At 42.8% G+C, this 258,604-nt stretch overlaps 2 protein-coding genes across 10 annotated transcripts; one reads left to right on the forward strand and one right to left on the reverse strand.

Moving 5' to 3' along the window:
• Window positions 1-30,618: 30,618 nt before the first annotated feature.
• On the forward strand, window positions 30,619-193,879 carry Znf827 (zinc finger protein 827). 9 transcript variants are annotated; one of them, XM_071614643.1, is made up of 15 exons: window positions 30,619-31,272; window positions 60,599-61,651; window positions 70,876-71,048; window positions 76,476-76,956; window positions 91,132-91,365; window positions 115,336-115,575; window positions 118,275-118,332; window positions 134,519-134,622; window positions 173,798-173,935; window positions 176,661-176,832; window positions 177,918-178,084; window positions 186,258-186,449; window positions 186,791-186,983; window positions 188,879-188,906; window positions 190,325-190,412. In XM_071614643.1, exons 1-14 carry the CDS (start codon window positions 31,230-31,232, stop codon window positions 188,904-188,906), a joined length of 3,276 nt encoding a protein of 1,091 aa, XP_071470744.1. In that variant the 5' UTR covers window positions 30,619-31,229; the 3' UTR covers window positions 190,325-190,412. The 9 variants fall into 9 exon arrangements, with proteins under 9 accessions (XP_071470744.1, XP_071470745.1, XP_071470746.1 ...); XM_071614644.1 differs by lacking the exon at window positions 188,879-188,906 and adding an exon at window positions 188,527-188,593 and having other exon boundaries at window positions 190,325-190,408; XM_071614645.1 differs by having other exon boundaries at window positions 188,874-188,906; window positions 190,325-190,392.
• Window positions 193,880-210,651: 16,772 nt separating this feature from the next.
• C7H4orf51 (chromosome 7 C4orf51 homolog) lies at window positions 210,652-213,965 on the reverse strand. Its single transcript, XM_071614870.1, has 4 exons — window positions 213,899-213,965; window positions 213,526-213,586; window positions 213,056-213,129; window positions 210,652-210,827 (listed from the first exon to the last, which is right to left on the reverse strand). The coding sequence occupies exons 1-4, from the start codon at window positions 213,926-213,928 to the stop codon at window positions 210,687-210,689; spliced, it is 306 nt and encodes a 101-aa protein (XP_071470971.1). The 5' UTR covers window positions 213,929-213,965; the 3' UTR covers window positions 210,652-210,686.
• Window positions 213,966-258,604: the final 44,639 nt, after the last annotated feature.

Genomic DNA, 258,604 nt, shown 5'->3' on the forward strand with positions numbered 1-258,604 from the left:
GAGTTTCTCTGATGTTTCCTCATTATTGGGTTCAGGTTATGCATTTTTGCCAGGAGAATCAAAGAAGCGATGCTAAGTTCTTTCTCATGCATCTTATCAGGTGGCACACAATTTCAATTTATCCCATTACTGATGGTGTTGGCTTTGATCACTTGATTAAAGTGGTGTCTGCCAGTTTTCTTCAAAGTTATTCTTTTCCCCCATGTAATTAATAAGTAAATTTGCTACTCCTCATCAATCTTTCAATTTATTCATCATTAGTTTATATCAAAATGAGAATGGATTCATGCCTTCTTTATTCAAGTGGTTAGAATCCATTACCAGCATCATTTATTTATGTGCTTAAAGCATCCCAGATTTGGCCAGTGGGAGCAACTTTGGGATGGTTTCTGAGTCCTTCTGACACACTCTATCATTCTTTGAGTAACTTCCTTGATTTCTGGCACAAATAAGACATTCCAGACCCATCTTGTACTTTTCCTACCATCTCTGAGATCAATCATTTCTCCTAGGAGCCTTGGTTCCTTTCAGTGAAAAATAATATTTAGAAGCTACATTTTGAACATCAGAAGTGCTCATATTATTGTAGTTTCACTGATTCAGGCCTTCTTTGTGGTCTAAGGAATATATTTATGTACATACATACATTCACACACATTTGTATGCTTGCTTCTGAAGTTTTATATATATGTATGTATATATAATGCACATACATATTGACATATAACTATGTATGTATATATGTACACATGTGTGTGTGTATGTATATATATATATATATATATATATATATATATATATATATATATCCATGAGTTCATATTGATACAATTTCAACCCAGTATCACAGTGTCCATCTTAATTTCCTCCTTTTCCATATCTGCAAGTCCATTCTCCAACAGTGAAAAACTTTCTTTCTTGATCAATACATAACCCATATCTCAGCTCTACAGCTGTTCCCTCCTCATTACTGATGGTCTCCTGGCCCCAGTCCTTCTCCAACACTTCCTGCTGGACTGTGCCACTCTCTGCCATCAATATGGATGCCTTCTCACCCTTCTTGAGCTCTGATGTCCCCTTCTGTCACAGGGGAGACCCTGCCCTACCCCGGCCCACCTAGGGTTCAGACACCTACCTTGGTCTGCCTCACCTAACACATTTAGGACCAAATTGTTCAGGAAGGGAAAGAGAAGAGGATATAAAAAAAAGAAAAGGAAAAAAAAAGAACAAGGAGAAGTGAAGAAAAAAAAAAGAAATAAATCAAGGAACTTGCAACAGCTATATTAAGTAGCACAGTGGTGTTGAGGCTGAGACAGGGCCTGAAGGCTGGGTTCCTATAGGCTCCACTGTTTATTTTTGTGTAAACCTGAGCAGCCTTCTTCATTGTATTAGGTAAAAAATGGATATGTTTCTGATTATTTGTAGATCCACATGTAGTTTTCATAAATAGTACAGAAAGTTCAATGTATCCTTTACCCAGTTTCTTCCAATGATAAAATCTTGTAACCCAAGATCAATATCACAATCAGGATGTTGACCTTGATACAGTCAAATACAGATCAAAATACAAGTCTCCTTCCTGTTGCCCTTTTATAGACACACTCAGTTCCTGTTGTCCCCATCCAGGTGGTTGTGTGTACCAACGGTTCCTTTGATTCCATGGAACATGATATGGACATACCACAGTTTATTGTCCAGTTGAAGGACATCTGTCTGTGTTTATTACAACTAAAACTGCTATAAATACTTATGAACATGTTTGTGTGTGAGTATAAGTGCTCATTTTTTATGAGATTAATGCCCAGGAGTGAAATTGCTTGATCATATCATAGTTCATGTAAGACTTTCAAAGAAACTGCCAAACTTTTCCAGAGTGGCTATGCCATTTTAGATTCCCACTAGCAATATATGAGAGATTCAGTTTCACTGCATCCTCATCAGCACTGAATATTGCCATTATTTTTTATATTAGACATTCTGGTAGATTTGTAGTGGTATTGCATTATAGTTAAAATGTTCATATCCCTAATGACTAGTGATGTTTAACATCTTTTGTGTGTTTATTTGTCATCTGTATATTTTCTTCAATAAAATATTTCTTCATAGCATTTACCTAAGTACAATTAGACCATTTCTTTTTTTTATCACTGAGTTTTGAAAATGCTATATGTATTCTAGATGCTAATCCTTTGTTGGATATGTAGTTTGCAAATATCTTCTCCAACTATTCTACTAGTCTTTTGATCCCTTTAACAAGTCTTTTACAGAAAAAAAGTATTAATTTGATAAAGTCCAGTTTATCCATTTTATTTTACATTTATGTATTATGCTTTGGGCATCAAGTCAAAGAACTCTTTGCCTAGCCCTAAATCCTGATGATATTTATCCTACATTTATTTCTAAAAAAAGCCTTATACATTTACATTTTATATTTAAGTCTGTGAATCATTTTGAGTCAATTTTTAATCTTTTTTTAAAATTTTTGATTTAGTTGTTGATGGACCTTCATTTTATTCATATGTGGTGTTGAGAATTAAACCCAGTGCTTCACACATGCTAGGCAAGTGTTCTACCACTGAGCCACAACTCTAGCCCTTGGATCAATTTTTATGTAAGGCATGAGGTTGAGTTTGAGGTTCAGTATTTGGCCTGTGAATGCCCAATTGTTTCAGTATCATTTGTTGAAAAGCCTATCAGTCCTTCCATTAAATTGCTTCTGTACCTTTGTCAAAATCAGTTTCTGCATATTTTTTGTGGATCAATTTCTGAATCTCCACCATATTCTCCATGTAGAAAATCTTACAATCAGGTAAACTGATATCTCCCATTTTATTCTTCTTTTTCAAAATTGCTGTAGCTATCCTAGTTACTTTGCCTTTCCATATGCTTTTTTTAAATTTAACTACAAAAATATTGCTAAGACTTTGATAGGGGTTGAATTAAAGCCATGTCTCAGTTTGAGAAGAAATTGACATCCTTACTATGTATGAGTCTTGCAGTCCATAAACATAGTAAATTTCTCCTATTTAGTTTTTTTTTAATCAATGTTGTATAGTTGTCCTCAAAGTTCTGTTCATGTTTATTAGATTTATGCCCAAGGTTTTTTCTTTTTTAGCAATAGTAAAAGATGTTTAATTTAGGTGTCCATATGTTTAATGCTAATATATAAAAATATAATTGATTTTATATGTTTATCTTATATGCTAAAACCTTGCTAAATTCTAACTTTACTAATTTATAAATTAGTTCCTGGAGGGTTTCTTAAACATTACTCAAGATTTTTGGTGTAGATTCTGAAAATGGAGACAGTTTTATTTATTTCTTTCTAATCTCTTAGTCTTTTCTTTCTTTCTTTTTACCTTATTACACTAACTAAAAATTCCAATGCATGTTGAATAAGACATTGAAAGGAGATGTTGCTGGCTTATTCTCATCTTAGGAAGAAAGCATTCATTATATATCTAATATATATATTAGATATTAGATATATCTAATATCACAATTAGATATTATGTTACTAAGGTTTCTTTCTTTATAGATGAGTTTTATACAGTTGAGAATATCCCTCTATATTCCTTGAGAGTTTTTATTATGAAAAAGTGTTGCAATTTTTCAGATTTTTTTTCTATAACTGATATGATTTCTTTTCTTTAGCCTGCTAATATGGTGAATTACACTGATTTTCAAAGATTGAACTGTCTCAAATCCTTTCAAATAAATTATACTAGATTACAGCATATAATCCCATTTATAATTGTGTTGAATGTGTGTGTATAATTTTGCATGCATGTTTTTATTTTTGTAATGTCACCTGCATATATTTGAAACCACATCAGACAATATTATAATTCTTGATTTAACTGTTAAGCATAATTTAGAAAACTCAAGGAGAGAGAGAAATCCTATTGTATTCACCTATATTTTTGCTTACTGTGCTCTCTCTCCTTTCCAAAGTTCTAAATTTATTTCCTACTTTTATTGTTGACTTTCTGTTAAGGCAAATTGTGTTGGCCATTATTTTAGTTTAGGTTGACTCTGTTTGCTTTCTCATGTCCACAGCCTGTAGTTGTACTTAACAGCAGAAACATAGACTATTATGTCTACTCCATGTTTTCAAAAATGGAAGTCTAATCCTCTTTAAGGTTGGAAGCTGTCCATCTGCTTTTGGTCAGACTATAGTCACACATAGTTTTTTATGTCTCTGTACGTGCACATTTGATCGTGACTTTTTTATATTGTCAATTTAAATGGGTCAAGTACAGCCCTTGAGCAAAGGCTTAGCTTCTAGGAGAAAGAGAATCCAGAGACAAGAGGTCCCCTCACAGAAACTTTAAGGGAGGAGGATTTCACCCAAGTCAAAAGGAGATTCTCTCAGAGCACAGAACAGGGGAGAGAGAAGTGGAAATGATTAAATGTCATCCGGGAAAGTCCTCCATGAACCCCACATAATCCACCCGGTACATTAGTTCTTGATGCATTTCATGGACTTGTATACTAACAGGTGAAGATAAGCTTGCTGGGAAATGCAGTGAATGCAATTGTTATTACTGGTGTCCTGACTGAACAACGATATCCCCTTGACATTGCCGTCAACGAATCATTTAAAGACTATTTGAGGAAGAAGTATGAGCCCTTGTACTTGTCAAAAACCTTCCATTGATACTTTCTGGTAAAATCAATAAAGTGTCAGCATCAAAAACTTGCAGAACGAGTGTCAGCGTCCTGGAAGAAAATACAGAGACAATAGTGGAGCTCTCCTTACAAAATACCACATCGCCAATGCTGTGAATAGCACAGAGGACAACTGTGTGTGTGTGTGTGTGTAGATGACTGTGCTGTGAAAAAGTGATTCATAAAACTCAGACACTTATTGTGATACAGTTTCTTATTTATATATGCACAAGATTAATGTGTGATAACATTATGCTTGGATAAGTCCAGAGGAGCTCTTTCGAACAATATAAAACAAGAATTCTAAGTAACAAGATAACATCATACTGTTGTTCGATTTGCACTACGGTTTTCCCTAGCAGGACATAAGATAACGTGTATTTTACAACAACTAACATCTTTTTAAAAAAAAAAAAAAAACATTTTAACCACTTTTTTGTTTGTACTCTGCATTCTTGGTATTTTCATGACTTAATTCTAGTGAAATACACATGTCATAAAAGTTACCCTTTTTGACCATTTTTAGGAGTACATCAGTGGCTTTAATTACATTTGCACTTTTTCATCTTCCCACACTGAAACTCTGTACCCATTAAACAATAATTCCCTACTTACTCCTCCTGCAGCCCCTGAAACTACCATTCTTCTTTCTGTCTCTATGAATTTGACCACTCTTGGCATGCCACATATGTGAAATCATACAATAGTTGTCATTTTGTGCCTGATTGATTTCACTTAGCATAATGTGTTCAAGGATCTACCATGTTGTAGCATGTGCCATAATTGCCTTCCTATTTAATTTTGCATAAAATTCCATTGTATGTATTGTTTATCCATTCATCTACTGGCAGTCATTTGGGTAGCTTCTTTCTACCTTTTTGATATTGTGAACAGTGCTGCTATGCACCTAATGATACAAATATCTGTTTGAGTCCCTACTTTTAATTTCTTGGGGTAAATATTCAGAAATAGAGTTGCTGGATCATATCACCTTAGACTGAGTAAAATCCAATATTTAAAAATAACCTACCTCATAGGGTTGTAAATGAGTTAACAGACTTAAGTCATTTAAAACACTGCATGTTCCATAGTAACTCCTCTATGTATGCTAGTGATTTTTATTATTGAGTAACCAGAAATATTTTTTCTGGACCTTGGAAGAGAGGAAAAGTATACGTTTTTAAAAACTGTAAGTCACACATAGATGGTGATAGATGCTGATGGAACAGATGAAATTCCTCAAGGGTAGAAATAGAATGAGAAGAGAAGAGACTAAAGCTCAAAGCCATAGGTACATTGAGAAATAAGAAAGTGCTCTAGTGAAGAAGGTAGAGAAACAACCTTGCAAGGTACAGAGCAAGAGAACAAGACAGGAGGTGGAGTCCAAGCAAAGACCAGCAGAGTTTCAGAGCAGGGACAGTCATAATTCTGGAGGATAACGAAGTCCAGGTGAGTGGGTCTTGGGAGAGATTTGAGGAGATAGAGACCAAGATCAGTGGCCCAGGAGAAATTAAGGAACTGGGAGATAGAGTGTTTATGGAGTTCTAAAGTGAAAACCAAAGCAACCTGCCGCAGTCCAGCTGCAGCAAAATAACCGGGGGTGGGGGGTGGGGGGGTGACGAGCAACTTGTGTCAATTGATACAGCAGGAGTGGGAGCCGTTTATTGTAGGACAGGAGGGGTATTTATACATTCCACACAGCTTATCTAATTAACATAAACTAGATACAGCAGTCAACCAATAAGAAATCTCCACACTTAATGGCTCGCTGTCGCCACCTCACAAACCACTCCCCCTGGCAAAATACCAGGCGCCATCCTGACTTTACAGACTCTAACAGCAACCCAGGTTGGTGGCAGGAAATGAGATGGAGAGGAAGATAACAAAGAAGAATTCCAATCACTCTCCAAAAGCAGGGAGGGGAGTCACCTGAGGTTGGAAGATTGTTGCAAATAATGATGATGAGAGGTGACGGGATAATGTCATGATATATTTATAAATCCTCAAATTCTTAGGGGACAGATTTTTAAATGTGGTAGACTAAATGCACCACAATGAGAAAAGACTGACCTAACTTTCTGAGAGTCATTCATTTTGATACCAAATGAGTTTCCTGCCGAGTACAATCCTGATGCAGAATCATGGGTTAAATTGAAGTTTTATCCACATAAAAGTGTTAGGGCCCAGCGCAGTGGCCATCCCAGTGGCTGAGGGAGGCTGAGGCTTGAGGATCACGAGTTCAAAGCCAGCCTCAGCAAAAGCAAGGCGCTAAGCAACTCAGTGAGACCCTGTCTCTAACTGTCTCTAAATAAAATACAAACTAGGGCTGGGGATATGGCTCAGGGGTTGAGTGCTCCTGAGTTCAATCTCCAGTACCAAAAAAGGGGGGAAAAAGTGTTTGGATATATCAAAATGTCATATAATTAATATCTTGAACTATTTCCTGGGTAAATGTGGAACTCAACAAATATCTCAGTAATGCAAAGAAATCTATGGCCATTAGAAATGCCTAGCTGTATGAAGGTATATCTGAATAAGGAGTAATAATGCCAGATGATGGCAGATTGACTTGATGGCTGATATATTAAATCACAGAAAAGGAGATAAAGACAGGATTTGAAAGTCTAGGACCATCATACTTACATAATATTTCCTGGCCTCTACGAAAAATTGAATCACAGTGAGCTGATAGGGAGGTTGCAAGTGAGGTGGGTTTTTCACAAATTAACTCCAAACAGCAAAGCTAACTAAGCAAAACTCAAGTTCAGAAATGGTCTCTTGGCTCAGGTTTCAATAAAGAAAGAAATGGCAGTGGGTTCATCCTTCCCTTGTAAGCCAAAGATAGAGACGTTGTCCTGATTATTTCCAGAAGTGCACAAAACAGGGTGTTTGTATGAAGGTGCTCATGATCAATAAATGGGGAGGGAGTGGCCATGAGAATGGAGGAAAATTAAATTATGAACTGAGGACCGAAGAAATCCATTATTGATGAGAATAATCACAAACCACTCAAAGCAAATTAAGAGATGGGGCTAAATAGTTGAATGCTCTCTGTGGGACAGCCCCAGCTATGGGACAAGCTTCAGGCTGGTGACTTTCAGGAAAGTCTAACCACCACATGTCTTTGTCATCAAGGGAAAGGTCGTCAACGGCCTCTCCAGAAAGAAAGTTGCACAGGAAATAAAAGTTGAAAACAACATTCCATGTAGTAAATGAATATTGAGGAAGAGCCATTAATGGCACATATTTCAAGCATTATAGGAAGAGACTCAGAGTGGGAGACTTCTTTCTCCTACAAGAGTCATAAAGCAGCCACTAAAAAATAATTATTGGTCACACGGAAATGAAAGCACTTTTACTATTAATTTCTTTTTTGAAAGAGAAAGGAAGACAGAGCATTCAACTCCTGCACTTTTAAAGTAACATTGAATTCAATAAGTACAAGAACTAAGAACAAGGTTTTTCAACAGGCTGCATTATGGCCAACTGGTGGGGGGTGGGCGTAGAGGAGAGAGAGACAGGGAAAGGAAAGAAAGAGAAAATAAGATGACCATATTCAGTTATGACTTTTTCTCCTGGACTCTGGAACCCTGCTTGGCACCACATGAATATCCACCCCTAATTCCACCAACAACCTCATTCCCTCCTCTTGCAGCCCCCCCATGTGTGTGTGTATAAAAGAAAGTTACTCCAAGCCTTCCTCCTGGGCCTTCAGCTCCCACATGACCCTCACCACCTAACACTGAGCAACCAGCACTGCTTTTTGTTTTCCTGAGAAATTCCAAGGGGTTAAGCTTAACCAGCCCGGTGTTTAAGCCTCCTGAGCTCATTGTATTCTTGCCTCTTCGCTAAACCTTCCTGTTTTCTCCATCCTGGGAAAAAATGGTACACTAATATCCCATGTGATAGTATTAAGAGGTGGGGCCTTTTGACTCTGTCCTCATCATTGAAAATGGTGTCCTTACAAAGGGAGGTGCCATGTCCCCTTCCCCTTCCGTGATGTAAGAGCACAGCAAAACCACTCCATCTAGCCAAGGGAGGTAGCACACGCCTGTCATCTCAGCAACTTGGAAAGCTGAGGCAAGAGAATCACAAGTTCAAGACCAGCCTCAGCAACTCAGAGAGGCCCTAAGCAACTTAGCAAGACCCTGTCTCAATAAATAAATAAATACCACCACTCCATCTAGCCAGCAAAGCAGCCCTCACCCAATACCATATCTTGGCACCAAGATCTTGGATTTCCCAGCCTCCAGAACTGTGAGAAATAAATTGTTGTTTATAAGTTACCTGGTCTAAGGCATTTTGTTATAGCAGCCCACATGGACTAAGATACAATCATAAGGTAAAACATTGTAGGATATTTTTAGTATATAAAAATGCTTTCACATACATCATTTCCTTTGAATTTTCACAGCCAGTCTATGAAATAGAAATGCTTTGCTAGTTTTAAGTCTGTGAGAGGGGAAAGGTGACTCACCAATGCTCACACAAGTAATGGCAGAATAAGAACTCAAAATCAATCAAGACTCCTCGTCTCAGGCCTGGCCCACAGTTGGCAGCTCCTCCGAGGAGAGCTTAGCTACTAGATTTTACAGCCCTTCCAGGGACCTGGCAGGTTGAGGTGTTAGGTCACTTCCTACCAAGGGTGTATTACCCATCAACCCCAGAGGCCTTATGAAGACAACCATTCTCCACAGGGGCCATGTCTTGAATAAGGCTGAGAAGGGCTGACCAGCCATCCCAGTCTGCCTGGTGCTGTTCTGGTGTTCGCATCCCCAGTCCTGAGCAAACAGGAATGGCCAGTCACCTTAGGAAAGGGCTGATGGGCTTCCCATGCTCTGCCTTTCCCTCGTTCTGTTTTAGAGTCACTCAATACACGTTGCCGAGTCCCGACTAAAGGCAAGGGCTCCAGGCCAAGCATTGGTACACAGAGCTGAACAAACCGTGTCCCTGCCCTCAAGGCGCTTGCAGTCTTAGGAGGGGAAGATGCTTCATGTTCAGCTGAGCACACTGCCGAGTGGGATTTTTAGAAGCTTGACTATTACAACAGTCAAAGGAAGAGACAGTTTCAGGAAACAGAGGGTGACCAGCAGAATCCAGGGCTTGAGGGAACACCCAGAAGGACAAAGACTGAGATGAATAAACCAGATTGGGAGCCTAGAATTAGAGATTAGCAGAGAGTGAAGACAGCCCCCAGGGTCATCCTCCCACGCGTCAGCCAGAGGATTTCTCCTCCAGGTCAGGAATGAGTTAGCTGGTGCCAGACAGGCTCTCCACCATGAACAAGTGGAAGAATGGGCGTGGGGGTGAATGAATATTAGACATTGGGCACATTGCTTATGTGTCTGAAACTCCACCTGAAATGGCTGGAGCAGCATCTCTCTCCACGTGGCCTCTCACCTGGAAAGCTTGGGCTTCCTCACAATGTGGAGGTCCCAGGCAACCAGACTTCTTTCATGGAATCTAATTTCCCAAGGAAGGAAGCAGGAGCTCTCAGAAGCCCCAGATAGCACGTCCACCATGTTCTGTCACAAGCCAACCCAGACTCCAAGAGAAGGAAAACAAATCATATTTCTCTGTTTTTTTTTAAGTCCTAGTTGCCATATTTTTATTGATTTATATACTTTTTGATTTTTATGTATTCTTTTTAGTTATACATGGCAGTAGAATGTACTTTGACATATCCTACCTGCATGGAGTATAACTTCCCATTGTTGTGGTTGTACATGATGTGGGGTTACACTGGTTGTGTATTCATATAAGAACATAGAAAAGTGATGGATGTCCGATTCATTCCACTGTCTTTCCCATTCCCAGTCCCCTCCCTGAATTCTCCCCTGTCCAATCGGGTCAACCTCCACTCCCCCATCACCCCCCATTTATTGTGAGTCAGCATCCACATATCAGAGAGAGCATTTGGACTTTGGTTTTGGAAGGATTGACTTATTTCACTTACCATGATAGTCCAGTTCCATCTATTTACTGGCAAATGCCATAATTTCATTCTGCTTTAAATCATAATTCTTGATGTGTGGGACAACATGCATGTAGAAAGAGGTGAACTATCAGGTACCATTTTTGGAGAGCAGCTACCATGAAGGCTTAAAAGGGAACAGTTCAAAATGTTAGAAAAGGCCAAGGTGAAGTTGAGGCACCCCAGTGACCCCATAAAGCATCATGGAGAGTATTGTTCTCAAACCTGAAAGGTCAGGAAACTGAAGGGGTTGTTGATTAGTAAGAGCGCTTGAGTTCCAGTGGCTGCAGGCATGATGTGGGGTGCAGATGCTGACCCCATTGAGGACGTGCACTCTGCAACAGGAAGGGCGACGGTGCCTCTCCAGAGGTGGCACAAGTGGGTGCTGGACTTCAGAAGAGAAGGTAGCACAACCACTGCCTGAAGTTGGCAGAGTCCAGACATGGGACCTCCTCTCCGCAGTCCAGGAGCAAGAAGAGTGACCACCGTTGCAGAAGGTTGGTAAGAGAATGGTGTCAGGAACGAAATCCAGGTTTCAGTTAAATGGAAAAAACGAGGAGACCAGATTAAAAATACAAAGGCGCTTGAGGGATTTCCCCACGGGGAACGGCAAATGGCAGAAAGATGCAGTTGGGTAAAAGGTAGTCCTGAAATCCCGCTAATGGATGTGGGAATAGAGATTTGCTGCAGAGCTGTGTTCAGAGCGAGTTAGAGGGCTATCAGGATGGAAGAAATTGAATATTAACAAGTAGAAGGAAATGTGGCTCATTCTTGCGTTCATTCATTCATGTTGGTGTCAGGACTTTAAACCGCCATTGCTTCTGAGGTTAGAGCCACCCCTTCATGTCCTCAGCCTCCTTTAGGTTAATAATGAGGGTGGCAGTCAGGGTTGGGGTCAGGGAGGAAGAATGGGAGACCTGGAGGTGCTATTTCAGTGAACACTCAGAAAGCTCAATAGCAGAAGCCCAAGTGATGGCATCAGGCTATCCATCAAGTCTAACGTTCCAAACACCCGTTTTCCCCTCCAAGGAAAAGGAAATCAGCATTTAGTGTATTAAATCTAGTCAATTATTTAAAGGTGCATGCTCTCTCCATGAAGGAGGCAGGCATAAGAAGTAAAATATTCTGTGACATTTGAGTGGACTAAAAGAAAACAGAACGAACGTAACGTCATGCCAAAGGTATTTGTTGTTGTTGTTACACACCTTGAGCCAAAGGATTGCAAGGTATTTTACACACAAGGTGCTCACTCTTCTTCTGCAAGACTGGAAACGCGACTGCCAACCTGGCACTCCCCGTGCCCCCCACTTTCCATCAAGGAACACACGGACCAAATTTTAATTTTTTGTTCCTGCTCCAGGGATATATTAAGTTTGGAAAGGAAAGTATACGGTATTGTTCATTAGGGGGAAAAATTAGAGACGGTGATGAAATAGGGTGGTTGCCATCTGAACTGAATTAAATATTTTCTTGTTTATTTTCTTTTGTGTTTTTTTGCTCTTCCCTCTGAAGGGGCAAAATACTCCAATGGAACTTGTTACTCAATGAGAACAATCCATTCATAGTGTTGAAGAAAAGAACATAGGAGCATTGTCTGTTTGATCTGTGCTGAGTGGTGTTCTGCCTTTGAGCTGGCAGAGAGGTGAGCTGGACTCTGGGTTTTCAGCACACATCAGTGACAGAGGCCTCCCTCTCCTCTGAACCCAACACCCTGGGCCTGGAGGAGGGCAGCTCTGGTCTCTTGGGTGGGCTGTGGCTACCAGGGAGGCTTGGGAACATTCCTTCTCCTCTCTGTACTAACTAAAATAAGACATAATAAATTGAGACATCTGCCAAGCTTTCTTGCCTAACACATAAGTCCGAGCAGAAAGCCATCTGGCGTCTGCCCAGTTTCTGCAAGGCACAGAAATGACTTGCTTAAGATAATCCAGTCATAAGCAGCTGAAGAAAATCATTTACGCCTATACAGCAACTTCCCCTGGGCATAGGCTCCTTCCTTTCCTGGACAAAGGTAACTCACTCCCCACCCTCACCCAGTGCTCCAGGCCAAAGCCAAGTTTAAAAATCAATGTCCCACATCTTTCTTTTTCTTTTTATAATGTTTCAGTAAAATTAATTTCTCCCTCTCATTCCTTAGATCCAGGGAATTGCTTACACAACAGGACACAAGAATTGCGAGTGGTGGCTCTCATTTTCGTCTGCATTTTGCTAATGATTTTTTTTTTTTTTTTGCATGGTCCCTGGAGCATCTGATACTTACCATACTTCCCTGCAACCTCTTAGTTCAAGTCCAGGCCTTTTACGCCAAACCAATCCATTACACTTTCTTTCTGGAGCCAAGAATGGTGGACATTTGTTTTTTGGCTGCTCGGTGTCCACACACCCTACTTCCTGTAACTGCAGTCAGGGAGCTCCATCTATTCATTCTTGGTCCCTCCGGCTCAGGGGCATCACTTGGCCCAGGCCTGTGATGGTCTGTGCATCATCACACTCTCCCGGGCACTGCAGCTGGGCCAAAGGTCAGTGAATGATCCATCCAGAGCCAAGTCACAGAGAGACCCAGGAGAAACTTCTGAGAAAGAGCCTCCCTTTCTCCTCATGCTAAGTTTGAGAGAGCAGAGAGGTTGGGGCTTCTCCGCTACTTTCTATATAGCAAAGCCTGTGGTGGGAGCTCCCCAGCAGGAGTTGCTGAGAAAGAAAGCAACCGAGACCTGAAGATGCCATTGGAGCTCAAAATCTAGGAAGTTCTGAAGCAAGTCACTTCCTGGGCTTTTCTAAGACGCTTCCTTTTTTCCTTAAGAGATAATGTTGTAACATGCTATAGTTTGGGCCTAGGATGTTCCCCAAAGACTCATGTGTTGAACTGTAGTCCCCAGAGTGGCACTATTGGGAGGTGGTGGAAGATTAAAGAGGTGGGGCCTAATGGGAGGTCTTCAGGTCATTGGGGGTGTGCCCCTGAAAGGGATTGTGGGGCCTTTCTCTTTTCTTCTTTCTCATTTCCCCATCATCAGGTGAGAAGTTTTGCTCCACAACATGCCTCCACCATTGAGTGCCATGATAGCCCCCAAATAATGGACTTAAACTTCCAAAGTTGTGAATCAAAGTGAACCTTTTCTCTTTATAAGTTAATTATCTCTGATATTTGTTATAGTAACAGAGAGCTGACTAACACACAATCAAACCAGTCAGGAGTATTACTCCAGTTCTAGGCACTTGTTTGCAGGATGTCTGCTATATTTATAAGCTCTTTCTTTTCTTTGCTGAAATGGTCTTACTCTTGTTCTCTCCAATACATGTCAACTGGTAAGGACTCCTCATTTTGTTGAAGCCATGCTCACTAATTCTGGGCATTTCAAAGTTGAAACCTAAGTTTTTCACACTTTTACAGAATTTTCTGTATCTTTCCTTTCATTTCATTTATTTGTGATAATTCAGCAATAATTAAAAAAAAAAATTCTGGGCACTCGGGATTGAAATGAGTGTGCTATAGCATTGAACTACATCCCCAGCTTTTTTTCCTTTTCTCTTGTGTGAGACAGGGTCTGGCTAAGTTGCTGAGGACCTTGGTAAGTTGCTGAGGCTGGTCTGGAACTTGCAATCTTTCTGCCTCAGCCTCCCAAGTTGCTGGAAATATAGGCAAACACCGCTGTGCCTGGCAGTCTTTTCCTTTTTTTTTTTTTTTTTTTTCCTTCAGTACTGGGAATTGAATGCAGAGCCTTATGCATGCTAGGCAAGTGCTCTATCCCTGAGCTACATCCAGTCCCAGCAATGACTTCTTGAGGGATCAGTATGTGCTTTTAAAAGGCATGAGGGGTGCCAAGTCTCAGCCTCAGCAAACATGCATGATTTCAGAACAAGGCATGTGCTCCAGGATAGGAGAGGGTAAAAAGGGATGCAGAACTCAGAGCAGGAGCTGAGGGGAAGGACTGGGGACTCCCAGGATGCCTCTGGCCTTTTTAAATCTTCCATAAGTTTCAACATTGGCACAAGACAGTATTTTTCTCCTTTCCTCATGCTCACTTTTAAATATCATTATATATTGGAGGATGAAGATTTTAAAATAGGATAAACATCCCAGGTGCAAATTCATTCAACATGGGACAAATATTTATGAGTATCTGCTGTGTGCCTGGCACTTTCTGGGCCCCAGGGACAGAGAGTACAATGTCACAGAACTTACATTCTAGTGAGATAGAGAGGATACAATGTGCACAACATAAATAAACAGGATGCCAGATGCTGCAGAAAGGAGAGATGATTGGCCGGAGAGGTGGTATGAGGTTGTCTTAGATACCGTGATGAGAGAAAAGCTCTCCGTGTGTAGGAATGTGGATTAAGTGAGGTTGAACATTGTGTGGCCATCTGGGGGAAGACCATTCTAGCAGAAGGAACAATAAATGCAAAGGCCCTGAGAGGGCCCCCTTCTCCCCCAGGGATGGTAGGTAGACACAGGGCTTGTGACACTGTGGGGCACCCATGAACATGTTTTAATTTCCTTTAAAAACAGAAGGAAAAGCCAGGTGTGGGGCCTCATGCCTGTAATCCCAGAGATAGAGTCTGAAGCAGGAGGATCACAAGTTCAAAGCCAGCCTTAGCAACTTAGCGAGGCCCTAAGCAATTTAGCGAGAACTAATCTCAAAATAAAAAATAAAAAGGGCTGGGTATGTGGCTCCATGTTTAAGCACCCCTGGGTCCAATCAATAATAATAATAATAATAATAATAATACCCAGAAGGAAGGAAGGAATTTTCAAAGGAATTGTTTTAACATATAGTACTTACATATTTATTTTTGTACCAAAGCTGTCATAGAATATAATTTTAAGTTTTTTTGAGTGAAAGAACAGGATCATGAAAGTCGCCATGTACCCCTGGGCATTGTAACAGGAAGGAACTGGGCTTGTTGGAAGACAAGCTGGACTCTGACCAGAGGAGTAAGAGCAGAGGGTGGGTGGCAGGAAGTGAGTCCAGAGACGTAGGCAGGGACACCGGCAGGTAGAGTCCCTGGGCTGTTTAGGGAGTAGGTAGCTGGAAACGAAAGGGAGGCAATGGAGAAACTGAAGTGCTCAGGATTTTTGACACTGCTAACGTCCACAATTGGGACATTGAACATTTCTGGCCACTCCAAGAAAAGGGCTTCTATTGACTTTTGCATTTTTCAGCAGTTTAAATGAATGACTTCTCGTGGGTGCCAACTCCCACCTGAATCTTGACATCGGCTTCTGCTGCATCTCAGCTTGATCTTTTCCTTATGACCTTCTACCCTCTCCACTGTGGGCTAGAACAGAGACTTAGAGGGATGGGGAGGCACTTTGCAATATCCAAATGCCATAAAAATAGGGAGAGTTGTTATTATAGTTAATAATGGGTAATAATACTTCTCCCATGGATGGACTTTGGCTTAGAGACAAATGACCTTCTTTTCTTGTTGGGGGGGGGGGGTGGAGTGGTGGGGGGTGACTCACCTGCCTTGTGTCCATACTTAGCATAATCAGGCATCTCTCAGTCACAATCAATATTCAGGAAGGGTTTGTCACATTGTGTTGTGAACTCAGAGAGTTTCTGATGCTGCTTGTTGCTGCTCATTTAATACCAGTAATATTTTGAGCTCCTCACCCAGAAGGTCTAAGCCACTTGCACATCACCCCTCTGCTGTCCTGCATCCTGTTGAGACAATTGAGGTTATCTCTTATTCTTCATGGTGCATGTTCATATTCAACATGACCTGGTGGACGTGGAGCCTCAGCCAGCAAGCTGGGAACTCCCAGCATCCCCCAGAACTTTCAAGGTCCTTTGTAAAGCCAGCTGTTTGAGCAAGGAAACCTTTTTTCCGCCTCTCTTCTTAGAAGGAAATAAGTTAGGATGCCTTAAAGTCTGTGAGGGCAAAAGGGCTCATGGATTTTGTCGGAGCTTCTTTAGGAAGTCACTTTTTATTACATTCCCCTGTATGGGCAAATACCAAATTAAAAATAATATAAAAGGGCCCTTGTGTTTTAGGGTTAGGAAGGGCTTTACAGGAAGGAGAACAATTGGTTTTAACAATACCTAAGGGAAAGAGGAACTCTATTGGAATGACTGACGTCCCCCAAATTCAAACTTCTAAGGCTACATCTACTTTTCCAAAGTAAATATGTCCGGAAAGGTGGTAGAAAATATGTAGAGAAAAAAAAATGTTTTTCCTTTAGTATCTTTAAGTGTCTCCTTGTTGCACCTAAGGTCTGACTTCCTAAGTTTACAACTTTCAGATGGAAAAGTTCATGGTTGAAATAGAAAGCACTGTTTGGGGGGACTTTTCAACCTTAGGTTAATTTTCAGTGGAAATTCAAATCTAACCAGAAAGAAATTTAAGTATTGCTTATAGATTCACTTTGAAGGCCCAGATCAGGGTGTAACAGGTGTCTCCTTTCTTCTGCTTCATTTCTCTGCAGTCATCTATTGATTGCAAATAAGTGGGTGCTATAGTTTGGATTTGGAATGTCTCCCAATGTGTTAAAGGGTTGGTCTCCAGTGCGGCACTACTAGGAGGTGGAGCCTAGGGGGAGGTCTTTAGGTCATTGGAGGTGTGGCCTCAAGAAGGATTGTGGGTTCCCATATTTTCCTCTTCCTTTCTTTTGTGTCCTGGCCATGAGGTGAACAATTGTGCTCCTCCACCTGTGCTTCCACCATGATGCACTGCTTGCCACAGGCCCAAAGCAACAAGGCCAATCCCTCATGGACTAGAACCTCCAAAACTACGAGATAAAATTAACCTTTTCTCTTTAAAAATGGACTATCTCAGGTATTTGTTAAAGCCAGTGGACGCTGCCATACTAATGATGATAGAATCACAAGAGAAAATGGGATAAAAGCTGAAACTCTTTAGACTGTATGGTTGGAGATAACCTCCCAGAAGTCCAGTATTCAGAGAGGGGGTGGCCATCTACCTGCCCTTTACCCGTGCACTGTGTCTGGCCTGATGCAGACTGGAGGCTTCCAGAGGAGAGCAGCAAGGGTCCCAGAGAGAAAGCCAAACAGTCCTGGAGCTGCCCTGGGACAATATTTGGAGAGTAGTTATGAAGGGAGCAGACCTACACTCTCGAGCTTCAGAAGAAAGAATAAAAAGCAGAGGGTGAGGATGCTAGATTGCTTTTGCCTAGTTTTCATTATGATAAAATACATGATCACCTAAAAATGAACATTTAAATCACTTTAGGTGTCTTCAGTGGCACTAGATGTATTTACATTGTTATATACCATGCACCTCCAGAACTTTCTCATTGTCCCAAACGGAAACTCCATACCCACTGAAAAATAACCCTCAATTCTCCCCCTCTCCCAGCTCCTGGCAACCACCATTCTACTCTGTCTATATATAAATTTGACCACTCAAGTGAACCTCATATAAGTGAACCCATACAATATTCGTCTTACACTTGGCGTAATGACTTTAAGGTCCATGTCTGTAGTGCATGAGAGTATTCCTTTACTTCTTAAGGCTGAACAATATTGCACTGCATGTATATACTGCATTTTGTTTATCCATTTATCTATTAATCAATGAATATTGACTTGTTTCCATATTTCAGTAACTGAATAATATTTCTGTGAACATTGGTTTGTAAATATTGGTGTCCCTGCTTTTGGTTCTTTTGGATATATACTTAAAAATAGCATTGCTAGATCATGTGATAATTATGTATTTTATTTAATTTTTTGAGGAATTACCATACTGTTTTCTACTTTACGTTTGTACTAGCAATGCACAAGGATTGTCACTTTTCCGCACCTTTGCCACACTTTACTTGTTTTGTGGGGGGAAATACTGGGGATTGAACCAGGAAGGCTTAACCACTGAGCCAGAACTCCAGCCTTTTTATTTCTTTTTATTTTGAGACAGGGTCTTACTGAGTGGCTTAGGGTTGCTGAGGCTGGCCTTGAACTTGTGATCCTCCTGCCTCAGCTTCCTGAGCTGCTGGGATTACAGGTGTGCATCACCACCCCTGGCTATCACACTTAACTTTTAAAATAGCCAACCTAAAGGGCGAAAAAGGAAAATGCAAGGTTTTGACTTTAAGAAAGAATAGTCTCACAATAAGATCTGTCCTATTAGGATCTGCTTCATTAAAGCTTACTTTAGACAGGTACTAACTCACTTCTAAAACGGAAGTCTATGAATCTGTGGCACAATGTCATTTATTTATTTGATTTGTCTGTTTTTTTGTGTGTGTGTGTGTGTGATGTGTGTAAGATAAGAACAATGTATGGATCATAGTGATTTGTTGGGACTTAATGTGCATATAGAGGGGTGATCACAAACTAATGACCCACAGATTAACCAACAAAATATGTCCCCAAACTTGGTGACTTCTCAATAAACTTTGGATACCCTGCCTCGTGAGAGATGGGAAGACACGGCAGTAGAGGATCCATGATCTCTGGAGTGGAGATCCGTGTTGTGCTGGCATTGCTCAACTTAAGAGTGTGTCACCAATGCCACTCCAGCCCCAGTAGTCCACTGGGTAGACAAGCTTCACAATTATGAACCAAGGATGAATTAAATGACTTATTTACTAAAAGACCTTTCAATAAGATACAAGTTCTCTGACTAAAGTATCTGAAATAGGAAGACGTTATTACATTTGTTGGTATTTTCAATATTAATATGTTAGATTGTTTTGTTTTAAAGTAACTGGTCAAATCTAAGGTATTAATTACCTTAGAACTTTAAAAAAAGATCAAAAGACACCATGTTTTGTCATTATGATATTTGTTCCATGAGAATATGGACCATGACTCTTTTATCATACCATATGCCCAAAGTGTAAGTGGGGTAAGGTAATACTATCCATTACTATGCACATATTATTATGTTGTTATTTTTAAGTATCCAGTGTGCTTTGTGTTGACTTGAATGCAGTCATCCAGCACAGTAAGTAACAAGGTGACACAGGCACTTAAAATAGTATGTGATTAAAACCATTCGTTCAAAACTCATTGAGACAATTAGACTTATTTTGTGACTTATAACTTTCAAGGGTAAGAATCCCAGATTGGGTTAAACAATATCAAAATTTAGATATATGGGCTTCGTTTTGTTTGGGGGTAAAAATTACTTTCTAAATTTAGAGAAGTCCTACTTTATAAAATGTGCTCTGGTTTTGATCTCTCACCCTCTCCCTCACTCTCTCCCTTCATTTCTCTGGTCTACCTGTTTGTTTTGGACGGAAGTGCTGCAGAGGAAGGGGTAGTCCTCATTCAGAACTCTACTTCTCCGTAGGACTATAACACAGACTTGAAAGTAATCCACTGTGGGTTATGATTTATGATAGATGAATGCCAAATAATTCTAGGTCATTTATTTTGTTTCAGGCACAACAATAGGGATGGGAAGGGAGAATAGGTTGGTTTAAAACAAATCAAATCACGAAAACCTCAATAAATGTTTTATAACTGAAATTTATAACTGAATGAATGCCACAATGCCTAAAATTCCTGTTGTGAAAGTCACCGCCGTGGGATAAAGCATAGGGAGTCCAGAAAGCAGAGGTAATATATTCAAACTTTTCCTCTAGTAGCCAAAGAAAATGAAAATATATGCCCTGGGGATCTGGGGTTACAGCCAGAAGAGGTTCCCAGGCAAAATTTCTTTGAACCTGCATCTTGACTCAAAGTTCATGCAGAGCTTGGACCCTGTGGCATAGTCCACTGCCACCAAGGAGCAAGAGCAGCAGACTGGTTACTGTGCCTAGGGATGCAACTAAATCCCACTCGCTATAATTTGGATCTTGAATATTTTCCAGAGGTCCACATGTTAAAGGTTTTGTCCCCAGGATGGTGCTATCAGAACCTTTAAAAAGTGCAACCTAGTGGGTGGTTAAATCATTGGAGATGTACTCTCCAAGGGGATTAGGGGCCTTTTGACTTCTTCCTTCTTTGCTCCCTAGTTTGTGAAATAAGTGTTTTTCCTCTGCCACACAGTCCGGTCGTGATGTGCTGCTTTGCCATAGGTCTAAAGAAACAGACCAACCCATCATGGACCGGAAGCTCCAGATTTGTGAGCTAAAATAATTTTTTCCTCTTTATAATTTAATTATATCAAGTATGTTCTTATAGTGATAGAAAGTTGACTAACACTCCACTTCAACCAGATATAGAATAAGTCCAATACTGTCATCATCCTCAACTTTGGTAAGAAAAACCAAGCGTATGGAATATCCATACAAGCCCTTAATAATAGCTTGCTTTAAATTATTTGCAAATTAAATTGCTTAACTCACCCCCAACAAATAAATGTCTGAGCAAAAGGAACATTCCAGAAAGATGGTCATACTTATTCTATGATGGCTCATACTTTCTGGGTATTTCATATGTATTCTTGAGAGAAAAACATGATAACAAATCATTGATACTGCTGAAGACACTGGCATTGAATAATTTGCTTATTGTTGCTTTAAAAAAAATTTCTTTAAAAGATAATACATAGGGGCTGGGATTGTGGCTTGGCGGTAGAATTCTCGCCTAGTAGGGGGGAGGCCCTGGGTTCGATCCTCAGCACCACATAAAAATAAATAAATAAAAAGATATTGTATCCAGTTACAACCAAAAAATAAATATTAAAAAAGAGATAATACATAAACATGTTTCACTGTCAAAAACTTGGAAAGTAAAAGAAAAAAATGAACAACTCTCATTATCCCATTGGTTGTTGTTTGGGGACAATAAAAGCCTGAGGAGACATTGGGAAGGGTTAAAAAAAAAAGTTATATTCTGAAAGAAAAAGATCGTGGGCCCATCCTTCAGGAGAGGGAAGATTTGCATGGAACACCACAGCGGGTATTTCTGGGTGCTAAAAAGAACAATCCTGAAGAGAGAGAAAACAGGGACCTAATATGTTAGAAGCAGAGATGAGAGAGCAGACAGAGGAAAGACCAAGAAAGGGGTCCCAGAGATCAATGCTGCCCACTCGGGCAGTTAGACTAAGGTTGCCTGGAATTGGCTCAGTACATGGAACTGAGGTGGTCCTGGATCTTGGGGGACCAAGGTTTACCTTTGGGCAACTGATTCTGTCAGATCATTTTCCCTCTTGAACATCTACTAATGATGTGCTTGGTATGAGGTCTTCCATCGTCTTGTCCTCTGCTCAGAGTTCCCAGCTTGCCTGGAGAACTTCTGCAGCTTAAAGTTTAAAAAATAAATCATCTCAGTTTTAGGGGAAATAACAAAGAAAAGTTAACTAAAAATAATCCATAAAATTCTATAAACACTACAGGGTCAGGGATAATATCTCTTTTTCATCATCATGGTATTCCCAGTGGCTTCTATAGAGGATGGCACATAGTAGGTGTTCATTAAATATTTAGTGAATGAATGTAAAGGCTTTTTATCAGTCTAGGGGCAAGTAGAGAGATGAATTCACCCCAGATGAGACGCCTTTAGTGAGTGGATCCCTTACAGAGAGGTAAGTAAGGTTAACTGAGCTGGTGAGGCTTCCAGCAACAGTGGAGGGCCATGACCATCCCTAGAGCTGAAGGGACAGGGAACAAAATCATGTATCTCAAGTCCAGTGAGGCTGAAGCTGTATTATGGAGGTACAGAATTACAGCCAGGGCCAAGGTAGCCATCAGGGAGGAAGACAGGGAGGAAAAACTATCCCAATCCTTCACCCTCATTTCCCTCTTATAAGTACCTCTTGTTGGTCGAGCCCAACTGTACCTGAAGCCAGCCAAGGAGCTTGGGGGGCACAGTTCCTAGCGCACAGAATGGAGCCGAGGAGTGGGGAGAGTTGGGGGCCAGCACAAGGCTGCCTCACACAAGCACAGGGAATTCAGCCCTGTCTCTACAGGTCTGCTTCCTGGTCGCTCTCAGAGACGGTTTGCTCTCTTTAATAACATAACAGTTGTTATCGAGGCGGGGACTCTTACTTGACTTTCAGGGAACCGGGAACAAGATTTCCTGGCGAGAGTTCTCAGGCCCCAGGGCTTACTCTTTCCCTAGCACACAAAAGCTGGAGACTTAAGGTCTTCAGGCTTGACTCCAGCCCCTCTGTCCCTCAGGCTTCTGCCTGATTGACGTAGGAAGATCACTGGGACTCAAGTAGAATGCTAGTCATCTAATTGAGATGTCAATAACCCCCAAGTGAAAGTAGGCTAATTATACAGTCTTGAGCAATTCCTTGCCTCAGTTTCCCCAGTCCTAAAATGAAGAAAGAAATCCAGAGAGTTGACTGGAGGATGAATTAGCCTTCGCTGACACAGTTGTATGATATTTTTTTCCCTGTATTTTACTATAGGTAATTATGTGACACTCGGACACTAGTACTACAAAACAAGACACATATATTATGCAAAAGTCACAGTAAAGCTTCCCCTGGACATCATACTAAGAAGCAAACTCTCCAAGGAGCTGGAATATGTTTAAAAAAAAAAAAAAAAAGCAGTCATCAACCTAACCTTTCTCTAAAACAACAAACAACCTGGCACAAATGGAGCTTGAATCTCCTGGGGTACCAATTTCTAGAGGTATGACCTTTGGAAATTAAGTAATTCCTTGTAATGCCTGTTGTCTGTTTGGGGGGATGTCTTTAGTAAGAACTGTATGGCAGTCACTGCTCTGTGCTCTGTGAGAATACTCTGCGTGCCAAAGGAGCTTTGGTCTCCAGCCTCTTCCCAGCACGTACCCATGGAGCTCCTCCATTGCAGCTAACTCCATACTAACCGGTTCCTCGGTTCGCTGGGCTTTGTGTACCCAGAAGACACTTGTTGAACCAGTTGTGCTTAAGATCCCAGGACAAGGATGTGTATTGTAGTTGATCCCTCCTGTTCCTTCCTGTTGTTTCAAGACATTTGTAAGAATCATTTTTTTGTCCTGAACATTACATGAAATTCTATTGGTCCCCTTGTCCCTCAGATATAGATTCCTGAGTGTAACATAAAGGTGGAGGAGGTTTCAGAAGCTATTTTCACGAGAGCACCCATCTTTCCAAAGTGCAAATGGCCTGTTGACCTGCCATGGAGGAGCTGGGCTGGACTGGTGACTTGTGGTTTGTGCTTTAAGGGTAGGAGATTTTTCACCAATGCATTGTAGCTATGAATCCCCGGGAAGACTTTCCAAGAACATTGACCAAAAGCTGAGTGTCTGAGGCTAACAATGAAATGGGATCTGAATGTGGCTTCATAAGCACTTTTTTCATTAAACACTTTGTTTTTATAGTACTGTTCCTCAAAGTGTTAAAAATCATTTTATTTTGAAATGTCTGCAAGTTTTCCATTCAGAGGATTTAATACATCCTCTCCCCCACTTTTTTTTTAATAAGATTTCTGGTTTTGAATCCATGGTATCTATGATTTGGGGTATGTATGATTTTTAAAATAAGGTGGGTTTCATTTTTGTCATTTTTATGTGTCTTTTTAAGCCCTATAGCTAACCTTCATTCACATTTAAAAGAACCTTCTGGGAGCTAGGAAAGTGATATTAAACCAATGCTAAATTATCCATCTACAATATTTGAAAGTACTCAATTCCTAAATTTTGTATGTTGTTATATGAAATGCTTTTAAGTTCGGGTTTGCAAAATCAGTTTGCTCAAATTAGGATGCACAAAAACACCTCGACATTATCCTACATTTGAGCTCTAATTTTCCGGAATAGCAGAGAGCTCTCTGCGAGTTAGAGCTCACTCCCAGCATCACCCAATGTTTTAGTTCTCAATTTCCTCATCTGCAAAATACTGGGGCCCAAACAAGTAATATATAGGGTACCTTCTGGCCATAAGGTTCTCTGATTCTGATTTGAAGTTCTAATTATCTTTCCTTATTAAAAATATTAAACTATGAGATTAATGATGGTAGAAAGAGTAATAATAATAATAACTCCCATGGCATAACCATTTGTGAGTTTATATGAAAGGGCTTCTAGTTTACGTTAAAAGAACATGGCCAAACTTCACCAACCAAAAGAACACAGATGGAGCTGGAGGTAACTTGATCTTGCTTCCCAAGAGATGCTCAACTACATAAAATCTGGCATAAAAATAGAGGTAGGGCCAGGTGTGGTGGTACATGCCTATAGTCCCAGTGGCTCAGGAGGCTGAGGCAGGGGAGTCATAAGTTCAAAGACAGCCTTAGCAAAAGCAAGGCACTAAGCAACTCAGTGAGACCTTGTCTCTTAATAAAATACAAAATAGGGTTGGGGATGTGGCTTAGTGGTCAAGTGCTCCTGAGTTCAAGCCCTGGTAGCCCCCCCAAAAAAGAAATAGAGGTAGGAGTAGAATTCTAGAAGCAGAGGTAGACTGGGGTGAATATAGAAACAGAGACAGGACTCACAGAGGAAAGAGTATAAGGGAAACCCACGGAGGCTTTTTGGTTGACTTTCGTGCCCATTTTATTCTCTGATCACCAAAATTTATAACAACTAATATGTAATTACAATATAATTACATAATACGTAATAAATATGTAATACATCATTGCCTGGGTATGGAATACTTTTGCGCTTTGTTATTTTTATAGTTTTATGCCTCATAATGCTGTTTTCTAAGAAGAATGTTGCTTAATGTGTGGGTTGGGTAAACACGATGCCCTGGGCATGTGAACCATTAGGAGTGCAGAGGACTGGGAGTGGATTCCACAAAGGGAAAGATAGATATTGCAGAGAAACTGAATCAGAGCTGATTGCAGTGAGAGAGAGGGGCCATGAGAGAAGCCACAATGCAAGAAGGGACTCAAAAGGAGACAGCAGTATGATTTGAGGCAGGGCAGAGGGTGACTAGGTTAGGCAGCAAAGAAGTACATTAAATGATCCGACAAATCAGTTCAAAAACGCATGGAAATGGGGAGCAGCTGCTTCGGGGAGATTTCATCCATGCTGATCAAAAAGGCCCAATGATTCTAAGTTGATAGAGATGCTAAGAGTCCTGGCAAATAAGGATTTAGAGACAAGAGCTTTGTTTTAAATTGGGGTTCAAAAAAAAAGACTAAACAAGAGACTATGGAGGGATCCAAACCTCAGAACTGACAGGATGGACCAGGTGGGGGAAATAGACCATGGAGATCTGGAACTCACCTGATCTAAATATAATTTTGTACTCTGAGATATTTGCCAAGGGTGTTGAGGAGTTGGACGGTTGGGAAGATGTTTATGGAAAGTCCAAGCCCAAGGGTTTCGATGAAACACATCCAAAGTGCTCAGAAGTCTTTCCTCCACTGTCTTTTCTGTTGGACCATGAGCGCGACATCCACTACTTTCGAAAGCATGGTTTATCCAAATCGTGACAAAACTTGCTGGTCTCAGCCAGACCCCCGCTGCCTGAGAACATAAGTACAGATTACAGCAAAAGCCTCCCTCTCTGTAAAGGAAGGCTGGTCATCGTCACCAGATACTTACTGATTTATAACATGTTGAGGCCCAGGCCAAGAGAGACGCCAGACCCATATCTCTGCTTTGGGACAGGCCTTCATTATTTAAACTGTCAGACTTGCAGCACTTTTAGGGTAAAGAGCCATCTTAACTCTTGGGCAGAAGGTTCAGGCCCTGAGAAAGAGAGAAGCCCCTCACTGTTTTGACTTTTCTCAAAAATTCTCAGGCAGAAAGAAGGGAGAGCCCTCTGCTCAGAGCAATGGTCCTCTCCAAGTGGCTGGGAAACCTGTTTCCACAAGGCTGGGTGGACACCTGGACTCCTCTCTGCATCTCCTAATGGGGATACCAGGGTGGATACCCCTGGGGTTCATAGACCAAGACTCAGCTCCAAGAGTTAAGTGGGTGAGTGTGTTTGCAGCTGGATTCCAAGACTTCTAGGAAAGTGTCCGTTCAATTTCATTTTTCTCTTTAGATGCATCTTAATTTCCAAGGCACTGGTTCTCAAACTTTTTGGAATCAGGATTCCTTTACACTCTTAAAAGATATTGAGCTTTTGTTTGAGTGACTTAAATCTATTGATATTTACTGTATTCCTCATGAAAACTGTATAATTTTAAAATATTTATTAATTCATTTATAGATAATGATACAATAAATATGGTACATATTTTTATGAAAAATCACTCTATTTTTCAAAATAAATCATTTTGTGAGAAGAAGGGCATTGTTACATTTCAGCAAATCTTTGTAATGTCTGGTTTAATAAAACCCAGCTGGATCCTCATATCTGCTTCTTTATTCCATCTGTTGTAGCATGTTGCTTTGGTTAAAGATGTATATGAAGAAGGGCTGAGGTGTAGCTCAGTGGCAGAGTACTTGCCCAGCATTCATGAGGTCATGGGTTCGATCACCAGCACTGTAAAGAAAGAAAGAAAAAGATGTGCATGAAGAAAACCCAGCCTCACACAGATGGGAAGTTAGAAGAGGGAGGAATAGCTTCACAGCCTTTTCAGGTAATTGTGGATATCCTTCTTTGATATTACACTAAAACTTGATGCCTGGTAGTTCGTAAAAGTTACTTACAGGGTGGAATCTGAAGCCATATCAATAGACTCTCCCTACTCTTTGGCATTAAAAACCATTGATCTCTTTTGTACTTTGAGAGAATCTATTACAGCACCATTCAGTAACATCGCACATTAGCCATTTGGAAAATGTTGGTTCACTGAGTTATGCCAATCTTCCAAAATGTTGATATTGTATCTAAATATATATATATATATATATATTATATATATTAGTTATATAATATATATATATATTTATATATATTCTAAGTGTTAGAAAACTGTTGAACTCATGGTAATGAATACATGCAAATATTGTACACTTTTAGGGTAAAGAGGATCTTAACTTTTAGGCAGATGTGAATATTGTCATTGCCAAAAAATACTATGCATTGTTTTCCTTGAAATTATGGGCTCATTTCATTTCTTTTCTTGAGAAATATCCAAATCTGAGTTTCTCTGTCATTCATTCTTTCAAGTACAAAAAAAAAAAAAACCACAAAAATGTCCCATGAAAAATATGACTATTTTAAACAATATTCATGTGATTTTCCTTCAGACAATTGATATACTTCAGCATGTGGCAGAAATGCTATATATGTATCAAACACTTTGTCACAAAGAATATTTAAAAGACTTGTAGTCAAGAGTTGAAATTTGATAAAATTATTAATTTTTTACTGCTCTGCCAAGGACATTCTTAAATGAGCCTTCCTTTTTTTCTTTCTTTGAGTGCCTGGTAAAGAATAGGATGATTATTAAAAGTCTGTGGTGCCCTTGGTTTAACTGGCCCTAAGGTGCCAGCATTTCACCCACCATAGTTTGGCATCGTTGGTGCAAATACCAACATGGATAAAAGGCCAAATAACATCCTTGTATTATTATGAAAATAGTCTTGACCTTGCAGATCCTCTACAGACCACACACTATTCCAGGGAAAGTGCTCCCTCTGTCTACCCACCCTTAGCAATACTTGGACTTAAAGGGAGTTAACACCTGTGAGAGTTAGTGCTTCTGAAACATGTTCTTTGAGTGCACAACTTTGAGAAAATCTATTTTAATATCACGTTTGAGAGGTGATGGAGATGGGGGTTGTGGTGGAGAAAATACTGTGATTATTAAGGTAAAATATGGTCTTAAAACCTGGTCCATGGAGGCAAATCATAGAATATTCCAGTCTGATGACTATGGCCAACAACTATCCAAGCTAATGGTTCATGGATAGGTGCACCACAAATTATTTATTCAATCTTGATTTTTGAATCCATTGTCATAACCCTCATTATTTATCTTCCTAATATTTTAGGTTAATCTAACATTAAAATTAGTTTATGTTCCCTAAGCATACAGCAATTGAGGGTGAGATGTAAATGACCTTGAAGAGTGTTTTTTAGCACAGAGATACCAACCTGGGATTTAAGCAGAAAAATGTCCTATCCTTATTTCCATTTTCTATTGTTATGTACCACTTTAAATAATTTTTGGAAAGAGGTGGAGGTAAGAATAAATTCAATTTAAAAATGCTTTTGGCTGTTGATAAAATACCTATATAATTAAAAGTTGACAGCATATGCCTGCATGCCTTTAAAAGGTCACAGGAAATGTACTCTGCTTTGAGAAAAGGCCTAAAGTGTGTTTTCAATTATAGTGTACTAAACATTGTGAAGAGCCATAGCAATTCAGGAAAAGGTGGTGATGTATCTATGCAGAGTAATAATCTTCAATATCCTAGCCAAAGGTTCCCAGGGAGCAGTGGTGAAGCCTTGTGACCATTGGTTTACCCGTGTTAGGTGTGAAGATCCTACAGACTCAGGGTGATGGGTGCACTTGGGATGGATGAGCTCTGGTTTATCATTCAGACATTAATTTCAAGCCTAATGCTACTGACAACAGTCCAAGTCATGGCCAGTTGAATTTGATCTGAGTTGAAAGATAGTTCTATTTCAAATTATAATGCAAAAAAAAAAAAAAAAAAAAACATTGGAAAAATAAGTTTCAGGATGATACTCCATTTAAACTTGACTGCTCCTTGTTTGGTTTTAGGTTGAATTCAAAGTGAGTATTTAAATCGTCTTCAGATAGCATTACTTGATATTGGGAAGCTAGATCTTTTGGGAGCAATTGGTAGGGAGGGGTTCACCCTGAGATTTCATCCTCAAAGAAAGACATCTTTGGGGAGATGCGGTACTCTTTGAGCTACTCTACTAAAATTACATAATATAGGGCCTTATTGTTATTTTTAAAGAGGGTTCATAGGAATTTAACCCCCATGGCTCTCTTTAACACCATTGAAGATTTCTAAGTAAATCAGAACCTCAAAGAGGCATCAGTTATTCCTGTCAACTTATAGAGTGTCATTTTAATGTTCTATATCTTCACTATGCCTCCACCTTCTTTGATGAAAAAGTCTATTTAAAAATTGGTAGGAAAATATTTAACATAATAAGATGATGAGTCAGAGTTTTTAAAAAGCTCAAAAGGGAAGATGTAGTTAAATAATGCACCTTCTTATTTTTTAACTACATCTGACTCATGACATATAATGTATTCCGCTAAGTTCAAAGTTTCCTGTTACAAAGAGTTTTATGAAACAACTCTTCTTCAGACCATTTTTTACTTCAATTATAGTAGCAGGTTTTTGGAGTTTAAATCATTAACAACCTGAGTGAACTTCTATCTAAATGACTGCAAGTCACAAAGAGAACAGTCCTCTTTCACCAAGTACCTTTTGTGCTGAGTGAGCCCGGTCCTTTTCTGGTTTTCCCCTTTATGTGTCTCTTTGAAGAGAGATGTGTGATGATTTGTAAAGTAATGAAAGTATATCAGTTAATGAAAACTGCTATATTAGGCACATAATGCACACTGGAATTGCTTCAGAGTAAATTTCATATACCTGCATTATAGGAGAGGAAAAAAGTAAATTTCAGAAGTCAAGATCGCTGTGTGCACTGTAGGAGTATCATGTAGCAGTTAAATCAGCCATCAGGGGTGACCTAATCTTATTTTCCCCCCTTTGTCAAGGACCTGTAACTTTCATTTAGGCAGCTTTTTTTCCCAAGTGTTACCTCTATCAGATGCACCAACAGCTGGGCATTCATTCCATCAAACTGGTTATTGATCTTACCATATGGTATCTTTTAATTTTTTTTTTTAGGAATATTTTTATTGGGATGTTTTTGGAGAGTGTGTGGGAGTCTGCAACCTCCAGACTTACAGTGATGGAGTGAGGAAGTAATTCTTCTAGTGACAAAAGCCCGAAGAATTTTATACAGAACAAAATGTAGTTTAATAAACAAAAGAAAGTTAAGAGAGCAATCTATCTCCTTTAAAAAAAAAATCAGTAAAATAATGAACGGATCGTTGTTGAAAGAGTGGGAAAAACTTTTTTCCCCCCTAGATTTGGCGACTAGCGGGATAAATTCGAAGAACTCCATCCCACCCCCGCACGCGCGCCCCCCATTCTTTGCAGACAGAGCGGTTGTAAATCCGAGGCTGAGTCCGCCCTGGGAGCCTTAGGGCACCTTTCCTCTTTGCTCTGCGTGTGTGTGTGTGTGTGTGTGTGTGTGTGTGTGTGTGTCTAGCTCTCGCTCTTTCCCTCAGTCTGTGCCTCTGTGTGTGTGTGAGTGTGTGTGTGACAGAGAGAGAGAGGGAGAGAGAGCGCGAGAGGAGAGAGAGAGAGCGAGAAAAAGAGAGAGAGAGAGAGAGCGAGCGAGCTGTGAGCTGTGCTGCCGCCGCCGCTGCCCTTTGATCCCGACATTAGTGTTAGGGGCTCGGAGACACAGAGCGCGGCCATAGACACCGCCGCACCGGCACTCATTTATTTATACCTCCCATCACACACGCGAGCACAGGACACACACACACTCACACCTATTAGATCCGTTTCCATTGAAGAATATTACGCTCGGGGACAAGCCAGGTGCACGACCAAAAATTAAAAAAAAAAAAAAAAAAAAAAGAGGAGAAAAAAAAAAAAAGAAAAGAAAGAAAAGAAGAAACCCCTCTTCTGGCTCCAGGAAACAAGCTTCAACCCATTGCACACACCGGAGAGAAGGGGTTTCCCCCTGCCCGCCCGCCCGCCCCCCAACTACCTCCCCGCTCCTGCCAGTGTCTGCCTCTCTGCCCCCACGGGGGTTTATTTGATCTCACATTAACCAAGGAGGAGAATGTGAGAAAAGGGGGAAAATGCCCAGGAGGAAGCAGGAGCAGCCCAAGCGCCTTCCCTCACGTAAGTCATCCCTTCTCCACCTCCTCTCGTGCCATTTTCTCGCTCTCCCTCTCCTCTTTCCCCTCCGCAGCCTCCTCCGTTGTTTTCTGCATTAGTTTAGGGTTACAGAGGTGAAACTGACAAAGACACAGCCCGGGTTACTCCTCGTTTAGGTCTATGCTGAGGCAGCCATGTTGGTGATGATCAGCCCCGTGCCCTTTCTATTCTCTCTCTCTTTTTCTTTCTTTCTCTCGCCCCCCCTCTTTTTTTCCTTGAGATCGGGCTTTTTTCCCCCTTTGCCTCCCCCTCCCCCTCCTCACTCCGGGTTGCTGGGGGGAGGGGGCGAAAGCGGGAGGAGGGGAGTAGTGTGGATGCCGGGGTTTTTACCGGGGGCTGGGGGGGAGGTGGGAGAGGTTGGAATCTTAAAAAAAAAAAAAAAAAAAAAAAATTCCTTGTGGCTCCCGGTGCCTGGGGTGCGGGGGTCGGGGCGCGCGGCGGGCAGGGGGCCGTGACATGGCGTTTGGGGGTGCCGGGGCGAGGGCGCGCGGCCGCCCGCCGGGCTCGGGATCCAGGGAGAGGTCCGTCTCCGGCTAAAGGTTGCGCCGGGGTTGGTCGGCCCCGGAGCCGCCGGCGGCAGCGGCGGCGGCTGGAGCAGGAGGAGGCGGAGGTGGAGGAGGCGGCGGCGGAGGAGGGGAGTCGGGGGCGGGCGAGGCGGGAGCGGCCGGGGAGGGTGTGGGGGCACCGCACACAAACACACGGGGATACACGCGCCGCCGGGCGGCTGCTCCGCGGCGCCGGGGCGAGGGGGCGCGCCGGGGCGCGGGGCGGCCGGGCGGGGGGCGAGGCCGGGCAGCGGCGGGCGGATGTGGGGTGCGGGAGCTGCGCCGAGGCGGAGGCAGGAGGCAGGGCGGCTCGCGGCGCGCGAGGTCCCTGCAGAGCTGAGGGGAGGGAGGAGCAGGGCTCCTGGCCGCAATAAAATGCGGGGTCAGTGGGAGCAGACGGAGCCGGGCGAGACTCGGGCTCCCAGACCCCCCTCCCCGGCGAGCCTGAGCAGAGTCCAGGACTAAAGTGCATCACAGCCCTCCCCGGCGGCAGCCACACACACCAACTGGAGACACACACCCGCCGGCACGGCCCGGTCCCCTTCCCCTCCTCCACCCGCGCCCCCGGTCCCTCTCCGCCCTCCCTGGGCTTTTCTTTGCGAGACTCTTAACTTTTCCCCCACTCCCTCTCCAGTTCCCCCCGCCCCCCCAATCTTTCTCCGCTTTGAGTGTTCCGAGATGCTGCTAAAGCTAAAAGTGAAGGAGAAAGAAGCAACTAAAAATATCCCCCGGGGCCGCCCGGCTCCTTGAATGCAGGGAAGAGGGGGCAGGGGAGAAGGCGTGGGGCGGGGTGACGGGGAGGAGGGGACGCGGGAGGCGCCGGAGGGAGGGGTCGGGGGAGACGGAGGGTCAATTTCTCCTCTCTCCCCCCCGCTCTGCTCCCCTCTCCCGGCGGTTTGGCGCTGCTCGGAGCCCGATCCTGCAAAACCCGGGCTGGGGGCGGGAGCGGAGCCGGAGCGCCCGCCCGCCCGGGTGTCAGGCCGACGTGGTCGGTCACCTGAAGTTCACGGAGGGTGGGGGAAGGGTTAAGGTTATGGTGTCTCGGGCTCGGGTTGTGTGTGAGCGTGTGCGTTTCCGCTGCAGACAGGCAGCGCGATCGATCTCCCCCTCGCGAAATATCCGCGGCGGTGCCTGCCCGGGGGACCGCGAGGGGGGCGCGGGCTGCCGGGGCCGGGCGCCCCCGCGGCTCCGTGTCACCCGGGCCGCGGCCGAAGTGGCGAGCAAGGGCACTTGCAGGCAGTCCGCTCCGCAAACATTCCTCTTTCTTTCCCCTTCCCGGTACGCAGGGAGTCGACGCACAGGGCTTGGGTTGTGCTTTTTTTTCCCCTTCCTTTAAAAAAAAAAAAAATGCCCCTGTGCAGTCCTTTCTTCGCCTGCCCGCTAGAGGTTCTGAGGATAATATCACATATGTAATATATATGCACATAAAATCACTCTCAGGCGGCTGCGTGTGTAGGGAAATTTTGTGCGAGGAGGAGAAGGCGGCGGAGTCGGGGAGGGCGAGTTGGGAGGCTCCGCGCAGCGATTCACAGAAAACTCACAGCAGTTGGTGGAGAGTGCGTGCACATGGCCGGCCGGCCACTGCGCCCAGCTCTTCTCGGGGGCGTGTGGGGGAGCGGGCGGAGGCCGGAGTCCCCGCGGGGGCCACGGGGGAGGCTTGCCCTGCTCCGACAAAATGGGCTTCAGTGTTCTCTGCGAACTTGCCCTTAGATGGCAACTTTGGGAGCTGATGAGCTTGTGTGCGAAAACCAGGGCGGTGAGGTTATTTGGTCATTTTCCTTTCTTCTCCCCCTGCTTTAAGAAAAAGAAAGAAAAGAAATAAAGAAAAGAAAAGTTGGCTAGGTTAGAGGGAGGGTGGGAGAAGAGAAGGGATTTATCTGTTTGGGCTGTGACGGAGATGGAACGGCCGTGCCTCCCGTTGTGTGCAGCGCTGTCGGGCAGCTGCAGCCTGCCCTGCCGGTGACCTTGACCCTGACCTCGTGCGACTACCCGCTCCGTCTGAGAGGAAATTCAGGCTCCATTTTAGCTCGTGTGCCTGGTGGGCCTCTCCTGCGCGCTGGTGCCTGGTGATGAAGTTATATTTTGAGAGTGGGGACTCTCCCACCCTGTTCTCTAATTGAATACTGGTATCTCCTCACTTAAAAATCGCCTTCCTCTTTCACTCCTGTAAAGCTGCTTTTTCCAAAGTAAGAAGCAATTTACCTTTGGAAACACCTTAAACGTCCTTCCAGTTTTAAAAGGGAAGCCTTAATTTGAGAAGCTTTTCCACTTACCTTTGCATTGAATGGATTTTTATGGATGTGTGCTGCCTGTTCTAAGCGGGGTTTACACATGTTTTATAAGCAATTTGCATTTGGACTAAGAGCAATTTCTGGGCAAATGGTGTATTTTGCAATTCAGTCACACTAACCCAAGGCTGGCTAAGTGCTGAGTGAGGCTTGGAGCGACTTGCAAGTGGTATCTAGATGTAATAAATATTGACTTGGGTAAAAATTAGTGTTAATTTCTATTTATTATAGGGTATAATTGCAGTCCTAAGTCCTAGTTGTAATGATAAACTCTTGGTTTGTATGCTTGTTTGTTTATGTGTAAGGGAAGGATTTTTCTTCCCCTGGAGAACTATGTTCTATCGAAGTTAAAATGTAGTTAAGTCTGGGGATTAAAGTTGCTTGAGAGAAATCATCCCAGGGTTTTAAGAAGTTATATAGGAGCAGGTTTAGAAAGTTGACCCTATAAGGAAGGAGTAATGTGTGCAATGTTGGGGGTAGGGAAAAGGGGTGATAGGGGAATGAACTGGGGCAAATTGCTTCACAGCCAAAGAGCCCTTCTGAGTAAATACAAAAGTGATTAAAGCCCCTATTGATAGGTTGTTTTAAGAATCTGTAGAACCCAGTAAACACATTTAAGAAGTGCAAATTAGAATATGTAAAAAGGAAACTTGTGAAAACAATCTATAGTAAATTTGGAATGCTTTCCACTTCCTCTTAGGTCTCTTCCTGGCCTCTGCACCCCACAATTGTATGACTAAAGATTTCTAAAGCATAAACTATTGCTACTTACAGACTTGTTCTATCTTGGATTTATTTCTCTTTTATTAAGTATACTACTAGCCAGGCACAGTCTGGGTCTGTGACACCCACAGTCCTCCCACTCGACAGCACAGACACCAGGGAACCTGGAAGTTCTACTCTCCAGTGGATTAGTCGTGGAAATCCAGACTAGCACTTGGTACTATCTGATACCAACTCTGGGGTGAGCCTCAGCCCCTGGCACCGAGTCCCAGCAATTCCCCAGGCTGGGCTCTGGCCTGCTAAGGTTTCCTAGCTCCTTCTGTTCAGCTAGACACCCCTGGGACTCTTCAGAACCGAATTAGCTTTGGAGATGGGCGAGCCTTTAACCTGACACTACTAACCGAAGCCCTGGGTTTCTGATTTAAAATTCTACAGTCATTTCCTCTTGGGCCTCTGAGGGGTGTGTGTGTGTGTGTGTGTGTGTGTGTGTGTATGTGTGTGTGTGTGTTTGTTTTTGTTACATTGGCCTCATACATATGCAGGAAAAAATGGCCAGCTCTATAGAGTTGAGTGGGGATCCTACTGACAAATCAAAAAGAAGTTCTGTATTAACTTTTGGAGGCACCCCACCACCACCACCAGCAAAAGGTGTTAAACCTGTATTATTTTCAAGGGTTGGTTTTAAAAGTTATAATTCCAAATAAAATCTTTGTTTCTTGGCTTAAGGTTGTAATGATCATTTGGAGTCTTAAATGTGATCCTGTTGCTGTTGTTGATGGCTCTTTTACAAAAGTTCTTTCCATTAACAAGGTCCAGTACCATGAAGTATGTCCTCCTGGTCGGTCCTTTGAGCTTTAACACATGCTTATTTTTAGCAGAATTCCAAACTGCATCTCTTAAGGTTCATCAGCCTAACAAGAGGAAGAAGGAAACCACTAGGTATGGGGCTAGGCTCTTTATGAACCTCATAACAAACTGAAGAGGGAGAGGATATAGGAAGGGCTTTTTCCTATGTTTATTGCATCTGTAAATCCTTCTACTATTGATGATCAGCTTTTTAAAGATTTCCTCATTAGCATCAACTCATCCATAAACACGTGAGTTTAGATCCTATTACACTTACCATTGGAAATTTGTCTGATCCCTGTTCTTGAGCGGGAGCACAAAAGGAAAAGTACTAAAACAACTGTTTTATTATTCCAGAACTTTCACTGTTTACTCAGTCGTGGGTCAAGACTAGGATAGGTAATTATGTTTTCCATTAACAAAACTTGAAGTATTCTCTCCTGCTTTCTAGTAAAATTGGGGACGAGAATGACTGGAAAGGAACAGGACATATATACAGACATATGTATCCCTATATTCAGGTGTTTAGATATACCTGTATATAGATACATTTTAATAATTTTATGAGTCTTTTTTGGTCTGATGAAGGAGAAGCATTAAAAAAAAATTAACTCTTTCCCCTTATTTTTTTTTAATGGTGCTGGGAATCGAACCCAGGGCCTTACAGGCAAGCACTCTACCATTGAGCCACATTCCCAACTCCTCCCCATTTGTTCTTATTAATTTTTGCAGTGACCAGGCACTACCTCTTGACTAACCATGGTAGCAACCACATGGGGAAAATTTTCAGTCTGAAGTAGCACAATATTTCATGACTCCTGTCAGCCAGGGCTAATGATTCTAAGGGACCAAGTAGCAGTTTGGGCTGATGATAGGTAATAATGCCTTGCTGGTCTCCAAAAAGAACATCTAGGTATTCCTGATACAGTAAGGAGGGTATCACTGGGGTTTCCTGCTAAAACAGGGAAGACGGCTCAAAATCACATTCCTTCTAATGCTTCAAATAGTTTCTAATAAAAAAATTGATTTTTAATTTATCTGTGTGCTGCCATCTCGCTCTGGAGATGACACAGCTGGTATGAGTTGACAAGTCTCTGCACAAAGTGTTAATAAATCATGCTGGAGAAGGATAAATTGGACAGCTTTTGGCTAGTGTTAGAGCTTGCTGTGCATTTGGTATTTTAGAGTCTTTGAAGGGCCTCTATTAGGACAGTTCCATAAGAGGTGTAGAAAATCTCTGCCTCGAGAAGCTTGTAAAATTAAATGGACAGAGGTTGTGGACACACCCAAGGGCGAGTGTGTGTTGCTGGAATAGCCAGGCAGGATTCTCCTGGGATCAAAAGTTGGTTTAGTAGTATAAGGAGTCCTGTCAATATCAACATGTTCTTGTGGAAAAGGCCAGGTTAGGATACATGGTGCTGGCCTGGGTTCACTTAGTAATCCCAGTAGTATGGATTCAGATCACGTCTGGATGAGTTAGTTCCACTAAAGAGAAAAGCTCTTGTCCTGCATCGTTAATGCTGGTCATATATGCAAATTGGCATCTTTGGACTCAAAGATGAGATGGCCTAGTCCATATGGGCTGCTATAACAAAATGCCTTGGTCAGGTAATTTATAAATGAAAAATTTATTGCTCAAAGTTCTGGACGTTGGGAAGTCCAAGATCAAGGTAATCACAACTTCAGTGTCTGGTGAGGGCTCCATCTCTGCTTCAACAATGGCTCTGCTTTCTGACCACACAGGGAGGAGGAGGCAGCTAAGCTTTATTGGGCTTCTTATAGAAAGGCACTAATTCCTTCATCAAGGTTCTTCCCGAATGACCTAATCACCTCTCAAAGGCCACACCTCTCGTGAACTTTGGGGGAGCATAAACTTTCCCACCACAGCACAAGGTATGAAGGAACCGGAAGATACCACATTGCTACACTGTATGAAACTTCCTTGATATCTGTGACTGGTCCCCAGTGTCATTCTGTTTGGGCTGAAAGGCATGATATTCCTGGGATTAAGTTAGTATGTCCGTTAGCCCTCAATTGAAGTTGTCCTGTCCTCCTTGGGTCTTTTTTTAAATATCTGCTGGAGAATTAGAATAGGAGAAGGAAAAACAAACAGACCAGGCTGGCGCTGATCTCTCCATTCTGAGTGATGTATTAGTAATTTTCTATAATTTAATCAGACTGGTCGCAGAACAAGATAATGAGAGTATGACCTACAAAATAGGAATTTTGAGTGCGTTAAAGGGTTTCTAGCATCAGGTTTTACAAGACCATGGGTTTTGTGGTGAAGGAATAGATTTGGGGTTTTCTCTTATTGGAAAGAAATTCAGGCCAGGCCTGGTAAGAGGTCTGAGTTTTCATTCCTGTTTTGGTTTAGTTAATGTGCTCTTAGGATCATGTTAGGGGCACATACCGTGAGGGATGATTCTTTCCTCCTTTTGATGTACATTTTTTTCTCTCTCTCCCTTAGCTGTGTTGCTCAGGGATTCCTACCGTCTAGGACTGAGTGTGTAGAACACTTTATGTCTTCTGTCATATTAAATAATATGCAAATCACTGAACTTAGAAAGAGTTGAGGATACTTGACACACTGGTTTCTCTCTACTTTCTTCCTTCTGCTTGGGAGCAAGTTTTGTATTTCTGTCCCCTGTAAATTATATTTTTATGATATTGGAGAATAGTATATGACTAGGTGCTAACACAAGGGCCTGTCAGTGACTCTTATCATTCCCCAGGGACTCACCTTGGCTAGAATTGCTACAGTTTTAAGGTAGATTTCTAAATTAAAATCAGACTTTGACTTTATATTAGTCTTAGACCACATGGTGCATATTGCTGTTTAATTTATAAAAGTCAGTTTCACCCCATGTATGTACACACACACACACGGCTATACTGTGTCTGATTTTATAAAATGTATAGTGCTAGGTGGCCATGGTGTGAGGTCAGAATGTGGCCTTTAGCAACTGTGCTTTTCACAGACTGAACTGGGGTTATACCCAGTGTGGTAGAGTCTGTGTGCCTTAAAGGTCTATTATCCAACTGTCCAGTTTCTTATTAAAACACAGTCTCCACCCCTGAATTTCTGTCTCTGGAGTTCTTAAATGGCCAGGTACTCTTTGCTTTTGTTTTTAACAAAGTCCAAGGTCTGGGAAAGTAACTCAGTGTTAGAGCACATGCTTAACCTGCATGAGGTCCTGGGTTCCAACCCCAGCACTGAAAAAAAGAAAAGAAAGAAAAAGAAAATCCAAATTCAGCAAAGTTTGTCTACTATCAAGGAGTAAATCCATAGACCTCCTCAGAGCCTGAAGAACAAACCCTAAAATAACCTCTCTCCTTCTCTGATAATTTCTACATGCGTCACAAGAGTGGTTGGACCCCCTTAGAGGCATGGTGTGGAGGAAACTAGGAGGGGAGAGAGATGTGGATCTCAGGGTAAACGGTCTGAGTGCTCTGAATGAGTTGGCCTTCAAAGGCGACTGAAGAAGGCCAGGCGAAATGATCTTTTACATGATTGATTAGCAGCATTCGACTTATCTGAGCCTTCAAGCTACTGAACTTGTGGAGGATGGTGGATTTTCTCAAGTTATGTAGTGCTAGTACCTTGGGCTGCCTGATGCTGTGTGCTTAAAAAAAATTTCTTGTTGTTTTGAAATGAGAAAGAGAAAATATCATCTGTGACTTTGTGTTCCTTTCCTGTCTGCTGTATATGGTGCAAGAACTTCATTTGCTTTTGAAGTTCATAGGGTGGGGGTCAAATGCACAGACTCTGGTGCTTGGTTTTTCAGATCCCACCCCGGCCACTGGCTAGCTGTGTGATCTTGGGCGGATGACTGAACTTTCTGTTCTCCAGTTTCCTCATCTTTAAATAGTTATAATAGTTCCTATACCACAGAGTTATCCTAAGGATTATTTGAATACATATATAAATGTAAATGTTACATGTCCGTGTCAAATCATGCTTAATTAGTGTGTGCTTTGTTGAAAGAGCTCAATAATATTACCCGTTATTAAGTATATGAAATGTTTATTTGCTTAGATTGTGATTAGATTATAGACATTTCTGATCTAGAATTTTATGGTAGTTTCTGTATTTTTTTAAAATTCTGTTTTCAATGAATCTCAGTAGTGTGATGTGGAATAACAATATGATATGGTAAAAATTCTTTTACGAGACCATTACCATAGGGCTTGACCAGTACTTGTTTCATAGTCCCACAGTATTATATTGGGCTTTCACTGTAGGAATGAGTTTGTTCCTCTGGTCACACGATTTGCTCTGAATTACATTTAAGTTGTGTAATAATCCTATGAATTATGGCTTAATTTTACTCTAAACTGAGAATAGTAAATCCTCCTGTGGAGATTTATAGTGAGACTGAAATGAGAGAATAGGTGTTTAATAAAGGTTTGTTTATTTATTCATTTGTTCAACAGGCTGTCCACTGATTAAAATAACCGAGGGGAAATTGATATTGTGTTTTCCATATGTTATAGGGGTCATAGTTCAGATTTACACAGAAAGGAGGAGAGGCAGGGCCTGTTGTTTCCAATCACAGGGATCCAGTCCAAGAGAACGTGTTCAGTGAGTCTTAAGTAAAGGACTGAGGTAAGCGTGTGTGTGTGTGTGTGTGTGTGTGTGTGTGTGTGTGTTTGAGCCTATCAGAGGTCACAGCCTGGTACCATACCGAGGTGTTTTGCCCCACAGGGTATGTTTAAAAACTTGAAGCAACATTTTGGAGATTGGAGGTTTCACATAAAAATCCAAATTTCCAGCTTCTTTTGAAAACTTGGAAGAGACAGCAGCACTGGGCCCACCTCCCCACATGGCAGCAATCTGCTGTGGCTGTCTCCCTTCCCCGGGCATGTGCTCGTCAGTCTGCCACAGTTCCTACCACTCGGCCACCGTGTCCCCATATGCACACACACCTGCCCACCTTCCCCAGGTCTCTTTCCTCCTGGTCCCTGCAGGCATTTGGATGAGAACCTGTTCTACATTCTCTAATGTTAATTCATCACTGAGTCAAAGGTACTGTGTCCCGCATTCTGGGGTGGCACAGAGAAGCAGTATGAGGTAGGGATTATGGTCCTGGCTGTACTACATTTAGCTGTGACATTCGCAAGTAACTGCCATCCTCTGCCTGTTCTTCTCATTTGTAAAATGGGGGACATTGTCGGCTGTACGGGAACTAAAGGAGCTCATACGTGCGGATTCAGAGGTGGTGTGTCTGGCGTGTAGTATCTGCACAGTAAGTGCCCGCCACCGTAGTACACCTGACAAGTGGCTTCATGTCAACGGAGGATCTCCCTAGAATGCTTTCACTGCGCCGTGTAGTTAATCAATCTTGCTGCCCTTCAGTTTCTGATCACCATTAAGCAACCTAGTGTTTCTCACCCCTGGCTGCAGATTGGAATCACCTGGGAGATTGAAAAAGGTCAAACACCCCTATAGCCGGGAGTTCGGTGGTCCAGGGTGGAGCCTGGGACTGGACTTTTTTTAAAGTCCTCTGGGTGATTTGAATGAATCAAATCATTCAAGGGTTGAGGACCCCTGAACTAACCAGAACGCCCACTCTGGGATGATGTCATTTCAGCCAGGAATAAAGACATGTGATGCTGAGCCCCGGCAGTTTATTGACCATACTTTCTTAGATCCTAAAATGAGCTCATGGACTTGAGTAATTGGCTCCAGCTCCAGGAAACCAGAGGCTGGGGAAGGAACCTGCAATAGGCAGGCGACAGAAACCCCAGTCTTCTCCCTCACAGTCCCTCCCCCCCACCCCGGGGGAGGCCACAGTTTTCTGTCCGATGGCCAAGCTTTCTCATGGGTTTTGTGACCTTCAGCCAGTTGCTTACCCTCTCTGTGCTTAAGTAGCTCCAGATTGTAAACTGGATAAGAGTACGTCACCCAAACCTTCTATTTACATTATGCCTTAAGGTTCCTGAAGCAGTTTCATGGATGTCGTCTGCTTGTGAGGTGGAGAAGGGCTGCCTGTCCCGCCTATGGGACAGCAGTGGAAACGGAACCACAGAGAGGGCAAGAAACTAGCTCAGAGTCACCAGCGTCTGCATTTCCAAGGGCAGGACCCTCTGACATCTCTCGAGGCCCAGTGCTGCTCAGAGGTGCATGAAATCTTCATGGAGTCTCACAGTCTGCAGGTGATGTCTGGGCCCCCTGCAGGCCCCCCTGCAGGCCCCCCAGAGCCTCGGCACCCCTAAGGTTCCCTTAGGTGCTGATGGAACACGTTGGCTCCAAGACTCATGCCAACGTGTGCTGCTGAGAACGTTTCTTTCCTTGAGGACTGGAGAGCTGGGTTTTTGACCTTAGACTGAGCAGAGGGCAATAGAACAGAGTCGCATGCAGTGACACTTTCTGGGGCCGGGAGTACATGCTTCATATGGCGAGCGCTGCCTTCTGGAATGGCCTAGAATTAGGCATCTAATCTGTGCTTGTTGGGCCCACTCGTTAACCCAGCGAGCCTCCTCAGAGAATGAAACACAGCTGTATTTGGGAGGAAACAGTGTGGGAGACCCCACGCGCCAGGAAAGGTTCCTGAAATGTGCTGTGTGATTTCTCCCTTCTGGGGGAAGCCAGCCTCCAACAAGAACTTGCAGAGTTTTAATCTGACCTGAAGGAGAGAGCAGTCGGAGTGTGCTGCTTGTATGGAGATTTCTTGGAAAACTGGGAATGGAACCACCATTTGACCCAGCTATCCCTCTCCTTAGTCTATACCCAAAGGTCTTAAAAACAGCATACTACAGGGACACAGCCACATCAGTGTTTATAGCAGCACAATTCACAATAGCTAAACTGACCAACCTAGACGCCCTTCAGTGGATAAAAAAAAATGTGGCATATGTACACAATGGAATATTACTCAGCAATAAAAGAGAACAAAATCATGGGATTTGCAGGTAAATGGATGGAGTTAGAGAAGATAATGCTAAGTGAAGTTAGCCAATCCCAAAAAAACAAATGCTGAATGTTTTCTCTGATATAAGGAGGCTGATTCATAGTGGGATAGGGAGCAGGAGCATGGGAGGAATAGATGAACTCTAGATAGGGAAGAGGGGTAGGAGGGGAAGGGGGGAGGGGGTGTGGGGTTATTACAAAAAAAGAAAGTGCGCCGCTTCCCGACTTGCACGGGTATAGTACCTTTGGTGGAGATCCACAGACACACCTATTGCTCCTTGAGGCTCCTTGAGGCCTTTTGCATTGATGAGAAAACACAAGGACAAGAGAAAATACAAGTAATTTGAATAGGACTTGATGGTCTCCTGAGGTTGGAATCACAGAAATCTTTGATAAGATAAGGACCTGTTAAATAGATAAATATGTAAAAACTACCCAGAAATGAAGAAGTGTAAACAAGAAGTATAAGCTTATTTTTAATAATCTATATTGAGTTTAATGACAAAACTGGTACACGGTTAGTCCAAATAATTAAAATTGCCTGTAAACGTCTCAAGTGTGAATGTCCCCTCATCCCAACTTCCACCCCCAGAGAGAACACCTTAATTAGCAATATTTAAAAATATGAAATATGGGTGGGTGCATTTCTGCAGAGTTGGCTAATGTAGTTGAAGTCCTGAATTCAGTGCAAGGGTGGCCACATTGCTCTGGGAGCTGATGACATCACATCTCTGATGTTGAATCCCAGGTTGGATGCTTTGGTTTCAAGGGGGAAACTGACAAACTACCCATCAGAAGGGAGGCAGCAAGGACGTCGTAGGCTGTTAAAGTCATCTTATGAGGAGTTCATTACGGAGGCAGTGGGAGTGCTTAATTTGAAAAGAAGAGTGGGGGCGGATAAGAATTGTGCTCGGTATCTACGTTCAAATCTATGAAGTTCTGTTGAGTGAAAAAGGGAGGAACTTACATCGAATTGTCATTCATCCTAAATTGTCAGCTCACATGCGATAACCGGTGTGTTATTCTGTTATTCGTACATTTATTCATTGATTTCACCAGCGGGAGCTGAGTGTGTGTCAGGGATTAGAGGTTCCTAGAGCTGAGCAGAGCCTGGTCCCTGCTCTCAAGAGCCAAGTGGGCAGAGAAAGAGATGGAAACACAGAAGTCTGATTCAGCTTGAAAAATATTTTCACAGACTTGTGAAATGCTGAGTGGAAGATGGAGACAAGGCCCAATAGGGTAGAAGTTACAAAGATAAATTTGATTTGATAAGATAAGGACCTGTTGAATAATTTTAAAAAATGGAACAGTGATCTTGTGCTTATGAAGAAGTTGGCTCAACCACCTGTCGGGGTGATTTTTCAAAGAACTTCTAGTAATTCAGGATAGAGTGGGGAGAAGTGTTAAACTCTAAATTTATCTAATAGTATGAAAAAGAATTCTGTGACGTAAATGCTGCTTTGCTTAGTTTCTGTTATAAAATTGCATGCATGCTTCTGCCTCAGGAAGCACCTCTTTCAATATACTGCACTGAGCACCTTTTGGGAGTTAGAGTATATGGTACAACACATAAGGTGGAGTGATAGAGCAGTGACATCTTGATCGTCCAAGAGCTGTGGTTCCCATGTGCTGCTGAATCATTAAGTTCTGAGCATGTACCTGCTCAGAGAAGTTCTGTGGAACACAGTCTCTGCCAACAGTGCTTTCACATGTTGACACAAAACTATACAGAGGATAAGTACAAATCAATATGCGAACAAGTGCAAGAGATGTACTATGAATTTGATACATAAATGTTGGCAGAAATGCAAGTAGGAGGGATGGGCATAGGATCCTCGATGGGCATAGAGGAGTGACATCCCAAGCGCCCTCAAGGAATTGATGGATTCAGATGTTGAGAAGGGAGAGAAGATTCCAAGCACAAGGAATGTCATTAACCCCAAGCAGATGGGAGACTGTAAGAGAAGGGGCTTCCCTGAACCGCAGGGACCAACCTGGTGACATAAGGATAAGAAGCAGGAAAAATATGGCAGGTGCTGGCCCAAGTGATAGAGATTGTGATTGCTAAATTTAGAGGTTTGGGCGCAACTCAGAAATAAAACTGTAAAAGGGGCTGGGGCTGTAGCTCAGTGGTAGAGCACTTGCCTAGCATGCATGAGGCACTGGGTTCGAACCTCAGCACCACATAAAAATTAACAAATAAAATAAAGGCACTCTGTCCATCTACAACTACAAAAAAAATTTTTTAAAAAGAAATAAACTGTAAAGTATGGTAGCTTCCTGCACTTTAATAAAAATAGAGAGGGAGGGTGATGGCCGAAAGAAAGAGAGGCCCTTTTCAAGTAGAGAGGCCTCTTTGGAAAACCAAACTAGGGTGAGTGGCAGTGGATGTGACCGGCTGGAAGGGCTGGTGGGGGAGCCCTGCCCTGTGATGGGTTTCTGGGGGCTGGTGCTGAAAAGGTATGGCCAGGGCTCACCCCTTTCTTACCTCCTGGCTCCTGAATAATTAGCAAAGATGCAGTGCCTCCCTTTGAAGGGCATAAAGTATGTCCTCTTAAAAAAAAAATGTGTGTGTATCTTACATATATAATAAAGCATAGTGATAAAACAACATCAATAAAACTACCACCCCGTCTAACAAATTTCAACACTGAAAAATTGAACCTCTCCGAAGGGTATTCTTCTATTGCCACTTTTGTCCCAACACAAGTTCCCGTTATCGAATGTGTCTATTTATTGTCTCTTTTCATCTTCTCCATAGCTTTGCTGCATTGCTTGGCTTCACCTGTCTTGGAGATTTATAAAAGTAGTAGCATGCAGCAGGCCTTCTGCAGCTTGGTGTTCAACAGTTGCCTTTCTGGGATTTATCCGCGTTGCTGTGTGGAGCTTGCTGCGTCTGTTTCCACTGCTAACGCTGCACTGTAGAAACACTGCCATGGAGCTTGGCTCCTCTTTCGGCTGTTCTGAGCAGTGCTGCTGTGTGCATCTCACTGTCCAGGCTGGAGGGCTAATTTCCCTAAGATGCTGGTTCTCAAATAATTTGGTCCCAGGATCTCTTTTCCAGGACCCCTAGAAGTTAATGAGAACTCAGATGTGCTTTTGTGGATATGCACTATCACTTTAGAGATTAAAAATGAGAGATGCAGCATTTGCATCATTAAAAATGATGGTGATCTATTACATTTAAACTATAAATAATATATTTTTAATGAATCAAATGTGTTTTTCCAAAAAAATCAAAAGAGTGAGAAGAGTGGCATTGTTTTATATTTTTGCTATAACCTGTAATGCTTAGTAGAAGACAACTAGATTCTCTTTGCTTCAGTTGCTCAATCTACTCCAACAGGTGTGGGGTGGAGTAAAATCTCGCTTTGTACAGATATGTAATAGTCTGTTCAGATAACTGTGGATATTCTTTGAACTACATCAAAACTCAAAAAGAGGTAGCTTCTTAAAAGTGAGTTGTGATGCTTCATCCAAACACTTCAAAGTTGCCTAGCACATGTGAGGCCCTGAGTTCAATCCCCAGGACCACAAAACAAAAACAAACAACCCCCAAACCAAAACCAAAACAGTTCAATGAGTGTTCTGTGTTCTCTTACATTAGAATCTACTAGACCGTCTTATGTTTTGAGTAGTTCATCATGCATGTAACATCCGCATCGGACACTTGGGAAAATACTGGTTCCCTGAGTTATGCAGAGCCACTAAATATGGGTGCATTTCAACTGTACAGCATAAAAATTGTTAATATCAACAGAAAAATTATCTGAAAAACCTTTAAGTATTATATTGGGAAGCTGTCATTCACAGCATAGAATACAAATTTTTCCAAAACTTTAATGGTTACTTGAAAGTTTGAATCTTCTCATTGGCTAAAAAATACTGTCAGTTTTTCCTTGAAGTACCAGCTTTGCTTTATTCATTTTCAAGAAATATTCATTTCCACATTTGAAATTTGTCAGTTACTCTTTATTTTGAAAGTGATGCTGCGTGGAAGAGTGGCGAGCTCAGCCCCTGACCCAATGTCCTTTTCTCACCATAGCCAGCAGGCTTCAGTAAAGGCAGAAGTGCTTTATGCATGTTTCCTTACATGTATCAGAAAGATGTTTGCTCAGGAGCAATCTGCAATAAAATTAATAATGTCTTTGTCAAAGACATTCTTAAATAAAGCCAGCAGAGTTTTTCTGTTTGCCTTTTGTTTGTGTTTGTGCATTAGTTTTTGTTGTTGTTTTGCTGTGTGTAGCAGCAACAAATACAGTGACTACGAGTACGATTTAGTGCTATCTGCCCTTGGTATGAGCTAAAGTGTTAATAGTTTTTTTTCTATCGTTGCTTTTGTATCTTTGGCATAAATGTCAACAGGGTGAAATGGCAAATGATATCTTACTATTATTATGGAAGTAACTTTAATCTCAGGGCCTCAGAGGCCCCTGGGGATCTGTGGACCACACTTTGAGAACCACTACTGTTAGGTGCCTACCAGGAATAGAAACATCAAGTCTTGGTGTGTGTGTGTGTGTGTGTGTGTGTGTGTGTGTGTGTTTCTTTAGCTTTAGTTGGTAATGATATCATGCAGCACAATGTATTGTCACTGAAGAACTCAAAAGGCAGAGAACCCTGAGGATGAAGCACAGTTACCTTATAACTGCTTCTCACAGCTTTTGTTTAAAATAAAAGTAGTGTCTTAAATAAACTCGTTGGTTAAATTACCTTTCTTCTCTGTAAACACGTAGGTAACAGTGTCGATCTCTGAAGACGCGCCATGTTTGTCTGATGGCTTCCTGTTTGGAGGAGAACTCCTTTGGTCACCATGGACAAGAGATGGCTAAGGTTTTCACACCTGGGTTGCTGTCCTCACCTTCCATTAACCCACTCACTCAGGAACCTGGGTGAAATTCAAACACTGCTCCCTTCGCCACCACCATTGAATTGATCACCAAGTTTTATTTCAAAAATAGCTGCAGAATTCATCGTGCCCAGCCCTTGCCACTGCTATAGTGGATACTCTTACTATTTCCCATAAAGAATTAAAACAGTTGCCAACCTCATTCCCTTTTGTTTTGCTTCAATCTCACTTTCTCCATCCCCCACCCCAGCCCCTATAATCCAGTCTTCACACTGCCACCACAGTAGACTTTCTAAAACTCATACAATCCAGATAATCCTTACTTAAGATCTTTTCGCATTCCCTAAAAGGATGAAATTTGGATTTCTAGATTTTGAAGATGCTTCATCAACTGAATCTCCTTTCCTTTCACCTCCTGGATACTCCTTGATCATTCATATTGAATTATCTGTTCTGCAAATCATACTTACATTCCCTTACCTTGATATTGCTTTTTCCCTGCTTCTGGAATGTCTTCAACCCACGCGTCTGATCTCCCTATAACATCCAACTTCACCTCCAACACTGAGAAGCCCTTCCTGTTTCTCCTCTATCCCTACCATCGTCCCACCTGGCAGAACTAGGTGACTCCTTCCCTGGTCCCCACAGATGTATCACCGTAATCTCTCATATGCATAATTCCTTACTTATCCATGTTCTCATTGACCATGGGCTGTTTTAAGGACATTGGCTACTTATTTTTTTAGTGCCTTCTTGCCCATAACACTATTTGATATGTAGTAGGTACTCAATAAATATTGTTGAATAAATGAACAGAGAGAAGAGTTAAGAACTGGTCACAAAAGCAAAGAGATGGGAGATATTCTATAAATATTGTTGAATGAATGATAAGTCAAGAATGGGTCACAGAATCAAAGACAGGAGGTGTGCCATACATGCTGTGGAATGGATGAATAAATAAGTTAAGGTTGGATCACAGATTCAAAGGGTTTTAGGAGTGGAAAGGGCTTTGGAGACCATCTCCTGTTGTCTTCCTTTTTCAGAAACGAGAAAATGATTTCCCTAAATTGTGTGTCTGGACTGGGTAGGAGGTGAAGGACAGTGCCGTGGATGTAGCCTAGAGATGCCTAGAGAATGTGCTTCCGAGGACACTTGCCCAGAGGAGCAGAGGCCACGGCCTACACCACAGGGGACACCACAGTCTAAGTATAAGAGGGAATGTTTGTGGTTGGAAGTCTGGCACATTCCAGGCTGTGGAGTCTCCCCCTGCTATTGGCCGCTACGCTCTTTCTGTCCTCAGACTGTGCCAAGACTGTAAGATTTTCCTGATGACTGGGCATATTCTGCATCTGGATTCCATGTTCATAACAACCAGAAGTTTCCTGTCTCTTTGGTTGAGGTGACTGTGATATAGCGCTGGGGAGCAATAGCCATGTCCTGGGGTAAGCCCTACTGTGTAAAGCCACAGTCTACTCTTGAGATTCCTAGGTGGATTCCTGGGAGGAAGGGAAACTATTATTCTCTAAGTGCCAACTTGATGCCAGGTGCTTCACTTTCAAAATTCTCATCTAGCTTCAGAATGACCCTGTAAAATTGTGGTTAATAGCATCCTCCTCTGTGAATACAAACGTAGGATTCTGTGGGAGGGTCTGGGGCCAGGGCTTGTGTCACTCTGTTTTGCCTTGCTTTTTCATACTCTATAAATAATATTTTCCTATACAAAACTTCTTGTGGCCTTATTTTTACCAATTTGGCAAATTCATGAAGTTTCATGTATTTACTTGAAAGGAGAACCTCCAGTTGCCTGGTTTAGTGCTACCCGTGTTTTGCGGTTTACAACCCTTTGGTCCTCCCTGCAGGCCCACCATGGATAGGAGAGGGAGCAGGTGTTTTTATCTTACTTATGGATGAGGATCTGACCAGTGAACACAGACTCTACCATATCTGTTTGGTTCCCCAAACCCTGTCTATGGGTTAATATATAGTAGGGTCTCCAATTTTTGTTAGATAAGCATCAGGAGTTCTATGGCTCTTAAGTTCCAAATTCAGGTTGGAGTAGAACCAGGTCTCGGAGTCTTATCCTGGGTTTTCGCTGCTGTGCCATCTTGCTTTCCCCAGATCCTTGAATGGAAAGGCACAGGGACAAGCCCTTCCTCTGATCAGTTCGTGTGGGACTGGGCAAACCCTCTGATCTGGCTGTCAGATGCATTTCTACACATCTCAACAAGTAAAGGTGGCCTCTTTGAATAAGATCTTTAATGTTTTCCGCTTCTTTTCCTTTGCATACTCAAGATGGGCCTTAAAATAATTTCCTATTTACCTGACACACCCAGGTCAAATGGCTAGAGAAAGATTGAGGAGCCTATAATGGATTCACTAAGGAGTCCCACTCAGAGGATTCCTAATATCATCTGATACTGTGTTTTTCCAAAACTAAAAAAAAAGAAAGATTAAAGCAAGGCTGTGTTGGTAGGTGTGTGTTGGTGTGAGGGGTGGGGATGGGTTCATAGAGCTGTGTCCTGCCCTGGACACCTCGGAGGCGTAGCGTTCCTTGAGGTGTGGTTTGTAAACCACTCATCTATTCTGCTTCTCATGTTATACATGAAAAAAAAAATGAGGCACGGAAGTGTTTAATGACTCATGCAAGTAGCTACATTAATAGGATGGTGCTGGAACTCATAGCCATACATCTGAATTTTCCATACTGTTTTAAAGCATTGCTCTGCTTTTATTACAAAGGAAAAGTACCTGTTCTTTAGAGCAGGGGTCGGCAAACTTTGAACCGTTTTTTTTTTTTTTTTTTCCTTTTCTGCAGTCCCTGGAGCTGAGAATGGTGTTTATATTTTTAAAGATTGTTTAAAGAAATCAGCAACAACAACAGAAACAAAGGGGCTATCACTGTATGCGCTTCTCAAAGCAGAGATTTACTCAGAGATTTGCTACTGCTGATAGTAATGTGGAAATACAACAAGATTTTTTAAAAAGGGCTTCCTCAAAGTAACTTCAAAACACATAGATTTAAAACACAACCTGATTAGTTGAGTATATTTATATCAAAAAACTTCCAAACTTGTGTTCCTCAAATGAACTTCTTTCAGTTGCCCAATACATTTTTATTCTTCTTTTCAAGTACCAGTTATTCACGGAGGATAAGCTGGTTGACTAAATTCTGATAATACGTGGGAGATGTAGCTGAGGAACTGCAGACAGTCTAAAAAAGAAGTGGTGTGCTTATTCACATACAAAATCAGGGTTATGGACTCCTCAGAGGGGAAGAACAAAAGGAACTGATGTATGCCTGATGCGAGTGGTCACTCTGGGGCTGTACATATGCATGCCAGAGGGGTTTTTTGGTGTCTTTCTTTTTTTGGAGCATCTACCTTGAGGTTGAAGCTTATCTAAAGCAGCAGTAGAGCATATTTCTTGACCTCAGCCTCACCACTTGATGCATTTCCAGAAGCATCTGAGCTTTGTTGGGAAGTGAAATGTCTCCTCTGGAGCGTCACTGGTGCTGACAGTGAACCCGAGGACAGCGCCAGGTTTCACTCAGGTGGAAGATCTAGCACAGTGAAGACCCCAAACATGTCTGAGGAATGGCCGAGAAGAAAGGGAAGCCAACCCCAGGAATCTTCCAAGGGAATGAAGAGGATAAAGCCCCTGGATTCTGAGCTGTTAAGGGGGTGTTCATTTAGCTGAAGCATATCCTGGCCCCTGGAATTACTTTGTTGGTTGATTGTTGACTTTGTTAATTTTTATGGTCTTTCTGCCTCTCATCCTTGACTTCTTATGTGTGTACCAGAAGATGGGCAGGGAAAATAAAAGAGAGAAGGAATAAGAGTACATTTGACTGCTTGATAGTAGCCTTGGCACTCAGCCTGCGAGGGGTAAAGCTTAAAATCGTTGGCTTTAATGAGTGCCTTAAGTTAAGTTTGAGTTAGGATTTTTTTTTTTATTTTTTATTTTTTTTTGGTGGTGGTGCTGGGGATTGAACCCAGGGCCTTGTACATGGGAGGCAAGCACCCTATCAACTGAGCTGTATTCCCAGCGCACGGGATTGTTCTTGTCATCAGTTGTCCTTTGGTGCCATGGATTCTTGTGCATGGAGAAAAAATATTCTCCCACGATTTTGTGAACATGTGGGGCTGGAGTGGGTGGGGGAGCTGCCTCCTCTGCATCTTCTGCTTAATATGTATTTAAGCGCCAAATGCGAAGCAGTTTCATTTCTTTTCCCTTGCTAAGTGTCTTATTTCGCTTGGCCCTTTTGTTTCTATGTATATGTGTAATAAAGAATAATAAAGAATTTGGGCAGACAGAGGATTACGACCATAAGCTTTGTTACAAAAGTGCACCATTTTAGTGTTCTTGGTATATGTCCCACAAAGAAATTTATCATTTTATGTGTAATCTAAAATTTCCATAGGTGGTCATTTATCTATCTACAGAGCGCTGTTTGTTAGGCTGTAGAAAGCATTATGCTATTATTAGGGCTTTCTTTTCTGGTTAAGTTCTTCTTTGATCTATTAAGGATTTCCTGGTAATTTCAGTAGTTTGGTAATTTATCGCTCATCTTGAAACAGGTATTGGTAATGTTAAGATGAAAACATTTATACAAGAGGAAATAAAAGTCAAGGAAGCAGATAATCGACCGATTTATCAGCCTTAGCAGACAATTTTTCTGATAACGACATGGTAGCCATGGTAAATTTACTTCTGATTGCTTGAGGGGACAGATTCTATATGCTTTTTGTAGCATGGAGGTACATGAAAGGGTGAAGGAGCAAGTAATCAATCCGTGGACTAACCAGTATCGTTTTGGTCTCTAGATTGGCCTTTTGGCAAATGGATTCAAGCTATAATTCGAACTGTCCCCTGGTCATTAATTTGCTACAACATATGTAAGGACGAGTATATGTTTATTTATTTTGTTTAGAGATTTCTGAGTAGCTCTAGAAGGCCTCTCTTGCTAATGTCTGTTTTTAATCTTTCATTTGAAAGAAATATGACTAAAATTTAGAGATAGGCGGAAAAACGTGTTAGTCCACTCACAGTTCTTCAACCTCAGGATTTGAGATCGAGGGGAAATAGGTCATTTTTGTACCATCATACCCAGCTTAGGCGAAGACGGCATTCCTAACCAAGGCTACGGTTGAGAATCTGGAGGTGAAAAGAATCCAGAGAAACATCTCAGGCCTTTGTCCAGATTTATGTGGCCTTTATGTGACTTTTAAATGGACTCAGGAGAGTCTTTCAGTTGTAGGGACCAAGGCAAATGCAGTGGTGTTTTTTTTTTTCTTTTTTATCCCACATTTTAAATTAATGCATTATAGTTGTACATATTCATACGTGAACATAATCTAACAATATAATTTGGCCAGTACCCTTTCCAGCACTTCCCTTCCCCCACCCCACCCAGCCTTTTATTTTACCATCTCCCTTTGAATTTCATGAGATCCATTCCCACCTTTCTTTTCCTTTTTCCTCTCTAGCTTCCATATAGGAGAGAAAACATATGACCCTTGACTTTATGAATTTGGGTGATTTCCCTTAACATAAGGATCTCAAGTTCTATCCATTTTGCTGCAAATGACTTAATGTCATTTTTTCTTTATGGCTGAATAAAACTTCATTGTGTATATATGTACCTGTTTCTTTATCCATTCGTCCGTTGATGGACACCTAGGCTGGTTCTGTAGTTAGGCTGTTGTGGATTGTGCTGTTGTAAACAAGGGTGTGCGTGTCAACCTGCTCTCTGCTGACTTCAGTTCTCTAGGATAAATCTTGAAGAGTGGTACAGCTGGGTCTGACATAATACTCTGGAAGGCTCTCTCTCTGGCTGCTGGTTGAGGCCACCAGGGCAAGAAGGGGAGGTAAGGATTCCAGTGGGAAGGCTACTGCTGTAGTCCAGGCCAGGGAAGGCAGAGATGTATACCAGGGGGTAGTGACTGAAATGGAGAAAAGTGGCCAGATTTGGGATGTATATCCAAGGTAGAAAACCAACAGAATCCATGAATGATTTAGAAGGGGAGTATAAGAGAAAGAGAAGGGTCAGGGGTGGCTGCAGGGTTTTGGGTCCAAGCTGTCGGAAGGAGGGAGGACTTGCCATTAAGCAAAAGCTTAATGGAGGAGCATGGCCAGTTCCGTGGCCATGGAGGATCTGGCCCTTTCTGTGAGAATACCAAATCTAGTTTAGACACAGTGGAACTCACTTTGAAGATACGGAGTGGTGAGTTCATTTTCATTACCTTTTTTTAAAAAAAAATCCTGGACGTTCAAAATAATGATTGGAAGACACAGCTATGCGTGGAAAACTGACCCTGACCCAGGAGTCCCCTCTGCTGTCTCAGCGTGTGTCTTCTCCCCTGACTTCCTCTCCCTTCCCCGGGCCCTCCCAGCACACAGCACCTTTCCCCCAGCTGGCCTGGTGACAGGAATCCGGGTGTCTTCTCCACCCTGGCAGTTTTAAATAACTAGCAGTTTTTAGATTTTCTTCCTGGCCACACTGACAGCCGTTGGGTGCCGCGGGCATCGATGTGTCCACACCGTGGTCTCCGAGTCTGTGTCCTGTGGAGCCGATTGCGGGCTGTGCGCTGACCTCCGTCAGTGGACTTGGAGTCCTGAAGACCCCACAATGTCCCTTAGTGGCAGGCAGACCTGGTGTGGGAAATGTGCTAAGGCGAACAAAGGGACAGTTTAAAAACTGGCAGGTAAAACCAGTCCGAATGTGGATAGATGTGTTTTATGCTTCACATCATAAAGTTGGATCAGAACGGCCCGCTATGCAGCAGAAGAGACCTTTATGAAGCATGATGGAGGTCACTGCTTTTGTCTTCCTGGTACCTCTCCCCTCGCCTTTCTTCTCTGACCCACATTGAGCCCATTGTAGAACCGCCCTCTGGCTTCAGTGATAGGCCCAGGCAGGGCAATGTGACCTCCAGCCCACCAATCAGAGGGGGAAAGACCTTTCTCCAGTGGAAAGTCATAGAGGGTGACAACCCAGAGCCTGTGGCAGCCAGGCTTTCAGTCTCCTGGGAAAAGTGGCCTGAGAGGGAGAAACTAGAGGCAAATGGTGCTTTTGACATCCTATCTGATCCCAGCTCCATTGTGCCCCTTCCATTGTTTGGTACAAGAACTGAGAAAAATCCCTTTCTGCTTGGCGTAGTCCTGCCGGTCCACTGCCATTTGCCATCACAGAAGCCCTAGCACCTCTACTACAAGCAGGGCTTGAGCCAGAGCACAAGGTGACTAACTCACAGCCCGGCCTCAAGGCATTTATGATCTGTGGCTTGATTTCAAGTCCAGCAAGTACACTGAGATAATTGGTAAAGTCTACCTTTAAGGAATCAATAGGTCATGTGTTTCTAAAATGCGAAGAATTAAGGAACTAAGAATTTTTTCATTGAGGTCAGTTATTTATTTGGCATTCTTAATTCTTCACCTTTTAAAAATACACCCCCTAATATTGGCGCTCTCCACCACCGGACAGCCTGTCCTTTCTGATAGTTTGCAGAGGAGCGAGCCTGTTTAGAAATGATTTCCCAGCATCTCCCATTTAAATCTTCATCTCTTGAGGTGCACTTCCGAAGCCCCCTGCACCGTTGGAATTAATCCTGTTGTGCTCACACACCTGTGCTCTGTTCCTTTGTCATGGCACAAGCCCTTGTGAATAGAATGCTCTTGTGACCCCTCGCCTCCCTGTGGATTATAAACTGTCAGGTCAGAGACTGTTGGGCATCTGAATGTCCCTGTTGCTGTGAACATCTCCCCGAACATAGCGTTCAGTAAGTGTTTGAATTATATCCATTATTAGCATTGATTTTGTCAATAACTTTTGTATACGACTCTTTGAATATTACAAACCACCTTTTTTTTTTTTAATTAATCAAGTTGCCCTAAAGTGTAGTTGTATGATTTGCGGCACATGTTACAGGTAATAATTGCTAATACTGGCCCACGTGTGTGGCCTTGAAAGCTAGCTGTAGTTGTGTATTAGGTAGGAAGGGAAGACTTGGAAGATTTTTAGATGAAAATGAGCCAGAAGGTTTGTTGGTAGGTGCCAGGTAAACACATCTGGTGGGTGGGGTGTTGGAGACGTTGACTGTTGATTATGAGTCCCAAGAGGTTTAGTCAGCCCTGAACTCTTTAAAACCTGCTGGCTAGATTCATGTGGACCCTGGTGGCAAGGGTGTGTAGATAGATTTAGAAAAGGCACTTTTAGGTCTCCATCTACCCTTGCTTCAACCTAAGCCAAAAGACCTGAAAATTAATAGGTGTCTCTTTCTTCTATATTCTTATTTCTCTCTCTCTCTCTCTTTTCTATATTCTTATTTCTCTCTCTGCCCCGATCCTTCTGAGTGAGGATGCTTTGAGTTGAGTATTGCTCCAGTCAAATGCATCCAGTTAATACTGTCAACCAAGAAGGAAGTGAATGGCAAAGGAACTCTTCTCAGAGAATGTGGGGGTAACTGTGGATATTGGGTACCCACTTGCTGCTTGAGAACTGAATTATAAATAAATGTGCTAGGTAGTAGAGTTTTGTTTTCCCCGATAGAAAAATATTCACGACATGGAAACAAAATTTCATTCAGTGTGTTTTCATTCTGCGATGGCACCATTTTTATTCTTAATTCTCCGAGTTGCTGATTTTTAAAGGGAAAATACACATGCGAAGATAGACTATTGTGTAAAACTCACAAGAAGCAGTGTGAACCCAACAGTCTGGAGACAGAGGTTGTTGTAAGATTAGCAATGGAAATAGCTTCTTTTTCTGAAGGTTAAAAATAATGTATTTACTAGAAGTTATTTGCATTGGCCACTTAGAGGCTTCCCGGGATGCCTTAGTTAAGAAAGCTGTGAAATCCACAGGAAGCACTTCCAGGACCTTTTGCTGCTCTGCGATTTCCTAGGAAGACTCCGTGCTGGTTGACAGACAGGAAAATGGAGGTGTCTTACTGCTGGGATTTCTCAGATGGCGGCAGAGAGAGGCGAAAGGCAAGGCTTGTGTGTCCTGAAGGTTGCTGTGTCCTGCAGCCTCGTCCTGGAGGTTGCAAGAGAGCTTCCTGGTGAGCTTCCCAAACAGAGCACCTGTTCCCAAGATGTGGCGTGAAAGGTGCAGGGTGCCCTGAGGGGTGCTCACAGCAGCTGTATCAGAGCATCCTCCAAGAACCCCTCCTCTGTGAAACGGAACATGAAAACAGAGAGGAGCCTGGCAGACAAAATAAATTCGTCAATCTAAATAAACAATATTTCTGGGAGAAAAATCCTTGCAGTTTTGTGAACTGAAATCATATTGTTTGTACCTCTTCTGATTTTTCCTCTTCGCAACCTTACTTATCCTACATTCATTTTTCTCTAAGCTTCCTGCACCTTTCATGTGACCTCATGGGATGCTGAATAATTTTAGATGTTTCCCCTCAAATTTCTGCTCTTGTTTTTTTTAGTCCGCATGCTAAAATTCTTTGATGGTTTATTACTCGGATAACTTTAATTTTACAAAAAGCATCTTTGGAAAAGTGACTAGTAGAGTATTATGAGTTTAAAAATACACACACACACATATATATATATATTTTTTTTTTTTTTTCTCTATGTGTCCAAGTTTTCTGACAGTCCCGAGGAGTGTGCATCTCAGTGATTACATCTCAAAGAATGGAGGAATAAATGGTTGAGAAAAATGCAAGTATTTCCGGGGACATAAACCGCTCTGTGTAGGAGATGCTTTGGTTCCTTGCTTATTGGATTTGGGTTTGTGATTTGGCAAGGTTGGGAAAGTTGCCTGAACCGTAGATATTAGTTGTCTGTCTCATTCTAGAACATTCAATGTCCCCGAAGCTGCATCGACAACTTCTTCAGCTTTCGGCACACTCACTGCCTCAGCACGTTGGGAGGGGGACATGTGGCTCCCTGAGGGTATGGAGGGAGTTACGAAATTAAGCTTTGCCTTTGGGACTATGCCTGTAGATGTGCTAAATTCTTTAGGCAGTTGAAACAACTTGTGCCCACAGCAACAAAGAAGATGCCGCCAAAAGGGACTGGGAGGTTGGGGTCCTGGAATGGTGGGTCCTCACCTCTCCATGGCTTATCTCATGAGGGAGCCTGCATGCTGCCCTTATCCAGGAGAACCCCATGCTGACCTCTGACTCAAGAGTCTGGAAGGCTGGCTGGGTGGGAGGGCAGGGATGCTGCTCAGAGCTCTGTGCAAGTGGCCACAGGGAAGTCCCCTAGCAGGTTGGGTGACAAGTTTTGCCGAGAGCTCCTGGGCCAGGAGTACAAAGATTTTGGATTCTTGGTTCTGGCCTTAGTTCTTAGTGGCTATGTGGCTCTGATTTGATCAGTAAACTTTAGTGTATTTAACAGTCGGAGTAAAATGACAAAATCGGACGTGTGCTTGTAACTTTATGGTTCTCAAAACCTGACTTTATAGACCTTGTTAGCTGCCATTTACTGCACTGGTTCAGGGCCAGGCTTAACTCTCTGGATCTGACAAAAATATAATATAAAAATATTTAATTTGGAAGCATATATGTTCCCGTTCTTTTATTTCATGAGTATCCATAAAGATCAAAGAAGAATGATCAATTAATTCTTGCTGGAGTGATTTTTAAATCTTTTACTTCTTTTGCTATTTATAGTAGAATTCCCATTTGATTCTTTGGAAGGATGCTATATTTATCTGAAATCAAGAAAGGTGGTTTGCTAAAGAAACGTAAAATTAGCCCTGTTGTTAAAATTGATGTTGACTGCTGGATGTTTGGTGAAAAAGCATCCCTCCCAGGAGAAGCCATTGGGGAGCTGAGGAGTTTGGGGTCACCGCCAATTTCAGAAGAGATGAAAAATCTTGAAATCAAGTGGGCAGAGGGAAATGTGGCAAATCTCAAGGAACCAGGCTGGTTTTAACAGAGAAAATTCAATTTTATCTGCTTTTTCCCAGTAAATTCCATTTGATATTTTACATTTTCTTGATAACTTAATAAAGAATCTCAGGAAAGAGTTGCAGAACTTTAGCTTAGTGAAAGAGAATTTGTCATTTGTGACATTTCTTCTCTAAATAGCATGGGAAGATCAATGTATTAGCTTGTAGTTCATGCATTACTAGCTCTAGCTGTTTCTATTCTGAAAAGAAACAGCCTGTGATGTGGCAAAACCTGGCACAGTGAGGAATTTGGCTCAGTCCCGAAACATTCTTTGAACTCTGCCAGAGAAGCAGAAAATAAAGCACAATCCCTGTCCTCAAGGAGCACCATTGTAGGAAGGAAGCCAACAAGAGACAGATACTTTAAAGTGATATGAAATGTGAAAAAAACTATAAACAGGAGAATGTCAGCTGTGCATTCCAAATATGCACTCAGGGCACTTCCTGAGTGTCACCTGAGCTGAGCCCCGCCTTCCCTCACCTGGGTTCAGCCTCCTGCCTGGGTCTCCCTGTCCCACCCTGTACCTGCAACCTGTTCCCACACAGCAGCCAGGACTGTCCTTTGGCACTGTAAGTCCCCTCATCCCGCTTCTCCACCCAGCACCCTCTCTGGCTCCCAGTTTTGCCAAATGCAGAAGACTCACAGCTCACACTCGCGAGCGTGTCACTCACACGCTCGGTCCAGCACAGCTGCACACTCACACCCACTGCCCTCTGACCACCCCTCCCATTGCTTTGACCTTCCCTCACTCCATTTGGCTTCCTTGATGTTCCAGGGACCCGTCAGGTATGTCCTTGGGGCTCTCACAGTGACTCTCCACGCGGAACACTCGTGCGTGGACAGCTGCTCTGAGTGTCACCGCCTCGGTGAAGCCCCACCCTGTCCACTCTGTTTAAAATTACAACTTGCGTCCATTCTTTTTATCCTGCTCTACGTTTTCTGTTTTGTTTTGTTTTTCTCAGTGCTTATCACCCCTCTGGCATACTATATGATTTATTATTTATTAACTTTGTTTAACATCTGTCTTCCTCCTCCACTGATACGTAAGCTCCAAGACAGCAGGGCCTTAGTTTTTGTTTAATGCTGTTCAATCTAGAATACAGTCTTGAACAGTCTAGAACAATGCCTGACATGCGACAAGTATCCCGTCATTATTGGTCGAATGAGTGAATGAAGGGATTAGGAGAGACCTGAGAGTTCTAGGGAGAACTGCAAGGAAGAAACCCTGGAGCTGGGTGTGGAAGGACATTCCAGATGGGATTTCATGAGCAAAGACAGAAATGCAGCTGAGCTCCCAAGAGCTCCTGGACTGGCAGAGTCCACCTAGCTGGGGGCTGTGGGAGGGCTGGTGGCAGGTCGATAAATTAATGAATAGGAAATATCTCAAGGGGATTCTTAGTAGGGTGAAGGAACACGCTGATCACTGCCTCAAGGACATGGCAAGCATGTTGGTGATTGAAATCTCAGACCTCAAGCAAGTAGCACCCAGAACGTGGGCATGCCGTGGTGGCAGGGCATCGGTAATGCGAATGGCGTTGGCTAATAAGATCTGGTTTTTATACAGTGCTCAACTGTTTGCAAAACATGGTCACATGCTTTTTAGGATGTAAGCTTCATAGAGTGAAGGGAGTCAGGCAAGTATTGTTAACATATTTGGATAAGCTTTTGAAAAAGTTACGTGCATCTTATATTGGAGGAAATGAAGCCTCAAAACCAGGTAAGTGACCTGCCTCTGAGGTCAGGAGTTAGAAAGTGAGGAAGTGAATTCCCACTGTCTTGTCTCACGGCCAACAGTTTCCCCAGTCTACCAGGCTGCTCTTGAATTCTGACGCTCTACTGAAGATAGGGTGCTCGTTTTTTGCAAGGGTTCCGTTTTCTGTTTCCCCATTCATTCAAAATAGCCATTTGTGTTGTTTTGTTTCACCTGTCACTTCTTCACCAGATTTTTTTTTTTATCTTTTCTGCTTTTCCCAACCAACTTACCCTGAATAATTACTGGAAAAATGAATACAGGTGGTACGTGGGGTGTGTGTTCCTCTGCCGGTTCAGCATCATGCCTGTGCCTGATTCAGCTCCTGACTGCTCTTCGGGCCCTTGCTGACTTTCATTGGGTTCTTGGGTGGAAGGGAAGGGAAGGCTTGTCATCATCTCCATGTGCTGTCTTGAGACTAACTTGTTGCTCACTTTGGAAGTAAACCCGATCTTCTTAATTCCCCCAGATGTTAGTAGGCAGGAAGAGGCGGAGGGAGAACTCAGTGAAGGAGAGCACTGGTATGGAAACTCTTCCGAGACTCCGTCAGAAGCATCCTATGGAGAAGTCCAGGAGAACTATAAGCTGTCTCTGGAGGACCGGATCCAGGAGCAGTCCACTTCCCCCGACACCTCCTTGGGAAGTGCCACTCCCAGCAGCCACACGCTGGAGCTGGTGGCTCTCGATGGTGAGGTCCTGCGAGACTCACTGCAGTGCCAAGACCACCTCTCCCCCGGAGTGTCTTCTTTGTGTGAAGATGACCCCCCAGGTTCCAATAAACCCCTGAGCAGCAACTTAAGGAGGCTGCTGGAGGCTGGTTCCCTCAAACTCGAAGCCACAGCCACGGCCAATGGCCGAGTGGAGTCCCCTGTGAACATTGGCTCGAACCTCTCCTTTTCCCCACCGTCCCATCATGCCCAGCAGCTCAGCGTTCTGGCCAGGAAGTTGGCTGAGAAGCAGGAGCAGAATGACCAATACACTCCAAGTAACCGTTTTATATGGAATCAAGGTAAGTGGTTGCCAAACTCAACCACCACCTGCGGCTTGTCCCCGGATTCAGCCATCCTCAAGCTGAAAGCCGCAGCCAATGCTGTTCTGCAGGACAAATCTCTCACCAGGACGGAGGAGACCATGCGATTTGAGTCCTTTTCCTCCCCCTTTAGCTCCCAGTCTGCCAGTTCGACCTTGGCAGCTTTGTCCAAGAAGGTCAGTGAGAGAAGTTTGACTCCTGGTCAGGAGCACCCACCTCCGGCCAGCTCTTTCCTGTCCCTGGCTTCTATGACCTCCTCAGCGGCCCTTCTGAAAGAGGTAGCAGCAAGGGCTGCGGGCAGCCTCCTGGCTGAGAAGTCATCCCTGTTGCCCGAGGACCCTCTACCGCCACCGCCTTCTGAGAAGAAGCCAGAAAAAGTAACCCCACCACCTCCACCGCCACCTCCACCACCCCCACCGCCACCGCCACAGTCCTTGGAATTATTGTTACTCCCCGTTCCCAAGGGAAGAGTTTCCAAACCCTCCAGTTCAGGTATGGAATCTTTTCTTTTCTTTCCGTCATTGGGTAAGTCTTTGACTCTCAGCTGCGGGTCTGAGTTGGGGAAGGAATAAAAAAAAAAAAAGCAGGAGCACAACAAATACTTTAAGTAAGCAGCGTAGTAAGTCTTTCATGTGTGTGTTACACAAAGACTTCACAAATAGCTTCATTTTTGAGAGATAATGAATAATCTTAGAGACATACAGTACTCCCTCCCTTTCATGGTTTTTTTTTTTTTTTTTCCCTTACCAAGTTCAGGCTAGGTCCATACCAGATATATTTAATGGGGAAGATCAAAGCATCTTTGTCATGGAGTGCAAGGCATCACTGAACACAGAGGGAAAAAAACCACTGCTTTTGAAATAGTGGGCAAGGGAGCGCCCTGCTGCCTCTGTACAAATGGACTTTTGTATAATCACTAACTACTCTGCCCTAATTTATCACAATATACACTTTTATGTTAGCATTTTTATTATTACCTTTTTTTGGGGGGTAGAATTTAAACCTTTTATTTATCCTATTCTATCATTTCTTGCCATTTAAGAACTCTTAAAAAAATAATGGTGAAACATAATCCAAGCATTTCTTGCAAATGCTTTATGTTGTTCAAATCCAATCTGAAGGAATGTGCATTGGAAAATCTGAATCGTGGGTTTTTCTAGGGGAGACCATCTTTCCGAAGGAGAGGTCACTGTCACATAGAGCCTTGGCATTCACAATTAATCATCCAAGGGAGAGATTTAGTCACTTGAGTTCTCACAATGGAAATGTCACTTTGTGTACTGGTATGCTTTAAAGCTGTGTGCATGATAAATACACGTTTCTGGGGATGGAAGTAGGGGTTTCGGATGTCTCCTAAGGGATATCCTGTCGGACCGGAACAGGAAGTGGGCTGCGTGTCTGCTCATTGGTATAAACACCACCACTGTGTGTGTCTGGCCGACTTTCAATTATTTGAGACAACATTGGTAGAGTGCTTGGGACGGCACATACTGGCCCGAATGATCACAACTAACATCAATTTGATGTATTCATGACAGACTTCCATTTAAATGGCTGAGTGAGCTGTATGCCTAATTATAATTACTTTAAAACTATATAAACAGCAGAATAGAACTAAGACAATGGGTATCTGGGACTTGGATGACTCTACTGATGCAAACCATTCACTCCCGAGTTTCAGAAGTGTCCATAAAACCTCGAAATGTTTATCAATTCTGAGTTTCATTTCTTGTAACTTCTCACCTGCCATCTGGTGTAAGAAGGAGAAACATGGATACAGTCAGGAAACAAGAAGAGGAGAGGGAGCTGGGTAGTATTGCAGTGGAATACATCACTCTGGATTTATAGAAATTTTATTTAGAGTGGCGGAGAGAAGGAAGGCTCTGTGTATATTCTCTGATTCTACTCATTGCATAAATGTATGAATGCTCTTTGCAATACAATTTTGTCTGGGCATTACTTACTCGGAAAAGCTTATACAAATTTAATAATAAACTTAGTTGACTAAAGGCTTGGAAAGAAGTAATAAAACCATGTCTCCTGAAGGCCAACTTACAGCAGCTTTGTTACTTTAAAGTGGTCTCTGGAATAGCCAGCAATGGCTGTGAAATGTAACTTTTTCACCCAAATGATTAGAAGCATGTAAAGAGGAGAAAGGGGTCACAAGCTTTTTGTTTGTTTGTTTTGTTGTAGGATATGCACCCGAGGGGAAAAAAAAAATGTTTTCCCTTTTTAATTTAGATGCACTTATCCCAGGCCAACATCTCCAAGGTCTTCTCAGCAGAACTTAACACGGGAGATCTTAGAAAGATCATTTTTTCCCCCTCTTCTTTTTACTGAATTGATTCTTTTGCTGAAACACTTAATATTTTAGTCAATGAATGTTCAAAATGTTCAAGTCAAAAGAAGAGGGAAAGGAACTCCTCAGATTTGGGCTGGATGACCCCTGCCAAGTGACCCCTGCCCAGCCCCCCATCCCTGTTTTCCCCATGCCTCTGTGCACACTCCAAGACCCCGTGAAACAACTCCATCCGTGGGAGTAATTACATTAAAAAAGAACCTTTCATTTTTAAAAAAACTCATTCAAGAGGAAAGATTAAAAACCACGAGGCCCTTGAAATCGTTCTGCGTCCATGTGGACACATCCTCAACCCAGGTTCTGCTTCTTTATGGGATGGACTGGCCCCAGGGAGCTCTTCAGTTAAGGTGAATGTCATTGCTTCTCAGCAGCCCAGCTTGATGGTGAGTTAAGGAGTCCATCGACTGATTTTATTTATCTTTTCACCATGAGAGACTTGATCCTCGTGATCACTGATTTTGCAGTCTGAGGAGTAGAAGGGAAAGGGGTAGATGGTTTTCTCCATCCCCGCATCTCCTGGCTCCCAGTCTCCACCCCGCCAGCTTCCACACTGTACTGTTGATCTCAGGACAACCTGGGAACTAGATTCCAACAGGACTCCGACTTTACCTAAGAAGCATTACGGGAGTATGGTTCAAAGAGAATTGAGTCAATGTGTGACATTTATCTTGTTAGCAAACAGACAGCCCTGTTTTTAAACATTTCTCATTAGTATTATTTTTTTTTCTCTGCATTTTAGAAAGAACTCTTAATTCAAAATAGGTGGGCTGACTTCTCATAGCAGGGAAAGAGTTTCTGTTGCCTAATGACTTAAATAAACAGATAATACGCTTTCCACCCTCACCCCCTCCCTGCTCCCTGCAAAGCCACAAAAATAAACTACATACCCTCCTGATTTCAGTTTTTAATTTTTTAAAAGCTGTTTCCCAAAACGTTGCAAAAAGAGCATATAAAGTTGATTCTAGAGTTCCAAAGAGCTCAAAGAGCTGTGCGCCGGAGAAGATGATCCCGTCTTGAGTAATTTGGACACCAGCATTGCTTTGACCTTCTTTAGGTCGAGGGAAGTCCAAACCATTGAAAAAAAAAAGTGTCTTTTAGGTCTGGCCTTATTCTTCTTTTTTGAACAGGATTTTGTTGTTGCCGAGTCATGGTGTATTTAATTCCTTAAGAGTCCACCACTCGGTAGCCTTTCCACCCCGCCACAGAGATGTGACACTGGAGCAGGAGGTTTCTTTCATGTGACCCTGCACCCCCAGCACATGCTACACTGCTTCTCTGAAAGGGGACACGATAGAGGGAAAATGATGTCTGTTTGCTATAAAGATAAATGTCACACATTGACTCAATTCTCTTTGAAGCTACTGTTCTGTGCAGCTAAGAATAAAATAAATGGTTTTTATTTTCAAGACAAAGTTTCTTGTAGAAGGCCAACAAGAGTCCCAGATGCCAAGCTCCTAGTTAAAAGAAATACCAGGGAGAGTTTCAGAGAGAGGGTCTCCAGAACACCCCATGGTCCTGAATGAAATTGATATATACTTACACGCAACTTGGTCTCACACAGTAGAGAGCTGAAACTGTTTCCTGGGTCAATGCATAAGAGTGTTCCGGATTCTGTTTCCTTTCATATTTATGGGATGTTATTAAAATTATTGCAGGAGCATAGAAAGTTCAGAGCAGGAGATGACCTCTCCTGATATTTTCATCCACGCTTATTATAGCCTTAATCTGTGATTGATCACATATATGAACGTCAGGCAAATTCACTTTTTAACCAAGATTCAGAACTGTCACTAATCTCAGTGATATTCCCCTAAAGATTTAAACTTAGGCTGATTGTCAATATCAGACTTGTACCTTAGTTTTGTTGAATACTTGCTAGAGTATGCATTGATAATGGCAGCATGAATAACAGCAGGTACACCCATTGATATCCTTTGCTAACACGATTTTGCTTTTTGTTGACCTGAAATAGCATTTGAGATATACGCCCAAGAAATTTCACTAGAAGATGTATATTATTAGAAATAATATTATTTCTATTCACTATAATACCCATGTATATTATTAGAAATAATATTACTTATATCCTTAATAATATCCATGCATATTATTAGAGGGGAAGATAGGTTATCCTACACAGATGTGCACCAGTGGTGTTGAAAGTCTGAAGTGGAGATGGTAATGATGCATGGATTATGTACTTACAAGGTCAGCTGGCATCTTGAATTTCTGTGTGTGTGGCCAGGTCTGTATGCAGACTTGCAAATGCTCTTGACTTTCTGCAAATTGCCACATAACATTTACCCAGAGAAAGTTTGATTTCAGAGTCTATAGAACAATGACATTTGTTTAGAAAATACCTAAGCGACTAAAACTCTCCATGATTAACAATATTTTTTTAGTCCTATCAAAGTTTCTTTTTGTTGTTTTATGGACTTATATCTAGACAATAGGGTAGAACACCCAATTGGAAATGTAGAGATCGGCTCTAATCCTAGCCTTGCCACTAGGTCACTTGCAGAAAAATTTTAAACATACTACTGCAGTTTAGTTTCCTCATCTGTAAATTGGGCTGGTCTCCTCCTCCTCCTCCCCTTCCTCCTCCTCCTCCTTTTTTTTTTTTAAACATACCTTGCATTTAGTTACTGCTTATTTCCTAACCTAATTGTCTATTAACTCAAAACAAACTTTTTTTTTTTCCTATTTTTGAATTGAAAGTTCCCTATCAAACTTCCCACAAGGTCGCCTCTGCTTTGGGCAGAACTTGTCCATGGCGGATAGTTGAGCACGTATCATGTCCTCTATTAAAGGTGTAGTCACACTGTCCATTATTAACATCAGCTTTTCCGAGTTCATTTCTGGAGATGTCTGAGGTGTGAGTACAGGACCCCCCTGCTCACCGTCCATCCATTCAGGCCAGGTGTTGGCCTGCTGTGTGAGAGGCATCAGCCCAGGGGCTACACTGGTCCACTGGGACTTCCTGGCACCTCCTGCACCTCTCCCTTCCACTCCCAGCCTGGGCTTTACTTGGCCCCCTCAGCCCAGCCCTTTCCATGTGGTCTCATCACAGCCAACGACACTGACCAGGGGGAACCTGTGTCAGACCTGGCACTGTTAACGTTGCTGGAAATACAAAGGTAAGGTAAGGCCCTGCCCCAGCCACGGCCCTCTCCTCCTTCTTCCTCTGCCCTTCCATCTCTTCCATCTCTTTTATCCCTGCTGAGCTGAATTGGGCCATCAGGAGTTTGTCTAGGCTGAGTGAGACCCTCTCCTGGCAGCACAATGGACTCCCATTCCTTTATTACCATGGCGGGCCGGGCCTGGAGCTGCGTATTTTTTTATGTGCTGTCAGTTGTTTCAATTTGCATCTGTTCTGAGGATGAGTGTTCTGCTTTGGAGGGTACACCTAGAGTTTATAGTCATTGCTATCACTGCAACAATTGCCACTACCAAGAGCTTCCATTTACCATGTGACAGGCGTTTTATATACATCCATTATCTCTTTTATTCCAATAATATTATTGCCTATAAAGAGAACGGGTTTTATCCAAAGGAGCGAATTAGCAGCTCTCGCTCCCACTGGGTCTATTAGCATTTGGTGGAATTTAGTTTTGTTTGCACGGTTACTAACTAGTTAGTGATAGATTGGGAGAAGCTGTTTATCAGGCTGTTGTCAACTAGGTAAAATTACGAACATTTCAGTCCCATTGCTCCAAGAACGCACGGTTCATTGTGAGGAAGTGACCATATCTCCCTGAGCTCTAAATCAGAGTGAAAATTTATAGCTATCAGTTCCCTGAAAATAGTTTGGCCTAGGAAGTAGAACGCATTCCTGCTTCCTCCTGCTCCGAAGTAGTTAATATCAGGTACACATGGAGGATGTCCTACTAAAATGTGACATTTCCTCCTTGAATAAATAAAAATGTAAATGTTACTAGGGGAGATTACTGGCCAAATTTGAAAATCAGTCTTTGTCTTCTATTGACTTTTGCCATTTAGCTTCTATTTTCTTTCTATGCTGCCGTGATCAGTTAGACCTTCCAGTTATAGGAGTGTAACTGTTTGGCCACATTTCTTGCATTTATTCTTATTGTGAGGATTCTAATTTTTCTCCCTGTCAACCCAAGGACACCATAATCTGTGCACAATTCATACATATTTTGATATTAATTAGGACTAAGGAAGCATAGCTCCAAAATGAAGTGGATTTATGTGAAATACTAATATGCAGGATTTAATGTAGTATACTCTATCATAACACTTGACATATAAAGTTGTTGATTAGGGTGGTGGCTGGGAAGGTGTCCGAGAGACTAGGAAGCACATTGGTCGTATTAGGCAAGGCAAGGTGGTAGGGGAACCCGCCATCTAGACATGTTTGTTCTTCTAGTTCATGTCTTCTTATGCCTTTCCTCTGGTGTGCCATTCAATCTCTGACTAGTGGAGGACATCTCGTTTTTGTTTTTTTTTTTTTTTTTCCCTCTCCTAGGTAGTTCTGTAAAATTAGGCAGGCTAGGGTTAGTGGGAAATACTTCCTGAAGTTGGGGACCAGGAGCAGCCTGTTTGTATCTCCTTCTCTTTGATGTCCTTCCAACCCCAAACTGGCATCACGGTCATTCTTTTCCCTCTGTTGAAGGACAGTTTTCTTACCTAGTGTCCTGATGCAGGCCTTTCTCTCAGATCTGTTGTTCAGCCGGGAGGCTTGTGACCAAGATGTCAGGATCGAGAAATAAAAATGAAGGGAAGAAAAAGAAAAGCCTACGGGGCAGAAGACGGATGGGCACTGTCAACTGAGAGCAAGGATTGCTTACTCCAGGCCTGCACAAGCGCATTTTCCCCCAGTGAAAGGGCACCTCAGTCCCCACCCCACCCCATTCAAGCAAGGAAGTACCCGCAGGGGACACATTGCAAGGAGCCGGACCATACAGGCCTGAAGGGCACAGGTTTAGTCACAGGATTCTTCAAATTGCTCCGTTAAACTAACCAATGTCGCCTGTACCCATCTCGGTAAAACTGCATTTCTTGAATTCCATAACTTTATTCCAGAATCTTCCAGGCTCCGTCCACTTCAAGTGGTCCTTTGCATGTAGAGTAGAAAGTCAATTGACTCAATAAGTAAAGAGTGAGATTATCTTAAAGTATACACTTGGGATGTTTCCTTTTAAAATTTAGAAAGTGATGTGTGCATTTAAAAATTCAAACAGCACAGAAGGATAGAAAGAGAAAAATGCAGGTTTCCACCCCAAACTGCCCTTTCATCCACGATCCTACCGCAGTAACTGCCAAGGGGTTTCTTGGGTGCACTTCCAAAAAATGTTCATGCAAATTCGTGGATGTCATTTTTTGTTTCATTTATTCATGCTGATTTTTCCACTCCCTCTTTGTTATTTTCTTTCCCAAATATTTCAAAGCAAGTCCCAGATACCATGTCCGTTTGCTTGTAAATACTTTCATATTTTTATATCTCCAAAAGATAAGGACTTGGAAAAAATAACCATCTTGCCACTGTCATATGGAACGGGATCTACGGTGGCTGCATGGTATTACAGAACTCCAGGCAGTAATCAAGATTTCCTCCACAATCTCAAAAATGTCTTTTCTTAACCATTGCTTTGTTTAAATGGGATCCAGATAAATCTCCTACCTTTCCTTTGTCTTATATATTATCCCTTAAGACTTTTTAAAGTCCATAATCCCTTCCCTTTTTAAAATGCCATTTACATATTGAAGAAATTGGGTCATTTCCCCCGAGGAATTCCCACATTCTGTATTGGGCTGATTCCCTGGGTGGGTTTAACTTACTATTATTTTTTTTCAATATGTATTTCTGGTAAACTGCTGATTAGAGGCTTAATTGATTTTTTTATAGGAATATTTCATTGATGGCCTATCAGGAGGCACACAGTGCCTGTCTCATTTCTAGTGATGCTGAATGTTGTTTGATCCACCCTTTATAATGTTCCCTGTCAGCCCGGTGGGGTGGCATACACGGCTATCCCACAGGAGGCTAAGACAGGAGGACCGCAAGTTCAAGACCAGCCCGGGCAACATAGCATTCACTTACCATCTCAAAATAAAAAATGAAAAGGTCTGGGGATGTGGTTCAGTGGTTAAACACCCACTTCAACCCCCAGTTCCAAAAATAAATAAATAAATAAATAAGTTCCCTGTTAATCTTTTACCCGATGGTTCCAGCAGCAATTGGTTTCTCTTTTTTTAGAGAATAAATATAGGCTCACCCTGGACATGTGGTTTTGTGTCTCGCTTTATCCTCTGACCCTAATATCTCGGACATGTTACCACATTAGATGTAGATCAGTTCATTTTAAATGGTTTCGTGTAGTTTATTTTATTTTTTTAAAAAATGTTTCTCTGGTTTGGAAATATTTCGGATTCCCATGATTTTAGAAAGGAACACCGGAACCTTCAGCTCTCCGTGCTGTCATTCCTGAGTCCCCCCGTCACGAGGTCAGTGTGGTGCTGTGTAGTGTGAGTTGATGGACCAGACGCTCAGCCATACAGTCGCAGCAGAGAGCCTCCCCGTGGGGCTGGGGCGGAAGAGATGATCCGAGCTTTGCTTGGAGGGGGGAGCTGGTGTGTTTGCTTTCTTGAAAAATGGAAACATTTGTGGTGGCCTAGTGTGGCTCTTCCCAAAGCAGACAGTGAGGCCCAGGCCAGAGCAAAGGAAGACGGCTCTCATTGTCAGTAGCCACCAGAGGGACAGAAATAAGAGGATGAAAAGCCCTGACCTCGGGGCCCCCTGATGGCTAAATTGGCAGCAGCATCTATCTGCACAAGCCACCGCTAAACAAGTCAGCAGTGGGGATCCTAAAATCTGTCTCCATTGGAGTTCAGCCTGTGAGGTTGATGATAGCTGTTTGGTTTTCAGAGGACCAGAGCGTTATTCTCTGTCCCATTGGATCTGTCTTTAGTTCTCACCCTTTCCCATATCGGGGAACTAGGAGGGGACTCAGGCTTGTTGATTTCCTTCAGGAAGCAAAAGCCCTGAATTCAGCCCTTGGTGATGGCAGAGGGGGCATGGAGGGCCCTGAGCCAGCAAGTCGTAGGCCTCGCAGGGCCCTCCTAAGCGAGGGATGGCCCTCTCCCAGGAGACCCCTCAGTCGGGATGGTCAGAGTTGGGCCAGTGGAACCCAGGCAGAAGTGACTAGATGAACATGAAGCAAAGCAGTCACAAAACGTGCCCACGGGTAAAATCTGGGAATCATCAAAGGAAAAAAAAAAAAAAAAACCCTAGGTCATTTTTCATGCTTTTCATGCAGCAGCACATGGGCATGGGTGCCAGGTTCGGTGTGCCTACTTGTTTTCCCTGACGTTCCTTTTCTCTCCTTCCTCCAAGCCTCAGAAGAGGAAAGCGGGAAGCCTTTCCAGTGTCCGATTTGTGGTTTGGTTATAAAAAGGAAGAGTTACTGGAAGCGGCACATGGTGATCCACACAGGTTTAAAAAGTCATCAGTGTCCGCTCTGCCCATTCCGGTGTGCTCGCAAGGACAATCTCAAATCCCACATGAAGGTAAGCCACCTGCGGTCGGACCCCAGAAAGAGGCAGGTGCAGCCAGGGTCCCTGCACACAGCCTAGTGCAGGAGGCTGCTGTGGCCGGAGACGGTGCTCAGCGTAGCAGGTAGAATTCAACACAAATGAGGACCATTGAGAAGGGTCTCTTTACAACCCCAGTGCCAGTGCACTTTACAGCCAGGAGCTTAAGGCAGACTCTTCAGTAGGCAGATAATAAATGTAGCATAGAGCTGTCCTTTCTTATGGAGGAACAACGGCTTCACTGGGCCTTGCGTGGTGACGCATTTCTGGGGGTGTTGGGAGGAGGAACTGGGAAAAAGCAGGAAAGGTGGAGTCCAGGAAGAGCTACTAGGCCTGAGCACCAAAGACAGGGCTCCCGGGCCCGCCCACCTCCTGGAGAGACCTGTGCAAACCCAGAAGAGCTCCCTTGTAGGTGTCCGGACACTGAAAGGCACCTGGATTTTTATCTTATTTTGCTAAGGGACCAATGCTGACAAGACTGAGTGGCCTCTGTGAGGCTGTTGGTGTAGGACATTATTTTCGATGTCCCAAACCACTGGAAAGCTCAAGTCTGTCATAAACACGTAGAGAATTGACTAGAATCTCTTATGCGACATGGGGGAAAACCTGGTCATGGAGAAATCTTCTTAGAAGACCTCACTGATTCTACCTTTTGACTCAACTTCAAGCAAGAGCTTTTAAATTTGATTGATGTGAATTTCAGTCTTATTATGCAACTTTCCTGCCACGTGGCTTTAAGCAAGTTATTCCTTAGACTTTCAATTTTCTCATCTGTTCAATGGGAGCTATGGTGCTTGTCTGGAAGAGCTATCATCAGGATTAAAGGAGGTGATAGCGGCAAAATGTCTGACACAGAAACGGTCAGTGGCAGTTATTAAAATTAAATAAATGTTCAGTGGCAGTAACTTAATAACTGCCACTGAACATCTTAAGAATGACAGTGATATTTCACTGATATTTTCAGTAGGGCTCAACTGTTGACATTATTTACAAGCCGTCTCCCTTCCTGAAATAAGCCCAGTGTATGTATGTAATTAAGATATTTGCTTATTTCGAAATCTTGTAGTCTGAGCCTTCGGAATAGATCAGTAATCCCTGTTCTGAACTGTAGCTCTTAAAAGAGTGTGATGGAACAAAACTTCTATTGACTTTAGGAAATAGCTTAGAAGATTAAAAAAAAAAAACAATTAAATCCATGATGTGATTTGTTTTCTATCATTTGCCTTCTTCTCCTGGGAGTAGTGTGCCCTTCATCTTCAGAATTCACTTAACCAGGGGCTCTGGTGGGTTGGATTTTCCTGTGTTTACTTGGGTTATGGCTCTAACCCTCCTCATCCTCCATCACCTCTCCCCAAAGGAAAAGCCCATCTTTGAAACCTGCCAAATTGGATTTCATTAGCAAGATGAGACTTCAAAGGAACTGCCTTTGCAAAGAAAACTTGTTTTAGTTACTGCCTCCTTAGCTGTGTTTAGAAATCAGGCCCGGTGAATTTACAGCTTCAGTGAGCAGAAAACTTGCATCTAGCCTGACACCTTGTAAGCTTGGTTTCAGCTCAGGGTCACTTAAAACAACCTATTTATAAACCCAGGGGGGAAAAAAAGCTGGGTTTTCAATAGCAGGAACTACTGACCCTGAAACTACAGGGAGATGAGTTGGGTGCCTTGATGACACAGACTCGTGGCCATGACAGTGTTACAGATGAGAGCCGCCAGGGCTCTGCGGGTCGTGGGGTCTTGGAATGCTTTCAGAACAAATCAATAACCAGTACAATAAAGCAGTTGTGTGAAATTACTACTTTATTCAAACTCCTGGTGTCCTAACCTGTTGAGCTCTGACTTGAGCTTTTGATAAGGGAAGTGTGAGAAAGGGATCATGCAAGTTTAATTTCATCAAAGGTGTGCGTTTTTTCCAGCCTCGCCACCTCCCTTATGGGTCTTTATTTAGTTCTTATTTTTTTTAAGTCAAAGAAATCATGATTTTATTTTGATTAGACATACTTTAACATTGCCCAATTTTACAAATCTATAGTCTACACAGAAATGTAAAGGCTGTGGTCTTACGCATAGGTAGCCTCTGCTGCATTCTTCAGAGACTACAAATATGGATGTATGATGTATCTTCTAAAATGAATTTTGCTCTAAAAAGCGGGAACACCGTAGTCAAAGATCAAGACCTCACACTGTGGGTTCAGGAAAGAAAAAAGTCTCACTTCGATGACTTAGGAGCTGCAAGAGTTTGGAAGACTCACTTAACCTCTTAAAACCTGTTTCCACTAATGGAGATAATAATCATACTGCCTCTCCCATGAGGTTGTTATGAGTTAAATGAGATAATACACAGAGAGCACTTAATACAGTACCCAGCCTGGAGAAGAGACTTTCAGAAAATGTAGCTAATAATCATTATCCCAAATCCGCCTGTGTGCATATTAATGTTTACATTTAGAAATAATGAATGAGATGGTATAAGAAATTGCTCCAGAATAAATTCTATTGCGTTTCTCTCTTGGTGACCTGTCTTCAGTAACGAGCATTTAGAAAAACTGAAAAAATAAGATGAAATTACCCATTCATCTCTTCACCCAGAAATAACCGTTATAATTCCCATGCATAATCTTCTATATTGATTATACAAATTTAATTAAGAAAAATGGAGTTCTGCTTTCTTTGTTTGATGAGATACAGTATTTACTACTAGGTGTGGGCCTACTAGGTGCCACTCTTTTTGGTAAGCCATCTTTCTTCCAGATCTATATTGTGCAAATGTTTTTAGGACCAACGGCAGCAGGGGCTTGTAAATGCCTCCAGCTTCCTCAGGGTTATCTTAGATTTCCATTAAGTCTTTTACAACTTCCCTGGATGAGTGAGCATACAGGAATTCAATGTGAAATTCATAAGCTAACACTGAGCAGAAAAGGCGAGAAGGATAGAGAACACTAATGAAGTAATGGCAGGAAGCTGGACCAGAGGCCGGGCGCTGCCCTCTGCCCCTCCTCGGTCTGCTGTGAGTCCCCAGGAAGACCCTCGCCTGCCTGGCCCAGCCCCCTCAGGGATGGACTGTACGTTTCCCAGAGTTTCTGTAAGCTCTGAAATATACCCCCCCCCCCCCCGGCATCTGACTGCTACCAAGGGCTGGTTCTGATGACGTCTAGGAACTGTTGGTGGCCAGTGACCAGGGAGTGAGTGATTCTGGAGAGAATGGCATCCTTTAGATGAGCATTTCTTCACATTAGCAGACTAAGAGGGCCTTTCAAGCCAGCCGTAGGCTAAAGAGAATAAATGGTAATAGAAAAGTGCTCTTCTGTTGGAGAGAAGGCCACAGGAGGATACATGCTTCTCTCAAAGGCCACACGTGAGCTCTCGTCCCTTTGGGAAGGTGTAGCTCAAATAGAGTCATAAGTGCAAACGTCAGCCCCACACTGTTCCTCCTTCCCACTTGCACTGATTTTTCCACCACTAAACACAAGGCCAGGCTCTAGTGGAAAAGCCACGTGAACGACTGCACACAGATGCCTTTCAGCCAGGGCTTCCTTTCTGTCTTGGAACCTGGGCTCTTGTTCCGTCCTTTTCCTTCTTCCAGAAGCTGCTTCCGGAGCTTCTGTTGTTGGATTAGCTTCTGTGCTCTCTGGAGTCAGGAGATGTAAGGGCACCTCTGAAACGGAATCCGCCCCCCTGCATGGCCCTCACAGGGAGCCTTCCTCTGGGTGACCTTTATCACCTGGTTCCGGGCATGCCTTTGGCAGCACCTGTCAGGAGCCCCGGGGGGCGGCGCTGTGACCCAAGGCCCCCAGGGTGCCTGTCCCTGTAGGAATCTGGTGGAAGAACTGGTGGGGAATCTTCTGGATTCTGTGAGAAAGTAAATGAGAAATGAAATCCCATTGTTTAGAAAGAGAAAGCGGCGGTGTTAAGAGCCAGGGCGGTCGGTCAGGGTGTTTCCCCACCTCTGCCCTCTGCCTGGGCAGAGGGGAGCCTTTTGGCCGCAACTGAAGTTTTTATGGTTGTTTCTGTTGATAAACTCAGGCTTTGGGGGACCCAGAATCACTTCTGTTGTTTTTTTCAGAAAGCCACAGTGGGGTGCTGTAGCAACAGGATCTCACCATTAACTTTTAATTTCTTTGCTTTTGTTGGTCACTTAACATTATTTAAAAGTATGTTTTGGCTGGTGAAGAATGCTTTTGGATTGCATTCAGAAGGCATAAACAGCTGTAGTAAAACTTGGTCTCTTGGAAAGGAGACCCACACAGAGGGCCCAGGTGGTGCAGTGGGTTAAGGAACGTGCTTTTAACCTCAGTGCAGACCAAGGTTCAAGTCCCCCTCAGGTCACCCCTGAACGACACAGGGTCAGTTTTGTTTGGATTTTGAATTCCAGTCACTGACATTCTTGTTTGTCCAGATCCCACGATTCCCCAAATCATTTGGCCCAAATCTACACAATTGGCAGTTTCTACTCCAGGGAGGGCCAGTCCTGAAATAGCAGCGTGTAGCAGGTCAGCACTGAAGTGCATTGGCAGAGATGAATGGGGAAGTTACAAGCTTATGAGCACCTGCCAGCTCAAAGCCTGGCTCGGGCCAGTGCAATGATTTCCTCACTTTTTCAAGCACTAAATTTGGTAGTGACAGGAAGGAAGAAAAAGTTTCTCCCAGTTTTACAGGTATCGCGTGCACGCAAGACTGGAACTGCGTTTAAAAGTCTGCATTCTCTCACTGCGACAGCAGAATCTAGAGCGTGATATTATAACCACGTTTGGAAAAACCGTTTTCCTCTTGCTCAGAATGTTTGGTGAGGGTCGGACCTTGATTTTTCTCCTGCTTTCCTTTCTTCCTATGTAATTTTGCTCAAGCCACTTCTTCTGGGGGTCTCAATTTCCCTGTCTATGAAATGGGAATACCCTGGAGGTATCAATTCCCTACATGCTTCATTACCTAAGAGCAGCGTTTTGAAAATTGAGATTATGTTTGCAAAACATAGCTAATTCTCTGGGTGACCATAATTGGGTACATGCAAAGTATTATTGTGAGAAGAATAACTTGACAGGTTACCTCTTTTGACCCCTAACTAGTAATTATATAAGTTGACCTTGGGCTGGGTTTGTAATATTTTCTCGGAAGATAGCAACCGAGATCAGATGACTGAACTATCAGGTGGTTTCTGCCCGGCGCTGCGTCCATTGGCAGGCAGATCTGATAATGGACTCTCAACCTGGTGGACCTGCTTTGTGTTTGGGGATCGACCTCATTACCTGGAGCACTCATGAAGTGCTCCTCTGGTTGTCTTCTTCCCGGGGGGGGGGGGGGGGGGGCCCTGTGCAGGGTGAGGAAGTCGTGGATGGGGAGTGTGGATGTACGGCGGGCACCCTCCCTGCATGCACGGCACTGAGCTCACTCTTCTTGCTTCTCCGTCAGGTTCACCAACACCAGGACCGGGGAGAGACCTTTCAGTGCCAGCTATGCCCTTTCACTTCCTCTCGCCACTTCAGCCTGAAACTCCACATGCGCTGCCACCAGCACTTCCTGAGGACAGAAGCCAAGGTGAAGGAGGAGACCTCAGACCCAGATGTCAAGGGATCTCCCCACCTCAGTGACAGTGGCTGCCTGGGGCAGCAAAGGGAAGGAGGAGGGACAGAGCTAGTGGGGACCGTGATGACGTCTAACACTCCAGAGAGGACTAGCCAGGGTGGGGCTGGCGTCTCGCCTTTGCTGGTGAAGGAGGAACCCAAGGAAGATAACGGCCTGCCCGCCTCCTTTACCCTGAGTGCCGCCGACAGGCCCGCCAACCACACAAAGCTGAAAGACCCCTCCGAGTATGTGGCCAACAGTGCGGCAGCATTGTTCAGCCAGGACATCTCTGTTAAGATGGCGTCTGATTTTCTCATGAAGCTGTCAGGTACTTGACTAGGGTTGTGTTCTCTCTCCCTCTGTCTCTCTGTCTCGCTTTCTTTCTCTACCAGTATTTTCATCTGTAAAATAAGCTGGCAGGATCACAAGTCTCCCCGCAAGTCTGAGAGTCTGCACTTTCATAAATTTTCCTTGACTTACTTTCTCCCGCCCCCCTTTTTTTTTTCTTTTTTTGGCAATCCTTTGGAGGTAGGCGTGGCTTTGGTTTGGGTCTCAGAACAACAGGGATCTTTGATTTCCTTCTGGTTTTTACCCTTTGGGGATTCTCACTCTGGGGGGGGGGGGAAAGGTCACAGGGTGAACCAAGTTTGTGCCCTTTGCTTTGTGCCACCTTGGGCCCCGATTTGACATATCTCTTTCTGCACTGGGTTCTTCAAAGTACTTGCAAATGGAATACCTCATTTTGTATTACTCAAGTTCTTTACTGTCTTAATTTGAAAGGACACATTGACAGACCACTATGAGGAATCACACTTCTGCAATTTGAGCAAACGAGAAAGATCATCTGTATGATTTTTCTTCAGGATTTTGTGGGTGGGTTATGTTTGTGTGTGTGTGTGTGTAAAGTTTTTTATTTTATTGGGGTGAAATTACATAAGATTTACCTTTTTAACCATTTTTTAGGTGTGCGGTTCGGTGGCTTTCAGTACCTTCATCTTTGGTCTCTAGAACTTTATCTTTCCAAGCTGAAGTTCTGTATCCAATACACAATGAGTCCCCCTAAGTCCTCCCTCCAGCCCCTGGTAACCACTATTTTACTTTCATCTCTATGAATTTGAATCTTTCAGGTACTTCATATAAAGTAGAATTTTTAAAAAGTTTTTTTTTTAAACAACATTCTCTTCTTACCGTTATGATCCCTTTTTAAAAGAAGATAATGTAAAAATCATGAAAATGTATTCTTATCAATTGATATCACTTTTCATTACCATCAAATTACACATGACTCTTTTTTGGTCATTTTTTCCCCATGTGTTTGATTTAGCAGCGAAGTTGAACAGGGGTGGAGAGATGTTAGATTTTTTTTTTTCTCCCAACTCTTTTTTTGGGAATGATAAGACGTGTTGTGGGACCGTGCTGATCCTCATTACATTTTTAAAAAGTACAATTTGAAATTTTAAAGGAGTTGTAGAGGGTGGGGAAAGGTCGGTTGAGAATCGGTCCTGTCGTTCAGTGAAGGTGGCAGTCCCCAGGATGATTTCCAAATGCCATTTCAGCTCTTTGGAGATTGACAATACCCTTTAAATGGAGAATAATTGGTCACCGCCTTCCTTTAAGTGGACTGAGAGTCGCATTTCACTAAATGTCATTGCCAGGTGAATGAGAGGCTCAGCTTCACGCCAAAGTCCCTTTTCTCGGTGGCACTTCAGTCAGGTCTTTCAGAATGTCCCCTTAACCCCAGATCTTTGCCCCTCAGCAGTTGGAAGGCAGGAGGCGAGGCGGGGGGATAGAAAATGAGAATCCCAGAAATTAACGGGGTGGGGAGGGGAAGGGGGAGGGGCCGAGCTACAGGAACTAGTTGCATCTAATGGAGTCATTGATGCAGTTCGGGGTCTCCGCTCTTCTCACCTGGCCCTCTCCCTCTCCCATCCCAATCTCAGGGAAAATGTGATTATCTAGACTTTGAGATTTATATTTAAAATTCCTTGATAATGTGGGAAAACACGTGTTTCCAGTTTCCCCTTTGTCACCTGTAAGGGAACCTGGCTCTTCCTCCAAGGTCTCGTCTATGGTAGCAGAAGGGCCTCCTTTTCTGAACTTTTTTAGTACAGTCCTGAGGAAAGCAACTCCAAGGACAAATTCACTTAGCATAGCTTGGTGGTGGTCATTTCTCTACTTAACAGACAGAGGCACAGGAGGTGGGGAGAGGGCGAATAACTCTCAATGTGTGTTATTCCCTTCACCCCTTGACTCCAGGGAATTTTTTAAATCTAGAGGAAGATGAGGAGGGAGGCGGGAAGGTTTGATCTGTGGATGGAACCCTGTGCATGATAACGCAACTCCTGCTGGGCTCAGCTCCCAGTGCCCCCCATCAGGCATCGGGGTGTAATTAGCTCCAGTCTCAGGAAGCCTGAGAGAGGGTTGTGGCTGCCTGAGCCAGTACTGCAAATAGCAGAGACTGAGGGGAGAAGCAGCCAGTTGGAAGGTTGGGGTGAAGCACTGTGTCTTCTATTGTGATCTGCTGTTTCAGCCAGCTATTGATGGGGAGTTGTTTACAGTTTGGCAGTCGGAGTATTTACCTACTGATCAATTGGCATAAGAAAACAGATAACAAATGCACACTATTTATGCAAAAGGCCCATGCAGCTATTTTATGGTGGCTTACTAGAGGTCCTGAAACCTGACTTGTATGCACTGTTACCTAGCAACCTGTTATAAAGTCACCGGGGAGTGAGATGCATCAGTAATTTTTTGTGTGTGCATATTTGGATGTAAATGTAAACTTGGTGACTGTGGCAATGCGACCCACGGGAGGAGAAGATATGTTAAAAGGAAAAGGCTACATTTTCTTCAGGGATTTTTTTTTTTTTAATTTCACTGTCTGGTTGGTTGGACCCTAGAATTGATATCGCTACTCCCCCTGAGGGGCTCTACCTGGCTCTATCTGGATATGATTCAGGGACCAAAAGGCCAAAATCCCAGGGAGCGAGGCTGAGTTTCTAGCTCTTCCTGTCCTCGGATGGAGTGAACAAGTACCGAGCCTCAGGCCCTGTCCCTTGGCATTATAACGGTGCCATTGTTCTTGCAGGGAATTTTCTCGCTGGGCTCTGTCCGTGCACCTGCTGATACCATAGGGTGCAGCTGTTTGTGGGCACTGAGTCTGGGAGTCTTTGTGCCAGCCAGATCGCTGTCTGCAAAACTGGAGCACAGTGACAAATTCAAGCGTGTAGACACCTACTTGTTTCCAAAAGAGAGAGAGAAAACACTTGATGCTTTCTTGCCTGGTTATTAAGGAGAGTCTTTCTTGCTCCTTCGATTAAAAATAAGCATAAAGATGTCTGAATGGAGCTCAGTGAGATTCAGAGTCGCTGGATGGAATGATGTTTTAAATGGGTTCTGCATCCTTCTACCCTCACCCCTGTGTGCAGATTTCAACTGTGAAATAAAAAGCCCTTCTCCCAACCATCGGCTGTTCTTCCCTCCGAGCTCACTGAACATTCCCTGCTCCTTTGAGCTGACTATTGCTCCCTAGAATCAGGCATCCTCGGCTCAGCATCACAGTTGATTAACGGAAAGTATGGGGTGACCCCTTCTGCTGGCTTCCTAGGTGGGTGGAAAGTGTTTTATAGACTTCAGTGGAATTTGGAACTGGGCAGTAGGCCTTAGAAGGCTAAGGTCCTACATGTCCAAATAGATCTTTTGTGGAAGCCAGAAGACACATGCAAATCACTGTGTGACAGAACAAATGATTCAGGGGCCACAGGCCTGGAGGTGATCTGGGGAGGGGTGCTCACAAACCATCGGGTGCTTAATTCCTGCTGAGCCTGTTCTTGTCTCCCATGGCCAGCAGCAGTTCTTAACCTCTGCTGCACGCTAGACTTACCTGGGGAGTTTTTGTAAAATGCCAGGGCCCAGAAATTATGATTTAATTGGTCTGAAATAAGCCCTAGACATTGGCATTTTCTTTACAATCTTCAAATGATTCTAACATGCGGCTAGGAGTGGGGACCGCTGACAGGGAGTATAAACTTGGTACCCGGTGCAGTATGTTTCGGCACAGCTACGGACTTTCTGAATATAGGTCTCTTCCCTGTGTTCCATCCCAATCCATGAAGAGGGACATGGGGATGTAAGATAGGCCTGAGGCATTTATTTCTTTAGAGGCCAAGGTTGGCATGAAGGAGAGACCTGGGGCTGAGTCATATTCATTGAGCCCCATGTTTTTCCTGGTGAGGCTCCATGACCGGGGACTGTCCAGTTTGAAAATCTCAAGTCTCTATCTGGGGACATCAAGGAGCTGGGAGTATCGTGATTAGAAGCCCAATTCAAAGTTGTCTGCAACGCCTAACATCATTTCTCTTTCTGCAAACGGCACTTTTCAAGATATAAAACTTAATTCTAACTCTCCAAATTATAACCAAGCAGTTGACAGAAACTTGGCACCTCTCTTGTTGGCAGGGAGTATCTTTTTGTCCCTGATTTTCCAAAATAAAAGATATAAGTCATTTCAACTATTTTTAATTTGGAAACCAGAGAAAATTTTTGTATCGTCTCCCACATCATATTAATTTCGTAAAATTGAGACCAAAATAATTTTAACTAGGAGAGATGGACTTTTTAAAGTGGTAACTTACTTTTAGCCTCATGGAGGTGGTTCACGAATAAATGGGTACAGGCTAAATTGTTTCTAATTTATTGGCAACTCAGCCATGAAATAGCAAAGGTTTTCATGTGTCAGTGAAGAGGTGATGATAAAAGTGTTTGGGTCATACCTTGGGGCTTCCCACAGGCTTTTGCTCTGCAGCCCCCAATCATTTCACACAGTTTTATACGTCTGCAGTCACAATATGGCTTATGTGTACATGGCAGTTCCCTGGCTGCAGAAGGAAGGTTGGGAGATGCCCACTGAACCTCTGCATGGCGGCTCTGATTGGCTTTCTGTGAAGCATCTTAACAAACAAGCCTTCATCTTTGTGCCAATTACAGCCAGAACCCCAGTGCCAGTGCCCCCGGGCTCTCCCAGTGCCTGGGTGTGCACTCCACACTGGGTCTATTTTTGAACCCCCCCTTTGCATCTTGGTCTTGGCTCCTCTTTTTAGCCCTGTCTTGCTTTCCTCGTGATGGGCACTCGCCAATCATGTGACTCAAATTCCTCGTGGGAGCAGCTGCTTGGGGGGCCTTCTACATGCAAGTAGCCTGAATGCCCTTTGTGAAACCCTGGATTTTATTGAACTCAGTGATTCATAGGAGAGAAGGAGAGTGTGACTCCTGTTTCTCATGACTTGCTAGTCCATGAGACCGATTTGAGTCACAGAAGGGGGCAGACAGGATTATAAGGGGACCTAGAGTGACACACAGGTGTTAAAACCTGCATGGATGGAGACTTGGAGATATATACTCAATGCTTATTATACTTACCTTCTGTAATGCTTACTCTGTGCCATTTAACCCCTGGGAGCCTCACAGCAATCCCATAGCATTAGCATTGCCATTTTACAGATGATGAAACTAAGAAACAGAGGTTGAGTCTTGCCCAATTTCAAACAGCTAATAAGTGGCCAGACTGGTATTTTAATCCAGGCAGCCTGGTTCCAGCATTTCCTTCCCTGTGCTGTCTGGACCTTAAATTACAAGGTAAAGAAGCAGCAAAATAGGAAGTTGGCTCTATTCTCTGCTCTTCTTGTTTGTTGTGGGGTTAGCCAGAACCTCTTATGGATCCTCTCTCTGTTATATGGCAGATATTTCCAGCATTTGTATTTTCTGCATGTTTGTGTGTGTGTGTGTGTGTGTGTGTGTGTGTGTGTGGTAATGGGTATGGCTAGGCAAGTGCTCTACCGCAGAGCCTCCTCTCCAGCCCTTGGAAGTGGTATTAATAGTTTTGACTTCTCAGGGAGTGTTTTAGTCAGCTTTTTTTTTTTTTTTTTGCTGCTGTGACCAAAAGACCTGACAAGAACAGTTTTGGAAGAGGAAGAGTTTATTTGGGGCTCATCTTTTCGGAGTTCTCAGTCCACAGATGACTGACTTCATTGCTCTGGGCTTGAGGTGAGGCAAAGCATCATGGCAGAAAGGTGTGGAAGAGGAAAGCAGCTCAGAACTTGACAGTTGGGAAGCAGAGAGGGACTGAGCTGCCTCACCAGGGAAAATATATACACCGAGGCACGCCCCCAAGGACCCACTTCTCCAGCCACACCGTACTGCCTACAGTTAGCACCCAGTTAATCCGTCTAAGTGGACTAATGCATTAATTAGGTTAAGGTTCTCATAACTTAACCATTCACCCCTAAACTTTCTTGCATGGTCTCACACACGAGCTTTTGGGGGACACCTCACATCTAAACCATAACAGGGAGTATTTTAGAACATAGAGAATACTAATAGTAGGGTCCACTTACCTTTGCATAGACTGTTAGGGTACAAGTGTATTTTCAAATACGTCGTTTCCCAATGAGCGTGTGGATGAGGAATCCAAGACTCGGGAGTCCGTGGAAACGCATCATGACGCATCAGAGCTTGCTTTCCTCACTGTGCTGGAGACAGTGTACCTCCTTCTAAAAGAGCCACCAGCATGATGTTTTATCCCGACAGACCCTTGAGAAAACTTATCAGGGTCCATCATTACTGTAAAATTAAAACTAAATCATTGTCTTCCTCCTCACAGAAGCGGATTTTCTTCTATTTACTGCTGTTGTCATTGTCACACTTTGTACTTGCTGTTATAAGCTCCATCGTTCGTCAGATGTGTTTGCAGTGAGCTAGGCCCTGTGCCAACCACAACCACTTCATGCAGTTTTTCTCTTGACCCCCACCACAGCCCTATAGGGTCAGAAGTATTAAACCTATTTTATAGATGAGGAAGCTGAAACTTTAAGGTTTAGGCCACAAGAAACAGAGCAAAGATTCAGCTCTGCCTAGCTGCAAAGGCTTGGCTCATGACCACTTAATTAGCTATTACCTAATTTTTATTTCTCAGTTGAGCAAACTGTCTTTTGACCTCCGTCTGCTTCACTGTTTATTTTCCTTGGCTTCGAATCATGGCATCATTTCTAATGCATGTGCTTTTAGTCACTAATCTGGTTAAATTCTTTGTATCTTCAGAATGCGTGTACGATTCATCTTTTCCTGGGCAGCCTTCACTTCACCTAGATAGCTTGCCCCTCCAGATCCCCCCAGCCCAGCACCCCACCCTGCCCCCCAGTCCTCCAAAGCATTTCTGATGGACTGTTCTTCAAATACCTCCTGCATCTGGGGATGTCCCTGACTGCCTGCCTTCTGCTGAGTAACAGCTCTCCACCACTCTGGACAAAAAGTCGGCAGCCTTTAGCTTTGCTGGGGTGTAGACCCCCAACCCCCCCGCCACTTCCCTTCTTCTGCCTTCTCCAGTGTTATTCCAGGGTTCTGGTCATTTGATCTATGGAGCGCCATTTATATCCTCCTCCAAAGTCGCCCTGCACAGGGGTGAGCCTCCTGGGAGGGAATCACTGTGGCCATTTCATAGTCCACAGCAAACCACCCATCAGACTCTGGGGGATCCATAATGACAAAAATCACTTGCACACTGATCTGTGAACCAGGGATCAAAATGACAAGCATAACGGTCTCAAGGAGATGTCGTTTGGGGTAGGTGGTCACTGCGTTCCCCGGAAGGGGAACTGTTGTCCAAGTCTTTAGGTTTCCTTTCTTCTGGTTCATGCAGGTCACTCGGGAGTATGACCTTTATAGTAATGTTGTCATCTCGTGTAACAAAGCTGTTGTCCAGTCTTTAGGTTTCCTTTCTTCTGGTTCATGCAGGTCACTCCGTTGCTGTTCACCCGTTTCCTTTTTGAATGTGTTAATCGTGTGCGTTTAAAAGACAGCTTTCTTTCACATTTACTCAAGACTTGATGGCTTTTCCAGGACTTGTCCTTCCTGCTGTTGACAAGGGAGATATCCTGTCTGTTAAGCGGATTACTGCAGATGGCTACTTTTGCTCATTATGTGTGGGGTTTAGTAGTTTAGTTTGTAGAGAAAGAACTTATGTATTCCTTTTAAAGTTCTTGAAGCGCCCTTCACTATTGTTACTAACCTTGACCTTCTCCATAGGTGGGCTTCCTCCTCCCCCTGTGGCTCTGTATCCTTCGTCAAACCTGTCATGGGGGACCTTTGCAGTCTTGATTTGGGTACTCAGATCCTAAAGTGTGGCCAGGTATTAATGAGAAATATAAGATGGTTAAAATTTCACTAAACACCAGCTGTAGAACAATTAAGGCAAATTAAACAGCAAGCTTTAAAAATATTTAGCAAATGTGGTACACATTCCATTTTCACACAGTATGCTTAGCCTTTAAAAGTAATATTCAGTATAGAATTAATTATTATTTAATTAAATCATAGCCTCTGTTTTGGTTTTAGAAGACAATTTATTTTTCTCACTCAAAGCACTTCAAATTGTCAAAAAAGCAAACAAATAAACAAAAGCAAAACAAAGCCCAGGTCCCCAGCTTGCTCACGAGTGCTTCCGTGCCACTCACAGAGCAACGTAGATGGCTGTGATGGCAGCAGGGTACGGTCTGGAAAGCTAAACTCTGACTCTGGTTTTATCACTCATGACTGCGTGATTTTAAAAAGGTCATGTCATCCTCTGAGCTCGTGTTTTCTTATTGTAAAATAAGGGAGATAGAAAACAGTAATGGTTTTCATTTCGTTTTTTTAAACACCAAACCCATTTATTTTTCCAAACAAAATCTTAACTGAATCTCAATATGTAAAACTCATATTGGAAGATGTACTTGTCAATGTAACTTTTTGTTTAAGTTCACATTTATTATACTTATTTATTTAAAACCCCCAAATTAAAGAAAAATTTTACTCTGGTGTTATGGAGTATGATCTTTATAGTAATGTTATCATCTAGTATATTTCTAAATTTACCTTGCTATTTGCAGATTCAAGATTCTCTGCTCCAGTGCAGGGAAGTTGTGGCAAATGGGAACAGATTTCTATCAACTCATCTTGTAATCTCAAGGTCCCTTTAATTCAATCTATTCAGATACTCAAAAGAGTATAATAATATAAAGTTTCTGTTTCAGAGACGACAACATTTAGCAACTTCCTTTATTTATTCCTTATAACAAACGGTAGACAAGAAGCATCCAAAACTTACAACTTGCAGTACAGCCATTCAAAATCCTGTTTCAACTGTGTGGTGACTACTCAGTTAACTGCTCTTTGGAAAATGTATTTAATGACATTAGGTCTTAGATGCCTCGTCTGCAGAATAGGGATTACATTAGGACCTACCTCAAGGGCTGTTTGTGCGGGTCAGATAGTTAATCCACATAGATTGCTCAGGATGCGGTATTTCCTGGCCCATGTCCATGTGCTCAGTAAATGACAGATCCAGCTCTCTCTGCCTGTCTTCATAATGTGTGTCTGTCTTTGTTGTCTGTTAGCTACAATGGAACACATACTCTTGGACTGACCCTGGTATTTAATTTAAGGCAGGTTTGCCTAGGGGACAGTTGGTGACGTCTAGGGACATTTTATGTTTTTACCACTGGTAGGAGCTACTGGCCTCTAGTGGGTAGGGGCCAAGGATGCCAGGAAACATTCTACTATGTGCAGGACGGTCCCCCTCCAAACCAATTATTCAATCCAGAATGTCAGTGGCACAAAAGTTGAGAAAAGGGCTTCAGGGCTGCATATAGGTTCTAGTAGTTCCGTAACTGTACAATGTTACGTGGACACACATGCATAGACCTGGATATTTTCGAAAGATCAGTGGAAAGCCAACCACTTCCTTATTAATAACGAATTACTAGAAATTTAACACTCCCAAATGACAGGAGAAACTGCATTACAAGGGCTGCACAAAACCAAATTAACTCATCAACACAAGTTAACACACTGGTGGACTCCAGGGAGTTGGCATTTTAGGTGTGCACTACTGGTGAATTTGAGATGTACATTTGTTGGAACCCCTGTAGCATATCATGGGGTTCCTTGGAACACCATTTGAAAATCATTGCTCTGCAGTCCCCTCCAGGTCCAAGAACCTGGCTCTGGTTTAGGGTGAGGTAGTGAATATAGTTCTCAACGGCCTTGCTTTTTCACAGAGTAGTTCAGTATTCACCAAAGTGCCAGACTATAAACTGAACAAGAGCTCTGTCTTCTTGATCCCAAGGGAAGGTATCATTTTCCTTCACCAAAGGGAATCAAGAGGATGGGTCAGAAAACTTTCTGTCTTCTCTTCCTCCTCACAGTCAAATCTGCACAAGATTCCTTCCTACCTAAAAGCACCCCTTCCCTTCAGGTGACACCCTGAGCTCACCTTCCTTTTCTCAATAATGACACCTCATTCACCCCATATCACTTATTTTCCAAATCCCATGTTCCAGCTGCTTAAGATAGCATGCTTCTTAAAGGTCTCGGGCATCTTGGAGAGGAAGGAAAGGGCTTGGGTGTATTTTTACCTGGAAGCGCAGGAGCCTGGGGTCTGCATGTACCAGCTCTGATTCATTTATCCATCTGTTAAACTCTCAGGATCTTAGTTTTCTTATCTATGAAATGGTCTCTAAGGATGTTAATAGAGTTTTCTGGGGGAGAGGAGGCTTAGGGGGGGATCTCCCTTGGACCTATGGCACCTTCTGAAAGGAGGGAGTTCTTTTGTACTCATTCATACCGACCTTTTAGAACTGGACAGTTGAAATCGTTTTCTCTGGGGGTTTTCCCAATCCTTTCCTTCATTTGTCTTTATCTTGAATCGTTTATAAATCCTCATCGAAGCCAATCTGTTTCCCCTAAATGACAGCCCAGCTCCATCCAGCCCATGAACTTACAGATGTACATAATTTATAATCAGAGTGGCTCGGCTCCTAAAATGTTTGGAATAAACAACGAGAGACAGGGCCTCTTGATTAGCGGGGCTTCCTCTCTGCCTTAAAAGTGGAGCGTCTGGCAACTTTAAGATACATAAACAGAAGTCGAGGCAGGTGCTGTGAAGGCCCTTTGTGAGCTGCGATCCATATGTGCACAGATCTTTCTGTGTGAGGAGTAGGAATGAAGTAAGGACCACGCAATGATTCATAAATTGTTGCTTTTCTCTTAGCAATTTCCCACAAGGAAAAGAAAGCATCTTTAATTTCACCCTGCTCTACACGTGTAGGTTTTTGTTAAAACTAGAATAATTTAAAAGATGGCAATTATTCAGTCATATTAATTTTTTTTAAAATGGCTATATGTGCTCTTCTCAATGTAAATATTTTTGGCAACTGAAAGAAAGCAGGCTGGCCTTCATATTTCTATTTTTACATTTTCTATTTAGACCCACATGTTTTTCTGTTATATCATTAACTATATTTACATTTTCTCAGCACCTGACACTTTTATGCCCTTCTTGATGTTGTCAGCATAAAAACCAGGTGTATCGTGCTCTGCAAGCTGGTAATCCAACCACATGGAGCTGCCTGTTGTTTTTTGAAGTGTCTTATTGAAGTTCTATTAACTCCAGGTCTTGTTCACCATGCCGAGTGTCTTTTTCCCCTTAAGTCTCATGGAGCATGTATTCTGACCAGTGCTCTGAGAAGCCATTTATATGTTCCCAGACTATCCACCTCATGTTTGCCTTCTCTGCAAGCTGGGATTTGCTTCCAGGGCCTCAGCTTTTTCTGTCTGTCCTAGCCTTATCTTGAAAGGTTAAAATGTTTTTAAATAAAAGATAACAGTGTAGAAGCGTTTTTGTTTGTTTGTTTGTTTGTTTGTTTTAATGTTAACCATTCACTTTAAATTATTCCTTCCCAAGGAACCAAAGTCACAGAAGTAAATAAATACACACTGATGACGACTCTGTCGTGACTAGGATGCTCCTGGAAAAGGGTCTTACCAAGGTCGCAGAAGAAAGGGCAAAGTCTAGGTGTGCCATCAGCAAAACCCCCCGGGGAAGTGGTTAAAAAGTGCACAGGGAAGAAATACACTAAGTAAGCGGAGTCTTTAAGCCGACCTCCTGGTTGGGGTTGGAAGTATATATTTGAGAATTGTTCCTTTTGGCTTAGCTTTCAGTGGCATTGCCTCCAAATGGCTGGATGAGAGGCATTTGCCTTGAAATGTTCTGGATTCCCTCTTTAGAAATGCTAGAGGCCAAGGGATTGGATGGGAGACATCTCGCTATGTGGTGTGGTCTCAGTAACAAAGCTTTTAACTTCATCCCAAAGATCTCATCCCCAGGTAATGAGCAGATCCGGGGGAAAGCCCTTCCGGTTGATTCCGGTGGGATATTCTAGAGTTCTTAACTTTCGTTTCCCACAAGTAATACTGGAAGCCCATCAGACGCCACTTCTTTGGGTCTTGCTTCTGACTCATGTTTTTATTCAATATTTGATGGCAGAATAATTGCTAAAAGAAGTATTTTATTCACTCAAAGAGTACTTACTGCACCCCTCTGCATTAGAATGATTGTCACCATCATGAAGCCTGCCTTGGAGTTGAGGGAACAGACGTTAAGTAGTTAACAACAAATTGAGAAAATGATACAGTATGCGATTTCTCTGCTCAGGCTGCCACGACAAAACACTGCAGGCTGATATCTTATAAATTTGTTCTTCAGAGTTTTGGAGGCTGGAAGTCCAAGGTGGAGTTGTTGGGAGGTCTGGATTCTTCTGAGCCTTCTCTTCCTGGCTTGTGGATGGTCCCCTTCTCACATGTCCCGACAGGGCTTTTCTGCTGTGCATGTACCTTGCTGGTGTCTTTCTCTGCTTACAGGGAACCAGTGACATTGGATTAGGGCCCCACCCTTACAGCCTCATTCAACTTTAATTACCTCCCTGAAGGCCCATAACTCAAAGCATGTTCACCCTGCAAGGTTAGGGCTTCAACATGTGCATTTAGTGGGGGACACCGTGCAGTCCGTGGCAGCTCCGTATTATGGAGCATAAAATATTTACTGTAGGATAAGAAAGACTGGGTGCAAGGTGGGGATGGGGGCTGTAATTTTGAGAGGATGATCAGAGTAAAACTCATTGAACAGGTGGTACTCGAGCAAAGGTTTGAAAGTGAAATATTTTTTGACTTTGGGTACAGCACAGCCCCCACAGGTAGAGGACCCGCGTGGTGGAGGCAGGTAAGGGACATGTTGTGGGCAGTTCATGGACTTAGGTTCTGATCTCACTTCTGCATCTGTTTCTGGTAGTGAAACTTGTGAATGTGACTTTAAACCTCTGGGGTCCAGTTTCCAAAAACACTGGAGGGGCCTAAGAGGGGGAAGAAAGGACCATGTGTTGTGCATTGGCGGGGGGGGGGGGGCGGGGGGGATGCTTGCTTTGGAGATTCATTTTCATCTTTTGGTTTATTACGATGGAATGGGTTTGAGGATCATTCTAAGAGATATTACTAAGAATTCTGTGTTAGGACAAGATCCTCTCTTTGAAAAGACAAGCACACCTGGTATAAGCAACCGAAGTTCCTACTACATGGTCCTTTGCGGGAACCTAGTGACGACAGAAAGCAGTACAAGAGGGAGCTGTCCTCTTCCCTCTGGTTGTTCCCATGTGTGCAGCGCAGTGGGGAAGGCCTGGCACAGAAGAGCTGAGCCTCAGACTCCATCCCATAACAAGCAAGTTAGCCTGACCATGTGCTCCACACCAACCAGCCATGCCCAAAGTGGAAAAGGACACTGGTGGAAAAACTGGTGAAATCCGAATAAAATCTGGAGTTGAGATCACAGTAATGTGGATGTCTTTGTTCTGACAGCTGTACAGAGGTTAGGTCAGATGTCAGCCTTAGGCAATGTTGGGCAAAGGCCATGTGAGCACTCTCGAACCATCTTTGCTGCTTCTCTATAAATCTAAAATGATTTCAAAATTAAAAGCAAAACCAAACCAAAAGTCCATTTGTTATGCAAAGATGACTCGGACTAAAGACATAGATTTATTCACAGTGACCAGAAGCACAGTGCCAAGTACATGCCCCACCGCGGAGGGGTCAGTAGTGTCTGCTTATAATAAGGCAAGAGTGGTGTCTCTCTCGCCTGAGCTTTTCTTATTGGCAAATTCTGCGTCCTCACCTTACCACCCCACCCCCGGTTTTGGCTTTGGGTCTTGCCTCTGACTCATGTTTTTATTCAATATTTGATGGCAGAATAATTGCTAAAAGCCTTATTCTGTAATAGGATTAGGCGGGGGAGATTGCTAATAGGTCAGGAAGGGAATGACACAGACAGTATCTTCCTGATACTTAGGAAAAACCAAAAAGAAAATGCCCCAATGCTTGGTAGAGATGGCACTTCTTAAAATACTGTTGGTTTAAAAGAATCTGAAGCCCACACCTTTCAGAAGTCCAGGCGCAAGGGGTGCATCTATAATTGTGAGCTCAGGGCTCAGCCTAATTTGGTCCGATCGTGGTCCCTCTTGCTCTTAGCACAAGGTGATTGTACATTCCATACTTCATTAAGTTAACGGGCAGCTTGGGGTGGAGGGAAAGCCTTTCATACATACATATACACACACATATATAACCCCCCCTTTTTTTTTGACAGCTGCAAATCAGAAGGAACCCATGAATCTTAACTTTAAAGTGAAAGAGGAGCCCAAGGAAGAGGAAGCCCTAAGCACGGCCTTGCCTCGGCCCAGCTATGTGTTCAACCCAGAACCTGAAGTGGCAGCCCAAAGCATCTCCGAGGACACACTAAAGCCCCAGGAAGGGAAGGGGAATGTGTTGAGGCGGGATATGTCAGTCAAAGCTGCGTCTGAACTTCTCATGAAACTCTCAGGTACCTGATTTATTCTACAACGCTCACATTCTGACCCTTTGACTTGCAATCCGACTGGACTGCTTCCTGCATGGTTTATAATTAACCTGATGGTGACAGTATCGCATGATTGCAGTGAATTAAGGAATGATCAGATGATTTGGCTGAAATTCCTGTGTTGTGTGTCTGCGTGTGTTTGTTTCCATTAGTTCTATACCTATCTTATTACATGCAGTCTTATTTTTCTGCAAATGGTCGGAAACCACTGCTGGTCTCCAAGATGATGTAGGCCATAATTTTTAAATGGATTCTAATGACATTCACAGCACTTCTGTTAATTGATCAAACTATCTCTTCTTTCCTAATAGAGGACCTTGCATTTGTGTGTGTGTGTGTGTGTGTGTGTATTTATACCATATTCTTTAAGGATCATTGAAAGTATTTTTCTTAACTTCATAGACAGTCTAGATGGCACTTGAAGTAATTGCCAATAGAGTAGCAATAGGAGATTTTATGGACAGAGAATTTCATAATGGAATATTACAATAATTAGCCTGTTCTTAAGATGAATGAATAATTCTTTACTAGCATTTAAATGTAATCTCAGCCTGCTGCATGTAGGATTAAATGGGTTATTTTGAAAAAATAATGGGTTAATTTGAAACCCATTCATTTTGGATTTCTCGACAACCGGTCTCCTATCTGTCCCATCTTCTCCACAACAGGTAAAAATATATATATATTTTATGTCTTTCAAATGCCAAGGTGTGACTTTCAGAACACAGAAAGATAAGCTCTATCAATAATAATCCTTGTCAAGTCCTATCCCATCCTTAACTCACTGCCTCCTAAAGGTAATTTTTAGAGGCTATATTTAAAATGCTAATAATATGAATCCAAGCTGTTTTTAGTTTGGAACTTGCCTTGCTTGGAGGATGAAAGCAAGAAATGCATTAGAGAGCCTCCTCTGTGATCTGTAATTTCATCAGCAACTCTGACTGCATTTCTGCTTGACTAGTAGGTTGGAAAGTAAGAAATTAATAGTGATTTACTTAGAGTCATTATATCAGAACTGTTGAAATTCCTATATTTGCCAGTTGGTGGGGTTAAGAATTCTTGTCTTTGATGTTAATTCAAAGCACGCCGGAACTCCAGGGGAACGTGATTTGTTAGAGATGAAGCATGATGGAATTGTGACATCCTTGTAGTAACCCGCTTCTGCTAAACTCTACAATGATAATGTAGCTCCTCCCACGTAGATAGGAGGTTTAGCAAGGTCTGCAGATTTCCCAAAGCTGGAAGTTTTAAACAGCGATGTTCAAGCTAACACAGTTTAGTCTATTTCAACCCTCTCCCTGTGTCAAGATATCTCAGTGACGTAGAATAATCCCTCTGCTGTTCATCTGATCAATCCAAAGAGATCACACAGCTCTGATTTCGCTTCTCCCATGGTACAAGCTTTCACCTTACAGTGACTTGAAGCCTCGCCCCACAGTGACCCTGTTCCCTCTCCTGATGGTAAGGTTCTGCTGTATAATATATTTATTTTAGAGTCTCCTATGCAGCTGGCTTTGTGAGCAGACTGGGGTGACCCAGTTAATAATAAAAATAATCCGCTAAATAATGAGATAATCCGCAAAAATGAGATTTCAGGAAAGATGTTCTTTATGGAAAATGTTTTATCTTAATCTTTATGAATGATGTAGTTAGAGATACTGGAATATGAAATAATCTCCTAGATAATTATGAGATGCCCCAAGTAGAATGTAGTTGTGCAGCCATGAACGTTGAATGATATATGTGGGCAGCAGTGGCCCTTCTAAATGTGCACACTGACTTATCACGGGCCTTGGTAATAGTGGAATGGATGGCATCATCATGTTCTAAAGGGCATCTGCCCCTGCTTCATGATGCAGAAATGAAAACTCGTTTTAAGACTGACAACTATTTTTTTTTTTTTTTTGCCCTGAAAGAATTCTCTAGCATTCTATGTATAAGACACATCGGCCAAAGAAGTATGTCCATACCCTGTAGATGCCATGGTCATTGGAGATCCATTTGAGCGACTGTGCTTGGGGCTTAGGACTACAGCACTCTGAAGTGCTAGGTGTAGGTGTGCGGCTTAGAAACAAGTGTCTTTTCATTCCTAAGACCCAAGGTAAAGAAGACTAACCCTTTATTAGGTTGAAAGTGGATAGTAAAGTTTCTAATCACTGATAGGTCAATCAATCTTGCAAAAAGGAAGATGTTAGGGAAAAAAGATATATCATATGCTCTTTGTCTTCAAGTTGGAATTTTAACAATTTCACTGTTCCTGTCCTGAAAGAAACTGAAGTAAAGGATTGGTCAGTGTCTTCAGATCCTCCTCCTTTTCCACAATCATTCTTGTCCCTTTCTAGACAGGAGTAGTCATTCAGTCCAGAGTCTCTGTCTGTTAGTCCAGGGTGCTCCTCTTCACCTCTGCTGAGACCTCAGTGCCCGCTGTATGCTTTCTGGTGAATGACAGTCCCTTGTTTATTCCCGTCTATCGTCCTGGGGGAAATCATTTGATCAGGAAGAGTTGGATCAGAGAAGTACAGCAGTCGCTTCTTACCTCAGGGAGATATGTTCCAAGACCCCTCGTGGATACCCGAAACTTCAGCTAGTACCAAACCCTACCCTAATACTGCTTTTTCTCTCTATATAGACAAGTACCAATGATAAAGCTTAATTTGTAAAGTAGGCACAATAAGAGATTAGAAATAACTGATAAAATAGGGTAACTCTAACAATATATAATAGAAGTTATGTAAAACTTATGAATTGCCTGTGTCTAGAATTGTTCATTTAATATTTTTGGAACACAGTTGCCTAAAGGTAACTAAAACTGTGGCTAAGAGGGGACCACAGTGCACCCAACGCATTGGACGTAGGATGCAAGGGTAACGCATGGGACCATGTTTCACTTTTGACCCAAGGAATTTCTAAGAGGCGAAACAAAAGGATTTTTCTTCTCTGTTAGACTAGAAGCTGTGCCCTAAGGTTTAAACCGTTTCAGTCTCTCCATCGAATCCATAAGAAGAAACTAGTCAACAACTTGGGCTGCTCCATGTCCAGTTTTAAATTAACTTCTGTTAACTCCATAAAGATGGTTACCTGGCACGTGGCCCAGTCAAATGTCATGGGAGACCTTTCTATGGAGAGAAACCTCTGTCGGTACGTGGTTTTCCAAATTGACATTTATGTTCTACAGGAAAAACACAGATGAGTTGGAGACAAGGCTCACTTTTTCATTAACTGTGTGTTTGGGAAAATCTGAGTTTTCTTCCTTCTTGTGGTTCAAGTTCTACTTCCAGTTGTTAATTGAGAAGTTGAGTGCCTGACAGCTAGGCCCAGTAAATTGATTACCATAAAGAAAGCAACCCACCCCGAGGAAACCACTGGACGCCTGTGACTACCTGTTTTTATGTGACCCAAGGCAGCCAAAATCATCAGCGGGTGATTGCCAGAGATAATTCCCAGCAGTCTCCCTTGAAGGAGGCCAAGATCTTAAGCTCCAAGGTTCAGTACCGGAGATATAGAACACTACACAGTGTGAGCTATTCAAGGCACGTTTAAGTTCTGATTTTGCAACACCTGGCCACATTGCAAACTTATGTCATGTGTGTGATCACAGTTGTGATGTAATGCTGAAACGGACACAACCTCTTATCCACTTTCTTGTGCGTTAAGAGAAGTAGCTAGATGAAAAGAGATAAAGAAATGGCCCCTTTGGGGAGTCACGTGTTTCCATGGGAATGCATGTGTACAACATACCAGGTACAGTCGGGCAAGCCTACAGGTAGCAGATAAGGTTGCCATTTAAAAATAAGAATTCCATTACAAATAAGAGGTAGAAAGCCTGGAGTTATTCAGAAACATTAATGAAAAATTAAGCATCTAATTTTCTCTAACATGGTAAATAAAATTTCATGTTAGACCTTAATTTGAGACAAATTTATTGGTGTTCTTATTTCTGTGCACACCAAATGGATTTTTATTCATTTCCAGATTATATTCATTTATCCCTGCCTGATTCTGGAAAGGAATGTAAATTATAATTGCCTCCTGTATAGGAATCCAAGCAGGCCCTGGGTTTAAAATGTATAGTGATGTAGGGTTCTTGGTGTCACCTACACAAGGTAGAGTTTTCACTATGAGGCATTAAGTTTCTATGGTTTGAGTGTGTCCCCCAGAGACACGTGTGTGTTGAAAGCTTGGTACTCAGTGTGGCGATGTTAAGAAATCATGGGAACTTACAGTGGGAAGTATTTGGGTCATCGGAGGCGTGCTCTTGAAAGGGAGTGACGTAGTTCTCATGGGAAGCTGGTTAGTTGTCAAGAGAGGTTGTTATAGAAGAGAAAGCTTGGCCCTTCTCTGGTTTCTCTCTGGCTTCCTGCCTCGCCATGTAATTTTTTTTTCCTTCTCTCACACACTCCTGCCACGATGCTATTTCCCTTGAGGTCTTTACCAGAGCTGAGCCAGTGCTGGCACCATGCCCTTGAACCTCCCACACTGTTAGCTATCTAAACCTCTTTTCCTTATAAAGTACCCACAGCTTCAGGTATTTTGTTGTAGCAATGGAAAGCTGACTAATACACAGGTAAATTTGAGTAGGATAAAGCTTTAAGGTGAGTTTAATCTTCGAGGTATGTTGATGTAGAGAGGAGAAACACCCCCAAATTGACTTTATGAACAGTTTTAATTAAGGCCCCTGTGGTTATCAATATCAGAAATTCTTTTCAGGTGGTTTAGTCAAGAAAGAAGAATTTAAGAGATTGATGTATGGATCCCAGGGGCTCTAGGATGCAGCCTTGGTCCTCCACAGAGGCCAGGGACTGGAAGGCCCTATGGAACTCAGGAAGCCCTCATTTGTCACCTCCTCCCTGCTTCTCTCTGGTCATACAGATGGCCTTTACTCTTACTCTTTCCACATGGTGAAAGTAGTCATTGTCAGCAGCTTCGGAGTTTACCTCTTGCTCCAAAGAGCAGCCAAACAGAAATTCTAAGTCCCAATTCCAAAATTATAGCCGATTGCCTTGGCTCTCTCAGATGGGGTCTAGTATATAGGGTCCATATTGGGTAAGTACGGCTGGGTCGTGGTGGCCCCGTAATATTGGGAAGAGAGAGAGGAAAGCCTGTAAATGAATCATGGGGTGAGCAGCAGCGGGAGGGATATGAAACTGGAAGTTGTCACCATTTTATGTATGAATCACAAAACTTCTAGGATCAGGTGGTGGTAATGGCTCTCATTTCAATGCTGAACGCAACTGTTGAGGCCTGTGGGCGCTGTTTGGCTTTCCTTTCTGGTAGAGTCTCCATGCGACCTACCCAGTCAGGACCTGGCCTAGCCATTCCGGACTCTCTAAGCTGCTAGTGTGTGTTAGACGGATGGAACCGACGTCGGGTGGGGTAGAGGTAGGGACATTCTTGAGCCTTACTCTGAACGTAGCTGAAGTTGTGTGAATGGAGGCCCCGCATTCTGCGTTTTGACAAGCCTGACAAGTGATTCCGATAGCGAAGGTTTTAGAAGCCCCTGTGCTGAGACATGGCTGGGGAAATAAGTTTTATCCATCTGAAAAGAACGCTTTAGGTTGAAGTTGACAGAGAACAAAGCTGTGTTAAATGACCCTTTTCCTTTTGAAAAAGAATCATCTTTCTTCAGTGGAGAGTCTTTTTAATTTATTATGAAATGATGGTATCTGGGAACCTTTTTTGAGAAGGGCACATGTACCTAATAAATCAAGATAGTGTTGGTTGTAAGCCTCCGATCATACGACTTGGTTCATGTTTTTTCTTTGCTTAAATTTCATGGTTATTCCTAGGTGATGTGGGATTCTTTCAGAGAAAAACCTGCCCCGTCTCTACCCCTTTCCAAACATAATCAAAGACTGCGTTGAAGACGTTTCTTTTCTCGAATTTTTAGAGGCCTGGCGTGGTGGCACACGCCTGTAATCCCAGCAGCTTCAGGAGGCTGAGACAGGAGGATCATGAGTTCAAAGCCAGCCTCAGCAATGGCAAGGCACTAAGCAACTCAGTGAGACCCTGTCTCTAAATAAAATACAAAATAGGGCTGGAGATGTGACTCAGTGGTCGAATGTCCCAAGTTCAATCTCTGGTACTCTCCCCCCACCCCAATTTTTTTTTTTAGATAAATTTAGCTCAACTATTTCTTAGGGTTAAAAACTATTCATCATTCTATTCAATATTCTACTTTGGAAAATTATAATCTAACAAACATTTTAAGTCATGTGTGTTGGTCAGCCTTCCATCACTATAACAAATGCCTGAGATAATCAACTTATAAAGAAAAAAAGCTTATTTGGGCTTGTAGTTTCCAGGCCATGATGGGTTGGCCCCATTGCTCTGGGCCTGTGACAAGGCAGCACCTCATGGCAGGAGCATTTGACAGAGCAAAACTTTCACCCCAAGCCCAGGGAGCAAAAGAGAGGAAGAGGAAGAACCCAAGGCCCACAATCCCTTTCGAGGGCACAAATGTCCTGAAGACCTCCCACTAAGCCCCGCCTCTTAAAGGTTAGGCCACCTCTCCACAGTGCTGCTTTGGGGAACATGCCTTTAATGTGGGGCTTTAGGGGATATTTAAGATCCAAACTACAGCACAGTGTGACTTCAGTTTTATTTTGGTGCCATCACACAATTTGCCCTCATCAAACCTCGTAGAGGAGTTTCACCTGGTTCTTTGTGACTCTGTTTACTTAAGGCTGGAAGCAGAGTTGACTCCTGCAGTGTCCCAGTAGCCATGTCAGCGAGTCTATGTAAAACGGTAATTTTTAGAAGCATCCATAGAAAAGTATTTTGTTCATTTTTTAAATTAATATCTTCTATTCATCACATTGTCAGATATGTGGATTTTTCAACAGCAAAAAAAATGACAAAATGGCCTAGTCTCATCAGTTTGAAGTTGAAAAGTACTTTTATTTCATTTTGCCTTTTTGTGCACTTGGAGAAATTTATTAACTAAAGTTTTATGTAGTTCAGAGGCAATTTCTACACTGATTTTTTTTTTAACATCATCCCATTTTTAAAAACACCTTTCTTGAGGCTGGGCATGGTGGTGCATGGTGCACACCTGTAATCCCAGGAGACTGAGGCATGGGGGTTGCAAGTTTGAGGCCAGCCTAAGGAATTTAGTGAGGCCCTAGGAAGCTTAGTGAGACCCTGTCTCAGAATAAATGGTGAAAAGGGTTGGGGATGTGGCTCAGTGGTAAAGCTTCCCTGCGTTCAATTCCCAGTACTCCCCCTAAAAAAAAATTTTAAATTAAAAAATACAATAAAAAAGTAAAGATACCTGTATTGAAATGTAATTCACTCATATATCGTAAAATTTGCTCATCTCGGGGTGGGTGGGTGATATTTAGTATATTCACAGAGTTATGCAATCATCATCACATCTAATTCCAGAATATTTTTCTTGGCCACCCATCCCAGTTAAGTGTCCCTCTCCATTTCTCCCACCTCCACCCCAACTCAAGCAACCACCCACCTACCATCTGTTTCCGTAGATTTGTTGATTCTGGACATTTCCTATGAAGGAAAACTTCTGTGGTCTTTGACGTCTGGTTCTCTCGCTTAGCATGTTTCCAAGGTTCATCTCTGTGGTCCCATGTATCAATTCTTATTCCTTTTCATGGCTGAATGATATCCCACTGTATGGACATACCATATTTTCTTCATTCATTCCACTGTTGATGAAGATATGTGGTTTGTTTTCTGACCTTTGCTGTTATCAACAGTCATGTACGAGTTTTCAGGTAAGCTTTTGCTGTCTTTAATTCTGTTGCGCTTTTGTTATGTCTTTAATTCTGTGGGCTTGCTGGCTCAAGTGGAAACTCTTGTGCTTAACTTGTGGAACAGGCAGTCTGGTCCTCAAAGAAACTGTACCCTTGACAACCCTTCTAGCAACATCTGAGGGTTTGACTTCTCTACATCCTTAACAAATCTTGCTGCTGTTGGTCTTTTTTATTATAACCATGGAAGTCGTGTGACTTAGGGTTTCACTGTGATTTGATTTACGTTTCCCTGATGACTAATGACATTTAACATATCTTCTTGCACTTGGTGTTTTATATCTTCTTTGAGGAAGTGTCTATTCAGTTCTTTTCTCACATTTTAATTGGGTTGCTTGTCTTTTTATTCTTGACATAAGTTGCTTGTCTTTTATATTCTGGACATAAGTTCCTTATCAGGTTGCAAGTATTTTCTCTCATTCTGCTGGTTGTTTCTTTCACTTTCTTGACGGTATTCTTTCCAGAACGAAAGTTTAAAATTTTGTTGTAATCCAATTTACTTCTCTTTTGTGGCTTATGAGCAACATCACATTTTTCCATAATTCTAAAATTAAGTAAAAATATAGATTTGTTTTATATTAAAAGGAAAGCCTTCTTATATTAGCACAGCACTATTTAATTTTCAGAGGTATTAAGTCGGTGAATCCTAACTTATTGAATAACACCTTCATGGTGGAGTTGACCCCTCAGATTTCTGTATTTATTATAGCATTCCATACTTTAGCGGATGGCCATGAATGTTTGCATATCAGCTTTTTAAATGATTTATAATATGTGACCAGCAATGGCTTATTATGAGTAGCGGGATCACTTTCCTGATTGCCATATATATATGCTGAGCAACTCGTGTGTGTGTGTGTGTGTGTGTGTATGTATAGATGTATGTATACGTGTATATACATACATACATACACATACAGATATAAACACATAAATAAAATCCATAACTGGGAGAAGAAAAATCTAAAGGAATCAGACTTTTTTTTTAAGCACTTGAAAATTCAATGAGAATTGGAGATATTTGGAGTGCCAAAATTATACCTATTGAAATAAGGAATAACTCACTTTAATAAGATACAAATTTGACCTGTTTCTATACTCCGAGATGTCTTTTCTTGAAGGTCTGGGTCTTGTCCAGCTCAGAGGATGCATGGTGGCATCATTGTCCCCTGCATTTAAGCAGAGTGGAGTAAGAAGTGGCTGCAGGCAGCCCTGGGAGGCTGTCCTTCCCTGGTGAAGTGGGGACTTGCTTCCAACAGGCCTCCTCACCTCAGTCTGGCCAGTAAGCACTCCTGTGTTATTTTGCAACTCCCTGCACAGTACAAGCTCTTGGACCCATACACCTGAATGGCATTCGTGCCCCCTGCCTCCTGTTGGAGCTCACACCCCAGGACCAGCACCCCTGCACCTCCATTTTCCTCTTTCTCCGCTCACCCCCCTGGCCACCCGTCATGCTTTCTTAATCAGCTCCCTCTGCCTGTCCGTACTGAGGCCTGGGATTCAGAAAGACCAGACTCAAAAGGGCTCTTGTTTTATTATCATTTCCTTGTTGCATAGCTGCATATGTTAATAGAGCCACAAAAATTTGTATTGGCTTGTATTCCCTGAAACCAGGCAAGAACTCTGCAAGGAATTTCCTAGGCTGCGCCTTCATCTTAGATTGCTTTTCTGTTTGGCTGCCTCAGGACTGGGACAGGGTGGGGTTTGGATGCAGCAGGGATGGGGCAGGGCTGCAGGGCAGGAGATGTGGGGTGGGGTGAGGTGGAGTGGCTCCAGATCTTCCTGCGGAATATTGAGCATGACCCCGCAGGAGCTGCGTTTGCAGGAAGGGTGCAGAGTGCCCTCCTCCTGTATTCCAACATTGTTTTCTGTCTTTGGTATAAATGATCTCCAACACACTGGGGCACAAAGCGTTTACACACAAGCCCTTAGCAAATACTGTCTGAGCACCACGACTCTGAGAGGCAGCTCCATGTTTTCCATGAGATCCAGGCACAGCGTGGATGCACATATTTGAGTGTCAGTGAACACTCTGTTCACTTTTTCACAGAGGACAAATTTCCCTTCCAGGTGGGAGCCCTGGGCCTTACCCTGCTCTGGTAAGTCTAGTTTCGTGGCTCCTCCCTCCAGCCCTTTTGGCTGTATGCTACCACAGTGATGGGAGGGAGAGTTGTGAGGGAGAGGGGACTATTATTTTTCTCAATGAGATAACTAGAAAATTCTCATTCTGCAGTGGTGTTTCTTCTTATTGCCATATTAACCTTTCACCTTTAACTTATTCCTGTCTAGGAAGGGGAGCATTAGCATGCATAATTAACCCCCCCCCCATGCGGTGCCCATCTGGGTACATGCTGGTATCAGACCCATCTCTGGAGAGGGGAATCCTCATGGCTAAGTAGCCTGTCTGCTGCCACGAGGCCAAGTCATCCCCTGGGCAGGGGCCCTACTAGGTGGCTTGTAGGAGCTGCTAGGGTCAAACAGGTACTGGAAGGTAATCATAGAGGAAGAGTGACGGACCCGTTTCCACTGGGCAGGGAGCATCCCTATTGACCCAAGAATGGAAAACCTACCTGAAGAGAATTCTCTTATGACTTCCATTGTTCTTACAGGAAGACAAATGATTTCAAAATGTTTTCTCTTGATCAAACTGGGAGGACCTATGATATTCTCTCTGAAGGGATTTTTGCCTTCCCTCTTAATAATTCCCCTAGTTACTCCACACATGTGGATGTTTTCCCCACATTTAAACCACCCCGACTTTGTGCTGTGAATTGATTTACTTCCTGGTTTCTAAATATGGGATAGCAGCTGGATCCAAGCGCGTTTCCTGGTTTCCTGTGGCTTGCCATATGTTGGTAGGGCTTATCTCCACAGCTGGAGAAGTGGGGGAGGTGACGGAGGAGTCTGTGAATGGCCTGTCGTGTTTTATCTTAGGTACAGAATCAGGTGGTGAGGGCCACTGTCTAAAGATGAAGTTGGGAATCGGTTTCCTTACATCCTGTCCCCTTAGACCCACCCCTGCCCTAAACCTATACACACGCCTGCCCTGTTTTTGTCTACCAGAAACTCCATTCAGGGACATCCTGACAGAGGTTTCTGTGGTCCACATGCATGTGGCCAAAGCTAACCAACAGCCCCTCTATCCAGGAGGGCGAGAGGCCCTCAGCAGAGCCAGACGACTATTGAGGACTAAAAGTGAAGCTGCGCTGATTCATGGGACTCTCTGACAGTGAAATCATCTTGCCTCTATCTGTGCCTTCAAAGACTGGTAAAAAATCTCTACTTGGCCTTCAGGGCTGATTAGCCAACGTCGTGGGTAATCTGTAGATAATGGCTTTTTTTTTTTAAGCACTTTTTTTGTTGTTTTGAAGAACTATGGGAAATAAAGGAAACCCGGGACAAGGAGGACCACTTCATCAGGACAGATGGCTGCTTCCCTTCAATTCCTCATGCTAACCCCAGTGCGTTTTGCACTTTGGTTTTTGTTTTGTCTCGTTTGTTTTATCTTGCAACAGTAGGATTGAAAGCCAGGGTTTCATACATGCTAGGCAAGTGCTCGACCCGCACCCCCCCACACCAGCTATGTGCCCAGCCCTTGCACCCTGTTTATCGCTTCCTGTTTAAAATAGTTTCCTTATTTCTGTTTTAAGAAGTTTTTCCTAAAAGCGTTTTTCCTATAATAAACTTCTTCCAGCCTTCCTGGAGGCCCCCAGAGCCCAAGTGTCAGGTCTTGTGTATGACAGCCAGGGTTTGATTATCAGGCCAAGTTATCCAAGAGAAGCGTCACCTCCGCTCCCCGGCTACTGTCTAGTTGACTGTTCCCTGCTCTTCAGCACCTGCACTGGAGAGGACACGGCAACCAGAGAGAGGAAGGGAAGTCAAAATGAGTCACTACTAATGCAAAGCTTTGATTTAAAAAGCATTTGAGAAGAGAAGGTTGAAACGGCCAAAATACAGTATGAGGATGTCCATGCACTTTGTCTCCAAGAACCATGGGGAATTCAGAGCCCAGAGGGAACGTCACCTCCCATCAGGAGGCTCTACCGCAGTTCAGGGACTCCCTTCCCATCATGGCCCTCACGTGGTGTTCCATGAAAAACAAGGGCCTATTTGTTGTTGGCTATTAGTACTGTAGTTTTCGGCAAAAGTGTGTAAGGCTTTATTGGGGTTTCAGTGAACCCTGACCACTACCATCCTTCTACTCCCATCCTCTCTTCCCAAGTCTTTTTATGGCCCTCCCCCTTTTATGTTTCACAGTTGTCCCCACTATCTACAGGACAAGACCCCCGTGGAAGCCCGAAACCATGGACAGTACCGAGACCTATATATGTTATGTTTCATATCCTACACATACATACATACTTATGGTTAAGTCTGGTGTGTGATTTACACATAGTAAGAGATAAAAGACAATAATCACAAGATAGAGCAGCGAAAACAATACGCTGTAATAAACGTTAAGTGAATGTGATTGTTTTCTCAAAATATCTTGTGTGTGGTACTCACCCTTCTTCTGTAGACTGACGGGAACTGAGACTTTAAAAAGTGAGACCTGCAAAAGCAAAGCCATAGAGAAGAGGGAACTACAGTGTGTCACTTACTCATTTGCTGAACTTTTTATTGAACTCCTACTATTTTCCAAGGTTGTTTGTGTCTTTGCTGACCCCTGTACTTTGCCCACCAGCCCTCCCCCGCCTGCTGCAAACACTAACAGGACTGGAGCAGGCAGGGCTCTCAGCAGAGGTGTCCTTGTGACGTGACTCATTATTATGTATTTTAGTAATAGTAGCTTGTTGTATACTAGTATGTATTAGTAATATGTAGTTTCACCCAAGAAAAGCATTTTCTGGGGCGAGTCCTGGGGATTGAACTCAGGGGCCCTCAACCACTGAGCCACATCCCCAGCCCTATTTTGTATTTTATTTAGAGTCAGGGTCTCGCTGAGTTGCTTAGCACCTCACTTTTGCTGAGGCTGGTTTTGAACTTGCCATCCTCCAGCCTCAGCCTCCCAATCTGCTGGGATTACAGGTGTGTGCCACCGTGTCCAACTAGAAAAGTATGTTTTAAAATGTTTGTGTATACTAAAGCTTTTAAACTACTTGGAAGTGTAAAATACATGAAAGTTTGTCTAAAATTTTTCAGTAATACATTAACGTTTGGTGAAATTCTCAGTCATTGAAATAAAACTTCACTTGCTCCTTCCTCTCTGTGGGCATTAAAGAATCCCTCTGTCCTTCCCTTAACTATTTATGCCTATGCAGGGTGGCGGTGGGCAGTCCACGTTTTGGTGATATTCTTACGGTGGCAAGAATTCTGCTGAATCTTGAGGAATTCTGTTTAAACCTACACACACACACACACACACACAGAGGCATGCACACAATAGCATCCTGGATATGTAAAGGTCTTTTAATCACAACAGATGAGGGTAGACAGGGCTTAGATTTATTAAATGGCAAAGGATAATAATGTTAAATAGCTTTAAGGTTAGAGCCAATATTATAATTGACCCTTTCTCCTTGTAGGGGGTGGATTTTTTCCCCCTTTTAATGTGAGACAATAAAAGTATATTCTAGATACTAGATGAAAAATAGGTTAATTTTTTAAAATGAGATCATTTGGAATGTTACCAATGGCATATGTAGAGTTTAACTACCCCGCTTTAGCCCATTTCTAGTGGAATCGTTAAACAAGGGAAAACAAGATAAATTTCTGTGTAACCGAGAGCTCAGAGCAAGTGGGCCACCCCTCATCACCTGCTAGCTTGGCAAGTTCATCTCCCCAAGCCCCCAGGGAATAGAAGATTTTAATTCTTAATTTTTCTCTGGACAAAAGTGAGATCAAGTGGAGAATTTGTTAGGCTTGATGAACCCTTTCTGATTTGTGATCACCAGAATAAAGTCCAAAACCCGTACCACACCAGCAGCCCCGGTTTTGAAGCCAGTGTGAAAACATTTGGAAACACCCCCCTGAGTTCACCAAGGCCCTTAGACCTGTTGTGCTGATGGCTGGTTGGTGTAGCTAAGGGATACAAAGACTGCTTTAAAAATTGACGTAGAGTAAAATCGGAAGTGTTTTGATCTGGAGGAGAAGGCATGTTTCTTTTACCCGAAGGAGAGCTATCAGCTGTATTACCTTTAAAGTTGGAGCTTGGCTTCTTAAGGCACAGTTGTTCCTTGCAGATTCAGAACGATCCATAAAACAGGACACCCGGTGCACCTTGTGTGTTTTTAAAAAATTGATTCCACTTTGATCCCCTCGTCACCTCCATGTACTTAGCTGTGAATTCTAATGGGCGTAGCTAATTCTTAAGACACTTGTTAATTGTATATTGATACTGGGGGGAGGGAACCCTAATATATGATTTTGATGATCAAATTCAGAAGTCAATTCTGATAAAATATGCTTGAAATGGTCTTAGGAACTAAATATGTGGGGGAAGGGAAAATACTGGGGAATGATATGGGCCAAATTATATATATTAAATTATGTGCATGTACAAATGGGTAATGATGTCTCCCACCATTATGTACAATTGTAATGCACCAATAAAAATGTGGGAAAAAATGTATTTGTTGGGGGGAAGGATCTAGTCCTATCATTTTAAATAAAATTCTTAATATTTATGTTACCATGATGATAGTGTCACAATTTGAAAAAGGGTAGTTTTCCAATTAATTAATGGGTTAATTAATGATTTAATTGGACACAGATCTTTGATCCCTTTTCTCAAGACCTTGGCTTGGCCTCATGGTTTGCTCAGTGACTCCTGCACTGTCCTGGGTGAAATGTGTAGGAAGTATGTGTATACTAGAGGTCATTTTGTGATCTTCTGTGGGAATCAACCATTCTAGAAAGTTCTCCTGTATTTGGGGAGAGCCAGAGAGAAGTCTGCCCCGTCCACTGTTTCCTTACGTGGAGTTTCGGGTCTCTTCCCCCAGGAACAGGTGACCCGTATGCTCAGCAGGGAAAGCAGGGCTCTGACCAGACTCTGTGCTGCCTGTCTTGGGGTGCCAGCACCTGTGGCAAGACCTGTACCTCACTGTCATTCTTCAGAGCAGGATGGGGAACTTTCCCCACTGAGGACCCCTGTTCTCTGGCCCTTGTGCGAACAAACCAAGGGACTCGGAATAGAGAAAAGTGAGAGTTAGCATGTAACTCCCCTGGAGGAGAAGCAAGACTAACATAACACTTGAAAGAAGCTGTGACTGGTCCCTACACACCTGTGCTTCTGTTATGTTGTAGCCTCTGCCCAGGAGGGACGGGGCCAGGTTCCAAACAAACAGAATGGAATTGGGAGAATAACCTTCAGTGCCTGAGCCTCCAGTTCTCAGTTCTCACCATGAGCCTCTCAGTTCGCCAGGTCCCTCGCAGCACTCCCACCTGACCTCTCTCTGAAAGGAAAAGCCAGACAACCTCAGACTTCTGTGGAGTAACATTGCCACTGCTACCTCCACCCTTGACCTTGGCTCCCGTAGCTCTGGGCTTAATGGTTCTCCTTACAGTCAAGAAAACCCAGCCCAACTGTTCATTCCACTTTGACTTGGGCAAGGGCAGACAGGCTCGGCAGAGGGTGAAGCCAGCTCACCATTATCAGATGCCGCAAGGGGACCGTGACCGTGTAATCTCACTTCTGGCTCCTGGTCATTCGTTTCACTTTGCTCCGTCCTTTTGGCCTGCATGGTTGTTCACAGAGCATTCAGTAATAATCAAACCCAAACCTTCCGGAGCCCAGTTTCACATGTGGAAGATGTTTTATGCCCCACCAAGACCTGTGTGTCTTGGAGGCTGACAAGCTGGAGATTCAAGACTTTTAATTAATCTGATTGAGAGGGATATCATCCTAGAAAAGGAATAGTTTCAGCATGGCATAGTTGGTGTTGCTTCCAGAGGCCCTTGAAGCTTCTTTTTCTAAAATACTACTTCTGGAAGCTGGGCATGGTGGCACGTACCCGTAATCCCAAGTGGCTTGGGAGGCTGAGGCAGGAGGATCGCAAGTTCCAAGCCAGCCTCAACAATTTACTGAGATTCTAAGCAACTTAGTGAGACTCTGTCTCAAAATAAAAAATATCTGGGGATGTGGCTCAGTGGTTAACCAGCCCTGGGTTCCATCACCGGTACCAATAAATAAATAAAATACCACTTTTGGATCAGATCATATACAGTCCAGGGAAGGAATGGTCAGTCTGTATTGTTGATTTTCGTGCCTTTGCCTGTGCTTCTGCACTTTGATGATTTGTGTTAAGTTGGTAGCATGTGTGTCTATGGCAGATGGCGGAACCAGGGAAGGGAGAATAATCTTGTGCACCTACTGTGTGCCCTGCCTTAAGTGATATGTGCAGAAAACGCACATGAAGCATGCCCAAGTGCGTGGCCTTGTGCTAACTCGTGAGGGTGGAAGGTGTTCAGTCCAGAGGGGACCTGTGTCTACAAAAGACTGTTGTCGCACTGTAGGCGGCACAGTATTTGCGGGTCTAGATGGGGAATAGAGGAGAGAGAGAGAGAGAGACTGCCACTCGAGGAGGATACAGGAAGGCCGCTCACAGAGGGGACATCTAGATCAAAGTTTGAAAGCTGAGTAGGATTTTATCAGAGTGTTTAAAACGTCCAGAGCACATAAAGGAAAGAAAGCCCGCAGCTGGAGTATCTCAGGATTGCAGGAGCTGAAAGGTGCACGGAGGATGCTGAGACGTGATGCAGGAGGGGAGGCTGGGCTTTTGATAGGACAGCAGGAACAACTGTGTGGGTATGTTATGCTCGAATTCGGGACCCCCAAAAGACCATACAGAGACCCAAGATCGGTTTTAGCAGCAAAGAGGTGTTTATTGCGAGCTAGCTCGGTCCTCCGCGCGCACACACAGCAACTGATGACGCTGAGAGGCCCCGAGCCCAGGGTTTGCAGCATTTTTATACACTCTTTGGGGAAGGCAGGGACTTCACATACATCATAGCCTCTTTTAGCAAATCATCACACACCGCGGGAAAATCAAATAACAACTCTAAAACATGATTAGCACATTCACTGGCGGGACCAAGTTGGGGAGGGGTGATTGGTCAGTACAAAAGGGGTATTCATTTGAACTGATTGGTTTAAGCCAAGAGGGGTGTTCATGCTGAACTACATGGTTTCCCAACACGTTATCAACCACCATAAACTACTGGGAGGGTCATCTGGCATCTCAGGTATTTCCCTATCTCATGCTGATTGGTGGCTGCTAGGGGGCTGCTATGGATCTCCACCTAGCCTGACTGAGTCAGGGACACCTGGCGCAGCAGATCTCTCCTGTTATTTGTAGATAAACAACTTAGCAGGGTGGGAATGTGCCTAGGAGCGCTCTGTGGGTTTTTCCAAGGACAAAGGTCATGTCCCTTCCTTGGACAGGCTTTGCTCTGAGGTAGAGGCTGGTTTTTCAGGTACAGGGACAAGGGCAGGAGAGCAGGGAGCAGGGGCCCACGGAGGTGCCTCTGAGTCCTGCTTCTCTCTGGGCTTCCTGGCTACTGCACCGTGCTCACCACTCCCTGCCCTCTCTCCTGGCTTCTTTCCTCCTCTTGAAGATAGTAACAGTTCCTCCCTCTACTGCTCTCTGCCCCCTCTCCCTGATGACCTCACCTGGTCCAGTGGGCACAGACAGCCTCGGATCTCCATGTCACGAACGCTCTGCTCCGCCTGCCCGTAAACCATCCCAGCCCCCGCTTCCTGCAGGAATCAAGACCTGGGCACAGCAGAACTGCGGGGCCTCCTCTGTATTTCTCCCCAGCCCACCTTTTCTATTTTCCTTACTCCAGATCTTAGAGGCTTAAACAGTGTCGAATTTTTAAAAGTCTCATTCCTTGCTTGAATGTTTTTTTGGGGGAAGAAGGTGCCAGGGATTGAACTCCTGGCCCTCAGCCACTGGGCCATATCCCCAGCCCTTTTTGCATTTTATTTAGAGACAGGGTCTTGCTGAGTTGCTAAGTGCTTTGCTATGTTGCTGAGGCTGGCTTTGAACTTGTGATCCTCCTGCCTCATTCTCCCAAGTTGATGGGATTACAGGTGTGCACCACCATGCCTGGCCCCTTGCTTGAATCTTTACAGTAAACTCAAGCGTCCCCTTTCCCTTTCTCCCTGTCCTTTAAAGTGCCACTGCCCACTGCCCCTTGCAGATGGCTTCTTGCTTATTTCTCATTTGGTACCAACTTCCAAACCCAGCACCTGAGATTCCATATTCTGCCCCTATCAACCTCTCCAATCTTATTTCTCTGGAATGTAATCCAGCACTCTTTGTTAATAAGCTCTATGTTTAACAGAAGATTTGACTTCGCCACCAAGGTTAGAGCACGAGGAATTAAAAGAAGAAAACTAAATATTAAACTCTTGGCATTGAGACAAAGTTGGAACGGGGTAGGTAGCACATAGGAAGCCTGAGCTGGGGAGGGGAATAGGATTTATCATGTAATGGATGCAGGGTCTCAGTTGGGAAATATGAGGGAGTGTGGGAAATGGATGAGGGTGATGGTGGCCCAACCATGTGACTGAACTTAGTGCTACTGAAATGTGTTGAGAGCCACAGCCGAGTTGGAATGGCACCTGGCATATTACCAGAAGGAGTGGTTGGGAGGTGACGCCAGCGAGCCATTAAGGTGATGCTGGATTAAAACAGGCTGTGTATTCAGTAGAGTTCCCGTTGATTTCCCCGATATTGAGAGCCACAGTTTAGTCGGAATGATGGAATGACGCCTGGCATTTTGCTAGTGGGAATGGTTGAAAGGTGACCCTGTTCCAGGAATAGGGTGGCTCCAGGATTAGGGCGGATCCTGCTGGGAATAGGGCGGCTCCGGGATTAGGGTGGATCCTGCTGCCCTAATCTACTTTGGAGTTCTACTTTTGAGTTCTCTAGAGGGTTCCGGGAATTGGCGCGGAGCCCAGTGGAGGGAGTATATTCCCGGGAAGTGTGTGTAGAGTGCCGGTGAGAGTTCGGGAATAAAGAGTTGCTGTTTGAAGGCTTTGTGGCAGCTCGGTTATTTTGTGCCCAGCCAGACTGCGGCATTTGGTGGCCCGTACGGGGAACACCTGAAGCTTGGAGGTAAGTGAAATGAATGAGTTCTTATGGAGCCTGGTGGAGGGCGGAGGAAGTTGGGGGGGAGGTGAAAGGGAGTTCCGGAGTTCTGGTTGGTGTGTAGTGTTCCTGGAAGGGCCGCATGGGTGGCCTGCACGGGAGTTCGGGCAATAAAGGAGTTCCTGTTTGAACCTACAAGTGCCTCCTCGTGGCGGCTCGGTTATTTTGTGCCCAGCCAGACTGCGGCAGAAATGTATGTTTAAAATTAGTTAAAATGGTTAATTTTATGTTATGTATATTTCACCATGATTAAAACAGAACTTGGCCCTCCTGACCCGATTGAAAATATCAAAATGAGAGGTTATTGAAGATCAGAGTGAGAGGGATTTTGAAGATTCCTCTGGAGAGAACTGGACAGGGCAGAGGACATGGGGAAGGGGAACCCAGTCCTACCCAAGATTAAAGAGCATGGCTTCAGGGACACCATCTGGGAGGTACATCCTGTGTTTCCCTCAGTCAGGGAGCACAGTGGCCTGATGTCTGACATCTGCTGGCAAATCTAGAGGGCAGAAGTGGGCTGGCCAGCTGGTTCAGGGCACAGCAAGAGCCGCCATGATGCTGGGTTAGGCCTCAACTTTTCCTCTTTGATCAAATAAGAGGTAACCGTCTCCCACGGCCCAGTGGTAGGCCAGAGTCCCACAAGATGGCTGGTGTGGGTTTTGTCTCAAATGCTGCCCCATGGGGCTGTGGAGAGAATCAGTCCATGGGACTGAGCACAAAGGGAGATGGAAACAGGTCTGGGAGAGGCTGTGGAGAAACTGAGTGGCCTCAGGCTAGAGGGTGTTGAACCTCAGAAAGAGAGCTGACTGGAAGTCAGAAAGACCACCTCTAAGTGAAAGGCCCTCCTTGGCAGAAGACCTCATGGGCAAGTCCCAGGAGAGAAACAGCTGCTGGCCCCCAGGGCTAGAAGACCCACGCCCCCCTCTCTGCCCGCCTCATCTGTCCCTGATGAAGAGAACAGGTGTGTGGGAGAGAAGCCAGTGTGATGGGGAGGGCCAGCCACGCCCCCCCCCCCCCCCAGCTTTCCAAGGAAGGTCCAACTGTGCCACATCACATGGGACTGAGCATTTTGGCTTCTAAATCAAACCATTTTTCTGTCTAAAGGAGCTTTAAGTCTTGGTGTTCAGGAAGAATTGCCAGGTTATGGGCCCGCCTGAGATGGTGCCCAGCGACAGGAGAAGAGCCCAGCCCTCTGCAGGACAGACATGGAGTAGCTGTGTTACTCTAGAGTGCTGCCTGCTCAAGCTGTAGCTCCACCTCTGCACATTGGCCCTCAGGCAAATCAGACGACAGGATGTTCCCAAACAGCCCTGGGAGAGTACAGTCCCCCCTGTGGGCTCTGGCTGCTGTCCCACACCCTGTGTTATAACTTTCCTTGTATCAAAGGGATGTTTATCCTCCCCTCACCAAACATCTAGATGTCAACACCTTGAGGGCAAGAACTGTGTCTTGCTTAAGTCCACACTGTCTGCCACACTGAGGACATGGTCCACCTTAAAGACAGGCTGTCAAATGACCGAGTAGCTGATGGGTGAAATAAGGCATAGCTGGCTGCCTCTTATGTGTTGGTTTATGAAGGCAAAAAAGACACTGGAATTGCCTTTCCCCTTCCTGTTGCCCAGCTGAGTTGGACTAGGATTTATCCACTGGACAAGCCCACCCTAAAAATGCTATTAGACATTGCAGCAAATATCATTCCACACTAGTGTCAGAGACTGGACTTTGTTGTCCGGTATTTATCTTAGGAAATTCAAAAATACAAAATAAGTGTCGTGATAGATAATCATGCACAGCCCCGACTCCAAGCATCACCTGCTCCTCACACTTTATCCCTCATCTCTGTTTTATGTACTGATTTCTTTCTTGGAATATTAATGTAAAGGTCACTCCGAATAAAATGAATATTCAACCTTTTATTTTTAAAAGAGAGTCTAAAACTAGTCCTATCGTGTGTGTGTCAGGAAAAGAGGTAAATCCAGGTGTATAGACTTGTCCCTTGAGAGTGGGGAAGATGAATAAAAGGGGGTCCTGGGGACCCCATGGGGTATGGAGCAGTCACCTGTCACCTGTGCTCCTGGGTCAACCTGCCCAGGGACCTTTCTTTTTTGCCTTGGATGCAATTTTAACTTTTTTTTTTTTTTGGAAGGAAAAATAGACTGTGGCAAAAGCTCGAAGCAGTGGTTTTCAACCAGAGTGATTCTGCCCTTCCCCTCTCCCCAAGAAAATTTGGCAATGTCTGGAGTCACTTTTGATTGTTAATACCAGAGGCTGGTGCTACTGGTATTTGGTGGTAGAGACCAGGGATATGGCCAAACATTCTGAAATACCCAGCACAGCCCCCACACAACAAAAATCCTGCCCCCAAATGGTGATAGTGCCAAGATGGAGAACTCCTAATTTTTTTTTTTTCCATAAAAGACAAGGAAGCACTTGGCAATCGTGCAGGGAACAGAAAGGGCTACAAAAATATTGATTGTAATATGTCTTACTCATCCATTGAGATGTTAGTTTGAAAACCCTTCTCCAAGTCTGGAATCCATCAGGGAGATTAAGGATGCTAAAGGTTTTTATCAGTGATCAGTGTTTTGTGCTTTTTCGAAAGGTCAAGAGTTGTCATAAGAAAGGGCAGAAACACTTCCATGCAAATCATACTTGAAATGATCCCAAGTAGATTTTAACAACTAATTTTATTAAAGTCAGTGCTGCAAATAGCCAGGTAGTTTTTAATCCAGGGTCAAAGCTGAGGAGACAGGGTTGGGGGAGAAGATAAATAATGGAGCTTCTTTCTAGCTTTATGCTGTTGAATTTTTGTTTTATGTTTTTTGTTTGTTTGTTTTTGTTTTTTTTTTTGATAACTCAATGAGTGCCTTTGTGTTTGGGCTGGTGTCTCTTTGTGTTGGCCTTCCACTTCAGAATGACTGGCCAGTGCAGGGTGCCTAGGTATCACTGTGTACCTGTGACACTGACCCCACTGTTTATTTTAAATTTATTTTTACAAATATTAAGTACTTTGAGGGAACATGAAGAAGGAAAGGCGTGTTGTGATTGCTTTCCTGAGTGGGTGGGATGGCCATCACCAAAGTCAGTCGGTTAGGAAAGAGGTGGGCTGCAAGTGAAGGCAGAGGGGCTGAGCACGGGACCTGGAATGCCCTCCCTCCTTCCTCTCCTTCCCCCACCTGTCCCTCCTCCCCTCCTTCCCCTCCTCCACCATCCTCTCCTTCCTCCTCTTCCCCCTCCTCCTCTGACCTCCTCTTCCTCCTCCTCACCCTCCTCCTCCTCCTCCTCCTTCTCACAACTCAGTCAGTGAACTTGCGTTTTATGGGCTACTTCACAGACCTGCAGGGAATAAACAGCTTGGTAGGAATTAGGGAAGGTGAGAGGGTCTAAATTGAATATCCCAGTTGCCTGCAGTTTAGATGCTGACAAGAAACCAGCAGTTTTTCCTGAGGAACATGTTGGAACATGTCAGGAGAGGGCGGGGAAGGACAGCCCGCTTCTTAAATAAGACCTCATTGATGGCACCATATTAATTTTAATCATTTAATTAAAAATGCTCTTCTTCTTCACTGCCCGTCAATAAATTATACAGGTATTCATCAGGGCCATGCTTGGCGGGAAAGCAGTATCTCTGACAGGGAGCTCACCAACGGGAGGTCTCCCTTTCGCCTCTCCTGACTGTACCACGGACCGTCTTATTGCCCTGTCAATCATCCTAGGCTTATTGTCCAAAGATGTCCACAGGGTGGTAGCTTGTCATGATTCTGGGAGCCAGAGGCCTGCCAAGGAGTTAGTTGGGCAGGTCATACCCAACACAAAAGAATTCTCCCTATGTCTTCAGCCTTTGGGGGCTGCAGACTCTCCATGGATTGTTGTTACATAACTCTGGGCTTTTCCACAGTATCTGTATCTTGTCCTCTTTGGTCTCCAGTAAGATGCTTGTCATTGGATTTAGGGTCCTCGTGGACAATATTATCTTGAAATCCTTAACTTAGTCACATCTACAAAAAAGTTTTTTTTTCAAATAATATTACATTCCTACGTTCCTAGGATTTGGACATAGGCATCTTTTTAGGGCCACTATTCATAGATGGATGCCTATAGATAGATGTTGGTCATCTATCTATCTTTTATCTACCTGTCTTAGTCTCCTTTTTTTTTTTTTTTTTTTTAATTTTCTAGAATGTTATATACACAGTAGTTACTAGTAACTGTTGATTGGATTTTAAAGTGGCCCAAATTAATGTCTGCACTGATTGTCCCACCTTGTTTCAAAAATGTCCTACCATCCCTTCTAAGGAACATGTGAACATATTCTCAGACCTTTCAAAGCAAATGTGTGTTTTAGATTAAAGATGAAAAATCTAGTAGGCACACCCAAAGGAAGAGCTGTCAGTAAATTGAACTGTTATTATAACCTGTGAGATTGCTGTTCTTCTGGGTGTTAATCCTTGGGCTGCAATTAACTTCCTGGGTGTTCTTGAGGATTACTAGCTTCCAGCAAGGTATAAATATCTCCCTCCATTGAATTCACCTTATTTACCCTTTATTAATTTAGGTGCCTTCAAAGAGAGAGAGAAAAAATTGATCCCAGCTTTAAAAATAGGGGGAAGAAATTATAGTATTAACAGGCTTGCTCTTATTTGATTCACTGAAATTGAGTCAGTTCTAGATAGAACAAGGACAGGCATTGACCATGTTCTCGGTTGGTTCTGGAAGCAGCATAGTGGAGAGGAAGGGGGCCTGGGGGCTGTAAGGAGACCCAGTCAGGAAACCTAGTGAGTTCTAGACCTAGACACCCGGACCTGTCTCCATGGCCCTCTGTGTGACTTTGGACAAGACACTTCATTTCTCTGGGCTGCAAAGTGGAAGCCTCAATCTCTCACCTTTTTAGAAGTCAGATGGGTTGGACCAATGGTGTCGATCAATGATCTGGAGTGTCATGGCGCCCACTCTTTCCAGACTGTTCCTTCACTCAGCCTCGGAGTTTTCTTTGCGATTAGAATCTGGAGTTGGTTCAGAATTAAGAAACAGTGGTGTGTCTTTGTTTCTCTCTGTTCACCTGCTTGCAGCGGAAAGCTACAAGGAAACGCGGACCGTGAAGATTAAAGAGGAACCCATGGAGGTTGATGTCCAGGACGCCCCCGTCTCCATATCACCCAGCCGGAATGCTGGCTACAGCACTTTAATCGGGCGAGAGAAAACCGAACCCTTACAGAAGATGCCAGAGGGCAGGGTACCCCCAGAGAGGAACCTCTTCAGTCAGGACATCTCTGTAAAGATGGCCTCCGAGCTTCTCTTTCAACTGTCGGGTATGTTGGGGTTAGGGAAGAAAAGGCAAAAATTTGAAATCATGGGGAGGAAGGCCCTTTTAACAAGGAAATAAATAAATAAATAAAAAGGAAAAAAAGAAAAGCCAACCCACATATGATAGGAAGTTTTAGACAGAAATCAATTTTGTTACTTTAACACCCAGACTGCCACCCAAATGAGCAGTTAATAAGGCATCGCCAATTAGAATTCCTGCCAGACTTTCTTTAGTAAATAGTTAAAAATCTTTTGAAATGAGAACTCTGCAATTTGGTGCAAATGATCCAGGTTAAAAAAAACTTACCTCTGATTTTGATTTGGTTTGTTGATCGGATTAACAGCCATTTTATTTTTTCCTACTGTGCAAAAGACACACTGACGTTTGCTCCAGTGTTGACTGAATTGCCATGAACTCCAAGTTAGTGTGGTCTGGCTTAATGAGATCCTATTATAACTTGCTAAACAGAAATCAAAAGGATGAAGACTACTTCCAGGTAGAGCCTAAGAGAATATTTTCTGTAAGCCAACTTTTTCTACTTTGAATACTTTCAATTCAAAAGTGCAGTAATGGCCAGCCCAGTGAAGTGTCTGGATGAAGTAGTTGAGGGTCCCAGCACCTAAGCTGTCCCTCTCTGCAGCTCTTTTCAAGCCACACACCATTTGTCCCTCACAAATTTAATATGCAGTTATTCTTTGAACTTGAATGGCACTGATACATACACAGAGAAGACTCAGATTATGATAGAAATATTATTTAATTAGCTTCTAAATACACAAAAGTCCATAGTCCACAGCCAAGCACTGGCCTACACTTTGAAGTTTATGCATCAGTAGAACTTGTTTGATAAACTGTTTTGTTATGGGTAACAAAACATCCACTAAATTCTTCATTTTTTTAAATTACTTTTTATAGTGGTAGATGGACAGAATGCTTTTATTTTATTTGTTCATTTTTATGTGGTGCTAAGGATCAAACCCAATGCCCCACACGTGCCAGGTGAGTGCTCGCTGCTGAGCCACAACCCCAGCCCTAAATTCTGCATTATTTAAGTGTTCACTTACTTTCTTTCTTTTTTTTATATATAAATTTTTTTTTGATGGACTATTAAAGGAGACTTAGTGTCTTTTTTTTTTGTAAAGAGAGAGAGAGAATTTTAATATTTATTTTTTAGTTATCGGCGGACAGAACATCTTTGTTTGTATGTGGTGCTGAGGATCGAACCCGGGCCGCACGCATGCCAGGCGAGGGCGCTACCGCTTGAGCCACATCCCCAGCCCTGTTCACTTACTTTCCTCCCTACAAAAAACACAGGGAAGAATCTGTGTTCCTCCGTGATGGTTCGTTCGCTTTCTCCTTGGCCTGGAGACAACTCCTAGCTGGGTAACTACCAGATCGTGCTGAAAATGGTGGCCCCCAGCTTCTCCAACAAGGGCTGTTTTTGCTCAGCTCTCTTCATTATTGGAAATCACCAGTTTGATAAATTTAATAGGACACGGGTCTTTACAAGCTCCAAAACCATGTGATTTTTTTTTTTTAAAGTCTGAGACATATCTGAAAACAGTATCACTTTGACAATGATTAAAATCGTTTGAGAGTTAAAATTAGCAAAAGTGAGACCTGTGTGGTTCTTTTCAGAAAGTCTCTGACAGTACATTATCACAGTCTCCTATCAGCTCAGTGTCTGAGAGTTCTCACCCTGGCGCTGTCACTGACCTCAGACAAGTCACTTAGCCCTGACTTCCCGCTCTCTTGCAAGAACACTGGCTGGCATTCCTAGTTCACCCTTGTCATTGTTGAATGGACAGAAAGGAATTGTCTATGTAAACACACGTACTGTGGCTTCAGACTAGTATTACAAAGTGCGGGACAGATGTCGTAAACCTTGGTTTACATTTTTCTAAAACCCCACAGGATCAGGAGTTTGTTCCTGGTCCTGCCGTTGAAATCTGAGACCCTCCTAGAGTTAGCCATGGTTTCTCTAGCTGCTTTAAGGAAGCCATTGAGGGCTGCCGTGGTCCCGGTAGAGTCCTCCCATTTGAACTGGATTGAGAAAGCCAGAGATCAAATTTTGTGTTCTTAGAAGCTAATTAAATAATTTCTGACAGCTGGGAGATTCACACCCCAAGACCCAGGAAGGGAGCGTTTCCCTCTTCGTGTCTAATGATCTGTTTTTGTCCATGGTGACATTTATCAGAATCAGCAGTCGATGACTGCGGCACCGAGAGGTCTTCTAGCTGTTTTTATATCCCCTCTCACAAAGGGGCCTGACAATACAGAATGCGTAAAGGTTGTCATCAAAGCCAGGGGCAGAACAGTTGCAACAATTGCAGTTTTCATGCTGAATCAGAGGAAAGCAGAAATTTTCGGCTGGGGAAATACAGAGTAGACATCATTGTCTCTGCATACGTATCACTGTGGGTGGGGAGTGTGCGTGCTCACCAGGGCCGATGGAAATCAGACATCACACCTGAAACTTACTAACTAGTCCCCTTTGATTGGTTTTTCAATACAATTCTTTGGGTTTTGTCTGTGCACTTTTGAGGCATCTTGCTCAGTAAGACAGGGAGGGTTTGAATGTTGAAAAAGGAAACCCAAAGAAAGCCACAAGAGACAAAGAAAAGCTGGGGTGTTTTCTGCTAAACGATGAAAGTTCAGTGAACACAACATAAGAGATCTACGTTTCATTCTTTCTCCCTCCAGAAAAAGTGAGCAAAGAGCACAATCACACGAAAGAAAACACCATCCGGACGACCACCAGGTAGGCCACTTTGTGTGGGGTCCCCTCAGAGCGCCCTTGTGTGTGGGGCCTCAGGCCGGCCCAGGCCCACACTTGACCTTGGCCCAGACTGCTTCCTCCAGGGCTGGAGGAGCCACACCCCTTCCACCTGGTTCCACCAGAAACTCTCAGTTGATGGGAAAACACAGAAATCAAGGACAACAAGAGGAAGACCCTAATGTTTGTGAAACATCCTCTCACCTTGCTGGGAATTTTCCATGTTATTATTTCTTCCAATAATTTTGTGATGTACATAGTATTATCAGCATTGCAGAATATTTTTTTTTTTTTTGTACTAGAATTAAATCCAAGACCTCATGATGCATCCTAAGCACATGTTACACGGGCTACACTGCCAGCTAACAGAAGTTTGTTGACTTGAGAGTTTAAATGGGTGGCATAGCTGAGATTGGCAGTGGGGTCTGTAGCTCATGAGTTCTCACACCCTGTCGGTAAACTGAGGTCCTTATTGCAATTCTGCTCCTTACTGTTTGGCTGGGAGCTGATGATTTGTCACCAAGGATATCACACTTTTACCTCCATAGCGTTGGGTGGAGGGCAAGAGTTTTTAAAGCAAAAGAAAGAGAATACTTTAAAAAATTGCAAGAACCGAGTGTGGTGCCAACTGCTCAGGAGGCTGAAACAGGAGGATCACTTAAGACCAGGAGTCCAGGGCCTGTCTGGGCAACACAGGGAGAGCTTGTATCAGAAATAAATTACTTTTGGCCAGGTACGGTGGCCCACACCTGTAATCCCAGTGGTGCGGGAGGATCTCAAGTTCAAAGCCAGCCTCAGCAACTTAGAAAGGCCCTAACCAACTCAGCGAGACCCTGTCTCTAATAAAATATAAGAAAGGACTGGGGATGTGGCTCAGAAGTTAAGTGTTCCTGGATTCAATTCCCGGTAACAAAAAATAATAATTAATTAATTAATTAAAGCTATAAGAAAATCAGTATTATCAACACTTAGGGGGAAGGAAGTTTTCTATTTGGAAAATGCAGTTCAAGGAGGTAGCTAGTGTTAGCTGCCCATCATTCTGCCATGAGGAAAAGAGGAGGGCCAGCCAGTGTGGATGGACAGATGGGGTTTAAAGGCCACCCAGAAGTGTCAGAGGCAAGAACCAACCATCCAGTCCCCTGCCGCAAACACACACGCTGTGGAAAAGGAGTTCAGGGAAGACTCAGCCTCCGCCTCTGAAAGACCATCCTCCACTCTAAAACCATGCTCCGTTTTGTAAGTTAGCCCAAGACAGAAGCTTTACAGGATGGACAAGAGGGATATAAGTGTACAGGATAGTGGCCAGGAACCAGGAGAACAAGCCCCAAGCTACCGAGATCTCTTTAGGACAAGGAACTTGGCTGTCCTGAGCAGAGACAGTCTTCCTGATCGTGTGGTTGATTGGTTTTCTCTTTTTCATTCTTGAAACACAAGATAAATGATGCTTTTCATTTTGGTGAATGGACCTCAGGGCATCATCAGGCATGTGGACAGGACTCACATGGACTTAAACCCAAGGTGTTTTAAAATTCTGTGAATTGGAATCCAGGAATATCAATCAGAAACCCACAAAGTCACCTGCCGCCTCCTGGGCTGGACAGTGCTGGGGAAGCCAGGTCTGTGACGCAGATGGAAGGCGAGTCTCGTGAAGATGCTCTGAGGAGGGTACTGGGAACTGAGTCTGGGAGCGGAAAGGCTATTTTGTCTATTAAGTTGGACCCCAAGCAGATGGGAGCTGCGGTAGACTGCAGCCTCCTCCTTCATGTAATCCTAAAGCTGCATCTTATGTCTCTGGGTCTAAGCACGGAGGGAAGGCACCAGGTTGGTGGGCCTTTACCGACCACTCCCTAAACACAATACCCACTAACTTTAATTGGCTTCCATCGGGTTCTTGAAGTGTCACAGGCAGGTTCTCTAGAAACAGAGCAGAAGATAGGGATTCCCAGGGGGTGCTTTCCTTGGGAAGTGCCCTCAGAGGGGAGGTGACGGGCAGGAGAGGGAAGCGGGCGGAGCCCATCTAGGATATGGTTTCATTGGGGGTTTAGCCTCAGCTCCATCCCAGGTGCACCAGAGGCTGCACCCCCCAAATTATTCAGGTCCCCCCAGGGCAGAGGTGTCCTCCCCGGGGGCAGGGAGGGTTCTCAATCATGGTCAGCACTCAGCAGCTCGAGTGGGTGCCCAGTGTAGGAAGTGTAGGAAGGAGGACCTGGGCAGGACCCAAGGCACATCCCAAGGGGGTTCCCGCCAGCCTTTTAAGATCACCCGGTAATACATCACAGAAAGGGGTGCCTGGACACCGTGTTATTTTAGGCTTTTTCGGTTTTCTGGGAAGAGGCAGGAGGAGGTTTCAACTAGCCCCAGAGAACTGAAAAGCACCTCAGGCTCAATTGCCTTGGCTGGCGCTAAAGCGTAATTAGAGGGTGGAAGAGCTTTTTTTTTAACCATTTGGCAAAAATGAAGCAATCCTTAAATTCTCCTCTTGCTGGGAGATTATGAGTAAGAAGAAACTTAAATCAGATCTTTTGCCCAAAGCAAAGGAAGAACAGCTTCCTAGGAGTCCCTGGAAGCAGAAACCTGTGTTACAGAAACTCTCGGCTTATAATTCTACCAAATCCTTGGTATGCTTTTATGTTTCCTTCAAGTGGGCCACTGGCTCAATTAGCCTATCCACAAATAGGTTTCTCTTTTACCTCTTACCCTGTTGCTTCAAGTGCAATAGAATCAAGCGGCTTGATGCCAAGAAATGGTCTTTAATTTAACTGATAGCAGAAATCCCCTCTCCCCTCCCCGCCCCCCCCCTCTCTTTTCTGATTCCTGTTTTTAGAAGGAACTTGTTTTGTAAGCTCAAGATCAGTGTATGCTTTGTTGTAAGGTATGATTCATGGTGCAGTTCAAAAAAGATGTACATCAAGCCTCCAAATTCCTGTACCTCCAGATTTTTAAGTACTTAGTGGGATATTTAGTTATCCTATGTCTTATGTCTGATTTCCTAGAAGAAGCTGACTGTTCAAAGCAATGGCCAATGATGGGAATCATGTTCAGAATTTTCCATGGTGGAGGGTTACTAGGTGTATTCAAGACAGTTTAATCATGAAGGGCGGCTCCAGGACACCAGCCTCACAAGACTAAGATGGAACCTTTCTTGCCTTCCTTGTGCCCTCGGATGCCCGACCGCCTTGAGGCTCCACCTCCTGGAGTCCCAGGGACGTGGGGGGGTGCGTACAATACTGAAGGAGTGGGTTTTCTCCCTGTCCTTTATAAGCCCACAGCTCCTCTGCCCAGTTGATTGCTATTGATTCTGACATTGATTCCATCCACAGTAGGTAAAGAAGAGTGTAGCACCCCAATGCACCACAGCTTGGCGTCCCCATCCATGCTGGTCAGTGACGGGGTGGGGTGGGGTGCTGATTTCCATTCTGGGCCCCAAGAACATGAAGCCCATGGTATGAGCAGCTCCTTCATCCTGTGCAGGCTGGTGTGACTCCTCTTCACATCCTCCCTCCTCACCCCTGGCCACTGACCACTCAGCTCTCTGTTGGACCTCTTATAAGCCAGCCGGGCAGGTGTGGAGAGCAGAAAACAACGTGAGACGGCAATCCTCATTAGCAGCTTTTAAAACGAGGTTTCAGTGACGCTAAAGGTTGAGATGAGTAACTAGCAGGTTTCTGGATCACTGATTCTCTGCCTCATTCTGTTTAACTCTTACCGTGGGAAATCTCGAGCACTGACTGAAGTGGAGGGCTTGTACCTTTCACCCAGATGAAACGATGCTCGGGTCCCAGCCACGTTGCTTCCCCATCTCCCTCCCTCCTTCCCCCTCCCCCGATGTGATTTTGAAGCCCATCCCAGACACCGTCTTCAAAACTGGTAAAATGCATTTTGTTTTGTTTTGGTTTGGTTTTTTTCCATCCTAAGAACTTAGACTCAGCTGTGTAAATTAGGATCATCTTCCCAATTTGCTGGAATCATCCTATTCTGCATCCCAAAAGTAAAGGAGAAAAGCAATCTACCAAAGTGCCCCATGTAGCCAGGCAGAAAAATCCATTTACTCAGCAGCTGGCATGATTGGATCAGGTGGTCCTGCTCACCAGTCCTCGGCCCTGTCCCCGCCACCCGCCCTTGTATGCACCCTCACACAGACACCTCCGCTGATCAGGTCCCGTAGCTGGAACTTCACTGCAAATGCTAAGGCGGCAGTCCTTTTGCCTGTTCAACCTGAGTCTAGAAAATTCAATCCAACTGGGTCCCCTCTGAGATAGCATGTGAACCGAGCGATCTTCGTGCCATTCTATCCGACAGATGAGATGAGGAGAAAGTCCCGGCCAGACCCAGGAGAACTGCAGGACCGAGCACTGATGAGACTAATAGAATCCTGATTTTCCTCCTTCCTCTCCCAGCACGAGCCTGGGTTCTGCGGGGAGCAGATAACCAGCTATTAGGATCATTTGGTAGATGAAAATACATGAGGCATGATATCATAACCAGATCCCGAAGTTTAATGGAATAAAAAGAGGATCTATATCTTTCGACATGGACCATCGCCCCGACAGATGCCAGATAAGATCCAAGAAGGGAAACAGAGCCCTAGAGTAGGAACCAGATAGTTCCTGGCAGGTGACTCCGCCGTGCTCGGTGTTGGGCGACACCCCGAACCTCAAACAATGGCTGCCAGGAACCCTCTCTGGATTATTTGTTCTCTCTTTTCCCCGTTAATAATTCAGCATCCGTAGGGGTATAAGATTGCAGGCCTATGAGAAAAAAACTTCTCACACCTGGCTTGCTTTATCCCAAAAGCAAGGAAGCATTTGCCGGAATCATCCTGTTCTGCATGCCTAGACAAAAGGCGGCAGTGGGGGGAGAAAAATCAGAGAAAGATAGACTCATCTCATGCTGTGCACACCAATATTTAATTTGCCCAATTTTCAGAATCTGAAATGTGGGCTATTTTCCTATGATTTAGATAATGGCACAAACAGTGTTTGCTAAAAGACATATTCACTTGGAAGTGTCCAATAGAGAATTTTCCTGCGTGATGGTTTCAATTCTGCCCTTAAATATTTATGATTCAGTAATAGAAATTGCTCAAATTTGTAAAAGCATGATGTGCTGCCTCAATTCAGGCAATTTCCCCCCTTTTCATTTCTTTGGAGAGCATAAGAAAATAATGCTGTATTACCTTAAAAAGTAAAAATTACTTTCAGAGAACACTGAATTAGGCAGAACCAATTAAGAAAAGAAACAGGAAACAGAGCAAATGAAATTGGTGGTTTTTCAGTACCTCTCCATATGTTCCCTTTACCCTTCTATTTTGTGATTTTAAATTAAATGCTCGGAGAATTTTAGTTCTAAAGGATGGAAATGACTACTAATTTCATAGAGCCCCTTCAGTTATGATTTTTCTTTTCTTTTTTTTTTGGAAGACAAGGCTATTTGAGGGTCACATGGTACCACTGCAAATTTTAGACACTCTTTCTCATTACACTGCCATCTACTGAAATACTTTCACAATATAAATATTTCAACCTTTGATGTCTGTGATATTAACCACGTCTGATGCTTTTGTGCAGTGCACAGCCTGCACTACTCTCTGTAACTGCCCCAACACAAATATTGACTTGAGTATTTTTATATCCCTTTTCACTTACCTTTAAATTTTCATTTGTCAAAGAAATTAAAACTCATTCTTGAAAACCATAGATTATTCTTCACATGTGCAGGCACGCACATACCACACCTGGCCTGAAGCTACTTTGTATATCATTGCTGGTTCATCTTATCTCCCCCTTCTCATCACAAAGCATTTCACAGTACTTTCATCTATTCCTCTACTCCCTGGTCCTACCAGTATGGCCTGCCATTTTCCCGCCCATTTGTGGCAACTATACAGAAACATTGGTTGAAATAATGGCGCACCTAGAATTGTGCACTCCAGAGCAGCACATTTAAATCTCCTTGGCAGGGTCTGCTGAGGGCTGTGACTTCTCTCCTCCACTTCCCACGGGTTCTCCCCGCTGGGTTTCTACTGGCTTGCGATGGTCGTCTGCCCTGGTTGTGTAACTCCTGATAATCAGCGGTGAAGTCTCATAAGTCTCTGTCAATCTTGTGAGCAGCTAGCCACAGCCTGTGTTCTCTGGCTACCCATGCGGGCACTGCAGGGGCGCGTGACCCAAAGGTGTACGTGGCTTTAGATGCTGGCTTCCACCCTGATCTTATCTGGGATTTCCTCTCAAAGTGTCTCTGTGGTTGTTACTAGAAATGCAGCACAGTATGCAAGGCAGGCCTCTGTTTAGAGGCCAGACAGCTCTGCTGCATGTTGCTGCAGGGGGGCGGTGGTGTTCACATTTTGGGGTGTGATATACAGCAGCCACACGACTCTCCTGCGTCTTGGTGCGGAGGACCAGGTTCCTGTGTGCACAGCTTACCTCAGCAGAGTGCCCATTGTCCTTGTTTATGTGTGAAATCAGATTCCCGCGGGAGATCAGGTCCTCCAGCTGACATTTCCAGGCTCCGGATGTGCAGGGTTCACTTCCTTGGCCTGCAGTTGGCTGGGGCTCCCTGGGTCTCCACTGCAGGGCGCTTCACAAGGCCAGGCATTGTGCTCCTTGTCCCCAGAAGTTTCCTGGCTCTCTCGTGGGTGAATACTAGAGCCTCAGCAGCCCTGAGCGCTCGGTGTTGGGTTGTCCCTTGGCCACCTTTATGACAACCCCAAATAGAAGGCGATGCAAAACATCTCCCGTGGGTATTTCTTTTCTAAGATGCTCCGTTTTTCTTCTGCCATCTTTTACGCAGCCTCTTCCTTCCGGAGCTTCTAGACTCGTGAAGCTGAAGCTGCTGGTGCTGAGGGTCCCAGGTTAGATAGCTCTTCTTGCCTGCGTCTTTGCCACTGACCCTCCGAGCTCTCTCTGTACAAGACCAAGTCTCTTCATAAGTAAAGGATCCTCAACAGTAAAACTTGATAGCTATTTTTTTAAGTTTTCAAAATGATTTTGACTTTCCGATAATTGTAGGGACTCTTACAGAAGGAAAAGTCATCTCTTAGAATCCTACTAGCCCGAGAGAGCCACAGCAGTGTCAGTGATATGTGGCCTTGCTGAGTTCCTTTCTATTTCAGTGTATGCTGTGTGTGTATGTGTGTGTGTGTGTGTGTGTGTGTGAGAGAGAGAGAGAGAGAGAGAACTGGATCCTACTGAGTATTTAGTTGTAAAATCTTGCTTCTGTATCTAGCAGTACAGTAAGTACATCTTTCCAGGGCAGTAAATGTAACTGGGTGTTGCTCTTCAGATGTTCGCACGGTATTCGGTGTTTGCATGTGGGGGTACCCTGTCACTTATTCTTTGAGTCCCCTGTTGCTGGAGGTCAAGGACTCTCCCTCCCCCAGCTTGTTGCTAGGATAAAGTGGCTCAGAAAAACCATTCCAGCCTTTCAGTCTTTTGCTATGATTGTCAAACTGACTTCCAAAAGGACTGAATATAAAATTCTACCAATGAGCGGGAACGATGGAGGGAGAGGCAGAATTTCAAAAGTCTGACCAAAAAAACAAACAAACAAATTTTAACCAATGAGGAGATTAAAATCATATATTATGGCTAAAACCTTTTAATTTATTGATCCTAAGGATGTTGAGCATTTTGGTCATTTGTATTTGTTTCTTTGTGTTTTTTTCTTTTGCTATCATTCATTATTGTTGTCTTACCATAATGTAAGAAATATTCATTACATCAGTTTTCTTCAGTTCTTGCTATTGGTCTTTCATTACTATGAAAATTTTCAAAGCATAGTGAAAGAACAAAATAATAAGCCTCCATCTCTCCATTTCCTTGATTGAATAATTATCAACATTTGTCATGCAACTAATATATATAATTTTTTTTTTTTTTGCCTGTGGTGCTGGGCATGGACCCCAGGCCTCACACATGCCAGGCTCTGCCACCCCAGCATTCTAAATCACCTCCCAGATATATATACTCACTCCAGGTTCTTTGGTATGTCTCTCTTAAAAAAAAAAAAAAAAAGACTATTTTCCACAATACCATTTTATACCTTACAAAATTAACACCACCTTTAGCTTTAAATCATCGAGGTGCCCAGCCCGACAGGGGAACAGGAGGAGAAGGAAGCACTTCTGAGCTTGCTGGTCCCTCCAAAAAAACAAAAGAAGAAACCACCCTGGTGCCTGTGGGGAGTGACCGATGGCGTGACCTTGGTTCCCCTCTGCCCAAAGGCCCAGTTTAGAAAGCCCTGGATTTGCGGTGGCAGCCTCAATTTGTAGATAAATGTCCCAGCGGACGCTTGCCAATGTATGAGATTAATTCAAGTTTGACTCATTACAGAACCTCTTTCTTTGAAATGTGTAGCCCAACATGATCGATGGCTGGGTTTCCAGGCCCAGCCCACTGGGGTCATCGGAGGTCTCTCTTATGCTCCTTTTAAGTTTGAATAAGGAATTTTCTGTCTCGGATAGCCAGGGTTATCTTCAGGGCAAGAGCTCACACTCGTTTTTAATCTTGGGTCCTCTTTTCCCCAACATTCCCAGACCTGCCAGCCAGGGTTCTTTTTATTACAATAAATAAATAAATGAAATCATTCAGGAAGAGGCATATTGAAAAGGGAAGGGCAGGGTCCATGAATACCATCAAAACTGTGTTTTCTTTCATTTTAGATTACCTTTCTAACTTCGAATACCATCAGCGATATGCGGCGAAACACACGTGGATAAAAAGAAATATTAAACACATATTTTTAAACATATATAAAAAGAGAAAAAACATTCTAGGTTTTTTTAACTAATACATTAGTTGAGTAATGTTTAAGAAAAATAAAATCAGCACTAAGAATGAAGAAAATTATATCAGTCATGAAAATTATGTTGAAAATGAAATATGAATTGAATATCCCTAATCCAAAAATCTGAAATTTGAAATGTTCCCAAGTCCAAAACTTTCCAAGCATTGACACAATGCCCCAAGTCGAAAGTTTCACGCGGGGACTCACGTGACAGGTCTCAGTGAAACACAAGAGCACTATAAAGTATTGTGTGCACTTACCTTCAAGTGTATGACATAGACATGATTCAAACAAATGTCCTGCTCAGACTGGGCTTCTGTCCCCAGGATCTCTCATTATGTACATACAGATGTTCCAAAACAGCCTCCTGGTCCCAAGGATTCAGAAAAGGGATAGTCAGCCTGTAATGTCATTTTATAAATGAAAAGCCAACAGTGTGACAAGGTTTTTTCTTTCAATTGTGAGCCTTTTTCCAGGCTTGCTACTCTAGCTTCCTGGGGAGTTTCTTTTGGAAGTGTGGAGAAGATAGTCATAACTAACCCAAGTACTTCCTCTACTCATTTCAAACAATCTCATCTTGCTCACTTGATAAGTTTAAGAAGTTAAAAAAAAAAAAAAGCAAACAACCGTTCTGTTCTTCAGCAAAGACTATAATCTTTTGTTGTTAGCAAGCTCTAGTTTTTGTTCAAAGACAACGTTTCCGGTTCTCATTTCCTTTAGCTTCAGAATGTAGACGTGGAGATGCGATATGGAGGGTACCTGTATCCTTTTTAATTTGGACGCATCCGTGTTCCCCACATTCAGAAAGTCTTTGAACTAGTGTAAGATTTATTCTTGGAATAACTTTGATCCATTGCCTGCTTCTTCTTGTGACTTCTGGGAACATGGAAGATCACTGTCTCAGCTACAGCCTCCTCTCACTTCAGAATGTCAATGCAGGATGCTACTCTTGGGGTGTGTCACAATGTCTAAGTGACTCAGAGAGGAGTGTGTGTGTGTGTGTGTGTGTGTGTGTGTTGCTTTTGTTGCTTTGCAGTGTTAAGGATTGAACTCAGGGATTCACACATGATAGACAAGCACCCTACTATTGGGCTCCCCCCAGCCCTTTTAAAATTTTATTTTGTGACAGGGTCTCACTAAATCATCCAGGATGGCTTCCAACTTGTTATATCCTCCTGCCTCAGCCTACAGAGTACCTGGGATTACAGGCGTGAGCCATCACACCAGCAGAGCTGTTTTTAAAATACCAATTCAATGTATGATATTTCAGTTCTTACAAAATAATAGGGTATGTCAATATCAAAATCTAGAACCACAGTGTCTTGAGTTGGTAACTGGGGCTTAGTGGAGAGGAGGAGGCCCTATTCACAGGGAAGCACAGACAGCCATCTGGGCGTGTGGCTGCTAGAGAGAGCAGACCTGAGCTCCCACCAAGCTTTCCTCCAGGATATCAGACACATCCAAGTCAGAGAACTTGTTCTTAAATTTTCCTTGAAATAAAACAAACAAAAGGAAAATTAACGCAATTCTTTTGGACATATTTTATACCTAGCTCTTGGAAGAAATCTGGAAGCCCTTTCATATCATATGAACATAGGTAAACAGATGATCAAGTATTTTTACTCAAAAATACACTTTCCCCCCATTCATTAAAGCCATCTGTGTGCAGATAGAAGTCAGGTATCACTAAGGGAAAGTTTGTCTCTTATGTTTAATAAAGTTTTATTCACCCTGATCTACCGAGGTCCTTGTGAGTCCGGAGTAAAAACTCATTCTGGAGCAGTCTTTCTTGTTGAACTTTCTTTTTTTCTCCTTGATTTTCCCAAGTTCAGTGCTGATAATTAGTATTGCTGTCCTTTAAAAGGAAAAAAAAAAAGTTTCTTTTATGTTGCTCCTTTAAAACTATGTGTCATCTAAGCCTAATTTTATTTTCTAAACTTTCTCTTACACGCTGCCCCCACCTTCTTGTTCTTTTTCTTTTTGTTTGGTTTTGGTTCTTGCCGTCAGAGTGAGAATTCCCGAAACGTTCTGATCTCAGTGGTGACGCATGAGGACGCATTAAGGAGCCAGGCTCTCTGCTCTGCGTGAAGGGGAGCTCCCTGCTGGCCCTCGATGTTAAAGGTGGAAATATTTGTGCCACAATCGGCACTTAGCAAAATGTATCACTATTTAGAGCCATAATCTTTTATGGACTGTTTTATTATTTATTGTAAATCTTTCTTTTTGCAGCCCTGAGCTGTTGACCCCACAGCCTGTACCATCTTAGGCCTGAAATTGTCCAGTCTCAATGACAGCATCGCCCCATTGCATCTTGCCCTTTAGATTTTTTACAGAAAACAAGAACAACCACTGGGGGCCGGGGGGGGGGGGGGGGGCGGATCACTGTCAACATCTGGTTCACTTTTATCCAGAAAAGAAACTCAAATAGATAGAAGTTTCGTAAGACATCTTTTTTAAGTAATGAAACACAGGAAAAAGAAGCAGAGCAGTTGGACTGGTCCAGTCCAAACCCACAACTGCCAGATACCACTATTGAATCCTTGTAGAATATTTAAATGAAGCTCAGTCCTCCAGGTAGCCTGTCTGTGTCCCTAGCCACACGGGAGTATGTCCTGGTAGATGGAGATTATTCAACAGAGTAAGTGACGATCCCCTCTCCCGAGAGTTATTAGTTTCAGCATTCTCTCCTACCACCTTTTTACCAAAGATATTAACTAGAAATCAGTTTCTTTTCTTTTTCACAGTTTTTCCTTTTTTTTCACTTCCTTAGCTTACCTTCTGATAGACAAATGAAATGACAAAAGTTTGGGTAGGGAGAGTCAGAGGTCCAGGGCCACATGACAGTCCCACCTGGCCCCTTGTCTGGAGTCATCTGTAACAGGTTCCCAGGTGAAGGCCTGTGCAGACGTGCCGAGTGTGCATGGCAAACTGCTTCATTTCCCTCTGGGGAAGATGCAGCTCTGGTTTATCCTGCATCAAGCACCTCCTGGAACTTCTGTCCCCGCCACCCTCTCCCAACAGTGACAGTCACTGAACAGCCTCAGCATAGCCTTCCGGGGTGCTGCGTCCACTGCAAAGCCAGGTGTCCTCTGAGAGCCAGTGTCTTCTCCACTGTCCACCCACTGCGAGGCTCAGCAGAAGAAAAAGCATGCCTGGGAGAGTGTCTCCATATTCTTCAACCTACCTTCTTAGTCCCAAGCTGCACTTCTCAGTGTCCTGTCCTCTCAGTACATGGTCAGAGTTAAGATGACCGATGGTACAGGAGAACTGATCCATTCAGCAAGCGCATGCTACAGGGCAGGCTCCCAGTTCACTTATCCATCCCTTTCGCCCTCCTGCAAAGCAGTGCTGGTCTGCACAGCTAAAAGGTTACTATAGTGCTGTGTGCACGGCCATGATGCCACCACGGACTTCATATTGGTGCTAAAGTGGCAGTTTATAAACACCTAATGGCCTCAATACCCTGCCTTTTTCAACCAGGGTTAAGAGAGTTCAGCTTGCCCTCAAAAGCAGTGGGTACAGATCGTGGGGACTGTTCAAAATTGCAAACTGGCCAGGCCCGTGGGTTGCAGAGGTTTTAGAAAATGGGGGCATATATTATTTTAGAGAGAACTAGTGACTAAAATTGTTTTCACTTGCTCTGTTTCTCAACTGCAAATGACTGCCTTCAACTTCCTAGGCTCCTACATCCTTCATCCCTCCTGCCTCTTCCTTCCTTTTGCTTTATCCATTCCAAGAAGGATCCACAGATCCATATTGTCCAAAATTCCCTCGGTATTAAGAGACCACACAAGATCTCTTGGCCAGGAAAGCCAACCTACCCTGATGCAAATCCTGGCTTAGCTCAGGGGCAAGAGCAACTACGTAACTTCTCTGTGCCTAAGTCTCTTCATCAGTAAAATAGGGGTAATAACAATGGTAGCTACCACCCCCCATTGGGTTCTTGTGAGGATTAATTTAAGTCCAACACACACATACATACACACACACACACACACAGCACTTTAAAGCAATGCTAGATACTTAGTGTTAGTTGCTACTGTTGATTGAGAACTATAACACTAAAGACCTCATTGAATGCTCACAGTGCCCCTATAATTTCTGAACCTCTTTTTTCCAAAGATGAAACTGCCGCTGGCAAGGTTATTGACTTGAGAAAGTTCACTTAGCTAAGTGGCCAATAAGAACCTCAAACTCAGTCAAATCCTTCTGATTCAAAACTGCTAGCCCACTGCGCTCCTCACCTCCCTGTACAAATGCAGAGCATGTCCATGGCATGTTGGACCTGACACTGATGCTCTGTTAACCTGTTATATAAGACCTTATGCTGCCTTGATTTCTAGAAGCTTCTTCATTCTCAGCCCCCGTAAAGGAGTGCTGCTGCGTCTGTGCATTTGTGCATTCGGAACCCTCCCTCCTGCAGGAGAAGAATTCTTTGCTATACAGGGTGAAGTGGCCTCCAGGTTAGAAAATTATTTGGAAAGTTGCTTTGCTCAGTCACTGTCTCCCTTCCAACTCAATTTCTACCAAGTAGCTCAGCAGTAACAGGGTTGGGTCCTCACATGGATGTCAATCCACCCTTTGAAAGATGCAGAGCTCACCTGTGGCCACCGCATAGCAAAACCCAGAAAGCTATCCCCTGCACGTAGCATGGCAGCCTCTTCACTCTTTCTAGGCTTGGTTTTCAACGTGCCCATCATCTTTACCTGCCTTCTCTTCTAAGCTCTCCTCTCTTCTGCAGGGGCCACTGCTGGCTTGCAGTTCCCAGGGCCTGGCGTGTCATAGGCACTCGCTGAGCAGTTACTGTAAAACCGAGGGCAGCCACTGTAACAACTGTAGTCATTACTATAAAAATGAAGCTGGTGCCATGTTTCTCAGTGGCACTGCTATTTCTAGACACCCTTTCTGGAGATGGCTCTTGGCCCTCTTGGTGTTCCCAAAGGGGAGTCGGACTACAGGTCCATGAGCTCCCCTGAACCTGCAGACTCCAGGCACTTTCTACTGCCAGAGTCACTATCGTGCAAAAGGCTGGTGCCTGACCTTCTCCCTGTGCCCCTGCAGTGTTTCCCATGTGGACTGGAAACTCAGACACCAGGGTGTCACTGTCACCTAGTGTATGAGCTTCAGAGCGAATCATGTTGGAATTGAGCAGGGTTGCACTAGGTTCAACTGGCAATCCTCCCTTCTCCTTAGAAGGTCTTGATCCTTAGCAAGATTTTTAATGGAAGGATTGAAAATTAGCCGAATCCCCCAGCACCTAACCAACTCTTCAAAATCAGAGTGGCCTTTCCTCCATTAATTTTGTAATGGCTTTAATACAAAGGGAACTTTACCCTTTTACTTAACTTCTGTGGAAAAGTTGATTCATTTATGCTCCCCTTTGGGCTATAGAGAGAACCAAGTTAAAACAATATAGTCCCCATTTATTGAGCACTCATTATTTGCCAGACACTATGCATGTACCCTCCCTAATCCTCCAGTTCCTATGTGAGATGCCCATACATTATCATTCCATTTTGTAGACAAGATGAAAGCTCAGAGAAGTTAAGTAATTTGTCAAATGTCACACAGCTCCTAAGTGCATGCCTACTCTCCAGTGCATGCACTTAGCCACAGTGGTTTGCTGCTTCATCTTTCAAAGTGTTTCTATAGCTTGTAATTTACAAGGTATTTGGTATAAAATTACAAATCTACCCTTTCCCTTATCCCCACCCCTAGCCTATAGCCAGTTTTTGTCATTCACTTGTTTGTTTTTGTGGCACAAGGGATTGAACTCAAGTGCACTGTACCCTTGAACCACATCCCCAGCTTTTTTTTTTTTTTTTTTTGAGACAGGGTCTCACCAAGTTGCCCAGAAAGGCCTTGCCATCCTTCTGCCTCAGCTTTCTGAGTAGCTGGGATTACAGGTGTGCACCACTATGCCCGACTAGCCAGTTCAGTTTTTTAGTCTATTTAAATTGTCATGTGTTTATGATATAAATAAAAAGCATGCCAGGCACAGTTGCATTAAATCTAGCCTAACAGTCACGTGGAAACACTATTATCCATCAATGTATGTTTTACTTTAAAAAAAAAAAGTCTTTCAATTTCATCTTAATAACCCCCTTTTGATATTCAATAATAGTGATCACAGCCTCGTGCCACGTTTTGAAAAGCCCTAGGCGTGTGCTCTCTGGCGTCCCTTTCTTCCTCCAAGTTGCGGTTTGCAGGGGGCGGATCCCTTGATGTGGCGTTTCCCCGCCTACTGGGAAGGTTCAGCCAATCAGAGGCCCTGTGGGCCTTGGGGGTGGGGCTTGAGAAGGAGCCGCGGCCCTCCCGCCGCACTTGCTTCTCGGTGGCTCTAGTTCTGGCTCCGCCTTCCCCTGAGCAGGCTCCTCGTGCCTCTGCCATTCGCCAGGTGACCCCGGTCCCAGGGCTTGGTTGACCCCCTCCTTTTGGCGCCCTAACCTCAGGGTGGGGTGGCTTTCTGCTCTTCCCGTCCCAGGGTTAGGTTACTGCCCCATGGACCTTCCACCGCCTGGACACCTGGTTCTCCGGTTCAGTTTTCTCGGGTGTACATAGGGCTTCCCGTTTTCCAGGTTGCACGCTGATGGATGGTGCCGTATTCTCACTTGGGATTGCCATACTTTTTTATTTATTTATTTATTTTTTACTGTTTATTTTAGAGGGATGGAAGGTGGACCCCATGACTGGGTTAGAACCCCTTCATTAACAGCATCCAAACCTTTGCCTTCGCTGTGGCTGTGGTACGAGGGGAAAGCCCTGGCTGGAGTCTGGTGGTCCTGCTTCTGAGTCTAGCTGGTGCAGTAGGGGCTCAGGGTTGCTCCGCTGCTCTCAGGGTTCACTCCTGCAGCCTAAACCCAGTTCCTGGTTATGGTTGCAGATGCAGTTTCTGGGGCGACCAGAATCCCTCAGGGTCAGATGACAGATTTTGGGTGAACCAGGACTGGCAATTCCATCTCCACAACGGAGGAAAAAGAAAGAAAGAAAGAAAAAAAAAAAAAAAAAAAAAACAGATAAGGTCTTTCTGATTCTGACCCAGGCAGTTGGTCTTTATTTGGGCAAACCATACTGAGAAAGCATTGAGCAAGAGTAAAATGACCACTCGGTTGCCCCCTCAATGGGTTCAACAGTGTTTCAAAGGTGATGATTAATCTGTGCATCCTAAATATAAAGCCAGTAGGCAGAATGGACAGATGGCACTTGTCTTTCGCTGTCTTTAATACAATATCATCATCTTTGAGCATTATTTAAAACAACACCTTGTGCAGTATTTTGTGTGTATGTGTATATATTCGGGTCCAGATGCTCTGGGTGTCTTAAATAACTTTAATTTACTGAAATAACCTTAATTTACTAAACCTCACTCCTCCTCCCCTACCCCCAGCCCTTTCTTTTCAGAAGACACATTTAGACAATCACCATTCACCTCCAATTCAAAAGATCTGCTGCCCAGTGAGTCTGTGCTTCACGGAAGAATATCCGCTCCAGGTATGGAACCAGAATTGACTTTGTTCTTCTATTGGTTGCTTAAGAACAGCTTTTCTGAAATGTGTGGATTTTCAGATATTTGAGCTAATGTGTTCTAGTTGTTTCCATGAAGGGAAGTTTTTGAAATGAACATGAAACACCATTTAAACAGCCACAAATATTTATTAAAACAAGATGTGGGCAGTGATGACCTATTCATCTTTGCTTTAAGAGGTGATTGTTCTTACTTGTTGGTATTTTGTCCATACAGTGAATTTCTTTTTCTTTAAAATAGTAAAGTACAAACTGAAAATAATTTGTCTTACATGCTGTCAGCATGTCGGGCAAGCAGCAAAATAGGGAAGGACTGTGCTAAGAACATAAGTCCCCACTCTGGCTAGTCGTGACCCTGGCAGGGTGTGGGCTGCTACCGAGACTACTTTGGTTTCCATAGAAGCAACATAGCTGATCAAGAAAATCTTCACCACCCAGATTGCATCTCTCTTCCAAGACATGTATCTACATGTATCCATCCAAAGCTCTTGTTTGCTTTTTCAGCCATCGGTATGCATTTCTTACCCATTCTTCCTCTCTCATTTCTCCTTTCCAGAGTTTAAAAAAAAAAAAAAAAGAGTGGCAAAGAGTGGCACTGTCCTTTTATCTGCAGCATGGCCACCCCTTAGGGCTCATGTGTGTGCTCTCGGGGTTATTATGAAATGAGAACATGGGAGACCATTCACTGGAGTCCGCACCCCCTCCCCACTTCTCACCCCAGTCTCATCACCAGCCTAGTAGCTGGGAACTTCCCAGCTGTCGCTCCATCCAGCTGCTGACAGAATCTCAGAAGCATTGGCGAAGGGTGGAAGAGGATCCTTGTCCAGGAGAACAGAGTGGGAGACCAAGGATATGTGGGTTAGGAAGAGCTCACCGTGGGGTTGTTGGCTCCAGTGATCCCTCAAGATAAAATTCAGGTGTTTTCCATCTCCCCAAGGAGGCCCATATCATAGGGCACTGGAGGATTGATTGATTAATTTGCAGTGTGCAGAGTCAGGTAACTTATATCTTCTAAAATGTAGGCTTGGGGTACCACAGGTCAGTGGAAATGTTTGGACACACATTGAGGTGTTGTCATGGGGGATCCATCTCTTCTCATCTGCATGCATCTAGCCAGGTCCAGGTACCTGCATGTTCTTTAGGCCTGACAGGCACAACTTTTCAGTTCAACCCCCAGAAATAACATGCTTACACAAGAGCACATTACATAATAATAGCTAGTTCCAGAGGTGGAAAGAAATTCCACTTAGTTTATGTCTTCCTTCGCAAACAGGGCTCTTAGAACTACTGTTTACTTCCCACAGTGTCATTTTGAATAGCCATCTCCCTGGTCCCAAAATTATTGCCCTGCTGTTAAGTTGATGGATTGTGACTTTCTAATGTCAAAATAACTGCCTAGGAATTGCCTGTTAGAGTGCTGTGACCCATTCGGCCTGCATCCCATGATGTATGTATGAGCCCAAGCCCTGCGTCACTTGCGTAGTGTTTGGCTTGGCTGTGTTTAAAGAAGGGCTTATTGGTCAAGTTCAGAAGAGTGATACTAGTATATGTTTAACTGTGTGTGGAGGTTTTTCGGGTTTTTTTTTTTTTTCCTGTGGAGCACTTTATAGACTTAGGTTACACATTAGATAAATTCACACTTAAATGTTTAACTCTTATTTGGCTGGGGGTGGGAAGGGAGGAGGTCAGCCTAACTGGGATTTTTAAAAATGTAAATCCACCCTACTAAGGATAATCTATCCTTCTCGAGCAAAGCCTTCTTTAGGCAGAAGACAACCAAAATGATTACTACACATCTACATTTTGCTAAAATAAGCAACTCAATGGGGACTTTTGTTTCCTAATAGCAAGGTGAAAATGCTTTAGAAATAGAGCTGGAATTGGAAAGTTTGTAAATGCTAGGGCAGCGTTATGATCATGAAATTCTCATAATCTGAACACAGTCTGGTAAGGAAAGCCTCAGTAATTTGGTCTAACTGTGGAGAAGACCAGTTTGAATTAACCAAAATCTGCAATATGGAGACTTTTAAAGAAAAACGTATTATTTAAAGTCTGGACAGTATAAAATGGCCATGGTAAACCTACTACAGCTCCTTAATCCTGTAACACAATTCTGAAGTGAAAAAAATTTAAAAAAAACTTTTTGAATAAACTATTCTGTGACCAAACAGAATGGAAAGCTATTTATATATTACAACAAGGGAGAAATTCATATGTTTTGTTGGAAAAATATCAACATCCTTGATGAATGCTGCTCCAGTACTGTTTGGATGCTACCTAAAATACGTTGGATGTACTGTATCATCATCTTGAAATCAGAGAAACTGTGAATCCCAAAATACATCTGGCCCTGAGGGGTCTCAGGTAGATATTGTGGACCTACAGTTATCCAGTACTCTGCTAAATCCAATGCTGGGAACAGGGAACTTGAAGCCACAGAGTTGAGAATCTCAAAGTCCTGGGGTAAAAGAGTCAGGAATATTTACAGAAAAATTTGGAAGACCATTGGAGCAGCAGATGGCTGAATGTTGGAGGGTGTGGTAAGAGGGGCCCAGGGAGAGTCTTCTAGTCCTAGGGTAGCATCATCAGTGAGGGCTGGGCTACAGAGGAGGAGGAGGGGGACAGGAAGTGGACAGGCCAAGTCCACTGGTTTAGGAGACTGCTCAGCTTTGCCGTAAGAGGGGTGAATCGGGGCATGACAGTAGCTGTGCAGAAATGAAGAAGCCAGAAAGAAGACCACCAGGTAGATAATTTGTTGTTAGTATATAAATGAAAGCCATGGGATCCTTAGAAATCTTCTCCCAGCTAGTTTAAACATTGCCATTAAAATATTATTTCTACTCTTTATTTACTTAGCAAACCTCTTCTTTCTACAGAAAATGCAAAGATAAATGTCAGCCCAGAGAATGATCTTAGGTTCCCAATTGGTAGAGACCATAAGTAATGAGGCTTACTGAGCCTGTGCCAGGCTTAGAAATCCCCGGCAAATGCTGCAAACACGCAGCATTATTTCAACAATGTATCTTGGATAGCGGTGTATACTGCTGTAGTCTGGATTTGAAATGTACCCCCCTTCCCCAGAGGCTCATGTGTTAAAGGCTTGCTCCTCAGCATGGCACTGTTGTGTGTGGGGGGGTGCCTTTAAGAGGTGGGGCCTAGTGGAAAGAAGTTAGATCATTGGGAACTTGCTCTTAAAGAGAATATTGGGATCCCTCTTTCTGTCTCTCTCTCTTTCCCTACCTCCCCCCCCCCCTTCCTGGCAACCATGAGGTGAACAGGCCCTCTGCCATGATGTACTGTACTGTCTCAGGCCCAAAGCAATGGGGCCCAGTGACAGGGACCAAAGCCTCTGAAACTGTGAGCTTTTCCTAGCAATGGAAGGCTGACTAACCTGCTCATGGGATGAAATTCTCTTCCAGGTACCTTCCAAGTAAAGCCAGGGGGCAGGCAAGCAGAAGAGGTACCAAAGGGGAGAATCATTTCAGGTGGAAGAAGTCTGAGCCTGAGGGGTCCCTGGTAGAGTCAGGTTTTGGGACCGGGTTTCAGCCTGATGGAGAAAGAGGGATGCAGCCAGAGGAAGAGCAGAGTAGGATAAGGGTGGTAGAACCATGCACTGTGAAGAAATCCAGAATAGCACAGTTAGCTAGGCATTTGCCTTCGGCAGATGGTATCCCAAACTCACAGCTGCCACCGAAGCTGAGAAACAGAATGAACACAGAGCCTCACGGTGTCCTGGTCACGGTTGCTGCCAGTATTTCTAGACTGACTTTCCCAAGAGCCACAGAATGGTCAGGAGCCCAGACCTAACATGGTCACTTATCTTAGTGGTGATATCAGGAGTCCGAGTGTGTGTGTGTGTGTTTTGCTGAGGATGGAACTCAGGGCCTCGAACATCCTAGGCAAGCGCTCTACCACTGAGCTACACTACCAACCCCCAAATCCTTATTAAACTGACAAGGTAACAACCACTGTCACCTCCTGCTAGAGAGATGAAGGGACAAAACACCCTTCATGCCATGAATGGATTACTGAGTGCACCCTGGGCGGTGGTGTTGCTGGTGGCAATTTTGCAAAGGAAATAACAGCTTTCCTGTTGTCAGTGAGAGAAATTACTGACTGTGTATAATTTAATGTACTTTGTTTAATATATAGTGGTCTCACTTGTACAAGATTTACCTTAATAGAAGAAAGCTTCTGAAGTCGGGTGTTTTTCAGGGCACCTGGGGCTGTCCTGTATTAAAAATAGACCCATTAGAGTTGCCTCTACAGCTATGTATGTTTTGCCATTACCTTTGAATAAAGAAGGGTTATTAAGATAACCATATAAGAGCACGTTTCCTTATGGCTTCTTGAAGCTTCAGTTCTGCATTATTATGATTTTGAAGTCACAGTATGTTTGCTCTGTATTAAGCCAAAAAACAAAAATACAACCAGAGTGGGTGTGAAGGGAAAAGTGGGTCTCCATGGGATTCTTTCATGGTGTTGGGAGCCACTGGTGCTTCTGTTTGTTATTTCAGATGGAGCCTGAAGTTTAGATGATGGGAAACAAATCAGCAATTATATTTGTAAATCTATACCCCCATTCTTTTCTAACTTGCCTTAAAAAAATCTTTTTGTTATTATTTATATCCTACTACTAATAATAAAAACATTAGCACCCCTTCAAAAACAAGCTTATTTGGGTAGGCAGAGGGGAAACGGGGTTCCTTTCAGGATTAGGTGTGCCATATCGGGATTTGATGTTAAATCAAAAAACGAGTTTAGAATTGTCTGCCTTGTTCCCAGGCTGATTCATGATCCATTTTCCTCTCTCTGCTCTGCCCATCGATCTAATCCAAGTAGCACCATGTCATATACTTTTCTGAAATCTAAATAAATGATGCTTTGCATTTTAGTACCACCTGCAAGAACCCTCAGCCTGCTGTGGCCAAATAGAAAAGACCTTTTTAAGACAGTTGGCTTGAAAGATAAGTCTTAATGTGCATGTGTCACTTTCCTGCATATTGAGACTTCCCAGCACCAAGAGACAGAGACAGACACAGAGATACAAAACCATCCCAGATTTCAGCACAGTGTTCTCTTCAATCCTTTCTCAAATACAGCAGATTCTTTTTAAATTCGGACTGAGTCGTGGGTAAACAATAGAACATCGGGTGCTGGTGTGTATCTTTTCACTTCCATTCCTTTTGGATGACACAGATTCATTCTGTGTCGGCCATCAAGGATCTACTGAGTTGTCAGGCTCAGGACCCTGTTATCGCATTTACTTCTGGAAACAACTCAATGAGACATGGGAATTATCCAGTTTACAGATGACTAAATGGAGACTCGGATGATTTAATAACTTGTTCCAAGTCATCGAGTTGGCAAGTGGCAGCTCAGGAATTCAAGCCCAGGAGTGCACAGTGCATTTTCTCTCTCTCTCTGCCCCACTGTGCCGCCTACTAAGCCAGATGATGTGTCACCAGCCAGTGAACAGAAGGGCACCCGCCCTGGCATTTACCCACATGCATCCATAGCACCTGGCATTTTAATGACTAGGGATGGCCTGCCTTCCTTAAGTCAGGAAGAGAAAGTAGTCTTTAAGTAAGATATTTGGAAGAATTTACATGATAAGTATTTACTGTTTCTTACTATATTCTGATTCCATTTCTGTCTTTTCTCTCTTCCTTTAATGCCTTGTAATGTCATAATTGCTTGAAATATTTCTCTCACTTTGAACTTTAGTAGATTTTTTTTTTTTCTGTGATGGGGCTTGAACCCAGTGGCACTTTACCACTAAGTTACATCCCCAGCCCTTTTTCTTTTTTATGTAGAGACAGGGTTTCACAAAGTTGCTCAGGCTGGCCTCAAGTTTATGATCCTCCTACCTCGGCCTCCTGAGTTGATGGGATTATAGGTGTGTGCCTGCCATGCACCTGGCAAGACCTCCAGAGATTTTAATGCTTCACCTGATTCATAAAAATGGATTTTACAAAGTTGCATTATAATATCTGATTAAATAAATAAAATGCAACATGCAGAACTCATTGGTGATTTGGTCATCAATGCAGAAGAGAAAATTCTAGACTGGGATTTGGAGAATGTGGGTTTAGTCCTAACCCGCTTTCCAGTAGAAGGGGATTAGGTCTCCAAGCTCCTTCCACATCCCCTCTATTTCAAGAGCCCTGCCATCTGCCATGGCAGGATAACTTCATCTCCACTTTCCTTTTGGTCTTTTTAGGGCCCTTTTTAGGGGAAAATCAGAGTCTAATTTAGGGGATTCACTCCTAACCTTCTGCTGCCTGCTCTGAGAGCTAGGGAAAGGACAAGTCCCCTTAAGTCTTCCTCCAGAGACACAGTGTTGGGCAGGGGTAGTGGCTGGGAGCAGCACAGGCGTGGCTTCTAGGTAGCCACATGTTCCGTTTCTTTTTCTGGCTGCCGACGACATGTATAGATAATTTTTTTGGAGATTCATTGAGCTGGGTACTTAATGACACTATTTCTGCATTTGTCAAGGCCACTCGGCTTATTTACAAATAAGTGTGTCTAGATGGCCTAGTGCTTACCTCCTGACCATGATAGGGTGCACAAGAGCTTCCGACCACAGATTTCAGTTATACAACCTGCAGTTTGCAGGAGAATTTCTATTTGTGGCACAGGCAGGTGGCCCTGAACTGAGGACACCCAGGTGGGTATATCCACTTTCTGTTGTGTTTCAAATCTGAAAACTCTTCCACACTGCCTATAGGCTTCCTTAAGATATCATCTGTGCAGTTGTTGGCTAGAGAGAACGTTTTACAGTTATGGCTTTTCCTGATGCAGGTAATATTATTTGGGGTTAAAAATCGTGTGTTCCAAGTATTTCCATCTGTGCCTCACCAAAGGGCTTTGTCTTAGTGTAGATATTTTCCAAAGTAAAGTAGTTGACTTCATTGAGCTCTGTTTGTAGAGAAAGGTCTTTCAAAAGGTACTGTCACCTTTGTGTCTGAGTTAGCCCTTCTCAAAACTTTAACTAATTAAAGTATTTAAATTGTTGGTATGTACCGGTTATTGTAAAAGCTGGTAACCTTTACAAAAGAGAAATTAGTATCCATTTTAGATGCCTCACCTGGGGTATCTAGAAAAACCCAAAAAGATAGAGGGGGAAAAAGAAGTGATTATTTGGGAAGCCCTTTGACCCCTGCCCATCAGGCACTTGAGTTGAGTCACTTGATATCAAAAACAGGCATCAACGCTCTTGTATAGGTATTTGGTACAAAATGGTCCAAAAGCCCTTTTAAAAATCCAGTTTGAGGACTATATTTCCCAGGCCAGGTGACCCCCAGGGCTGTGGCCACCTTGGCTTGATCTCGTATCTTCCTCTGAACAGAGCAAATATGTAGATGCTCGCATAATATATTCCAAATGCTGTTTATTGGGCCTCAGCAGTGCCTATGGTTGTGTTTTTACTTTTGCAAGAATATTTAGACACCTTGAGAATGAGTCGTGCTATAAAAGGCCAAATTCCTGTGTATGTGTAACGGATGATGGAGAGTATTTGTTTGAAAATTGCAATGGATTGACCCTGGCTTCAGTTTGGGATTGGCTTAATTCAATCCACAAGGCCTTTTCTCTACATGCACTATGTTCTTCCATTCCTTTGCTATCAAAAATACATATTCTCATTTCATGCAATTTCTTCTTTGTGTCATTTCTTCTCAGGGCAGCGACTGCCCTCTGGTAACCAGGGTAGAGGAAAAAAAAAACCAGAAAAGTCATTCCATTCACAAACTGGTCTATCTATTTTCATTCAGACGAATCCATTCTGTATTCCCATATGTAGGCCAGACGGGTGCCCCTCTGTGAGAAAGAAAGATACCCCTACATCACACCACGGTCCTTTTTGGATAGAGAGCTAAAGAAATGACGGTCCTCGTTCTCCCTCATTTAGTGAGTGTCCCTTAGCAATACTTAGCTTTTCTGAGTTGATCATTCAGAAATCAAAGACCTTAACCAAAAGAGCCCGAGGGCGGTCATTCTTTGTACTTGTGTAATATCGGGCTCCACTCGCCGTCCCCAGGTGTTCTGCTGAGACCCCTCACACAGAGGTCCCTGGAGCTCCTTTGAAGTCAGCAGGTCCCCCGCCGAACTCATCATTTCTCCAACCTGTCACTCTCCACAGACCTCCTCCCCAAAAGGAACTCTCGAATGAATGCAGACCTTCCCCTTCCGTTTTTCTCAGTTGATAACGTCCTCATTACCCACCACAGCTAACCCTAAGTTCACACTCCATTTGTCTGGTCTCCCCCAGACGCAGACTGTGAGACGAAGACTGGAGAGCACTTAGGTTTCTTAGGAAGTGAGACCAGGAAGCACTGACAAGGCCTCGGGACACGGGCCAGGGAAACAAGACGGTCCATCAAGTGGACATTAGGCAACAGTTTACCAGCATGATGACCGGAGGTGAATTTCCTAGTGCTGTAGTTTGGATCTTGAATGTTTCCAAAGGCCCATGAATGAAGGCTCGGTCACCAGCCTGTGGGGCTGTTAGGAGGTGAACCTTTATGAGGAGAACCTTTAGTGGGAGAAATTTAGGTCATTAGGGACAGGCCCTGTGTTTCTCCCTTTGCTTCCGGCCACCATGATGTCATGGCTTCCTCTGCCATGCACTCCCACCATGGTGTACTGCCTTAGCACAGGTCCAAAGGCAGTGGAGCCAAGTGACCATGAACTGAAATAAACCTTTTCTCCTTGAAAGTTGATTTTCTCTAGTATTTTGTCATAGTGACAGAAAGCTGACGAGGGAACTATGGGTAGGGTAGGAATGTAGGATACGCACTTGGGAGTTTCCTACCTGACAGATGAGAGGGCTGGGATATTTATACAGTCACTGGTTAAAGCTACTCCCAAGAGAGTGAATTCCCCCACAGCCTGCTCTGCCACACAGGCTAAGTCTTCAATAGCCCTTGGAAAATCTATGTAGGTGTTAGGAGTGGGAAGTGAGGTATGGAGGCATGAAGGCAAGGAAGTAACTGGAGAGGGCTGTCAGGGCTATTGTGCCACCATCTTTTGTCATTACCTCTTCTTTGCCCTCCACTTCCATGCCATGACCACGGCCTCCTACATTGATGTGTCTCCTAGATCTTTCTGAGTGTGTTCTTTTCATCCAGTCCCACTGCCAACACTTTTATTCAAGTCTCCATCTCTGGTTCTCATTGTAACAACCGCCCCTGGCTGTTCTCCCTGTCCCAGTGTCAACCCCTCTGATCCCTTCTCTCCATCCTGCAACCAGACTCTTCTTTCCAGAAGGCAGGTCTCATGGTGTCATCCCTGGTGCCTTCCCGTGTCTCCACGATAAGCTCTGGTCTTTGCATGCACATGCACCTTGTCCCCAAATGCAACTTTTTTAAAAAAAATCAGTAGTCTCTGCTTTCTTTGGAAGCCATTTTCTAGAATCCCAGAACTGTAGCAGGTGGCACTTCCTCTATGTCCTTAGGTATTTGCAGTTTCTTGTTTTCTCCTCAGCCTTCTGGCTTAGGTACAAGCTTTTTGTTGAGCATAAACTTTCTTGTTGGCCATTATCTCAGAAGCTTGCCCCCCAAATAGTTGCTCAACAAATCTCGGGTGAAAGAAAGTATGTTGTTGAAAGACCGTGTTGCTTGTAGAACTGTAGTCATCTTAAATGTTTTAAAGAGATTTCATGAGACTTCAATTATAACACACATCTGTCTCTTGCTGCAAACCAAAAGGGATCCCTTTACAAATACAGCTGGTCCCACTGTCACCAAGTGACCCCTCTTACCATAAGATGTTCTACTGTGGCAGGAGAGAGACTGCAGGCTACCGTGTGTCCACTTTTTCAACTTAGATTCAGCACTATTCTGTCAACCCCCAAAGGAGCAGGAGCGATGAGGTACAAGAAGACTTTAGGGGTGTGATGTGAAACCAAGGCACCAACCTGTAGTCCCAGCTACTTGGGAGGCTGAGGCAGGAGGATCACTTGAGCGTAGGAATTCAGAACCAGCCTGGGTAACAAAGAGAGACCTTGTCTCAAAACGAAACAAAACCAAATTTAATGTGAAAACCCAATGCTGATAAAAATCTAGCACTGATTTTGAGGTAATCAAGTAGTAATAAATTTCCAGTCATAAAATTCCCTGTCATTGAGTTATATGTTGAAGTTTGGGATTAATTAGAGTTATTATTTTTTATTTTTTTAATTGTTGATAGATCTTTATTTTATTTATTTGTTTATATGTGGTGCTGAGGATCAAACCCAGTGTCTCACATATGCCAGGCAAGTGTGCTACCCATGAGCCCCAGCCCAAGACCCAAATTAGAATTATATCATGTAAAATTTTTTTTCCATCTTTGATCTAACAAGTGTTTTTCAAGAACACTGTTATTAAAGGAGTTGTGGGGGGGGGGGTTGTTGTTGTTTTGTTTTTTTTGTTTTTTGAGGTACTTGGAACTGACCCAGAGGCTCTCAAGCTCTGCAGCCCTTTGTATTTTTTTATTTTGAGCCAGGGTCTTGCTAAGTTACCCAGGGTGGCCTTGAACTTGTGATCCTCCTGCCTCAGTCAACCCAGCAGCTGGGATCAAGAGTGTGTACCACCGCGCCCAGAAAAATAAGCTTCTATTTTTAATGGAAATTATGTAATTGAAAGACAGTTTTATATTTTGACCAAATAGTGCAGCAGTTCACATAGGAGTCTCCCCATCGACATAGTGGAAACCACATGAGAGAGATCTGAATGTCTGGGATACTGCAGCCACTCATGAGATGGGAATATGTTTTTTTTTTCTTTCAAGTTATTAAAAAAAAAAAAAGTATGCATGACACTTTCCTCTTGCTTGGGAAATACATCCCGCATGTTGTGTTCTGGCACTTTCCCAGTTGTCCCTGACACACGAAGAGAGAAACAGTTTTCTCCAGCCGCTAGGCTGCCCGCCTCCCTAGTCTGGAAATGAGTGCAGAGGGGGCTAGGGAGGCCAGGGCCACCTGCACAGCCCTTCCTGCCCGTGGCTGCCTACCCTCAAATGCCTCTTCATTCTATCCTATCCCAATCTTCTCCTCCCTGAAAGCCATTTGGGGCTTCCATAAGGGAAGAATTATGTTAAATACTCTAACTTCTGTTAAATCCTGAGCGGAATGCGTTCTCTAAGTTACAGAGCAGTAAACGCTCTGTGTGACTTTGTGAACTGGTTGATGTGCCATGCTGTTAGTTCAACCTGTAAATTGACTTGAGCAAATACTTCTAAAGTAGGTGCTTTGCAGCGTAAAGACCTGAAGACAAACTGAATAAGTGGGTAAGGGACTGGTGAAATAAAGCATGCAGCATTCGATGGGAAAGCCCATAGTCATTGAAAAAGGAATGAAGAGGATAGGTAAGAACTCATTTGAAAAGATGTCTAAGACATAGAAAAAAATGGCTGCAGACAATAGGTGTGTGACATGATGACATGATCCCATTGTATTTAAAGAGGCAGTACCTTTTATGCACACGCAACATGCTTGTACATGCACAGATCATCTCTTGACCGATAACCTGACGGTGAGCTCCACTGAAGAACAGAAGGCAGAAGGGTGTAAATGAGAGATGTCCTTTGTTTTCAGTTTACGCTTTTATGTTTTCCGGTAATTCACATTACTTTTGTAATTTTTAAAGGTTAAGAAGAGTAAAATGGAAAACCCCCTCGTGTTCAAATCGTTTTTTTTTTTTTTTTTTTTTTTTTTTGGAGAATATTTCTGGCATTTAGAGAGATAATCTGGAGCCATAATGAACAATATATAAAGTGAACTACTCAAAAATATAGAGAAAGCAGTAATTCTTAGCTTTTTTCCTTCAGTGAGCTCCCCTAATTAAAAGCCAAAGTTACATGAGTTTTGCTTAGAGTTCATGAGAATATAAATCAGGTTACACATCCCAATGAATTTGTAAAAATGTGAGCACAAGGGAAAAAGGATCAGAAAGGAGAAAATGTAGAAATGTTGACTTCACTCAGTTTAGTTTCAAGTGCTTGTTACTTAGATTTTATGGACTTTCATTTTATAATAATCATATGTTACTTTTATAATCAGAAAATGTCAATAAGTTCTTTCAATTCTGAACAAAGGAGTAACTGTCTTGGATATTCTCATGCTAAATGCCTGACACCAAATCCCTCGGACATTTCTGTCTTCCAACTCTGCCTGCAGCTTGGGACCAGGTCAACTTGGGCAGAACCATATTTAAATATGACAGAAGAAATACAGTAGACCTAGAAAGCAGCAAAAGTGAATGGAGGTGTTTTGAGCCAGAAGAGATGACAGTGTTGGGGCCGGCTGCAATGGCACATGCCTGACATTCCAGTGGCTTGGAAGGCTGAGGCAGGAGGATTGCAAGTTCAAAGCCAGCCTCAGCAACTTAGCAAGACCCTGTCTCTAAGTAAAATATAAAAAAGGTCTGTGGATGTGGCTCAGTGGTTAAGCACCCCTGGATTCAATCCCTAGTCAGAGAGAGAGAGAGAGAGAGAGAGAGAGATGACAGTGTTGGAGATAAAAACTCAAGGGGATCATCTTTGGAACACAGAATGGATCCTAAGATATCAAAGTACTTGTGACTTAGGAGTGCTGTTCTGATGGCCTGTGTGTTGGCGCCTGTCCAGCTCATGATCTTTTCCGCTTAAGACGTGCAGGCTCTGGTACCTTTTCCCACCGGGGGCTTTCCAGTCACAATGACTCATCCAGCTGCAGAGTCTGTATCCAGCGATGACTCACTGCCATCAGCCACTTCTTTTTTAACTTCAATGGAATTAGGCTGGGGGTCTTTCAGTTGAAAGATTCATGAATGGGTGGGTCCCAGCAAAGAGGCAAGGGACGGTGAGGTTATCTGTGAAGTCAGCTGTAGGATGGGAATGGGAAGGAGGCCAGGAAACGGGATAATTAGAGAGTGGGAGAGCTCCGAGATGGAATGATTTACAAAAAAAAAAAAAAGATCTAAGTTCAAACCCTGGCTGCCGGTCTCCACAGCATGGAGGCAGGAATCGATTGGTGACGTGGATTTTAGGTAACCATTTTGTGGCAAGATGACTCAGGCCAATTATTTTTTGCTCGCTAATTCTGCGTGTACTCTATAGGCAGTTGCCAGGAAAAAAAAACAGAGGAAAAGTTTTGTGGGGAGAGGGGAGGACGAGCAAAAAGAAGAAAAAGAAAAAAGAAATGTGTACCCTTACAAATGCTTTTAACGTGTAGGCATGCTTTCGGTATGTGAGAGTTATTTTGGACACTATTTTTGGTCAAATTGTTTTTCATTTTTATGAAAAATGTTAATTTTTAAAGCACTTCGGTCTATCTCCCAACTGTTACTTTTATCACTCGAAAATGTGGTATTTTAAAAATACCATCACTGGTGTCATACTAAGACTTGCTTTGGATTACACGCCTTTCATAGTAATTAATTTTTTTTTTTTTTTTGAGAAAAGACATTTAGACATGAAAAAGAAAAATGAAGGTTCACCAACATGTTCCTAGCAGTTGTCTTTGTGTGATGATGTGAATTTTGGTTGTGGGTTTTTTTGTTTTGTTTTGGTTTTTTGTTTGGTTTGGTTTTCTTCACTTTTCTTTTTTTTTCTTCTATAATGAGCATGAAACAATTTTTATAAAGAAAAATTGAACTTTTTTAGAGGGAGTAAGATGTCAGGGAATGGAACAAACAAGATTAATGATGTTTTGAATTATAGGTCATAAATACCATAACAATTATGGTCACATTCAGGATGGGTCTTTGTTGGAGGCTCTGAACATCTTGTGTAACAGTGAACACATTTTGGTAGTAATTTCAGAAATTTTAAGGCTATGCATGATCTAAGTTGTTAACAAAGAGCTTTGAAATCCTCATGAAATATAAATATGACCAAAGTCACTTGTCACTTAATAGCTCCTTTCAGTTTGGGGATTTACTAAACTCAGGCAAGGAATGATTGATGTTTGATGGTCGCTTCTTTTTAACCTTATGCAGAAAATTAATTAATTAAATTTATCTCAGGGCACCAGCTACCATAAAGGAACTGCACAGTTATATCAAGAAGCATAGCAAATGTTCAGATTTCTGTTGCATCTATTTCATTTCCTAGCGTGAGAGGTCGCTTAGTGAAGGCATCACAGAGGCTGCAGACGGGTTCATTGACTTTCCCCGGGGATTATTGTTGTTCTTCTCCATCAGTGACAAAGGATATGGAGATGTTATGGAATTGGGATTAAATATGGAAGGCTCTGAGTATCTTTAAGTATTTGGTGAGCGGTGTGAGAGGCTTGTATGTACCACTGAGTGGAAAGATGGCCACTCATTGCACACATACTTCTTGACCTGCTATTATGTGCCAGGTTCTTTTTAGGTCCTAAGAAACAGCAGTGAACATTCAAAAGGCCCTGTCTTTATGAGGTTTACACCCTAGAGGGGGCGCAGACAATAAACATGTATTATATAAATATATATCTGTGATATACTGACCTTGTTCTTAGTCCATTTTCTGTTGCTGTAACAAAACACTTGAGAATGGGTAATGTATAAAGAGTAGAAATTTATTTGGCTCACAGTTCTGGAGGCTAGAGCATGGCACCAGCATCTGCTTGGCATCTGCCAAGGCTCTTCTTGATGGATCATAACGTGCCAGGGGGCAGCACATGGTGAGATGGGTGGAGCATTCAGTGTGGCTCTCTTTTCCTCTTCTTCTAAAGCCACTAATGCCATTAGGGGAGCCCCACCCTCATGACATCATTTAATTCTAATTACCTCCCAAAGGCCCTACATTCATATATGAATGAATTTGGGGATTAAGTTTCCAACAAATGAACTTTCAGGGGACACAGTCATCCCATAGCAAACATCATGGAAGGAAAAAAAAAAAAAGCAATGTAGAAGAGGGGGTTTGTGAAGGGGCCAAGGTGGGTGGTCAGTGAGACCCCCCAGGAAGGTGCAGTTCAAGCAGCTGCCGAAAGCTGGTGTGGGAGCAAGACCAGGGAAGAGTGCTCTGGTGAAGAGGGCGGCCCGTCACCCAGGGGCCCTGAGGTGGGGTGAGCCTCCAAATACTTCTCTCATCTTATTTTCCTTATTATTAGGTTATAAAAGAGGGATTCTGTTTTATTATGTTTGGTTGAAATTCTGTATTTTTTTTTTCTTAATCAGTTAAAAATGACTAGTTATTTACTTGTAGAAAAAAAGACTACAAAACTCATTCTAATAACAACAACAACAAAAAAGGCCCCGAAAGTTGTAGAACTTGGAATCAGAATGTTTTTTCAAAATGACAAATTCATTATCTAGAATTTCTTCTAGAGAAGGGAATGCCTTCATTAGAAAGATGAATTTAGCTTCACACAAGAATCGCTCCAGCATTATTTATAAAGAGCTATGTCAGAGAACCATGAATTCACCAATAAAACTGCAAATTACTCTAACAGATGCTTACAAAACGTGCCTAGAGGCTATTGTGCATGTGGGTCTTGCCAGTACTGCCACTGAAGAGGGGATTTATAGTCCTAAAACCACTAATGATGGCATTTTCTAAATGTTATACCAAATTATATTGTGTAAGACAACAACATCCATTATTTACAATGGAATTCTTAAATATTTGTTATGTGCATCCAGTACTGACAGTCCGAAGGACCCGTTTATGCTAGTACAAAATACACATTTTGGAAGGAAGCCTTTGCCTTTTCTTCACTCCTGGAAGTAGTACCTAATATGGAGCTTCTTTGCCTCCCCTACTCAGAAAAAGCCCCTAAGTACAAAACTATTCAAAGCCTGGTTACTAAGGAGATGATCCCCACCCCCAGAGGGCCCAGTTCAAGACAGCCTCACAGCCACAGATCCCCCTTCCCACCCACCTCTCATCATCTTCAGATGCTGAAATACCCTTAAAAATATTTTAGTAGTCATCCCTGATATCTGAGGAAATGTAGATTCTCCATCGACTTTTCAAGACTTGCCTTACGTAAATCCTTGGAGCTCAATGCTGGAAATGTGTCATAGTCCCTGGAAGGGAGGAGCTGATGATCTTGTCTAGACCGGTCTCTGTGCCCTTCTTCAGCCATGCAGGGGCTGTTTGCTGGGACAGGGAATGAGATGGGAAGTGTGCACTAGTGTGTTCCTCTCTGGGAAGCTGAGCCAGAGAGTGAGTCTGAGTTAGTTCCCTCCGGCGTGGTGCAAGCTTCAAAACTCAGAATGCCTTGTCGAGGGCAGAGGGTCGTGAACAGAGGAACAACCTTTAAAAGTGGTCCAGTTACATCCATTTTCACTACTGTGTGTGCACACGCATGTGTACGTGTGCCCACTCGTGTCCTTTTGGCAGGTGGGAACACCCCCGTCAGAATCTCCAAGAGGATTTTGCTGTTTTAAATAGAAATTTCCATTGAAGAGACATCAGAGTTTAAAAAGAAGAAAACTCTTGGTTGGCTGAAACGAACAGATTGCTACCCAGCAGTGGTGGCCCCTCTTCAAGGTTGCACAAGCACAGAGTCGAACAAGTTACGACCAAAAAGAAATGAAGCTAGAGAAAACTGCATCTGTTTGGAGAAACTCAATTTGTTTTGTTGTGCATAAATAAACCCGACCAGGATATGCGTGCCCAGCTCGCTGTGAATGCATTTAAGTCATTTTCATTTGATTGGGGAACTGGGGTAAACTTGCAGACAGACCTTTGGGAAATCACTGCCGGCTCATGCTACATGACATTCCTGGCTCTGTTAAGTTCCTAGCGTCTTGGGGAGTCCTGTACAGTGATTTGCGAGGAATCCTTTGATCATTTGAAAAACCTCCTCTCTGCTTAGAGGGAAGGTAGAAGAGGTGTCTGGTTGGACTGTGCGCTTGACGTTCTCACGATGACCACATCAGCTCTGTACCTCCCACGCTGGGTCCCCGTCACCTTCTAAATCATTTCGCAAACAGCTGGATTCCAACATGACTGCCTTCATTTGTGCATCTGAAAAATTAGGAGCGATCCTGATCCACTGATGGCTAGCAGAGCCACGATTTTCTTTCCCTCTTGACGGTGGTCAGCAGCGTGAGCTCGTTTTGTTCACGTTGCTGAGTCTAATGGGATTAGAAAAAAAAATTATAAAAGAGGAATTTTTAAATCTGCATTAGGAAAAGTAATTTGTCATTTGATTTTGGTTTCAGTAGACTGGAACCCTTGAGACCTTTGATCAGAACAGCGTAGGTGGAACAGTGTGTTGAATTGGTGGCTTTCCACTTTTTAGACAAAATCTAGTGTCAGTTACACCTGTTTGTAGGCATGTACTAATGAGGGTGTAGAATAGATAGAAATAGGTCCTCTGGTAAGTTGGTAAGGGGCGATGATAAGGGGAAAATTGGAAAGGAGGGAGGGATAAAAGAAAGAAAGAACACAGACACATGAAGGACTAATCAATCTTCATGCATGTACCATGCCTAGCATTTTTTTGATCTATACTATTTAATTCATCCTTTGCAAAAATACTGGTTGAGACTCACTAAGGTCATCTCATCATCTGCCAGTGAGCCACAACCAGAAATCCGACTGGAATATTGGTCTAACCAGTAAGGAAGCCCGGAGCCCCCGCCTTTGACTTTCCCCTGGTCCAAGCTGCCTCAGGGACCCTAACTACTGCCTTTGTGACGGCTGCTTTGGTTCTCGCTGAGCGGCTGGTTGGTGGATCCAAATGCCCGTCCTGTTAAGGTGGTCACATCACTCCTGAACCCAACCATCGAATCTGTGACTAAACAAAGAATGAACGACGCAAAAGGAACCAAACCCTTTCCCAGTGGAGTATGATAATATTCTGCTTTGCATCTTGGGAGAAAGAAAACGTAATGGTGTTTTATATTTGAGTGAACCTCACTGAAGAACAGTGTCTCGGAGGTGCTTTTCATAGTCTTTAAGTAACAGTAAAGTGAACTTAAGTGGGAGAGAAAAGACAGAGGACATTTTAAAAACTCTGCATTTAGCCATTAATTGAGCTCTGAGAGCCCTCGGTGAACTAGCCTTTGGTTCTGCACCTTCTTGGATGGATATAGGTAGCTGTGACAATGTCCAGCTTTCATTCTTTTTCAGTGTATTAGGTAAGGGACAGATGACCCAGTGTGTCACCTTTGACTTCCATCTTTTAAAATGATCCCTTCCTATGGAGAGCAGATACTCCCCTAACCCCTCCGTGAATGGTCAGAACAGTCAGATTGAAATAAGGAAGTTTTTTGGTTGCTGGAGGTGACTGATTGCAGCAATCAGCTAAGCTTTTAAAAGCATATATATATTGAAAGGAGAAGATATGTCTTGGATTCCGCCCACTCCAGAAATCAGCAAAGAGAGAATTCTCTCAATTAAACCATGATATAATATCCATCCCACCCTTGGGGCATTACTTCTGCTATGTTGATGCAAATGGGCATCACATTGACAGGCTTCCCACGCCCTGGCAATCATTAATTATGCCAAAGGTGCTGGGGATCGGTATAGTGATTCAGAAGAAATGCAAGTTGACAACTTTTACCTCACCTTGCTCTGGAGTACCATCTCAGGACCGGTGACAGGCCTGTTGTGTTTCTGTACAGTGTATTTTCCCACACTCTTTATAATAGGAAAGAGGTTTTTCAAAATAATTTTTGCTCTGAATTCGCTGATCTCATGGAATGTGAAGAGCCATTGCTAAGTCTTATGAGAAAATCAGAGAAGAAGACGTATGGGGCTAAAGCAGCTTGTATACTTGAAAATATCTGCAAATAATTTTCACTTATTATAAATATATAATATTGACACATCTGTAGATATGGTGCCAGCAACATAAAAATGCTAAAGGACATTTAAAAGGGCAGTGGTCTCAATTCTGACAGAGCCAGATTCTCTAGTCTCATGAATGTCTATAAAAGAACACTATTCACACACTAAAATAGTGGATTTTTTTTTTAACTTCACATAGGCAATTATTTCCATCTTAATCTTAGAGAGAGGAAGTCGAACGGATAGTTAAATGTGCTTGTAATTATGCCTATGACTTTTTTACTGTCCTGTGAATTTTCTTATTGAAAGCTCGGTGAACTTCTTCATTTAAAAAATAAGAATCAGATCATGCTCTTTGCCCCTGGTAATCACCAGGGCACCACTGTCATTGCAAGTACATTAAGGACCTACCTGTCTATATCCCTTGCAGCCTTTGAATTGTCAGTCTTTTCTTTCTCAAAATCTGCAACTTACAGCCTTAGATGGATCCTTCCCAACTGGAGCCTCTGTGTCTCTTGGACATTTGGCAGGGCCTGGTGTTATTTTTAATTGCCTAATTAGGGAGAAGGTTCTACTGGTATTTGGTAGATGAAGCTGGGATACCATTCAACATCCCTTGGTCCACAGGACCAGCCCTACAACAAAGAATTTCTGGTCCAAAATGTGTATAGTGCTGAGGTTGAGAAATCCCACGTCAAGTGTTGGCAGAGGTACATACAGGCACATATTAGAAACGGGACTCCCCGACCAGATATACAGATTAAATAATGCACTTGTGGGAATTTCTCAGGTTTCTAGCCTATGGTTTGGTTATTTATCACTCTATTTACATTTGTTCTTGTTTGATGAGGAATATCTGGGTGGGCTAGGGGTGCAGCTCATTGCTACCACTGAGCTCTTTCTTAACAGGCACAAGGCCCTGAGTTCCATCCCCAGCACTGCAAACAAAAAACAAGCCACAACAAAACAGCCAGGGAATTGTGATACTTTTTACACCCTATACACTGACTGAGCATACTTTAAATGATAAATTTATTATGTATGTTAATTGTAAGGGTTTGATGGCTGTCAAAATCCCAAATAGCAGTGGCTTAAATAATGTGGAAGTTTATTTCTCTTTTATTTAGAAGTCCACATGCCTCCAGGGTGTTTAAGCTCCTTCTACCTTGTTCTGCCAGTGTTTGCACACAGCCTGTGTTTCATGGTGTGATGTGGCTGCTTCGGCTCTCACCATCACATTCATATCCTATACAGCAGGAAAGCAAGAAGGAAGTCAAGGGCATACGCTCCTTTTAAGAATACAACCCAGAAGATGTCCACATTACTTCCGGTCGTCCTGTTGTCTGGAACTTGGCCACCCCTGGCTCTTGTCAGGGATGCTATGCTGGCCAGCAGTACTTTGCTGGCCATCTGTGTGCCCAGCTAAAACTCAGGAGTTCCTTTGTTAAAGGAAGAAGAAAGCATGGATGTGGGAGGACAGCTAGCTGTCTCTGCCTCAGGTGTCTTGTTTAAGTTAATTCAAGGTCAGGAACTCGAAGGCTGGTTAATAATTCCAGATGGCCTTTGGTCAGGATAGAGTTGAGTATCGCAGTGGCCTTTATTTCACTGTTATGTTAATTCTGAACAGTTGACCCTGTGCCTAGACTCCCTCATTTGTAAATCTCTAATAATAATAAAAAATAATACCTAACTCTGAGGGTGGGTGGATTAATAGAATAATGGAGTATTATATACATAAAATCCCCAGAACAGGGAGTCAGCCAGCGCAGCCGAGCCCTCTCCACATCACCGCAGGGCTTCCTGCATCTGACTCGGGTTGCTGCCAGCCCATTTGAGCCTTAACTTATTAAGCACATTAATGTCATTTGGTCTTTAAATCAATAAATATCGGTTACTCTGACCTGGTTTTGTATCATAGCCACCATTACCCCGTCCTTAATAAAGTATCAAAATATGAGATTTGATTTGATATTGAAACTAACGCTAAGTTGGCGTGACAAGGGCATATGCTAACTTTTTTTTTTTTTTTATGTTGTAGATGGACACAATTCCTTTATTTTTATGTGGTGCTGAGGATGGAACCCAGTGCTTCACACATGCTAGGCAAGCGCTCTGCCACTGAGCTATAGCCCCAGTCCTTATGCCAACTTTTTGACCACTGGGTTGCCCGCCTCTGAGCTCAGAGCCACATGAGTGGATAACTATGAACTCGGTGTAGGCAAGGGATGTGGCATCTGCTTTGTCACTATAGGTAATATCACCTCACATTTGACCCTTTCTGCACAAATGCCAGAGAGTTCTGGTCTGATCTAAAAAAGTTCATGAAACTCATGATAATTCTTCCTAAATTCCTCCGTAAAGACATTTAAAAACTCATAGTGGAAAAATTTCAGCTCAAAAAAAAAAAAATGATCTACAAACGGCAGTGGCTGTCTTACCTGTTAGAGTACTTCAGCACCACATAGCCAATAGCCTTCCCTGAAATTCTGCCTCATCAGCTATAAGAAGCATCAAGACTAAATAATGTTAGGCCATCTGTGAAGATGCAAACATCCATGCACACACACACACAGAGGACATCCTGCATTGATGGGCGAGTAGTGGAGCCCCTACAGCACATGTGTTTGCTGTTAGGTCATTACATACTTTTTATTAGAGTGAAATATGAAAGCAGGCCAGTATCTCACCTACTCTACAGTGATAGAAATGCTTGTCATGTCTATTTGAATGGAGCAGGATATATTTTCTATGGGTTATAACATACTCTGGTGTGGACATGAAGTTAGTGGGGAGAGCTGGACTCCTGTACACAAACTTTTGTCTTGGTTTTCCTCTCAAAATGTCTCTCAAGGCAAATTTAAAATTAATACAGTGCTCTCTAACTTACCAAAGGGTGATTGTCAAACATCTTCAGCAAAATCATAATGATATTAGAAGCCCGTCCCCCCAAAAAAAGTTTCTCAAAGTCTTTTTGGTCTTTATAACAGGAAATTGAGTAAAACGATTCTGCATCCATCTAATCATAGATTCAGTGGGAGAGAATGATGGTGACCTGTGTATGATGGCAGTTTATATTATTATCAACAGAAAATGATAAAGAAAACCATTCCACACAATCATTTGGAAATGAATGTTATTTACACCGACTGGCATCAAAAATCTTTGCTAGGCTGGCTAAAATTGTAAATGCTCAGAGGGAATGTGGGTTTAACAACAATACAATGCAAATTTGCAGAATAAATTATTTCCACTACACCACAGAAGCCAACCATCACAGTCAAATGGTTAAAATTAATTCAAAGACTTGAAGTAGCAAGTTTTAGAGTTTGTGTTTCTCCAAGCAAAAGAAGAATTCCACTCTTATCCTCTTTCTTTTTTAAAACAATGAATATAGGAAATAAAAATCCTAGAAGAAGCAGGTGGGAACCAGGACTGATGGTCTTACGTTGGCAAACAAGCTCCAAAGCAGAGAGGAAAGACAAAGTTCTTTTCCTGTGGGGCTGCTCTGTGGTTCTCCAGGTAGGGGGTGCTGGGCCTCGTCTTTAAAGTTCAGAGACTCACAGACTTCACCTGGACCTGAGGCTCAGGCAAGTGCTGGTGAGCAGCTGTCATTCAGGAGGAGGATGATCCTCTGGCAGTTACTATATAAGAGCAGCGTGTATTAGTCAGGGTTCTCTACAGGACAGAATCAACAAGAAGTATGATTATTAAAAGGGGATTTATCAAGTTGGCATACACGACCGGAGGCTAGATAGTCCACAATGGCCATCTGCAGGCTGGAGAACTGCAGGAACCAGTAGCTGCGCAGGCCAAGAGGCTGAACAAGAGGGAGATCAATGATGCTAACCTAGTCCGAGACCAAAGGCTTCCGGAAACTCCCTGGAGAATCACTGGCAGAGTCCACTTTGGAAGAGTGACGAAGCAAGAGTCTGATATCCTCAGGTGATCACAGCACCCATCAAGAGCCCTTTCAAGAAGAATCGGGCTTGCATCTGCTGCCGTTCTCTTGTTCTTCCAAATTTTATTCCATCCAAATTACCATACCTGCCCACACTTAGGGAGGGTCTCCATTTCAATTGGCCACCCCACGTGCCAGTCATTCTTAGACACATCCTCTTAATCATCTGCATCTCTTAATCCAATCAAGTTGACAATTCAAATGAGCCATTACACATTGGAAGGAGCACTTGCAGAGGTTAGTGTGAAGCTTTGTAAAATAATTTCACCTAAAGGTAAAGAGTTTACCTCTAAGAGCAAGATCTACACTTACACTTTGTTCTGTGGAGTCTCTTATCCAACTCAAAGAAACTCCAATTCTGGCTTGAATCTGACATGAGTTGTTTGTAGAAACCTCCAGTTTTTGTTTTGGGATATTAGATTATACTAGAATTCTACTGATTAATAATTATTGTAGTCCCAGAATTGTGTAACTCAGAGCACTGGCCCTAAGAGATCAATATTCTTTATAAAATGTAACTCATTGTCTCTGACTTGGAACAACTCTGGGGAGGACACCCCAGTGGACGCACCTCTGGACAGTGGGTGTGGTTCAGTTAAGTGTGTTTGGGAGGTAGCACCTACCACACAGGTTGTCAGGAGAAGCAAATAATATAATTTATGTCAGGCACTTAACAGAGTTCTTGGCATCATTTGTGTTTGGTAAAGTTTATTATTATTGCAGTTCCCTTATTTCCTGAACAGATGTTAAGAGAGTAAAGAGGAATGACACCAAATTCTCAAAAGTGGTTAGTGTAAGTGACCACGTAAGGTTTCCCTCCCACCCTTCTCCCACACCACTAGTTCCCTGCTCCTTGTTCCTTTGCCCTATTATCCCTTGTGTTGCCAGTTTTGTGTGCATCATTCCAGAGATATTTTATGCACAAACAAGTGATAACATATTGAAACCAGATTTTCTGCTGTTACTATCATGTTGGGCAGGGCCCATTTGTATTACAGCTCCTTCGGCTTCCTGGCAGGTCACGCTGCTAGTGTTACCCCCAGCAGCAGACCACCAGCGTCTCCTTTCTGGGCTCTTATCTTGCGAACTCGAAGAATGAAATCCATGGACAGTGGAGACTGAGTGCCAAAGAGTAAGATTTATTCAAGCAAGACAAAGAGAAACAAAGCTCTCCCCCAGTGAGAGAGGTCCCAGAGAGGGTGGCCAGAGAAGCGTACTGGTCTAGGGGCTCATATGGCTACAGGGGGGGAGTATTGCTCAATATTCCTGCTAATCAGGTATCAGAAGAGTGCTGAAGCTGTCGGTCTCTTTATGATAATCGGTATGTAGATGGTGACTTGGTAGGCTAGGACCTGTGGACCTTCTGGTTGGTATCTTTTTGCTGTTGAATTTGAAATTCTCTGTAGCTCAGAGGACTACGGGATGGACCAAGGTCCATTCTGCCTTCCCTTTTACCACTTATCTCGGTCAAAGGGTTTGGTGGTTGGACTGTGTGGAATATCTGGAACGTTTTCTACAGAGCAATCCATTTGGGGCCATTACCCTTAACTCCCTGCCTATGTCTTACTGTCTGACTCTCCTACCTGTTCAATATCTGCACATATTGATATTTATTTTAGGAAAATGTATTCGTAAGCTGATCTCCACTTGAATGAGTAAAGAACTTCTTTTCACACTCATCACTGAGATGGGGAATTGAAGTCAGTCTCTTCCCTCCGTGGTTCCAAGTGGCAAGTCGTTCCCTATGGAATCAAAAGGTTACATCCTTCTCCGTTTGCAGAATGTGGAGGACATTCACATGCTTTCAATAGGGTAGGCACTGAAGGCCCGAGGAGTGGCTCAGTGGAATCACATTGGAACTGTTTACAGCACCCAACAGACCATTTTATCTTAACATAGGGGTAGGATTGTTAAATTAGGTGGCCAAATATATGGTGGCAAGAATCGACACTCAATTCTTTTTTACTTATTTGTATATGATTTATTAACCAAATGGCTCCAAATTGTACTCAAAGGGAATTAGAAGCCTTAGGTAGTAAGGTGCTCTACTTTAGCTGAGTAGATAGAGCAAAGAATTTCGGAAAAAAATTATAAGGGTTTTCTTTTAAACTTCACTCCCCACATGTGACCTGTTCTTATCATCATTTAGTTCTTTCACATTCTGTCACTTAGGGGAAAAAAAAAAGAACAGCTGAAAGAAAAAAAATTGGCCTAATGAATCTATCATTATCCCAGTACCTGAGTGATGTGGCGACATCTTTGTAAGTCAGCGCAGTCAGGCAGGAGCAGCCTTGGTCACCCTCCAGGGGCAGCTGACTATGATTTTTAACATGGCTGGGTAGCACGTGTGGTTAATAGCCTAGTCTAGGTATGATTGTTTGCCAATTTGGCAACTTCACTGTGGAAGAGGAAATCAACGTGCTGGTGCGTGAGAGTCGTCTTTGAAGACTCACTGTTTAACGCGTGGATCCATGGTTCTGTGTCAGAGCAGTATTGGTAATTTGGTGTTATTCACTGTTGTGTTCTGCTGTGGATGCTAATGGTTTCCTCAACAATAGAAATAGCTCCACTAACTGAGTCTTGACAAGTACAAAGCTTTTCAGTCGGTCTGTATGTGCTTTTTAAATGGGACATGTAGAGATCTCTAGGAGCTTTACCTGATTATCTCCTGCAAGGTTAGTGTGTGACCACATTTGCAGCTCAGGAGACACCAACAGGACCTCGAGGCGAATTCCTATGCTGAAAAAGCAGCCATACATTGCTGCAATGAGAATGTGGCAGTGTTCCAACTCGAGACGGGTATTTGTGAGTTCCCACTTTAATATTAAATGCAAAATTCTTTGTTCACGGAACATTAAGGTTACAAATGTGCGTATGCCAAGACTGGGAAAGAGTAGAAAATAAGATTCTCATGGTGACATCTGTTCTCCACTCTAGTGCGTGCTCCATGATACGGTGTATGGTTTGAAGACCAATGAGTTATGCAAAGCTTGTCGTGTGTAGAGTAATCAAGGACCCGAATGTCATCGTGTGGGGAGCAGGGGGAGGAGCTGAAGTGGGAGCCATCCCCAGCCTGGTTCTCACTGCACAACCTCAGGCAGGCAGTGACCTTGTTTACCTGAAATTCTCTACAATCTAGAAAACCAGTGCACCTTCTTCTTCGCAGTGCTCCCTAGTTCACAGAAGATGAGACAAAGATTCTGCTGAGGGAACTTCTCCAAAGAATGTTAAACCTTTGCCTTCAATGTCAAAGGAAGTGGATTTCTGCTCTGGGGTGGGAGATGGCTCAATGCACACAGACCAGGACTTTGCAAGCCTTGTCTGTGCAGAAGTGATTCACGTTAACTTACACAAGGCATGCGTCTCTCCCGCCTCTCGCTGGTTAAATTTTAACCAAATCAACAAATAGTTATTGCCTTTCTATTTAAGATCTATGTAAAGAGAGAAGATAGCAAAATATGCTTTAAAGAGAACCAAGTTAGTGTGTGTAAGAACACACACACACACACACACACACACACACCAGACAGTAACTCAGGGTATTCCCATCCTGGGAAAAGGATAGTCCCTTCATATTTCTAAACTTATTATTGTATCTTTCTGTGATTTGATCTGTAATCAAACTATTGCATTGACATTTTTATATTTAAGTTATTTGATTTCATTCTCAATTTGAAAATTGAAATGGAAAGAAAATGCTTTTTTAAAACATATCTATTTCTCCTGCTTTTGCTCAGCAACTTTGGAGTTGTATCACAGAGTATTATCTATGACTTAAAAATATCCCTAGGCTGTTGGATAGTTACATTTGTGGAGTGAACCAAAAACCAATTTCTTACTCTTTCCCAATCCTGAAATGATTAAATAGAAGTAGCTTAGATTTTTTATTCATTTGTGTTGATAATGGTAATGCCCTAACTTTCATATACAAGTGTGATTCCTCAGACATCTTGTTAAGAGGAAATGCTTTTGGAGTAAGATTAGATTTACATCAAATCTTCCACATTCTAACTCCATTCCGTTCTTCAATGGAGACATTTATGCCACCTGGGAAAGAGGAAAAGTGAGCACATGACATCAGCCTTTTTAGTATCAGGTTCAAATGAGGTCACCAGCCCTATAAGAATCTGAGGTCAGCAGCTGCCAGTCTTCTCCCACTTTGATACAGAGATGAAAGGTCCTTCACAAGAGGATGACATGCCCCATGTCACACCTGCGGAAGCTGTTGGGGTCATTTGGGCATGCTGGGTTCAGACCCCAGCTCCACTCTTCACCAGCTATGTGAGAGCAGGGTACTTCCTTCATCATTCGGAGATTTGATTTTTCTCCTCTGTTAAAGGTTGGTCTCATTTCTGTACTATTATAAGAATTAAATGAAATTATATAGCCTTAGCATAGCACCCAGAACAAAATAAATGCTAAGTAAATCTTAGCTATTCATCTGTAGAATTCCTGTTTCAACTACATCCTTAGCCACAGCTTTCTCCCTCATTAAAGAAAACATAAATATTTAAATTACTGGTAATTAAGTCATACAGATGGCCTATTTTATTTATGTAGAAAAATATAATGTTTGCTGCCAATCATCATGTCACACTTTCATAGGTTAATATTAACAGTCTCTTCTCTACTCTCCCAGCTAGCAAGGTGCTGTGGTCTAAATGTTTGTGTCCTTCCAAAATAAATACGATGAAATCCTCATCCCCGAGATGATGGGATTAGAGGAGGGGCCTTTGCAAGGTGGTTGGGCTGTGGCTTGGGGCTTTCATGACTGGAATAAATGCCCTTGTAAGAGAGGCCCCCGAGAGGTCCCTGGCTGCCTCTGCCGTGTGAGGTCAGTGTGAGAAGATGGCTGTGTCTTAGGGAGCAGGCTCTCACCAGACGCTGGATCTGCCAGCACCTTGATCTTGGACTTCCCAGCCTGCAGGGCTGTGAGAAATGTGTTTCTGTCATCTAGGAGCCCCAGGTCTATGCCCAAAGGGACGAAGCCACAAAGTATTTCTCAATCTTATTTCTGCGACTCCCACCTGGGGAAAAATAATTAAGCCAACTAACAGAAATCCCCACCTTATAAAAACATGTAACTCTGCATAATCAAATAAACAACATTTCTGAGTCAAGGAGAAAAATATGTGGTCAGTGTTACCTTAAAATGTTAAATCTGCCATCAACTAACATAAATTTCATAATGTGCTAAAACCCAAGGTCAGGAGAAAGGCAAAATAGAGTGGTTCTATTTTCTATTAATATGGAATTCAGTAGGTTAGGAGCAGAGAGAGAAGAGGAGCACAGAAAATTTGAAACTAGATGTAGTCACACAAGAATATTGCCGTGTCTGGGAGCTGATAAGGGCTTTAAGGAAATTTAGAAATCTTTAAAGGAATGGTTGATATGATCAAGGCTTGTCCATAAGAAAAGAAGACTCAAATAATTGAGAATGCTGGTGGACTCCAATCTTAGCAAGAAGAACTACAGGATCTCCAGGGGCTTACTTGAATAATATTTGGAAATGACAGTGACATGAATTTTAAATAGAAACATTAAATATTTTAAAGCTACTCTATAGGTGTGAGGTGCACAGCAGTTACCATAATTTGGGGAATAAATGAACATTAACATTTTAGTATTGTAGAAGCTATTACAGAAAATCTGAATTCTCAAATTATATTTTATTTATTTAATTTGGGTAGGGTATGGTGCTGGGCCTCAGACCCAGGGCCTCGCTCATGCCAGGCCGGCACTCTACCACCGAGCTGTATCCCTAGCCTTTTAGAATGTTTTGGAACGTTATTTTTGTTTGTTTTTGTTGATGCTGCCGTGGTGGAGATGGAACCCAAGACCTGGGACCTGCTAGGCAAGTGCTCTGTCATTGAACTACACCCTCAACCCTGAAAGGCTGATTTTTTAAACCACGGTGGTTTGTTCTTTTATTCATTCCCTCTTTTGGTCAACATGTACATATTGAGTATCTAGTTTAACAATAAGCAAGAGAAACAAGAATTCTCCTATTCTTATCATCAAATGATGTTTGCCCTCAAAATGTTCTCCCATGTTCCCATACTTTATAATAAATTGTAGAAGAAAACTTTGGGATTTAAAGATTCTCTATCCCATCATCATACAGTCTTGGGGAAGCTCCACACTTGAACGCTTATTCTTTTTCGGCTCCAAGAAGAGTTGAAAAGCCAGGAGTAGTGGGGCACATCTGTAATCCCAGGGCCTCAGGAGGCTGAGGCAGGAGGACTGAGAGTTCAGAGCCAGCCTCAGCAACTTAATGAGAGCCTCTCATAATAGAACAAAAAGGGCTGGGGGGGTGTGTGGCTCAGTGGTTAAGCACCCTTGTGTTCAGTGCCTGGTACCAAAAAAAAAAAGGGAGAGAAAAGAGTTGAGAAAACAGTCACCATAGAGTCTTTTTCTGGGGCGAGTGAAAACTGAACTGAAAGGAGTTTTTTAATTAAACTTTACATAAACGGTGCTCAGATTTTAAATATGCAGTGTGTTCACTTTTCATTCCTATAACAAATACCTGAGAGAACCAATTTATGAAGAGCAAAGGTTTCTTTGGGCTCACATTTTGAGGTTCCAGTCCGTGACCCGGCAGACCTACTGCGTTTTGACCTGTGGTAGGGGAAGCACATCGTGACCAGGGCACAGGGCAGAGCAGAGCCACTCACCTCAAGGCCAAGAAGTGGAACAGAGGACAGGGAAGGAGCTGGAGTCCCACCATCCCCATCCAATGACAGATGGGCCCCCTGGGCCCCCTGGGCCCCGCCTCTTCAGGGTTCCTCCACCTTCCAATAGCAGCAAGCTGGGGACTAAGCCCTCAACACCGGGGCCTTGGGGACATTGAGCATACAGGCTGTAGCATGCAGCAACCCACCCAGACATGGAAACCAGGGAGAAGGGGACAGGGCAGGTAGCCGAGATGAGCAGAGACTCTGGGGGACACGGTGCTTTCTCCTGGAGGAGGCGCATGGGCTGCCCCGACGAAGCCCTTGGTAAATCTGCTTCCTCTCCATGGTTGGTGCATACAGGAAAGTTTAAAGTGGAAAAGCACTGATTGTAACAGACGATCTTTCTGGTGAGATAGATTTAGATTTTCCTTTTTGGTCTTAGACTGTGATGTGATGAGTGGTTAAGAGTAAGCACTCGGAGGTTGGTATTCTTTCTCGCTTTTTTAATTTTTGTAAAATGGGAATGCTAATGATGATACCTAAGGCGCAGGGCTGTTATGTGGTTAAATCTAATGTGGAAAATGCCGGGCGGTGCCCAGCACAGTGGTGAATCCCCCCTGTGTGAAAGCTATGGTCGTCAGTGGGCATTGGCTCCGGGGTGTACCGTTACAAACTCCAGTACTGTTTTGCACAGGGATCATAAACTGTCCAAATGGAAGCTTACCTGTTAGAATTATGTTGAGCTTAATCGCAGAGACATAGCCAATGAGAATCCGTTTTTCTCACATAACAAGGAAATCAGAATCAGGGGGTGTAAGGCCGGTGCTGCTGTCTCCAGAACACATCGAGGACCAGCTTCTAATCTTCTGCTCTTCCGCCCTCATCAGTGGCTTTCCTCTTCATGGCTGAAAACTGCTGCACCTCCAGGCATCGAGGGGAAGAGCCTGAGTCGAGGCAAAAGCTTTCTTACAAGACCGTCTTTAGGGTTTGGGGGCTGGGGGGGGTCAGAGTGTCCGAGAAACTCTCTGCAGGAACGGACACCTGTATCTCATTGTCCAGAACTGCTTCGTGACCTGCCCCTAACAGAAGTGGGAGTCAACAAGGAAGGTGTATGTTTGTAACTGGGCACATTATCACCTTAAAAAAGAAAAAAAAAATGTAGTTTGTTGGATATCAAGTAAGAAATCGTCGGTATCTGACAGAAACACAAAAAGAAACGACTCAACCCCAGGGCCTGTTGATTTTCTACCGGAGATTTATAAGTGTCCTAGAGACATGGTCACTGGTCTTTGTAACTAAAGAGGCAATAGCCAAAGGCTTTCAGATGTGACTCCTGAATCAATATTTTCAGTTCGCCTCCACATTGCAGCGTAAAATCCATTTGCCACTTGGTACAACAGACGGGTCGTGGAGTTGTGACTGTCTCATTTATTCAAGAAGCATTTACTGAGGAAACACTGATCTTGAAATACAAGTAAAGGAAAAAGGTAGAAGCAACACCCAACTTTTCATGCATTTTTTTTAAATATTTATTTTTTAGTTGTAGTTGGGCACAATACCTTTATTTTATTTATTCATTTTTATGTGGTGCTGAGAATCGAACTCAGGACCTCACATGTTGTGAGGTGAGCGCTCTACCGCTGAGCCATAACCCCAGCCCCCAGGCATGATTTTTTTTTTTTTAATGTAGAGGTCTAGATTCTGGTAGTGACTCTCTGTGTTTGGATGCTTAGGGAAGTTCCCTGTGGTGCTGAAGTTCTATGTGATCAGCCTTACTGGAATTAGGGTGCCTGGCCCCAGTCATTTTCTACACCAAGGTCAAGTTCCCTTCTGTTGATTTTTAATGACCAGTGTGAAAAACCAGATGTAGAAAACCACAGTTCCTCATCATCTTAACAGATTTCAAGTCAGTCAATAACTATTGCATCTAACTGTTGCCCAGCACTAAGCAATAAAATGTCATCTAGTTTTCCTGGGAGGATCCTTCCCAGGCAGCTACATGCTAAGAACCAGTTGCACAAGGTTTGTGGAAGCCTTCGGCATTGATTTCTCATGGCTTGGGGGAGCTTGAGTGTGACTGTGGCTTGGTTTTCTGCTCTCCCAGCCACTAGCCAGGTTACCTGGGGGAATCACCTAAGTCCTCTCAGCCTCACTTTCCTTATTTATAAAAAGAGACGATTCAACAAGATGATCTTTAAGGTCCTCCTTGAACTAAGGATGGGAGCAGGATGGAGACTCACCTACCATGGAGACTGTTCCCAATCTAGGCAGATTGAAGGGTGCCTTAGGGTGGGGAGGGTCTTGGTTCATGCTTCATTTTTTTCTCATGAAAATGAAAGGGTTGGATTTGAAGAGCTCCAGGTCCTCTACTTGATCTAATGTCCTTTCATGGAAATTTTTGGAGATGTTTTTGATAGATTTCATCTTCCCAAGACCTGTGCATGTGCCTGCAAAAGCCAAAATAGAGTTCAGCATTAAAGACTGAAAGGAGAACAAGGAAGTTCAAGGCTGTGAACTCTTCTATGTGTAGGAATCTTCATCCAGTGTTTTTTAATTGGCCACAGATTGACAGAATATTGCTCAATTGTGTTTTTCTAGTAGTTGGTTGGATTGACACCTTGACCAGCAGAAAATCCTGTTCTTTGACAAAGTGATTGAATTGTTCCTCCGTTACTCCAAGACCTGCAGAGAGGTGATCATAGGAAACTACTAGTTCTGTTAGGACTTCCCATGAGCAGCACCGCTGGTACCTCGTGCAGGGTCGCTAGTGATCAGTAAAATGGTGGGACAGGTCACCAGTGCCAGCCATCTGCAATGTGGCTTCTGTCCTTGTGCTGCAAGAAAGATCCTCTGAGCCAAAAGGGTGGATGTTGTCAAGTTACCCTAAGTTGAAATGACCCCTCCAAGTTGTTTTTAAAGAGATCTAGAAGAACTGCAAGCACTAAGGAAGAGAAACCCATAAGAAGCATAAATCACAGCTGGCTCTTCACTCCGTTAGCAGCCCCCACAAGGTGGACGCTTGTTTTAGGCAGAGGCAGAGCGGAGTGCGTTGAGACCAGAGCATGGGGCCTGTCGGAATTGGCCCGAGCAGAACATCCCATGCCCAGCCTGGGGAATGACCTGACAGGTCTGTCTCTCCAGGAGTATGGAGGACGGCACAGTTTCAGTGTAAGTTATGCCTCAAAACTTGCCAGCCTTGATGATGAAAGAAATAAAAGATCAAGATACCATATTCCATAATGGAAAACCCAGGCGGCCCCAGAGCCGCTTCTTCCGTGACCAGCTGACGTGGCTTCAGTTGATCTAGATAGTTATTTATGAGTTGAGGTCATATTTTGGCCAATCTTTTACTTACAGCTTTACCCAAATAAAGCCTCCTCTCTCAGCATTTCTCTTGCCAAAGCCAGGTTGGGAGATGGTTCTTGGAGAGGGTTATTTTTGTCAGGGAAAGCAGCGATCTCTTCACACACTAAAATGCTCCAGCAAAGCCCCCGGGCACCAGATACAGGGCAAAGGGGTGTCCAAATTGAAAGGAAGCAAACTGAAGTCCTTTCCTCTGTCCCCTTGTTTTTGATATTTGGTTTTTGAATTTTTATTGTTTGTTAGTGTGTTTCTTTTTTTTTTCTTTTATTTATTACCCAAAATGCTCCCCAAATGGCAGTGAAAGGCCCAAGGGATCACTCTTCGTTAACAACCAGTTTACTCAGAGGAACTGGGTTTTTAGGATGTTCCTGTTGGATCTTCGTGTTAGTCAGCTTCTCTTTACTTTGACCAAGATACCTGACAGGAATTGCTCAGAGGAGGAACAACTTATTTTGGCTGGAGGCTTCAGAAGGTTCAGTCTGTGATCAACCAGCTCCAAGGCAGAAACATCATGGCCGGAGGGCTTAGCAGAAGAAAGCTGCTCAGCTCAGGGCAACTGGGAAGTGGGGAGGGACCAGGATAAACCCCTCCAGGGCGTGTCCCCAGTGACCTGCTTCCTCCAACTAGGCCTCACCTCCCAGCAGTCCATTCAGCTCTCAGTGGATTAATCCAGCTAATTAACCCATTGGCTGGATTAATCCACTGATGAGGTCAGGGCCCTCATGATCTAGTCATTGCCTAAAAGCCCCACCTCTGGACCCATGAGACTTTGGGGTCTATAACGGACCAAAACCGTACCAACCTTGCCCTTGGTCTTTCTTTATTCTAATTTTTGACATCCGCTCTAACATCTCTACGCTGGGGAATATCTTAGGCTGACCCTCGTAAGAAAAGAAATGGAAAGAAGCCCAGCATCTGGGAGCCGTTGCCAGATCTGCACACATGCACTTGTAACCAAGAACATTCCACCCAGAGCCAAGAACAGAAGAAAAATCCCTTGTTTGTTGTAGATGTTGGCATTGATTTCTTATGGCTTGGAGGAGCTTAAATGAGACTTGTGGGTTAGTCTCTGCGCTCCCCGACACTAGCTGGGTGACCCGGGGAAGTTACATAAGACCTTTCAGCCTCACTTTCACTTACATGTGAAAACAGACCATTGAACAAGATGGTCTTTAAGGTCCTTCTGGAACTAAGGTTGGGACAGGCTGGAGACTTAGTTACCTACCATGGAGACGAGACGGTTCCCAACCCTGTGCAGGGTGTAGGGTGCCCTGGAGGGGGAGGGGTCTTGGAAATTATTGCTTCATTTTGTCCTCATGAAAATGGAGTTGGATTTGAAGGTGTCCTAGTCAAGCAGAGTTTGACAGAGCTGCCTCCCCAACACTAACAGCTGACTGTGCTCCGTGGAAGCTTTTGGAGACGTACTGGGGGTTCATCTTCCCAGGGCCTGTGCATGAACTGAGACATGTGCCCTGGGATCCCTAGGTTGAGGCGCATTGTCCGTCACACTGTACCTTGGCCAGTTAGACCTCATCACCATGGATGAGGGGCCTCGGTTCACTATAAACGGGAAGAACTGAGATGCACGGTGCAGAGTCGAGGGGGTTCCCCTAACACTCTGCTCCTGTTTTTCCAGCTGTACTGGGGGATAGAAGGGCTCGCTTCTGCACACCCCTTTGCTTCATCGAACAGAAAAACTTAGCAGGGGGTGTAGTTCAGTGTTTGGGCACGTGTGAGGCCCTGGGTTCAATCCTCAGCACCACCAACAAGAAAAACGACCCAAATGATGTTCAAGGTGGGAAAATAGAGAGAGAAACATCCGATTGCATAACACCACGTAACCAGGAGTTAATGGGTGTAATTTATGTATATTTCAGGGATCAGAGTGGTGTATGAAAAGAAAATTAAGGAGACGAAGTCCTCTGAGACTCTGAATAAAAAAAGATTATCATTAGACAAGTATTTTGTTTGAAAAGAAATGGAAATCTAAAGTATACATTTGCTGCTACTTTTTCTTAAATTAATGAAACAAATACTAAGGGGTATGAGATTACAGATGAAGAAAATCCACATTTTTTTTTTAAATGCCTGTATTCTCTGTTTGGGGACTTTGGAACTGATTCAAAATCAGTTACTGATATGTATACTTTTCTGTTTTATATATTATGTGTCAGTAAAAAATTGTCAAAAATCAAATTCCTTGATAATCTAAAAGAAGGTTGTAAGTTTTCTTACGCAGAACAAAAGAAGATAATTAAGATGGAAATGTGGAAATGGGTTCAGCTGGCTGCACACATTGCTGCTGATAGTGAATTCGGAGAGGTCTTCAAAGAGTGTTGGGGTTTGGGAAAAAGCTTGTCAAAAGCTAGAACCTAATATCCAAAGTCCTGAGCCAAGAGTTGCCACAGGAGGGGTTTTCAGTTAAGAAAATGAGCCAGCTAACCGTGGCTAAAACAAACAGGGATGTATTTTCCTCATAAAACAAGAAGTCCAGAGGTGGGTGATCGCTAGCATTCATTCAGCTACAGAGAAATGCCATCAAGGACCCTGAGCTCTTTCATCTTTCCTTCACTCCATCCTGGCAGTTGGATATCATCCTATCCTCATGCTTCATATTCACAGAATGGCTGCCACAATCCCAGACATTTCTTCTGTGATCAAGGCAGGAAAAAGAAGACAACCAACATCCCATCATATCTTTCCTTTTATCAGAAAATCCACAGGCTTTTTAGCGTTTTCATTGACCAGCACTTTAGCACATAGCTGCCCTAGCTGCCTTCATAGAAGGAGAGGGCAGGGAGAAGGAAAGTTGAATATGGCCATTGGGTTAACCCGTGTCTGCCAGAGAGACTGTCTTAAAGAGAATCAACTTGTGGTTTCATGCTGTTGGGAGGAAATAAGAATATAAAATCTTTGGGAGTATGGCACAGGACTGCAAACCTTTCCACTAATAGAATCATAAAAGCACCTCTCTGGAGTGGCGTTAAAATGCCTGTTTGGAAGGCAGGTAGCTTTATATTTCCCCCTGAGTTGGTGATAGACCTTAATTAATGCTGGTAAGTTCCCAGTTGTGCCTGTGTCACTTGGACCCTTTCATTCAGTCATTCATTTATTAAACAAATATATACTAAGCACTGATAATGTATCAAGTTCTGTGCTCATGCCAAGGGTCCACAGATAAATCACAGAGCCCCATCTCCCAGGGACTTGACAGTCTACCAGGGAAAGCAGGCCAGAGAACCTCCATAGGAAGCCCTGCTGCTTGTTGTGCTGTGCTGTGTGCTTTACGTTATATTGATATGTGTAGATGATACGCGAGATGTGTTAGTCCACTTTCCATTACTATTACACAATGCCTGTAATGATCAACTTAAAAGTGGTAAGGCTTATTTTGGTTCACAGTTCCATAGGTTCCAGTCCGTGGTCAGTTGGCCCTGTTACCTTGGGCCTGTGGTGAGGGACGCATGTGGAAGGAAGTTCAACACATGGCGGTCAGGAGCAGAGGGTCTGGGTTCCAGTATCCCCTTAGAGGGCATGACCCCAATGACCTAAATGTCTCCCGCTAGGCTCCACCTCCTAAAGTTCCATTGCCTCTCAATAGTGCCCGGAGCTGGAGACTAAGCCTTTAATCGTGGGCCTTTAGGGAGCATTCGGTCTCCAAACTGTAGCATTAGGTGAACAAATAATAGACGGGGCAAAGTGGTGCAATGGAAGTCTTTCTAGAAGAGCTTCAGGGATGAGGAGGGGAAGTTGATTCTAGGGAACTGGAGAAGCTGCATTGAGGAGATGGAATCTGAGAGAGGCCTTGAGAGCAAGTCGGGTGGTGTGCAGAAGTGGTGGTGTGGGAGCAGCTGTTGGTGGAAGAAGAGTTGATTTAAAAGCATCGACGGCTTAGAAGGAAATCCTTGGTTCCCACTCCGACCAGCGACTGGGTGATGGGAGGAGGCTGGTGTAGGACAGTGGAGGACCTCAGAAGCCACAGGAAGGCGTTTGGAATACAGGCAAGACATGATCAGACTTGTGCCCCAGGAAGAGCTCCGCGGAGCCTTTGAGGGGAGGAGGGGCTGCAGGAAGGCTGAAACTTGGCAGCCGAGACGCTGTTTGGGAGGGTTTTGCAACAATCTTGGTGAGAGATAATGACTCGATTAAAGTAGAAGGGTTCTCTCTAGAAAGATCTCTGAGATGAGATGGGCAGTTTGGGTGACCGCTTAGATGTGCTGAAAGAAGGAAGGGGAGACATCAAAAATGATTCTGAGGTGTTCACGTTCATTTGGGTGGAAATGGGGCAGAGGCACAAGTCTGGTCCTGTCTGGCCCTGGGTTCCAAAGTTCTCCGAGGCCAAACGCCTTCCTGTGGCTTCTCAGGTCCTGTCCCTTCTGAGATAGGGTCAGATGGCCTTGCTCCTACAAGGGGAAGGGAGACAGATTTGCTATGGTTGATGCAGACATCAGAGGGGATGGGAGCCACCCCGGACAAGGCTTGGGTCTAATGCAGGGCTGAGGTGACCCATTCTAAGAGCCCTCACCAGGATACCTGCTGGCCTCACACTGAGCTTCCCGGATGTCATGGATTTCTAGGCCACGAAAGGAACGGACTTCTGTGATGCTTCAGCTTCTCCAAGTACATGACTAATACTTGAAAGAATTATTAAGAGACTTCTTTATTTTTAATTGCGCCTACTTGTTGGGTCTGTGACCCAATTAATTCCTTCTTGCTGGGAAAGTTTTCAGAGACCCTGTACCCTCTTGACCTCTCCTAATCATTATCACTGTCGTCCTCCTTTGAAGTGCTGTTTTGATTGCACACTTAAAAGGAGCTGCCTGAAACACCCTCTCGTGTCGGTGTGGCTGGCATGCCCACTGCTTGGGCTCAAGGACCTTGTCTGAGAGTGGCTCTTGCCTCCAGAAGTTCACCTGGCCCGCGCCTCCCTTTCACCCTGCCTTCCCCACAACCCCACCCCTTGCGTTTGAGTCCCTCATCCTACCTTAATAAGACCAGCTCTTCTCCCCGAGGCCCAGAGAGCGAGTTTTAACAAACACAGATCAGTCAACAAGTGTGTGTTATCAGTGTGGGGCTTGCTGGCAGGAGCCTCCCGGCAAACAGAATTGCAGAGTCTCCAAACACAGGTCCCTATTTGGTGACGCCATCTGGCAAATCTTCATTCAAATGAAAATCGATCCAGTTACCCAAATACAGGTGGAAGAGTGTGTTTGGGAAGCAGTTTTAGCCAAATTGTGTGAAGTAAAGTGCTTTTTCCTGCCGTTGCCTCTGACCAGTGGTCTAAGCATTTCCGTCGCTTGGGTCTTATGAAAAGTTCTTCCCACAGGAGAAAATCAGCCAGCTAATTAGCACCACTTGGTGGTGGTGGTGGTGGTGGTGGTGGTGGTGGTGGGTTCTGTGATGCGGTTCTGTGCTTTGAGATTCACAATAATGGAGGTAAAGGACAAGACACTAACTCAAAGCGTCTTCAAAGGAGGCCCGGATGAGTGTCCCCTTGGACATGTCCCCTTACCTCTTGTTGGCACTGCCTCCTGTCTCCTTAGGTCACTGCAAAAGGGATGTTTGTAAATCAGTTCATTGAGAAGTATGGACAGGAAAATGGGAGGTAATCCTGCAGATGGTAAGGAAAAAAGGAAAACTTTTAGTATTTTTTAAAATTTTTTTTTAGTTATACATGGGCACAATATCTTTATTTTGTTTTTATTTTTATGTAGTGCTGAGGATTGAATCTAGTGCCTCACATATGTGAGGCAAGCACTCTGTCACTGGGCCACAACCCCAGCCCAAGAAAAACTTTTTAAAATGGGAAGTTTTCATGTCCACTTATCCATGGCTGTGAGTCACGTGCAGGTCACTCACCAGTTTCCTAAACACTGGAGACTATTCTAGAAACCATAGTTGTGCACTCTTGCATGAGGGAGTCTTGGGTGGAGCAGTACGTGGTGACCATCCCTGAATCTGCTTAAAACAAGTTCCTGGCTAAGAATTTTTCCCAACCCAGTACGTACGTAGGACAAAACTTTCTCCATAAAGGGCAGTATGAGATGGGACTTTTGATATTTGCACTGGAATCTGAGATTTAGAAGACTTTATTTAGTATCTTGAGGCAACAGTTTACATTTCTAAGATTTTAGCATGCAGTTCAACCATTCATTCAGAAAATATTTATCGAGTGCCTATGGTATACTGGGCACAATGCTGTCAATCACTTGGAGATTGGGTCAGCTAAAGACTTGGGAGTTGTAATCCACTGGCCGCCACCTCACCTTTCACAAGTGGCCTCCTCAGAGACAGGAAATGAGCATGAGGACCAGCTGTGGGTCTCGTGTACAGTCACGAACCGCATCCACTGGGAGAAGGCCTCTGCCATAGCCCTCAGGGTTGACCAAAATGAAGTTCCTCCCTGCTGCCCTGTCCCTTGCTCATGACTCTTTATTCTCTTCACCAGAAACAGAAAAGATAGTCCTGGAGGCGGGAAACGGATTGCCATCCTGGAAGTTCAACGACCAGCTTTTCCCCTGCGACGTGTGTGGGAAAGTGTTTGGCCGACAGCAGACCCTGTCCCGACACCTCTCGCTGCACACAGGTGAGCGGCACCTCCCTGCCACGTCCTCCTGACTGTCACCAACCTCTGAGAGAAGTCGAGTTCCCCTGAGAGAAATGGTTCAGGAAGTGGAGGAAAGGTGTCCACCCCGACCTCCGGGGCCTCATACCCGGCATGTTGAAGCAAGACCCAGGAAGGCTTTTCTGTTTGTCCTGGGAAGTTCACTGAGCTCCAGGGAGGACCGAGGAGGAGACACACACATTTGCGCATGCCAGGGGACAATGCTGAGCTCTGCAGCAGGTGGACCGTCTCCTCTCAAAGGTGCTGGGGAAGAAGAGGCCTCACCCCGTCCTAGGGGTTTCGTCTCATGGTGGAACAGTGGCGAAGGGGCCACCTTGGTCTTTTCAGTTTCCTGAACATTGGAGACTATTCTAGAAACCATAGTGTGCACTCTTGCACGAGGGAGTCTTGGGTGGAGCAGTACATGGTGGCCATCACTGAGTCTGCTTAAAACAAGTTCCTTAAAACAAGCCCTCATTTACATTTTTTTTTCACTAAAAATATAACTTTATTTTTTTTCTTTTTTTTAATTTATTTTTTTATTATTAGTTGTTCAAAACATTACAAAGCTCTTGACATATCATATTTCATACATTTGATTCAAGCAGATTATGAACTCCCATTTTTACCCCGTATATATATTGCAGATTCACATCGGTTCCACATCCACTTTTTTACATACTGCCAGACTAGCATCTGTTGTATTCTGCTGCCCTTCCTATCCTCTACTATCCCCCCTCCCCTCCCCTCCCCTCCCATCTTCTCTCTCTACCCCATCTACTGTAATTCATTTCTCTCTCTCATTATTTTTCCCCCTTTCCCCTCACTTCCTCTTATATGCAATTTTGTATAACAATGAGGGTCTCCTTCCTTTACCATGCAATTTCCCCTCTCTCTCTCTTTCCCTCTCCCCCTCTTTCCCTCTCCCCTCTCGACCCTGTTTAATGGTGGTCTTCTTCTCATGTTCTTCCAACCTCATTTACATTTAACAGTAGACAAATAATGGGTGATTCTAAGAATGGGGGAAAGGAGCCAAATTCACAAGGAGTAAAACAGGAATAAACAATAACATAACCAGTAAAAAAATAAGTGAAGACATAATTTCACTCTTTATTCATTCACCAGGCACCTGGGCTGATTCCATAACTTGGCTGTTGTATAGTGGTCTGCTATAAACATTAGTGGGCATGTCTCACTATAGTGTGCTGATTTTAGTTCCTTTGTTTTGTTTCTATACCAGGGATTGAACCCAGAGGTGCTTAACCACTGAGGCACATCCCCATTCCTTTTTATATTTTATATAGTGACAGGGTCTCACTGAGTTGCTGAGGCTGGCTTTGAACTTGCAGTCCTCCTGCCTCAGCCTCCCAAGCTACTGGGATTACAGGCCAATAATAGGAAGGAGATGACCATGAAAGAGACAACTTCACTTAAGTTTCATTAAGAAAAGCAAAGGAAGAAAATGTGTCCAAAAGTAGGAAAGAAAGAGCTCCAAAAATTCTCTCAGATGAGTTCTTTCTCACCTTTTGAGAATCAGAAATTCCAAGGTTATTAAATCCTTCCCAAGTGACAGGAAAAAGAGAGAAAGCTCGCAGTTCAGTTTAGGGAGAAAGTGTAACCTTAACACATAGCAAAGCTCAACAGCCTCACTGACTTACACAAATGCAAAGATTCTAAAGGACTCTGTGTAATAACCTGTGCTGTAGGACTCCCCCACCCACACTCCCCTGCAGCACCCTTCAGATGCTGGGGACCACCTGTGATAACGGTGATGCTTAGTGTGGTGTAGAAACACCTTCTTTTCCAGGTTCTTCCTGTGATGTAAACAAGACAGGTATTTTCTTCTACCCAAGCGCAGAAATACCAAGTCAAATGAGGGATGGAAAGGGAGGCTGTGCTGTGGTTCTTCACTGCCTCTGTCTGTACAATGAAAGCAAAGCCCTGCTCCTTGTACGTTAATTTGCTTGATTAACCAAATGAATTCAGAATGCCACTCTGGAAATAATCCTGAAACATTAGTCAGTTTTATGAGAATTTCCATTAAGAAATTAATTGAAATTTTTTATTTTATTTATGTTAAATGAAAATGTCCAATTAAATTATTATTTTATACAAGTCATTTTTTTTTTTAACTTTAATTTCATTAGTTGTTATTTCATGTTTGACCCAGGCCAGGAGCTTAGGGAAAACGATGGGCCTCTCTTACTCTCCAGAGCTGTGAATGTTGATTTTGTTCTGCTGCCGGGCTCCGCACCCCACACTGACACATAGGAGCACAAGCGCGCGCGCACACACACACACACGGTACCCTTTAGCCCCTGTGGGGCTCACCTTGTCAGGAAGAACTCCAGGGAAGTTTCCCAGGAGGCATATGTGCTGTCCCCAGGTTGTGTGGCCCATCAGCCCTGCAGTGTTACGTTTGGCTTCCATATTCAGCGTTGCATCTGTATTTGGTTAGTCGCTACAAAACCCCGAGTTTCAGGCTTGCTCAGAGGTATGGCCCTAGGAGCCCCTCTTTTATCTTTGGGAGGATTAATACAGGCACAAACTGCTGGGTGCTTGAGACACTTGCTATTCCAAGGTGTGACCTTTGTCCTCGTTTGACCTTTGTCCTCTCCTTGGTGCACTTCAGTGATCTCTTGCCAGGGGTCGAGATTTCATTTTTTGAGAGCAGTTTGGGTTTATTTCTGTTTGTTCTCCCCCCCAGAGGAAAGAAAATACAAATGCCACTTGTGCCCCTATGCTGCTAAGTGCCGTGCGAATCTGAACCAGCACTTGACTGTCCATTCTGTGAAGCTGGTGAGTACAGACACCGAGGACATTGTCAGCGCCGTCACCTCTGAAGGCAGTGACGGGAAGAAACACCCTTATTATTACAGGTGAGTTGAGGACGAGCACACTAGTGGGACCTCCCAGACCCCATGTTTTCAGGCTCTCAGCCAGTCTTCCCCGGGGCCTGTGTCACCAAGGCCCTTGTCTCAATCACATGCACATCTTCATTTGAATACGTTCTTTGCTTAGCTCCAACCCTGTGTGGCAGGGACTCCTCTGCAGTTTGGCCTAGTTGAGTTAATTGAAAGAGAAGGGGTCTTGGAGGACCTCTGTGGAACGGAGCTCCAGAGAGTGGCAGGGCTCTGGGATGATCGGCTCTTGGGTCTGTGTGGTCCCGAACTTTGTAACCGAGCCCCTTGCTGCCGCCTAAGAATTGCAGGAAAAAAAGATGAGGAAAAATAAATCTGAGAACCCCGAGGACGAAATAGCTCAGAAGACATCACATATTGTCCCTTGGTTATGTGCCCTTTAGTCCCAGCAATGTCACTCTGCTTCCATAGTCCAAGGTGAATCAATATTTGGTTCAGTCACCATAAAAGCCCAGGTATCAGGCTCGTACCAAATGTTGCCCCGAGATATCGTTGGACACTTGCTTTGGCAAGGCGTTTCTGAGGCAGGGTGGCTTCTATCAGGAGTAATCACGGACAGGACTGCCCGAGGTTTCGCGTGCCACAGGACAACCTGTGTGTGCTTTCCTTGCTGCGCAGGAAGGTTTCCAGAGCCAGAGAGAGGCTCCGGGGTGTGCAGCACACTCCAATTTTATCGGTGGACCAGCACCACTAAATACCTTGGCTGCACCGCCCCACATCTCTTTGCCCAAAGGAATCAGTTAGGCGATGTGCAGCATCTGGAAGCTGTAGTTTTTAATTAACTTTATGATTATTTAACATCATCATAGCGTGTATGGGATTGTTACATTATGCTGGCACCTAATCCGTTTGGCACAGTGACCACTTCAGAGGCATCCCAGGAAGCAGAAGAATTTTCTAACATGATACCTTTCGGTGGAGAGAAAATGTTTTTGTGAAACTAGTTTTTGTGCGCACACTACATGCACACACTACACGCACACACGCAGCACACATAGGAAACGTGTCTCACTCTCCCTCTTTCCTTTTGTCCTTTCATGTAGCTGCCACGTGTGTGGATTTGAGACTGAGCTCAATGTCCAGTTTGTCAGCCACATGTCACTCCACGTGGACAAGGAGCAGTGGATGTTTTCCATCTGCTGCACCGCCTGCGACTTTGTCACCATGGAGGAAGCGGAGATCAAGGCTCACATTGGCACCAAGCACACAGGTGACCACTCCTGTCAGTCCTTCTCCCCCTTCTGCATCCCTTGCACCCCAGACTGCCTGCCACATGGCAGAAGCATCCTTGCTGCCCCGAGACCTTGGCATTTCCTTCCATAGAAAGTTAGTCACTACAAAGTTTCAGGCTGTCCGTCCATAGAAGGAAGGACTTTTCCAGAACATCTGGGCCACATTGCCCCGCAGTCACAACATCATTGCCTGGCTCGGCCTGGGCCTCACTGATCTGGAAGATGCCCGGGTTTGGATGCTTTTTGAGAGGTGTGAGCCGAGTCCTTGTACCGTGTCTTCTTGCTCATTGTCATACATAGCAGTCATTGAGGTCTTTCCTTGCCCCAGGCTTGTGCCTTTGCACACTGGATGCCATTTGAACCTCTTAGCAATGCTCTGAGGTGAACATTATTGTTACCGCAAATGCAGAAGGAAGAACTGAGGCTTTACGGAATTCCGTCCAAGGCCAGCAACCTGGACGTGACTTGAGCAACTCAGCCCAGGACAGTTTTCCTTCCACAGCCTGCTTTGTCCCACAAAACACCTGGCAGAGCTTTTATTAAACCTTTCTGTTTCTCTGTGCCAGGGCACTGAGCACCTAACTCTGCAGGCTCCGTTCCCTTCCAGAGAACTCATAGCCCTGACACTGTCCATAGTGACATATGGCACCTCTGTTCAAGGGCAAAGATAACCAGAGTCTCCTGAAACAAACCTAACAAGACTTGGCCGGCACTCGCCTCTCACTGGAGCCTCTTGCCATTCTGGTTAACTTCTTCCATTTAATGATGTTAACATTTTGACTTCACCGTGCAATTAGACTCTCACAAGTGATGGTTACAAATGACACCAGTGTGGAGTCATTAAGTGAGAATGAGGAAGACCTCCCCCCGCAACCCCACGTTTGTGGTGCTTAGGAATTAAAAGCTGATGCTGCTAACTGCCAGCCCCGGGTGTTGGGTCAGCCCCTTACATCACCGGCTGCTGGAGGATTCCGGAAGGGGAAGTTCCCTGACAGTTGTGCTGACGATGAGCATGGCCGATAAGGAGTTCTCTGTGCTTCTTTGGCTGCTTTGGCTCAGTGGTGCCAACAGCAATAAAAGCTTGTTTTTGTCAGTAAACTGAGCAGCTATGACTTGGAGGTCTGCAGAGAGTCATTATGCTGAGTGAAAAGGTGCCATTTTTACAGTCGGCTGTCTGACCATAACCACATTAGCACCACGGGCAGCAGGTGAGCTGGGAAACCCACGTTGAAGACAAATTAAATTCAGAGTTTCTGGAGTGGCTCATGGAGGGAAAGGCCAGCCTCCTTCTCATCTCCACTGGCTTCAAAGAGACTCTTTTTTCTGTGAAACCTTCCTTCTTCAACCCTCTTTACCCCAACATATGCCTTGGTCTCCATCCCGGAATGCTCTGCAGCCCTCTCCACCCCCACCCCCACCCCACCTCAGAGAAACTTAGTGGCTGGAAGAGGTGGGCTTAGCATCACTTATTATTGATGGAAACCTCACATTGTTGACTGGCCAAAGCAAGCACGCTCACCTCCTAATTACCAGAAGGCACAGAGGGCAGATCCTGTTCCCTCTGGAGTGGCGCAGCTCCAGCTGGGGACAGTATTCTTACTTGTTAATACAGAGAGCCAAGACCAAAATTCCTTAAAGAAGTCTCTTTTGTTATTTACCAAAAGCTTTTAATGCTGCTACTATTAGAATAAGATTAGAATGTACTTTTTTATTTATATATGACAGCGGAATGCATTTCAATTCTTATTACACATATAGAGCACAGTTTTTCATTTCTCTGGTTGTATACAACATATATTCACACCAATTCATGTCTTTATACCTGCACTTTGGATAATAATGATCATCACATTCCACCATCATTTCTAATCCCATGCCCCCCCCTTTTCCTCCCACCCCCCTGCCTTATCTAGAGTTCATCTATTTCTCCCATGCTCCCGCTCCCTATCCCACTATGAATCAGCCTCCTTATATCAGAGAAAACATTCGGCATTTGGTTTTTTGGGATTGGCTAACTTCACTTGGCATTATCTTCTCTAACTCCATCCATTTACCTGCAAATGCCATGCTTTTATTCTCTTTTACTGTTGAGTAATATTCCATTGTGTATATATGCCACATTGTTTTTTATCCATTCATCTATTGAAGGGCATCTAGGTTAATTCCACAGTTTAGCTATAAACATTGATGTGGCTGTGTCCCTATAGTATGTTGTTTTTAATCAGTTAAAAACTGATTAAAAATCAGTCCTTTGGGCATAGACCTAGGAGAGGGACAGCTGGGTCAAACGGTGTTTCCATTCCCAATTTTCCAAGAAATCTCCATACTGCTTTCCATATTGGCTGCACCAGTTTGCAGTCCCGCCAGCAATGTATGAGTGTGCCTTTTTCCCCCCATCTTTTCATGAGAAACTTTTTCTCATCTAAGTTTTTGTTTGTATTCTTAATAGCTGTCATTCTGACTGGAGTGAGATGAAATCTTAGAGTGGTTTTGATTTGCATTTCTCTAATTGCTATCGATGATGAACATTTTTTATATATTTGTTGATTGATTGTATATTGTCTTCTGAGAAGTGTCTGTTCAGGTCCTTGGCCCATTTATTGTTTGGGTTATTTGTTTTGTTAGTATTCAACTTTTTGAGCTCTTTATTAGAATGTATTTTTTAAGCCAGTGCTTTGCAAACCTTTTGCAAGGCCAGATAGCAAATATTTTAGGCTCTCAGGTCATGCAGTTTCTGCCATTACAATTCAATTCTGCCACTAGAACTTGGAAGTTATCATAGACAGTACACAAATGAATGGCCGTGTTCCAATAAAACTTTATGTACAAGAACAGGAAGTCCATTAAAGCCAAGAAGCTATGGTTTGCCAATGCCTTCTATAAGCTAACAGTTTCACAATGAGCATTTCCTATATTTAGTGCTGTTTTGAGGTGTCTGAACTTGACCCAAAATCTATCCATCTAAATCTGTTCATGAATGAGCTGTATTATTGTGAAGTTATTATGAAAGCAATAGTTGTGCTATATGACATTTATTATAATATATAGTCTTAGAATAGGGAGCTTGTCTAAGTCACTGCCCAAAACAATCCCTACACAGTGTGAGGAGTAACTGTTCACTTGATGAATGGACATATGTGCACAAATTCCTCTGTTCACATCTTGCATCTTGCATCATGAGTGGGAAGAACATTCAGACTTGGCCCTTGATCAAACCTTAGAGCTCAGTTGACTTACAAATGCAATCTATGCAGAAGTTACTTGTTGTGGAGGAAAATACAAGTGTGATTCTAAATCTGGGTTCTAGGTCCAGGTTCTGTAAAATAGCTTCTAGCCTAGGAACATGGTCTAGGATTTAATGCTGTCATTTAAAATGATTAATTTATGAATGCTTTCACAAAATTTTTTGGAAGCCAACTATGTACCAAATATGTAAAACAGCAGGGGAAATCACGTGTGTGTGTATATATATATATACATATATATATGAAGAACCATGTCTAGCCAAAGAATTATATATATGTTCATGAAGAAATATATAATTTAATTCTCAAACAACCATAGAAAGCAAGTGCTTATATAACCCATTTACAGACATAATAATTGAGTCATAAAATAAAGTATCTTATCCAAACTCATCAGCTATTAATTGATGAGGGGTACAGGTGGTATTCAAACTCAGGAATTCTGAGTTCCTATTGCTTTCTTGGGCAGAAAGTGGGTGGGCAGGCAGTACTGGGGATTGAACCCAGGACCTCACATGTACTAGGTAAGTGATGCACCATTAAGCTCCATCCCCAACCCCTTTTTACTTAGAGACAGAGCCTCACCAAGTTGCCCAGGGATTGATTATAGGCATGTACTGCTGCACCTGGCTTAAGATCCTTATTCTTAACCACTATACAATGAATGACAAAAATTTAAAAACAGGTGTTTATCTTTGTAAGACTGAAAAGAAGTTCACCAAAATACAATAGTGCTTATGTTGAGGCAGTAAGATAACTGGCAACTTCTTGGCCACAATTTCTCAATTTGTTTTGTTTTAAATGGTGAAACATGTAGTTGTTTTTTTTTTTTTTTCCTTAAAAATTCCCTACAGAGGGTTACCCTAATGTGTGAGAGTGCACAAGTGTCCTTCACCAAGAATCTTTATGATGCCAATGGTAAATGACCACTTCCATCACAGTTAGCTTTGGGTTTAGGTGGCAAGGGCACCCTGGCCTACTCCCTGTAGACATTGCAATAGGAGAGGAGGATTGAAAGCAGGGGAGGCTGTTTGGACCAGAGATCGAGAGAGCTGGGCTGTATTCCCATTTAGTCTCAGAGAGTGGCTGACATAGCACCTTGTATCTTTATAAATTTACCAATTTATGTAGCTCTGCCCATTGCCTTAAGCCTCAGGATATTTGAATTGAATTTTAAAGATAGTAATTGAAAATAATATGTTTCAAGTCTGAAAACATTTTTTAATAAGTATTAAATAGACTGTCAGTAAGACCAGGCTTAGAACATAGATTTGGAGAAGTAATGTCAAGGATTTGAGGCCTTCACTGAAAATGTTCTATTTGTCTATAGAATGTGAATTAGTTGATTAAACATACAGATAAAGGACTGGCATTTATGGCACTTGTTATAATACTCTCGGATGCCAGGAATTGGACCCAGGGTCTTGCACCTGTTAGGCACGTGCTCCACCACATAGTTTCCTTGTTCCAAGGGAAGACTGCATATTTTGAAGGCACATACCATCCCTTCACATAGTCACATACTCTCTGTCCAGAATCCATGTTCAGTTCTGATAGAAACAAGATTTTAAACATTATGAACTGAAGTGAGAATTGTCTACCCTAGACCTAAGTACATTCTCACAGAAGTAGGATTTGAAAACATTCTAAGTGATTTTTTTTTTTCCTTTTTACCCCTCTCTCTCTTTCTCTCTGGACTTTTGTTTTGTTATTTTTGTTTGTTTTATTTTTTTGCTGGGGATGAATCCCATAACCTTGGGCATGCTGAGCACACACTCTACCACGGAACAATGCCCTCAGCTCTTCTTTCTTTTTAAAAACTTTCTTCAACTGAACAAGTAATATATGGTCATGCTAGAAAATTTTGAAGTTCAAATAATAAAAAAACAAGCATTATGCTAACAATATTAAATCCTGCTCGTCGTAACAGCATTATTTCTAGACTTTCATGCCTATATGTAGTATATTATTTATTTCTAATGTCCTAATAAAGGAAGTTCTCAGGGTTTATAATCAATAAGTTGCTTAACTAACTAATTTGAAGGGAACCAAAGAACAGTTTTCCGGTGTTTTCTACCCTAATTTAAATTCTGGAGTTGTATCCAATCTGTTCATCAGTTTGGGGAGCACTGACATCTTAACAACTTTCCTGAATCAGAAACAGTGGATAACTCTCCAGTTACGTGGGGCTTATAAAGTACATTGTTAATTTACTACAGTGTAACTTCAAGTGATTATACCACTTCCTACATAGTATAAGAAACTTAAAATAGTGTACTTCCATTTCTCCCTGCCCAGCCTTTATTATTGTCAAATATTTATATACATGTGTTTTAAACCTGACGATGCACTGCTGTTATTTTTGTTTCAACAAAATTACTTTTATTATCTCTGAAAATATTTCAATACTAAGAAGGAAACATAAATTTACCTGTGTACTTATCGTTTCCAGGAGTCTTCATTCTGTTATGTAACCCATTTTTGCATTTGGTCTCATTTTCCTTCTGCCTCAAGGGCCCCTTTTAACGTTTCTCATAATATGAGTCTGCTGGCGACGAACTCTTTCATCTTTTTTAATGTCAACCTTTTTTGGTGTTTTTGCCATCACTTTTGAAACATATTTTCATTCAGCTTTGTTCTTCTGAATATAACATGTTTGGGTTTTGTGTTTGTTTGTTTGTTTTTTTTTTCCTTTTCCCCCTCTGTCTACTCTTAGGACTTTTTTCTTAACCACTTGGATTCACAATTTAATGATAATGTTCTTTGGTATGGATTTCTTCATGTATCTTAGGCTTGAGGTTAATTGATCTTCTTGGATCTAGGAGTTTGTGATTTTCCTCAAATTTGGAAAAATTTTATTCATTTCAGATATTTTTTTATACCCTACTCAAGTAGCCCCTCAGGACTTACACTAAGGTGCCTGAAGTCTCATCATTTACTGGTGCTCATTTCATTTTGGGCAATTCTTTTTCTGTTTCATTTCAGAGAGTTTCTATGGCTGTTAGCCTTCAGGTTCACTAACCTTTTCTTCTGCCATGTCTTAATCTGCTATAATCTCATCAATATATGGTTCTACTTCTGACCTTGGAGTTTCCATCTGTAGAATTTGACTTGGATCTTGTTCATATCATCCGTGTCTCTGCTTAACATTTTAATATATGAGATATATTTATAATGTTCTGGTCTATAAATTCTAATGGCGCCAGTTCTAGGTTAGTTTTAGTTGGTTGATTCTTCTCCCCATTTTGGGTTGTGTTTCTTCACATGCCTGATAATCTTTGTTTAGATACCAGACATCATGGTTTTACATATTGGTATTCAATATTTTCTGTACTCCTATAAGTATTATTGACCTTTGTTGTAGGACACAGATAATTACTTGGAAACTTTGATCCTCTTGAGTCTTACTTTTATGATTTGTTAGCAGGCCTGGATCATAAGGCATTGATCTCTCCAGGGCTAATTATTACCCACTACTAAGAGACCTTGCTCAGTTTTCTGCCTAATGCCCTGTGAATTATGTGTTTTTCTGATCTGGCTGATGCAGACAGCTGTTTCCAGCCCTGTGTGGGTGCAAATACCAGGCACTAAGCTCAAGTGGCGTTTTTCTGGTCTTGGGCAGCTTCCTTGCACACAGCTTCGACCCATGCTGTGCTAAAGATTCAAAGGGCACCCTCTGCAGGTCTCAGGTTCCTCCTCTGTGAACTCTGATGCCCTGTCTGGCAATGGCTATTCATGAGGATCTCTCCAGTCACTCAGCTCTGCCTCCTGCATCTGGGACCTGTCTTCTCCTCCCTGATGCACTGCAGCCTGGGACAAAGCTCAGGGCAGGAGGCTGAGCAGTCCCAGTCCTCACCCATCCTGTCGTGGTCTCTCAGGGGCCATTATGCTTCATCACCTCATGTCCAGTGTTGTAAAAACTATTGTTTGATGTATTTTGTCTGCACTTTCTTTTTTCTTAGTTGTTTCATAGCAATGTTAGGTCCAGTTCCTGATATTCCAAAATGAGTAGCAACTGCAGTCTCCCGACACAGATTTTAATGGCCTATTTGACTTGTTTATGCCTGGCTTTGAGGAGGAGCCCAGGGCACTGAGGAGCATGGACACTGGAGGCAGACCAACTCAAACTCCTCCACCACTTAGTGGCCACATGACCTAGGCCAGGTTTACCCCTGTGCCTCCATCCCCTCATCGGCAAAATGGCAATAGTTGTGCTGATAGAATTTTTGTTCTTTTGTTTGTTTGAACCCAGGGCCTCATGCATGCTAAATGCATGCTCTGCCACTGAGATATCCTCCCAGGCCTTGGTTTGTTTGTTTGTTTGTTTGTTTGTTTGTTTTTGAGGGGGAGTACGGGTGGGGGGGTGGATTGAACTCAGGAACACTTAACTACTAAGCTGCATCCCCAGCCCTTTTTTATATTTAGATAAAGGGTCTCGCTGAGTTGCTTAGGGCCTTGCTAAGTTACTGAGGCTGGCTTTGAACTCGCAATCCTCCTGCCTCAGCCTCCTGAGGTGCTGGGGTTGCAGGCATGCATTACCGCACCCAGCTTCCTAGGATTTTTGAGAGGATAGAATGAGATAATGCATTTAAGGTGTAACAGTTTCTGGAACTTAGTACCATGTTCAGTACATCTTAGCCATTGTTATCATTAGATTCTAATTATTGTAAGACTCAATGAATATTTCTCAAATGCATGAATGCCTGCTCTTGGCTCTGAGAACCTTGCATGCCACCGCCACAGAAGCACTAGGAACTGGAACCCCAGTGAGTGCACTGGTGGGAGCTGGAAGCCTCAGCAGAGCCGTGGTGCATCCATGAGACCCGACTCCTCCACCCTCAGCCGCTGTCATTCCAAGGGTTTTCGTCTCCCAGGTTAACAGATCTGGGTTGTTTTCATATTTCAGGGGAAGACAGGAAGACCCCCAGCGAATCAAATAGTCCCTCTTCATCCTCCCTCTCAGCTCTGAGTGACTCAGCCAACAGCAAAGACGACTCAGATGGCTCCCAGAAGAACAAGGGCGGGAACAATCTGCTGGTCATCTCTGTCGTGCCTGGGAGCCAACCCTCGCTGAACAGTGAGGAAAAGCCAGAGAAAGGTGAGGGAGGAGGTGAACGTGGCCTGCTAAGCCCTGTCCAGTCCAGGATGACCCAGTCTTGAGAATGAGCCCTGGAGAGGAAAGAATTATTAGGCCCAGGATGCAGTACAGTGTGCAGAGAGCAGGCCCAGGATGCAGAAAATCGCATTTTATTTTGGCTCGGTTTGTTTCCAAATGCAAGGTGGGAAGACGGAGAGGCTGACGTTGACTCTGAGGCTGTGTGTTTTGTATAAAGATTCAGGGAACGGTACCTGGGAGGTGCATCTGTGGGGAGGCACGGGGTGGGTGATGGGGGGAACCTCAGCCCCACTCCTGCCTCCTACATGCGCCTCTACACCCAGCTTCGGTCCTTTCAGGGTTCGAATGCGTTTTTTGCAACTTTGTCTGCAAGACGAAGAACATGTTTGAGCGCCATTTGCAGATACACCTCATCACCCGGATGTTTGAGTGTGACGTGTGCCACAAGTTCATGAAGACCCCCGAACAGCTGCTGGAGCATAAGAAATGCCACACTGTCCCCACCGGTGGGCTCAAGTAAGGAAAGCAAGTACAGAACCTTTTACTGCGTTGTTACCAAACACCCTTTCCCTTGCCCTTCCCCTTCCCTGAAGGTTTTGGGGGTCATGGAGTGGGAGAGCTTGGTTTGAGGGAAGTTAGAAACCTCTGCTGCCTTTAGCTGGATTGAATTAGACCTTTCCCCCAGGGGGGTCAGCAGATGCCAGCAGGAGAATCCATTTCACAAATATCCCCAGATTCAGGGCAAGGAAGAAGATGTGCTGGACAAGCCCAGCTGCAAGGGTAGACCCATCCTGCACTGTCTGAGTCTCGTGCACACTTGATTTTAATGGATTCAGGGGTTAGTGTCCCTGGGTGTCAATCATTACACTGTCACTACAGTGCACCAACTCTGATTTTCAAACGGCTTGCCATATATCTTTTAAATAAGCCTTATGACCATTCCACCCCACCCACAATTGGAACCTTGGCAGTTTGACCAGGCAGGAGATAACATTTTTCATACAAAGATCATGTGCTTCACGCCTTCCTAGGAACCTACCAGTGCCTTCCCCGAAAGATCTAGACAAAGAGCATCATCTTTATCCAATATTTGCAAGAAGCCCTCCAGTCTCAAGTGAGACCAGTCAGTTATTACCAAACATACTGTGTGTCTGGCTTGACAATAGGTGCTAAAGGGCACACGAGGAATAAAATATAATTTCCACCCTCAGGAAGTGTATGTGCTAACACTCCCAGAATTTAATCTTCCCAGTGAGTCTGAGATCAGAGTCCCCGTCCACAAGGCCCTTATGGTACACTGAGAAGAGGGAAGCACTACGTAGTTGGGCACAGAAAGACAGTTGTCAAGGAAGAATTATTAAATATTAGCTGAAACGATCATGTAGTGAAAAGAATAGAAATATATGTTTTACTTAATATGGGGAAAAATAAAACTTCCATTTGAAAAAAAATTTCATCATGGAGACTCAACTAACCAGAGAGGTGGCGTGCCTCCCTGTGTGGGTAAGGAATGGAGATCCCCAGAAAGGCCTTGGTAGTCTAGCACCAAGGGCAGTACAGGGTTGACTCCCCTGAGCTCCTGCCTGGTCGGGGGCACCCTCCTCCAAAACCTGCCCAAATGGAAGAGGCAGCAGACAGCACCTACTGTCGGCTCCACTTTGGTTCACTCTTGGGGGCACTCGGGTGGGAGGGAGAGGGAGGGGGTGGGGAAGGGGGAAGGGTGGTTATAATTCACTCAACCAGTAGCTGGAAAATGCCTAGCAAGACCTTATTTGGGGACTTGATTTGGTTTGTTCCCACTGTCCCTTTATAAATAATTAGTATAAAAAGAAAGACGAACCCAGCTTTCTGTGGATGGACTAGTGACATTGCCTTCCCGGTAGCCCAGTGATGCCCATTACTTTGTGGCCTCGCCAGTTGTGGCTTTGCCAGTCGCCTTTCCTCAGGGGCCTAAGCAGTCCCGAGCCTCTGAACCCGTGGGGGAGAATGCACAATGAACCTGATGCATTTGCTGGGCCAGACACTTCCTGTGCGGTGCTAACCGTCCCCTGTGTGATAGTTTATGTTCTAGGATGACCAAGTAGAAGAATACTTTGAAAAAATTGATAATGCCTTCTGGCTATACAGTGAGTCTTTGTTTTGTTTTGTTTTGTTTCCTTCGCCATATCAGGGAATTAATTTGCCTGAGAGAGTGTCTTTAAGATAAACATTGGGAGCACGGAAAACCCTTAGCACTTTGCCTGAGCAGCAAGAGAAAGATTGAGCTGTGGGTCACAGAAATGTCCTTAACATGAAACAGACCGCCGACGTCTAAATTGCTTTTCTGTGATGGAACTGCTTGTACTCTATATCCTGTTCATAATGCAGATCAAATAAGATTATACTATTATTTTTCTTTTGCCGTAGCTCAGGACAGTGGTGAGTTTCAGACTCCTCTAGGTAAGGCCCAGCTTGGCGTAGGGGTTGTGTGTGCACCTGACCTGGGAATGGGCTTTATATTTCTCTCGTGTGCACTCTTCTGTGAGCTGAGGTTCAAGGCTAACGGCGAGCTTGGCGCTGAGGAGGCAGTGCACGGTGCACCTGGTTGTGTTGGGCTCTGCTGAACACCTCTCCAAACCCTCTGAGGACAGTCCACTCCCAGGCCCTGCCCTGCAGGAGCCATGCAAGAGTTGAGGCAGCCATTTGGGCATCTGCATTCTTTTTGGAAAGAGAGCAAACACGTTTCAGTTATCATTTCAGCCACCGACTCAAAACCCAGCAGTGTCCAGAAGAGAGGCCCCACAATTTTTGTAAACACACCCCCACCACTCCTCGCAGCCCCTCTGGACAGCCGGGAGGGTTGGCGGCGGCCTGTCCGTGCTGCGAAGGATGGAGAACAGAGCCACAGAGAGGCCCAGGCTTTGTCCAGGGTCTCCAGTTAGAGCCCATAAGGTGATGGAGCTGGGACTCAAGCCCACCCCTCCGACTCCACCCCAGACACTTGTAGAGACCACTCATATAAGGGCTCAGCATGTCCCACGGGCTTTCCCCGTGCTGAGTGCTCTCCCTAGCACCATAGAGAATGCAGAAGAGACGTAAGAACTGCTCCTGCCCTCTGAGAATCGATGATCTGGCATAATAACGTACTGAGAGGTCTTCAAGTTCCAGAGCAGCCCCCCTCCTTCCTCCAGACCCCCCTGAATGGACGGCTGCTGGGAGGTCTCCGTCTCCCCGCAGCCCTGCACAGTCCTCTGCTTCCTTTCTGATGAGCTACAGGAGATACGTTCTATGTTTTCATATGTATGCACACACACACACACACACACAGGGACACACACAGGCCTTCTCATCCTAACAACCCTTTAATAAGCACGACTCTGACCCCTGTGACTTTCTTTTTGCTGGAAGTAGCTCTCCCCTAAAGCTGTTCTTTAAAACCTCTTAGCCTTTCTGCGTGTGCTTGGTGTGGTGCATGAAAAGTCGATTCTTTGTGTTGCTCCCATCTAGGGGGACGGTCAGGAGGTTTAGACCTCTGCCATGTCTGGTCGGGAGTGGGGAGGGCTCCCAGGGGCCGGGTGGGGGGCTGGAGGGAGCGCCAGCTTGTGTATTCCTCGCAGTTTCTCTGGTCCCCTCGTGAGGGCTGGCCTTGGCCCTTGCAGCCAGGAGACCCAGAACGGGCTGAGCGGACCTCGGCGGAGCTCCCCGCTAGCGGGGACTGCTCTGTCACCAGTGAAAGCCAAAAAGGGCCATCTCCACCCCTGAGAGGCGGCAGGGCTGGGCTGGGCTGGGGTGAGGGCAGGCTGATGAGGAGGGGAGAAGCCTGGCTGCCACCGGCCCCTTCCGGCTGACCCTCCCTTGCATTGCTTCCCCCCCGGCAGGTGCCCATTCTGCATTTATTCCACCAACCGCCCCGCTGCCATGGAGTGCCACCTCAAGACCCACTACAAGATGGAGTACAAGTGCCGGATCTGCCAGACGGTGAAGGCCAACCAGCTGGAGCTGGAGACGCACACCCGGGAGCATCGCCTGGGCAACCACTACAAGTGTGACCAGTGCGGCTACCTGTCCAAGACCGCCAACAAGCTCATCGAGCACGTGCGCGTCCACACAGGGGAGCGGCCCTTCCACTGTGACCAGTGCAGCTACAGCTGCAAGCGCAAGGACAATCTCAACCTGCACAAGAAGCTGAAGCACGCCCCTCGCCAGACCTTCAGCTGCGAAGAGTGCCTCTTCAAGACCACACACCCTTTCGTCTTCAGCCGCCACGTCAAGAAGCACCAGAGCGGGGACTGCCCCGAGGAGGACAAGAAGGGCCTGAGTCCAGCGCCCAAGGAACCGGCCAGCCCCGGGGCCCCGCTCCTGGTCGTGGGGAGCCCCCGGAACCTCCTGTCTCCCCTGTCGGTCATGTCGGCCTCCCAGGCTCTGCAGACCGTGGCCCTGACGGCCGCCCACGGCAGCAGCTCAGAGCCCAACCTGGCACTCAAGGCTCTGGCCTTCAACGGCTCCCCTCTGCGCTTTGACAAGTACCGGAACTCGGACTTTGCCCATCTCATTCCCTTGACCATGTTGTACCCCAAGAACCACTTGGATCTCACATTCCACCCTCCCCGACCTCAGACTGCGCCTCCCAGCATCCCCTCCCCCAAACACTCCTTCCTCGCCTATCTCGGACTAAGAGAAAGAGCAGAGACTGTCTGAGGGCAGCCGCGCTCTGTACCAAAAACAGACAGAGACAGGAAACAAAACAAACAAACAAAAACCCACAAAACTTAAACACAACCCCAGCAGGTGTATGTTGCTGCAAAACCTACAGACCCCAGGGGTCTGAACCACGTGTACTGTATATCTTTAGTAAGGAATAGAGAATTGGCTGTGTGTGTATACCTATCGCATTACCTACAAGCTGCTTTCCCCAACCTTCAGAGAGGTGACCCCTGCATACTTCTACCTTCAGAGGCATGCCTCCCCAGCCACCTGCCCCCACTCCAGCCCTTCCGTACTTCTCTCCGAACGGAATTTTGTCTCGTTAAACCCTCAAGAGAGTGTCCTTAATAGCAATCAGCACTTGTAAGCTTCTATACCGGTGCATTTGGTTTTCTGTTGGGTGAATGGGCTGTGTGGGCGTTTGTGGATTCCAAAAAGCAAGCCGTGTGTCGCGTGCCATGACTTCTCTGTTGCACATTCTCTGTACTGGCTTCTTGAACGGGGATGAACGTCCTTCTCCCTCCCGGGCTGTTCATCCACTACAGTTTCTCCCTGAGTTCCTTCATCACCTTTCCCTCTCTATTTTCCAGCTACAGAGTGGTAGGGCCTGGTGCTCAGTGGATGAAGGGATGGCAGGCATCTGCAGTGCTGCTGGACATTTCCCACAGAGTGCTGGACACCTCGAGCTCAGATCTTCTCTGGTTATGAAGATGCGAGACATCAAGCGACTGGTCTGCAAGAAATATCTTGCAGCACTGCAGCTGGCATCACAAAACTTAAGTGTCGTTGTGCTCGCCCGTGCGGAAGCAGTGTGCATGGAGCGCGCACACAGCGCATCCTTTTTTTAAGGGCAGATTAAATATATATATATATGATGTATTAATTCAGTGGTTACCATTTGTTTGCAGAAAAAAAAAAAATTGTATGAGTGGAAAACTTTATGGTTGATAAATCCAGCCAAGGAGATTAAAAGGGGTTTGGATAAATTCTGGGTATAAATGCTCAGACTAAAAAAAAAAAAAAAAAAGAAAAAGAAAAAAAAAATGAAGCGGCAGTTTTGCACAGTGCTTTTGGCCTTGCACTAGTTTTTGTTTCTCATGGGGGAAAAAAAAAGATAAAAGGAAGAAAATGTACCTTTTTTACGGAATGAGTAGACTGTATGTTTGAAAATTTAGCCACAACCTCTTTGACACATAATGACACAACAAAAAGGTGCTGTTGAGTCCTTGAGTTTAGTTATGCCCCTGAGAAGTTTCCATTGTGTCTGCAGATCCTCTGGCTGTAGCCATGTCCTCCGTGTGATTATAACTCTGTATTCCATTTTGTTAACGCCTGGTAGATGTAACCTGCTAGGAGACTAACTTTATACTTATTTAAAGCTCTTATTTTGTGGTCATTAAAATGGCAATTTATGTGCAGCACTTTATTGCAGCAGGAAGCAGGTGTGGATCGGTTTCACAGCCCTTGGCTCATCTTAAAAAATAATGGATGGCTTAAAAAGAAAAAAAAAAAGAATGGAAAAAAATCTTTGGCTGAATATATTCATTGCTTGGGTTTTTAAGACAACAGAATTTCCAGTATAAAATAGGCTAAAAGAGCAGGAAGAAACGTGCTTTGTATAGTAATGGGAAATTTGGAATATAAAAGTTTATGTATTATTTATCTATGGAAGAGCTGGTGTACAGGAGGAACGCTTTCTTACTGTGTTGCTGTTTTCCCAATGTGTGTTATCCTAAAGTTGGGATTCTTCTTTTTTTCATCTGTTTCACCAGGGCAAAATAAATGCATCCCTGATTTTCTTCCTCTAGTCAGTTGCTTCTCTAAAAAGCCCCTTGGAAGTTAGTGCAGTTCTCCAGGAAGCCAGAAGACTATACGTCTGTCCACACCACGGTCTCCCCCTCGCCCCTCTGCACCAACCCTCCTGCCCCCAGCCCTATCAGGTGCACTACCCTTCCCTTCACCAGTCACCCAGCCCTGGATGGGGAGCCTGCTCTGTGCCCTGGCAAACCTGTTTACACTACGGAGATGTCCACGGGGGCAGGGAGGCCCGACCAGCTAGGGCAGGAAGCTCCCAAACCCTCAGTCATTCTCCAGCAGAGACCTTTTGCCCTTGGCCTTGTTTGAAACGTTCAACTCGCCATCTCAATGTCTCAGTAAAAGACACTATAGACAGTTATGGACAATATACTCCAAGAATACTGGGCTGGGGGGGGGGGGCTGTTTTTTTAAAGTCGTGTCTTTATCCCCATATAATGGAGAGTGTGCCACTTGGCTAATAATGTGTTTTCAAAACTACAAGTTCAGTGATGACAGCAAAGAGGGCCACGGTGATGTCACAGGGGCTGCCAGAAACAGTGACTCACACTTAAGCACCGGCAGGTTCAAAACCTGAGAGGGTGGCCCTGACGATTAGCACTCTGGGTTGTACAGCTTGCTGCTTGTGCAATAAGAGGTTCTAGGGTGGAAACTTTCAAGATGGAGAGGAGTGACGGAAGGGGACATTTACTGCTCAAATGCCATGCATTTCACTGCTTGCCACTGAACTTGTATTTGAATGACTTAGTAATGCTTAATATAATTGGGCGACTTTTTTAGCACTTTGGAAAGAGTCATCAATCTTTCTGGTAAATTATATAAAAAAAAAGTTTTCTGAGTGAGAAAAGGTGTGTTTGGAGTTTGTTTGACTTTTTATATTATTATTGTTATTAATAAAGAAAAAATCTACAGCATTTTTCAGACTCCACCTAGATAATATGTACCCCTGAATTTGGTTTGCAGTTTGATACTCAGGGAAGGATGTATTCCGTAGATATCCTTTCCGCGTAAAACACTAACATCTTTGAGAAATTCACCTGCCAACTAACTTCAATTCTGTTTTCTCTATGCATTCTTCCATGAAAGCAAGCTTATTTTTCCATATAGCATTGCAGTTAGGTTCTCAGCACTTTCTTCTATCCTTTTTTTTTTAACTCCTCATATTATGTTTGGATGATCATACTGTCAAGGTTTGTGTACATTACTGAAAATTTGTATTGTATAAAGCTTTTTGCATTACAAGGCTGTACAGGGTCATTTTGACAGTAACTGGTATATTCCTTTGCATCTTATGTTGCATTGCCAATTTCTAGTGTATCCAGTTTGAAAGTATAATATACTCTAATTAAAAAAAAAAAAAGGTTGGCTATACTCTGGTTTCTTTTGCTTTCTTGGTTGCCACCCTTGGCTCCTGGTGAAGTCTCAGGGTTTTGTTTGTCTTCTTTTGTTCTGTTTTTTCACTTTTCAGTGTGTTATCACATTTTGGAAATGCCCACTCCTGTTTATAGCTATTACAAAATGCAAGTTTTGAACAGCTGTGGTTATAATGCAAACTGTTACTGTGTAAGTCATTAATGTCTTTTAAGGTTGGGAGCATATCCATCATTCAGGACAGTGGCAGCCAGCTCCTTCCTGAAATTATTTAGTGACATTTAAAAGCGTTCAGCAACCATACCCTCTCCTGCTTAACATTATTTTATTGACCCGTAGCCAAAGGAGGGCGGGGGGAGACAGATGAATAATTCCGTTTATTTAAGCTGAGCAAGTAAGAGATTTTAATGAAGGGAAATGCTGTTTTGCAAGCTAAATAATAATCTACCCAAAATGCAAATAATCATAGTTCACCATTCAAGGGAAGGTACCAGAGAAACTGAGACCAAAAAGAAATTTCAGAAGTGTTGGGGGAGGAGAGAAAGACATGAAAAGCACACTGATAAGTTAAAAAAAAAATCTCTTAAAATCCATTTTAAAGCTGTATCCATTCGAGATCTTCCCCATGAGTCTGTGATGATTGATAAAAATATATAAAGCAGCAGATGAGAATGTTTGGCCTGGTTCACAACTTGCATGCTTATAAATATAATGTCCTTTACTTATTTCAAGAGATTGTGAACCACTTCACTCTAACATTTAAAGTGATCAAATTTACTTTTTTAAAAATGAGATAATGTAGGAGAAACCACTTTGCAAATGACCAGTCACTAATCAGACCCTATTTTCTCCTTCTTTTTCTCATTCAATAACTATTTTTTAGAGGGTTGAAACGTTTTCTTTTTATCGGGTTCAAGCACTAATTTTGTTTTGGGGTGGCCGGCACTTATGAGAAATATTAATATGAGCCAGACTCCTTTGATTTTGGTAATGAATACAAGCATGAGTGGCTTCTCATTTTTAACAAACACTTCTTTTCTTACACTCATAGCTACATCACATGCTCCCTCTGCAATATGAAGAAAATAATCATCAGTTTGGATACCATTTCCCCTGATATGGGCTTCCAGTGACCCTGAGGAACAATCAGAAAACAGAGCCACTAGTGAGAGAAGGGACCTCGTGTTTCTTTAGTTATGGATCGGGCATCTTTAGGCCAGTCACCTGGCCTTTGAATTCTAATTCCAGATCTTAGATACCCTTTGTATTGTCAGGCTTCATAAGTATAATCAAGGTCAAGCAAGACTCGGGACATGTTTATACTGTGTCTGTGGCTGATCATTCATTTGGTGACCACCAACAAAACATATCTCATTGTTTAACAGCCATATCTTTGGTCACGGGGGAATAAGGAGAAGAGAAATATCAAGATCTGGTGAGCATTTTTGTCTCCCTGCCCAGGTCAGAAGCCTCACGTTAAAACTCTGCCAATGGCCATGGGGAGCCTGGTGGGCAATGTGGACGGTGTGAAGGGGAGGACGTGTACCTCATTAGTTGCTGAAACACAGAAACCAGGCCCTCCCAGTGCTTTTCAGGCCATGGTGAGAAGGAGAACCCAGAGAAGCTGTGCGTGTAAGAGGAGGAGGAGGGAAGGAAGGGGTCAGCCCCTGAAGGGATTTCATTCATGCCTCCAGGAGGCAGAGCATGTAAAACTGAAGTTCTTCCAACCACAGCTTAGAACCAATGAGCAAAATCACCAGATACAGAGGGTCCCTTGAGTAGGCTCAGGCCACATCCTAAGGAGCGGTCAATCAAACACGCAGGCTACCCCATCAACATCTTTTCTTATATCATCCCTCACAATACGAGAGTCCCACACAAAATGTGATTTATTTGGTGAATAATTCCAATTCCTCAAGTAAGTGAAATGTGTTAACTCCTGGGGACTGAAGGACCCCAACCTTCCCCTTTTCCCAGGTCTGGGTGATCTCAGGTTATTCATCAAGACCTCTTCTTTTTTATGAGGTAGTAGATCTCTCATTCATAATTCTTTCCTTAGAGTTGGATCTGCAAAACAAGACCATACAAAAATCTGCTCACACTGGTAGTTGCTATAAAAGAGAAAGAAAACAATTGCTCTGTCCCCTTTTTTGAAAAGATTCCTTTTCAAAATGGTTAAGGTAAGCATCAATAAGGGTTTTCAATACAATTGTAGACTTGAAGCAGAGCATCTACTTTTATTCACACTTCAAAATTAATTCCCCCTACTTCAGAATTAATTCCCATGGTTGTCCACCCTGTTTACTGAGAATACCTGATTATATATAATGTTTTCCAACAATAAAGGACATACCATTGAGGTAAAGCATGGCTCAGACACAAATGAGGGGTTTTTTAGTAGTTTTAGTTGTAGACAGACACAATACCTTTATTTTATTTATTTCTCTTTATGTGGTACTGAGAATCGAACCCAGTGTCTCACATGTGCTAGGCAAGCACTCTACCACTGAGCCACAAACTCAGCTCTGGTGACGACATATCTTTAAGCACCTCATAAAAAGAGAGGGTGAACTAGATGATCTCTAAGACCGTTCCCCACCCTAACGGCAACCTATAATAAACCACATTTCTATGACTTAATAAATAAGAAAAAAAGTTCACTTTTGAAGTAGAAGTCATTGCAAGGCAAAAATTCTTATAAGACAATTAGAACAAAAATGGTACGTCAACATTTTTAAGCCACCACCGGCTCAGAGGAGGGAAAAAAGAAAAAAAAAAAAAAGACTAAAAATATTTTCCTGCCCACTTCAGAGTTTGGGAGGTCTAAAATTTTCTTCTTATTAAAGCTAAGTCACCATGGTTGGATTGCCTGAGTCATCTTGAGGGCGGCTTAAACATATTTTACCAACCTGTGGGTACTTCATCTAATTTAATGAGTTAGGAGCCAGCCAGATGGGAATAGAGATGCCTTGCCCTACCAACTTCATCTCTCTAACTCTGCTCCCTCCATTTCCCACCACCCCACTTCTTCCAGCCTCCTCCACGTGACTGGTACGATTGTGACCACCGAGTTCTCTGCCTGCCACCTTTAAGTCTACCCTTCTGTAGAAGAGTAAATGATTTAGCAGGTCTGATGAGATCATTTTTCATTTTGACATCATGAAATAATATGTGAAATAGTCTTATTCTGCCACTTGCTTAAAAAGAAAGACTCACCCCAAGAACTCGGAGAACATTAGGAAAGTTAGTTCCCAGGCACTTCAAATGAATGGAAAATTATCTGTTTATCTTTGTCTGTGTACCTATTTATCTCTATTGAATCTAGCCTCACTAGGTGAATCTACCTACCTATTTATCTATCTCTACCATCTGTCATCATTCATTTATCTTTAACCATCTATCTGTTTCCTGATCCCCAACCCTCGACCCCTGCAAAAAAAAACAGCACAGAGCCCTGAGAATAGAGATTACGTGCAAGCATTTATTTTCGGAAGCAATTTTGAGAACAAAAAAAGTGGGATATTAAAAAGAGTGAAACAGCGAAGAGGAAAGACAGTCCCAGGGTGCATCAGTGAGCTAGTCATTGCTACGGGCAACTGGATGCAGTCCCTCTGAGGGTCCCCATGAGGACCGTGTAGAGGTATCTCAGAATCAGCAGCCCAAGGGTGGGAAAAGGAAGGGGTCTGAGTAACCCCAGAGGGCGTCCGTGCTCTTGCACTTCTAGCTTTGCTTGACCCATGGTTGAGGAGGTCCTAGAGGCGGCCAAGAAACCACGTGGGAGAGCTGGCTACTGGGTAAAGGTGAGGCATTGCAGTTACACCTGACCACAGATGGTTGCAAGGTCAGTTAGCAAGGTGGGGACCACCAGTGTCCAATACAATGGTTGTATTTGTCATGAAGGTTCCCATTACTTTTCCCTCTAGGCCCATGTGGGCTACCCACTGAATCCCTTGAATTAGCTCAAAGCTCCTTTCTTGTCCTCCTACTTCTGAGAGGGACTGGTGAAGTTGGCAGAATCAGTGCAGGGATGTGATGCTAGGGAATGACAGAGCTGGCCCCTGGGAAGCAGGTGATGGCCCTGGAATCCGTAGGGCAGGGTCTCTACAGCCTTCTCTTCCTTGGGGTTTTTTTGTTTTGATTTTTGTTTGTTTGGGATCTGGTTTGGGCTGGTTTTTTGATGGTGGGATGGACCCCAGAGCCTTGTGCATGCTGGATGAGGGCTCTACAACCGAGCTCTACCCCCAGCCCTGGGTCTGCGTTGATTTCTCCAATAGGAAAGCACTTGACAGGGACATGGGCTGGCTCCTGCAGCTTCCTTGACCCAGGAGGGCCCAAACAGAGCCAACGGGGAGAAGCTATCCCAGAGCACTGGGACCAGCCTCAAGCCCAAGTATAGGCACCCAGGTGGCTCTTGTAGGTCCCAACTTACTATGAATGTGAGTCCAACAAAGGGGTTGGGAGCTAAAAATAAAATGGTTACATTTGCCTGGCATTTTCTGTGTGCACAGAATTCCCTCAAAAATTCCCTGGGCTGGACAGGGAGTGTCTGCCCTCACGCAACAGCTAATCAAAAATTTAAATATTCTGGATATCTCTATTGTTCCTTTCTTTTTTTAAAACCACAGATTGAAACCAAGGATGCTTAACCACTGAGCCACATCCCCAGCCTTTGTTGTTGTTGTTGTTATTCTGAGACAGAATAACAATAACAACAAGTCTAAGTTGCTGAGACTGGCTTTGAACTAGTCATCTTCCTGACTTAGCTTCCCGAGGTGCTGGGATTACAGGTGTGCATTTCCAAACCTGGTAATTCTTTCCATTTTTAACACACAAAACTAGTAGTCCTGCTGGGCATTGTGGCACATGCCTATAATCCCAGCTGCTCCAGAGGCTGAGGCAGGAGGATCCCAAGTTCAAAGCCAGCGTCAGCAAAAGTGAGGTGCTAAGCAACTCAGTGAGTTGCTCTCTGTCTCTAGATAGAATACAAAATACAGCTGGGGATGTGACTCAGTGGCTGAGTGTCCCTGAGTTCAATCCTGATACAAAAAACAAAAACTAGTAGTCCTTTTACTAATAAAAGATTGGAATAGTGTGGACTGATGGATGGTCCCATAGATACATAGAACACACACATGAGCCAGGCTTGTTGGCACACACCTATGGTCCTAGCGGCTCCAGAGGCTGAGGTAGGAGAATTGCAAGTTCAAAGCAAGCCTCAGCAACTTAGCCAGGCTCTTAGCAACTTAGTGAGACCCTGTCTCAAAATAAAAAAATAATCGGAGATGTGGCTCAGTGGTTAAGTGTCCTTGGGTTCAATCCCTGGTACCAAAAACTGATACAAAATAAACAAAAACAAACAAAAAAAAAAAGAACTACACACGAACACATACACATAGATACATAGACATAAACATAATAAATGTGTATGTGTATGTGCATCCAGAAGGAAGGCCACCGGCTTTATCATTCTAGGATTCATATTAAAAGACAACATTTTTCATTTTTCCCTTGTGCTGCCGAAAATAAAAACAGGCTGATGAAAGAGCCTAACATATGAAAAGAATAATTAAGGGTCAAAGAAATCTCATTAATCAGAGCACCCCCTTGCCCATCTTTCCTGCAACTAAATAAATGGGCATGACCATGGGGCATCACCGCGCTATCAGTCATGGGCCCATCTCTTTATGGCATCGGACAACAGACGGAGCAGCCGCAATAGCTAAATACGCTGGAGTCTTGGCTACACGAAGAGGCCATGTATCTTTTTAAATGAGCAGAATAATAATTTCCTGCTGATGAAGGACTTTACAATTTGGCTTGTCTGCCTGTGGATTGGAGGATTCTGCACTTAGACATGACTTACCCATAATCCATTGCCTCCCTCATTAGTATTCTCATACCTGGTTCTTCACAACCCAAAGTTTCCATCCCAGACAGACATAGTCTAAAACAAGTCCAAACCCACTCACCAACCACTTCTCTCTCCCCAGACACCTCACCTGCTCTAACCTGTACCAATGTCTCCCTCTCCTTTTCATTGATTATTCACGAGCAACAAATATGTGTCAAGTCATGTGCCAGCAGCTGCTAAGAAATGGAACTAGGTAAAATGTAGTTCCTGGCTTTGAGAAACTACCAGTCAACTGAAGACATGCATGTTTGAGTAGATGCACTGTAATACCTGGACAAACACATGAATTGCTGTGGAATTATTGTATAGATGGCTAGTAGTTCTAACTTGCAAAACACGGTCTAAAGCATAAGTCGGGTTTTGTAAGGAGGGAAAGCGGAGAGGGCATTCCAGATTGAGGGAACAGCTTGCACAAAGGCAAGAAGGTGAGAAATTGCTCAGTGGATTCCGTTGTGCTGGAAGATGCCAATGAAACCCGCGAGCGTCAGGCTTCGAGTCCCTTGTCAGAGACACTGAACTCTCCTGTTTCTCCTGAATCTCCTCTAGGCGGTGAGAGCGAACGAGAAGTGTTGAGGAGAATGACGTTACTGGATCTGTTTTAAGAAGATCGTTCTGGCAGCAGTAAGAAAGGAAGATTGAAAAAGGCAAAACAAAAAGGAAAAAAGAAAAACTGGAGAAACTGGGATGTCTATCATGTCCTAAACTGAGATCATCACTGTCTCCTTCAGATCAACCCCTTACCACATATTCCTTTGCTCCAAAAAGGGCACATCTGTCCTCTAAGTTACCCCCAGATATGAAACTTGGGGTCATCTTTGTCCTTCTGTTCCTTTCTTCTTCTTCCTCCCTCTCGTTAGACAGTGAACCACTAGGTGCCACCTCACCAACAGAGTCCTGACTATTCTGTCTGCCAAATATTTATGGCTATCCTGTCTTTTCCCCTCTGACATCCTAAGGAAGGTCTTGAGCATCCTCCCCAGGAGTGTCAATAGTTTCCTGCCTGAACAGGATAGTCTTGTGCAGGGAATACTGGAAAAAAAAAATTCATCCCAGAGCTTAGAAGAAAGGTCATGATCAGACTTTAAGATGTGAAGAGGACATCTGAAGACAGTGGAGAGGTGGTGGCACCGTGGCAGCAGCTGTAAAGACAACAACCAAGGAACCAAAGGCAGAACCGTGGGAGATGCCGACTTTAAAGGGGAAGGAGGAGCAGCAATGCTGGAGAAAGAGAGGAAGCAATCAGAGGAGTCACGGGCCAGCACACACCGTCAGAAGCCAGGGAGAGAGAGGCTGTATTGTGAAATGGCACCCAAGCCTGAGTAGGGTGAGGTCGAATCTCACAGCCTTTGCCAATGAGAAAGGCCTTGGTGACCTCTGAGGACGTCGCTTCAATGACAGGTTGGGAATGAAAACCAAATGCCACCAGGTTGAAGAATGGTCTGAGCCCGGTGCAGTGGCACACACCTGTAATCCTAATAGCTCAGGAGGCTGAGGCAGGAAGATGGTAAGTTCAAAGCCAGCCTCAGTAACTTAGCAAGACCCTGTCTCTAAATAAAATAGAAAACAAGGTGGGGATGTGGCTCAGGGGTTAAGCACCCTGAGTTCAATCCCTGGAACCAAAAAAAGAAAAAGAGAGAGAGAGAGAATGGCCAGCAGTAAGAAGCTGGTGAGGAGAAAAATCTACCCTTGTATGAAGGTAGGTAGTGAATAAATTCATGCTTACTTAGCTCTTGCCAAAAGACACCAAATCTTTCTTTCTCTTCTAACTTTCTCCCATTTCCTACTTCACATTCCTCCAATAGGAGAAAAGTAAATGGCTGGCGTTAGAATCTCCAGCCACATTCCACACCAGGTTTCCATCAGTCTCTCTGCAGTTTGGGCAGTTCATTCTAATACCATTCTTACTTACGGTTTCTGTTAGCCAAAGACATCTTGGGAAACAGGGGTGTGTGGGTAAAATGTAGTACCACTCCTCCTGAACACAAGAGTACAGGCAAGAGTGGGACGTGGTGGTGCACTCCTGCAATCCCAGCAGCTGGGAAGGCTGAGGCAGGAGGATCACGAGTTCAAAGCCAGCCTCAGCAATGACGAGGTGCTAAGCAACTCAGTGAGACCCTGTCTCTAAATAAAATACAAAATAAGGCAAGTCACCCTGCCCCCTTATCCTTTGGCTGTGGCCAGAAGGATTCCAGTCTAGAAAAAAAACAAAGATTTAGAAGGGAATATGATGCTCCTCCAAAAACATGATGGTCAGAGAGCCCAGATTGAAGCCACCAGTCCCTGAGTATTAGAGTTAGGAGGGAAATCTAAAAGCCTAAAAGAGGTTGCTCGTGTGGGAGTCCAGGTACCATGTCACCCTGTCTCTTTCTGAGGCCCTGCAAACCCAGCCTTCGTGACAGTGGATCTCAAATCTTTCTAGGCTGCTCACCACTTCAGCTTATGGGCCCAGTCACCGTTCCCCACTTGCTGCCACCTCACCAACAGGAAAAAGAGAACCTTATCTAATAGGAATAGAAGTTGGTTATGTGAGCTAGAAATGAGAAAGCTCTAAAGAGTCTGTTTTTCATTAAATATCATGAGAAAATTATTAATTCATGCCAGAAACACAAATGTAAACATTATCATATTGAAAGCATTTATTCTGCAGGAGACCATCTGGCGAAGCCTCACAGACCACACTTTGAGAAGCAGAGCGTGGATGTCACCGTGGCGGGCTCTTCCGTGAACAAGGCAGATCCAGAAGAAGTGAAAATTCAAGGGTTTTGAGGGGAGTGCTTTGCAGGAGTGACATCTGCTAGATATTTGTCACATGCTCTCTAGAGGTGGGCCTGCTTTGACAAATGCTGTTTTGCAAAAAATTTTAATTTTCAAAGCAAGGGGGTGGATATTATTTCAGAATCCCTCTCTTTAAAAACAGATTCTTTCCTTGGGCACATTAGTCCAGCACACAAATTGTGAATTGTTTAACATAAAGGATGGAGACAGGGTGAAGGGGAGTATGGGAAATCTGATATGTGAGCAGCTATGATTAATTATTGATTAACCCCAAGCGAGAATTATAGTCTCCCAAAATCACAATGTAAAAGCAAGATTCTTTTTTTATTTTTAATGCAGCTTCAAACACTGCACACTGTCACATTTAGAGATAATTGTAATTTGGAAAACATTTCCCTCTCAAGATGGACAGAGCACCAGTTTTGTACGAAGCAGAGCAAATTTTGCATTCCTGAAGAATGAAAAGAAGAAATGCTGGGGCAACCTGAAGTGATGGCCTGACCCCCTGAAAATCCAACTGGACCCTTTTTGCCTGGCTGCCCTCCATCGTCAATGGACCCTGAACTTGATTTTGTTTGTAGCTCTGCCTTTATTTACCTAGAGATGCTATTGATGTAGAGTTCTGTGTTGAGTCTTTCTAAATCTCCTTTCTCTGTTACCCATCACCTCTCCAAGGGGTGAACCTAGAGAATCTAGAGAACAAATTCTCTGACAGTCTTCTCAGCCCTTACCATTTCATTCCCATCTTGGCCCTCCCCAAGACCATCAGCCCACTCAAGTTCAGTCACTAAGCATGGAGTCATCTGAAGGGGGCCACATTAAACTTCAAACAGTACAAGCAGTATACACTGTGTCCTACTTACCCAGGCAGGGGCTACCCATGCCTCAAGTGCTAGTGTAAACAGCAGCATCTGACACATAGGAGCATAGTATTGGTCAAGGGTGTTTGGGCTGCAGCCACTAGGTGCCTAATTACCTGTTAGGGGAGTGAGTAATTCAGATTACACAGGCTGCATATGGTTACTGTCTCATCCCATCAAACCCTTTAATGTGTGTATTATGAACAGAAGAAACAACACAATCTCCTAGGAGAATACGGACCCTCAATGATTATTCCCATATTCCTTACACTTGGAAAAGTTTGACACCTAATTTTAGTACTTTTCAAAAAGGTGATAAAAAAACAATTCAATATTTACACTTCAAAGTGAAAAGAAGCCAGACTGGATTTTGTTTGCATCTTCTGCCTTTGTTTGCTCAGAGACACTACTGCTGGTTGACTTGTTTGTGTTTGAGCCTTTCTCAAATCCTGCCCCTGGAGGCCACTCACCACCCTCAAAGGGGAAACCTAGTGTTTAATATTATAGAGCCCCAGCCTCCAATACTAAACTTCTGGAGAGGGGAGCAGGACCTTCAGGTGCCAGAGCCCAAGCTGAGTCCTGGCCTGCCCTAAGCTTGGCCACTGTAGGTCTTTTCTGCTCAAATCTATCATTGATTTAGGACAACTCATCTGGTAACGAATTCGATTACTGAGTGAGTGAACAAATTATTTGTCGATGCTTCTTATAACTCTCAGCCATCTAAGAGAATATTTAGTAGGTAGGTGACAAATGAGTAAGAGAGAGAGAGAGTTCCAGAAATTGTGGGACTTTAATGCATCTGATTCCATTTCTTCATCACAGCCTGGATAAGGCGAGGGGAGGTAAGAGAAAAGAGAGAGAAAGACAGTCGATTAATCATTAATAATACATTATTTGTATAACTCATGTTAACCCAAGGCAGTCTTAGGGTTCAGTCTTGGCATAAATCACAGAAAAATAATAATTTCACAAAAAATAAATAATATATTTAAAAGCAACTGAAGTCTTATTCTTCCATGAAACACCAAAGAGGGGAATACATTTTAAATGTACTTCCAGAGATCTTAAAAATCTTCGTTAGATACTTTATTTCTTACCAAACTAAGCAAGAATCCCTTGAAGCCTTAACTCTTCTCCCTTTCTCTATAACGCCCTAAAATTCCTCCCTACACTCAAGCACACAGTCCTCCTATCTCTTCCTCAGCCCTTTGTTATATACGTCAATTTTAATCCTTCTAGTTTCTTCTTTCCACCCTACATCTGAACCAATAAAAGACCTGAGCCCTCAGATTGAAAGAGCCTGTCAGTTCTCCAAGGGAAATAAAGTTGAAAAATAAATTCACACATAGCTATGTCAAAATAAAACCCAGAACACCAAGATGAAAAAGATATCCTGCAAAGTACAATAAGATTCAGAGAGATTCCCTACAAAGTGGTGAGATTCAGAATAACAGGAGACTGCTCCTCTACCCCAGCAGTTTCAAGAAAACAACGAAACAACAGCTTAGAAATGCTCATATTTCAAACTTGGGGTTCTATAACAAGGCCAACTAACACTCAGAAAGAGATCAAAATAAATTCTCACACAAGCCTTCAGGAACATTTATTACATACTCTCTGGTGGAGAAGGGAGAAAGAACAAAAGAAAACCTACCACAGGATGTACTCCAGCAAGAAGAAAAATGAACCCAAAAGGTAATCTTGGGCTATAAGCAGTAAAGGAGAAGGTGTTCATTTGTGTCTTATTTTTTATAATAGGAAAGTAATTTTTCTCAAAGGTTGGGGAGAGAGGAATGTTGGAAAACACAACTTAAGTTTTCTACTTCTACTGCTTTTTATTTTACCTTTGCATAACATGTCATTACAGTTAACAAAATGCTGATGAGATAGGTTTTCATTAGCCAGAATTACAGGACCTACAAAGCATGCTTTTAAAGGGAACGATGTTAGGAAAAATATTAATTCCAATATGACTTGGAAATGCAATTCCTGAGTCTAATCACTGATTCTTGCCGTGGAACCTGGCTGCCTTCAACTGAGTCATGATGATGATGATATCAGGAGGAGTGATGAACATGGAGTGGAGAAGACTGTCTTCTGCTCTCCCTTCCAAGTTGAACTGGAATTATGGATTGATAGATGAAGAGGTGAGAGGAGGTAAGAACAATATTTCAGACCAGTTGATGCACTTGAAAGAGACTCACAAGCTGCCAAGATACGGGGTTTGAGGACTTTTGCCACCAGGGTGTAGCAGGAGGGCCACTGCTCTGCCCAGAAGGCCATCTGATGAAATATTCCAGGCTCCACAAAGGCTTCTGTTGAGAAACCCGTGGTGCTGTTGCCTATGTCATATGCCATGAATTTAAGGCCGGGAATCTCTCACTTGAGCTTTTTTACACCATCCCTGGTGTGTGCCAGAAAAAGAGCACTTGCCAAAAAGCAGACATTTTCCTATCTCTAAAAATAAAATGCTGGCCACGCTTCATGCCCCTGTGCCAAGACCTAGCCCTTCCTGGGATAAACAATAGGTGGACCAGCCGATCAGAGGCAAATACTGCGTCCTGAAGTGGGTCTGGAGAAGGTTGCGATGCCCAGGCCAGGGTATGTGCAGCTGTGAAACCAGGAAACCAGAGGAGTCCCTCCCTCCTCCACAGCAGATGAAGGACAGCTGCTTCCCCCGGCTCAGGGCCAGGTGTGGCTGAGAGGAGAAAGCCTCAGGATACTAGAGACCTTGACCCTAATGAGGTCACAGAGCCCCGACCAAGACAGTCCACTGCTCTTGTCCTGCCCTGGGGTGCTCAGTGACAGACAAAAAGACTTGGGAGATACTGTGCAGAGAAAGCTCCCTGAAAGGAAAAAGTTCCATAAGCATCCATCTGAGCTCGTCACCTGTCAAAATCCCTCACGCCCTCACCTGCTAAGCACAGGCAACACAACCATCTTCACATAAGAGTGCTCTAAGAAGTCCGCATTCCCACTCTAATTGCCTTCTGATTGTCATGTGCTTCCACAGCATGTGCTCAAGCCCCTGTGCTTTGTCATTAGGGTTCAAATCTCCCCTAGACCATAAACTTGGCTTTTTGCTGGTTTGGGGACTTAAGAGGGGGTTAGGAGAGGAGAGAGCCTAAATATAGCAAATATTTGCCGGCCTAATCACTCCATAAACATGCTTCAGTGGAACAGAGTGTAGGGCTGACCCAGATGACGGATGTCACTCACCCAAGTGTCACATCATAAATAAACCTGAATGAGCCCATTCTCCCTCAGAACCAGAGTGACGCCTGTCCACGCTATAAATATTTATGAAGTCATGGGCCCTAAAAGACTGTGTTTTTCCAGGTACATAGACTTTAATGAAAAAGTTAAGCAGAGCTTTTCCTGCAATTATAGAATAGCCACCATAGCTTTCCGGTGGGTATTTCATGGAAAGGAAAAGAAAAAAAAAAAAGAAGGAAAGGAAAAATAAGTCCCCGTTCCATGAGGCTGCCACACGAGGAGATCTCATTTATGCCAGTCAAGGTTCATTCTCCTTCCAAAAGTGACAGCCTTCTCGGAGGTGGCGGACACCAGAAGGAGGACTATCAGTCCCCTTAGTGCCACCCGTCCTGTGTAATGAAGGGAGAACAGACAGATCCTTGTCACCAGAGCAATTCAGACCCCTCCCACCACCCCTGCTAGGAGAGACGTTCTCCTTAGTGCTCTTGTCTGTCTCTTAGTAACAGAAAAAAATGTACACCTCACCCCATTCCTATGCTTATTTGAAAAGAATTCTCAGAATGTGAGGATGTGTGCCTGAGCTCTTGGGTGCGCCTCCTATTGCATTGGGAATGGCACCCCAGAAGCCCCACCAGCCTCTGAGGCGTTCTTTCTCTGCTTCATGCATTGCTGCATACAGCAAACACCCCTGGGTCCCCCAGAGCTAGGGAGCACTCCTCCACTCCCCTCCTCCAGGCACTTCAACAATTCTTGCCACCAGGAACTCCCAAGCCATTGTCTCCAATACAATACATGCTAATTTTCATGTCACTTTGCAGCTTACACATTATTCATCTCCCAAATGCACAGAAGCCCTTGCCCAAGTCCATCAAGCCTGCTTCTTTCCCAGAGATGGCCTTTTGCCTGGCTCTTCCCCTAGAGTGGCCCCTGCTCCGTCAGAGGGATCTGGCCCCACAGGGAAAAGTTGATGACCTTTTGGCTCCAGCCTCCAGGAAGTCTTGTCACACACGGAACAAGAGTCTCTGGTTTTCGAGAAGTGAGTCACAGGATGCCTTGACCATCCTATCTGGGGAGACCAGGGCTGCCATGTATGGTCTGTGCTCTATGCCACCCACCTCTCCATGTCAGTCCCAGTTCTTTGCCAGGGCAGCCTGAGTCATAAAACTCAGCACATTCCTTAGGCGTTGGATAGTCTTTCCTTGTTATTACTTTGCCTTTGTTTTATGTAGCACCCGGTTTCATTTTAAAAACCCAAATAAAATCACACGGTCAAGGCAGGAAGGGGAATGGTTAGGAGAATAGGGAGGAAAGCAAAGTGAAAAAAGAGTGAAACCTAGGTTAGGAAGAGGGGAGAAAGGGCTAGAACTCCCCAAACAGGCAAGGCAAAGCAGGACAGAGGAAACCGCAGATGACAGGCAGAAGAGAGAGAGAGAGGATGTGAAGGAGTGCCTGCCACCAATGAATTCACCTTGACCCAAATCCTTTCTGCTGTATTTGAGAGAGCACTTGGTGGCAGGGTCTCCTCCCCACCCACACTCCTAAACTCCGCTGCATTACTTAGAGTTAGTACTTGACACAGCCATGCAACCTTCTCTATGCCCCTCCACTTTCTGAGTCTCCTCCATAATCTGGAAGATTTATCTTTGATAAATTCAAAAGAACTTTCCAGAGATTAGCACTCTGATTCCATGAACCTGCCTGTTACAGCCTTTTGCTTGGACTACAAACCCTAGTCCATGGGTGAGAGAATATTTCTGCACAAGATAACATTTGTTTTTCCTATGGGGGTTAGAAGAATTGGGCAAAAGCATGGGAAGGAGGTACAGACCCCGCCATACCAACGCTTCTGGTCACACAGAATTTCTGTGGTCAGGTTATTTCTGCAAATTCATCTGTAAAGCCATTAACACTAAATTTTAGAATTAAAACAATTCTAACAAGCTAAGTCTTTCATACAATGGAAAACAAATGCTGCCAAATGAATGATAACCATTACTATGGAGAACCGAAATTTCCATGGAGTCCTGGCACAGTCATTACAGGCAGGCACAGTCATTACAGCCTCAGATCAGGATCCTTAGGTACTAAACTTGGAACTTAAGCAGAGGCCTTCGCCTCCCTCTGCTGAGATTCTCAACCAGACTGGCCAAGGCAGAAATCCTGGAGGTTCCGGAGCGGCTCCAGGGCCGCATTTTCAAATGCAGGGTTTTGGCGAGCTTAATGGAAACCATATGAAAAGTTCCCGGGAATCGGACCAGATGGCTCCTAGGGAATGTTATTTAGCCCAACCTGGGGCTAAAGGACAAAAATAATCACTAAGAGGGGTTTAGGGGTGGTGATGAGACTTTTAATTATCTTTTCGATTCAACAGCAATTATAAATTGCAGGGCAAATCTTAGTAAATGGGAGTGAATGGGAGCAGGCGGCGGGGGAGGGCCGTGGAGGAAAAAGGGGAAGGAGGAGGTGGCCGCTTTCAAAAACCAGACCCTGCTCTGCCTCTCCTCAAGGCAGCAGCTGCGGGGGCCCCAAGCTGCCCCGGACGGCGGCGGCTGGCCCCTTCCCGCGCCCGGGGGTCCCAGCACCGCCTCCACCACTCCTAGTCCCTCCCTCCAGCGCGCTCGGCCGGGCGGGGAAGGATCGTAGAGCCCAGGAGAAACTGGCGGGCCACGTGCGGACAGCGGAGGGAGGAGGGTGACCTGCGGGAGGAGGAGGAGGATCCAGCAAGGAGGAGGCTCTGGGCGGCTCAGGGGAGTTGGAGCAGTTGGACAGCAGAGGAGGAAGATCCTGCAGGGAGGAGGAGGGCCGTGGGCGGGGCCGGGGAGCGGGGTGGGGCTGCAGCAGGAGGAGGACCGTGGGCTGGGCGGGGCCGGGGACCGTGGGCGGGGCCGGGGAGCGGGGTGGGGCTGCAGCCGGGGGAGGGCCGTGGGCGGGGCCGGGGAGCGGGGGCCGCTGGATGCCGGAGGAGGAGGACCCTGCAGGGAAGAGGAGGAACGTAGGGCCCGGGGCGGACGCATCCGGGGGAGGATCGCGACGGGGCGGGAGGTGGGCGGGGCTGCGGGCCTGGGGCTCCCGAGAGAGTCAGGCGTGAAAGGCGGCGACACCACCGCGGCCGGGTTGCCCCTTCCCGAGCCCCAGGCGGAGTCCATTTGCCTCCTGGTGGCGGCTGGCGCGAGGAAGACCTGGCGGTGGCAGGCGCCCACTCTACTGTGCCACGCTCTGAATACAAAGCAGCCTTTCTCTTGGCCCTGCGCCCCTCCCCGGCTCCCAGAGGCAGGGGACTGGCTCTTTGACGCTATAGCCCCCAATCCCCAGGGCCACATCACCATTTGTATGGTTGTTCTAGAGGAATCTGGGTTCCAGGAACTTATTTTAAAGGAAAATTTAGCACTTATTTATAATGATAACTTTTGTCCCCGGCCAATTAAAACACACACGACAACAGCAAGGAGGGGTGGGGGCAGGGGAAGCCCCGGGAAGAGTCTGAGCAAGCCCACCTGCCAACGTCCAGATACTGCAGGGCCCCTCGTACCTCAGAGTCGTTGATCACCCAAACTGCAGGCCTCCAGCTTTGTGGCTTTGTCTTCCAAGTCAGCCAAATAACGACAGCAGCCTTCCCCGGCCATAACTACTGTGTTGACCACCTCTGTGTTGACCACCTCTGTGTTGACCACCTTCTGAGTCTTCGGAGGAGCCAAAAATCTTGCTTTCAGATTCACATTGTTTGTAAAGCTAGAGAAAAATGGCCTTATTGTCAACACTCGCTCATCCGCAAAGGTCACTTTTCCCACAGAATTGGGAATTAAATTGCTTCTTTCAAGTCAGACATCATTCATGAGCAGGAGTTGGGTTTCCCACCCCTGCATTTTCTTCCATCCTTTTTGACCTTCTCATTTCAAATATCTGTGTCTTTAATCAGGAAGGCCAGATCAATAAGCAGGAAAAAAGAAAAGGCTCTATAATCATCCTTTGGCTTTACATCCTAACCACCCTCCCACCCGGTGTCTCTACCACCACTTCTTAAGGTCCACATTTCTGGGTGTGAACACTCTATCTTCCATTTTACATCATGAACTTCTTCAAGTCAGGACCCAGAAATATGAATAATTTAGAGGACAGTTACCAAAGATGCTAAGCACTAAGAAGATACTTTAGAAAGTTAAGAATATTGCTGATGATGGTTGGAATTTTCCTTCAATCCCTACTTGTTGCTAAGCCAGGAATGTGTACAGTTTTACATCCCATGTTGGTTCCCCCTACCCTAAAATATTAGCACCTATTTAAAAATATTAAGATTTTCTCTGTCTTATAAATAAAAAGTCAAAATTCTAGGTCCCAGGTTTCCCTTAAATAAGCTCCCCAAATTAAGATTATGTGTGTGTGTGTATGTGTGTGTGTGTGTCCCCTTTTAGCCTATTATTGCATCACAAAAACAAGAACAGGGTATAATGTCACTCACTTCTCAGGAATGGTAGACTTAAAAGAGGATACTGCAAGTATGAGGAATTTACTTTAGGGTAGGGGTCAGGGAAGCACCTTGCAGAGGAAGACAACTAACTGTTCACCAAAACAGCAGGAGACACTGACTGGCAATGGGATTGCTTGGCATTGTACAACTCCCTGTAGCAAGCGGTTTTATTTATTTAACAGTCGTTAATGATTGTCCCAAGCAAATCCCAGGAGGCCATCTAGCAATGAATATACTTTCAGGAAATCATCTGTCCTTCCTAGAAGTGGGCACCAACCCCACAGTGAGGGGTGGCCCCTGAGTGCCCACACCGTGTGACTCTTCACGGATTGTCCAGCTTCAAATGACCCCAAATAACTCCCCCTCACACATACACACACACACACACACACACACACACACACACACCATGCACAGGTCCTGCCTTTCTGTGCTTGAAATGCTCCCTGGGAAAGGTATCCTGGTCCTAAAGCAGAAAGTTCGTTTTTCTAGAAGCCTGCCATTAAAATAAACTGGTTGTCTGGGAACTAAGGTGAACCATCCAACCCTGTCCCTTTAGCCAAATTTATCAGATTTCCTCACTGGTGCTCATAGACCAGCAGTTTCAAAGATATATACGTATATTATAAAATATATATATAATACACATATATATATGTATTATATATATTTGCTGGTTCTTGTGATAATGTTAGATGGTAGTTGGATAACTTTTCATTTGCATGGTCAAAATTTTTTTCCCCTAGTACACATAATTAGTACATGAGACCCATGGTATTGCAAACATAATTAAGATGAGTCTGAGGGTTTTAAAAAAATCAATTTAAAGAGAAATCTTAACAAAATTCATAAGATAACAAAAATAGTGCTAATTTTTGTGATAAATGAAGTCAGTAGGGCATGTGTAGAAACTGCTTTTTATTGTTTCTTTCAGCTTATTCCCTAGGACTCTGCCAGGACTCTGAGACGTAAAAGGGATCTTGTTTTAACACTCTTTGATAAAGTGTGATCAGGAAAGCCATATCCCCTGTTGGAAGGACCCTGTCAGGGAGAGCAGGGGCAACAGATACTGGGTGGAGGACAGGTACTTGAGGAGGGTGGGCCCAGGTCACTGGGCACCCATGATGGTTCCCCAAGAGAGGAAAATCTGAGAACTTACTGCCTTTATCACAAGAGGCAGAATACAACAGTTCCCTTATACTGCTGATGAGAATTTGGTCAGTACAATGGAAATTCCTATCCCTGAGGGCCTCTTTGAGCCTTATTTCCTAAACAACTGGAAAGATCCATGAAAGGAACTGTTGGTGGCACCTTTGGGAAGACTGCCTACTAATCAGAATAGCTCCCTTCTCCCCTGGTTACACACCAGAGGATCTGCATTCAGACTGGCTTCAGGCGCACATGCCACCATTCCCAATGCCACATGGAAACACCCAGAAGCCCACTTTCCCCAGAGATCCACTGCTGAAGGGCAAGGAGAAAAGAATCTTACGGTCTTTGGGAAGTTTTTCCTTCCATGATTGTAATGCTCCAGGATGTCAAAGTAAACTTTTTTAGGTTTCACGCCTAGGGTAAGGAGACATCCAATGTGTTAGAGCGGGTGGTGAGCGGTCGGCTGCAGGAGGAGTAAATGAAATCGATGTCCCAAAATACTTTCTTACCAATAATCCCACACCCTCCCATTCTCACCCCTCCTCTGCCCCCATCCTCTGCAGATCTATGCTTTTTTTCCCCCCTAGCTGAGTGACAAATGTTTGTGTTGGGTCTCTCCCTCCTCATTTCTTCATTCAGCCTTCCTTATTGTTAAGGGACAGACAATGGAGCAACAGGATGAGTGACAGAGGCAGGAAGTCAACAGGCAAAGGGCCTCGAATGGCCTTAGACTGTGGGAGGCATAAAAATATCAGATGAAGATCATGATTAAAATCATGATATAAAATGCTAGCTTAGAACGGGACTTACATATTTTTCTGGAATTTGGAGGTGCCCGAGAAAGATCACCAAAACCCCAAACCTGGTGTGCCTGTAAAAAGAAGAGTTAAGAATAAATATCAACGACTTTCCCAGTGCTAGAAACCTGATGAAATGCCTTCTTTACTGCCACTCTGCACCCCCTCCGTTCAAAAGGCACCTTGATAACTGCTGTCCAAAGCCACCGTAATAACAGATGATAACAGTAAAATGGCAAGACAAAAACTGAGGGAAATCTTTATAAACTAGGCTAGGCAAAAGACTTTCTCAACATGTAAATGGTTTATACAAATCACTAGTAGAAAAATGGGCAAAGGAAATATACTGTCTTCATTATTCATAAATTCCATATTTATGAATTCACCTGCTTGCTAAAATTTATGTGTAACCCCATGGTTAATACTGAGCACTTTTGCGGTCATCTGTGGACATGCAGCAGAGTGGCCAAAAAATTTGAGTCACCTGACATGCACCTTCCCAGCTGAGGTCAAATAAGGTGAACAAGGAAGGTCTCCTTGTTGGAACAGTCCTACTGTAATCGAGCCTGCTCTCTGCAGTCTATTTACAGCCATATTGTCTGCACTTAAAAAATTTTTTTTGGTGATTTGATTGTTTTCTAGAAGACGATGACATGCCCACAGAGAAAAGACGTGTGTTAATTTGGCTTTATTACAGTGTTTTGGCCACAAGTTCAATGTTAAGTCACAACAAGTATGAAGTAAAGTGTCTTTAAACTGAAACACACACAAACACAAAGCTATGTATTAACCAGTTGACTGGAGGCTCATGGTGACCTAACCTTCTAGTCTCCTGGGAGCAGTGAGCTGGTATTGGTTAATTCAGTGTTTGTGACAACTGTATAAAACACAGCTACCACAAATAATGAAAGTCAACTATAATTCATGAAAAAGACGTGAAACTAAATAAACAGAAGATGTTCAGCCTCACCAATCACCAAATAAAATAAAATGAAAAGAAAAGGGGAATATCTTCATCTATCAAACTGGAAAACAGATCATTTCTGTCGGAGCATAAAGCTCATTTACTGGGAGGCAAGTTACCAGTATAAAAAAATAAATATATTTTCAGACCCAAGAATTCCACTTATGGAAATATACACCAAAGGTATTCGTTTACACTTGCAATAATACATTTTCAAATTTTAGTCATCATAACTTTTTAATAATTTCAAATTTGAAAAGTCTGGTAACATGGGATATTTTTACATTATAATATATCCCATCAATGGAATTCTATGCATCTATTATATACAATGACAAATAATTCTGTTTATTAATACTGAAAGATGTCCAGGAAAATACTGAGGGATATAAGCAGATCACAGAGGACAATGCCTTGTATGACCTCATTGAAATACTGTGTGTCTATCTTTATGTGTATGTAACTATGGAAAAACTAGTAAGGAAGTTCATTCCAGTGTAAATTGTGATCAGCCCTGCAGGAGGAAAGGTGATTTTTCCTTTTGTTCCTATGTATAATCTCTGTGTTATTTGAACGTTCACAACCAGAGAAAAGCTGCTGTGGTCTGAACTGCCAATATACTGCCTGTGGTTAATGCCCAGCCTGGAAAAGGGGGAAGTTGGTGACTGACACTGAAAGCATCATTACTTCACCACTGTGCTAGTGAGCCTTTGTGTTGCTGTGACTAAGATACCCAACAAGACCAACTAAGAGGAGGAAAACTTTCTTAGGGCTCACAAGATCAGAGATTCAGTTCAGGGTGAGTTGAGTCCAGTGGTGTTCTGCTCGCCTCCATATGCAAGGTGAGGCAGAACATCATGGCTGAAGGGCCCAGCAGAGGGAAGCTGCCCAGCTCATGGTGGTCCATGGATCGATTAAGTGATAGCCCTCATAATCCGATCATTTCACCTCTGACTATTCCTGCATTAACAGGAGCTTTTGGGGGACACCTCATATCCAAACCATAATGGCATCTTTCTATGCCCATTGTCTCACAGAAAGCTATACACATGAGAAGTACTCAGAGATAAACTTTAGAAATCAATGTTTGATGAATGAGTGTCCATTTTTAAATGCCAACCCCTTTTGTTTGTTTTTTTATGAATGATGGACATTGTGCAATCGCTTAAGTTCTCCACATGAAAAGATCAATGAGGAATGTTGGGCTTACCACTCTGTGCTTGACGTTAAGCGAAGTTTTCAAGGGCCCGGTTATATTAGGGAATAGTCCTGCATACAAATGAAGAGGGGAAATCAGGATTACACCCAGTGTTAAAGGATAATTTACACTCTCAATTGAGTCTAATGACGACAGTGTACACACGTCGTTTGTTTTCCTCTGGCATTTAACAGAAAAGTAATTCTGTCAGGCACCACAAAACCATGACTGAAACTTATCTTTGTCTTCAGTCTTCTGGAATTTGGAACGTGCAGACATTTTTATGCTTGGAGCATTGTTCTGTGATATACAGTTTGTATTCTTACAATCAGAAGGAACTAAAACCATGCTGTACTTTTTCTTAAGGTCTCAAGGAGCACAGGTGTATTTTTTTTAACCAATCTTATTGAGGTATTTCTTATACACCTTAAAATTGACCCACTTGAAGTATACAGTCCAGTGATTTTCAGTAAATTTACCAAGTCATGCAACCATCACCATAATCCAATTTTAGAGTATTTTCATCATCCCAATGGGATCTCTCATGCCTGTTTACGGTTAATCCCCTTCCCTAAACCAGTTCCAGAAAACCACAAATCCACTCTCCTTCTCTGCAGATTTGCCTTTATTGGTCATTTCTTATAAATACAATTCCACACTACGTGGCCTCTCACGTCCAGCTTCTTTTCTTTAGCATAATATTTTTTATGTTCAGCTATTTTGTGGCTGTTTGAATATTCTGTTCTTTTTTATTACTGAATAATATTGTATTTACAAATAAGTCAGATTTATTAATCAGTAGTTGATGAACATTTTTTTTTCAATATTGACTAGTTTGGATAATGCTGTGGTCACCATTCAGAAGCAAGTGTCCCCTTTTCTTTTCTTTTTCTGTGTGTGTGTGTGTGTGTGTGTGTGTGTGTTGCTAGGGATGGAACCCAGGACCTAATACAGGCAAAGCCAACTTCTACCACTGAGCTACATCCCAGTCCATGTGCAAGTCTTGTATAGACATTGTATCTTCATTTCTCTCAGGAGAAATCCTAGGCTTGGAATTGCTGGATCCTATGGTAGATTTATTTTTAACTTTTGTGCTGGGGATTAAACCCAGGGCCTTGTGCATGCAGGGCAAGCACTCTACCAACTGAGCTATAGCCCCAGCCCTAAGTTTAACTTTATATATATAGTGTAGTTGGACACAATACCTTTATTTTATTAGTTTATTTTTATGGTGAGGCTCGAACCCAGCGCCTCACATATGATGCTAGGCTAGCGCTCTACTGCTGAGCCACAACCCCAGCCCCTGTTTAACTTTTAAAGAAACTGCGGAGGTGTTTTTCACAGTAGCTGTACTGTTTTACATTCCCTCCAGCAATGAATGAAGCTTCTAGTTCCTCTGTATCCTCTACCAACATGTTTTAAAAATTTATTAAATTTTTAAAATTTGTTCTGCTACAACGTATAACTAAGTTAAAAAACTTAGTTATACATTATAGCAGAATGCATTTCAATTCATCATACACAAATGGAACACAACATTTCAATTCTCTGGTTGTACATAGTGTAGAGACACACCCTTCATGCAGTCACTAGGATAATGATGTCCATCTCATTTCCACCGTCTTTCCCACCCTCATAACCTCTCCCCAACCTCCCCTTTGTCCAGTCCAAACTCTTCCAACATTTTGATTATCTGTCTTTGTGATCATAACAATAATGGATGTGAAGAACTATCTCATTGTGTTTTTAATTTACATTTCTCTAATAACTAATCAAGTTTAGTTTTCTAGTGCATTTTTATTAAGCATAACTTTGCTTGGCATAATATCACAAGGTCTGGCCATTACGAATGATTCAAGAGAAAGGAATTTTAGTTGTGTTGTTTTGTGCTGATAAACTTTTTTTAAAAAAGGTATCTTAAGCCAAAGTCAAAGAGCTCGACAATTATTTAGCTGAATTCAAGAAGAAGAAAAAAAAAATTATCCACAGCAGATGGATAAGAAGTTTATCTGCACAATTAGCTCTGATTGCCCCATTCTCTGTGAATTCTTAGCCTTTCAAAGCTCTGTAAGACGTTTATAAATCCCATAGGCCTGCCAGAGGCTCAGCTAGTTTTTTTTATCATTCTTCCTTCAAGAATTATACAAGATAATCATTAATTAGTAACTGATATGACTCCATAATATTAAAGTTTTACAGAGAGCCATTTTGAGGCATTTGATTGCATTATGGAATAAATATCTTTTAAAAATCCAGACATTAGAATTTATGTCAGAACATTGCATAATGTATTTACATATTCTGATCCAACTTTTAGCCAAACTTGGTCATTTTTGTAACTGAGCTAGAAATGTCTCTCACTTTCTGTAGTCTGTTCGTGAAGAGCAACACTAGTAAACTTACAGGCGTTGGAAAATGGCTAGCCAATGCTTTTGCTCCGTGAGTTCACAGTTGGCAAAACAGAGCTCACAGTCCAACTTGACCTTGGCAGTTTCACCTCGCCTTTTAATTAACGACATTTAATGTTACCCTGATTTACTGGCCTGTGCCTGGCTCACTGCTTCTACTTCCTAGTCCTAGAACCATAACCAAATTGGGCAATTTCATTGGTGAAACTAGCCATCTTAGTAACTGCCAACAAATTCTAGCTTAAGATTTGGTCCTTAAATGTGATGCCCACCCTGATGGAATGCTACAGGTTTTTAAAAGGAAATTACCAAGAAAAGCAAGTGTAGGCTTGTGAGACGCTCGGATTTGGAAGGATTCTTTCTAGGTCTTCTAATCATTTAGTCCCTCTACTGGGTGTCTATCACAGTACAACTGTCAGCCTTGTTTGTGATTCAGTTTTCTTTTAATAGATTGGAGATAATTACCCATCTCTGAGGTCCTTGAAACTTTGAGTTCCTTGAAATGGAAGCTTCCAGAACACAAAACATAATGTTGGAAGGCGAAGACAAACCGTTCTCCATCCGTTTTGGGGTACTATGGTCTTAAGTATATATGAGCAAAGAAGGAGAATTTAGATTAAACATTAACAGCCCTTAACCTGAAGTCTGTGGAGGCAAGGAAGAATCCAAGATGCCTGCCCTATTGGCTTGAGTAAGTGTCTTTATGGATATTTTTTCTGGAGATAGAACCCAAAGCTTTTATCAGATTTTTAAAGTGTCTCAAAAATATAAGTATCACTGCTTTACACAGATAGTTGTTAACCATTGGGATAAATTACAGAGCAAATCTCTGATATATTTTTAAGAAGAAGGCATTCAGTGTTCTGAGTATTAGATAATAATTAGTGTACCAATGGTAAATTTCTTGAGTATGATACAATTTTTGTGGTTATGTGAGAAAAAAACACTATTCCTAGAAGACACACACTGAAGTATTTTGAAAACATGCTGTTATGATGTTTATAATTTTTTCTAGATAGTCCAGTAAAGAAGCAAATATCAGTATGCAGAAACTGAAATAGAGCAAAAAGCTTACAAATGCAGCAAAATGTGAACAACTGGTGAATCCAGGAGAGAGGTATATTCTTTCAACTTTTCTACAGATTTACATTTTGTAAAATTGTAAGTAAAAGAATATGCATCCATTTATCTGTCTTAAATTTCTAAGAAGGCTAGTATCATATTTTTTTTTTTCTTTTCTTTTTTGGTACTAGGAATTGAACCGAAGGGTGCTTAACCACTGAGCCACATCCCCAGCCCTTTTATGTATTTTATTTAGAGACAGGGTCTCACTAAGTTGCTAAGGCTGGCTTTGAACTCGAGATCCTCCTGCCTCAGCTTCCTGAACTGCTAGGTGTTATCATATTTTATAAATGGCTCAAACTAGGCTCAATAAGAAATTAGGAAAACCAGGCAGTGGCATCCCATATCACATTTGAGCCATAATTAAAGAAAGACCTCAAAGCAATGCTTCATCCTCTTCCCATCTCCTCCCCGTTGTAATTCCAGCCCCTCTCCTAGGCTGGTACCAGAGTGTCCACACAGCCCATCCAGATCACCACAGTACCCATGAGAGTGCCCTCTCCTAGGTTCACAGGCAAAATCAATTCAGTCACCTCCTAGTGGATGTTATGCTTGAACAGTAAAGTGCACGCGGTAACAGATGGCATCTTGTGACCTTCTTAATAACAGGCGAGGCTGCCAATGTTCCCTTGTGTCCAGGCTCTGCGGGGAATTTGGAAACTGTTGCTTTACACTTGCATATTTTCTGGCAAACACATTTAACCATTTATTAGTCAGTTTCCGAATTTAACATAGACAGAGCAAAACAACACAGAGCAAAATTCCCAACACCTGGAAGGGATGCTGGCATTTCCTGAGTCCGGAGGCCCATCCTGGGGTTCTCTGGAGTGTGCTGCTGGTGATCAATAGTCGGCATAGCTGCTATTTTTAGTGCAGCAAGGACCTCAATTCCAGGCAAAGTGCTTATCACTCTGCCTAGATTGACTGGTGGCCAAAGTGATCTTTTTTTTTTTTTCCCTTTCTTTCTGCAGTTTAAAAGGAAGGTGGGCCTGTGTCACAGCAAAGTATACAAATTAGCCAGAAAGCAAACTGGATCCTGCTGTGACAGCTCACAGCAGAGTGAATGTGGGGATCCCCTGATGAGGGAGTTGACTAAGTCACCTGTTGGCTTATTTGCATACCCTGGAGAGTGGTGGCCCAGTTCCACCGTGGGATGGGTTAGGAGAGTGAGTGTGGAGATCAGGGGAGAGCGCCTGCCCCTGACCACCCCCCCAGGGTCCCACAGAGCAGCTCTCCTCTGTCCAGGCCCGAAGGGTGGCCTCAGGGGAAAACAGTGAAAACCTTCCTGCCAAGACCTTTTGGAGACCTCTTCTCCGGAATGAACCGGTAAGGGCTTGTCCCAGAAGGGGGAGTGGTAGAATCTCCCAGCCAGGCAATGGGAGTGGGAAGATGGGTGGAAGAAGGGCAGGAGGAACATTCCCCATGTCTGTCTACAGTGTGACGCCCCAGGTGGAAACAGCTCAGGCGGATGCGGTGTGGAGTCACACAGAGCAGGAGGAAGTAGGTCTCCTGGGGGGTGAGGGTTCCTCCTCAGGTGCTCCCCACAGAGCTGAGGGGAGGGAGAGTCTTGCAAACTTCACAAGACAGGAAGGTGTTTGAGGTGCCTCAGCCTGAGAAAAGCTGGGCTGGTGTGAGGGAGGCCTAACTGGGGAGCTGTGCGTGTTCCCCAGGAAAAAAGGGGGGCGGGCAGCTTCCTAGTTTGGCTACCCTGTGTCCCTTGACAGTCCACCCCAGGACCAGCCTAGCCTCCCTGCCTCCCGTGGGCTACAAGACCTGCATGAAAAGCCTCCCCTCCTCAGGCCACTTCTCTCTGGGGCCCCAACCTCCAGGAGCAGCCGCTCTGGAAGTGATCTGAAAATTGAACAGGGGGACTTGTCCCCAGACAGGATCAAAACAAAAGCAACACAGCTTGGAAGCCACAAGGCCACAAGACACCGCCCCTTCCTGAGAAATGGAAGGTGTCTCCCAGGCCTTGCGCCCCAACTGCTCCCACAGGACCGGCCCCAGCCACGTGCCAGCTCTCTTTCCTTTTCCCTCTCACCAGATCACACCTGATGTACTCCACATGCACGGGCTTCCTCCTCGGGGCTGGCCTGGTGCATCTCCCTAAGCCCATTACAGAGCCGGGAGGGGAATGGAGGAGTTTGTGCAACTCGAATCCTGTGCTTGTGCCAGCTGCCGTTGCTCATTCTTTTTTTAAAGTACTGCAATTTTAGGGGCTGCTACGTAGGATTCTGAAGGCTACTGCTCAAAGAACCAGTTTGTAAAAGGTTGCTTCTGTAAACTACATTCTAATTTTAAAGAGCAATTTATAAATTGCCGTTTGGAAGAAAAATGATAAAGAAGGGACTGTCTGTGTGAGGAATTGTGTTGTGAGAATGGAAAAGCTAGCCATAGAGGCTCAAAAACCACTAGACGGCAATTATGGGGCCCTGTCTTCTGTTGAACCCTGTGCCAGGTGCTGCAGATGCGAAATCAAATAAGACAGACAAGTTCCTGTCCTTGGGAGGCTTATGTTCTGGAAGGAGAAAGAGACAATCTAAACAAATACAGTATTACAGAGAAATCAACATAACCGCCAAGATAGAAATTGAGAGGGAGAGTATGAAGAACTTAGTTTAAACATGGTATCCAAGGATGGCCTCTCTGAACAGGAGACACCTAAATTCAGACCTGAAGTCTATGGCTCAGCAGAGCTAGGATAGTTGTGTTCCAGAAAAGAGAACAGCATGTGTAAATGTCCTGAGGCAGGAGTTGGCTTGCTTGGTATATTCGAATAACTAAATGAAGCCAATAAAACTGAGCAAAACTAAGAGGAGTAATGAAATGAGGCTTGGTCTCTAAGCTATGTAGCATGTTGCAAGTGCAACAGAAAACAGAGTTGTGTCATCTTCTTGTTTATGCATTAAGATCTCCCTGTGTGCAGAATGGATTGAGTTGGCAAGACGTGACTAGTGAGTTCTTAGTGCTTTTTGAAATCTTTTGAGGTTTATAGTTGGCTTCACAGAAGAATAAAAGTGGAATTGAAGGAGTAAGAGAAAAGTAAGTCAAAGATGGACACAAATACTCCATGAACTATATCACAGATTATAAGCATCTTGCTCACTTAGGACACTATTTAGTTCTTGTCAGTATTTTCCTAGATTCTGCCATCTTTGTAATAGGACACACATCCTTAGAAGCAGTTCCAGGTAGGGGCTTCAGAGACTTGGAATTGGGTGTCCGTGGTTAGGAAATATCCCAAGGACATCTTACACATATTGTCCCACCTGAGCTTTGACGTGTTCATACTACACAAAACCTCCTCTCAGAACATGCTCCATCGCCTGAAATAGCAAGAACCAAGGAGACTAGTTTTTTTTCTTGCAAGACTAACAACTTGGGTCCATCCAAGTTGTACAGGTGTGGGGCACAGGTATGGAGCTGAGAAGAAGAGAAAGGGAAGGGACAGGCAGGAGAGCTGGCCCTGATGGATCAATATTCTTCCCACCATGCTCTCCAGAAGGTTGTTTTGGACAGAAGCTTTTCCATTAAACAAATCTTGCTAGAATCCATCAGCCGAGAGCAAGCGGAAAGTTGAATTAGGCATTCATTGGTCACATTGCAGTTTTATGACACTTGATTTTTATTAATTATTTTCATGACTTATATGAGAGATAAGCATGGGATGGACCATTTGCTCCATTCAGGCAACTGGGACAGAAAAGACACAGCCAAATCAAACACTTGGAAAGAAAGTCGATATTCATGCAAAAGGAAAATCAAGGTAATATAGGCAGAATAAATATGGCAGACCCTCTTTGAAAGGCTGTTGTGAAAAAGACTTGGAGAACTGTTTTCTGCGATGATCATGAATCACATTTAAGCACAGACCATCCGATCTGACCTTATGAATCCACAGGTGCAATACATTACACAGGTATAATCAGTAGGTCACCAGTGGTCTAGCAGTTATATAGTCAGCTTCTGTTGACAATGTAACACTTGGTTTTGTTTTAACTCCCTTCCTTATGAAGTACTAGCACAATTAAAGCTCATAATCCAAGAAATCAGGCCCAAGAAAGGAAATGAAGCACAAGAGACTTTATCATGTGGCCAAATTAGACCATTTTACCTGATGTACTGTCATCTCTCAATGAAGACAGTAGCTGTCGGTTATACTGAAATGACCGTTTGGAGAATGAAAAAGACAATATGGGTCAATTAATAAATCACCATTATTAATATGTATGCTTATGTCATTCTTACCCATTCTCCTATGAATACCTGACCATAAAAATTGGAGAGAAGATAGGAAACAAAGAATTACCTATTGCAGGGTGGTAAATTATTGCTTTACTGCTCACATTATCACACTTCAAAGACTCCCATCCTTCTAACGTTGGGCCTGCACAGCAGCTCTAGCAGACCAGAGGTGATTACTGGGGTTAATCAGTGTTCTGAAGGATGCAAACAGCAATATAAATGGAATAGGATCGTACCTGGTGCTACTTAGATCAGATGCACTGTGTCCTTGACTTGCTATGAGCGATGTGATCAGCCTGCCTGATTTCCCATACACTAGCTCGGACTTGTCTCTAAGCTATGTAGCATGTTTCAATTTTCTGTTCTTGACTGAAAAGAGGAGAAAGAAAATCTTTCCTGATTTTAACAATAGCATAAATGGTTACCTGTCCTGTCCTCTTGCATCGACTAATGGTAGAAGAACATTCAAAATCCATCTCATATGTACTAATTCCATAAAGTCAAATTTCATTAAAGAAGCTGGATCTTCACTAGTTAGGAAGTACCCATAAGGCTACAGCATAACTTCCCACCATTCATTACATACACACCATGCATATTCAACTTTAAATACTACAGCAAATGGGCAAGCATTACCAAAATATTTTACAGAGTGCTTAAAACTTTAATTTGAGAGGATAATCATTAGTCTTATTGAACTTCCAGAGATTTGACCATGAGAAATGGGAATTATATGGGAAAACCATATAATTTGTTTCCTCCAAAAAATCAGTTTGTGGCGGAAAGGCCAGCTGTTCCCTTCTATAGTGTGCAGTTGTTGCTAGGGTGTGTCTGCCTAGCCAAGAAATCCATCTCTGGGCTCTCTGGCATCACACTGGAATGCAAGCGGAAGAGATGCATGCCATCTCCAGGATGAAGGGGTGAAAGGACGTGTGTGCCTTCCCTCCCATGCTCCCCACCTGCCAGGTGGAGACAGAAGACCACCAGGGTCCCAGGGATGAGGGAACCCCAGAGGGAGGGAACCTGTGTCCCCTCAAATCCAAGAAACAGGACCCCACCAAGGAAAGGCTAATTTTCCAGTTACCAACCCCCAAAAGGGAACTGAATAATTCTTTGTCTATGAATCGCCTGACAAAGAATTCAAAGCAATTATTTTTAGGAAGCATAGAAAGCAACAACGGAACACAAACAACTCAACAAATATCAGAGAAACAACACAAGGACCAAATGAGAATTTCAAGCAAAAGAAACAAAAGATACAGGTCAGAGGATAGAATATAGATGATACGCAGGAAGAATGAGCCTCAAGATCTAAGGTATGGCCTGAGGACTGTGAGTGGTAAAATTGTATTGGATATGGCATTCAAGTAAATGAGTAGATTTTAGCGCTCTTGTATCAAAACTAAACAAAACAAAAAAGAAGGGGGGATATAACTATGTTGAGATAATAGATATATTAATTATCTCCACTGTAATAATTTTCTTTATTTTCTGTATCCCTTAGCATCATATTCTAAACCTTAGGTATACTCAATAAAATTAGTTTAAAACTAACAAAAAGAAATTCTATAGCTGAAGAATACAAGGAGTGGAATGAAAAAAAAATGCAGTAGAGAGCATCAGGAGCTGACTTCTTCAAGTAGGACCATGCATCTGGGAAGTCAAAGGCAAGCCATTTGAAATTATTCAGAGGAGAAATGGAGAAAAATAATAGAAATGAATAAGGAAAGCCTATAGGATTTATGGGACACCACACAGGAAAGTAATAAAGATTATGGCAATACTGGATGGAAAAGAGAAAGAGAAAGGGACAAAAGATTAGAGAAATATTGAGTGACAACTTCCCGAATCTGGGGAGATATATCTGGACATCCAGATACATGAAATTCAATATTTTCCAAACATATTCAACCCAAAGAGGATTTACCAATGCACATGATAATTAAGCTAAAAAATTAAACACAAAGAGAATTTTGAAAGTAGCAAGAGAGAAACTCAACTTGATTTCAAAGCTCTAGTAGTCAAAACAATATGGTACAGGAATGAACAGACATCAGGACCAAAGCAACAAAATAAAGAACCCAGAAGTAAACCCATGCACATATCAGTAACTGATATTCAACAAAAGCACCAATAACAAATAACATGGAAGTTATAGTCTCTTCAAAAACGGATGTTGGTGGGGCTGCACACTAGTATAACTACTCCGGGAAGCAGTGTGGAGATTTCTCAAAAAACCAAGGATAGAACATCATGTTAAGTAAAATAAGCGAGACTCCCAAACTCAAAGGTTGAATGATTTCTCTCATATGTAGAAGCTAGAGTAAAATAAGGAGAGAGGAGGGAAGGATAAAGACACGGGGAGCTGAGTGGAGTGGAGGAAGGAGATGGAGAGGCAGAATGGAGGGATGGAGAGGGGAGGAAATGTGGAATGAATTCTTAAAAAACTGTTAGGTGCAGGTTTAAATATGCCAGGGGAATATTTCATCTCTATGTGGAAGTAAAAAGAACCAACCAAATATAAATAAGTAGATGAGTGAAAGGAAGTCTAGCAGAGTAGAGAAAGGAGAACAGGAAGGAGGAAGGAGAAAGGGAGAGAGAAGGTGGGGAGCCATGAACTGGAATCCAATTCCATGCATAAGTGATTTTGTTAGAATGAGCCCAACTACTATGTTTAATTCTAAAGTTCTAGTAAAAATAAAAGAAAACCTCCTGCACTGCCAGCTACATGAAAATATAGCACACACCACTATGTCCAGTGCATTTGTACTCAAATAACCATGTTTCTAATCTATGCATTTACTATGCAATACCTCTCCCTATATTATGATTTTATCATGATTTTAGAGTGTATTGTTTCTAGTTATTGAAAAAAAAGTTCAATGTAAAACAAAAAAAAATCAGTTGGGAAAAATTCATATCGATACACAAAAGAAGGGCATTGAACCATATCTGACACCACACACTAAAATCGACTCAAAAGAGATTAAAAACTTAAGACCTGAATGAAACTATAAAACTTCCAGGAGAAAACACAGGTCTTGCCATTAATTAGTCTTGATAAAAGATTTGTTGAATATGATACTAATGGCCCAGGCAACTGAACAGGAAAGAAACAAGTGGAACCTTATCAAACTAAAAAGTTTCTGCACAGCAAAGAAAACAATTACCAAATGAAAAGGCGATCTATGTAAGGGGAGAGAAGATTTGCAAACCCTATCTGAGATGAGAGGCTACTACTCAAAATGCACAAAGAACACATACAAATCAATAACAAAATCAAATACAAACTAAAATAAAGTAAAATAAAATAAATACCCTGATTGAAAAATAGGCAAAGGACTTCAACAGACATTTTCCCAGAGAACATATGCAAATGACCGAAAGTCATATATGAAAAGGTGCTCAACATTGCTCAGCATCAGGGAAAGGCCAAACTAAACCACAGTGAGATGTCACTGAGGTGTCACTGACACTGTCAGAAAGTCCAAGGGTAATAAGTGTTGGTGAAGATGTGGCAAAAAGGGACCTTTATGTGGTGTTAGTAGGAATACAAACTGGAATAGCCATTGGAAAAAAAATATGAAGTTTCCACAAAAAATTTAAAATAGAATTACCATGTAACATAGCATCCCAAATCTAAGTGTATGTATATACATACACACAGGAAATAAAATCACTATCTTAAGGGAATACATGCGTTCCCACATTCAGAGCAGCATTATTCACAACAGTTAAGATAAGTTAAGATATGGAAAACAAAGGAAATACCCTACAAAGATGGATGGATAAAGTAAACGTGGTATATATATCCAATGAAATATTATTCAGCCTTTAAAAAGAAGGAGATCCTACTGTTCATGATATCATGATGAGCCTGGAGGATATTATGCTAAGGGAAATTATCCAGGGACAGAAAGAAAGATACTGCATGATTTTACTTACATGTGGAGTCTTAAAAAAGTCAAATTTATGCAAACATAGAGTAGAAATGGTGGGTCCCAGGAGCTATGGAGTGAGAGAAATGGGGAGATGCTGGTCAAAGGGTACAAACTTTCACTTATAAAATGACTAAGTTCTGGAGACCTAATGTACAGCATGGTGGTTGTGGTGAATAAAAATGTATTCTCCAACTTTACAAAGAAAGTAGATCTCAAATCTTCTCACCACACACACACACAGAGTAACTATGTGAGATGATTGACACATTAATGAGCTTTATTGTAGTCATCATTTCACAATGTGCACATATACCAAAACACCCTGTTGTATAATCTAAATGCATACAATTTGTATTGGTTAATCCTACCTCAATTAAGCTGGGGGGAAAAGAACCTAGAAAGAGAGACACAGCAACCTTGGTGAAAGGGGAGCTGATCATTTTGCCCTTACCTATGACATCTGCAGTCTCCTGGGTACCAGCCTGGCAGGGTGGAAGATCGTAGGCAGTGTCTTTTAGCATTACCATTCTAAAGAAAACAAGTAGGAGAAACAAGGTATAAATTTATAGGTTTATAGGCCACATGGAGCCTGGACCTAGAGGAATTTTCATTTGGTTTCTTGAACGTTTTCTTCTTCTCTCCCTCTTTTCCATACTCCCAGCCATAACCCCACACTGTCATGAAATCAACCCAAGTTGGACTTCCCCATTGCCTTTAGGGATTTGCTTGTTCTCTGATTTGTCGTAAAAGGGTAACATTTTCAACTTCTTGCACATGAAAAGCTCAAACATTAAGTTCATAATTATTTCAACAGGATTTATGAGTGTTTCTCCAGGGAGCTGCTTTCAAAATAAGATAAGTGCTGTGCATGGAATAGGAGAGATTACAGTAATTACACTGGCTTCCAAATAAAACTTAATGGCAAGCCGGGTAGCTTGGGGACTCCCAGATGCTGTGTCTATCCTTTGAAACACATCTGTATCTCAGTTTCCCTGAATCCAGATATGAAATTCGTTTTAAGCAAGCAGGCATTTACTGGAAAGCACAGGCCATTTTGTATGGAATGGACACAGCCCTCAATTGCTGGAATGTAATCCTTAGTGGCAGTTGCTATAGGACCTCTAATTGAGGGAGGAGGGTCTCCAAACTGCAGAGACCTAGAACTATGTGTTTGGGTTCCTGCAGGGAGCAAGTAGGAGAAGAGAGACATTGATGTCAGTCGAAGGATCCTAAAGTGCTCCTACTATACAAGTATTCAGACCAGCCCTGGTCATCCCAGAGACAGGGGCTGGTAACCCACCCTGTACCTTTCATCTCCTAACCTAGAACAGCCATTTGACTCATATGAAGGTATTACATTTTTAAATGCAGTTTCTGAGCCCATCCCTCATAATTATTTTTCAGTAAGTTTGGGGCAGACGGTTCCAATATTAGTAGACAGTGGGTCAGTTTCCTGATTTCTGTGGGAATCACTTCTTTGCTCCTCTTTATATTTCTTTAATCTCCTTTTCTTCATATATATGTGTGTGTGTGTGTGTGTGTATATATATATATATTTTATATGAGGTAAATATGAATACATTAAATATATATTTAATATTTAATTATAAATAATTATATTTAACATATTTATATTGAATACATATTAAAATATATTTAATTTATATATATATATATATATATATATATATATATATATATATATATATATATATATCTTTAAACCACCAGACATTATGGTTTGGGCTAATTTTTAGTTTTATATAAATGGAATTACACAGTGTGTGTTTTGTCTGGCTCAGAATGCTGAATATTTGTGACATTATTTTTCATATTTCTTGCTACATGATATTTCAATAAGCATCCTACTGTCTACCCATCAGATGTCAATATCCATCTACATCAATGGGCCCTCCATATCTAGTTTCCACACCTACTGATTTAACAACTGCCAATTGAAAATATTTTTTAAAAGTTGTATCTTTACTATGTAAGGATATTTTCTTCTTGTCATTTTAACAACTATTTGCGTAGAATTGATATTGTATTATAAGCAATTATAAGCCATCTAGAGGTGGTTTCCAGTATCCAGGAGGATGCTGTTCAAAGGTTAAATGTAGACGCTACCTCATTTAATAGGAGGGACTTGAGCATCTTCAGATATGGGCATCTGTTGAGGGTCCTGAAACAAATCCCAGAATGATGGACTGTAGTTAGTATTTATTCTACACTTGGCTTGTGTTGATTTTTGCCTCGTGTGAAAAATGCTGCTGAGAACACTCTTCTATGTGTCTTTTGGTGCCCGTGTGAAAATGCATTTCAGATGGGCATACATTTGGAGTGGAATTGCTAAGTCTTAGGGTATCCATAGCTTCAACTGTAGAAACTAAAACCAAACTGTTTTCCTGAGGAGTTATATCAGGGTACATTGCCACTAGTTGTTAAAAGAGACTTCACAGTTCTGCACCGAATAAGCCCAGCAATATTTAAACTTGCATTTTATATGTAAAGTAGATACAAATCCTTTGTCAGTCTCTGAGTTAAAAATCTTCCTCCTCTGTCGGGAGCCTAGCATGCCTGTAATCCTAGCAGCTTGGGAGGCAGAGGCAGGAGGATCATGAATTCAAAGCCAGCCTTAGCAACTGTGAGGCACTAAGCAACTCGGTGAGACTCTGTCTAAATAAAATACAAAACAGAGCTGGGGATGTGGTTCAGTGGTTGAGCGCTCCTGAGTTCAATCTCTGGTACCCCCACCACCACCTCAAAAAAAAGTCTTTCTCCTCTCTGTGGTTTGTCTTTTCATACTCTTGATGGAATATTTGGTTGAACAGAATTAACTAATTTTAAGTAGTTAATTTTAGTCCAGTTTATCTAACTTATTTCTTGGGGTTTGTGCTCTTTATTTTCTATTTTATAAAATCCTTGCCAATCTCAAAGTCATCACCATACTGCCCTTATTGTTATGTAATGATTTGCCTTTAACAGTTAGACCTTCTTTCTCCAAGAATGAATCTAGTGGGTTGAAAGCACAGCCCATCTCTGCCGCTTTGCCATCTTTTTAGTACATCAAGTGCCAGTTATTGGCACAAGTTTGTTGGTGGCTCTTTCTTCTGTTTCTGTGGTCTCTTTGTATACCACCCTGACTTAATTACTGAGGCATTATGATAAGTTATCTGTAGAACAAGCCTCAAACATTGCTCTTTTTTTCACAGTATCTTGACTATATCATGGTTTTCTGCTGAGGGCCATTGCTAAGTAAGAATGACTCATGGCAATTTATTTGTCAGCCTACCCAATGTTGCTTAGAGGACGGACTCTCCATATTGACCCAGGTCATTTGCAGAGTCATTGCATGTAAGGTGACCTTGCTCAAGGATCAGGGTGGATTGGGATTTAGGGCATTCCCGGTTTAGGACAATCCGGGTTTAGGGCGGTTCCAGGTTTAAGGTGTACCCTGCTGGGAATAGGGCGTATCCTGCTGCCTCAGGCACGCCTGCTCGTTGAGTTCCCGTTGAGTTCTCTTTGAGTTCTCCTGGGATTCAGAGAGTATTTTGGGATTTTGCCCAGAACATGATTGGGGCCCGGAACGTGAATTCCCCCAGAACGTGTTTGTAGAGTGCCGGTGTGAGTTCGGGAATAAAGAGTTGCTGTTTGAATCTACAAGCTGTGTGGTGGCTCGTGATTTTGTGCCCAGCCAGACTGCGGCAGTTTTCATTTCCATATAAATTTTAGCATCATCTTGTCAAGTTCTACAAAAACAGCTATTAGGATTATATTAAGTCTGAGCTGGGGCAATGGTTCTGCAGTAGTGCACTTGCCTGGCATGTGTGAGACACTGGGTTTGATTCTCAGCACGACATATAAATAAATAAAATAAAGGTCTATCAACAATTTTATATATATATATATATAAAAGAATTCTATTAAATCTATAGATCAATTTGGGAAAAACTGATATTTTTACAATATTCAAGCTCCCAATCCATGAACATGGTTTATCTCTCCATTTACTTTGATCATCTTTATTTTTCAATCACTAATATTTTATAGTTTTCATGAACATGGTTTATCTCTCCATTTCCTTAGGTCTTCTTTATTTTCTTTCACTAATATTTTATAGTTTTCTGTGTAGAGATCTTGTATATTTTGCTTACATTTACTCCTTTAGAGACTTGACCTACTGTAACCATGCTACATGTGAAAACTTTTTAAAATTTCATTTTAAACTGTTATAAGCACTTTTTATTTCCTATTTTAATTTAAACATTCATGAAAGTTTTATATCATGCTATATTTTTCTTTATTATAAAAATTTATATTTATTTCTTTATCATAAAATGGTTTCAGCTCTCCACTCCACACATATTTCTTTTCTACTACTGCTGTAAAAAGCTAATGTTTGGCATTTGTCCTGTAACTTTTAATAATCAGTGCCACTACATTTGAGAACCATGACGTGACATACTGCTGCTTTTTTCACTTAGGGATTTATCTGCATAAGTACTTATTTGGAAAGGAAAAACCACTGTTTTTCAAACAATTTGGGACTATTCTGAAGGCCCAGTCATAGTTGTCACAGCTTTTCGTCTTTTCTGGGTTTGTATTCCTTGTAAGCAACAAGGTGGCTGACTAGGGAAAGCAAGGTTGAGATGGGGAAGTTAGCTTTGTTCTAGGGTGTGAGGGAGAAAATGCCCCCAATAGCCAATGACTCCTAAAAGAGTTATTGAGAAGCCCCTGAAGTGACATCAAGTTTACTATGGGGTTAAAACATGTTTTTCACCCTCTTCCAAAGCAGCATTTCCCATTGCTTTCTGATGGTCAGAACCATGTGAAGCCCTCAACACATATACAAATTCACCAGTGCCTCATAATCATAGTTTCCCAAGGGAGTGACTTGAGTTTAACAAGAACTGATCATTGTCATAGTCAACCAAGGACAGAAATGATCATTTCTCTGAAGGACTCTTAAGCTGATGTGAGTGTTCAAGTTAAAACACACAAATGACACTATTTTTTTTTTTAAATCAAGTTCTTGCAGTTTTTCCTGAGGACACACTCCTAAGGTTATTGTATATCTTTGGTTGATTTCCAGAGTTCTGAACTGATTTTGACAATTTTTCAAGGAGTGTACAAGAATATATTAAGGGATGGATATATAGCAACATATGGAGGAATGAATGTACAGTGATCCTCTCTGCCTTCTGAAAGCGCTGCCCTTTGAACCTTTGAAATTATTGAGATAAAACATACATAATATAAAATATACCATTTTAGTCATTTTTAAATGTATAATTTGGTGGCATTAATTACATTCACAATGTTTTCCAACTGTCACTATATAAAAGTTGATCCACCTTTCGGCTGTTGCCTTCAACAAGATTTTTATAATGATGTTTTATTTATCATTTAATTAAATTTTTTAAAAAATTTATTGTGATTCATTTTAACCCATGGGTTACCTAGGAATATACTGTTAAATTTTCAAACATTTGGATATTATCTAGTTCAATGTTTTAGCTTAGTTTCTAGCTTAATATTTCTTGTCAAGGAACATACTATATATGATTTGAATTCTTTGAAATCTAATACTTTTTAATGGTTCGATGGTCAATTTTTAAAAAAAATTCCATTAATTATTTTTTGCTATTTATATATTTTTTAGTTGTAGTTGGACACAATACCTTTAACTAATTAATTTATTTTTATGTGGTGCCGAGTATTGAACCCAGGGCCCTGCATGTGCTAGGCGAGCACAGTACTGCTGAGCCACAACCCAAGTCCTCCATTTACTTTTTAAAAAGTGTATTTTTAAAAATACATCCCTGTAAGTATGTCAATCAGAACGAATATCATAATTTGTTGTTCAAATTTAGTATGAACTCACCAAAATTTTGCTTGTTCTACCAGTTACTGTGTTAAAGTGTTCAATTATGACTGTGGATTTGCTTATTTCTCTCTTTAGCTCTTTTAGCATTACTTAGTAAACTTGGAGACTATGTTACTAGATGCTCAGAAATTTGGAATTGTCTTATCCTCCTACGTGATGGATTCTTCTATCATTATCAACTGTCTCTCCTTAAGCTTAATATACTTCTTGCCTTCTGACCATCCCTAGAGAAGTCCTCCTCTCCCTTTCCTCCTCCTCTCCACTTCCTATATTTTAAGACTGTTTTTGTTTTTAAAAAGAAGTTGTAAGTACACAGATAAAGTTAGAGGATGAATCAGAGATCTACCATAACCTACCACACCTGCATAGCTTCCCTATTATTCACATACCCCATCAGAGTGGTACATTTATTACAATTAAAACATAATTGTCCAAATCCATAGCTTACATTAGAGTTCCCACTATTGGTATTCAACAGTCCATGGCTTTGGACAAATGTATAGTGACATATGATACATATGTGATGTTATATGACACTATAACAAAGATATGTGTGTGTGTGTGTGTGTTTGAGTGTGTCTACATCCTCCTCCTCTTTGCCAACCCCTGAAAACCACTGCTATTTTTACTGTCCCAATGGTTCTTCCTTTTCTAAATTAGAAGCATACAGCTTTCATATTGGCTTCTTTTACTTAATAATATGTGTTAAGTTTCCTCCATGTCTTTTCATTACTTGACAGCTCATTTCTTTTTATCATCGTATAATATTCCATTATACTTATGTGTCACAGTTTACATTTATACAGTTTACATTTCCAAGTTTGGGAAATTTTGAATAAAATGACCACACACATCTATGTAGAGGATATAAGTTTTCAGCTCTGTGGGGTAAATACCAAAGAGTGGAATTGCTGGATCTTATGGTAGCAGTTAAAGCTTAGTTTTGTAAAAAAATTACCAAACTGTCTTCCAGTATGGCTGTACCATTTTGCGTTCCCAGCGGCATGAAGAGTTCTTGTTTTAATTTGCATTTCTCCGATGATATATGATGTAGAGCATCTTTTCAAATTCTTGTTTTCCTTCTGTACATTTTATTTTATGAGGTATCTACTAGGGTCCTTGGCCATTTTAAAATCAGAATATTTATTTTTGCATTGTCGCATTTGAAGAGTTCTTTGTGTATTTTAGATAATAGTCCTTAATCAAATAAGTCCCTGGGAAATATTTTCTCCCAGTTTGTGGCTTCTCTTCTCATTGTCTTGACATTGTTTTTTTTCAGATAAGTTTTAATTTTAACAAAGTCAATTATGTATTTTATGGACGATACATTTGGTGTTGTATCCAAAAAGTTACAAGTTGCTGGGTGTGGTGGCACGTGCCCCTAATCCCAACAACTCAGGGGGCTGAGGCAAAAGAGGATCACAAGTTAGAGGACCACCTCAGCAATGCACCAAGATCCTTAGCAACCTGGTGAGACCCTGTCTCAAAATAGTAAATAAAAAGGACTGGTGATGTAGCTCAGTGGTAAAGCACCCCTGGGTTCAATCCCTAGTACCATAAAAAAATTACAAGTCAATCTAGGCTTTCTCCTGTGTAGGAAAGTTCTAGAAGTTTTATAATTTTGCATTTGCATTTAGGTCCATTATCCATTTTGAGTTCATTTTTGTGAACAGTGCATGGTCTGAATCCAGATTCATTTTTGCAGGTAGATGTTCAGTTGTTCTGAGACTGTGTGTTGAAAGGAGTATCTTCCCCATTGTGTGGCCTTTACCGGCCACCCCACCCCCCGCCATTGCACATCAGTTGGCTGTATTTATGTGGGTCTATTTCTGGGCTTCCTGTTCCATCACATTGATCTATTGGTCTCTTCTCTTGCCAACACCACACTGTCTTGATTACTGGAACCAAGTGGTAAGTCTTGAAGCTGAGTGGTTGTCGGTCCTCCAACATTATTTTTCTCCAATATTGTGCTGTTGTTCTGGGTCTTTTGCCTTCCCATATAAACTTCAGAACCAGCTTTTTAATGTCCATAAAATAACTGGCTAAGATTTTGAATCAGGTTACACTGAATGTACAGACAAATTTGGGAAGAATTCACATTTTGACAATGTCATAGTCTCCCTGACCATGAACATGGAATTGCTCTTCATTTAGTTCTGCTTTGATTTCTTTCATCAGAGTTTTATGTGTTTCCTCATATGGGTCTTGTGAGATTTATACCTAGTTATTTCACTTTTGGGGTGTGTAAACAGTATTATGTTTTTCATTTCACTTGCTTATTGCTTATATATAGGGAATCAATTGACTTAAAAAATTTTTTTTTATTTGTCAATGTACCTTTATTCCATTTATTTACATGTGATGTGGAGAATTGAACCCAGAGCCTCACACATGCTAGGCAAGTGCTCTACCACTGAGCCATAACCTGAGCCCTCAATTGACTTTTGTACATTAGCCTTATGTTCTCTTATAATCTCTTATTAGTCAATTCACCTGTGTCAATTCACCTATTGAAAGACATCTTGGTTTCTTCTAGCTTATGGCAATTAGGAATAAAACTGCCAAACATTCATGTGGACATAAGTTCTCAAATTAGGTAAATACCTAGGAACATGAATTCACATAGTAAGGCTTTGTTTAGTTTTGTAAGAAACCACCACACGGCTGTTTGTAACAAAGCTCTCTGTTTGCTTCCAGGCATGAATGGTTTCTCTTTCTGCCATGATTCTTTCCCTCATCAGACCGCAAGTTCTTTGAAGGCAGGGACCATATATGTGTTGATCACTGATGTAGCCTTGGCATTCAGCTTCAGACTGTATACATAGAAGGACCCTAAAGAATATCTGATTAATGAATGAGCAGATAAACAAAGTTTCAAGACCTGAACATTTGTAGTTGAGGATCTGGGGATGGAGCTCAGTGGTAGAGTATAAGAGGCTTGGGGTTCCATCCCAGGCTGGCAAAAAAACAAAAAAAAAATACACACATGCACACTGGGTGTGGTGGCACACCTGTAATCCTAGCAACTCTGGAGGCTGAGGCAGGAGGTTTGCAAGTTGAGGCAAGTCTGGGAAACTTAGACTCTGTCTCAAACAAAAAATAAAAAGGGCTGGAGGTGAGACTCAGTGGTAAAGCACCCCTGGGTCAAATCCCTGCTACCAAAACAAAACAAACAAACAACAACAAAAACTCTGTGTGTGTGTGTGTGTGTGTGTGTGTGTGTGTGTGTGTGTTTGCACTATATCCCTGCCTTAGGAATTCCAAAATTCAGTTCTTATTTTAACCTTGACAGACCTAGGATTGGCACTGAGATCCCATAATACAAGTTCTCTACCTCACTAATCTCCATTCTCCCATCCCAGTATCCTTCTTTATGCACATTATGTATTTTGCCTATTGCAAACTGATTTAGAACCAAATAATCAAGACTTCCACCGAGTTCCTTCTGCCTCACATGATATGTTTTCTTCTCTGTTTATAGTAAGTATTCTTACATGTACTGGATTGTGCTTTGGACACTTTAGTATTTTTCTGGTTTAACACACTTGAAACAATCAGTCATTTCACTTTTTTATTCCAATAAGAGTCCTGGGACCATTAATCAGCTCCCATAACTATATCATGTAGCCACACCTATAGAATTTTCCCCTAGGAGACTTATAGCAATGTGAAAAATCTCTCTCTACAGCCTTACAAAATTTTAATCAAACAGCTTTTGCTTGGAATTTAAAAAGACATTTGTCCTCAGGGCTAAAATTAGCCAAGAAAAAAAAAAGATTAAAAACAAAAGCAAATATAGAATGTAATCAGTACTTTCAAAATGAGCTCAATCTGCCCTTCATCTTCATTTATAACGCTTGCTTCTCCTTACCCTTTAATGGGACAGGCAGTAGTTGTGCAGAAAATCTATTTATGAGTCTGAGGGCTCCAAACAGATAAACTTCGCAAGCTTGTGGCCTTCTGTGGTTTGCAAGGTCACAGAGAGCTTTGGTTGGAATGATGCATATGATGATCACACTCTGAGTAGCAACACACTCAAAGTCTTGTACATTTTTACCAGATGTCATATGTCTGGATTGTTTTTCAGGGCTATTAAATATCTTTTTTTCCTACCTTGGTGAATGGATCTGTTTGGATACTGGCTTTCGAACACTATCTGATTTCAGACAGTCACCCAGAAGTATTGGAAGACTTCTCTATCTGGACAAGAGCTGCTTTGGGTATCACAGAATTAGCAAAGGGACTGCCAATATTAATAGAAGTGTTAGCGTACTACGAAAAAGACAGGCTGTAAATTGTTGGAATAGACTAAACACAGCGCCCAAATGGGAGGTACTTCTGACATATATATTGGCTTCAAGCCCTTTGTTTTGATGATTTGGAAAGAACTGGAAGGAAATGCAACTAATATTTATTAGGGCAGTATGAGGGCTATCCTTTACATCTGAAGGTGGAGCCAGCCATCTCACTGATTTTCAAATAGGTTTCCAGAATCTGGGGAAGATATTTACAACTAACAATGAGAGGGACAGACCCTTGAAGTTTTCCACATCCCCCCTTACACTAGGAAGTGTCTCGTGCTCATCCAGGCCTGACAGCTCCCCAACAGTGCTTGGGTTACGTGCTTCTTTGCCACGGTGCTCACTCTTTCCTAGGGGCACATGCTTTTCCATTCCCCACCGGGAGGAAACCTGCTTTACTTAGATCTTTCTTGAAATACCAAACCCCTCCCCGACCTCAGACACTGATCATCTGCTTCCTTTGAACTGATTATTTATTTCGGTGGTTGCAGTTGCTGTATCAAACTGAAATTAATTTTTGCACTGTGGGCCTATCCCAGTGCCTGGCTTCCAGGAAACACTCAGAAAATTGACTCTGGGGCCCTTGACACCTTCATCGACAACTTTCTTCCACCTCTGAGGGAACTTTCCAACTCCTGAAAGTGGAAAAACGGTACAAGAAACCAAGCGATATTCTCAGAAACATCTCTTTGCTGCAAAGACAACACAAAACATCCACAATTTAGTCAATCACTGGTTTTCATCTCATTTCAGGAGTTGTAGTTATCTGTCACTTTAGGAGTAGTAAGGAGAGAATGGAATCATCATTTCAGCTGGTGACTGGCATTTAGCTCTTCTTCCCACTGACATTTACTGAGGGAAATGCACAGGGTTAACATCTATGAAGACTCTCAAGATCCACAATGCCCTCTTTCTTTTAACAGCGCTCTTGTCTATTTATAGCGACACATCCAGGTGTAAATTACAAAGGAATCTTACTGTGTACGCTGAGGCTCGTGCTGTCGGCTGCCTGGGAACTCATCCAGTTGTTTTTTCCGGTAACTGCCCTCGTAAGTTGTCATGCAGGAATTAGACCACCGTGTTTCTTTCTGCCAAGATGCTCCGGCCTTGCGTCTGATCACCTCAAACTCTTGAGAAGTGAGAGGGCTGAAGGGCAGAAGAATTTGCGGGGTCAAGTATAAGAAGTGTGACATAGCTGTTGATGGTCTGCAGGGGATGACCACTGCTTAAGCCCTCTGAATAATGAAGAATTAATTCCCTTCTAGGGTCAGGAAGCAATGCATGAGGCTCCCCAAACTTCATAACTCTGACAGCTCACAGAGTGCGGAAGAGTAACTGTCTTAGGTACAGTTGCCAAGCAACGGGTCCCAAAATTCCGCAAATCCTATTCCTCACTCATGCACAAGTTTTAACCAACAAATTTATTTAAGTTATATAACTGCTAGTCCCTGCTCTACGAAATATATACTGCTTTGCCATTACATCAAGGAAGCACTCGGCAGGATTATTGTCTATTTCTGCTTCATGAATAAAGCAGTGAATCCTAATGTTGATGGTTTCAGAAGTTAGGAATAATATTTAAAATGATGGGGCCAGTTCCATCTCCCCTACATACCTAGACTCCAAGCGTCTGGGAGAGAACACAAGCTGCTTGTGATGTCAACAATAGCAGGTGACTCAACAGCTTCTCATGTGTCACAGAGCAATGGTACTGACACTAGAGTCAAAATAAGCAGAAGCCCAGAACCCAATCCTACAGATTTTGACTTAACTGGTCTGGAAGAAGGCCCAGACATGGGTATTTTTTTAAGAGCTTAGTTCTGGAAGGTTCTAAAGAGCAGCCAGGATTAAGAATTGAAGTCAATGCCATGCTTTGTTGATTATGTCATGGTATATCCTGGGGTTGTATATAACTAAAAATAATTTTTAAAAAATTTTTTTAAAGAATTAAGGTCATGGAAATGCCATGGTGAACTTTGTAAAGGTGGAGAAGAGAGAGCATTCTACCTTCCTCTCACAGGCTCCCCCCATACTAATAATCACCCTAACTCTGGTTAGCGTGTTTGTCCCTTCTCACTTCTCCAGATTAGCAAACAATTCTTTGTCAACTTCAGATGAAACTGATCTTTTGACATGAGTCCTAACTCCAGAGCAGCAGTCTCAAGCCTCAGGGCTGCGACCTGTGGAATTCTTTATAAACACTGACTCCATGCCTCACCTCAGGGGGGCTGATCAGCGGTTCTGCAAGTAGACCTGTTATCCGTGTGGAAGAGAGAATCTCCATCGGTGACTTTATTGGCATCAGTGGGGCTTGTTCAACCTAAGACCTCAGAGATGGGTTCCGTCTGAGGCAAAGCCCAGGCATCTGCATCTTTATAGTTATTGACTCTGATGCACTCAATCTTTGAATATGGGCAACAGTGCTCCAGGGGTTAGATTTTTAAGTCTTAGAGTGAGGCTGACCCAGCACATGGTCTGTTTCTCCAAGAATGAAATTATTCGCAAATACTCGTTAGTGTGTTACATGAGGGGTTTCTTTCCGTAAAATGTTAAAATATGGAACACAAGCACCTTTGCCCTAGGAAAATGATCTGGACACATATCTGAAGGCTCAGCTGCTCTTACTCATGGCATTGAAGTCTTCCAGAGAAATCCAGATGAGCTTAACAACAACAAAACACACCTGGTTTCCGGGAACAGCTGTTTATTGCTTGAAGCTTTAACTATTTAAGCAAATAACAGTGGTTTTACTTTTACCTGTGACAATGTCAGCAATATGTATTTTTGTTTGGAGACAGGAAAATAAATAGAAAAATTATGACAGACTATTGGTAAAAATTTTCTTCTCAAATTATATGGTGATCTATAAACCCATGTGCAGTGAAAGAAGTTCTTTTAAAAATAAATTGCAGTGTACTTTATTATCACTTTCCTGTCCTCTGTTTCTTTCTCCCAGAATCAATTATATTGTTTTAACAATTATAACCTCAAGAACCCACAGGAATAACATTTAAGTGAATATGTCTACTATTATCGAGTTTATATGGAGTTATGGACTGATAGATGTTGAACATGTCCATTAAAAATAAGTTCGACTTGCTGGGGATGAGCAAGGCCCTGGGTTTAATCCCGAGAGAAAGAGAGAGAGCGAGAGCGAGAGAAAGAGAAGAATAGAACAGATGAATCCAATTTATTATAACAAGTATTTATGAGAAGTCTGAGCCAGGCATGGTGGCTTGTAATCCTGGTCACTTGGGAGGCTGAGGCAGGAGGATGGCGAGTTCAAACTCAGCCTTAGCAATTTAGCGAGGCTCTAAGCAACTCAGTGAGACCTGTCTCTAATAACATATTAAAAAGGGCTGGGGATGTGACTTGATACCAAAAAAAAAAAAAGAAGTCTTAAAGAGTCCTCATGTGCATTCTTTGTTCTCATATTTTATGATGAGGTTGTTGTTTTTCATGGAGGCTGGCATTCAGCACTGAGGTGTATGGTGTGGCTTCATGTGGGAGAGTCTGCCCTAAACTGCCTTTTATAACTGTATCCTGGTCAGTTGTGTTCTTCAGTTCCCAGCATGTACAGTGTGACCAGGAATCCAATCAAGAACACTGTGCCAATGAACTCTAGACTGTGAGTACAATTTAGCAAAAATAGGGGCTTCTGAGTAACCTAGCTCGTAGCAAAGAAAACTAATTAGGTACACGCAAGCCAGCTGATGGCAAGGGAGCGGTCCCCAGGCAGGCCTGGACCAGGCTCGTAAACACAGCTGAGGATTCGAATGAGGTGTCAATAGACATTCATTAAGCTTCTTGGTCAAGGAAGTTTAGACCAAATTGGGAGTCACGTGTGTCTTTGCAGTGGGACTTCCCAGAGCTTTCAGTACTTCAGTGGACATTGTGCATCTTGCAAAGGGGCCCAGCTTCTGCACATCTCCTAAACTTGTTTGACCTCGAAAATCGTGGGGAGGGGGCAATCTCTCTAGGAACTGCTATTCTATGGAATGGTCAAGACCTGAAGACGGAGATGATGGCTGGCCTGTGGTCTCCAAAATTTATTAAAGCTTAACTAGATCTATAGCCTAAAGCAACTGGCAAAAGGTTGATCCAGGAGGATTTTGTTTAAAAAAATGAGAGAGAACATCAAACAGTAAAATAACATACACATCCAGGTAACTATAAACCCATATCCAGAATTCTAGAAGGCTCTTCTGAATGCCCCTTTCCAGTCAAAACAACACACACACACACACACACACACACACACACACACACACCCTGCTACCTATAAACCACTATTTTGATTTCTATCATCATAAACAAGATGTCAGTTTATGTTCTGTGAAAGCAGAAACTCATGTTACTGAAAGATGAATCCAGGAAGAAACCAAGCTAAAGAGCAAGGAAGACTAAATTCCTGGGGAGAAAAGACCGTATTTGAAGATGAAGCTTCCATCTCAGCCTGAATCTGCCTCCTCCCTATAAGGTGACAAATTCTGCTATTTGCATGAGTGTGGCTCACATCTGCGTCAGCACACGTAATGGGTGATGGTAACCGCTGGAATCTTTCAGTTATAATATTTACTCCCAGTTCTTGATTTTGGTGTCATTTCTTCATGCTTAACAGATGTGTTATTTGGAAATTTTTAGTAACACATCAAAGACTGTGGTAGCTGGTCTCAGGAAACAAGGAACCACTTATAACAGGGAGAGATGGAAATAAAAGAAGGAAAGGAAAGAAGAACAAGGAAAGGAAATTGATTAAATAGGTGAGAAGTCTCAAAGGAGGACTATTTTTAATTTGCTTTCCTATAGTTTATTTGATCTGGTTTACTATTTGAAAACCAAAACTGATTACAAATAGTGTATCCATTGTGATCCCAATTTGGTTTAATAAAAAGTGTGTGTGCGTGTGTGTCTATATTGAGGAGGAAAGTCCTGGAAGGCGAGGCATAAAATGCTAATGCTATAGCTGAGTAAGAAGATAGACATGATTTTTATATTTTGTATTCTTTTCTTTATTTTCTGAACCTTTTTACAATGAACACATGTAGCATATAATCAGAGCCAAAATGTTGTTTTGTAAAAACTAAAACAAATTATGTGCATCCACATGTCGTCAATCACTCTGTCTTGCGGGGAATCTCTCTTGGATGTGCTTTTGGATTTACTTTTTTCACTTCTGTCTAAAGTCTATGCCTTAAGGAAAAAAAATCAAAACATTGAAGGCAAAGAGATTGGAAAGGGTTAAGGTTTATATGTGGACCTCAAAGGGAGGAAATGAACGTCTCTTTCCAGGAGTCTATCCATAGATACCCACATGAGGTGGTCTCCAGATAGCGTCCCACGTCCTCAGATGAGCCCAAAGGCTTATTATAATAATCAAAACTTAAAAAAAAAAAGAACAACCCACAATAATGGTTGTGGCTTGGTGGATTTCACAGTGGCAACTCCTGGGGTAAACAGCTGGTGATGACGACTGACTTCTTCAGCTCAGCCCGGGAGAGAGCGGGGAAGCAGATCACAAGCAGAGCTGGCTCCTCTCTCCTCTGCTATGAAATCCAGCCATTGCTGTTCCGTTCCATTTGGACGACAATCTGTCTTGTGTACAACACATTGTTAAGGTAATCAAGAGTCATCTGGAAGGACATTTCAAAAGGTCTTTACAAGTTCTGTCCTTGCTTAGCTCCCACCACACGTCTTAACAGTGATTGGTGAATATAGAAGAAAGGACTTAGATGTCTCCGGCACTTTCCTGAGCATTTAACACTCATCAGCTCTCTTGATTCTCACGAGCACCCTATGAGGAAGTACACTGTTGTCCCATTTTACAGGGGAGGAAACTGTGCCGTGGCGTGCAGCTAGGAAGTGGTGGAACTGAAGCTGGAACTCCAGCCAGGGCTGCAGAGCTTGAACTCTGTGGGCCACTGAATTTTGCTTCGCCTCCTTACTCGTCAGTCTCTGCCTATTGCTGCCCAATGCCTTCTTCTTCCCCTTTAGTCTTACTTTTTTTTTTTTTTTTTTTTTGGTGTCAAGGATTGAACCCAGGGATGCTTAACCACTGAACCACATCCCCAGCCCTTTTTTGTATTTTATTTAGTGACAGGGTCTCACTGAATTACTTAGGGCCTTGCTAAGTTGCTGAGGCTGGCTCTGAACTCATGATCCTCCTGCCTCAGCCTCCAGAGCCACTGGGATTACAGGCATGTGCCACCGCACCAGGCTGGTCTTACTCTTGCTGACCACACCCCTCCTCCTTAGTCCAGTCCAGAATCATCCCTAACAACCTGCACATGACTCACTTTTATGTTCCAAGAAGCTTCTACTCATGACCTGGTAAGCATGCCCTGCAGAGAAATACCAAATGATTACAGTTTTTATCTTTTTAGACATACTGTCATCTTATGTTCCCAAGCTGAGTTTCGTAGAATTATTTATTGGAAAGAAGCATATGACCTCCTGTTACATGCATTATTTAAATAATTTAAAGATCCAGAAGCCAAGTTTAAGAACCACATATCAAATATTAACAATTAAATATTACTATGCAAAATCCTCACAGCCTCAAAATTATCCAAGCCACGAAGAGACTCTAGGAAGTGAGCACCCCTGGCATCTTTCCCACTGGCATCCCAGGAAATTCTCTGCTAAAAAGAAATTAGTCTTTGTGTATTATGACTTCATCTTTCTTTATCTCTTTCTTTCTTTCACTACAGGTGATCAGACTCTAGCTTTGCACATACTTGGCAAGTGCTATACCACTCAGCTACATACCCAGCCCATATTAGTAGTACTATTTTATTTTGGGACAGAGTCTTACTACACTGCCCAGCCTTGAACTTGCTATCCTCCTGCGTCAGCCTCTGGAGTAGCTAGGATTGCAGGCATATATCACCTCACCCAGCTGGGTTACAGTTTCTGAATGCTTAAAGATAAATAATAGATTGATTAAGTTCTCAAGCTTTAAGTTTGGTAAGTCATGGTCAGCGAAAGAAGTTAAGTTGCTAAAATGATCCATTAATGTAGGTGTGGTGATGAACAGAGGCCAGAGGCTAAATCCTTTCAGGATTGAAGGAAAACCCTTCATTCTCTCCCAGTTCACAGTTTACTTGCTTTTGTTGGCTTAGTCAAATACATACCTAGGCTCAACTCCACTTGACTCTGTTAAAAAATCTCATATTTGGGTCCTAGAGTTCAGAGGTGCACTAGAAGGAATGTACACAGACCTGAGAACGAACTACCCCAGGACAATCACAGTTAATGCTTCTCCATCTCCTTTGGATACTTAATCTACCTGGTGCAGCTTCCTAAGCACACAGGTGTTTACATACCTGCTTCTATATTTCCAAAGTTAATACTGAAAGATACTTTGAGCTAAGAGATGTTCAGCAGTTTTGTCCTACACGAATGTGGGAATCCTGACAAGGGTGATTTTAGGGACCTCTGGAGAAGTGTATTAATTTATATATTCCTGCCCTTTGATTTGCCAGTCTTTGAAGGGACCGTTCAATATGTGGCTTTGCCTCTTTGTCCCTATATTGGCTTTGCTCAGAATTTGTTCATTCAGCCTTTCATTGAATATTTTTATGCATCTACTTTGGACCACTGAACACCACAATTTATTATTTCCTACCACATTGATCTACTTTCCACAAATACAGTTAATGGATATATGCTGTATATAAAAAACATTTCGTACTTTTACTGTCCCCCTTGCTTAGCATTACTTCACTAATGAAGAGCCACTTAATTAGGAAAATTTGTAAAAAGGCAACATCAATAGTTTTCAAATTTAATTGGATATACTTTCTGGACTTTGGAAAGTGGGTGAACAGTACATAGTGAAATATTTTTGGTTATTTTGAGATACTATGCAAATACCTAGTACAATTTATGAGTAAATTGTGGACATTCAATTATTTTGAGCTAGAAATTTGTATTGTGAATACCACACAACAAGTCTTGATGCTAGAAAAGCTTAGCACCTATTATGAAACTTTGAACAGTATTGGAAGGTATTTTAAATATGCAGAATGTTTTATGTACTCTATCCCTTCCCCACTCTCTGGAGTGTGCCAGACATTATCTCCTCGGGATAGTGACTGCAGCATATTTTGCTGTACATTGAAGTGGCCACACATTTCACAGTGATTTGTGGTTGATCATGGCTAATCATTTTAGAATATCTAGGTTTCTGAATCCCTTTCACAGGAGTCCAATTGCCCAGATATGCAAAACTTAGAACCTTTGGGATATTCGAAGCCCAAAACTTAGTTCAAGGCCAAGGTATGGTATAGACTGTGAACTATCAAAGGACGTAATGCACATTGACAAGAGAAAAACCAGAATGGACCACTGGAGGGTAACTGTGGGTAGGTGTGGTAGAGGAAGTAGGTCACCAAGGGTGTGAACTGAACTCTGTGGATGGTCCCTCCTCTCTTGCTCTGTGCATCCCAGCTGCCAGGAGCTGATCAGCCTTCCTCTGCCACACCCTTCCACAATGATGTCCTGCCCCACTTGGGCCCAGAGCAAGGTAGTTGTCACCAAAGACTGAACCTCTGAAACCATGACCTCTAAATAAACTCTTCCTCTCAGGTGTTCTTGTCAGGTATTTTGGTCACAGCAATGAAGAGCTGAATAACACATACAGCAGGGTTTCAAGGTGCTGAGTGATAGAGAATCAGGAGGTGAGGGATACATTTTTATTTGGGGAGTGAGGATTGGATCTCTGTAGACGTTTCCTTCTTTGAGTCAATTTCAGACAGAAGGGTGATGATTGGGTTAGTTTCCTAGGGCTAGCACATCAAAGTATCACAAACCAGGTGGTTTAGAACAACAGACATGTATTGTCTCACCATTCTGGAAGCTAGCAGTCTGAAAATGAACATATTGTCAGGGCCATGCTCTGTCGGGAACTGATAGGAGAATTCTTTTCTGCTTCTTACTACCTTCCAGTGTTTGCCGGCAGGGTCTTTGGCATTTCTTGACTCGCCACTACATCTCCAATGTCTGTCTTTGTCATCACGTGATGTTTTTCTGTATGTTTCTGTCACATGGTTGTCTTTGTATAAGGACACAAGTCACGTTGGATTAGGGCTCCCCCACTCTGGTATGACCTCATATTAACTACTTATATCCACAACTACCCTATTCTCAAATATGGTCACAGTCTGAGGTATGGTGGTGGGATAGGAGCTCCACATATTTTTTGATAGCATAATTCAATCCATAAACAATGATGGTATATGATGGGCAATAAAATATTCCGAGACTGAGTAAAATGGTTTTTAAAAAGAGGTAGTGTGATTTCTCAGATTTTTGATCTGAAATAAAGATGTAGTGTGTGTAGTAGATATCTAGTAGGCAATGTGCATCCCAGCGAGAATTAACAGAATTAATTTTGTTGTAGTAATTTGAAGCTAAGACACTTATGATATTTTCAACTGACAGTGGTCTTAGAGATTTCTTCAAAGATTTGAAACTATTGTAAGTTGAGGAGCATCTGTACTATTGCAATGACAACTAAGTCCCTAACACATGCTGTTTAGGAAACAGTCAAACCATCGCAGTGGGCGTGGCATTTCAGTCAGAGTGGAAGTGTTTCTGGGGAATCTGTTGCACAACAAATTCTGTATGGTGTACGATATTGTACTTGTTCTCTTGGAAATTGTTAGGAAGGTGAATTTTATGTTATGTAAGTATGTGTGTGTTGCCACAAAAAAAAATATTGTGGTCCATAGACAATACATTTTTCTTAACAAAATTGTTTCTAATTCACGTATTACAGAGATCATTGAATAAATAGTTAAGAGAGACATTTTTATACCCTCAACTTAAGCAAAACACTCTGCTCCTTTGAAACTCCTTTATCTACTAAATAATTCATTTTGGGGTTCCCCCTTTATAAACCTCACGAAAAAAAATTCTTTTTAAACTGTTGTTGGTCAATAAGCAGGAACTGTATTTATACTTTATGGTTCTTTCTTCCACCCAACTCAGATTGAGGTGGGCATCAGATTCTGGAAAACCCTTCCATAGATTGTCCCTAAATGATCCTTGCCTCCAAAAGTTGACCAGTCCACTCAGAAGTCTATCAAGAATTTGAAATCAGGAACCAAGAAACTGAAGTATTGAAGTTGGAGTCAGGAAGCAAAGAGAAAGAGGGGGAGGTGTCAGTGCCCAACCTCCCCTTCAAGGGCACAACCTCAAAATAGCACAGCAGGCTGGCAAGCAGGCGGCACATGGATTGGGGAGGGGTGTGGAATTTAAGATCCAAACCATAACAACCAGCAATTTTTGTTGTAAGAATGGGAGAAATAATTTTCCGATTCTTTTCACAACGCAGTTTAAAATGGAGGTCCTTGTTGCCTCCATACTTGAAGGTTGACTTTGATTCTTGCCTTTGGATTTTCATGAGATTTGCTGTATTTAAGATAAATCCATCTTTCTTGAGTTGTCTTGAATAGGTCAACCATGCAATCAAAAACCTGTGTCTAAAATTTATTGCTTTCCCTGAGTCACAGCTTCTTCTACTGTATAAAAGGGGATAGGCTAAAATAACTCTAAAATATCCTATTAATCTGCTAGACATTTTTAAAAATGCCTAAAGGATACCATTTTTTAAAACCATTCCTCTTTAGACTCTTGATCCTTTCTTGTTTTCAGATGTATCTTCCCTCTAAAGAAGAGTAAATCATATTTTAATAAATGTAAAAAAAGAAAAGTATTCTACTTATAAAATTGAATCAAGGAAGGATATTTCATATTTCCAATAAATGAGAGTGTTATAGCCATATAAATTTGAATACGTAACAGTGGACTATATGAACTTCGTTTGTATGTGTTTCAGTGCTATGATACCCGTAATTACATTTCTTCATGAAGATCGCATCTTTTTTTCCTGTGATGGAATTGGACTCAGGGCCTTGTCCATGCTTGGCAGGCACTCTACCCCTGAGCCACCTCCAAGCCCCCTGATCTTTTTAATATAATACAACTAATAACACTATTTCTGTCTCACCTTATTCAAAACAGATTAAAGCATCTGTACTAAGCCTTTGTTTTGTGTGCCTAGAACCCTATATTAGTCTGTGGCCGTCACCCACTGATTTCGGGAAACTGGTCTTTCCCCAATGCCAAATGTTTCCAGTCCATCACAGACTGGCCTTGGCCAGTGAAGAGCTCTGGCTATCAGGCAGGCCAGTATGATTGCTTCTCTAAGGCTTTTATAACTGGGTCTGTGGATACAGGGGAAGTCCTTCTTCTGAACCTAGCACTACTGGTTGCCACGTATCAAGCTGTGTGGAGGAACCTAGGAGAATGAAGTCAATACACAGAGAAGCAGAGAGATAAGGAGAATCCTCAAGTCATTTGTGTTCGTGAAGCTCGCTGCACACTTACCCTTTCCCTGTATGATTAAATGAGCCAAAATTTAATTTAAAAGAGGAATAAATTCCTCTTTTTGACCAAATTAATAGATTTCTGCCACTTCTAGCCAAGGGTTCTAGTAAATACTGAAATAATATTACAAGCTTTTGTTTTGAGGTTTACATTGGTTTTTAATGTCTAAATGTTATCTTCAAACACAAGAACAAAAGTCAAATGGAAAAAATAGCTTGAGGCACCATTCTTCAAAAGAGTAGAATCCAGGGGATTCTACTTTTTTATGCACTTTTTTATTCCCTGGAAATAAATACTTAGTGATAATTCCGGCCCGTGAAGCTTAAATGTATTTGTTTTATTTTGTCATTCGTGGCATGTTTGATAACAAAAATATTCGAATGGTGCAAAAGCGGTTATATCAGATGCTTCTTTTTTTTAGAAAAAAAAAATAACTTTCATACAAAATGTGGATGATGTGAGCTAACATGCATTAATATTTACCTGAAAAATTGTCAGTATAAAGGTAACATTAGGGCAATGTGAGGCACTGGGTTTGATCCTCAGCACCACATAAAAATAAATAAATAAACTAAAGGTACTGTGTCCATCTACAACTAAAAAAAAAAAAAAGTAAAAATAAACGAACAAAATCTAAGATATTAGATTACAGAAGTAAAACTAAAAGTTAAAATACTGAGCAATTTAAATTATGTACAAACCCCTTATTCACTCTATACCACAGAGGAATCTATAAGTGAAGATAATATCTGTTAGTGAAATGAAGTCCATGTTTTGAGCAACTTGGAAAATAGTATTACTTAAATCTAGAGTATATAATGTATCACATTTACAAGTAGTGACCTTAAATATATAGATAGACATCACTATAGCTATTTATACGTAAATAATTATATATAATCATTATGTATTTATGTATAATTATATATAATTTATAATTATAGTGATTATTTTTAGACATAAATAATCATATATATATATATATATATATATATATATATTTAAAATACACACACACACACACCAATGAAGCTAGGAGATCATAATTCAACCTAAGGTGTACTACCAGAAAAGGAATGTCTTGGGCCTCATTTGCAGAAGTTGACTTACATTTGAAAAGTGGGCTTGTGCAGGGACAGTTTTCTGCAGACAGCAGTGGACCAAGGTCCTATAAGACATGTAGGGATGCTGAGCCAGAAAAATTTGTGTATGAATAAATGCTCGTGTGACTTTATTCGTAAGAGAACAGTGATCCTTGAAATAGTTGGGTTTCATATATAATGAGACCTGGCATATTCATATGAGCCAGAGAAATGGTTTTACTATTATTCTGAAATACTTTCTACAGAATTTTTTCCATACCTAAAGATGGGCCCGGTGGATGTTACAGAGCTTTGAGGATAAATTCCCGTGATTTTCTCTGCATTAGTTAAAAGCAACATTAATTTAGATTAAGTGTTTGACCTTGTTAAGAGTAGAGTAGCTCACTGACTTACATATGCCCTCATCTCATTCTACCAAGAAGCTGAGGTGGCTAAGCAAAATAAATTGCCCTAAGGTTACCTTTATACTGACAATTTTTCAGGTAAATATTAATGCACGTTAGCTCACATCACCCACATTTTGTATGAAAGTTAATTTTTTTTTCTAAAAAAAAGAAGCATCTGATATAACCGCTTTTGCACCATTCAAGTATTTTTGTTATCAAACATGCCACGAATGACAAAATAAAACAAATACATTTAAGCTTCACGGGCCGGAATTATCACTAAGTATTTATTTCCAGGGAATAAAAAAGTGCATAAATTTAGTTACTAACTAACCCAAATACTATAGTACAAAGAAAAACAAACAGGTTAAAGAGATGTTCTGATTATTCTTTTACAAGAAAAATTTCGACTTGGGCATCATTTTCTTAGATTAAGTATTAAGATTACTTAATACTTCAATCTGCAATTACTCAATGACTTCAATAGTGAACATATGTTACAGGTTGATGAACAACATGGCTAATGTTAATCACTGAAGAATAGCAACAGTAAGGGAACAACACTAACACTCCATGCGCACTGTTCTGACACTCCACCTGAATTGTAGAAGCATTATTATATACCTACTTGGGTTATAAGGATTCAACTTTAAAAGGAATTTCATAAAACCAGTTTAGGAGCATTTGCATTGATGAAGCCCCATGTAGATTTCTCTGGCTTCAGAAGTATCAGTGCTCTGCCATCTGTACAAATATATAAGTTACTTCTTTTCTCCAAGCCCTTGTTGTTTAGTAGTTCTTAGCAGTAGCACCAAGATGTCCACAATGGCAGTCTACGGGATCAATGCAATGTTTGAATGGCTTCCATTGGTTTTTCCACTTTTTTTTTTTTTTGCATTAAAGATTAAGTATCATAAGTATGTTGTTGATGAGCCGTTGTCTCCTGTGTACACTTGTAGCAGCTCTAAATGCTCAGGGAAAGCAGGAAAGTAGCCACAGTATGAGCAATTATGAAGAGAAAATGCCTGGTTAGATTGTACCATGATAGCTAGTACTATTGAAGTAATTGTCGTTTTAATGAGATTGGATATTATCTTAGAAAAATGTCTGTCAATTTTGGAGCTCAGTTTGTAACATAGCACATTCTCCCCTACCTACAGAAATTAATGGTAATTATGTTTTTTGACTAATGCAAAGTTGACCTGTAAGTTTTTTTTCAGAAAAAAATTTTCTTTTTAAAATAGATAGAGACTATAACTCATTTAATCCTCACAACCACCCTAAGAAGTAACTACTATTCTCCAATGTTTATTTATCAATTACTATTTTGAGGCACTGAATGTAAACTAAAATACTCCTTTCAACAACTCTGGGTAGATATTCATGTCATCCCCATTTAATAGTGAGGAAACGGAGACTCAGGAGATTAAGTAGTTTGGCCAATCTGAAATGAAATACTAGTCTATTTGAAGAACAAATAACTACTATAAATGTTTGTGCATCGTATTTATAACAACACCTACTAATTATTGAGTGCCAAGCATGTCACAATTTTTTATATAATTTCTTTCAATAACTCTGTAAAGAAGCTATCATTACTCAAATTTTACAGATAAGGAAATTGGTGCACACAGAGGACTAACTCTCTCAGAATCAAATGGTTGGTTAGTGACAGAGCTGAGATTTGACCACACATGTAGCTGTGGACCAGGTCAGGAGTCCCCAGCCCACTAGTATCACAAATGGGGAAGAAGGGATAGGGCTTTTGAGCCTAACAAAAGGGAGCACAGATATGAAGAGGGGCAAGAAACACACATATTTTGCTGTATTATAGGTCTCCAGTATAGCAGATAACAGAAATAAAGGTGATACTTTAGAATTTGTTCTGTAGCCAATGGTGTCACAGCCGATGGTACAATAACGACATAAGGACCAGGAGGCTTTCTAATGAGTTTTATGATTACCTACAAGAACATTTAAAAGTAGTTCAAATTGAGAAGAAATGAATAACAAAATTCAGAGCTAACAAAAAACACCCCCACTTTCCTACCTTCTTTAGAAGGCAGTGTGTGCGCTATGGCTACTTACAGGGTTCCACAGACGACAGGAGGTTTGCTGTTCCCTGTAAGAGCTTACCAGGGGAGATTATGAAGGCTTCCTCTGGGAGTTTCTCAACACCAGTTTTTCATCTGATAGTCTGGCTTCCCCATGGTCTTTGCTGAAATCAGGAGAATCTGCTGGGCAACCTTACAGTTTTTTCTTCACTGTGCTACATAAGGTAAGCATGATGTGTGAGTTAGCTTTTCATCACTGTGACCAGAATATCCAGCAAGAACAAGTTAGAGGAGGCAAAGTTTATTTTGGATTGTGATTTCAGAGGTCTCAGTCCATGGTGGGCCTGCCGCACTGCCCTGGGCCTGCAGTGAGGCGGAACATCATGGTGCGGGGGGCACAGTGGAGGAAAGCTGCTCAGCCCATGCACCTGGGAAGCAGAGGAGCCCACATGAAGAGCCAGGGACATGAGATAACTCACAAAGGCATGCCCCCCCCCCAGTGACCCACGTCCTTCAGCCCACCTGCCTGCCTACAGTATGACCCAGAAAAGCAGTCCTTTCCAATTATTAATTCATCAAATGAATTGATTCACTGATGAAGTGAAGCTCTCATTATCCAATTCTTTCACCTCTGAACATTGCTACATTGACTAACCCGTGAGCTTTTGGGGTTGGTCAATAACCCCCAAACATATGCCAATCCTAACAAATCCTTCAAAAAGTGAAAAGAAATATTTGTCAAAATAATACTCAAGGGATTTGATTCCAGATAAGAACCAGTAGAGTAAGAAACACCAAAAGCTGACATATTATGTAAAATATTCTAAAAGACTCAGAATAGAGTATGTTTGACACTTCTGGGAGGACATTTTATGCAATGGAGAAATTTTATGGTTATAAATTATTTTATTAAATGTGCATAGTTATAACTACCGTAAAATTGTATAAGACAGATGGACATGGTGATGTACACCTGTAATCCCAGTGAGTTAGGAGGCTGAGGCAGGAGGATTGCAAGTTTGAGCCCAGCCTTAGCAACTTAGCAAGACCCTGTCTCCAAAATAAATAAACAAACAAACAAATAAATAAAGACTGGAGCTGTACCCCTGGGTTCAATCTGAAGTATCAAAAAAAGAAACAAAAATCAGTATAAGACATGTAAGAATTAAATAGAACAAGTGCTTTAAACACAATTATAAATATCATTAGAGCATGATGGTAGTAGTAAGAAGATGGGAAAAACCTTAAATTATATATATAAGGTTCGTGTAACTTCAGGTATTCATAATTATTTTTTTCATTTTTTTCCCCAGATTTCGGGGCAGGTACCAGGGATTGAACTCAGGAGCCCTCGAACCCTGAGCCACAACCCAGCCCTATTTTGTATCTTATTTAGAGACAGGGTCTCATTGAGTTGCTTAGCACCTTACTTTTGCTGAGGCTGGCTTTGAACTCGCAATCCTCCTGCCTCAGCCTCCTAAGCGGCTGGGATTACAGGAGTGTGCCACTGTGCCCGGCCCTTTTTTCTACATTTTTATCGGAGCATTAAAGTTGTACATATTAATGAGATTTGTTATTACATATTCATACATGCACAAAATATCACAATAAAATTTGACCAATATCACTCCCCAGCACTTCTCCCCTACCTCCCTATCTCCCACTCCTTGGTCCTTTTCCTTTACTGATTTTTAGGAGATCCACCCCACCTTTCTTTCCTTTTCCTCTCCAACTTCTACATATGAGAGAAAACATAGAACATTGACCTTCTCATTTTGACTTATTTTGCTTAACATATGGTCTCTAGTTCCATTCACTTTCCTGCAAATATCATAATTGCATTTTTCTTTGTAGCTAAATAAAACTCCATTGTGTATATATGCCACATTTTCTTTATCCATTTATCCACTGATGAACATTTAGCCTGGTTCCATAGTTTGGCTACTGTGAATTGTGCTGTTATGAATATGGTTATACATGTCTCACTGTAGTAAGGTGACTTTATAATTCTTTAGGTTAAATGCCAAAAAGTGGTATGGCTTAGTCATATGATGGTTCCACATCTAATCTATTGAAGAGCCTCCATACTAATTTTCATTGTGGTTTTACTAATTTATAGTCCCACCAACAATGTGAAAGTGTCCCTTTTTCTCTATATCCTCTCTAGCATTTATTATTATTTGTATTCTTGATGACTGCCATTCTGACTGGTGTGAGATGAAATCTCAGTTTAGTTTTGATTTTCGTTTCCCTAATTACTAATGATATTGAACATTTTTTCTAGGTATTTGTTGGCAATTTGTTTTTCTTCTTTTAAGAAGTATTTGTTTCATTTATTTGCCCATTTATTAATTGGGATATTTGATTGTGTGTGTGTGTGTGTGTGTGTGTGTTGTTTTTTGAGCTTTTTATGTATGGTAGCTATTAATCCTCTGTTAGAAAAGTAGCTGGCAAAGATTCTCTCCCATTCTGTGGGTTCTCTCTTCACATTCCCAATTGCTTCCTTTGCTGTGCAGAAGGTTTTTAATTTGACACTGTCCCATTTATTAACTCCTGGCATTATTTCCTGAGCTTTAAGGATCTTATTGAGAAAGTTGTTGCCTGTGCCTGAGTTGCTTAGCACCTCACTTTTGTTTGCCTGTGCCTAAAAGGAGCATTGAACCCATGTTTTCTTTAAGAAGTTGCATAGTTTCTAGTCTAATTCCAAGGTCTTTGATCCATTTTGAGTTGATTTTTGTGCAATGTGAGAGATGAGAACCTAGTTTCATTCTTCTATATGTCAATAACTAATTGTCCCAGTGCTCTGGCTAGAATTTCTAGTACTATATTAAATAAGAGTGGTGAGAGTGGACTTCCTTTCAATTTTTCCCCATTTCCTATGAGATCAGCTTTGGGTTTCTCATATATAGCCTTTATGATGTTAAGGTAGGTTCCTTGTATCTGTAGTTTCTTCAGGGGTTTTTATCATGAATGAATGTTGAACTTTGTCAAAGGCCTTCTGTGCATCTATTGAGATTACTAAATAGGTACTGAGATTTCTAAAGAGATATTGAGGTACTGGTGTAAAAACAGACATACAAACCAGAAGAGAAGACACAGAGACAAATACACCTAGATAGTCATCTAATCCAACAACATACATTGGAGAAAAGAGAGCCTTTTTAACAAATGGTGCTGGGACAACTGGATGTCCATATATAGAAGAATGAAACTAGATTATCATCTCCCAGTCTATACAAAAATCAACTCAAAATGGATCAAAGATTTCCCCCCCTTAATTCTGTTATTCTATTAATTGTAAGGAATTATATCAATTTTTCTTTTGTATTTTCCAAGAGTTGTTTTGTGACCTAAAATATGATGTATTTTGGACAAGTTTCCATGAACCACTGAGAAAAAAGTGTATTCAGCTATTGTTGGATGAAATATTCTATAGATGTCTGTTATGTCCATTTCATTTATAATATTTTTCAGGTCCAATAAGTCTTTACTGAGTTTATGTCTTGATGAACTATCTATTTGTGACAAATGTGTCTTCAAATCACCCAGTATTATTGTATTGGGGTCTATCTGGGGCTTCAATTTCAGTAGTGTCTCTTTTATGTAATTAGTTGCACCCATGTTTGGGGCATAAATACTTACTATTGTTATATCTTCTTGTTGGATTGTTCCCTTTACTAATATGGAATGAACTTCTTTGTCTCTTCTGATTATTTTTGTTGTGGTATCTGCTTTGTCAGATATGAAAGTAGCTACTCCTGCCTCCTGCTTGTTTGGGGGATCCATTCACATAATCTATCAATTTCCATTCTCTTACTTTTGGCCTGTGGTTGTCTTTGTCTGTAAGATGTGTCCTGTACAACAATACATACTTGGGTCTTGTGTTTTTAATCTATTCTGGCAAAGTATGCCTTCTAATTGGAGAGTTGAGACCATTTACATGTGATATTATTATAGAGAAATGTTTATTAATTCTTGCCTTTTTATTTATTTATCATGTTTAATTTGATCTTGTTCTCATTTGCTTAGCTGCTTTTTAAATGAGTCTTGTTCTTTTGTGATAATCTGAGGTTTGTATTTTATTTCTTCTGTGAGAAGTATTACTTTTAAGTAAGTTCTGTAGTGCTGGTTTAGTAGTCATGAATTCTTTTAGTTTCATCTTATCTTGGAAGGTTTTTACTTCATCTTTAATTTTCAATGATAGCTCTTTTGGATATAGCAGTCTTAGATGACAGTTATTTTCTTTATACATCATTCCAAGCTTTCCTGGCTTGTAGAGTTTGTGCTGAGAAATCAGAAGTGATTCTGATTGGCTTGCCTCTAAATTTTGTGACCTAATGTTTTTCTCTTGAGGCTTTTAAAATTCTATCCTGTTCTGTATGTTAGGATTTTCATTATAATGTGACATGAAGAGGTTATTTTTTGACATTATTTAATTGGGGTTCTGAATGCATCCTATATCTGAATGTTCGTCTCATTCTAAAGATTTGTAAAATTTTCTGTTATTAATTCCTGAAGCATTTATTCATTCCCTTAGTTCATACCTCAGTCCTTCTCAATTCCAAGGGTTGTTTAATTTGGTCTCTTTGTGTTGTCCCAGAGTTCTTGTATATTCTGATCATAGTTATATATATTTTTTTCTTTAATACTATCTTAATATTCAAGGCTGGCCACTTTGTCTTCCAAGATTTTGTCTTCAGCATGGTCTAAAATATTAGAGAGACTTTCAACTGAACATTTTATTTGATTTATTTTTATTTCCAAGATTTGTTTGATTCTTTACAGTATTTCTAACTCCTTATTGAATTTCTCATTCATATTGTGTATCGACTTCATTAATTCATTCAGTTGTTTTACCTGGAATTCATTGATCATTTTTATGATGATTATTTTGAATTCCTTATCTGATATTTCACCCACTTCAATATTTTTTAGGTTAATTTGCTGGTGAATTATGAACTTTAGGAGGTGTTGTATTAGCTTGCTTTTTCTTGTATTCATGCATTGGGTTTTATGCATCTGTTTGAAGAGATTTCTCTTCCACTCTTATGTGTAGACTTGTGTAGGGCACAGTCTTCACTTGTCAAAGTGTCCTAAGTGATTCAGATTGAGACCCCCTCATAGATGTGGTCTTTATGTTATTTTTCTGTTTTTGCTAAAGCAATGGATGTCTGTAAGTGAGACCCGGGGGCCCAACCCTATCTATTTCTACTTGGAGCCTGGTCATTAGTTTGGGTTTTCATCTCTTCTGTTCTCTGTATTAAAGGATAGTTGAATATTGAGTGTCATTAATTTGTGTGTGGAGCAAAGTATGCTGTCTTTTGGTTGAGTTTAGTTCAGCAGGAGAGTTTCTACCCTATGAACCTATAGTGTCCCTATAGGTTCCCAGTACCTCATAGAATAAGGAGAAACAAACAATAGCAACAACCAATGCAAAGAATATACAGCATTAAACTAAACACTTGATTCTTAATATGATATTTACAATGTTAATTGCTACACAAAACAAAAATGTAGGGTCAGTAATTGCCAACAGCCAAAATAATAAGTAACCATGAACTATAACTAACATTAATGCAAACAACAGGTGTCAACTATGTCATCCACAGCAGTAATAATTGCAGTAGCATTAATGGTGGGAGCAGAAGTTATATAAACTAATTAGTGATAAAAGATGGTAAGAATACCGTCAATTAAGAGAAAAGAAAATATGATAGGAAGGTAGAAAAGAGTTCATAATTTCAAGAGATGATCATAAAGAATGCAGAAGAGATGTAGCATGTGATGGTTATAAGGAAGGAAGAGAAAAATAGAAATCACAAAGTAAAGAAAGAGTGAAAGAGAAAATAATAGAATTTAGCTGTCAGAAGAAGAAAAGAAAAAAGAGAAAAAAAACAGACAATGAAAAACCATACAAAACAAAAACATACCAATTAAAAAACCCTAACCCTCAAAGACAAGGCAAGGAAAGATAACTGCATTTTAAAAAACTGCTTATTATGAGAAAAAAAAAGGAATAAATATGTATATATGTCCATGAACCAATCAACACAGCAAACACACACACACACAAAAGGAAAAAAATTCTT

Source organism: Marmota flaviventris, chromosome 7 (assembly GCF_047511675.1).
Source record: "Marmota flaviventris isolate mMarFla1 chromosome 7, mMarFla1.hap1, whole genome shotgun sequence".
NCBI classification, from domain to species: domain Eukaryota; kingdom Metazoa; phylum Chordata; class Mammalia; order Rodentia; family Sciuridae; genus Marmota; species Marmota flaviventris.

Bases quoted from the DNA above. Each gene is read 5' to 3' on its own strand.
- Znf827 (XM_071614640.1), top strand. From the start codon at position 31,230: ATGCCCAGGAGGAAGCAGGAGCAGCCCAAGCGCCTTCCCTCAC. The intron at 71,049-76,475 runs GTAAGCCACCTG...CTTCTCCGTCAG, and splicing joins ATCTCAAATCCCACATGAAG to GTTCACCAACACCAGGACCG. The intron at 76,957-91,131 runs GTACTTGACTAG...TTTTTTTGACAG, and splicing joins TTTTCTCATGAAGCTGTCAG to CTGCAAATCAGAAGGAACCC.
- C7H4orf51 (XM_071614870.1), bottom strand. From the start codon at position 213,928: ATGGGGTTACACATAAATTTTAGCAAGCAG. The intron at 213,587-213,898 runs GTGAATTCATAA...TTCTTTTTACAG, and splicing joins ACATAAATTTTAGCAAGCAG to GCACACCAGGTTTGGGGTTT. The intron at 210,828-213,055 runs GTAAGATTCTTT...ATTTTTCTCTAG, and splicing joins GGAAAAACTTCCCAAAGACC to CTTTACAAACAATGTGAATC.